The sequence below is a fragment of the Xenopus tropicalis genome, chromosome 4 (assembly GCF_000004195.4).
Source record: "Xenopus tropicalis strain Nigerian chromosome 4, UCB_Xtro_10.0, whole genome shotgun sequence".
In the NCBI taxonomy this organism is placed as follows: Eukaryota; Metazoa; Chordata; class Amphibia; order Anura; family Pipidae; genus Xenopus; species Xenopus tropicalis.
Window position 1 is genome coordinate 122,294,037 of NC_030680.2, and position 285,361 is coordinate 122,579,397.

General features: G+C 41.1%; 8 protein-coding genes and 1 long non-coding RNA gene across 14 annotated transcripts; 3 read left to right on the plus strand and 6 right to left on the minus strand.

The window, feature by feature from the left end:
* Positions 1-760: 760 nt before the first annotated feature.
* On the minus strand, positions 761-43,149 carry tmem184b (transmembrane protein 184B). 2 transcript variants are annotated; one of them, NM_001045672.2, is given in 11 exon segments: positions 761-3,676; positions 5,431-5,454; positions 7,834-8,028; positions 9,788-9,957; positions 10,872-10,963; positions 11,504-11,579; positions 12,484-12,574; positions 22,297-22,462; positions 28,096-28,326; positions 42,149-42,272; positions 42,843-43,149. In NM_001045672.2, coding segments are annotated over 9 exon segments (1,278 nt in total). In that variant the 5' UTR covers positions 28,321-28,326; positions 42,149-42,272; positions 42,843-43,149; the 3' UTR covers positions 761-3,437.
* A 13,652-nt stretch (positions 43,150-56,801) lies between these two features.
* csnk1e (casein kinase 1 epsilon) lies at positions 56,802-100,046 on the minus strand. Of its 4 annotated transcripts, none has more exons than XM_012960985.3 (11): positions 99,964-100,046; positions 81,558-81,640; positions 69,199-69,309; positions 68,220-68,368; positions 67,553-67,781; positions 67,224-67,394; positions 61,911-62,059; positions 61,001-61,193; positions 59,659-59,798; positions 59,257-59,318; positions 56,802-58,139 (listed from the first exon to the last, which is right to left on the minus strand). In XM_012960985.3, the coding sequence occupies exons 1-10, from the start codon at positions 100,041-100,043 to the stop codon at positions 59,286-59,288; spliced, it is 1,338 nt and encodes a 445-aa protein (XP_012816439.1). In that variant the 5' UTR covers positions 100,044-100,046; the 3' UTR covers positions 56,802-58,139; positions 59,257-59,285.
* Positions 100,000-181,086, plus strand: LOC105946981. Its single transcript, XR_001924499.2, has 6 exons — positions 100,000-100,159; positions 126,673-126,796; positions 129,126-129,224; positions 135,704-135,833; positions 180,640-180,709; positions 181,045-181,086. It is a non-coding gene; the product is annotated as an uncharacterized LOC105946981 (long non-coding RNA).
* On the minus strand, positions 132,948-167,659 carry kcnj4 (potassium inwardly rectifying channel subfamily J member 4). Its single transcript, XM_002934213.4, has 3 exons — positions 166,985-167,659; positions 143,183-143,792; positions 132,948-134,606 (listed from the first exon to the last, which is right to left on the minus strand). The coding sequence occupies exons 2-3, from the start codon at positions 143,200-143,202 to the stop codon at positions 133,298-133,300; spliced, it is 1,329 nt and encodes a 442-aa protein (XP_002934259.1). The 5' UTR covers positions 143,203-143,792; positions 166,985-167,659; the 3' UTR covers positions 132,948-133,297.
* An 11,544-nt stretch (positions 181,087-192,630) lies between the features above and the next one.
* Positions 192,631-198,534, plus strand: kdelr3 (KDEL endoplasmic reticulum protein retention receptor 3). Its single transcript, NM_001008051.1, is given in 5 exon segments — positions 192,631-193,051; positions 194,185-194,285; positions 194,792-194,950; positions 197,333-197,585; positions 198,288-198,534. Coding segments are annotated over 5 exon segments (645 nt in total). The 5' UTR covers positions 192,631-192,960; the 3' UTR covers positions 198,329-198,534.
* Positions 198,535-199,645: 1,111 nt separating this feature from the next.
* LOC100127659 (uncharacterized loc100127659) lies at positions 199,646-225,053 on the minus strand. 2 transcript variants are annotated; one of them, NM_001113003.1, is given in 9 exon segments: positions 199,646-201,019; positions 216,314-216,443; positions 216,936-217,040; positions 217,117-217,248; positions 217,452-217,634; positions 217,724-217,933; positions 218,011-218,163; positions 222,474-222,576; positions 224,913-225,006. In NM_001113003.1, coding segments are annotated over 8 exon segments (1,092 nt in total). In that variant the 5' UTR covers positions 222,565-222,576; positions 224,913-225,006; the 3' UTR covers positions 199,646-200,931.
* Positions 225,054-241,183: 16,130 nt separating this feature from the next.
* nog4 (noggin 4) lies at positions 241,184-241,924 on the plus strand. Its single transcript, NM_001044408.1, is given in 1 exon segment — positions 241,184-241,924. A coding segment is annotated over 1 exon segment (741 nt).
* A 1,049-nt stretch (positions 241,925-242,973) lies between these two features.
* Positions 242,974-261,309, minus strand: gcat (glycine C-acetyltransferase). The gene is given in 9 exon segments (NM_203953.1): positions 242,974-243,356; positions 246,505-246,626; positions 246,855-247,026; positions 249,731-249,813; positions 249,928-250,082; positions 253,370-253,516; positions 254,102-254,203; positions 254,331-254,461; positions 261,061-261,309. Coding segments are annotated over 9 exon segments (1,248 nt in total). The 5' UTR covers positions 261,245-261,309; the 3' UTR covers positions 242,974-243,204.
* A 5,958-nt stretch (positions 261,310-267,267) lies between these two features.
* Positions 267,268-269,375, minus strand: h1-0 (H1.0 linker histone). The gene is given in 1 exon segment (NM_213671.1): positions 267,268-269,375. A coding segment is annotated over 1 exon segment (591 nt). The 5' UTR covers positions 268,939-269,375; the 3' UTR covers positions 267,268-268,347.
* Between the last annotated feature and the right edge of the window lie 15,986 nt (positions 269,376-285,361).

Here is a 285,361-nt window from a genome sequence, read left to right on the forward strand (position 1 = left end):
CAGTCAAATGTGAACGGAGTTACAGAAGTGCAGTTGGTGCTGCAAGGATAACAGTACAGTCACCAGTGATGGTGCAGGGGCTCCCCCCCATCGCCATCCACTTTTTAGAGGTCATTTATTCCTGCTCTGGTTGCACAATGACCCCCCCCCCCCCCCCCCCCCCCCCTTTAGTGCTTGTGAACAAAGTACAGCAGAACACTGGGAGCAATGCATGCAGAAAGGCAAAGCGCTAAATCTCAGCCTGCTTTGCACCCATTTTTTTGCACTAATGAAGCCTATAGTGTTGTGCCTATAGCTAACTCCAAACCAGAGCAAGGTACATAAGATAAGCTAGCCACATCAGGCACGACCATGCTGGGTAATCTAGTTGCCCATGTGACCCGAGCCAAAGTAGCTGAGTAAGCGATACCAGCCCCTGTGCTCATTGCTGATTACTGTTAAATGAAATTAACTCAGAGATACACCCTGCTTAAACACAGGGCATTGTAAGCAAATGCAACTTGCTGTCTAATAATAATAATAATAATACTAACTGGGGTGTTATTTCCTCCTGTGCTGCACATCAAAGAGGCAGTCATGAGAACGCTGCATTCACCCCATTCGGAGAAGCTATCCTTAAATGAAAGTCAAGGTACATATTTATTATAGCAATAGTAACATTCCAGAGATCTATTCAGCACACACACTGTCACTCTTTCATAAATATAGGCAAGTGTCCGAGGGTGTGTTTGTAGAATAAAGAATTAAAGACAACACAGTTATTCCATTAATAGAATATATTTTTTTTTTTCGGGAAAGACAAAAAAAAAAAATTTTCCCACACAAATGTTCAACATCCTCCCACTCATCTAATATTGCACCTAAGTTGGGTCACAAGATGACCATGTTTCTCACGTTTTCCAGTTCTCTTAAAGAAAAGCAGAGCAGCCTAGCGATACAACTCCTGAGATGCCCCACAATGCAATTTAATCTCAACAAAAAGGCAGAAGCTTAAACACCACTATGGGCTTATACACCCACTTGCTGGGGCAGGTAATGGAATGAGTTACTTGTTTCTGCCATTGACTTGAATGAACCTTCAAAGAAAAACTTTATCTACAGATATTCATAAAAATAAACCTACTTTATTGTACCTCTCCTGTGAAGTAAAAATCCAACAGCACATTGCGCTGAAGCGTTTCTGGCATGTAGTGTAGCCTGTAGCACCTTTGCTACATATGAGCCCAGTAAACAAATGCATTCTGCCTATTCTTTTAATTAACAACAAAAAAAGGTTTCTTCTTTGTAATTGAAAAAAATAATAACAAAATGAATTTTGGTTCACTGAACTTCTCCCTCCCTTTATAAACAGTTCCTTATCTCCCCCAGACACACCATCAAGTAGATTGGAGCAGAGGGGTGGTCTATTGCGCTTATACACAGGCTGAGAAAACGCCTTGTGCAGCAGTAGCTTCTGAGCAACTCATTATCAGAGGGCTTATCAGTGGGCTAGCAATTTTTTCAGCTTTCCCTCCTCTCAGCAGAACCAAGAAGTGACAGGAAGTGCTAACATAAAACTGGTTTAGTGTTCTTAGTTAGTGGCAAATAGGACAAAATCCACAGATATTACTTAATTAAAACAATAGGCAAAATGTAAGTCCTACTCATTGAGCTCATGTTAAAAAGGGGTGCATACTGTCTCGCTAAGTACAGAGGGGGGAGTGAAGCAGGATAACAATTCATTATCTCTATGCACATTTTTATAATAAATATACAATTTTTCAGTAAAAAGTGAGTGTTAGGAAGACTGTTGAACGCCTGCACCACGGGCAATGATGAACCCCTGGCACTGTGCCTTACGTCCGCCAATTTCTTTTAGCCATGAGCAGCTCAGATCTCTCCGTCCCCTGCTGACGGCACATTTTCCGGATACCTCCAGACAGAGCGGTAATGTATTAAGCAGGAAATCAAGAGTGGCCTGAAAATAACCTTGCTAAGCAGAATAGCTTCTCAAAGCAACACACACAGTCCTAATGACAGTGCAAGGCACGCGGGTTTAGGGCTATGTATGCCAAAATCCTGCCATAATTCTTAGGGCTATGTATGGTATGAGCATTACGCACAAAGGAATTTTCCCTGAGAACAAAACAGGAAGCAAAGCTACTAAAGCAGTTGGCATTTGTATCAGATTAAAAGGTAAGCAATCTTATGTGCAGTCTTTAGTTTGATAGGTCGTACTGTTGCTAACCCATGACTGACTAGTGCAAGAGGCTGTGAAACACAATTCTCTCACAGACATGGAGAAGGGAACCAATTCAGTGGTTATTGGTTAACGGATAGTTATAACTCAGGTGTTTCCAAACTTTAGTGTGAAAAGAAATAAGAACAGCAGGATAAGAGTATTCAATGTCAAAGAAATCAGGCAATGCTATTGAGCCAGTGATCCTCAACATGTACAGCCTCGGTTCCCAGCACTGTTGGAAACTGCAGTGCAGCACAAGCTGGGGTGCAATGCGTGGTTAATCATCAAATTAAGGAAGCAAGGCGCCACAAAACCCAGCTGCATTACTCTGCTTTTACCAGCAGGTAAGGAAAATGAGACAGATTTTGCAGGGTGGGGGGACTCTCTGGAAATACTATGTGCTTTTATTTTCCTTTAAGCTGCTACTGTTTTCTGCTGCCAGCGGTCATGCTTCGGTGGGTACCTAAGGACAAGCAACGACTGCAGACACTCTCGCTGTTAAAGTCCTCCTTAAAAGGCTTCACAGACTAGTAATTAAGTAATCAGATGTCAGACTAAATATTTTAAGCCTTTTCCCCTCACTGTTAGAGGGAGATATAACTAATTGCTGGCAAGAAAATTGGTCCTGAACCTTCCTGTGGGGCATCCCCTTATAACTGCAGGGCACAACACAGAACACATTACCCATTATATATAGCTGATAAAGCAAGACAATTGAACTGGTCTAACAATCTAACTGCTGTGGTCTCAGTTTGTATGTTTAGTTTTTCAGATCATATTAAAGTACTGTGTTCAGGCAATTAGACATAGTCACAACCCCTACATAGCGTATTTATGGCTTTGACAGAACACAGGAATGATGCTTTGCCCTGCCATACAACCATCAAACTTTTATCTTAGATATCCTACTGAAAAGAGTGAACTGAGGGTTTAAAATGTACTTGGGGGGGGGGTAAAACTGCAGGTAAAAAGGTTAAAAGAACATAAATAAAAGCAAGATTCACCACTGCTGGGAACACAGTGCAACAAGCAGTGCACAGAAGAGAACCTCTCCGCAGCCAAGCTACACAACCAAAGATTCATAGAACTCCTGTTATTCACAGTTACTGGAAGTCCATCCAAGAGGGATAAAGTAAATGAGACAATTCCTTCAGAGCTACAGATGGTTGGTTGGCTGTTTCTTTCAGTCAGGAGTCAGTTTGTCCCATCTTTCTTGTCAGAACTCATCATCAGAACTCAGAAGCAAAGTCTTCTCTGTGTCCCGAGCCCCTGATACACTCTGTGATCGGGAGATGATCTGTCCATTGCGCCAGCTCGAGCCTTGTTCTAGAGTGGATTGCTGGGTGTACTGCTGGTATGCTGGAGAGAAGTTGTGGATGGCATCCTGGACAATGTCATGGGGATTCATGGTCTCTTTCAAGCTGCTCGAGATGCTCTTCATTGGGGCGCAGCGGCCTGTGCAAGAATATAGGAGTTTTACTTGAAAATTCATGTTTAATTAGTTGCCTAAAACACGTAACTTTCTGGTTGCTTTGGTACCACCCATATAAGATCCATCTAATATTATTAAAGCCTCTGAAGCAAGAACATAACATATGTAATACATACATGGATACACAGCCCTGTCATTTCTTGGCATTACTGCTCCTTTTAATCCAAACCAGACATTTAACTAATGCAGAGCTGTTCCCACCAATGTCTGTAAGCAACACTCAGAGGTAGGACGATACACACACACTAAAACAAATGTTATATGTAATCAATAGCTGCGCTGTGTAATGTCTCATTGACAGAAAAAAGGATAGAAGCACCCTTACTACTTTAATAATGCACTTCTTATGCCCAAGAAAATAATTTCCAGTTTTAGGAAGAGAGTGATTATGGAGTAAGGCTCTTTCCTATGTGCCACAGAGCCAAGCTGGGATATAGGGGAAAAGGGAAAACAATCCTACGCAGAAAATGGTTCTATTCCAAGCAGTAAGGCTGAAAATAGTAGGAGGCTGCCGTATTATTTGCAGCATCTTAAACTCTCGTGATATTGTGGTCATGGAAAATGAAGTCAGTGCCATTTCTATTTTTACCTTGATGTGGGAAAGTTTAAACAATACAAATCCTGTCAAGTCTGAAGCCAAACATGCAACAAAAACCCCAAGTAATGCCACGCCTTGTCAGCGTCACAATTAGGGTTGGCCTTTCTATATTTTTATCTTTCTTCACTATACATTGGCATCAGGTGTAATTTCTATTGGCCTTTAATTAGGAGTTGCAATTTCACATCAACTGGAGGGCTGCCCATACTTATATGTGGGAATCTTGGTGTAGGTTTAAAAGCCTAAAAAGCATATGGCTATACATGCTGTATTCTATATATTAACCTCACTGTTCTAGCCTAGAGGTTCAGCAGCTCAATTACAGTAATAATGTCTATTGTGAGTCAGTCCCTAAGCTCTGGAAAGTGACAGCTGCCCTAAAAAATGTGCAGTGAATTAGCAGAAAAAGAAATGGGGGAGCTGTTGGGGTCAGATTTCAGCTGCTGATTTGAGTCCTTAACACCAATTCGGCAGCTTATCTGCCTGTGTATGTACACCCCCTGGTGGTCCTAAAATTGGGCAGATCTCGATCGGGCAGGTATGATTTTCAATGGGATCAGGGACCATATCGGCTAATTGATGCAGTCTTTGGTCCGATAGCGCCTATGCCCACTATTTTATTTTGAATTAGCCCAATATCGCCAACAGGCGATGACATCTTAATAACAGACGCAGTAAGGATGTTCCTTAGTTAGGGTTAATAAGTATCAATGCTGGGGCACAAAAAGACCAGGACTAGGATTCAAAATAGGCCCAAATAGACCCCCCTGACCCAAACAGTGACTATGGCATCTTACAGCAGCCCCTCTGGCATTTTCCAGAACCCACAGATTGCCAGTCTGGCCATGGTTTCAGTTAAGTGCCCCCTAGCCATTATCGCTCTTCTAGCAATGATAAATCTTTTGCTTCAAGCATTGTCTTAATTGTGGAATATGAAACATTTCTCAATAAGAAGAAGTCAGGTATAAGTATATCAAGGCATGTAAGCATTTAGTTATAATAGCTGGTCATTGATAAAATGACCGCACAGTGACATACCTACCAGGTTTTCACACAGTAAAAGAAAGAGTAGCTTGTGAACATAAGCTGAGAAGCATAAGCAGACAGAGCCATACCTACCATATGGGCCATAGGTTGGAACAGCTTCGGAGCAGAACCAGGGCAAAAGCAAGAAAAAGAGGGGAAAAAAGAGAGAAAGAACAGGTAAAGAAACAGAAAGATTACACAGTGGCATATAACAGGAATAATCTCTCACTTATCATCTGAGGATCACAAGTCGAGCAGTCATGCATGGAAACAAGATTCACATGATTTCCCCCCCCCCACACACCCATGAGATGCATTCCTTGTGATGAGCCAGCACCGTGCCATCCTTACCATCTTATCAACAAAGTCAGGGGCCAACAGGAAAGCGCCCATACATAGTCACATCTGCACGACACGTCCACTGCTTGCCTGCCCAGCATTCACACAAGCCCCAGCTCTAGAAACGGGGGTACCATGGCAAAGGGTAGTCACTCCCAAATTGTATCTTTTAACTTCTATCACTGTGTGTATGGCAGTGAGGTTAATACTAAATCAAATCTGTTGGAAATACTGCTAACTTCTTTACAAAGTTGCTTGCTTTGCCCCATAGCCGTCAGGTAGGCCCTTTTCTGGTGCAGCACTCAATCGCACTAGTGATGGGTGAGAGGCATGGATTTACAGCAAAATTCCGCATTTCGCCATTGGCAGAGTTTTTTCCGTAATGGGCACAAAATTCACCTCCAAAAAAATTCGACGAGTAAGGAAAAGTTGCAGTTGCATCAAGAGAAGACGTCACGGTTGTGTCAAGAAAGTTGTAGTCAACAGAAACAGGGGGAACTAATTGAGTCTTTCCCATTGTTGGGCCACAAGGGATGGGTGGAAACAAAATGTGAACCTGACTTATACCCAAAAAAGCCAAATATGCCCTAGCTACTATGGGTTCCAGGGCTAGGGTTTAAACTTTCTTTTTAACATCGGTTTAACAGTGCCATTCAGCAAGACTGCCATTTTATAAAAAATATTTTAACCTGCAACCAGGACTAGTATTGACTACAAAAAAAAAAAAAAAAAAAAAAAATAGTACGAGAAGATTAGTAAAAACAAAGTCAGGATCCGTCATATTCTTCCTTTATCCATGGACAATATGAATGGGAAAGTGAGCAGGGTTAGAAAGCTATTACTTATCCTAGAGTCAGTGCTCTGTTGGGGTTGGGTAGTGTTGGGGTGTAGCTAGGGGGAAGTCAATAGGACAAAATACAACTGGTTGGTTGCAATAGGATAGATACAGACAAGCATTTAGATTCTGTTTTATACCTCTTCTTTGTTACACTCAAGTTTAGCATAATACCAATAAATAGTGTTGGGCTCAAAGTCAGTTGTTTTCAATAGGGGAAAACTGTTTAAAAAAAAAAAAAAGTTTTTGTAGCATTACATACAGCAGCCTGCTTGTCTAAGGCACATTACGTAATGCAAATGCTTAGTGTGGGCTTTAAACAATGCTATGTAAATCAAACCCAGCATTAGATAATCAGTAGGCAGATTCTTCTTTACAGATTAAGCATTAAAATTCCATTTCACGGGGTGTTTGAAGAGGTGAATTCCTATCATATTCCAAATATGCCTGAGATAAGCAGAGGGGCTATATTAAGCATAAGTGATGTAGCTAGTCTGACACCAGTCATATGGTCTCACTGCATTTCCATGGATCTGCCACAGTTCAATAACCTGCTGGTAGGATAATGACCTTCTGGGGAAATTCCCTTTATGCCCCTAGTGTGTGCGCGCATGAGACTGCAAGCTTTATTTGCTCACAGACTGATGTAAATAACAAATCATTTCCTGTGTTGCATTTCCTATGTAAAAATCTGTAAGTTTCCCACTAGGTGTCAGTAATGGAATAACACAAAGAATCGGACAGGAATTCACCTACGGAGCTCTGGCTGTAGGTAAATCCTGTATAGATATAGAAATGTTACCCTAGCATATAACTGCATTTCTACCTCAAAATAGAATATTAGAAGGCATTTCAGAGATCCTAAATAAAAGCCTTTGCCCTAAGCATTTGTAAAATCATGGATCTCTAGATTTCACCATGGGCGGGTAATTTATTGCCTATTTTTTTTCTCGATTTTTATTAGTCTAAAGGAAATATCTAGCAGTAAAGAATATAGACCTTACCAGGTCTCACCTCTATGACTATAATTTTATTTAATTCTACAATTATTAGGATTATCCTATTACATAATCCAGAAAGTTATTGACTTCAAGTGGGGTTGGGAATGGTACCATGGGCAGCCAAAAGCAGCTGAAACAACCCCTAAAGATTTCAAACAATGGGGAAGTATTTCCCTGTAATGGTCACAATTCAGCAGTAAACATTTTACAGCAATCCTAGAGTAAACCTTTCTAACAGTTACATGGCAATGGGTAGTGGAGTGAGTCTTGAGTCCTAAGGCATACTTGCAGTAATAGCACAGTTGGGAGCACTATACCTACCCTGGGCATCTAGGCGCTTGTCTAAGTAAACTTTGTAAGTGAAAGCGTAGCGTAAAGCAATGGCTGCAAAAAACATTTCCACACAGATGATAAAGTTTTGGTATCCGGCAGCCACTGTTCCCTCTCCCACGGACACCTCAGCAGAGTCGATTTTGGGGATGGCACCACACTTCTCCATAATTGCTAGCAGCATGCCTAAAGTAGCAGGGAGAAGCAAACACAGCAACACTCACTATTGTTTGTCCAGCATATATACACTGTAATGTTCATTATGATCCTGCTATATATATATATATATATATATATATATATATATATATATTATATATATATATATATATATATATTATATATATATATATATATATATATTATATATATATATATATATATATTATATATATGAGCCCTATATAACGAATGCTTTGATATTCACATGCATGAAAGCAAGCTTCCTCCTATTTTATTTAATGGCAATCTCAGGTAATGTGTGATTACCTACCAAAATGCAGACCTCTATATGGATCACACACATTTTCAACACTTTCAGTCATCCACAGACAGCATACAAGTTTACTCAATGTTAAGATTAAAAGACTTTACTGATTCCTCAGTGTCTTTTGGGTTTTATGGACATTAGTGCGACTAATTTGCAGCAGCCCATAAAACTGCCATAGTGACACCCTAGCATTCCCAAGGCTACAAGCAATATTCCAAATGAAAAGCAGTATAGAGGTGTTCCCTAGTGGGTGTCAGGGCTGACACTTTTATGGCTCCAGGCTGGCTGAAGGGTTTACATTTCAGTCACATTCTTCTGAATACTGCAGATAACTGAATAACTACAACAAATAATGGCAGTATTTCAAGGGCCTTTGCTCCAGGGATAAATGATTTCCAGTTTTTTTCCTTTTATTTTGGCTAGGGTTTTGCTATTCCTGAACCAATAAAACCTGCTCTTTTAGTAACTTCTCTGCAATACTTATACCTCAACAAGGAGTGTCCCAGATATATACCAGCCCCACTGCCGACACAGACCCTGCTAGAGCATGCGCAGTTGAAGCTGTTTTTTGGCTAGCCCCAACTGGGCATGCTCAAGTAGGGTCCATATCGGCAGTGAGACCCAAAGCATATTCTTTTGAATGGAAGCTGGCGCCCAGGTTTGCTGCTGCTCTGTTTTTTTAGGTTGGGGTTTTCTATAGGGCCAGTTTTTATGCAAGAAGGGAGAGGTAAGGGGGGTTGATGCAGGCCAGTTAAGGGGGCTTTTATACCTGGGGGAGGGGTGTAGTTCTCCTTTAAAAGATAAAATAATTCCTCTTTAATTAAAAATACCCTGTTAAAAGATAAGTAAACCTTTATAATAAGCAAATGTAAAATTGAGGAATGAATGTTGATGTAAGCACTTTTGCAATATACATTCAATACTTTTTTTGAGATTCGAAGATAGTAATGGAAATATGTCCTGTTGAAATAAGTATGTTTTGTAACAGCAGCACCCCCTGCTGGTCAATTTCCGAGCACGATTGAGTCAAGAACTTAGAAAAAAAGAAAATAGGGCTGTGGTGAAGTTTCCCTGTCTAGGAAAGATGAGAGAGAAGTTATCTGAAGTTTTGGATGTTTTCCTAAAGGTCTCTTCTTTCTCCTGACAGACTCCTTGACTGGATCACAGCAGGTGGTGCTGTTGTAACAAAAATCAATAAAGTAACTTGGAATCTTATAAAAATAAATTAATGTAAATTGCAAAAGTGCTTAGAATAGCATGTTCATCAATTTTACTTTTAACTTGTTTTAAATGTTTTCTTATACTTTAAAAGTCTGCCAGCCTTGTATAAAGACTAAAACAAATTAAAGGAATACAGGATTAGATTGCTTGCTAAAAGGTCAGGCCAGGGTGCAATAATGAAAAAAAAAAAGGCTCTTCATGTTAAAGTGTACTGTGGGTTTCTGTGAGACTTACCTTGCCAGAAGGACAGAAAAATGACAGATTTCACCATAAAGAACTTAAGAACAGGGCTGTATGGGCTCAGCAGCTCCCTTGTGGCAAAGTAGAAGAGAAAGAGAGCGTAGAGTGCCAGGCTTACAGAGATGTTGTAGATGATTGTCACATAGAGGTAACCACTTGCCACACTGCAAAAACAAAGTACAGCTTATAAGTCTAACTCCTCTCTTATAGGAATTTATAGGGAGTCCAGAAACTTTTGAAAGTATATGCGTTGACAGAGGTCCAGTGTTTATAGTTGACTGGTATATTCTTTTTCTGAGAAGCATTAAGCTTAAGGTGGCACATGGTCAGATTTAAGCTGCATATTCGGTTCCTTTAGACAAATTAGGCAGCTTATCTGACCATGTATGGAGCCCTACCACAGGCCTCCCTAACGATATGTGCCCTAAAATATGTCCAGATGTTGATTGGGCAGGCTTGATTTTTGTCAGATCGAGGACCACATCACATCATCACATCCGTCTTTCTGTATCCTCTTTACTGTAATGTGATCACATTAGCACGATAGATTTGCTCATTTGATGAACTTGCCAAAAGCGCAAATCTTACTGTGTATGGCCACCTTTAAACAGAAAAGCTATTTAACGCCAAAGACCTTGTGTAACATTTTGAGAGTGCAACGGAATCAAGGGCACTATCACACACTTCTGTGGCTCCCAGGAGAGTGCCAAGAATGCATAAAGTAGCTTCCTACAAATCACTGTATCAGCCTGTATGGGACTGGTGGTGGTGTGCATTATTGGCTTTCAAACTGAAATAAGTGTGGATTAATATTAAGTGATTTATACATTTTTATTTGAATCTAGATGCGTCTCACCAATAAATGTACTCACCAGACAAAGTGAGAGACAAGGTGCCTACTATGCTTGCAGCCACTGGGCATGTAACCTAACCTATTACTTGGATCAATGTAACTGACCAACTGAAAAACTGCAAAGAAGAGGGCATTCTGTAACATAGCACAAGTGAATAGTGCAGCACTTTGTTCTTAGAATATATTCTGGCAGCACATAAAACAGTAAGATAGCAAGTTACTTACTTAAAGTCGCCATCCCTGTACTTGCCAAAGGCCTGGAGTATGACTGTTACAGCTGCCATTAGTGGTTTCACTACACAGAATTGTAGAGTAGCCTGTCAGAGCACAAAATAAAGAATTTGTAAAACCCACATGGATTGTTTCTCAGACACAGGAATAGCTCAATTCTGAAACCCATCTAGAAGGGAAACAGAGCAAACACAAAATGGCTTTGCTGGAATCGTTTTATGGTATTTATCTAGGTACTCTAACAGAAAAAACTTGTGTAAATTTCCTGCTAGGGAGACTCTCATTTATATAGCACAATTCTGCCTGTCCAACCTCAGTGTAAGGACATTATAAGACCCTAGGAAAGCACAAGGAAGGTTGTATGCTGTGTAAAACAAAACTTGCCAATAAAACAATGTAAAATGCTGTGTAAAATAAATGGCAAATTTATCAAGGTGTGCTTTATATTATGCCGCCCAGATCTGATGCCGTTATTAAATGCCACTTTAGACTTATGTCCTATGCTCAAAGAAAAAACATGTAAAAAATAACGCTATTCTGTACATGCCAAATCTTGATGCTGGTTTTTACACCACATAATAAATTTGCCCTTAATGCGTGGGGCTTGTAATGGTCAGTGAACTCACCTGTTTACAGAAGCGCAGGAAGCCAATAGAATAAGTCTTTCCCCAAAGGCAGCAAGTGCCATACATACAGCTGGACCTACAAGTACAGAACCAAAGAGGGCATAATAATAATACCACAGGTACACAGCATTACAGGAATGCTATTATCTAAAAATATACAATGTTATAAAGTTCTAAATACTAAAGAGGGAATGTTCTCTTGACCAGCAGCCACCATGGCTATACTGAAAATCCCAATGGGTGAGCTTCCATTTACATTAACAAATGTAAATGGAATATGCTTGAAATGAACCTATAAGAACACTTTGCTTCCAAAGTTTTGGAAAATAATAAATGCTTAAAGTTTAAGTAGTTCTTTCATGCTTAATGGCTGAGATGTTATTTAATATGTATTTTATGCAAACTGTATATCATTAGAGGAAAAGCTGTAAAGCCCTAATTAGAAAAATGTAACCCATTCCCTGGAAGCACTATTTGATCTTGTTTCCCCATGTGTTGCAGCATAGCACAGATAAAGAAAGAACCTGGGCACGTTGTGGGACAGCGGGCACCATAAAAAATGATTACATGCCTTTCAGGAATTTATTAATACAAATGAAATAGCAATATTTAACAAAAGGGAAAAACTGTGCATATTTTCTTGTTGTCAGATTTAAAATGGTGGATTTTTCTGACAAACCCATATCCAGAAAGAAAGGGTAAGGGAACTCTGCCTTTTTTATAATTAACTAAAAGATTTATTACCTATACGACACAAACATTCTTTCTGCATTAAACAATGGAAGGCAATCTAGATGCCACACCTACACGAGATAAACCAGCTAATCAATATGCCACAGATAAACAGATATAGAGAGAGTGCATATAATGATTAATAAGGTTTGTTTTCCTATAGACTCTATTGGCTGACTCTAGTGGCTTTGAACAAAGCAAGTTGGAGAGACAAAGATCAGTGGGTGGGTAAGAAATGGAATACTCACTCAATAGGCTTCCCACGGATCTCTGTCATGATGTTGCTCTCACCCCCAAGGTATTCATAACAAAGGCTTAGGAAGTTGTAGATGACAAATGCTGCAGAGGACATTGTAACAGTAGTGAGAAAACATCACATATCCACTGTAAAATACATTCATAACTTGGCTAAAGGTATTTTTCTCCACAAGTATGATATGATGTGTCTGCATGCAGCGATCCCTTCCAAGGTACAAATGCAATACAGGTAGGGAACCAGTTATCCAGCTCCGAATTACAGGACAACCATCTCCCATAAACTCCATTTTAATTAAATAATTCCACTTTTCAAAATTAATTTTTTTTTCTCTGTAATTAAACACTACCTTGTACGTATGTCTATGAAGATTCTCATTCATCCAGGTCATGATATACAGTATCTAGTAGAATTAAGTCTAAAACAACTGGACTTTTTCTGAGTTTTTCTTGAAAACGTTTCACCACTCATCCGAGTGGCTTCTTCAGTTCAAATGACTGGTAGGGAATTCCCCGGTATTTAAACTCTTGATGGTAGTAGAGTCACAGACATCCAATCACAATGGTTCCATTGAACTTGTTCAGTTAGGTGTTAGCTGAAACTGGTGTAAGAAGGTATGATCCAATCACAATGGTACCAAGATTCTCATTGATGAAGGTGTTAATCCTTCAAACTACTTGCTGTTTGATTCCCACCACCCTTTGGAACATAAACTGGGTGTAATTAGGACTCTACATCATCGGGCTGAAACTGTGGCATCCAATGCAGAGGCCAAGGAGAAAGAATATAAACATCTAAAAGGAGCTCTGAAAACTTGTGGGTACCCAGACTGGGCCTTCATCAAAACCAAATCAAAGACCAACAGAAAGACCAGACCTACAAACAGAAGGGAGGAACACAGCAGGCGAAACAACATAGTCATTCCATATGTTGCTGGAACATCAGAAAAACTTAGGAGAATTTTCAACAAACATCGCATTCCTGTGTTTTTCAAACCCAGCAACACCCTGAGACAGAAGCTGGTGCACCCGAAAGACCCAACACCCAAGCACATGAAAAGTAATGTGGTCTATGCTGTCCAGTGTAGTGAAGAGTGCTCAGACTTATACATTGGGGAGACAAAACAACCTCTCTGTAAGAGAATGGCCCAACATAGGCGGGCAAACTCCTCAGGACAAGACTCAGCGGTCTATCTACACCTCAAAGAAAAAGGTCACTCTTTTGAGGACAGTAACGTGCATATTTTGGACCGAGAGGACAGATGGTTTGAAAGAGGTGTGAAAGAGGCCATTTATGCCAACCTGGAAAAACCATCCCTGAACAGAGGAGGGGGCCTGAGACACCGTTTGTCACCAACATACAATGGCGCGTTGACATCCTTACCCCGGCAGTTTCACAACAGTTCACACTTCCAGTCATGTACTTTGAAGGATTAACACCTTCATCAATGAGAATCTTGGTACCATTGTGATTGGATCATACCTTCTTACACCTGTCAGTTTCAGCTAACACCTAACTGAACAAGTTCAATGGAACCATTGTGATTGGATGTCTGTGACTCTACTACCATCAAGAGTTTAAATACCGGGGAATTCCCTACCAGTCATTTGAACTGAAGAAGCCACTCGGATGAGTGGTGAAACGTTTTCAAGAAAAACTCAGAAAAAGTCCAGTTGTTTTAGACTTAATTCTACTAGATACTACCTTGTACTTGATCCTAACTAAAATGTAATTAATCCATATTAGAGGCAAAACAATCCCACTGGATTTATTTAATGTTTAAATGATTTTTTAGTAGACAAAGTATGGAGATCCATATCTCAAAAAAAGTAAGTAAATCTGTTTTTTGATGTTGTATAAATACTCGCAAAATGCCACACACCAGTGGCAAAGTGGGACTGTCCTTCTACTGTATCATTAAACTTCGATTTTAAGTATATTTAGTGTTCTTACTGTATGCCCCACAGGAGAGAGGCATGCAAACACTGCTGGCCACAGTAACATGTACTTAGTATTTAACAACAAAACAAACTGCCCACTTTGCCTTCTGCCAGGCGACAGCACTATCTGATTCTACTCAGTTTCTGTCTGCAGCCGTATAACCTGCCACAGACAGGGAAATGGAAAGTTCATTTAAGCTAATGGCACACAGGGAGTTTTCTTGCCTTACATTTGGTAACATGGCAAAAAAAAACACAAAAAACATTTTACTAAATATGATATGTTAGGGCAATGGCATGTAGAACTTTGTTGCCTAAAGTATTACAGATTTAGTATGGGCGACAAAATGCCCTGTGTACCACTGCCCTTAGGCTTCTTTTCTTGTTATTCATAATATTGTATTTATCACTTAACTTTCTATTTAGGCCCTCCCCTAGTCGTATTACATTCAGACTGCCTAACTACTTTCTGGTTCTTAGGGTAATTAAGTTCTAGCAACAAAATAACGGTTAATATTCTAAGCCTGACTTCAAAATGCCTTAGCATACCGCTGTCCATATAATGCTAAATATGAATATTACGGTGAAACATCACAGCCCAGCAATGCAAGGGTGCCTTGTAATTTAGAAAAGCCATTGGCTGGCATTAATTACCTTTTCCCAACACACAGAATACTGTGGAACAGCACAGTATACTTTTTGGCATGTTCAGCACAATATCAGCATTCCCATAGAATGTCTTCTGTGACTGTTTCAACTGTCCTAACTTGTGCCAAAAATAGCAAAGCAAAAATAATTTAGCACATACTAAATATGTGCCTTGCACTATGGCCACTAGTCTGGGGCATACTGCGATACATCACAGTTTTAGTACTGTACATTTCATTCTAATATATATATATCTATAACACTATACATATTCCATGTTCTATGAAACATATTATACATATTGTATGTACAATAGCACAAAAGATATTACTTGGGTGCTGTAAAATATTAGGATATCAAAAGTCACAGAGAACATAAGCAGCTGCACAAAAGTCATTTTATAGGTAATAAATATGGCAATAATTATATTTTACAGCAGGGGTTACACTATTCTTTACATAACCGCTTTGTAAAGCTTTAAAGGGAATATACTATATATGTTTTTCTAAACCTATTAAAACATCTTAAAGAACACGGAAACCTTAATTCACTAGGGGGTGCCAAAGCATTTTTCCCCAAGGTGCTTTATATAGGGGGAAGATTCCTAAGCAGCGCCACACTGACATCTAATTGGGCATGCACAGTTGACGGACATTAATGTTACAATACTGCGAAACGTACAAGTCTGAGTCTGGCGAGTGATGCTTTGGAATTAAAAGGTAGGATGGCGGTGCAGCAATGCTTCTAAATTACCAAGAACAGTGTAATATGGGGGTTTTGAACTCACTGGGGGGCTTCTAACTCGATGAGTTTGGCTTTCCCTTTTCTGTTTGTAATGTAATTCTAAACAGTTTTAGAAATAAAATATATATTTTAGTAATTGTGGAATTATTTGTAAATGTAAGCACTTTTAAAAGCTGTGCCTAATTCCTGCACTGCTGGTTCAGACTACATCCACAACACTGAAACAATGCTGCAGTGCTCAGCTGCCTTCAAAGCCTAATTCCCACAATGTCTTGCACGTTCTGTGAATACCATACCTGTAAAGAAGAAAGGCATTGTGGGAACTGGATTTTAGCAGAATGAGCAGCAGTTTATAGCCTACAAAGGAAGATATCGCAAACTATTATAACTTGGGAGTTTAGTGCCCTTTAATAGAACTTCAGGGAGACTGTGGGTGACTCTCCATGGAACTGTTAAGATCCAAGTCTAGAGGATATCTCACAGAACTAGAGAGAGAATGTAAAGAGTGCAGAACTGTTAGTATTTCTGTGCTACATATTTCATCCTTAGCTCCTGATTCAATAAACAGCTATGGAATGGTGTATGTATAACGGTAGCCGTTTATCTCTGCTGACAAAATGACTGGTGGAAAAGGTGATGTGAGCTGATAGGAAAATGACAGTATTAGCTAGGGCAAAAAAATTGTGTTTATTAACATGGCTTACAGTAAATCATTCTAACACGTGTTACTTTACCGGGAAGCCTATTTTATCTGCACATCTTGTTTACGCATACTACTTTTCCTCATGAGATTACACAGCAAAAAAAATGATCCATACCACGGTTTCTCTGCCTTTCCCTAAGATGACCCTGCTTAGTCTGGGGCTCATCTTCATGTAACAATAAGTGGTTTAAAGCAAAATATGCCCATTGTTTATTGTTGAAATGCATTTTACTAAACAGTATGGACGCCCACTATTGGTTCTGACGCATAAATAAAGAATCCCTTTGCTGTAGCAGCAAGCAGGGCTTTACGCTGGTACAACAGTTCAGGGAGTTAAGGACTGGTATAAATGGGGGCATAATGTAGTGCACAGGATGGGTGAGTAATGGATGGGGTATAGGTTTGGGGCAGGCAAGAAACTGCGATGCAGGAAAAATATGAATAATGAAGCAAGCAAGGGATTGGCACATCTGCCAGCTTACAGGTTGAAGCAGCAGTAAAACCGCTCAAAGTACAGGAGGCAGCAGATTATCAGCCATATGTACAAAAGGCATTCCTGTTTACAGAGAAGACCTTTTGCACACATCCTCTGTTTCAGAGAACTCCCTGGGGACCAAGGATACAGAACTGCTGCTAGGCAACAGAATGATGACATGTATTCTATATATTTACTGGTGTTCCCATGGCAGCATGACCACTAGGTGACACCTGCCCCATGCAGCCTCAAATGTCATACAACACCATTATAATATATATATATATTTTTTTATCATTTGTCCTTCAAACATGATGATGAGGATCATAGACACGAGCACTGTTGTAATAATCCAATATCAGGTCTCATGACAATGTGGGGGTGATAGATATACTAAGTTATTATGAGAGAGGTGGGTAAACATGATTCAATGCTTCCAGCAGTTCTTGTTGGACCAAACGTACTTGGTGTGCACCCTCATTACCAGCTGCTTTTTGTTCTGTAGGTAAAACTATGATTTTCTGGATTCTTCCATGAGTTATTTTTTATGCAATCACTGAGGGTTTGCTTGTTTTTGAAGCCACACTTCATAACTATTTATGTCTTCCAGAGGCCTCCAAGTTCAGTCAGGGGTACGCTGGCATGCTTAGTTTTTGGCCTATATATTTATTGTCATTACAAAAAACAACAGAAGATTATTCTATGAGTCTCAAACCCTTCAGTCAACTCTCTGGTACACTAAGCTCTGAGCCAAAGAGTACACGTTTTTATTGACTAAAAGGTATCTTTACCACTACACTTCCGTCTAATGAAATGTACTTTTTTTTTTTTTTTTAATTAATTGTGTTAATAGGATGCACCTAGTCATCTTGATTTCTGCACAGCCATCTCTGAGTATTTCCCTTGCCTTTCTGCCAGTGCATGTTGTACAGAGTACATATGGGACTTTAGTGTGCCCTACATCCACGTTTAAGCAGTGCAGAGCCCGTCTCCTTCTCTCTTAAAATGCAATTATCATTTGGAGGACAAAAGGGAGTTTGATCAGTGGCCATTGGCTAGGCGTAGCAGTGGAACTAAGATATTTGCAGTCCCATAACTAAACAACAAGTTTAGGGGAGCAAATGAAATCCTTTTGAAAGGTATGATGTGTAAACTGGCAATACAGGTATGGGACTGGTTATCCAGAATGCTTGGGACCTGGGGTTTCCCGAATAAGGGATATTTCCATAATTTGGATCTCTATACTTTCAGTCAACTAAAAAATAATTTAAATATATAAACCCAATAGGATTGTTTTGCCTCCATTAAGGATTAATTACAGTGGCTTGCAAAAGTATTCGGCCCCCTTGACCTATTCCACATTTTGTCACATTACAGCCACAAACATGAATCAATTTTATTGGAATTCCACGTGAAAGACCAATACAAAGTGGTGTACGCGTGAGAAGTGGAACGAAAATCATACATGATTCCAAACATTTTTTACAAATAAATAACTGCAAAGTGGAGTGTGCGTAATTATTCAGCCCCCTTTGGTCTGAGTGCAGTCAGTTGCCCATAGACATTGCCTGATGAGTGCTAATGACTAAATAGAGTGCACCTGTGTGTAATCTAATGTCAGTACAAATACAGCTGCTCTGTGACGGCCTCAGAGGTTGTCTAAGAGAATATTGGGAGCAACAACACCATGAAGTCCAAAGAACACACCAGACAGGTCAGGGATAAAGTTATTGAGAAATTTAAAGCAGGCTTAGGCTACAAAAAGATTTCCAAAGCCTTGAACATCCCACGGAGCACTGTTCCACCGATCATTCAGAAATGGAAGGAGTATGGCACAACTGTAAACCTACCAAGACAAGGCCGTCCACCTAAACTCACAGGCCGAACAAGGAGAGCACTGATCAGAAATGCAGCCAAAAGGCCCATGGTGACTCTGGACGAGCTGCAGAGATCTACAGCTCAGGTGGGGGAATCTGTCCATAGGACAACTATTAGTTGGCCTTTATGGAAGAGTGGCAAGAAGAAAGCCATTGTTAACAGAAAACCATAAGAAGTCCTGTTTGCCACAAGCCATGTGGGGGGGGGGGGCAGCAAACATGTGGAAGAAGGTGCTCTGGTCAGATGAGACCAAAATGGAACTTTTTGGCCAAAATGCAAAACGCTATGTGTGGCGGAAAACTAACACTGCACATCACTCTGAACACACCATCCCCACTGTCAAATATGGTGGTGGCAGCATCATGCTCTGGGGGTGCTTCTCTTCAGCAGGGACAGGGAAGCTGCTCAGAGTTGATGGGAAGATGGATGGAGCCAAATACAGGGCAATCTTGGAAGAAAACCTCTTGGAGTCTGCAAAAGACTTGAGACTGGGGCGGAGGTTCACCTTCCAGCAGGACAACAACCCTAAACATAAAGCCAGGGCAACAATGGAATGGTTTAAAACAAAACATATCCATGTGTTAGAATGGCCCAGTCACAGTCCAGATCTAAATCCAATCGAGAATCTGTGGCAAGATCTGAAAACTGCTGTTCACAAACGCTGCCCATCTAATCTGAGTGAGCTGCAGCTGTTTTGCAAAGAAGAATGGGCAAGGATTTCAGTCTCTAGATGTGCAAAGCTGGTAGAGACATACCCTAAAAGCCTGGCAGCTGGAATTGCAGCAAAAGGTGGTTCTACAAAGTATTGACTCAGGGGGCTGAATAATTACGCACACCCCACTTTGCAGTTATTTATTTGTAAAAATGTTTGGAATCATGTATGATTTTCGTTCCACTTCTCACGTGTACACCACTTTGTATTGGTCTTTCACGTGGAATTCCAATAAAAATGATTCATGTTTGTGGCTGTAATGTGCCAAAATGTGGAAAAGTTCAAGGGGGCCGAATACTTTTGCAAGCCACTGTATATCTTAGTTGGGATCAAGTACACGGTATTGTTTTATTATTACAGAGGAAAAGGAATTCATTAAAATTATTTGATTAAAATGCAGTCTATGGGAGATGGCTTTCTCGTAATATGGAGTTTTCTGGATAATGGATTTCAGGATAGTGGATTCCACATCTCTACTTTACATGGCCAACAAAGCAAGGGAGGGGTTGATTTAAGGGTTCAGTTCTCCTTTAGCTCTGTCTGTATGAGTTAGATGTTGGAGACACTTTTCCTATCGACCAAGCTGTGTTTCTGCAATAAGCCGATGTAAAACATGCTCTCTGGAATACAACGGCCCAACATGCCCACAGAGAGTTTGTTCAGAATTGATAAAGAGGGCAACTTTGCAGTTTTATCACGGATTTTCAGTTGCCTTTCACTGGGGTATGTGAGGCCATCCTTTCTGCTAAGCCCCCTGGTTTAGCCTATGTCCTACTGAAACCTGAGCTCCGGGCACAGCGAGCAGATTGGAACAGCTCCTGCCTTTACTTCATCCCATTTATTCCATCCTAACACTCACTGAAAGTTTCCAGCCAGTGTATCAGGTGCTGCCCTTGATAAAAACCCTCACAGAAATGCTTTAGGCACAACTGAACTCACTAATAATAATCGTTCTGACTACTGCAAGCACAACACATTACCTTTCCTCTCATCAAACAACAAAACGGAGCCAGAAGACAGACACAGTGTCCATTTCCCCCAGTGTTAGTGGTTTATCCCCACACACAGGGAGGGCCAGCAGACTGAGGTGCTCTTCACTGAATGGAAAACGTGGCCAAATGAGCAGTTCCTCAAATGTATGGCCAGCTTCATGGTTAAGCGAAACTGCTGACTTATTAAACAGCATAAGTCACTGAATTAAGGCTTCAAGTTACCCTAACCTGCCACTCACAATCCCCTCCCCTCAGCCTTCTCTAAAGCTCATGACACACAGAGGGGGTCAGTGGGCAAATTTACACCTGGGTGGTAACCCATGACAACAAATCAGACATTTGTTACGTGCAGCAGACTGAGAAAAACTAATCAATGACTGGCACCTGGGGTACTGCCCAGGTACCAATTTGCCCAGTGTTGGGTTACTGCACTTGGGTAAATCTGACCAGCGTTAGTAAAGGGGTTCCATAAAGTTGTCACTGTGACTTTTACCACAGACAAATCAATGTTCTCAGGTGATAACAGTGCACGCAAATCAAACCATATCCCTTCATCAAAAACAATCCATGACCATTGCTGCATTTTTGCCTGAAAAAAGTTGCAGCAACCAAACCCCAAACAAAGCTCACAGTGGCATTGTTATTAACAACATAAGCAGAAACTTACACTCCAAATACTATACTATATACAATAAACACTTGTTCCTTTCTATTTCTTAAAAATTCTTAGAGTCACTATCGAAAAACAATAATAAAACCACGTAAAACTGCAAAAATGGTAAAGCTGTCTGAAGTAAATGACTGCTGGTGTAGTTGTTCCCTGGTCTAACAGTTAAAGGAATCAATAAAAATGCACTCAGTGATGGTAACTAGAATGCAAATTGATCAATATGATACAAATGACAACTTTGCCTTTGGTTAAATAGTGACTACAGAGGTTGCTACTCTGATAAACTTTTGCTGCCTTGCTTTGTTTGAAAAAAAAAGTAAAATATTGTATTTTTAAAATAAACACTTTTAAAAACAAAGCAACTATAGAGTGTAGAATAAATGAAAAACACAAAGTAGCAAATTTTAACTCTTTCTGGAGTATCACTACATTAGCAGAAATAATGCCTTCCCCTATTGGATGGGCAACAGAAACCTTAGTGGCTAAACTGACAAGCTAAAAATGCTACAATGCTTGTCTTCACCTTTGGAGCTATGGGGTCTATAAGTTTCACTCATTATTTCCCAAGGTATCCTTTTATTTGCCATAATCATGGAACTGTAAATGGGAAGTGATAAAATAAAAAAAAAAGTTAATTGGCAGAAAAATATCATAAATGTTGCTTAAAAGGGGAAAAGGCCCTTGTTACAGAAGCTCATTCTGTGTAAAAATATTGTTTATATTTATTATTGGCAGTTTGGATAGTAATACAACATGTTTGTATAGAGGACCAACTGAATAAGCACATAAAAAGGGGTATTAATCTTTTTGCCTTATTAATCTCTGAAATGCCAAGTAAAATGTGAGGCATTGCCTCTAAAAATGCAATATCAGGGGTTTTTGCTTTCTAATCTATTAGTATTTAACACATGCTCAAAGGTACATACGCCTCAGACAAAAAGCTATATGAAATGTATCAGTAGTCCTCGGTGTGCATAAACATATTACTGCCCAGTATGCTTGTTGTTGAGACCAAGGGCAGCTGGACACACACACACACTTACCTTCATAGCAATCCCGCACAGTATCAAAGTAAACATAGTACTGGTCATTAGTGAAGAAGAGGAGGCTGAGCCAAGAGTCAAAGGCATATATTGGGACAATGAAGAGTATGCGTACAATGTGGCGCTGTTCATTGGGACAGCTGTAAGAGCGCAGGTGCATGTAGATCTAGGAGGAAATAATGAAGAAACATATACAACATAAGCATAGATATGGAAACCCTGTGGGGAACATTTATTTTCTACATAAAATTAGAGTTGCAATTACTTTGGTTAAAATGGCACATTTTATATAATTTTACATAGCCAATTATGCTCTCTAGAAAAGAATTGAATCAAAACAGTACAAGGAACCACATTTCCAAATTATTCTATTTGCAACCCAATTTCCACAGATGCAGCTCATACACTGTATAATATAACAAGGCGATGAAAAATATATGCGCGACGTGTAAAGGGCCATTAGGAAGCAGCCAAAGATGATTCACTGTGAAGACAAAAGCCCAGGCTATTGGGGAACATGGGCAGCTGCTGTAATCACACACAGTCTGAAAAACAGGCACTTTCCTTGTGCTTTAGGGGTGAAGACACATAGAGCTACTAGTCACAGCTACAAAATTAGACAGTGTTGATTATTTACAGATAAGTGTCTCTACGTGTGTCTTAGCAGAGGCAATTTTCAGTATTGTCTATGGCAGTCTATTTCCTGGTCTTTAGTAACCGCGACAAGAAGCTGCTACTAAGTAGCTCTGTGTGTCTTCACCCTAAAGAGTGATGTGCTAGGGAGACAAACATGGTCCTAGTGCAAGGGACAGAATGGGCTCTCCATGCTAAACCTGGAGAGGTAAGTACTTCTGGTTAAGGGGTGGTTTACAGGCAATTTGGAAAAAAAAAATTATAGCCTTTGATTACAAGTTAATAATGTCAAATTCTCACCAATTATAAGAATGTGCACCAAACAAAGTACCCAACAGTGCCGCTACTCAATCTGAATTACACATTCTCCACAGGATTTTACATAATCCTGAAACCATTTTTAGATTTTTGTTTCCTAATCCTATCAAAAGTAGGCAGAGTAAGTTAAGGAAGATCACTTGTATTTGAACACGCGGCTGTGTCCCGCAACAGCCTAGGCAACCGAGAATGTCTCTCTCAGCAAGCAGTGTGGATCTTGTAGCCTTACAGGATTATAAGGAAGTGTATTGGATTCCCATCCAGCAGGCACATACGCCACATGTTTAATCTCACACTAGGATGTATTAGGTCACATTTAATTACTGGCACTTGAGCCTCCTTAAACTTACCTGTCTTGCTATGGACTGAACTGCAATGTTATTTTTAGTTCTTTCAATCTTCTTTTACTATTAAGACATTCCCTTATGATATGTTATACTCCTCTCTGCAATAATATATAGGTCATGAGATAAAGTATGCTTTAGTGGAATTGATTTAAATCCTACATATGCACATATTTATTCATACAGATCGGAGAGGTCACCCATAAACTCTACTGCAAAGGTTTTCCAGTGGCCAAAATGGTAAATTGCTAGCTCTTCTTTACTAGGATGTCTTAAGGTTGGTTAAGGAATACTGCTATTACAGAATTAACCTCTTACATATATAGGCAAGGGATTATCCCGTTACCCAGTAAACACAAAACCAATGTACGTCCAGTGTATAAACCCACTTATTGTACAGCGCTGTGGAATATGTTTGCGTTTTATAAATACTGGATTAATTTTTTTTTCTAATTTCCTTTTTACCTCTTAATAAGATACTACTTTATACAGGATTTAAAGTAAGTTACAATAAATCCATGTTATTGGATAAGCAAGTAGCCTCAAGGTAATATTCCAGAAACACGGAGGAAAAAAAAAATAGGTCATGAGTATTTTGGCCAATAGATCCCACATTTATGTTGCTATACTTTTCTAGTTCAGTGCCTTTATCTGCCTCTCCAAACTTATCTTTCTCACTATTCAATCAGCCAGAGGCATTTCCAAACAGCAGCCTAATGAGGCCCTATTGCACATAACATGCTTTGTCTGCCATTGTGCTCTTAAGAAGACAAATGATGTTGCTAAGGACCTTCCCTGCCTGCAGTCACTTCCCAAAGAGGGGGAAAACACTGACGCACATGCTGGTTTAACAGGTGGAGATCACCAGGGTCCAAAAATCACCAGTGTGTCAATGCTTTATTACCTATCAAACAAGAAGAAAGAAAAGTTCATATAAACGCGCTAAAATCACATTCTCCAGCACTCAAGTAAGCAAAAGCATGAGCAGATAAAGCTGTTCTGGTCCTGGTGATTGCAGCGACTGAGCTGGGAAAAGGACGTCAATTGGTCAGAGCTTCCTCTGTAGGACACTTATTACCAGGTATGGGCAAACAGGCAGTATTGGGCTCATATGTGCTGCAGTGTAGGTGGAACGCCTGAGGATGGCCCATACACGGCTGATAAATACTGCTGACTCAGCCTTTCCAGTGCAAGTTGGAAGCTTATTAACCTTTATATAGGCACACTGGGAGGGCCTTCATGACCAATATATCTGGCTAATATCTATCAGGCAGGTTTGACAATGGACCACACTAGGTTATTTACCATATATACTCGAGTATAAGCAGAGTTTTTCAGCACTAAAAATGTGCTGAAAAAGTAACCCTAGGCTTATACTTGGGTATATACTTTAAACATCTGTTGCACCCAAACTAGATGCAATGCGCTCGTTGTGCGCACCCCCCAACCCCCCTCCCCCGTGGACGACCTTACGCTGCCCGTAGACGCCATCACATGTCGTGCGTGTAGACGCCAGCACGACATTGTTCCTGCGCGATGAATGCAGCAGCTGCATAGAGAGTAGCGCCCAAGCCGCCCATTCATCTGCTCCCTGCTGCTCTGCTTGTATGTATGTGCTCAGCTCACATAGCGGCATCGGGCAGCGCCAGACATTGCCTGCGGAAAGATCTGTTGCTCTTCGCAAAAATTGCGCCTTTTGCCCTAATGCTTGATCTATGCGAGGGAGAGCAGCTGACTTGTGTAATGTAGGGGGGATCACCTGCTACAGTCCTGTGGTAAGTAGCTGCGATCGCTGGGCGTTCCTGATTGGGTCTTTGGTTTCCTGTTGCAGGGGCTGCAGAAATGATTTTCCTATTTATTCTTACATATACAAACGGGGGTGGGGGGGATATTATAATAGTTGAAGCTGGGTTTTTGTTTCAGTTTTGCTATGCAGCTATGCTGTTTGCTGTATTAGAGAAGGAAAGTTGCCAGCACTATTTATGGGAACTTTAATTGGGGCAAATAACTGTGGTGCTACCCCTTTTCCCGTCCCAGCTACAGTCCTGTAAATCAACCCACTTGTTAGTATGGTTCTGCCGGCCCCTGCGGAGTAATGAGTTGATGATGTTATTGATTTATGTGATTCTGGGCTTACCAAGCTGTGACCCTGTTGTTGAACTACAGCTGTGTGCCAGCACCCTTCCAATAGGTTTAGGTTGAACATTTCTGAGGTATGTGCTAAAGCAACATTTTTCCATTTTTCTGGCAAACGTGGAAGTTTGAGATGAAGTCGCTGCAATAATTGGGGAAATGGGAACAACTCTAGATATGATATGTAACGAAGGTAAAGTGGTTGCTTTCTTTCTAATTCTTTCTAATCTCTAGTCATGCAAAGCACACAGCACAATGGCAAGTACTTGATAATCAGTATGGCAGCTTCCTTAGCCTTCCCAAACTTGCTTTTGTCTGCTGCTGTAGTATTTTTCTTTCCCTAAAGTTATCTATTATTTATTTATCTGTTATTTGATTATTGAAACTTAACAGTAGCGGCTGCATTTCCCACCCTAGGCTTATACTCGAGTCAATAAATTTTTCCAGTTTTCTTAAGGTAAAATTAGGTACCTCGGCTTATATTCGGATCGTATCGGACAGGTCTCCACAAGCCCACTGTTTAGCCCTGGGACCAACAACTGGATCTGCCCGATTTGCCCAGATGGGTGGCCACCAAACAAGCAGATCTCACCATGTATGGCCAGCTTAAGTTATATAAATTGATTTTATACTCCTTAAAACAGTTGTATATGTAACATTTTTACGAAATACTGGTGAACTCAAATATCCTTACAAAGGTGGAATATTATATTGCAGTATAAGGCTTCTCCTCCTTCCTTTATCCAAATAATTAGATTCTAATACTTCTTACGGAACCACTTATTATATGCAATTTGAAGAGAATTACCAAGCCAGCTGGTATCCAAGCCCCAGTTTATGTTACTCTACAATAACAATAGATGTAAGCAGTCATACTAGCGTAAAAACAATTTACTATTTTTATTAAAAAACTGTAACCTTTTTCCCTACCTCAAGCAAAAGATAACATTAAGAGTTAACTACTTCTTAGCAGGCAAGGCTCCTATTCCTGTCAGTGGGAAGCAATAAGTGGCAAGCAGCTGGTGTTTTGATAAGTGCTAAAAGCACCAGTACTGATCCTAACACCCCCTTGCATGCCACAGCCCTCTTGACATGGCAAGCATGCCATATAAAAACAGGAAAACCAGGAAGATCTGGATTCTCCAAGCATGTTAAAATAAATAAATAAAATCTTTCTATATACAGTTAGGAGAAGAGGAAAGGGTACACTAGCACACATGCATGCAGCTGGGCCATACTATGGTATGGACAACTGTTTTGTACTAAAATAAATAGATCTGTTGTTCAACAGCAGTTCAGCAGCAAGTGATGTACTTACACAAGAACACCTGTCACTGGATACCTGTTGTATTGCATCCCACCGGCGACTTACATTTTTGCCGGTGGGATGGCAATTCAGGGAGATTAGTCGCGGGCGACTAATCTCCCCGTGTGCCAGAGCCCTTACACAGAACTGGAAACCCATTGTATTCCACTAAGCTTATCTGTTATCTGCTATTTGAACAGTGGCATTAAGGTTTCTGGCACACGGGGAGATTAGTCGCCCGCGACAAATCTCCCTGTTCGCGGGCAACTAATCTCCCCGAACTGCCATCCCACTGGCGAAAATGTAAGTCGCCGGTGGAATGGCACACGCTGGGCAGGCGATTTGGGCAAATCGCCGAAAATGTCTTGCGACTAATCTCCCCGATATGACATCCCACCGGCAAAAATGTATATCTCCAGTGGGATGGCATACGCGCCGACGCAATCGCCAAGGCAACTTCGGTGATTTCCACAAATCGCGCCGCCGCGTATGCCATCCCACCAGTGATTTACATTCTCGCCGGTGGGATGTCATATCGGGGAGATTAGTCGCCCGCAACAAGGGAGATTTGTCTCGGGCGACTAATCTCCCCGTTTACCAGAGCCCTAAATGCCACTGTTCAAATAGCAACCCAACCATCTTTTTTTAACCTGGTCCCTGATGGGACTATCTGCCGTCCTTGGTGATAACTTTTCCCCAAGTTAAGAAAGAATACTACAGCTGGATTATTAATGTATTCCCAAAACCTATCTCCTGCAAGCAAGCTCATCATGCTGTTGGGATGGTTGTACATTCTGACTTGTGCACTGACTAAGCTTGTTAGAGCAGGTGGAATTCACAAAATGCCTGTGACTTGGTACATAAGAGGTAATTAACCACTTAGTACAGTAATCTACAAGTTTACAAGCCCCACAATCCTGTAGCTATAAAGCAGAATGAATTATTATTATGTAATGATTATAATCACCACTAATGCTCTCCTTACATGTGAGAAAGCACTGTTTGTAGCTTGTGCTCAGTGCACTATTAGATATCACACACAGTATGTGGAGGAGGCCATGTTACCTGGTGGCAGGTGATGAGCAGGGCAGTCCACACAAAGAAACCTGAGATGGCTTGAGCGGTAGTTGTCATAAGAAACATGGGCTGTTCTAAGGTGAAGGGTTGTTCCTCCAGGGCTCTTGAGAAGTTTGGACTGGAAGTGGTTACTGTGCCAGTAATGGTGGCAGAGGGATCCCTGGAGTCCATGCCTGCCTCCTGTGACAGTTCACCTAAGCTGGACACTGCCATGACACCCTGGAAAAAAACAAACAAAAAGGAATTAAATGCAGTAGAATTAAATGCAGGAATTAGATGCAAACATCTAACAGCTAGGGAGAAGCAACCTTATGTGCCAGGAAAATTAGCCCAGTGAACCAGGGTGGGCAGATGGACAGCCAAACGTGTATGGTAATGAATACTAAAAACTTGCTGCCCAAGACCTCTAGCTAAAGGAGGCAGACACCACTGCTTACTAAAGCAAGCACCCCACAACAGAAAGTAGGAAAGGAAACATTATTAAACAGAATTACCTAAACTAACACAGAGGGTAGAAATAACCCATGGTTAGTGCGAGTGTAGGTAGTGTTAGTGAGGGGTAGCACAACATGTACGGTTAAGGTGATTCTGTTCAGTAAGTCTTTTTAATTTTAATAGGCTCTGGTAATTAAAGGGGAACTCCGGCTTGTGAACCAAAATTTGCTAAAGAGTCCCATACAACACAAAAACCCCTATTATACCTAGTAACCTTTTCCTAAAATATGTTAGAATAAATACAATTTTTATATGCTGAGATCCAGCTGCAAAACAGTTCTTCTCTTTTTGCATCATTTGAAATCCTGGCAGGAGAGGAGGGACTAAAGCATCAATGATACAAATTGTAAGAACATCTCCACAGCTTACAGACAGCATGCGAGAACTACATAACCCACAATGCATTGCACTGTAATGTGTCTATCCTTACTAATATCACGTATGCAGGGAATTATGGGATTTGGAGGATGCAAGCTAAAGGCAGGCGGAGGACAGTCGAATGCTCACAGCAGTTATTCTGCCTAATGAGTGTTTGGATGGAGTTCCTCTTTACTCCATTTAAAGCATAAAATATTGCAGTAATGTAAACACAGATTTTCAGATATAATTCATGATTGCTGTATATTGAATGCTAAGTTAAAGTAGAACTATACCATAACTAAGTATAGATAGATTCTAGCTATTCATAAATTTGCAGGTGATTAAGAAAATTTTAATCAGGAATGCATTGAATGCAATTTAAGGCTTGGATTTGATTCAGCATTTGGCAAGAGCTTTTCAATATTCAGGTGAATTTGGTGCATATTTAATACAAAGTAAAAATGAAAATACATGGCCTATTAATGATTCAGAATTACATTGCTCAGAAAGCAGTGCATTATGCAAAAAAATTGAATAAGCCACCCCAAAAGCATCAACAGATGTAGCCCAATTTTCTGCTTAATGACATTTGATGACCCCTAAGCTTGGCTTATCAAATGCTGCGCACTGAGCATGTGCAGTGCCACTGGCAGGGAAAAGATGGTCTAACAACATCCAAGATGGCCATACGTGGGAACATTTAATCTGCCCATTTAGGCCATATTAATTCTCCTATTAATGTTTGAGATTAAGGAGTAATGTTGTCAAAAACAAAATTAACTTTCTCCAAAACCACAAAAAACACACTGTTCCCAGGCAGACACACACTGCATTATTTTGATAAAAGTCTGATTAGTTCACATTTAGTTTAAATTCAGACTTCTACTGTTGCTGTATTAACTTTTACAACAAACATACCCTGCAGGGTAGTGGTTAATATAAGACTAGTATTACAGAGGGGAGATTACTAGAGCAGCATCTCTGAAAAAAAAAAAAAAAATCAATGATTTAGAAAGGTCATTTACTCTTGAGCGATTATGAGGAGAATCTCAGAGGAGTCTTTCTACATTCTATTAATTAATCCTTCTGAGATTTATCCGAGGCTTTTAACGTGCCGGAGAACAGGATTGCAGGATTTGTATGATGGCAAGGTTGTTCATTACAATAATAGTATTTTAATTCCAGGAGTGAATATGCATGGGATTACATTCTGCAAATGGCAGATCACCATACTCTCAAAATGACAGGGCATGTGTAACACTAAGAAATGGCAATGGAAATGGCACAGACTGGCAATGCATGGGCCCTGGGGAAAAGTTGATTTTGCTATGGTTCCCAAACACATTACTGAGACAGAGTGATGCCTCTAAAGCATACACGTTTGACATGCCAAGTGGCCATGCTATGATTTTTCATATATTTAATGTTTTCAAGGTGCACTAAATGTTTTTAATGTTTCCCTTTTGTATCTGTGCAGAAGATGTGTTAAAAAGTAGCTTAGTAAGCCCAACCCTTTAATGCAGTGTTTTTCAACCTTTTTTGGGCAAAGGCACACTTGTTTCATGAAAAAAATCACGAGGCACACCACCATTAGAATATGTTAAAAAATTTAACTCTGTGCCCAGCAGCAGTGCCCCCCTAGTACATTGGTGCCCAGCAGCAGTGCCCCCCTAGTACATTGGTGCCAAGAGCAGTGCCCCCCTAGTACATTGGTGCCCAGCAGCAGTGCCCCCCTAGTACATTGGTGCCAAGAGCAGTGCCCCCCTAGTACATTGGTGCCCTGCCTACGGCACACCAGGCAACATCTCGCGGCACAACAGTGGTTGAAAAACGCTGCTTTAATGGTCCCAACTGAATCAGGACAGCTGAGTGGGGGTAGAAGAAGCATTGCTAAGCCTTAGCAGGGTTGAGTTTAATTCTGTAGGGCCCTGATTGCTCAAAGCTTTATGTGTTTTGATGGGTCTGATTTTGGTTCCACAAGTTCCCTTCGACACCTAAAAGCTAATGATTTCCCCACCCCATTCCATGCAGGTTGGAAAACGGCATCATTGGTTGTCACAAACATGTGTAAACTAGCTCAGACAAGCTGCAGCTCTGTATAGCAGAGGTATGGTTGCTTTTGTGACTTCTATGTTACTATATGTAATAAATCAAATCGCTGCAAAAAGTGTAATTTTATTCTGCAATAAATTTTCAACAGCTAAAATTGATCCTTGTGTGCCTGCTAAACTGCAATGGGGTAGGAACGGATATGCAACTCGTTATCCAGAAATCTCAATTATGGGCATCTCCCACAGACTTCACTTTAAACAAATAATTCAAATTTTTAAAACTGATTTCCTTTTTCTCTGTAATAATAAAACAGTGCCTTGTACTTGATCCCAACTAAGATATTATTAATCCTTATTTGAGGCAAAACAATCCTGTTGGGTTGTTGGGCATGGAGATTACAAAAAAACCCAGGTCCCAAGCATTCTGGATAACAGGTCCCATACCTGTAATATAAAATATTGAAGTAGGCCTGCATTTTTTTCATTTTACATTTCTGTTCTATGCACTGGTGTCTAAATTAAAATTAGAAAATCACTTTTATATTACAATTATCTAATGACATCAGTAAGTGAAAGGCCAGTAATGTTACTTTAAAGAAATAGAATCATTTTACATTTAATTATGAAAAAAAAAATCATAAGAATCTTTTTACCAGTTAGATATTAGAACACAGCATATTAATCATGTTGGCAATTAGGCCAGTGTCTCTTTCTATATTTTATTTATAGAGTGGAAACAGAAGATAGTGACAGGCGAGTGGCGGCACAAACAAGGGAAATGCACTGCAGATGGCGGCTAAAGAAGTAAACAAAGAAATCAGACATTAGATTATGCCGGGGGAAGCGCTATGCAAGGTTAGCAGATGTGGTGGTTAATCCAGTAAATATATACATTGTTTTAAATTAAGAATTTATATTTTACAGCAAATTGTGGGGCACCTTTTATCATTTTTTCCAGAGGTTGCCTTGTGCAAGGAGTGTATAAAATTACTCGTATGTATCTGGCTGAATGCATTTGGCTACAAAGACATCTATAAGCATTTCCATTGCTCTGGTGCTCTCTGCTAAGCGCTACAGAAATGAGGCCATGCTTTCTTGCAGTGTCCCTCTTTAAAAGGCAGCTGGGACATATTTTAGATGTTTCAATGGAACACAGCATGCGGAATTAAACAAAAAGCCACTGCTCTTTGTCAGACTGATCTGGGATTGCCAGATGAAAAGAATTGTGGGTCAAAACAAGCAAACACAAACAATTAGTCAAGCAAAAGCACACATTCGCCTTTGGTATCGGCTGACTGCTTATATATTAACTATTCACTGGTTTATTTACAAATAAACACCATTTTACAATTAAGAGACTGAAGCAGAATCCCTCCCTACAAACAGCTTGATATGAGGAGATTTATTATTTACAACCATTGCTATATTGTAGAAAATTGTTAGGAAGCTACTCTAACAAGAAAACCCCCTATAAATACACACAGGCTAAGCGGTTTCTGACAAATGACTAAAATCTTCCAAAATGGGGAGGCCTATTTTTTCTATAGGTTTTTTCTAAAAAAAAAAAAAAAAAAAACCTCATTCAAAGCATAAAAATGCAAAAATTATTAAATATGTAAAAGTGTTACATACAATACGAACACTATTTTCAATATATTCCATTGTTGGAGATGCAAGACAAGTGCAATATACCACTTTCTCATGACAATGGGCACCCACGTCAACAAGTCCACTTCCTAAGCACATCTCACACAAAGAAATAAACAATGGTGTGGGGTTATCATCTTCCCAGTGCAGGAGAGACCAGATGCACATTTTATAATGTAAACAAGAGTCACAGGTCACACTTTCCTTTACTATAGGATATAAGGGGTCCAACCTAACTGCCAATTTGGTTGATATCTGGAGAGAAAGCCAAGATGCTACTCAAAACATTTTTTAAACTATAGCTAAGTCGCTGATAAAGCAATGTATCTATATCTCTCTAATTTTATTAAAAATTAACGCAACCTCTCCAACGGCTTCTATGTATAATTGGCTTCACATTAAGAAGAAATCTTTTCAGGTGAATAAATAGGTTTGTGTTACGGGCATCAATTCTACTCCCAAAATTTGTTGAAAAGTGGATAAAACCCACTGTAACATGATGAGTGCAGCAATACAGAACAGTAGAATCTCTATTGCTGAAGTAAGCAAACTCTTGCCCTAAGGGATTTCAGTGTCCCCAGAGCTTGCAATGTATTTATTTTCAGTTTGTTGTTAAAGCTAGCGAGGAGTAGGTTTTCAGGTTTCAGTAACACTTGCTGGATACAAATTGTGTCAAGGGGAACGATACTTTGTAGATGGGTACTCCAGGATATCCTGGCTCTATGTTAGTGATGTGCAGGTTGACCCAAAACCTGCAGGACCCAAAATTTTACTCACAAGTCTGCTTCTGGTGCAGGGAAGTACACTCCATCCCTGCTATAGAGATTCCCTGTCTTAGAGCCAGAGTTGTATTTAGAGGAAGTGTATGGGGTGGGAAGATGCAGCTATGGATTTGATGATGAGAGTTGAGTTTTTCATGACCTGCACACCACTACTCCATGCCATTGGGTATGTGTCTGAAAGCTTTAAAAAGTTACTTGCAATAAGTGTTCCTGGAGGGAGACACATACTTTGAAAGTGTGGTGAATGCAGGATCCTATACACAGAATGGGAGACAGAAAGGGCAAGAGCACAGCCTGCATCTGATACACCTCTGCACCAAGGCCATGTACTTTAAACAAGCACTGAATGGAATTTGTGTTTCATGAAAGCATGGCTTCCCCTCTAGGACAGACCACACATTCAGTGTGCCTCTGAATATCCCCAGCTTTAAAAACTTCTAACAATGTATAAATATTCAGTGTCAACACATTATCTGATACAGAGAAGATCAAGTGAGGATCTAAAACCATGGAAGCATTTGTAGGTTTACTCTAAGCTCATCCTCTGTCTGATAACTTATTTCCTTTTGTCTACAACATGCATGCCTTCATTTTTGGCCTAGTTGTAATCATCCTTTATTTATAGAGCAGATATGTAACCCGCAGCTTTATGGAGAATGCAGGCTATTGGCAAGCCTCCAGTTGCTGGTGAACTCCCAGCATCCACCCTAGTAACAGGAAATTACACGAGAGTTTACTTGCATGCGAATTTACCTGCCACTGGCACAGTAGGAGCAGAGTCATTTTTCTAAACATTTTTTATATGAATTTGACGTAAAACATCATCTGATTTTCCAAAGTCCTAAAATTAGATGAAGAGTTAAACAAATGAAACAAAAATGTATTATATTTGGTTGTGTATTTATTGAAAATAACACATCTGTGTGCGGCAAAAGTAAGTGAATTGTGCTCTCAGTATCTGGCGTGACCCCCTTGTGTAGCAAAAACTGCAACCAAACATTTGCGGTAACTGTTAATAAGTCCTGCACATTGACTCAAAGGAATTTTAGCCCATTCCTCCATACAGAACAGCTTCACCTCTTGGATGTTTGTGGGTTTCCTCACATGAACTGCTCGCTTTAGGTCTTTCCACAACAGGGGTCCCCAAACCTTTCTTACTTGTGAGCCACAGTCAAATGTAAAAAGACTTTGAGAGAAAAACAATCATAAAAAGTTCATAGAGGTGCCAAATAAGGCCTAAAACTGGCTATCAGGTAGCCTCTATCCCAGGGGTGGCCAATACGTCGATCGCGGTCCACCAGTCGACCCCCCCCGTGGATTCTGGTGGACCACAATCAAGCTGGGGATGCGGAAGTGCTCCGTGAATGCATACGTACGATGCGTCATGTATTCCCGCCGCGACCGAAGAAAGTCTGGCCACCCCTGCTTTATGCACACTATCAGGAGGCTTTATTTGGTAGTAAATTGTGTTTTTATTCAACCAGAACTTGCCACCAAGTCAGGAATTCAAAAATAACTACTTGATTTGGGGGCACTGAGAGCAACATCCAAGGGGTTGGTAAGCAACATGTTGCCCCCGAGCCACTGGTTGGGGATCACTGATCCACAACATTTCAATTGGATTAAGGTCAGGACTTTCAAGCTTAAAACATTCAAGCACCACTGTATGTGCTTCAGTTTATGTGTGTGTATTAGTCTGACCGATACATCAGTAACTGCAAAATCCTAAGGCACTGAAGAGCATTCATGTTTTATAGGTCCCAGGCAGACAAACATGCAGAAATGAATGCAACAAACCCTCTTTAAAATTCATGAGATCTTCATAGAAGAACAGCTTTACAAACAACAATAAAACTAAACACTAAACAGGTGCGTATCTCATAGCTAGTCATGCACAGGTAACCCTAATATGCCCTGGAATTCCAACACCCTGAACCCATCCTTGACTTGTGCACGTGACCTGAACACACTCATAACACTACATAGGGACAAGTGCCCACCAGTGATCTCAGTGGGTGGGGTTGGCAGTATGAGAGGTGTTGGAGTTAAAGCAACAGGCACACCACCACCGACATCCTGATCATCCAAACCAAGAGACTGCTTTTGCGACTCCACATACATCAAAGACACTACAGTCACTTGGCAAGTAAAAAAAAAAAAAAAAAAAACAGTCACGACAGCCAGAATGCTACCCACCAAACAGAAACCTGTAAATAACCAGTAAAACCACTCTCTGGCAGCAAGGATTGCACAGAACATCAGGACTTCATTCAGTCTGACCCCACCTGGTGCACTAAGTGTTGAAGGCAAAGACTAATTTTTGTTAAAATCTACCTATAACATGCACACAATACACAGAGAAGATGACTAGAGCCTGGTCAGTCCTAATGACATCCCTCACATTCCAGTAACTTTCTTTCTAATGATATCACACAGAAATTCCTGAGGTGCCAGACATTCTGCCTCTCAGAGAGCCAGCAACATCAAACACTCTTCACTCATTCACCATACAGAAGTGGGAGATGCCATTAGGTAACCAAAACAAAGAGGCCAATGGCTTCTTACACATACTTGGAATTGCAAGGTATTAGTTCACAAGCTCAATAATCACCTTTTATACAAGTCCAAGCATTGATGGTTTGTGCCTACTCCAGGGTAGGTGAGAGAGCACCAGGGTAAGGGTGATGCTTAAAGGAACAGTAATACCAAAAAATGAAAGTGTATAAAAGTAATTACAATATAATGTACTGTTGCCCTGCATTGCTACAACTGGTGTGTTTGCCTCAGAAAGACTACTATAGTTTATATAAGTAAGCTGCTGTGTAGCCATGGGGGCAGCCATTCAAAGGAGAAAAGGCGCAGGTTACTTAGCAGATAACCGATAAACCCCCATTATATGGGGCTTATCTACTAGTTATCTGCTATGTAACCTGTGCCTTTTCTCCTTTTTTCCAGCTCGAATGGCTGCCCCCATGGCTACACAGCAGCTTATTTATATAGTAGCTTTTCTGTAGCAAAAACACCAGTTTTTTGCAGAGCAACAGCACATTATATTTTAATTACTTTCAAAACTTTAATTTTTTTATGTTACTGTTCCTTTAAGGAAGCACCATCGAAGCTGCAAGATGGACCAAATTTATGAGATTATGCCCCTATTTCAATAACTGGAAAGCCAGCCTGTGTGTGGAAGGGCTACCACATATCTATAAGCAAACAGACTATATTTGTAAGTTTCAGGCCTCCTCTTGTAAATGGTACTTGCTGTGCCTGCCATAGCCAAATTTTAAACTCCTAGTGCAGAATCCCCAACCAGTAGCTCAGGAGCAACATGCTGCACACCAACCCCTTTTATGTTGCTCCCAGTGGCCTCAAAGAAGGTGCTTATTTTTGAATTTCTGGCTTAGCAGCAAGTTTTGGAGGCATAAAGACCATGTGTACTGCCAAACAAAGCCTTCTGTAGTCTGCTATCCACACGGGGTGATAAATAAGCAATCACAGCCCTTATTGTTTACCCCTAGGAACATTTTATATTTAAATGTTGCTCACTGTTAAAAAGTTTGTGGACCTCTGTCCTAGTGCATAGACCAAATAAAAAAAAAAAAAAAAAAAAGACCAAGTAAAAGGCACTTTTGGGATGAAGGTTTTGCTTTCAAGCTGAAAAGCTGTGGGACAGTTATAGGGAAAATGAAATACAGAATTTTACTGTAAGGATTGGAATTTTCAGTCTAATGGCTCCCTGCACTACAAATATAGTCAAATTCAGCCTTAATGTCAGTCAGGTCTGACCATGCCATTGTATACAGTATTCACACTTACTAAGCCATACTGACGCTGGCAGAATATGAGATCCAACACATCCTGCAGGAGCAAAGTGACACTGTGCAAATCCAGGAGGCAGGTCCAAATTACAGCACTTAAACTCAGTCACACTGCAACTGGTACAGTGATGCAGGTCTGAACAAGTCCCAAGGCTGCCACAATGGGAGACTTACCAGTCATGATTTAATAACAAGGGAATTGACCACATGAAGAAAAATCCTCCCTAGTGGAGCAGTAGCGTTGCTTATTTATAAACAGAACCAGCAGGTTCTTCTTACCAACTCTCCTGTGTATCTTAAAGGCCCAGCAGAGAGCCCAGGGAGCAATAATTCAGTATGATTCTGCAGAGATGAAAGTAGTGACACCCATGGAGCTCTGGTGCCCCAGAAAATAGCAATTCTTTCTGTACGCACACATAAAGGGAAGGTAAAACAAGACAAAAGGCTAATGGTGACCACTTATTATGGGTTAATGCCTTGGTATAAATCCATTGCTATTTTTAATTATTTTACTTTTTGTACAGCAACTCTCTAGTTTTGAATTCCAGCAGCTATCTGGTTGCTAGGGTCCAAATCACCATAGCAACCAGTGAGTGGTTTGAATGAGACACTGGTATATGAATGTAGCTGTAGAGGGCCTAAATAGAAAGATATGTTATAAAAGTAACACTAACAATAAAATTGTAGCCCCAATTGAAAAGTTGCTTAGCATTGCGCATTCGATGACATACAAAAAGTTAACTTTAAAATTTGTGAGAAAGCAGCTGGGATAAAGAATGTCTATTATTTATAATTGGCACTTTTTTCATGCCATTTCAGGTAGAACATTTCTTTATTCAACAGAAAGAAGCCAGTTCCTGTATCTGTCACACTTACTGTATGTATGATAGGGTTATAAATTAGAGAGCTCCAGCCATATAAATATCATGTGTTCTGCATACACAGGATATGAGTAAGTCAATTGTTTTAAAGTCAATTACCTGCAGAATACAGTTGAAATGGGAAGAGACATTATTATTACTTTACTACTATTGAAAGCTAGTAACTGGGTATTTCAACAACTTGCTGTGAATTGCTTATCAATCAGCAGCTTCACTAGCATGAAAGGGTTGACAAACTTCCGGTGTTTTTTTTTTTCGTTTTGTTTGTTTAGTTAAAGGCAACCACAGCTGGCCTCTCATATATATTTAGTTTGACTAACTTTCCACCTATAAAACAACAAAGTTGGTTCAAAGCAACTTGCCAAGTTCAATAATAGTGATACTGTTAACCTCCCAGAAAGCAGGGATGTGGGACAAATTGCAGGCAAACTCGGGCTGAGTTGTAACTAAACAAAGAGTTTGTTTCCAGCCTGGTCACAGCTGAATGCCTTGTGCTTACACAAGCGTGTGTAACTTATCCAGACTTGTTCCATACTACCTCCGAGGCAGCAAGGTAATAAAAACCCACTAAACGCCTTTTGAAGAATCTGCTGACAGGTGTGATCAAGGAATAGCAAATAAACACTGTGCAGCCAGCTTGTCACTAGCAGTCCTGGAAGTAGTAAGGATAAACTAAATAAATGCAAAATGTAAACACTCACTTTTCCCCAAAATCTCAACGATTTGGTAAAAAGTACATTTCTCTCTGAGATTGCTAGACAAAAAAATAAATGAATAACAATTTAAAAACGTTTATATGGTTAAAGGAGAACTTAAGCCTAACAAAAATAAAAAAAGAATGCTGTATTTTTTTACAAAACAAATTTGTACCAGGCCAGAAGTTCAGATGCTCTGTACCTTTAAAACCTGCCCACAGGAGCTTCCCATCTTGGACTGCTAGGTTCTGCATCTCAATGAATTAGTAATCAGTCTTGTATAGTGAATTTTATATTTTCTATCTACTCTTGTAGGAAGGTCCCTAAGCTCAGGTAAGTAACAGCAGCCCAGAGCATATGCAGAGAATCAGCATATGCTCTGAATATGGGGAGTTAGTGGGGGCATAGATCACAGCTAAAGGGGTGTGGTGGCCTTGAACTGCTAGAGAAGAGCCTAAAACATCAGATGTGGCATGTTTAACTAAAACTCTACTTTAAAAGAAAAAGAAATATTGAGCTGCTTTTAACACTGCATTCCATAACTGAGCTCAGGAAATGTCAGTGGCAGTATCATTATATAATATACTGAATGACCAGCGGTGCCAAGCTCAAGTTGAGCATATTTGCAAAAGTTTGCTACCTCATCAACCAAGCAGAATGTTTGTGGATAAAGCAAAATAGTCACAATCCCCTCTCATCAATTCCATCAGAGAAAGAAAAAAAAAATTTAAAAAATAAAAACATTGTAGCTTTTAGGGCCTGTGATATTTTAAAGACCCAAGGCATCAACATTCAAATCAAGATCAGTGTGTAGAGTACCCTTCAGGAAAGAAAAGCATTTATTGTGCCACATGGTTGCTCAGCCAGCCACATCATTATCTATTTGAGCTCTGATCAGGTAGCTGTCAGGAGAGCTATCATTTTGGCCATATAAATGAGCCTATAAGTTTCCAAGCTCTTGGATAAATGTTTTTAAGCAGTGGATTACTGCACCAAGTTGCATACTGATTGAGACTAATCAGTACTCGGTGTGTAAAAATTGGTACTAAACAGGATACAATATTACTGTTTTAAGTGCAGATCAATAGAGCTGTGGAAGGGAGCAGATCCACTTCTATCAGCCTGAGAGAGAGCAGGCAGAGAGCAGCAGAGTTAACACTCCGTGTGCCTTCAGCCTAAGATTCCCAGCACCTCAGAGGTGTGATGTTTTCCTCCAACAGCTTACTGACAGGAGAGTCACTCTTCTGCTTCTAAAAATGGAGAATGTGTCTGTGCGATGCCACAAACCACTTCATAAAAACAACCATTTGCAGCAATCAGGGCTGTGGTATCCTTCAATGACAACAGCCTGATTGAGAATATTTTGCATTTTAACAGAAGGCACACCAACTGTACTGACAGGACTAGCCAAGAAAGCACACAGGCATACAAATGTAACGGGAAAGCAGTATTTTATTAAATGAAAAGCTTGGCATAAGTATATAAGGTATACTAAAATTATGTTTTTCTAAATATATCCCAGAGAAAAATGAAAATCACAAGTTATTCTTTACTGGAAGACTCATTTATGTATATGCCTATGCTTATGTATTTATTTGTATTCACTGTTCTATTCACTGATCTGTTATTTCAATGACCCCCTGTTTATTAATTTATTGTTCTGCTGTACAGCATGCTGTACATAAGCAGCGCTATATAAATAAAATTATACATTTATACATAATGAATGAAGGAGGGAGACCCATGCATGACCAGATCAGAAACCTTTAAATCAGAAATAAAATATTTGAATATTTGTTGGGTCACTAATATGACCCAAAAAAGACCAGGTCTGTATCTGCTAACTGTGCCTCCACAAAAAACAATGAAATCTTTTTTAGCCATCCACAAAGTGCCAGTCCATAAGGCATGTCACTCAAGAAACAAAACTGGAGCCAGTTCTAAATATAACAGTAGCCTAAGGGGGAAGGGGGAAACCCTTTACATCCTTTCACAAGCAACAGAACCAGTTTTTATAGGGAATAATGCATTCACAAAACAAAGGATTAGAGTAGCCTAGCTATTCCTATTTTGATACAGCACCTCCCTAGGTCTCTCATTAGCCTGAGTGACCTCTCAGAGTGACAGTTCACATAACGTGCTTGGTTGCACTGTATCTTGTCAAACAAGACGCTATAGTGGAATGCATATCATTTTGCAGAGTTCTTGTTGCACCTTACCAAGGTAACAGCTCATTGCTTACCTATGGTACATCTAACTGTTCCTGAAAGACAACTCCCAAGCTCCTTTGCTGCCAAATTAATCACCAAATTAAAGCAATATACATGTAAAATGCAAGCTGCTCCAATATCAAAGAATTTTGCAGCTTAACATAAAATAAACAGAGTGTGTAAATATACATTAGACCAGGGGTGCCCAAAAAGTCAATTGTTATCTACCAGCAGATGTTAAACTGGTAACTAGTAGATACAGCAGCATATTAGGGTGAAGACACACTGAGCAGCTACCAACTCCAGAAAATACCTTGCCATAGACAATATTGAGAATTGCCTCTGCTAAAACACCCCTAGAGACAATTATCAGTAAATGATCAGCATTGTCTATTTCAGTAGCCACAAAGTACCTTCACCCTTAAAAAAACTGTCTAAGGGCCCTGGCACACGGGGAGATTAGTCGCCCGCGACAAATCTCCCTGTTCGCGGGCGACTAACCTCCCCAAGTTGCCATCCCACCGGCAACAATGTAAGTCGCCGATGGGATGGCACACGCGGCGGCGTGATTTGCCGAAATCGCCTGCGCAGTGTGTGCCATCCCACCAGCGACTTACATTGTCGCTGGTGAGGTGGCAATTCGGGGAGATTAGTCGCCCGCGAACAGGGAGATCTGTCGCGGGCGACTAATCTCCCCGTGTGCCAGAGCCCTAAAAATACTGTCTACAAACATCTCTATTAGCCCAGCCTGCTGGGATCTTCCCATTCAGATCTTTAAAACAATGGCTTGGGTAATTGTTCATTTAAATACAACACAATCTGTGTGCTCTCAGCAATGCAATGCAATGCAATTAAGTTATCTTATCTAAAACTGATGCCACATGGGTTGATTCTTGGCACGCAGAAGAACTCAAGCCAAGAATCAGCCCGGCCACTGGCACAGCCTTCTTCAGCAGCATATATCAGCAAAGAAATCCAAGCGTTTGCATTCCAAAGCCCATATCCACCACGTGTGCCTGTACCCGTGCCAAGTTCCCATGCACAGGTTAGCCACAGTTTTCCTCTTGGAATCAAGCTGTTTCTGGTTATCTGGAGCACTTACCTCTGAAAACTTAACGGCCAGTTACGATTACAGGGTGATCACCATTAAAATCATCTCCCAGTTGTTCAGGAACCCATCAAAGGGGGACATTTATCTGCTCCTCACATATGGAATGTGTCCAGCTCTGAAGGGTACACAGACAAAAACATGTGAGATGTATGAACTTCCTTTTACATAGACAAACACATATATTAGCCACCTGCTGATGATGCTTGAAATACAGCCCAATGTGATATTTATGACCACTGGGTTGTATGGGGGCCCCAAATAAGGCATGGGACAAGAGGTTCTCTCCCAGTGTTGGGGAGAGCGGGTGGTTGGGGTGGGACTGCATACAGTTTGGCCTCCCCCATAGACCCCTCTGTACATAGGAAGGTACAAGCCCAAGCTGCCATACAGGTATAGTGGGGGCTACGCTACTATAAGAGCTGAGGAGCCACAGGTTGCTATCCCCTAGTACCAGAAGCTACAGCTGCTAGGGTAACACACAGCCGATGGCGTCACAAATTATACAGCCTATCAGCAACCAGTGCGGGCCACTAAGGCACCCGAACCCCCAGATAAGCAATGTAAAGAGCTTGGAGCTACGAACAGCCAATCGGCACGCAGCTCCTAAGCTTTTCCTATCACCGCAAATTAGAGAAAGCGCAAAGCCGGCCACTAGCGGAATGGACGACTCCCGCGAAATCCCTACCTTATCCAGAAAGACCCTGTGACTGTACAGGCCAGTGAGAGTAGTCCAACAGGTAGAGCAGGGCGGGCTGGGGCAAGTGTTGCGCGGAATGCGTGGCGGAGGTGCGGTACGTCGGTGCGGTATGTCGGCGCTATGAGGAGAAGTCTCCGGATCCGCTAACTCGCGCATGCGTATTGGCCAAGCATCCTAACTGTGCCTGCCTGCCTCTGTTTGCATGGAGACGTCAGCGGGAGAGCCGAAGTTAGGGACGTCACCAAATGCCTGCAGTCTCCGCCCACAAAGGCGAAGGGGCGTGTAGAGGCAGTGACGTCAGCCTGTTTAAAGTCGAAGGCACGTGGCCAGGGAGGCGGTGCTTATCGCCTAGCAACGGGCTGAGCTGGGAGTGGGCGTGGCTTGTGTTAGTGCGCTGCCTGCGAACCTGCGTTTCCTCTGATTCACCTCATGGGAACGACTGGGACTATTGCACCTGTAGCTCAGTGTGCGTTGCATCTGCCTCTGTATGCCCGGGAACTCTGTATAAGTTGAAGGAAGATGTGGGGAGTCTGCTAATCATCATTGTGTCACTGTAACAACATACCATGGCGTCAGTTGCATCTTCTGGAATCTTTACTGCCGCCACAGGGGGAGGTGATATTATCTGCGCACTACAATAAAGCAGACGCATGGGATTTGGTTATGGGGCATTCAGAGCTCACCGGCAGCCACTGGGTCTGATACACACAATGTTACACTGCACATTCCAGCCCGTTTTCTCTGCTCGTATCCAGTTTAATGCAATTTACACACGAATTGGAGTTAATCCTGTAATTAAAAAGGCAGTAAACCCTCCCCAAATGACCTCATGTTGGTAGAGTTGGGGCATAGTCAGGGCAAAATGAGGCCATGCCAGAACTCACCCAACAGCACAGCTAGTAGGTGGGAATATGGCCTCCCCTGAGCAGATAGCTTATATGTGCCATGATTAGTGATAGAGTGCTGGGGCAGAGGTAGGTATTTCATAGGTACCTGAGTTTGGGCGACGGGTGGGCGATATCGGGCAAATTTAGGCTCATTCGGTCGTTTGGTCCCAAATTAGAACAACGGTAACAGGCACAGTCGGTTCGGGGACAGCACCAACGAGCCAATGCGGTCCTCAATCTGACTACATTTTTTAACCTGCCCCTACACTTGCCGATAAGCTGCTGAATCGGTTTAAGGGACTGATATCGGCAGCTAGAATCGGCCCGTGTATGGCCCCTTTAGTCATGCGTAGAGAGGAACATGGTGGCTAGGGTTGCCACCTGGCCGTTAAAAATTCTGCTTAATGCCAATGTTTCTAATAGGGTGGCTGGTATTTTTTTCCAGAAAAGGTGGCAACCCTAATGTGTGTAATCAACCTAATAGCTTTAATTTTCTAACTAAAAAAAAATTAAAATGACAGTCTTTTGGGGTAGGTGTCATGATTATAGCAGGTGTAAGGACCCTGAATAGTCCTACAATCTAAAATCGGCCCCATTTATCAACAAAGGTTGTCATTCTTATTCCATGTCTTCCTCCTACACTTGCATCTCACTCAGACTTGATAGGTGTGTGTTTATGGGACTCTATAAACTAAACAATCTCTACACCTTTAAGCCAATTGATGTTTAATCATTTACTAAATTAAAAAACCGTGGCTTGCCAGCCTACCCACTGTGTATTAGCAACAGATACACATGATTCTCAGTTACAAAATTACACAAATAGCCCATAAAAATATTCATCAGCAGTAAAATTCATCAGTGTCAATTAAATAGTTAATACCCCTCATAAAGTTCCTAAAAAGTTCATTAATACAGCGTATTACACAATTTAAAATCTCACCTTTCCACAACTGGATTTAACAGTGGAGAGATTGTTTTGCTTTTAGTGTACTGATCCAGTTAAGCTTGGGTCTTTTTACTACCAGTAGAGCTCTTGGTAGTTCTCTAAATCGTAACATTTTAACCACTAATATGCTTTTTGAAAATTATATTTATGGAACCTCAGTACCTAGAATATTGTGTGATAAAAGCCCATCTGTAGTACTTGAATTCCTTACTCCTTAGCCATAAATCACTGTTCTCTCTCTGTGTTGTTATCTTGTATTCAGAAAATATGGCAGGATTTCCTAGCCAGGAAGTCAAGTAATTGTGAAAGCAAAAATGGAAATCATGCCATTTAAATCCCATTTTTTGATGACTTCACTACAGTACATCTAGGCATTAATATATTGATTTTTTTTTAACAGAAGTTCTTCATCCTCCTGCAGGCCTGATCCAGCTTTAACTTGTAAAAGAGAAAGGCAAAGTTCTTTTAAAGTATAGCAAAATGGGTAAAACCAAGCGAAGTAGAAGTTGTGGGGGAGCAGTATTAAAAAGAAACATTCCGATAAACTGTTGTAGCTGGGTAAAAAATCAAAACCATGCAACATGAACATATTTCCAGAATCCTCGCTCCTAGTGTTAATCATAATGCAGCAGCGTGAACCTGGGGTGTCCGGGGCCTACAGGGGCTGCAGCCTTAAGGGCCCTCCTTCCCATGTTGCGCCTCCGCACCCTGTCGTATCCCCCCCCAGCGTTGCGTTCCTTTTATCTCCTTTTTCCATTTCTGTTATTAGGGTAGGGGGATGGGGGAGCATTCCCAGCATTCAGGGGAGTGGTCTTGGGTAGGCTGGGCCCATGAGGTCCAGAGGTTCTTTTTCACAGTGGCCCACTGGCCCCAGTCTGACCCTGTAATTCAGGAAATAAATATGTTGCGTGCCCAGGCCGTGGCTGCTTTAGACAGTCAATGTTTTTTGGGCATCTGGGAGGTGATGTTTGGGCAACTGTTTACTTAAAATGCATGGGCGTATTTTTAAGCCCAGTCTGGACCTGCCCATGCTGATGAGTTTAAGGCTGATGCCACACGTGGCGTTTTTATGCTGCGTATTTTCTCAGCCTAAAAACGCCGCACAAGCCACACAGCCCCTGACTATGGCGTTTTTCAGCCTAGTACTGGTGACGTAGCAAATCCCGTTTCCATGGTGCTAATAGTGCGAAATAGTAAGAAACGCCGCGTTTTTCCGCTAGGTCTGGCAGCTGCCTTTGTGTATACAAAGGAATAGTTTGCTGTGCAAATACTGGCGTATTTCGGCAAACGCTTGAAAAATCCATGGTAAGGCGTTTTCTAGCGTATGTACGCATTGTGTGGTTTGCTTCGAGTTTTTACAAGTTATTTCTATGGATGATGATATTGTGCGTTTTTCAGCCGCCGAGAGAATTAGAAAATACACAGTGTAAAAACGCCACGTGTGGCATCAGCCTTAAGGGCACCTATTATGCAAACATTGTATTTTAATAGAGCCCATACTTTGTTTTTGCATACAATTGTATTTTGTCTAGAAAACACCCTCTGCTAGTGCCATGCTGTCCTGACATATCACTAGCGAGGGAGCTCACGTGCCTTTGCTTTATTGCACAAAGTTTATGGGCATGAAAAGAACCTTAGCGCTCCTTCCTTGTACCATGCAGAAAGTCATGGCATGTGTCTGGCCTTATGACTGCTACGGATATGACTGCAGAGGACTGGCTCCCCCTGGGGTCAAGAGAACAGTTGGTGAAACTACATCTGGGGTGAAGCTGGTATTGTGTTATTATCTATTTGAAGTATTTTACATATTCTCTCCCAGGTAACAAAACTATTTAATACTGGTTAAACCTGTGTGGCAAATTAAAAAGGATTATATATAAGCCCTTAGGTCTCCCTTTGTTAGATTAGTTACATTGCTAAAATTGCACCCATTAAAACCTATACAGGTTGCTATTCTGCTTACTGCAGCATAGTCATTCTTAGAGGAATTTACTGTATTTGTATTTGCCAGTTGATTGCAGTAAAAATTTGCAGTGTTAAGATTAATTAATCCCGTGTACTTTCAGGGCAAATGTAACATTAGGGGGAGTATTTATCAAACCACACATTGCCACCTGAATTCATAAAATCTGGTGTATCTATCAAGCTGTATGTATATGCTCATGCACTGTAGAGTAAAAAGCCGGACTACTTAACAAAATAGTTGGCTTTTTCACTTTACTGCAAATGTGTCGGCTCTGAGATTTTGAAAAAAAGGAAGAGCAGGTTTGCTTTGTGGCGCTCGCTTGCTGTGATGAACCCCGGGCCAGAGGAGTTTTTTTGCTAACAATAGCACTGGCCCAGAGTATCAGGTAAGTAAATACAGTACAATGATTTAAACCTTTTCTTGTTCTTTGAAGTAAAAGCTTAGCCTATGTGCCATAACTTTTGGCACCCTCATGTGATTGTGGCTTTCATACATAAGGTGAAATACCCTGCTTTATAAATCCCCCATTTATTTTATCTTTTACATGGATTTTTCTGCTGTTCACCAGCTTGATAAATAAGATTTTAGAATGGTCAAAAATAAAAAATGATTGGTGAACTTTGTGTAAAGTACTTAGAAAAAAGCTTTAGCTCCTAGTTGTTGCTCTGTGCTGCAACCAAATACAACTACAAAAATCCAAAAAGTAGGAATAAAGCTTCAGCAGATTTACTGCAAACCTTTTATTGTGGGTAGTGGTAACACAACATGTTTTCGGGTCAATACCCTTTATCAAGTGTACCGTATCAAGTGGTACACTTGATAAAGGGTATTGACCTGAAACATGTTGTGTTACCACTACCCACAATAAATGGTTTGCAGTAAATCTGAAGCTTTATTCCTACTTTCTGGATTTTTGATGTTAGAATGGTGTTATTTCAGCTTCTCTGAGTGACCTTTTTAATTGGCTGTTAAAAATTAAAGCAAATTAAATGTACTGTGTACCCATAGGGCAGATGCACCATAGTGTGTCAAGCCAGGATTCGGTATTCAGCCTTTTTCTGCAAGATTTGGCCGAATCCATGGTCCTGGCCAAACCAAATCCAAACCCAAAAAAATCACATGACTGTTTGTAATGTTAACACGGAAGTGGAAAATCTTTCACCGCACGACGTTGTTTAACCCTTACAAATCGTAATTAGCATATTAGCATTCAGCCGAATCCCTTGCGGCGGATTCAGGGGTTTGGATGAACCCAAAAAACTGTTTTTGGTGCATCCCTAGTCAACAGAACATGCTTTGGGGCATATAAACATTTTTAGTCATATTTGTGTTTGGGTCTGGGTTCTGGTTTCAAGAACACCCATCATTTTATAATAGAACCTATCCCCTGGGCATATTCCACAGAAATGTTATTTCCAGCTGCTTCTTCAGCACAGTTTGGAGAGGAGGATGAACAGGCCTGCACTGGGATTCAAAATAGACCCTGCATTTCAGGTACACAGAGGCTCAAACAGCCCCCACCAACCCACTAAATAGTGACTGTCTATGGCATCTTACAGCAGCCCCTCTGGCATTTGCCAGAATCCACAGATTGCCAGTCCGGCCTGAGGATAAGGGGACTAGGAGCAAAAGACAATTTACAGTTAGAGAATGCTGTTCATATTTAGTGGAATTATTGTGAAAATGAAAGGTTAAGCTTCAAATTATGGAAATAAGGAACTTTCTAAATAAAACATCTGTACCATTTCTGAAATTATCCAGTTATATTTCACTTTTCCCCTCTCAGCAATCTGTCTCTCCACATGCAGGTTGGGTGTCAAAGTCGACAATTGTAAGCATAAAAAAAATGCCTGACTGATTCCTAAGAGGTGGAAAGGCTCAGAACCTCCAACATTCCACGATTGTGTCAAACCTATGGAAGAGACAAGAAAAATGGAGGAAACTACAGCAATTCTGGGGCAAAATAAAGGACATACCCTAGAAAGCCTTACCTGCAACACTGTGCAAACTCTTTGCCACAAACTACTCATTCAAAACTGTCAAAATTAAATAGATTTATATGAGTAAAATGAGACTACATATTCTCCTACTCTCCTATTTCCATGTTGAATTTCCATATTCATATGTAAGCTGATGTTCTTTGTAAATGGATACACAGACTGTTCTAGACAGAGAACCTTCTGTCTATCTTTGTTACCCCACCCACTCTTTTTCCTTTCTGTTCCCCTCCTTTATTTCTTTATGAAAAAATAATATTTTTTTTTTTTTTTTTAAATGCCTGACTCCTGCATAAAGAGAGACAGATTGAGAGGGGGATAGTGAGGCAGAACTTGGTTGTTTCATGAACAGTAAAGAATATTCAGTTGGTTATATTTAGAAAGTTTCATATTTCCATGATGTGAATCTATTAATGAAATGTCATTTATCAGTTGTTCCCTTGCTTTGGTGTTTGCGATGTGCCATAGAGCATGAACTCTCTGTGAGTTTCTTAAAGGGATGAGGGCTCTTAATGACTTAGAAAGTGAGACTCGTGAGTCAGTTGAGGGACAAGGGGTTAAATCATTAAATCATAAATCAGGTGTTGGGGGCCTCTGTGGGGGAGGGTGAAGAAAGCGGCTGGGGCCATTGAGGGGTGACAGCTTTAGCCTGAGTACAGCTACACATGGCCTGAAAATTGTGAAAGCAGGCATATTCCAGCCAATCTCTGCTCAGTATAGTTGCATAAAAATTGAAGTAGTGTCTGTTATTGCAGCTACATAGAGCTTCAGAAGAAAGCGGATCCATAGTGGAGAGAAGCAGAGCCACCGCTTCATGTGACTTTGCCCTAAAAGGAATGGCCCCTGCCTTTATCAAAAGACCTGTGAGTAATTTCAATTTAAAAGCTGAGAGGGCAAGGCCAAAATCCTTCCAATTCTTGTGGAGTCTCTTCTCTAACATTCTCTTTCTCCCTGTAATGTATCAGATGGCCACAGGGTGGTGCTCTGCGCCTAGCTTAAACAAAATACAATGCCAAAATAGATATTTAAGATATTGATTATACTATACTATACAAAACCAATGTGTTTTTTAAAGGTTAAGGACCATTAAAAATGATTTTGATGCCAGGTAATTGTGCAGTATATGTAAGTGGGGTATATAATAATAACTGAATCCCTCCGTAGGGAACACTCACCCACTCTCTTAAAGAAAAAGCTCAGCCGTTATCTTCTGGAGCTCTAAAACATTATTTTGCCCAGTCCTGCGCTTAAGGGCAAATGCCCATACCTGGTGCACTCTTACCTTCCAATTTGTGCCTGTATGTTACCCAACCACTTAGGTGCCACATGGCACTTATTCCGTGCGCATTTTTATATATTTATTTATTATAACACTTGTCCCCCCTGTGTGTAATTTTGTATTTTGTAAGATTGTACAGTGCTGCGTACCCTTGTGGCGCTTTATAAATAAAATTATACATACATACATACATACATACATAACAACGCATATAATTGTTCTATAAACATAAAATAGTTTATTGATGCATGTGTGGGTGAGCTGCCTTATTGCTTTTTCTACCAGGATGAAATCCAGTAGCATCTAGAATACTTATATTATAATATATATTATATAATATATAAGAAACATTTTTGCAATTTACATTATTTTCTTTTTCTCTCTGCCCCAAGTCATTTGTAATAGGACTGCCTTCAAATACCAGCTTTTTATAAAATTAGGAACATAATCCTCATACTGTATGCTATGTGCCTTGGTATCCATCTCCTCCTGTGTATCAGGGTCACACTCTGCATGTTCTTTGGTAGTGTAGATATGCCACTGGGCGAAGGGCCCATCCCACCCCTTGGGCCCCACCTTGAGTATGCATGGGCACTGGACATGGGGCAGATAGAGAAGTGGAACTGCATCTTTTCCCATGCTAGTCAGTGGATGTTTCAGACAGGGAGGAAGAGATCACACTCTGCCTTTAAACCACAGTGTAGGAGACTGCCCTTATACTTTTTTTATTCAAATTACATACTTATTTGCTCTTCAGCCTTTAGACTTAAGGTCCCCATACACGAGCCGATAGTAGCTGCTGATATCGGTCCCTTGGATTAGGCAGCTAATCGGCCTGTGTATGGGCACTTCAGACGTGCCTGCCCGACTGATATCTGGCCTGAAATCGGGCAGATATTGATCGGGCAGGTTAGAAAATCTAGTCGGATCGGGGACTGCATCGGCTCATTGATGCGGTCCCCGGACCAACTTTACCTATGCCCAGGGCCAAACGATGGAATTACCCTGGATTCTCCTGATATCTCCCACCTGTAGGTGGGGGATATCAGGAGAAGATCCGCTCACTTGGCGACATCACCAAGCGAGCGGATCTTATGGTGTATGGGGACCTTTATGCCTTAAGCCCAGTATGCTCTTAAGAAATGTCTGCAGTATCATCCAAGCCCGCTTGCTCACCACTGGCCTTTTCAGCTAAACCTGCTTCTCCTTTTGTTATAAATGATTTATATCACTGTACACTCAGTTACCCGAAATACTGGTTCCACCAGACCTTCAGGCAGAACAAACACCCAAGGGTTTACTTTCCTCCCACCTCCAAATTCAGGAAACAAAGATTGTGTAACATACCTCCCTGCTCCCCACTGTATCTGACAAAAGCTCAATAACTAAAAAAAAAACACACAAAAATTAAAAATGAAGACCAATTGCAAAGTTTCTCAGAATACCACTGTCTACATCACACATTTAAAGGTGAACAACCCCTTTAATGAAGAACCAATAAAATACATTTTTTATTGGAAGCTGGATTTGCTGCTCAGAGTTGGGGATGGCAATGAGTGAGCCCCCATATTGCTATTCCAAAACCATATTCCATACATTACTTTTTTTGTAAGGGGTCCAAAAGATGTATTCCTTTTAACAGTGGTGTAACTGCCATACAGCAGACCTCACAACTGCCAGTCATCTTTTTGCCTCCCACCACAAACAAATGGCAAGCGGGAGGGGGCGCTAAGCCCTCTGAAGTTCTTTAAGAGCGACCTGGCACATAGTAGATAACGCTACTGGCTTTTTACCCCTAACAAAAAAGATGGTAAAGTTCATCTGAGATTTCTAATCTATCTGTGTCTTGAGCAGAGTGACATCAGAACAGCTCTCTAAGGAACTAGCCAGCAGGTGGCACTGTTACTAAATTCATTATATTAACAGTTAATAAACAGATTAATAGCTGTGAAAAGAAAACATATATATATATATATATATATATATATATATATATATATATATATATATATTTGCTTGTAAACAGGCACTCACGTCAAAGATAGAATAGCGATGCCTGGGTGCAGTCCCAATGGGTTTAGGAAAAATAGCAAGTAAAGATGTCCCGCACTCACAGGTCTTAAGTGAAATAAAGGTGTTTATTCAATCCACATCTAACGTTTCGGCTGCCTCCGCAGCCTTTCTCAAAGTCTTTTGACTTTGAGATATATATAAATTGCAAAACTTTTTAGAAAAGCACCCCAAGCAATTCCATTTTTTCTTTAAGGTTTATCAGTGGGCTCAGTGTAAAGATCTTATTTGTGGGCCCTCATAATTTCCCCAAGTTATCTGTAATAGGACTGCCCTCAAGCTAGAGAACTTGAATATAATAAGGTAGGAAATAAAGAAATATTGTGTCAAAAGTAGACATGAAAATAGACATGGCAACCGCCCAACCCTGGACCAACAGCAATTGGAGCAGATAAAGTGAAATAACATAATCACAGACAAAGTGATATAAAAAAAGCAAAACAAAAAATGAATGATTATGTTGAGCAGTTCAAGTTATAGCAGATAACCAGTATGATGGCAGGTGTGACAGAATAGACATGTGCCCAGGGTGTGACAGTGAGGGGGCAGTAGGCACATACATCTTCTGTCTGCCTACCCTTACTCCAGCCCTGTGTGAGTTACTATTGGCATTTTTTATCACAAGTCTAACCCCCCAACCACCCTCTGTGGGGCATGGTGCTATCGGCTTGCCCTTGGGCACCATTACTGTGTGAGACCTGGCGTGTTAGGGAGTATTATCATAGGTAAGGCACAGGTTCCTGGCTAGTGAGGGACTGCACTCTAAAGAGTTATATGTATTATGGTAGAATGAGTGGAAAGCATCTGGTTATAGCAAGTATAGATGTTCCCTGGAATTGTACACAGGATTATGGAATATATTTTCCATATAAGGGGTCTGAAGCGTAAAACGTTGCCAAATACCGTTTAACAATGACAGAAGGTAAGCTGCAAGGTCCTGCAAATGGGAGCAAAGATTCCTGCATATAGTTTGTCAGGGATCCTCCACAAATTGTAGATAGGCATCTATATTATTAGTATTATTCTTATATGCTGTACAATAAGTGAGTGTATACCTTGACAATACAGATTTACATACAAAGTAGCTGATACAAAATGTATTGAGGGTTCTGGCCAAAAGAGCTTACAATCTATAGGAAAGTTGCATACCTCCTAACTGTCCCAATTTTTGCAGGACAGTCCTGATTTTAACAACTCAGCCTGCAGTCCTGGAATCTTATTGAAAAGTCCCTCAAACTGAATTAGATAAGTAGGCAGTGAGCCCAGAATACTCAACACCTGCACGTGGTCAAAAATGGTCGCCACGCTATGCGCTGCAATTTTTTTTTTTTGCAATTTATTTTTTTCTTTATTTTTCTAACAATGCAACATATTTCGTTTTGTCCCTCTTTGCATTTTTCAAATGTTGGGAGGTATGACGTTGCATTCAGTACTTTATATCGGGAAAGCCACAGGAATGGGTAATAGTGTGGGTGGGACAATGCTCAAATCTTTATAACCCATAAAATGCCTACATATACACTGGTAAGATTACCGAGGCCAGCGATCCCTGCTGGAAGAGTGACAGCTTACCCTGCTCAGCTATCATCTCCCTGCTCTACAAACAGAGAGTTCTATGCCTATCGCAACACAGTTTTTGGCAGCTGCTCTTGCTGATCCCTAGTGGTATCTAGTTTCTCTCGAGAGCACACACTTCCAGGTTGGCCGACTTGGATGTCCCTCAGGCCTATGCTATGTGCCAAGTTGCTCCGGTGAGCTCTGGGGACTCCTGTTTCAGGCAAGGCCGTTTACATTTCTTTTGCATAAAATAGCCAAAAATACCCCCCATGAAGTTCTGAGATATCTTATGCACATGGTATAACCAGTTTTAAAGGGTACATGCACCACTGTTATAGATATGAGGTCTTTACAAATACTGGATCTGTCTGTCCCAGCAAGTCGACTACAGACCTGGATAGCTGTCATTTATAACTGTTGCAACGATGAGTTTCCATTAGCGTTGCCACCTTTCTAAACTATTTTTACTGTCTGGCAGGGGTCGTTGGAGGACTAGTAATACAGAGGATCAGAGGGGAAAAAAAAAAGGCAGAACTGGAGCAGATCAGGGGATCATCTTAAAGGTACTACAAAATTAACCAGGTAAATTTGTAATATGGCCTTGGCAAGTGTTGGCTAGGTTGGGCTAGGCCGATAAAATACCAGCCGGGTGGCAAGCCTAGTCTCTATTGCCATTATGTATGAAAGTACAAATTTGTCAGAACTTTATCTTTAATGCAGTGTTTTACAGAAATGCAAAATGATCTTTTCATCCACCAAAGAAAGCCCTAGAGAAGGGTTGCTTTAATGGGCCCAAGGCAAAGATATCATTGGTGGCCCCCAATGTGCGAAGACATTTGTGTTAGAGCAACCCTCAAACATGTGAATTACAATACAGTAACAAGGCAGCCAGTGAAGTAATAGTCTACATTTACTGAAATGAACATGCCACGGGCATGCCACAAACACACAAACCAAAAAGAAATGAAAAATAACCATGCTAGAGCCCCTGCAGGTGATTAAAATGAGGAGCCTGTCATTTTGGCAAATGCCCTTTTTGCCCATTTATTAGCATGGCCCTGCCCTAGTGTATATCTGTATAGATGCCTTTACTGCCCTTATACAGGGGGGTTTGAATATGCACCTGTTAAAATGCATAATGGCACTGACAGATTTCTAAAAGGGAAATAGTGAATATTAACTAACAAACCATTGTGTTATACACAAACAATTAAAATTTCAACAAAAATGCATACCATACCAAATGATCAATGTGAATCCTAGTGCTACATGGCCTCTGCGGTGTTTCTGAGTCAGACCTGAGGTAGCAGTCCCAATGCAGCACCCCCCATCTACTCAATGCTTACCTTTTCAGCAGGTCTGGGGGGGGGGGGGAAGGCTTTTGTGCTGTAAAAATGGTAACTGGCCACTTGCTGCTGCCTAAAGCCTCCTCTGTTGGTGCACCCCCCCTCCACCGGAGCAAGGAGGCCACCGAGATTCACCTTGGTCATTTGGTATGGTATGCATTATTGTTAACATTTGAATTGTTTGCAACCAATAAATATTTTTGTGCGACACTGTCAAATTGTTGGTTAGTTTATCATTGTATATTCAGGACCTAAGCCGTGAAGCACAGATAGTTGATGGCTTTGGACTGGAACTAGGGGTGGGCAGAAAAGGCAGTGCCTAGGGCGCAACAGTGGGGGGGGCAATAAGCACTTACCTACCTATCTTTCTCTGCCTACTCCTAGCTCTGGGTCTGGGCAGTCTTCAGATAACGGTATTTTTTACGGAGATAATTAAAGGAACAGTAACACTAAATAATGAGCTTTAAAGTAATAAAAATACAATGCACTGTTAAAACTGGTGTGTTTGCTACAGTAACACTACTATAGTTTATATAAATATGCTGCTGTGTAGCCACAGGGGCAACCATTCAAGCTGGAAAAAAGGAGAAAAGGCACAGGTTACATAGCAGGTAACAGATTCTGATAATTCTGACCCAGCACTGCTTTTTAATATCTCTGAATTAATTGGAATAGTGAAGATAAGCTTGATTATATTTACCAAGTTCTTTATTTCCATGAGATGTAGTTCATATTATATTTTCATTTTTGCCATTGTTTTATGTTAGTATCATAAATGTTTGCTTGCTAGGGGTTGTTCACCTTAAAATTAACTTTTAGTATGATGTAGACGCTGATATTTGGAGACAATTTGCAATGTGCTACATCTTGACATTTCGCCTTGCAATGTAGTATCATTTAATTTCTAGTGGCTCATAAAACAGATTGGTAATGGCTTTTTCAGTCTGGTCTATTGATATGAACATACACATACAAATGAGATATTAAGGGAAAAAAAATACAAATCCTTTCATTAAATATAAGTAAACCTTTAAAGTATGTGAATAGGTTATTGATAAGAAAAAACAGAAAATCATCAGATCAGCCCTCCTTTTTTCACCTGTCAATTTCCTTGACTATATCTCGGTCAGAAACAGACCAGCATTTGTATAGCTTCAAATCTTGAAAACAAAATGTAAATTACAAAAGTGCTTAGAATAGCACTCATCAAGTTTACATGCAATTATTTTAAATGTGTTCTTATCCTTTGACAAGCATAAAGTTTAATACAGCTCCTCAGTTATGAAAACCATTGTCTCCTAATGCACCCACAGGCGAGCAGGGGCACACAGCTGCAGAATTAGCCACTTTAGACTACGTCAACAGCTTTTCGGCCTGTGTTTGTAGCCAAAATGAGAATTGGCCTAATCAGTTGGCAAGTCAGAAAATCCCACTGGCCAAGTACTGCACTAAGTCATTGATGCAGGACCCTTCCAACTTGTCTTCAGATGCTCTTATGTAATCCAAGCCTGAGTGGCTAAATCAGGTAAAGATCTGATTGTTTGACAACCTTGCCATAGAAGCAAATTTTATGACCACCTTAACCCTAAGGGCAAAGTCAGACCTGGTGTATGGTCCGCTCCAGATTCACTCTTATCAGCAGCTCCAACAGCTTTGGCCTGAGTGTGCCTGCAAGGAGTAGGTGCCAGGAGCACTCCCTGTAGCTGCATTTAGGTAGCGTCAAAGCAGCGTCACAAAGCTGCTGACGAAAGCAGATTCATTTCTGTCTACAAAATGCAGGCAGAGAGGACCGTGCCAGGCCTGACTTTGAACAAAGAAGACCAGGAAAATATGCAGTCGAAAATGCAATTTACATAACTTTATCCAAATGTCTCAACACAAAGTCGCTTCACTTTACTCACTTAATCATTTTCTACTTTATTACCTCAAATTAACAAACACATTAAAGCTGAAAAAGTCTATTTACACAGGAAGTACAAAAACCCCCCAAAAAGTTGCATTTTTTTCCCCCAAAATGGATTTTTTGCAGTTTTTATTTAAAATTATAAAGTAATAAAAGATACCACAAATAAAAAAAGAAAAGAAAATACTGTAAATAAATTAGGAAAAACCAGTTGTTAAATATTGAGTTTTTTTTTGTTTTTTTTTAGGCTGTAAGAGAGAAGTAGTTACATGGCGCCATCTAGTGGTACAGGATAGGCATTGTCCAGGACATGGAGGGAAACAGTAGCTTACACATTCAGAATCCCGCCAAGCAGGGCCTTCCTAACCCCTTGTGTAATATACAATCCTTAATAAAACATCTTGTGCACCTTCACAGTCTTCATTAGGAAAGTCAGAAAGCAGCCATACACACCCCAGTCTCATCACCACAGGAGAAGGGGGAACGGGGAGGAGTTGTGTGCATTTTTAATTCTTTTAAAGTCTCAAAAGCATTAAATCACAAACTACTAGCAGCCACAGCGGGACATACCCAACAATAAACCTACTACTAAAATACTTTATGACCTACAACTAAAACTGCCAGAACAGCCAGGACCACCAGCTGTTGAAGCAAGTCGCCCCTTTGCCACATAAATTCACCTTCCAGAGAAGTTTCGGGAAGGAGCAGATATTAAAAACAAGCTCTGTCTCCACTGTGGATCCGCATGGAAAGGAGGCACAATGAGGTTCCAACCTCACCTCCCCAGTACCTTTTTATATCCAAAAAAAAAAAAAAAAAAAAAAAAGGCCAAATCAGCAGGAAGCTGCATGCGTCTCGCCTTTGTCAAAAGAAAGTGGATGGGTCAAAACACAGGCTGTTTCTAAGTTCTGTGCTGACCACAGAGTCACCAAGGGCCGGACTACTCCCTAAGCTAAGCCTTCCTTCTGTTACACCAAAAGAAACAAACTATACAGGCTAGAATCTTACATGTCAAGAAAACTAGATTTTTTTTGTGGGGGAGTGGGGGGTTGTGGAGGAAGAAAAATAAGGGACATCAGCTAAAAAATAAAAGAAAAAAATATATACAGAATATATCTATATGTAGTGTTCAGTTTGTAGAAAGCAGGAAGATGATCCACTGTCCTGGACTGCCAGTATATTCAGGGGACGCTAAGTCTCCTCCACAGCACGCAGGTTCTTCATCTTCTCACCAGAACCAGCACCTTGGCCTTGGCTCTCTTCATTGGCAGGAAAACATTTAAAAATTAAAATTTGTTGTCTTTAAAAGAAAATGAAATACAGTGAAGACACTATGGAGAGAAGAAAAAGGAAAAATAAGTAATACAACAAAAAAACCTTGTGCAAAATAAAGAGAATTATTAGAAGTTTAGCAAGCTGCATGGCTCACTGGTGGATAACTAATATAGCAACAACCCCTGAGCAATGCTTCTGAAACCTACAGGAAACTCCCTTTTGGGGTGCTCTTATTCTTCCCTTGTTGCCACAGAAAGATCACATAGAATCCTACAAAAGGATATAGAATTAATCTGGTGTTTATTGAGAAGACTAACGATAAACACCAGATTAATTCTATAAGTCCTGTGAGTGCGGATCTCTTCACTGCTGTATCTAATTCTTCACTTGGACCTGCACCCAGGCTATTGTGCCGATTGACGCGAGTGCCGGCTCTCTCCTGATATATATAGATATATATATATGTAAACACGGCAGAACATGGGTTTCTCAGCTGCCAAAAAAGGCTACCTCTCACTATATTTGATAAAATAATTTTGGATAATGCTATGCCTAAAGTGTTACATCCCCTGCCATACCCCCCAGTGGTGGCAGAACACACCCCTCAAGGAACTGGCTAGTGACAAGGAAGGTTATGGCCACTTAAATTACATATAATGGAGGCTTAAGGTAGTCAAACACTAAGATCCGCTCATTTGGCGCCAAACAAGCCCACCTAAAGTGTACAATATTGAGGAATTCCACTGTTTGGCCCTTGGGCCAAATAACTGAATTTCAACAGCGGGCATAGGTGCTGTCAGACAGGGGACTGCATCAACAAGCCAATGCGGTCCCAGATCAGACAGAAAATCAAACCTGCGCGATCGAGATCTGCCCATTTTTGGGCCAGAAATTGGTTGGGTAGGCCTGTCGGAGGTGCCCATACACAGGCCGATAACCTGCCCATTCGGTATGGAGGACCCAAATTGGCAGCTGAAATCTGTCTGTGCATTGCCACCTTTGGCTACCCCAAGTCAAAGATAAGAAAAATTACAAAAAAAAGTAATTATAGGAGGGAAGCTGCCAATCTTACTTTTATTAGTTCTCTTTTTACACCTTTAAATGTAATGCAAAATGAAATGTGTCACAATCAGCACTGTGTAGGTAGATAAAAAAAAAATGAGTGAAACTCACCTAAGCAAACATTGGTCCAGTGGCAATCCTCATTTCCCAAGGTGGTCAAACGGCACACTGGCCTGCAAGGGAAGCACACAGGACAATCAACTTGTAGCGCAGCACATGCTGCCATTCAGTTGAGACAAACATCCACAGCAAAAAGGAGACTGCTGGATATTCTCAAGCTTGTAGTTTAAAACAAGTGAAAAGGACCTGCTGAATGCATTTTGTGTCACTGGCTCCAGTAAATAATCATGTTTGGCGCCAAGTAAAAGCACCCCGATATGTGCCTCAGGCAGTGTTAGATGCTTGAGGGAAAACAATTTTAAATAACCTAACATATTACAATAGCATTCCTGCAGGAGAATCACTTGTGTGCAGTCTAACAAGCAAGAATCTGCCTTACACACGTGTTCTCACCTGTGATGCGGAGATCCGTGACACTTCTTGCCTTCCTGTGAGATCAGAAGAAGAGACATTTGCTGGGGCTCCCCGATGTAACCTCATGCTGACTTTGCGTTCTCTGTCCACCCGTGAAATGGCCCGTGGTGAAGTGTTCCCTGGAAAAGGAAGGGCACTGAATGTCATTTTCAAAGAATATTGATCAATACATAAAGTCTCCATGCATAACGTGCAGCTTGACATCCTTAAGGCTAAGGGCGCACAGATCTTTTCCACTGGTGTATATACACTAACAGATTAAAGCCGACCCACAGCTTTCTGTACCTTGTATGTGTGCACTGGCATGTACAAGATCAGTCTGTCACCGCACATGCAAAGTGGACAGGATGATTGTGTGCCTGTCAGTTTACACACATACGAGATGCAGAAGGAAGTGGATTGGCTTTTTTTCTGTTGGCATATATACACCAGCGGAGAAAATGGCCTGTGTGCCATTAGTCTAATGGTTCAGCTCGGGGAAAGTAGAAAAATAGATTAATGGACTATAGATAAAGGCAGAATCCAGGCCTCTGGCTGAACTGAATCCTTAAAATCATTTTTTTTTGCCACATAAACATGGAAATTAAACATTTTCCACTGTTCTCTTTAACACTTTCATACACTAATTTGCATGCATACATTTTAATTTGGATTCTTTTTGGTATTTGGCCAAATCTTTCCCAAAGGATTCTGGGTTCGCCTGGATCATAAAATCCCATGTTGCAAGTATGGAATTCCAGCTATAACTGGGCAGCTCATTGGCAGCACAGCCAGTGTGGCATCTCCACTAATATGAATACATATACAAATATGCAGGCAAATAATTCTCTGGGTACAGCAAATTAAACCAATGTTTTAAAGAAGCAGTAACATCAGAAAATGAAAGTGTATAAGGCTAGTGCTACATGGGGCAGATTCCCTATGCCGAGAGCAGCCTGCTACCTTGCCTGCACCCGGAAGCATTGTCTTAGCCCGGGTGCAGGCAGGCGTGGCAGACAGATTCTGGCAAATGCCTCAGGGGCTGCTGTAAGATGCCATAGACTGTGACTACTGGGTTGACGAGGACTGTTTGGGCGCCTGTGTAGTTGAAATGCCAGGGCCCCACTTACATATAAATGGAAGTGGAATCCCATTTACATATAAATTATAGTAGTGTTTCTGAAGCAAACTCACAGCTTTTACCAGCACAGGGCATCAGTGCATTATGCTTTAATTACTTTAAAACACAAATTTTTGGTGTTACTGTTACTTTAATGAAGAAAAATAAGATAAATATTTATTCCACTTATCAATGGAGTACATTAGGTCTACGTTTACTTACCACTCTGCTGAATTCTTGATGCTGGTGTGGAAGCTACTGGTTCTCCACCATTTCTTAGGCGATTGGGGGCTGCACCTGCAGGAGGTCCAGGGGGAAGAGCTCGAGTAGCAGAACCCCTGAGCTGTCCCATTCTTTCTTCTCTGTCATGCTCTCTTCTTTCCCTGTCCAAATCCTCTGGATTCCGAGCAGCACCCTACAAATGATTAAAAAAAAGTCAATATCTAAAGAGTATGGTTTTGTCTCAATTAGCAAGCAAATTCAATAGCCAAAACATAAGGCTGATGTCCTATGGAGCAGTTGAGTTACCTGTGATAGATCTTTGCTATCTCGGACGACTAACTGCTCCGAAAAGGCTTTCCACCAGCAACAACAGGAGTCGCCAGTGGGAAGGCTTTAGTAATCGTAAGTCGCACTAAGTTTCCTCCTGCAAGCGACTTCGGAAAAAGAAGCGATACGTAGGGCTTTCCACCGGCGACTCCTATTGTTGCCTGTGGAAAGCCTTTTTGGAGCAGTTTGTAGCCTGCAAGGCTACAAGAAAATCTTTTATACAATAAGGCTAATATCACATGGGTCTCACTCTTGGCCTCTCCAGCCCGAATCCAGCCTTTTTTTGAAGGATTCGGTTTCAGCCGAATCCCTGGTCCCGGGCAAACTGAATCCGAACCTTAATTAGCACGAATTAACATTCTAATTAGCATCCGGAAGGGTTAAATGGTAGGGGGAAAAAATTTGTGGCGCGCGTAGTAGCAGATGGCAATTTTTAACCCTTCCCGATCCTAATTAGCGTATGCTAATTCGGATTCAGTTCGGGACTTGGCAGAATCCATCAGAGCGGGTTCGGGCGAACTTTATACATTGTTTTTTAATTATTGAATATCTCAGGAAGCATTGCTAGTCGTAAACTACTTACAAATTTAAGCATGTTCCAGTCAAAAACATAGTCGTAGGAGAAGCCTTGCCGATGGAAGAGGTTGCGGAATAGCTGTCTCAGATAGGAATAGTCTGGCTTGTCGTCAAACCGCAGAGAACGGCAGAAATTCAAATACGTGGAGAACTCGGCTGCAAAAGCAAGAAATGACTGATTAGTCACATTAAAAGTAATTATTCTGCTTTAAACACCAGACTGTTGTAAACAGAGAAAACAGCAGTGCTACCAAGTGCTAAGGATTAGGCATTCCAGCTACAGCAACCAGAAAAACATGCACTTTTTGTCTCTACACAACCACAGGATTAAACTAACAAGATGTCCCCATATAACGAAGAGTAAATATATCACCCAAATGAAAACAAACCCCAGTACTGAGGCTTCACTCTCTACACTGCAAATACAGCAATTTTCTCTTAGGGGAGAAAGTGTTTGTATAAACCTCATGTTTTTACCAGTGGTATTCGTAAAGGAAGGGGGAGGTGAGGGTAATGCAGGAGGGGAGGGGAAGAGGAGAGAACTACAGGAGGGGGAAGTGGGAGAGGCAGAGGAGGGAAGGGGAGGCAGAGGTGGTTGCAGGACACATTATACAACAGCACACACAGAATTATTAGTGTATGCCAAGGAAAGCGTGCGCAGCAATAGGTTCAAGCAGCAAGGATTTTAAACTAAACACTTTATGTGTAGCCTTCTGAACTGTGTGCAATGCAAATACTGGTCCAGTGGAAGATATGGGAAATAGATACATCTGACCCAAGTCCTTAGGACATGTTAAATTTAGGGCAACATCAAGATGGTGTGTTTCTTCTCTGCTTCCGCGCAGTGAATAAAGCGCCCAACAATACCTGCCTCTTCACTTCTGTTTGAATCGCCAAATGTAAAACACATTACATTTGGGGATTCCTAATATTCAGCAGAAGGAGGCAGTTTTGAGCAATTACCCAGGATCGCTGCATGTAACATGTTTCATATCTGGCAATTCAAATAGAAGTGAAGGGCTTCATCAACCATGGGAAAGGAGATCTCCCACCGGGCGATAAATCATTCCATTCATCATTGATCTAAAGGGCACACTATTTAACAGGCATGTACATGCAAGGAACACATAATGGTTGCAGGAAAATCTTGCCATGGTCATTAAAGGTAAAAAATATACACCCCCCACTCAAGCTCATTTACTTATGTAGTCAAGGGATATAAAAACTACATGAACTTATATACACACACATATATATTTACATAAACATACTTTATTCCACATATTGAAAGAAAACAATGATAGTCCATCCCTGACTTTCTATCATGCACCTTTTCTACATAAGCCCAACTGAAATAGCTCATAATGCTAGCAAAAGGGGGGTTGTATATTGGCCCTTTAAGCCCACAGTGGTTATTACCCAGGAAAAGCATAATTCCTACCCATAAGAAACCAAATTATTCAATTTTTTCTAGAAAATCTAGGCAATTGAGCACATCGGCACATACAGCACTGTGTTCTGTACATTGTAATCTCAATGTCACAGAACCCCAGGCTACTATCATAATGGCAACACACAGAAGGCATCCTAATGCTACAAACAGAATCATCCTGACCCAGTTTCAATTATAGTGAAAGCTTTAGCTTTACCACCCTAGCTCAATGCCCATTTTTAGTTGGACTGGGTAAGGGATACTTTGAGTTGTTTTAGAGAAAAAGTAAAACGTTTTTTTTTCTACAGTGAAAACATGTAAGTAAATATAAAATAAATGTTAATATTAACTAAAACCACCTTTGAATTCTTGATGATTTAATGATATACTAGACCCTTGGCTGTAATTGCACTAGGCCAGTGATTACCAAACTGTGGGGCTGGAATTTTTTTTTTTTTTTAAAGTTTTTATTTTTCAAAACAATAACATAACAAAGAAAATAGAAAGATAGAAAGGAAGGAGGAAAAGGGAGTCCCAGGAGCCTTGTTACAGAGTTTGATAAGTTGCATTTTAGGTACACACGTAGATAAGGTATTACAGGGCTTTTGTTGTGCACATATCCATGAACCCCATACTGCATCAAATTTTTGAGGGCACCCTCTGGTTATATAGGTAGATTTTTGCCTGGGAAAGGAATCATTGACCAGCTTTTTCCAGTATGCGATAGTGGGTATTATAGTTAGTTTCCAGAGTAGCAGTATTGCTTTTTTTAGCGTAGTATAAAAGCTGCAGGTAGCAGAGTTCTGCGTGTGGGGTAAGTGTGGAGTCAGTTACTACTCCAAGGAGACACAGCAGCGGTGAATTTATATTGGGATAGTTGAGTTTCTCGGTAAGACATTTCAGTACATCTTCCCCAAATGTTTGGATCTCTGGGCAAGTCCAGGACATGTGGAGGTAGGTCCCTATATCGGCCATACACTGGGGGCAGGTGGGATATAGTTTGGTCAGTCTATATGGGGTGAGGTATACAGGTCCTTTTCAAAAAATTAGCATATTGTGATAAAGTTCATTATTTTCTGTAATGTACTGATAAACATTAGACTTTCATATATTTTAGATTCATTACACACAACTGAAGTAGTTCAAGCCTTTTCTTGTTTTAATATTGATGATTGTGGCATACAGCTCATGAAAACCCAAAATTCCTATCTCAAAAAATTAGCATATCATGAAAAGGTTCTCTAAACGAGCTATTAACCTAATCATCTGAATCAACAAATTAACTCTAAAAACCTGCAAAAGATTCCTGAGGCTTTTAAAAACTCCCAGCCTGGTTCATTACTCAAAACCGCAATCATGGGTAAGACTGGCGAACTGACTGCTGTCCAGAAGGCCATCATTGACACCCTCAAGCAAGAGGGTAAGACACAGAAAGAAATTTCTGAACAAATAGGCTGTTCCCAGAGTGCTGTATCAAGGCACCTCAGTGGGAAGTCTGTGGGAAGGAAAAAGTGTGGCAGAAAACGCTGCACAACGAGAAGAGGTGACTGGGCCCTGAGGAAGATTGTGGAGAAGGACCGATTCCTGACCTTGGGGGACCTGCGGAAGCAGTGGACTGAGTCTGGAGTAGAAACATCCAGAGCCACCGTGTACAGGCGCGTGCAGGAAATGGGCTACAGGTGCTGCATTCCCCAGGTCAAGCCACTTTTGAACCAGAAACAGCGGCAGAAGCGCCTGACCTGGGCTACAGAGAAGCAGCACTGGACTGTTGCTCAGTGGTCCAAAGTATGTCATTCGGAAATCAAGGTGCCAGAGTCTGGAGGAAGACTGGGGAGAGGGAAATGCCAAAATGCCTGAAGTCCAGTGTCAAGTACCCACAGTCAGTGATGGTCCGGGGTGCCATGTCAGCTGCTGGTGTTGGTCCACTGTGTTCTATCAAGGGCAGGGTCAATGCAGCTAGCTATCAGGAGATTTTGGAGCACTTCATGCTTCCATCTGCTGAAAAGCTTTATGGAGATGAAGATTTCATTTTTCAGCATGACCTGGCACCTGCTCACAGTGCCAAAACCACTGGTAAATGGTTTACTGACCATGGTATTACTGTGCTCAATTGGCCTGCCAACTCTCCTGACCTGAACCCCATAGAGAATCTGTGGGATATTGTGAAGAGAAAGTTGAGAGACACAAGACCCAACACTCTGGATGAGCTTAAGGCCGCTATTGAAGCATCCTGGGCCTCCATAACACCTGAGCAGTGCCACAGGCTGATTGCCTCCATGCCACGCCACATTGAAGCAGTCATTTCTGCAAAAGGATTCCCGACCAAGTATTGAGGCATAACTGAACATAATTATTTGAAGGTTGACTTTTTTTGTATTAAAAACACTTTTCTTTTATTGGGCGGATGAAATATGCTAATTTTTTGAGATAGGAATTTTGGGTTTTCATGAGCTGTATGCCACAATCATCAATATTAAAACAAGAAAAGGCTTGAACTACTTCAGTTGTGTGTAATGAATCTAAAATATATGAAAGTCTAATGTTTATCAGTACATTACAGAAAATAATGAACTTTATCACAATATGCTAATTTTTTGAAAAGGACCTGTACACTGTGGAGAAACTTAAGTTGTATGAAGCGGTCTCTCATGGAGATAGTTAGACTTGGCACTTGATGCAGTGCATCCTTCCACATGTCATCCTCAAGCACAGGAATGTCACGCCTTCCACTTAGTTTTAGTTTTTTTTAGTGGGTTAGGACCTGTCGGGGCTGGACAACCTTAAAAGGCTTGGGGCAGTGGTACAGGTCCTCGAACCTGTAAGCCAATTTGGGGAGAGTGTGATCTAGATACACCAAAAGACCCATATTGGCTGTTAATTGAGATTTAGGAGTGAACATGTGGTAGCTGTCCTCTTGAACCTGGGGTTGAATTATATTTTCCTATATCTGCAAACTTGTTATAAGGTACGTTAAGCCCTGACAAAGGACTGGCCCCACTGCAGTCTGCTGAACTGTTCATAGATCTGGGAAATGTTATTGTGGAAAAAGTAGTCTTAGGTGAGCAACTACATTATTGAAAGATGAGCAATTCTCAGATATAAAAATGCCTGAAAGAGAGATGTGTTATTTCATTGCCACGTGTGTTCATAATTACAGATCCCTCTAGCTGTGTCATCTGGAATTAGTTTGTGCATTAAACATGGATGTCTTCCATTGAATTCTCCACACTTTACATAGACACTTAGCAGAAGTGCAGACTGGAGCAATCCATGGCTGTAATTAGCATCACGTCATGACTGGCCTCAAAGTTTTAGGAAAGTCACGTGACTTAGCTGCCTGTGATTTTATGGATATTTACACCCTTGAGCTTTACCACCTAGTTCAATTTATACACACTGTGGCATGTCCCTGTATTTGGCATCTTTTCCCTGGAATAACAGAAGCAGCCACCAGAGTTCTCTAGTTTGGAGTTTTAGCAGTGTTGCTAGAATCATGTTCACCTTAACAAATGGGCTTTGGTTTGAATGAGAGACTGGAATATGAATAGGAGAGAAACTGAAAAGAATGATAAGTAATAAGTATCAATAATAAAGTTGTAAGCTCACAGAGCAATAGGTTTTTTTTTTTTGGCTGCGGGGGTCAGTGACCCTTCATTTGAAAGCAGAAAAAGTGTAAAAGAGGAAGGAAATCAACTGAAAAACAAAACAATGAAGGCCAAGTTGCAAGAAATTAGACTTTGTATAACAAACTAAAAGTTAACCTAAAGGTGAACCACCCCATGATGGAAAATGTGACTCTGTTCTTATAACTGCAGATCCATATTCATCCCTCCCGTTCCACATATGACTGTAGAGAGACCTATAGTTTGTAGAGCTAGTAAAACTTACAGGGGTAACCTTTGCACAGAACCTCAATAGGTGTAGACATTTTCTTCTCGCTGATGCGTTCATACTTCTGACGTTTAGTTGCAGCCTTGAGACCTTGCCAGGGCAGAGAACCCAGATTAAAGTACATAAGTACATATCCCAGACTCTCCAAGTCATCACGCCGACTTTGCTCTACAAAACAAAAACATAAAATCAGTCCATACACACCTCAAAAATGGACTTGCTGATGCAGTTTTATGTAACAATGTAATGCTTCATTTTGAATCATAAAAGCTGAGAAAATGGGCAGCAGTGGGACTTAATAAAGAAATAAATGAGAGGTCACCCACCTATCCCCAGATGGGTATTAATAGAGGCATATCTGGCGGTTCCAGTCAGGTTCTTGTTTTCTCTGTAAGGGATGTGCTGGTGCGTTCGAGCATCACGGTATTTCTTGGCAAGTCCAAAATCAATAATGTAGACTAGGTTGCCCTTTTTACCAAGCCCCATTAGGAAGTTATCTGGTTTTACATCTCTGTGTATGAAGTTCTTGGAATGGATGTACTCGATACGGCTTATCTGTAAAATTGTAAAAAAAAAAAAAGTCATCACAAATTTAATGGCTATGTCACACACAAAACTTCCCTGCCAACGAAAAAACAATACCATGCTGGATTTTGGCCTAAAAATACCCAAGTCTGCATTTGCAGGCCAACTTCCTTCTCATGTAGCTCAGCCTGAAAGCGAGTTAGGGTGACAGTTGAGAAAAATAGTGATTTACTCTCCATAATACATCTGAAAGCTAAGCTTGAATAGCTCTGGAATTCAGAATGGGCCTGTTTATTTATGCCCACAAGAGGAAACTGTGGCTGACAAAGAAAACATGGCCGTTTCCTCAGATATAGATAGATATATATATATCTAAGCAAATATGCAGAGAAAAAATGTTCTATGCTTGCAATAACCAATTTATGTACACATCACTGATCAGACTATTTTCTTATACAGTCTATTTACCATCTGATCCGCCAAGAGGAGTACAGTCTTTAGGCTAAACTTGCGAGAGCAGAAATTAAAGAGATCTTCCAAGCTTGGACCCAGGAGCTCCATTACCATGACATTGTAGTCACCCTCTGCTCCACACCATTTGATGGAAGGTATCCCCACTGAGAAAAAAAGGAAGGAAATGTAAGTTAGCAGCATGGTGATACAATTCCTCCATATTCATAGGATACACCAGAATAGAAATGATCAGTTTACTTATGTGATATCAGGTAGAGGAGGTAGGGAATAAAAGGAGCAAGATTTTAGGTATTTGCATTACACATGCTAAGACAGGACTGGGCAACTACCCCCTAATCCCTTCAAAGCACATTTTCTTGGCTCTTATGTGTTGGAATGAAATCCCAAATAACTGCTTCAAGGTGAAAGAACATTTTGTGTACCAGGAAAAAAAAAAAAAAAATCACCCCTCATACAAATAATGGGGTAACTCTCTCAACGATTAATGAAATGTAGCTGAAAATGTGCGTTCTACTGCTATGGATCAGGGCTAGTTAGCACTAAGACTAATGTCCCATAGGGGATTAATCACCCAGGATAAATCTCTGCTACTGTAGGCTCTCCAAAAATCCCTTCCACCGGCAATAAAGGGAATGGTCGGTTGAAAATCCTACAAATTGCTTCATTTTATTGAAGTCAAGTGTAGTTTCTTCCTGCAGGCAACTTCGAAGCGATGTGTAGGCCTTTCCACCAGCAATTCCCTTTCTTGCCGAGGCAAAGGCTTTTAGGGGAGATCACCTGCGGAAACAGATTTATCCCGGGCAACTAATCTCCCCATGGGGCATCAGCCTTATACTACTTCTGAAAGTGTTTTCCAGTGTAAATAAGCAGTAGCTCTTCCACAGCTAAGCCCCCAAACCAGTAGCATGTACATGACAAGCTAATACTGACAGCTTTCCCTGTTTCCGTCCTGGCCCCTATGAGGAACCCGTACCTCCACCCTGCATCATCTTGTAGAATTTGCTCTCGATGTGCAACTGTGGGTGCTTTGTCTTGACACATTCCAGCTTAATGGCAACCTCTTCACCTGTGGCAATATTTGCACCTGTGGAAACACAAATCAATTTTTCAGTGGGTACAAAAATGGGGGTAAAAGCATGCTCTCTCAAAAAACAGAAATCTCTAAATAACTTATTGCATTAGTGAAAGCAGGAAGGACATAAGTGACCAGTGTTGGGCTGGCCCACCAAGATACCAGGAAAACTTCTGGTGGGCCCAGGTGGGCCTTCCTGCTCCATAGCCATTTCCTATTTCTGAATGGGAAGAAAGAGGAGAAATAGATGGAAGAATAGATGTTAGCATTTAAATAAGAAAGACTAGGAGAATAAAGAGGTTGGGTGAGGAAAGGAGGAAAAATAGTATGGAAAGTGGGCCTAGGGTCTAAGTCCCAGTCCAACGCTGTAAGCAACACACAGTGGTTTGTAGCAGCATTATGTTGCGAGATTGATGGATCCCAGTGCAGCGGCATTATTTACACAAATAGCATATAATTTGTGACATAATGCCTTATTATTTAGGTTGCTGTACAACCAAAAACAACATTCCATCATCACAGACAAACTGCAATTTGTTCTACCATGTCACCAAACAAGTGAACATTGGCCCAGTTTCACCACCAAAGAGGGCCAAATTGTGTACCCTTGGATCAACAATCACAAGAACATGGCACATGCAGAGCCATTTGGCCCATCAGCAGCCTCATACGCACAGTGGCTGATTTTCAGAGCACCCAAATAAATATTTAAATAAGCCCCAATTAGATATCTGGACCAGATTATGCAGCTGGAAATGGTGGCTTTTGGGTCACAGAGGCTCCCTAGATTTATGACATTTCATGGGCCTAACGCACTAGGGTTTTTTGTTTTTTTTTATTCATTCATGAAGCAGTATGTTTACATCCATTTCTCTCTGTGATACTTTTCTTATAGGGTAAATCAGTTGCCCAAATTTGCCTAAACAGGACATGGGATGCTCTGACCACTACCACAAGTGGAAAAGGGTGGGGACAGGTGCATTACTTGCTGGAGCAATTTTGAGCAGAATTCCACTGGTTACCGCAACATAAGTCGCACTCCCTGCCATTTCCCATACATTATTATGGAAAGTAGTAACAGATGGAGAGGGCTGTTCTGACCACTAATGCTTTCTACCTGCTGGCAGTGGCACCGACAGGGCAGCTGAGGCCCACTACAATATAATAATGGTTGGCCAATATAAAGTAAAACTGCCTTAATGGCCAACCTCTTTGGGAGTGTAGACTATGGGCAGCAGGTTCAGGATTACTACTCGCCAAGGTCCCAGAAAAACTGCCTTTAACTTAACACAGAAGATCAACCAACTGTGGCATAATGTAGGAAAAAGGAGTGACCCCTGAAGAGAATTTAAAAAAAAATGCAAGAAAAATAAACATGCCATGTATCAACAGGCAGTTTACTACATTTTACTTATCTGCTTATTATTTTTAGAATTATAAAACCAATAAATTGCCACCCCACCAATTTTTGTATTACTTTGTGAGGTCTGTAAAGCATACCATATTGCTAGCTCAGATCAGACGCCATTACGCCCAATAAACCATTTATTGCCTGATGCCATACCATCATTATGTCACCACTTCATGTATCCCTGTGCCATCTGGCAGGGACAAAGAATTGCAAACAAGACTTAAGGCCAGCTGTTGAAGACAGAGGCTCTCTATCTGCTGCGAGTGTGTGGTACGACGGGTTTTCTGTTGCAGCTAAAGCATTACAGGATGTTATGTGGCAAATGCCCTTACACAACGCTGGGCGTAGCCTTTCAGTTATGTACCCATTTCCACAAGGGAAGCAGAAAATAAAGCCATAAGGCAAAGTCCCCCCCCCTCCCCACAAGTTTATTAATTCATATTTATTATCCATCCAACATGACCTTAATTTTTATAGCTTACCCTGGTAAGGAACAAGCTACACAGGGAAGAGCTCAGGGAGCAGGCAGCTGACAACCCTTATTTACCAGTAACTGACAGCGGGCCTTGCTAGCAATAAACCAGAACTGTAAACAGGGCAGGAAGTGAGCAATGGTGGATTAAATAACCCCAAGGGGATACACCCGTAAACCCTAGTCCAATGGGCCTGGAGTTCATGGAAAATTATCTGTCACTGGGGCCCACTGGGAGATTTCCTGGTGCCATGGAAGGTCATCCTGACCCTGCTGATTTATTCTCCATATAAAGAGCATGGCGCAATTAGCATGATGACCAGCAGAGACAAGAAAGTTAAATGAGTTACATTCTAGAATCTGGGCAAGTATTACTTTTAATTTAAAAATGCCCGAAAAGCATTTAAAAAAAAAATTGTATTCTTTGCTGTTCTCCAGAATCAGGCTCCTTAGTCTATTTTTGCTTTAATGCAGCACCATTTCTGGAAGGCAAATATAATTAATAAATGGATAAACTATTACATATGCTTCCAAAGAAACAGTTCCACTCAGCAACACAGGTATGGGATTCCTTATTCATAAACTAGTTATACAGAAAGCTCCGAACTGCAGGAAGGCCATACAGACTAAATTTGAAGCAAATATTCCTAATTTTTCCTTTGTAATAACGCAGTAGCTTGGACTTGATCCTAACGGAGGTGCATGAAGCAATATTGATGGCAAAACATCCAATAACTTCACGCATAAATTATTTTTTAGCAGACTAAATGTGGTCATACATTGAAAGTTCCACTTTCTTTCCCCAAAATAATCACCTTGAGGTAGGCGTTATTAGGTTGGCTCGATCGTTTGGCCCAAGCGCAATGACGGGCACACAGGGCACTGGGGAGAGAGCCGCATAAACCAGTTGGCAGACACTGGTCGGGTAGGCCCATCAAAGGACCCCATACATGGGCCAACAAGCTTTTTTCAGCCTGTGTAGGGACACCTTTAGGCAATGGCAACATGAGGAGATCAGTCGCCCCTCGATTCGGGAAGCCAATTCAGTCACCCGCGATAAATCTGCTATTGCAGGCAACTAACCTCTCCAAAATGGTTTTCCACTGGCAACAATAAAAGTCGCTGGCTTAAAGCCCTTCGCATTGCTTTGGTAATCCGAAGTCACCCACAAAGTTTCCTCCTGCAGGCAAATTTGCGCGATTTCGTAAAACAAAGCCATGAAAAGGCCTCTCCACCGGCAACTCCTATTGTTGCCGGTGGAAAGCCATTCTGGAGTAGTTAGTTGCCTGCGATAGCAGAAAACCAATCCGTAGAGATTAGTTCAGGAGATTAGTTGCCACCACTAGAAGAGATTAATCGTGGGGTACATAATCGCCCTCATGTGTCATTGGCCATAAGGTATAGTTATGCAAATTATGAAAAGATCCCTTATTTGGAAAACCCCAGAACCCCAAGCATTCCAGATAATAGATCCCATACCTGTTTCATATAAGAAAGGCAGCTTATTAAAGGAGAAGGAAAGGCTAATAAAGAGTTAATCTCAAGCTGCAGGCATACCTTCAGTTCTCTCAATAGTGCCCTTAAGTCTCCCCATATTTCTCCTGTTCAGATGATCAGAAGCCAAACAGGAAGAGAAAACGCTGAGCTGTGTAAAGAAAGTTCCCATAATGCCATGATCCTGCACAGACACCCAGACCAAGTGTACATGCTCAGTTAGTTAGACCATTAGTCAGCTTCCTGCTGATTGGCTCAGATCCACATTCCTAAATGGGGTGGGGCGTGATTTCTTGGCATTCTTGAGGGAGGGGGGAGCAAGAGAGGGAGAGAGCAGAGAGCTGCAGAAGAAAACAGACAAGAAATCCTGTGTTTCTTTTGAAAGAGAAGCGTTTCTGTGAGTGCTTATGGCTGTATTTACATAGACCTTTCTGATAAAGCTTACTTAGTTTTTACCTTTCTTTCTCCTTTATACAAAGTCTCACAGCACTGTGCAAAGAGCTAATAAGGACAGGAGGGATCTGCTGCAGTTGCACCGAAAATGACAACAACTCATGAATGGCTTTTACTGTTACAGAAAAGTCAATTCAGCTGAGCTCCACCTTTCCAGCCTCCAAGGCGATAGGCTATTGTTCTGTTAATAAGATGTCAGAGCTTTAATTACAGGATCAGGAACCAGGGGAAAGGACCCTAAATGTGCCAGTAGCAGCATATGTACTTACCTTCCCCACAGGGAAGGGACAATTTTCAGAGACCTGCAATATAAGTTTACAATCTTGGATCACTACCTGGTAAGATCAAAAGAGTAGCAGGGGCCACTCCTACATACACCAATCAGGGTAAATAAATAGCATAATTAAAGGGTAGTATCCATCCCCTCCAACACAATGGGGGGCTTTAAACAGACAATACACAGAAAATTGTCACCTACCCCTCTATACCTCCCCCATTTCTAACTACCAGGGTACATTAAGGTTGTTCACCTCATATTGCCATGGGTACAGGTTTCCAAACAGAGCAATGCTTCTTAAAGGAACAATAACATCAAAAATTGAAAGTGTTTTAAAAGTAGTTGAAATATAATTTACTATTGCCCTGCACTGGTAAAACTTATGTGTTTGCTTCATAAGTTACTGTTTAGCCATGGGGGGGCAACCATTCAAATAAGGCTAGATGGCACAGGTTACAATGCAGATAACCAATATGCTCTGTATAATATAGGAATCCATTCTATAGAGCGTATCCGTTATCTGCTTTGTACCCTGTGCCCTTTCTTTTTCAGCTCTAAATGGCTGCTTCCATGAATACAAAGCAGCTTTGTTCATATAAACTTTTGTAGTCTTTCTGAAGCAAACAAATCAGGTTTACTAGTGCAGGGCAACAGTCTATTTTGATTATTTTAAAACACTATCCATTTTTGGTGTTACTGTCCCTTTAAACTGACCCCAGTAGGCCAAAAATAATATAATCCCTATCAATGGAATAGTGTCTAGCTGCTCTACTAAATAAGTCTAAGGGCGAACAGCTACTATACATTGAGAGATGTCCCTACAAAATTCCATAAGATTTAAAGCCCCTGCTGGATATATACACACCCAATAGATACAATACACAATAAAAAAAAATGATGATGGGCAACTGTAGCACAGCACAAGTAGAGACCAGGGCTGCGGAGTTGGTACATAAATCCTTGGATTCCAAAGATTTAGATGAAGATGGTGTCTGCTTTTGGCAACAAACCAAAGAACTACTGACTAGGGAGCTGGCACACTAACCTACTGCCCATCCAAGTCTCGCACTGCCAACATGAATACTGTTCAAGTTTGGGTCTAAATCTATAACTAAACCTAAGTCATTGTGGCATTTTATTTATTAAAAAAATTACAGGACATTCCTTAAACCTAAAGTTTAAACAAAAGAAAAAAAAATGAAATAAAAGTTCTAATAGCTCAGCTGAACTTCACACTAGTGTAACAACTGCGCTTTATTCTTCCAGCAGAGAACTTTTTTTTAAATATTGTGAAATAGGACATAATGGATTTTTTAAAATTACTATTTAAATTTATTAGGAGTCGGTACATACCATGCGGGTATATAGATATATGCTTTTAGGGAATCAGTACCATGCAACTAGGGCGATAGCCTTCCTTAAGACAGCAATATGCACTCATACATTCCTTTCGGCACATCATTTGGTAATTATTGTATGAATTTGATTTCCGGTCTACACACAACTCATACTTGGAAGTGCTTGGAACATAGTTATGCCTTATGAAATATGGGAGTGCATACTATCTAGGCTGGCTGACTCACTAATGGGCCAAACCCCAATAAAACGGCAGCTGCCAGCAGCTGACTCAATGCTAGGCATGGCGATGTGCAGCCACAAAACAAAAGGTACAGTTAGAAATACTAGGAAGCTAGTATAAAGCCAGAGACCCTGCTTCTGCTACTCTTATATACAGCTTCAGCTCTTGGATGCTGGTGGGTTTCCTCACATGAACTACTCGCTTTAGTTCTTTCCACAACATTTCAATTGGATTAAGGTAAGGACTTTGACTTAGCCATTCCGGAATATTCACTTTTTTCATTTTTAACCAAAACTAGAACACTCCCTCCACCATGTCACAGATAGGATAAAGGTTCTTATGTTGGAATGCAGTGTTTTTCTTTCTCTAAAAGTAATGTTCTTCGTTTAAGCCAAAAAGTTCTATTTTTGCTTTATCGGTCCATAAAACATTCTTCCAGTTCCTTCTGGTTTGTCCCCAATTTTTTTGGGGAGAGCAGTGGCTTTCTCCTTGCTATCCTGCCATACACACCATTGCTGTGTTCTCCTGATGGTGGACTCATGAACATCAAGATTCAGCAATGTGAGACAGGCCTTCAGTTGCTTAGAATTTACCCTAGATTCCTCTGTAATCTCTCGGACTATTAGATGGTAACAATGGTTTTGATGTCATATTGGGGAGATTAGTCACCCGCGACAAGGGAAATCTGTTGCGGGCGACTAATCTCCCCATGTGCCACAGCCTCAAGTGAAAGTCTTGTAACATTTTCCAGTTTTATGCGCATCAACAACACTTTTTGGATCAATTATTTTGGATCATTTTTTCAATAGATACATGACCAAATATAAATTTGTTTAACTAGGTTTTTTTTTTTAAATGAAAATCAGATGTTTTGGATCACATTCATATAAAAATATAGAAAATCTTAAAGGGTTCACAAACTTTCAACTACTAAATGAGATAAATAATAATAGAGTACACAGGACTACTATGGCCCAATGTAGTGCATGGCCTGGATTGGCTGACAGAACCCTGCAACCCCACCGTCTGTTTACTCCTTTTGCAGATGGCCTGACACAATTCACTGGGACAAATTAGATGTGACAGCATAAGCACTGGGAGTAAAATCTGCTGTTATGCACAGCCATATTGCTAGAAAGGCTAAAAGCAAGGAGCAAGCTATACCTGGAGAAATTAACCTTTCCAATTTAGCTGAGCTGGAGTGTTTTACTAGCTATTTTAAAGATTAGAAGGATAAACAACACATACATAATTACACTTCAACCGCGTAGCAGCTCCACCTGATAACGGGGAGCTGTAGTAGAGCTGCTGGCAGCTGCCTCCACCAATAAGCTAAAGACTGGTGCATCCCCCCCTTACCCCCAAACATCCCTGTCTGCTGTCTCGGTTTTTCAGTTGACTTGCCTTAGCCCTGTGCATAATACAAGCTGGACCCTTTCAGCAGTAGAGGGGGCTGGGAAGCCCCCAGCATGAGCCCCTTCCACTACAGCTGTCTCTCCTCTCCCCTCTCTCCCACAGCTAAGAACATCCTGTTTTGCTTCGCTGCAGCAGAGGGCATGCCCGGGGCCACACAGTGACCAACGTGTTCCTTACCCTGGAGCTTAAGGGAATAGAAGTGATATCCTTCCGCTCTTTCAGAGCCGGGCCGTGCACAATGCAAACACTGCTGTAAGCATCATATGTTGCACGCTGTGCTTTCCTTTTCCTTCCCACACAGGGTACTGCATAATTTTTAGTATTACAGCTTTCTGTGGTGCACTGGCAATGATATGGTTAAGAAGCATAATTAACTCTCTGGAGAATTGCAGCAACAGCACATCTTTCCACGCTAGCCACTTGGCAGCCGAATCGTGATATTACATTGCCTGCTTGCAAGAAAGTAAGTAAGGAGAGCAGCAACAGAGTTCAAATCCTCTTTGCAAAGCTTTGGGGGCATACATTTTGTTGTAGGGTTCACCAACTTCTATATTTTGGGAACAGACAAAAGCCTAAGGGCAATGGCACACTAAGATTTGTCGCCCGCAGTTAAATCTGCACTAACATGGGCAACAAATCTCCCAAAAATGACTTACCATAACACTAGGATTGCCGGAAGTAAGGACAATGCACATGGGAAGATTTGCCGGCCGTAGTTAAATCTTTGCTACCTCAGGTAACAAATCTGCTAAAACTGCCTTGCCAGTTCCTAACGTTGTGATCACAGCAAAGAAGAACATATTACAGGTATGGGATCCCTTATCCGGAAACCCGTCTCCCATAGACACCATTTTAATCAAATAATTTAGAATTTTAAAACAGATTTCCTTTTTCTCTGTAGTAATAAAACAGTACCTTGTAACTGATCCCAACAAAGATATAAATAATCTTTATTGGATGCAAAACAATCTTATAGGGTTTAATTAATGTTTTATTGATTCTTTAGTAGACTTAAGGTATGGAGATCCAAATTACGGAAAGACCCCTTTTCCAGAATACCCTTGGTCCCGAACATTCTGGATCCTATACTTGCACCGATCTGGCTTTATCGCAGGAAATTGCCTCCCTTTTCCCCGCAGTTAAGCCAGATCACAGTAGCAATCTTTATTTTATCCTATGGAAGCATTTTAAAGGATATTTGTCGCCCACAGTAGAGAGGCACATTGTGACTCATGTCATTTACTAGTGGTAATTCAAATGTTAGCAAAGGAGATTGCATTTTTGGGAGGTGTGTCACATGCAGTAGCGCAGGAATTAAACCCCTCTGTGCGCCATTGCCCTAAAACCTAAAATTGAGGCAAATTAACTTCCTTCACATTTTCTCACAATCAAGCCAGATCACAGTGGCTAATATTTAGCGATCCTAATGTTATGGTATTGCAAGTCATTTTTGGGATATTTGCCACCCATAGTAGTCCAGATTTAACTCAAAGCTATATGTTTTATAAGAAGATTGAGATTAAAATAGATGAGGTTGTTCTGACTGAGCATGCTGCAGCCTTTTGGATCATTCGGTCTCGTCTCCCTGGTATTCGCCCAGGCTTAAAATAGAAAGCCATCTATCCTGGCTATAAGCGAAGCCAGGGTTCAGCTGGAGGTTTATAGCACACAAAGGTGCAAAGCGGCGAGACCAAGCATTTGGTTCTCTAATAGCATTCTAGTATTCTAATAAAGTGCAGGACCTGCTGCTTGTGTCTGGCACCAACACACAGATATATCGAAATAGATGGTCTGAGCACCAGATTAGATCAAGTCTGAGACATCTTTAGGTTTCATGTTCCCATTCAGAGGCCAGTACGGCCGTCTAAGCAAGAAGTAATCCTGTGGCACTTCAGCAGCACCCAAGAATATCTCTGCACACACTGGGAGGGAGGCGGCACAGGGGAGGGTGTCTGCAGAAACAAACTCCACAGGTCCTAGGAATGGAAGGCTGCCAGCAGATATTTCCTGCAAATAAAATCACTGACCCCTCATGTCTGAGCTGGAATGGATATTTAACAGCCCCCATCATACACCCTGGTGCACTGTCTACACTCTTATAAAATCCTTTCACTCATCTATTTTAATGAAAAAAATCTGTGAGTTCCCTTCCCAGTCTATATTTAATTCTTTATCAAACTGAGCCATAACCTCACAAGCCTCCAAAGTCTATGAGCACACCCATTTTATAAGGTATATCCAACCAGTGGTTCTCAGATATCATAATCCATAGCAACCAAAATCAATCTTGGAGTGTGGACAATTGTAGTTTATAAAGTACTAGAGGGCCACAGATTAGATATCCTACAAGATCCCTGCTTAAAGTGGACCTGTCACCCAGGCATAAAAAGCTGTATAATAAAAGTCCTTTTCAAATTAAACATGAAACCCAAACTCATTTTTTTATTAAAACATCCATACCCATTATAAAAGCATTTAAAAATCCCAGCTGTCAATCATATACTAAGGCATAGGGGTGGGGCAGGCAGTTACTTTCACTTTGAATTCAGAACTTCTTAGATGTTGCTGCACTCCTTCACTCCTCACCATCTAATTGTGTAACCAGTGCATGGACATGGGCATCAGGTCCCCCCATACAGGCACAGAAACAAGATTTTGGCAAGATACAAAGCTTGCCTTAATAACAGTGTCATAAAAATGGCGACTGTCTTCTTGCTGCAATTGTGAATTCCAAAGCTAAAGAAAATAAGATTAAAATAATTTATATTGTGTATGTGAAGTTTATTTTACTTGACAAACGCAAAAGAAAACAATTTGGAATTATTTCTTAGGGTGACAGGTCATCTTTAAGATGTATGCCACTAAAGCTCCCATGCATTTATATGGAACACTGACTCATTATACACATACATGCATACTCATTGGGACTACTTGAGGAAGGGCTATGTGAAGTACTGTAGAAATCATTCAATGAAAGCACACAACTGTTCTGCTGCCCCTCATAATCACCCTCCACACCACATTTGTAAGAAAACAGAGTGAGTCATTTGGATTTTTGCTATCATACAAAGTCACCAAGACCTATGCAGCACCTTTCGCTCTGTTCAAAGCCTCAGAATGGCTTTCTGCTATCTCAAAGCAATTTAAAACTCAGCCTCTGCAAAATGTATTGTATTTCCATGATCATTTTAACCTCTACCTCTGAGTTAGCTTCACCTTTCATACACAGGCTCACTGACGGGGAGTCAAATTTGACACTGACCAATATACACTACATCCAAACCAGTGTCAAACTTTCAGTACTAAAGACCGTTTCAACCGCTGCCAAGATCTGCCATTCCAAAACATTACGGGCTCCAAATTTCATCTCAAATTCAAGCTATTAGCACTCAAGTTCAATTGCTTTAAATTTACCTCTAGAGATTGGCAATAACTTTCACAACCCTGTTTCCAAAAAAAGTTGGGACACTGTGTATATTTAAAGAGAACAGGATAATTTGCAAACCATTTAAACCCTATATTTAATTGCAATGCAAATGCTGTTGTTAGTGCCCCAACTTTTTTGGAAATGGCGTAGTACAGGTATAGGACCCGTTATCCAGAATGCTCGGGACCAAGGGTATTCCGGATAAGGGGTCTTTCCGTAATTTGGATCTCCATACCTTAAGTCTACCAAAGAATCAATAAAACTGCAATTAAATCCAACAGGATTGTTTTGCATCCAATAAGGATTATTTGTATCTTAGTTGGGATCAATTACAAGATTCTGTTTTATTACTACAGAGAAAAGGGAAATCAGTTTTAAAATTCTGAATCATTTGATTAAAATGGAGTCTATGGGAGACGGGCATTCCATAATTCGGAGCTTTCTGGATAACGGGTTTCCGGATAAGGGATCCCATACCTGTACAATGATATAGGGATTTCAGAGGGTAGGTCTCCTCATGGTACAGACACTGTCATCTTTTGATGTGAAAGAATGATTATTAAAAACATAGAACTAAAATCACCTAAATGTTCCAAAATCACCATTAATTCTTGCTGATTAAAACATGAAGCAATGAGTGGAAACTCTCCTTGCTTTATTGCTGAAATAAACAGGCATTAGGATAAAACAAAGGATAAATCTCCATGTGTGACCGTAATACATTCCTCATGTTTTGAAGGTGGACAAAGACACTAAAAATAAGAAATGTGTGCAGCAATAAATCACTTTCCTCAATGTCACTCTCACAAGTGATAAACTGAGAAGAAACAAATGGCCAAGTAGCAAGATCTCAAGTCCATAAAACAGCAGTACACTGAAGCTGTATGTGCAGAAGATTAGAGCATTCTGTCCATGCTAAACATCTACCTTACATATGGTAAAAGTCACCTTTTCATGAAAGCCATAAAACGTGGTTTCTAAGGTAGCAGCCACAATTTTAATAAATGCAGGTTGAGAATCAGCTCCTGCACTTGTCATTGTGTCAGCTTGTGAAAGGCCGATGCCAAAGTAGGGGCTGTTTCTCTGTAGGCCAAGAATCAGCCCAGTCTTGCATTAACCAAAGACTACAAAAAGCAGCTAGTGACACCACTAATAAGTCAAGTTAGTATTTACAGTATTGTGATTCAGGTTTCAAAATATTAGAAAGTGCAGATATGTCTGATTAATAAAATCCTTCAATAATAACAAGAGTAAATAGCTTATTGTGTGTACAGAACAGTCCTGGTTAGTTCTGCAGTCCTGCAACCATGGGGTCCTAGATTAGATTTCAGACAAAGTACTAGCTGGATATCAGTCATCTCTGACTGGGCTGGTTGGAAAATTTTGATCGGCCGCTAGCACTGGCAAAGGTTTAATACTGAATCATCAGATAGGAGTAGAATTCTTTTGTTTTTACCTGCATTTCTGGCTATTCAGCTCTGAACATTAATGTAATCTAGAAGCAATCTTTTCTGCGGCCATTGATTCCAATGGCCTCTGGGCACCATAAAGAGAAATCCAGGGCTGCCCAGAAGATGTATCAAAGTGATCTAGAACCACATATAGGAAATGGATTCTGGAAGCTGTAGGTCAGAACAGGTGAAACTGGCACAAATATTACAAAGGTGCCTTTATTGCTGATAAACATACACATTTATAAAAAGTTAGATTGATGCACCACCTCTTACTTACCCAAATAGATGTCTCCAAAGGAGCCGCTGCCAATCTTCCTACCCAGTCTATATTTGTTCCCCACTCTGAGCTCCATGTTTACCCTGAGGAACAAACACATACAAAGTTTAGAACTCATGGATTAATTAATCCCATTCCTCCACAGCAATGTTACACAGCAGCGGTAATGTTACAGAGTGCAGTTTGTACAGTATGCTTTGTAAATGAAGCCATTTTTTAAAATTACTCATTCTCTAGTCTGTTATTGTCCAACTTGTTTCATGTAGAGTATCGATTAATTCTCATACAGCATGTCTGAGGATCAGATTATATTAAAATGACAACGAGGTCTGTAAAGCCCAAGATCAGACATTAAAATAATTTGGAGAACTAGATCCATCCCACGGGCCTCTAGCTGGACAGCCCTGCTCCAGTCAAATGAACTCAGGACAATGCAATTGTAGAATTACAGAATTTAAACAATAATCCAAGATAAGCTTCTATTCCCATTTCAGAGACAAAATGTACTAGAATATTTAACCCTTTAAGTGATGTAGATCAACATAAAAGTACCACCTCCCACAGGCAGCACAGGGCAGGCAGAATATGGCACACACAGGCAGCATAGGGCAGGCAGAGTATGGCACACACCAGTTGGACAGCACTGGTCTAAATGTTCTGTTCTAGGCCCTCCAGAGCAAGATATACATTTTAGAACACACTGGGCACAACCAATCTCCAGCAATGTCCTATGACTGGCAAAACAGATATCTGTTTTTGAGAGTAAGTGCAAATCAATATTAAATTATTGAGGAAGAGAGAAGACATTGCAAGACGAGACTGAAGCAAGCAGCAGGGTGATGCAGTGTTTCTTCGGTAAGTTTTGCCCAGGAATGCAGCCTGTGTTTGGTGCTCAGATGAGCAGAACATTTTGTACGGCAGTCAGTCTCATATAAACACTTGCTGACAAGAACACAGAAATCATCCAAATTTCATTTACACTGCTGATGACTTATCCAACACAAAGCTACCCCCTTCTTTTCCAACAGTGTTTGCTTCTGCAAGTACCCACGGCCAGAACATGTATGTCCAGCCTTACACAGCATTCGGATTTTGTTTACGTGGCTTGTGTTTTAAAAATGTGAGATCTTGTTATTGGATCATGCCCAGGTGGCTTCTTTATTGGAACTGGGGATGCACCAAATCCACCATTCTGGGATTTGGCCAAACCTTGAATTCTTCATGAAAAACTCAGCCAAATACCAAACTGAATTCTAATTTGTCCTTGCAAATAAGGTCACCAAAGGGTTAAAGAGAACTGTTTGTGTGACAAAGAGACATGTGATTGACATTCGGATTTGGTTCGGCTGAATCCTGCCGAAAAAGGCAGAATCCCTAACCAAAGCCTGGATTCAGTGCATCCCTAATTGGAACGCACCTCTTTAAGGTGAGCTATTTGAGAGGATGTCCTGCTTAGGCGAAATTAAGCAAGATCATAAAAACAGACAAAATCCACACGCTGAATGGTTAGTAATCAACAAATTCTGAGCAACCGAATGTCTAGGATCATCAAAATCAGCCCACAAGGATTTCTGCAAGGTAAGCAATCAATGTAATTATTTGCTACAGGCCTTAAGTTTCCCTTTTTAACAATTTAGGATAGGATTTACTGGTAAACATAAAAGAAAATGTGCTAGCCAATAGGCTGACCAGAAAAACCTTGCTTGAGCTTGAGTTGCTGCTGCTGGTAACACTGGGGCTGCAGAATCTGTCAAGGGACAATAGATGCAGGAAAAGGTGTTGTACCGTGTTAGCCAGTCAAAAATGTTTACAGGGTAACCCTTTTGAAATAAAAAATAACATAAGTGGTATAAAGGTGATACCTTTATTGGCTAAGATAATCATAGCAAGCTTTCAGAACATTTTAGTTCCTTTTTCAAGCTGATTACAGGGTTACCCTGTAAACATCAAGGGACAATAGAGTTTAAGGTGGCCATCCACTGGCCAATGGTGCTCCGGCTTTAGACTTACAAACTATCAGAATGTGGGCAGAATGTGGGCGCTGTGGCTCTTTTGACTTCCTTTGTGCCGATACCCTATTCACTGGTAGATATAGTGCATTGGCAGATTAAACTTTCCAACAAGTTAAACTGACAAATCAACCATCATGCATGGTACAAAAAAAGATTTTGGTCAAGGTCATTTCTCTAGCATACAATTACTGGAAATAATATAAGTTTCATAGACATTTCCCATTCCCATAAGAATTCATTCCTCTTTGCATGCATGTCTTTCAACAGAACACATCTGTATCTTATATCTGGAACTTAGTGAGGCTGAAAGTCTCACCAGGTTTTGATTATAAGTTACATCACCAAGCTCCTGTTATAAAACAAATGACATCAAGCACCATTTATAGGGCTATATACAACAGTACGTTTATAGTTTGAGTTACATCCAACATCCTATAGTGAGTTAAGGAATAGAATGCTGAGGCCTGGCTAAAAAGCCATAGAAAATGGCACAAGCAATAATTCACGAACTACCATCCCACCGGCGAACATGTAAGTCGCCAGTGGGATGGTACACGCTGCGCAGATGATTTTGAGAAATCGCCGAACTTGCCTCGCGAGGCATTTTCGGCGATTTTCCGAAATCGCGCCGCCACGTGTGCCATCCCACCGGCGACTTACATGTTCGCCGGTGGGATGGCAACTCGGGGAGATTAGTCGCGGGCGACTAATCTCCCTGTGTGCCAGAGCCCTAATACAGCAGTGTCCCAATAAATCTTGTTAAGATTACAATTCCAACCATTAGAGTGCCTCTATCTGTAGGGCACTAGAACACCACCGATAGCATTGCCTATGAAATGTTTATATTTTTATTTATATAGCACTACTTGCATACACAACAATGTCTGCCAGTTAATTTTTTCCTTAAACAGGTGCATATGAATGGGTGACCCCTTTGAGCAGCTCTTATATATAAAGTCATTTCTATTTTCTGTTTAGTGGTCCTTTAGTCCCAAGTTCTTTTATGTGTAGAGTGCAAATGGGTAGGAGAACCACCCCTGCTTCCAAAAGCATCAGCTATTGTTTGTGTAGGGTTACAGGCCTGCTGCCCCGGCGTAAGCTCTAAATGTGAACTCTGCTGCTGTGGGTTACTCTACAATTATCCTTCTCGTTCTATTTGTGGCATTGTTGCTTGTTGGCACTACAGTTTAAACACCACATTATCCACCGACCGCTCATGACATCACCCGAGCGATGCTTCTGCAGACTGATGTCCCCTGCCGGAGTGTGTCTAAGTGACACCAGATTCCTGTAACCTCAATTCCTCCCCACCCAGATTCCTCAGCCCACGTCACAGCCTATGCAGGACTGCTTGAGCACATTTCCAGGCCAGTAAAAGAACCATCACAACAGCAGGATCTGACTCAAACCTCATCATCCTACTGAGCATAATTAACACTTTCATGACCTCTGGGATCTTTAATGCACACACTGGAACAGGAGCTGAAGAACCACAAGGCGTACAACTGCATCATGCCATATAAACAACCAAAATGTGGCTCGCTAGTTGTTGCAGACACTAAGATTTCCAGTATTCAGTCAGCTGAAATAAATCAAATAATGACAGATAGCAGTCTGTTCAAACGCGTAGCCTGGTCCTGGTGCTTATGGTAGGAAGCCATACCTGACAATTCTTGGTTGTGATATATCTGGATAAAGCACAAGATCCTTTACAGATTACTGCATGAAATGCTCTCCCAACCCCTCGAGCTTCATTACACAAGAAGAACAGAACTCTACAAATGACGTAACAATAAATGTGTCTGTGGGGGAGGGAAATGCAATCCCACCCACAAACACACACAGCTGACTAAAGGCCACTGTATTTCAAGGAGATGCAGTTTATTGTGCTGTGTGTGGTCCACAGCTCTTCTTTCCAGGACCTAGAATTTCTGTGGAGGTCTGAAATGGGATTGAAAATAGGGTCTGTGAGTACACAGTGGCCCAAGCAGTCTCCCAACAGCCCACTAAAATACTGACTTGGCAACTTACAGCAGCCTCTCTGTTATTTGCCAGAATCCACAGATTGCCAATCTGAGCCTGTTTCTGTACCACATTTAGAAATGTGCAATATCATCATCCATTTAAAATGTATACAGCCAAGAGAAGTATCACACCAAGAGTACTTTTTCTTAAAAAAGCAGCTTTGCTGCTGTTAATTCCACATTCTCCCATCCCTGCTTTGCTTAGGCACTGCCTAAATCCCATAAATTCTTATTTATATGTGCTCACTAGTGGTGTTCGGGTCAGAACAAACACTCATCCCACACCAGACCCTAATCTGCAAGGATCTTAACCCTGCACCCGACCCGAACCCTCAAAGTGTTGCGATTGTAGGACCCACACCCAACTAGTCCCTTCATATTTCCACTCTACAAGGAAAAGAAAAAAAGTGTGTTCTTCCCCAATCTGACTCACACCCAAACCCGCAATGGTCGCCCAACTTTCAAACCTAACCTGCCTGATCTAAGGGTAAAAAAGCCCAGGTCCCGAGCATTCTGCATAACAGGCAGTGTTGGACTGGGGTATCCGAGTCCCACCTGGGCTGCCACCCCAGGGGCCCCACCCTAATCGTGTGAACGCAGTCACGTTGCATTCTTTAACTTGCACCACATTTTAAGTGGTTGAGGGTGGAGGGCTAAGCAGATGGAAAGGTTTGGTTCTGGGTCAGTGGGGCCCACAAGGGTTTTGGCCTACCCATTTTTTCCCCCAGTGCCCCGTCAGCCCTCATAACAGGTCCCAAAGGTGTGTATAGGAGACCTTTTCCCCAAATGGCTACTAAACTCTGCTGCTAGGATACTCTTAAGAGTATTTCCTAAGAGGGAACCTGTTAAGCCCCAAGTAAAATCTTTAGCATAGCTGCCTGTTAAAGTACAAAGAAAGGTTAATATAAATTAAAAGTCTAAAGGCATTCTTTTTAAGTACTTACTGCATATCTAAATTCCCAGATCCCTGCTTGCTTCTCTGAGATATGGTGCTGGCAGCCTACAGCAGTGTGAAGACTACAGTGACATCACAAATCTCTCTCCCCTTCCTGTAGGTGCCAGCGGCAGCCTTCCTATTCTCTGAGCATGTGTGTAACTTGATCCTGTCTCCTGTTCTGAGCTACACATGCCCACCAGCCAATCAGAACTGGATCTGGCAGAGGGGAGGGGGGCGAGGGAATGAAAAACATGTGCAGTATGAAGTAAGGAGGGAAAGGAAGGGAGAATACCTTTTTAGAGATGGCTGCCTGTTCTAGAAAATGTGAAGTAAGTGTGACTGAGTAAATATTTGATTAGGTGAGCCAAAAGTGGGGCGTTTTTACTAAACAATAGGAGGACTATAGGGCAGTATGCTTTTTACATTTTGGCTTGCATTCTCCTTTAAGTAAAGGATAGAGTACAAAATCCTTTTGCCAATATTCAAAGCCCTTCACTCTTCACAACATTTCTTTACTTGTCTCACTGTATGTTCTTAGTAGTCTCCTCCACTCCTCTCAGGGCCACAGTCTTTTTATACCATCCCACTGCCAAGATATCTTGTCTTAAACCTTTCTAGCTTGCTACATTTTACCTCTAAACTCTCTGTAAAGAACAATCTCTGAGAAAAGAATCAGATTCTACCTTCAGTAGCGCTAGCCCTGCACTAAACGCCATCCCAAAACCTTGAACACTTTTAACCTCCAATTTGTGCCTGTATGTTACCCACCCACTTAAGAGTATGAGTATTTATACTTATTCATTGTATTAATTATAATGTGTCCTCCGTGTGTAGTTTTGTATGTTGCTGTGTATCCATGTTGCGCTATATAAACAGGTCTCCGCAGCAGAAAAAAGGATAACTTTAAGCAACAAGTCTATCATTATGCGAGAGAAAAAATTAACCTACAGACACATGGCAGAAGGGAGTTGATGTACCAAATTTCTTTATCATTTGTGTCTGTTTTGCAGTAAAAGGGTTAAACACTTTCATCTGCTCCTGCACAGTCAAGCAGCACTTTCATGTTCCTCCTGCAACTTTGTTCAAGCCCGATATTGATCTTCCCCAAAATAGTATTTGTTTTCACAGTAAAGCTTAAAAACACTGGGAGAGAAAACAATAATACTAAGAAGATCAATACAGGTCTGTAGTAATGCTGCACCAGAAAAATAAAAGCTTTGCTTGACTAATCAGCAGTAGAGGAAACACTTAACTCCTGCATTGCTGATCTGCATTTAGAAAAGGGAGGTAAGAAAAGGAGCTAAGGAAGAAGTAAACAGCATAATAAAGAAAAACGGATATACTTTGTAAAAGCCGTTTATATAACCATGAAATACATAACACTTAACATCATATTACCATTTTAGCAAATTGTGCAAATTCCCAGTACATAACATCAAACCCTGAAATAATGCAACTTTCATTGGGATCGTACAAGTTTTACTTAAATGGCATTCACAACAAGAAAGGGGCGTGGCCTGCAAGTAGACAATGTGCCAAATCCTTTGCACTGCAGCATAAAACAAAAATAGCTAATGTACCAATACAGATATGGACCAGCCTGCTGACAGATACATTATGAGGCCACCTCTGCAGAACTCTGATCCGCAATACTGAAAGCAAAGGGTAAGAGCCTACTGCAAGTGACAAGTCTCAACCAAGAGATCACAGCATGTGTTAAAATTTTATTTATGTTTTAGTAAATACAGGTATGGGACCGGTTATCAGGAATGCTCATGACCTGGGGTTTTCCGGATAAAAGATCTTTCTGTAATTTTGGTCTTCATACCTTAGGTCTACTAAAAACCATTTTAAATAATAATTAAACCTAATAGGATTGATTTGCCTCCAATTAGGATTAACCATATCTTAGTTAGGATTATGTACATGGTACTGTTTTATAATTTGAGAAAATTGAATAAATTTGAATATTTTGATTAAAAAGGAGTCTATGGGAGATGGACCTTCCCGTAAAATGGAACTTTTTGGATAAGCAGTTTCCAGATAAGGGATCCCATACTTGTACAGACTCCTCCAAAACATGAGGCCTTTGAGGTCATTTGCATGCACCTTTCAAAGCTTTGTACATGTTCTATATATGAAAAACAGCTGAGCAAATGCCAGTGGTCCCCATTTATCAGTGTTCCCCAACCAGTGGCTCGTGAGCAACATGTTGGTCATCAACCCCTTGGATGTTGCTCTCAGTGGCCTCAAGGAAGGTGCTCATTTTTGAATTTCTGGTAAGGATACAAGTTTTGGTTGCATATAAGTATATAAGTATAATGCCATATAGAGCCTCCTGTAGGCTACCAGTTTGAATAGGGGCTATTAAGTAGCCAATTATAGCTCTTAGAGCTCTGGCACATGGTGAGATTAGTCTCCCGTGACAAATCTCCCTGTTCGCGGGTGACTAATCTCCCCGGATTGCCATCCCACCGACGAAAATGTAAGTCGCCGGTGGGATGGCACACGCTGCACAGATGATTTCGGCAAATCGCCGAAAATGCCTCGCGAGGCAAAAGAAACCTTTTTTATGCATGTATTGCTCCCAAACACTTTTTCCATTTAAAAGTGGCTCACAGGTATAAAAGGCTGGGGATCCCTGCCATATATAGATATAGGTCACCAGTCACTAAAGCTGGCCATACACACACACACAGATATTTTCGTACGAAAGTCCCTAGTAAGGGACCTTAACTAGTGAGTCTGTCCAAAGAAACCAAATCAGGTGATGTATGTAGACTGTGGCTTTTGGCATTTCACTAGCTCTCAGAGATTCGATCTTTAGACAGACTGCCAAACTTGTGGTCATCATAATTTAGCCCATTTTGTAAAAGGCCAAAATTGGTAAAGGATCTAAAGCCTGTGCTGTACACTGTATACCAGTGATCCCCAACCAGTGGCTCGGGGGCAACATGACCAGGGAGTGCCCCCAAACCAGGGAGTTATTTTTGAATTCCTGACTTGGCGGCAAGTTTTGGTTGAATAAAAACAAGATTTACTACCAAATAAAGCCCCCTGTGAGCTGATAGTGTGCATAGAGGCTGCCTAATAGCCAATCTTAGCCCTTATTTGGCACCTCCATGAACTGTTATGGTGCTTGTGTTGCTCTCCAAGTCTTTTTACATCTGACTGTGGCTCATGAGTAAGAAAGGTTGGGGACCCCTGCTGTATAGCTTACCTGAAGATTGGCCTATACATTCTTGATCAGTATGCTTTTGATAGGGTAGGGGGCAGAAGTAAATTTCTGGGCAATAACTTATCTGTGTCGAAAAAGGCAGTTAGCACAAACCACGATTTCCACATTATATATAAATATATTATACATCATAGTCACATTCACCCGCAACAACAGGCAGCACACCAGCCAAGTTACCCACTGAATATATAACAGTGAGGTGAGGTAGTGAGGGGCCCGAACCTTGGTTTTTGCCAAAGCTCTTTTTTGGTTAAAAACAAAAGCTATTGGAAAGTACCAAAATGAAACATTGTGTTCAGATGTGCCTCAAGAAACTGATTTAATCAAGATGGTCACTGTAGCCTACCTTTCCAAACAAAATTGGCACCTTTTTGCAATAAAATAAAAAATACATGCTCTTTCACAGTACATAAATTTGTATACACTGTATATACTGAAGTAGTCAGGCAATTGAAATATACTGCATTATATAAGTTTATATAGCATATAAGTCACTTTTTTTTTTAAGAGGACACTATAAACAAATTTCAGTTCTGACTGAAATGTTTACAGTGGCATCAATATGATTTTCAATGTACCATTTTGGATAAATTAGATTTTTCTCCTGCAGTCTCTGCCCTCTAATCTTAAGAGAAAAAGCCACATACAAATGTGATCTAAACTGAAGATACCAGTAGCTTAATGCCAAAAAGCTGCAGACATCCAAATAAACATGGCATAAATATCCACCACCGTAGCTGAAATGTTTTCATTTTATCATACAGAAGGCTTCAAGCAGACTAATTCCTCACTAAAAACAAGGAGTAATCTCATAATGATACAATCTTACAGTTAAGCCATAATAATGAAAATTATTACACAGCAAAATTTTAATGTTACTCATTAAATTTAGGGTTATTTAGCTCATAAAAAGATATATAGCAACCAGGTGAACTCCCAGTACAAAAATACTAGCTTGCCTGGGTGCAGGTGAAGAAAATGTAAGAACAGCACTGTACTAAGCATCTTTAAAAAGGATTTATTTCAAACAATATTTTCCTCAGGGACATCACAGATTGTGATAGACAAACTGGACATTTTTGTTGCAAAAGCAGTGCGGTGTTCCTGTGTGGGTATGTGTGTGAGTAGTGTCTCACACACATTTCTTGTGAAGAAATGGTGCCTCTCACGAAAAAGAAAAAAAAAGCTGACACTAGGGCCAGCTCAGTCCAAGTATGGAGCAATCACAGGTCTTGGGAATAAACAACCTCTCAATGCTCAATATTGAATCTATAAATAAAGTGGTCTACCTTAGCACTTTCAATTTAGCTATCCTGGCCCATCCCCTTGCCTGACAGAGCACACAGTAAACAGGAAGTAGCAGAAGGGAAGGGGGTGTGTATGATTGTCAGCTAGACTGCACAGTGCCACTTCCTGACTTGCACAATAAGCCACAAAGACTCAAATAGTCATCGCTAATAGCAACACACAGCTTAGAGGCCAACACTATCAATAAATGTGTAACACCATTTGAAAAGGAGGAAATCAAATTTCTTTGAATTTGCCAGATATAAACACACATGTACAGCATGTTCATGTGTCAGAAAGGATGGAAATAGCAGTACTCATCTTCTAAAATACCTTTGAAAAGTCTATGCACTTCCAATATTCCATTACAATAAACTCACTCAGTACAAGTTTAATCTGCATGCAATAGTTTCATCTGTCTGATGGTGGTGTACCACGAGGAGGGCAAAACTTCCACTTCTTGTCAAGTGTTGCTCTCCACTGATATCAATAAGCAGCATTGTGGGTTGTCATAAACCAGGGATTTTCAGTAGCGGAGGATGTAGTGGCAAATGAGCCCTATTTCCTCATGCAAAACAAGGCAATATGACAACAGGCAATAGGGGTAATTTGACAGGGCATCCTGAACTATAAATAATGTATGCACACTCAAATTAAAAAATAATTTTTTTATTAAATACAAAACATAGAAAATAAAGCAGGCTTTATTTTCTATGTTTTGTGTTTAATAAAAAAAATTTTTCTTTTGTAATTTTTGAGTGTGCATACACTTTTTTGCTTCTATGATTATTTCTGGAGTTGCTGAATGGGTTTTCTCCAGTGTACTGCACCTCGTTCTTGATTGAAGTTTTGGTAAGGTGTGCACTCTGATATTTTGAACTATAAATAATTGCTGACGCCAAACCACCTGGTATAGCCCACTGTATCACTGCCTTTATAAAAGATAACTAGAGCCTGACCATAAAGCACAACAATTGCCGGTTTGGCATCAAAAAGGAGGTAGACAAACCACCAATATATTAGCGTTTCCTACTCTACTACATATCACACATTGTTTTGAGACAAATGTATTATTTTTGTGTGTCTCCCTTTTTAATGGAAAGAAGCAAGCAGAGCTGAAGTGAACTTAGACCCCGAGCTTCTAACTGAACAAAAAACAATCTGGGGGTGCACACCTTGGCCATTAGGGCTGTGACACATGGGGAGATTGCCCTGAGAGGAAACTTCCACGACTTCGGCAAACCGTGGAGCCGCGTACGCCATCCGACCAGGGATTTATATTCGAGCCAATGGAATGGCATTTTGGGGAAATTAATCGCCCTCGACAAGGGAGATTTGTGGCGCAGTGACTAATCTCCCTGTGTGTCACAACCCTTAGGCAGTCCTGCTGAATATATGTTGTTGTTTAAGTCATGTAAATGTCAAGGGCCACCATCATGTCAAGGTCCACCATCACACCCTGCAACAAATGTTAATTATATGTGAAATGTAATATTTTCACTATTTCATAATTGCATATTACATTTCTAGGAACTTTTTATTTATATATTGCAAGGCTATGACACATTCTAATTCCCTAAAAAAAAAAAAGTTTAGTTTGCAATGTAAATAGTAGGTTTGAATAAAATCTGTTTAAAACTCCTGTAACCAGGGAGTCAGATAGCTTTAAAAGGCTTTTCAAATCGATTAACAAGGTGTACGGTCACCAGAGAGGAGTATACACACAGAGAAAAGTATCTCCTTGCCTCGGAAACCAAGACAGGGAACGTATCCAAGACACACACAGAGTGCAGTTCATTCATCCCAACTCACAGCTCGGACAGAGGGTAGCAGGAAGCACAAAGCAGGTTTACAGCAGGCTGTATATAAAACCAGACCAGAAGTCAGCTTGTATTACATAATATACATACTTTATGCAAAAAAAAAAAAAAAAAAAAATTATGATTGAGGAGGTATTGGTGAGAAAAATGAGACCATTAAAAATAATTTGCCAATTTAATTTACATGGAAAAAAAAAAAAGGAGGGCAATGGCATGAGAACACTTTGGGCATTTTCTCACCCATGCTCCTAAAAAAACTTTAAATTGCCTGTAGTTGATTGTGTTCTTTTATGTAAGATTTTTTTTTTTATGCTGCAATTTCTAGCAACAATATCTTGACTTGCAACTCACAAGTGACTGTCACTGAAATAAATGGGAAGTGATCATGATTGTTCTATTATGACACTTCCTAGAAAAGCCCTGCATCACTTCTCACTGTGTATGTCACCAACATATATGTTTGATAAATACAGGCCCTTGTTTCAGTGGTAAACATGATGCAGCGCTGTACCTGTGGCACTTCTAATTACTTACAACAATCTGTGAAATTTCCCACATTTGGCCACAAAGCCATTAACCTCACGTGAGACCTTCAAAAATAGGAGCATGTGTGGTAGCTGCATGTCAGGAAACAACCTAACTACTAATTGCCCATCCTGCAGGCTTAATGTAGCTGGTTAATTGCCTCATAAGTTGTGCCAGAAAACATCCACCTATTGTGACACACAAGCCTAAAGCTGGCCATACACACACTGATACCGTACAAAATGAGGTTTCATGTGATATTCGTTACATGTATGGTGGATGGACGAGGTGACCGATATCGTAGAAGCCATGTACATCAGTTGTCTCGTCAATTTGACGGGACAAAAGAATTTGATCGGGTATCGTTGAAGGCACCCGAGTAAACACTATGTTTAGGGCTAAATCGTCTTATAGGGGTAGAATTCCTATTTCTACGTCAATATCTGATGATTCAGCCCTGAACCTTAACGGAGGGCACGGACAATCTTTCCGGCGACCAACGGTGGCAGAAAAGATCGTAATTGTTGTAATGTGTGCGCCCAATTCAGCAAGCCACTGACCCTGTAAGGGACCTTAACTATTGGCTTCTTCGGACAGAATCACATCAGGTGTTGTATGTAGACTGTGGCTTAGGCAGCTCCCAAATATATAAATAAGCAGAAGAATTTTTGTTCTCACCACAAGCTATAAATATTCATACCTATCTAGTTAATGTACTGTAGCTGCACTAAAAAAACATTGCAGGCCAAATCCCCACCCACTATGTCATAGACCTTAAAGCCAAGCTTACATTCTACCATCTGTCATGACAGTGCGTAAATCAGTGGAATTGTTTTGCCCTGTTACTACTGAAAATATTTCAGTACCTTAGCAAAAAAAAAGGTTTATTATGGTGGTTCTGCATATTTATAACACTCCTTGAGTCATAGCTATTTTAAAATATTTTACCAACTAGTTAAAGAAAAAAAAAGAAAAGAAATGAAAAATAAAGTAAATATGCTTTTAGCCCAAGCAAAATACAGAGAACCTGCTTCCCTCCGTAGTTCAAGGCCCTAGGAATACATTTGTAATTCCTGTATTTTCTACTTCTTCCCAATCTGATTATGCAGGTATGGTTTCCCCACTCACTTGCATAATGAGTCAATATTAGTGGGTATTTCCCACTGCAACACGAAGATCAATTCTCCTTCCAGGTTTCCCAATACTTAGAGACACTAGTAGGCAATAAGTCTACATGTAAACAGCCAAATTGTATGGTTTAGCATTTTAATATAGAAGGCAAAAAATAAAATAAAAAGAGATGACAACATAAGGTTTCAATCATTCCCCAACCTAGAAGTACTGTAGTTCTATAAGCCTGCAATTCAGGTGGATCAAGGATTACTGGTGCTTATGGAGACGCAGCTCTGGTGCTCCTCTTTATTTGTTGCTGTTCTGATTGTTCATAAGGTCATCCTAAATAGACAATACAAAAAGTGTCCACACACATTTATGGCCCCTTATATGGCTTATTTGGTATCCATTCATTTAGTATTGAGCAATCAGTCAGACTACTGCAGGGTTCAGCATAAATATGGGCCCCCTTAAGCTAGTATTACAGGGCACTGTTTCAGGTATGGCATCAGCCTGTGTGTGCACACACGAAGCAGATTTCAGCACAAAAAATAGCATTTAATTGCCGCATACACTTCGCCTTGCCAGATCTTTAGGACTTTTGTCCTTTGTACATACATATGGAGCTTGTACAGGGCTGCAGAGAGTGAGATATTAAACCAGTGTTCAGAAGGCCATTATTTTTACACATTTATAAAGAGCCACCATATTCCACAGCACTGTAAACAAAAGGGTAAGAGGGTCCTACCCAAAAGAGCATGCAATCTTTATAGTTGCAGGGTTGTAATTTCCTTCAGGACATCAAGCAGATCTACAGCAGTTGGTAAACCTACAGGAAAATTGTCTGGGGATTGCCATTTAATAACTAACTACCATATATGATGTCAGTTATTCTGTCTTTCCATGACATAACTGCCATTTAAAATTATTTTGTGGGTTCCAAGCAAGTTTCTCTGCAACAAAGAAAAATCACTAAGCAACTCCAGCAACAATGATGGAATCATGCCTTTGGATCACCTGAGACATCTGCAAAGTTCCTACGTATTTGTGGGTTCTGCCTGTAAGCAAGCAAGGAACACACACATTGCACTGCCAGGTCAGTTCAACATTGGCAAAACGTGACATCTGCGTTAATGCGCACTTAAGGGCACTTCCTGTTGGATTACAAAATACCAAAAAAAAAAAACTTCCCTTAAAATAAACCAGCAATTTGTTACTGCTGACTTCTGAGAAAACTGTTTTGACATAACTTGCCAATAAGTATTTCTAAGAAGCCTTATAAAATGGAGCATCAAAACTGTGCATGGCAGGCTGGAGATGGCAACACCAGCTAATTACCACACAAGCAAAATGAGTTTCTTATGGCCAAATAGCTTCAGCATAATCACTTGGCTGAGGGTAAAAATCAGACTGCACAGGAAGTTGGATGTCACATACTGTTGGTAAATGGCATACCACAAACACGGTCTGATAAATTGGGGCATAATTTCTGCTCAAATGGCTGGTCTTAAGCCATTTACGAAAACAGACTAATGTCATACAAAACTCTTCTCTGCACAAAGATGGCTACACAAAAATTTCCTCAGCTTTCTAGAACAAACAAAATATATGGATTGACCTATAAAGCTTAGTTACTCTACAAATAGGAAACAAAATTCAACTTTGAACAAAGCCAATCTGCCAGGAGGCACTAAATATTGTTTTAACTAATTCCTTAACAACCAATTACAACCATAATTACTAGAGCAGAACAGAGATCCCATCCCTTGTGAACTGGTCAGGTAAGATAGTTAAGATGAAAGCTAAGCACTGGTAATTAACCCACAGAACACAGTCTATAAGAGCAGCAAAAAAATTGGGATTCTGAGAGCTTAAATGGTCATTTTAGTTGTAATATTAATTGTGGCCTTTCCTTCTTGTGTGTTACTATAGTTACTATCTAAAATGGCTATAGTTTCTGACTGAAATGGCTACACCTGCTCAAATTTGGGGCAAACTAACTTGTCTGGGCATGTACAGCACCTTGGGAGGGGCAAATTTAATAGACTCTCCTATCATCATATCAGACTAAAGCAAATCTTCCCAATATCATAACTATCTGTTATGCACATTCTTGTACATGGATAGTACAAGCAGAAGTGAGCAGAGCAGCTCTCCATGTTTCTTCTCAGATCAAATTGTTCATGCTCTCTCTCGTGATAAAAGACCCAATAGTTGGCCTGCAGGCCTTATGGTTGGCCACATTTCCATAAAAATGTATATAGGAACATACTAGAACAGCAAAGGCTCAAGATTCTTTCTATACACGAGCCCCTCCCCCAAGACAATCACAGGCCAGCAGCAGTCACTAATTTTAGAGAGAACTGCTTTTACCATCATGCTAGGATGTAGGTGGTGCGATCCTTCAATAAAGTGAATTACAAATTACAACAGTACTGCAGCCTTTTGAAAACAGCTGCAGTTAAAACCACCCTAAACAATTTTCACCACTTCCCACACATATCCCACATCACTAGATGTAGAAAAAATGCACTGCCAATGGCTGTAAAGTTTGTGATGCAGCCCAGCATGTGTCAGGGAGGGAATTTTTGTGCAAAAACAAGGAGAAAAGAGTGCAAATGCGTGCAGCTGAAATACACCAAATGTGCCTGCACCCAAGCTGACCCAGTAGTTCCTGTTGCAGGAAAATAAGGCCAAAGCCACACGGAGGTGATTTTTGGCCTGCGGGAAAATGCAGACCAAGAATCAGCCCCAACGCTGGCATCAGCCTTCTTCCTTGCCTGCACCTGGAATCACTGAGTCAGCCCAGGCACACAGCGGATTTCAGCGCAGTATGAATACTCGCGTGTTTCCACCGTATGTGCCTTAACACAGACCAAAGCGCCAGCTCCGGGTGCAGGCCACCTGGCTGATGCTCGGCCTGTGTTCTTCTGCAGGCCAAGGATCAGCCCTGTGTGGCACTAGCCTAAATAGCACGAGGCAGTATTAAGAAGGCACTTGCATGGACATATTCTGATTTTTTTAAATTTCTCTTTAATTTATTGATTTTCTCCATCTTTTTGACATTTTTTAACCAGTTGCGAGGAGCTGTACAGTTTGTTATTTGTTTTAAAGAACACTTCCAGCCACTTGGTTCTGTCGCTTCTATGCCAGTTGAAAAACACCAGTCAAGAATAAATGTGGCCATACACTAGGCCGATAAAACCTAAGGATTCAGTCTTTCAGGGCCTGTGTATGGGGCCCTTTGACAGCCCTGCCTGACACCTGGCAAAAATCCTGTTGGACCGAGGACTGCAGCCCCATCATTGCATTCCCGACGTTCTGATCCGATTGTTTGGCCCAAGGGATCAGCCTAAAATTGCCTACCACAAGGCATGCATATCGCAGAAAAAATACTTTCATCTGGTGACATTTCTACCATTAACCACCATAGACATGCCATTGTTTTCACAAATTTCTAAGCACCCACAACTGGTCAGTACTGAAGAAATGTGATCAGGGCTATGTTCCCAGGGGGAGCAGTATTCTCTCGGAACCTAGCAGCCTTCACGCTCACACAATCAAGGAGCCCAACTGTGCATGTAGCAGAAAGCCACTCACCAGAGATAAGGGGGAAGGACAGCACAGAAGACAATAGGCTGGACTCTTCCAAATGACATACCTTCCCTTTTAGCAGATTAGAAAGATCTTTACATTTTTGTGTTATGGTGGCAAAAAGGTTTTTGATATCCAAGATACAGAGGGAAGGGCAAAGCGCAATTGCACAGGAAGAAAGCAACAATTATTCAATTAGCAAGGCTTTCAAGCAAGGCACAGAAGGTTAAATATTGACCTTCATGGCACTGTTTCAGGGAGACTGTCCGGGGATAACAGATTGAAAGTATGCAAATGTAAATGTTCCAGCCCATTCCTTCTCCCACTACTAGCTTATAATAAACAATGCAGTGCCCAGAAAAAGCCCCACTACACAACAGCAGGCCTTACAGGGTTAAAGTCTAGTCATGTAGAAGCCATCGCTTTAAGAACTACTGCCCTATACGGCATGTGCCAGACTGACCGGAAAATATATCTGCCACAACACAAACATGGTATTTATAATCGGCCTCAGTGCCACCATAGAACAGAATGTCATACAAGCACAGGGGGTGGGTGTAGGACCCCCCTCCCCACAAGAGATAAAGTTGTAAACAAGCACACTGATTGGCCCAGTTAATATTTGTGCTTAGATCAATGCAAGCAGGCAAGTATTGTCATCTGTGCAAACACCACTATACTAGGGTGTCAAATTCGCAGTTCTCCACATATCTGTGAACTACCATTCCCAGCACCCTCTAACAACAAACTATAGGGATACCGCTGCAAACTAAAGTTCATACTAATTAAGCCCAGAGAACACCAAACAATCAACTGAATATATTAAATTACTACAGGAAACCGAGGAGAGTATAACCATCATACCCAATTCAGGCACCTCATTATATACACTGTGTTAATGTGAATGGCAAGCAGCACTAGTACTAGAGTGCCAAGCAGCACAGAGGCACCAAAAGGGCTACTTACCTGGTGCCAAGTACTTCTAGGCTGTTAGAATAGGAATGATTATACTAACAAAATAATCACAAGATATCCCTCTGCTGGCAGAACAGCCCTGGTGGTTATGTAATGTGCACCCAATCTCACAGAGAGCACCCAGTGTTTTATCACCCAGCAGCAAGCGGATCTGTAGAGTTTTAGCAAGGAATCAATCCTATATATTGTGTCCAGCAGAGAACAAAGGGGTGGGCTCTGGGCTTTTTCCCAGGCCCTTACCCCACCCTTTGAGAAGAGCTCATACTAGAGGATATGATGAATCTGAGAAGCAGTGGGGGGTGCCAGTGTTACCCAAGAGGTCCTACAGCCTGCAATGGGGGGGCACAATACATGGAGAAAATCATACAAAATGAACATTACAGTAGCAGGAATACAGTAAGAGGCCACAGCATTAGCAAGGCACAGACACAGATTTAGGGACCTGTGCGAGTGACATGACCCCAATCACCCCCAACCCTGGCTCTCAAATACCCACTCTATTTAGCGAGAAACACCGACAGTAACACCCCCATGAAATAAAGGCGAAGAGACACCCCCCAAACAGTGCTGGCTACAGAATAGTACACTTAAAGGCAAATCAAGCGCTAGGAAATGAAACGCTTTAAATGTCTGTATTGCCTCTAGGTGCTGCACCCAATATAATCATACTGTGTTGTTCCCCTCCCCCTCTCTCATTTCCAAAGGAGGAGCAGGGGGGGACCTGTTTCCCCCTTCATTTCAACCCCATAAATTCAACGGACCCCCGAAATAATAGCAAGGATAGGTAGCCAAGTGTCCCCCCTATCTGCTCCTGGGGGTGTCACGCCAACGGAGGGTCACAGGGCCGAGGATGACGGGGGATTGTAGGGCGCTGCGCTTACCGGCTGTGGCTGTGTTGCTGCTGCCTCTCTCCTTCCCCCTTCAGTCTGTGCGCTGTCTCTACTCTCTCTGCTCCTCTCATTGAATCGCACTGCCAAACCCAAGTGCTGATGTCATCGCTGGGAAACTTAAAGGGACAACACCCTTTTTGTTTATAGAGAGGCTTCTCTCAGTGAGTCACTTGAGCGGCACAAACAGGTATGACACGCACATACAGCAGGCGTTATGAAGAGAATTGATTTATATAATATTTAAATATGTGTGTGTGACGGAGAGCGGATAAGGCAGGCTTCTCCTGTGGGAGCGGATAGGGGCTCACACTGGAATCAGACATATTGAGTACTGTCTTATGTCTTGGCGGTACACTAATATCATATGAGTATCAGGGCAGTAGTAATTAGTACATTTTTTAGTGGATTCATTTTATTAATTTTATGTTAAAAAAAGAATGATTTACATTGGCTATATATATATATATGATTTTTTTTCAATAAAACACTTTTTCTTTTGTATCAAGCCGTACAAACAGTACTCTTCTTCAGGGACAAAACAAAAGTGGTTTTGTCCCTGAAGAAGAGTACTGTTTGTCTTAAACCTTTTTTATCTCACTGCTCCTTACCTCTGGAACTCTATCCCTGAATCTCTCCGTAGGGAACACTCACCCACTCTCTTTAAGAAAAAGCTCAGCCGTTACCTTCTGGAGCACTAAAACATTATTTTGCCCAGTCCTGCGCTTAAGGGCAAATGCCCATACTTGGTGCACTTACCTTCCAATTTGTGCCTGTATGTTACCCAACCACTTAGATTGTAAGCTCTAGGGGGCAGGGACCTTCTTCCTACCCTGTCTCATACCACATGGCACTTACTCCCTGTGTATTTATACTTACTTATGTATTTATTATGACACTTGTCCTCCCTGTGTGTAATTTTGTATATTGTAAGCTTGTACAGCACTGCATACCCTTGTAGCACTTTATAATTAAAGTTACATATCTATACACACACACACATAATCTTGTTAACATATACACACTTTGTTGTAACAGTAAGTTGAGACTAATATTGATTGAAAAATATGTTTATATTTGTAATTTTCTGACTTCAGAGTGACAGACATAGGCGACCATGGTGGTGTTTTGCAGGGGGTTCACCTTTGCTAAATGCTTGCATGCACACAGGGCCTTTTATAAAAACTGCTGGGCAAATTTGCACCTGGGCAATAACAAATGGCAACCAATCAGGTGTTTACTTTCATGGTCCTACTTGCAGCTGGCTGAAAAAAGCTGATCATGTATGTATGTATGTATAACTTTATTTATAAAGCGCCACAAGGGTACGCAGCGCTGTACAATCTTAATGCTTTGTTTGCTATAGGTTACTGCCCACGTGCAAACTTACCCAGTGTTTATAAATGAGCCCCAGTACTGCCTTGTGCATACATTAATTGTGTAGTAGTAGTAGTAGTTGTCAGTGGGTGGGTGAGTGGCCTTGGGCAGCACCAGCAGGCCCGGACTGGCAATCTGTGGATTCTGGCAAATGCCAGAGGGGCTGCTATTAGATGCCATAGACAGTCATTATTTAGTGGGCTTTAAGGGGCTTCTGTACCTATTTCAAATCCCAGACTGGGCTTGAGCACCAGATATCCAACCCTGGGTGTTTCTGGTCACACAGGGCAATGTAAAGTTGCCCATGCCTTATAAAATCAGCACATTTGGTGAGGTGGGAGTGTGTCCAAGCGGTAGTTTCATTGGTCGCAAGTATTTCTTGCCTATCACTGTCCACAAAAATTTTTTGAATCTTTGTCACTAAATATGTGCAGAGATATTGTAGCTTTGAAGCATGCAGTAGATAACAAGACTCTTTTTAAATTGTTGATGAGCAGCCACTCTTATTTGTGCAGATGCAAAGCTTATAGAATAAAAAAAATCTAAAAAATACAGTATATACAGAGAACAGAAGGCAATAGTAAACCACAAATGTAGAGAAAAAGCCGACATGATCAAAACTGCTTTCTTAAATACTTAATTGAATATTTCTCTCATATTTTATATTTGTGTCTTTATATAAATTTATACAGCACCTACAGAGTACCCTTAGGGAAAAAAAAAAAAACATGACTTGCAGCATTCTGCTTATATGATTACAGGGCTTACAGTGGTTACTCCTAAGGCCTCAAATAATAAAAAGTTGTAAAATTTGCTGATTGAGTTACAACTCAGTGTATCTTGTTTATTATGAGAAAAATGTCCTTATCTTTTTATATGACCATGGAACCCATCAGTGGCTTCTAATACCCATATAATTTGCAATGGGAAAACATTATTTTTGTTATGGGAACCTGGGACCTATTATTCAGAATGCTTTGGACCTGAGGTTTTCCATATAAGCGATCTTTCTGAAATTTAGACCACAGTACTTTAAACCTACTAAAAATCATTCTTAGGGATAGGGAAGTTTGTTTGGGATCATTTCCCAGACATAGAAATAGAGTAACTCTCAGGCTGTTTATACGTTTACAACCCTCCAGTAACCTCTATGCTCATCTGAACCTCCTCCTCTGTGCTGTGTGCAGTGTGGCTCAGTAGGGCCAGTCCTGACTTGGAGCTGCCTAAAGCTGGCCATACACAGAAAGATCTGCTCATTTGGCAACCCTGGTAAACAATCTGAGTGCACTGATGCCTCTTTGCCCCAACGGATTTAAAAACCTGCCTGATTGATTTTGACCAAGGGCAGCTTTTATTGGCCCCTGTGTGGCCAATTTGAATGTGTAAGTGCTTAGCAGCTCACCATGCCTGAGAGCAAATTCATTTTAGGCCCCCATAATGTCAACAGGTTGACCTGTGTTACCAATATATATTGTATTGTTCATTATTAGGGCCTCATGGGGCCCCCTATACCTCCTGCCCTTCCCCCTGCAGCTGCAGGGTCTGCTTCCTCTGTAGTTATACTGCTGAAAGTATGGTTATGGAATCCCTTGCCCACAAAGCTCAGAATTACAGGAAGGCCATCTCCTGTAGAGTTGTTTCACACAAATAATTCAAATATTTGTAATAATAAAACAGTGCCTTGTACTTGATCCCAACTAATCTGCATGAATCCAGGTTGGTGGAAAAACAGTGTTACAATGCTACAGTGTTTAATATTTAAATGATTTTTAATCATTGACAGATCCCTTATATGGAAGACCCCAGGTCCCAAGCTTTCCAGATAAAAGATCCTATACCAGTAGCAGCTCTAAACAAATGCTCATAGAAGGTACGTGTAACAGTGTCTGACACTGTCTGGTGTTAGCTCTGTCACATACTCGTGAATCTATTGCCTGTCACTGACTGGTTTATATGATATGAGCCTGAAATTCAAATAAATATTTAATTAATACGTTGGTCACAAAGCAGTGCAAGAAATGCCAGCCCTAATGACCCTGCCAGTGCGTCATCAGTGATTTCTTAGGATCTAGATGCCTCTCCCTGATAAAATGTGTAGTAGCAAAGGAGTTGTATATTCTCCATGAGTCTGTGTGGGTTTCCTCTGGGTACTCTGGTTTCATAAGGGTGAAAGCACACAAGGTTTCCTGTGCAGGATACTTTGGGTGACTTCAGAAAATGAAGCGCAGTGTATACCTTCTCACCATTAATAAAGTGATTTGTTGGTGGCATTTTGGAGTATTTCTTTGCCAGCGGTTGCCGAGATTCAACATTCTCGTTGAACATTTTTGTGACCTCCGAATGTGATATTGTTGTCGGATACCTATGAACAGATTACTCACCTTGACTATTATCTGTGTAGAGTAAGCGTTGTATTTACATCAGTCTTGTTAAATTTTAAAGACGATACTTACCCATCCTATAATTTAGGTGCAGTAACTATAGCAAGCACGGGACGGTCATATACAAATAAAGACCAAACACGGGAAAATCGCTTTATTAACAGGCACTATACCTCTGTAGTAATTTGATGCAAATGAATTATTACTTACCTGAAAATGTTGAAAAACAAGCAAATGTAAAATAAAATCCTAACGAATAGACTTACCTACATAGTTGCGGTTTACTTGGAGTCTTGCCTTTCTTCCCCATATGATATTACACAAGTGTTGCAGTACTGTGATAAATGATACTGTGTACAACTAACCTGACCACTTCACTAATGCTATATATGTTACTTTTATGAGATACAAACCAAAGCGATACAATAATAAAGTAACAGTTGAGGTGATACCATTCACCAGTCAGTCAGTTCTATCCATGATAGACATTATACAGTATAGTGTTAAATTTTAACTTTTCCTTTTCCTTGTTTTTCTTTCAGTTTTTAGCGGTTTATTTTTTAACATAATATGAATTAAAGGTTATATTTTATGAAGCTGCAGGTGTGCCAGGACTTCATGTGTCTTTAATACTTCCATCGAGATTCAACATCTGGCGACTAATCTCCACACCTGCCATCACTCTAACACCCTCCAAAAGCATGCAGACAGGTTAACTGGCACTCTGTGTGTAAATGTAATAAGGACCTTAGACTGTCAGATCTTCAGTGGCAGGGAATGATGTGAAGCATAAATATTTACTGTAAAGTGCTGCAGAATATGTGTGAGCTGTATAAATAAATAATAATACCCTTCCTGCTTTAAAGGAGAAGAAAAGGTTAATAAAGAGTTAATCTCAAGCTGCAGGGATACCTTCAGTTCTCTCAATAGTGCCCTTAAGTCTCCCCATATTTCTCCTGTTCAGATGATCAGAAGCCTCATAGAAAAAAACCACTGAGTAAAAGTAAAGAAAGTTCCCATAATGCATCGCTCATGCACCAAGACCAAGACCGGTGTACATGCTCAGTTTGTAAGACTATGAGGAAGCTTCCTGCTAATTGGCTCAGATCCACATTCTGGAGTTCATTCTTGGAGGAGGGGGGTGCAGGAGAGGAGAGAGCTGCGTGTCTCTGGCACAGGAAAAAAGAGACTACATCTGTGAGTGCTTATGGCTGTATTTACATAGACCTTTCTGATAAAGCTTACTTTGTTTTTACCTTTCCTTATCTTTTAAACTCGGGCCACAAGTGGATTAATAAAGAGGGATACAGTGAATTATTATCCTGCAATGGACATTTGCCAAGAGAAGGTATATAGACGGTGGCACTATAAAGAGCCTTTGGCCTAAGGTACATTTTTGCAGCCACTTAGATAGTGATTGGGCTGGGTTGAAAATCTGCTTGTGTATGCAGCACTAATCCAACCAGAGTGCACAGTCCTTCATGTGATACCAGCTTTGGCCAGACACTTGATCAGCCAGTTTTGGCTTAAAATAAGGTGACACAGAAAACCCTTTTGGATAATTTTGATTTGAAGATAAATACATAATCATTCACATGATTGTTTATTTATATGCAGGTAAGTACACAGCACTTAACACTCAAATCTGCCCTCAGGTGGGGCCAAAATTCCTATGACTTTAAAGGTGTCCATACATGGGCAGATTTAAGCTGCCAATCCGGGTCCTTCAGACCGATTCAGCCATTTATCTGCCCGTGTATGGGGCCCTCTGACAGGCCTCACAGACTGAGGCAGATGTCGATCAGGCAGGCTTGAATTTCCTGTTGGATGGAGGACTGCAACAGCTCATTGATGTGTTCTTTGCTTCAACATCTCATATCCACTTCATTGTATTGTTTGTTGGGTCTTAGGGCCAAGCGATCACATTTGCACTATATTGCCCACCCAAGGTAGGCTTATGCTTATGGAGGGGGAGATTTGCTCATTTGGCAACCTCGCCAAACAAGCAAATCTTACCATGTATGGCCTCCTTAAGGGAGAGATGGGCGACTTTCATATGGCATGAAATGGTCAGTTGAGTGCAAGGGCAATGACACAAAAATAAGCCAGACAAAAAACACTGCTGGTAGCAAATTCCTAGTGGCACTAACCATGGTCGGACTGGGCCGCCGGGACACCGGGAAAAATCCCGGTGGGCCCCGGCTCTAGTGGGCCACGGCGGCCCAGAGCTGACCCTTGCCGGTGCTTCCCCTCCTGACCGATCCTCCTCTGATGCGTCAAATTTACGCGCTCGGAGGAGGACGTTGGGTGGGGGGCCCTGCGAGGGGGGTTAGGGGGAGCCCTGCGAGGGGGGTTTGGGGGGGCCCCGGTTAGGGGACTCACCTGGCTTGGGGCACCTGCAGGGCCCTTGGGACAGGAGCCCCGGTGGGCCCTTCACCCCCCAGTCCAACTCTGGCACTAACTTGTAAGTTGGGACACCGTATTCCCCCCATCTGCATAACTGGCCCCTGCCCAGATGGTTCATAAAATATAAGGTATATATATATGCTGTTAGACTGTTTAAATATGCTTTCCTATGACATAAGCAATGTTGTAACTGGGGTCTTGCCTTCCTGCCTGGCAACCCTTAGGGGCACATTCATTAAAGTATGATTGAATCCAAATACAAAAAAAAAAATCATATTTTTTCTAAGTTTTCATACTATTTTTTCCGACTTTTTTGTACATTGCGACAATTTGCGCAACAATTTGCGCAACAAAATCGTATTTGTCGCGCCGAGTACTAAAGTTTCGGATTCATTCAAGCTTTGTTATCGTGACTTTCCTTTGGGCCAGATTAGAGCTACAGAGTGCCATTGAGTCCTATGGGAGGCTTCCAAAAACATGCACAGAAGGATCAAAGTCAGAAAGGTTTTCCCGCCGTTTGCAATCATTTGGATAGTTACTTTCGGATCGCCAATACGATATTATTGTGACTATTACGATTTTTTCGTAAGCATATTTGTGACATTTCCGATCATCAGAAATTATTATATCTAATCCGGGATTCGAACTCATACTTTGATGAATCTGCCCCTTAGTCTACCTCCCATCCAAATGTTATAAGTGCAGCTTTACCCTTACATGAGCGCCACCCTAATGTATGTATGTATTATACCTCATGGAGAAGATACATAAATTCCATTGTCATAAAAGCAAAATGCACCCATCTTTATAGATAAACACAAATGGGTAGAGAGATAAATCTCCCTGTACAGAGCAACCCATGTCCAGGGCCTGTTTAGAATAGAGAATTCCTAGCCATTGTATATAGGAAAGTTGCTTAGAATTAAGCTTTATTTCATTAGGCAAATAAAAATTTAAGGTTGAGTTCCCCTTAAAAAGTAAAACACACACACAAAAAGACGTTAAAGACTCAGGAACCAGGAAATATTTATTTTTGGCCCATTGGTGGTGTGAGTTGTTGGGGTGGATCAAGGGATTGCATGTAATTGACAGCGGCATTGAGAGGTAAACAGGAATACGTCATGGTTCTAAGCTCATGGAACCTGCAGCCGATCAGCTGTCTGTCCCCAGGTTTATAGTGTAAGCTCTGAGTCTGCCCGTCTGCAACGCACACAGAGACTAACTCAATATTAACTCTTTGTTTGGCAGGGGGCTCTTTAGTGTGTAGTGAGTGTGGAGTTACTCTGTAGCTCTGTGCGTGTGTAGATAACATATGCCACTCTAGAGTTTACTTTGCTTCTGGCATCATACAGTGCTTTGTACATGGTACAAATGTACAGGAATTGCATTGTACAGTACAAACACAACACCCAGGGGTTTTTGGATGATAGAGTGCAAAAGTGTATATGTGTGTACTTGACAACAAATGCCTGATTGAATGCTGCTTTTGCAAACATTTGTACCTATGTTAGTAAGGACTGCAGGTTGGGCAACACTGACAGAAAAGGTTGATTCCATCTATTTTTGGACCTAGAGCAGTTAACGCTATGGTATCTGACTGTGACGGCGTTGGTGAAAACTTTACACTGTGTGTGGCCACAATGGTCACTGGTCCAGTTTTTTGACAGTTGGTAGTAGCTATACCTGTCTACATTAGTTCATTAGTTGAAAGTCTAATGTAAATATAGAGACAAATGTATTATCACAGATTTCTGTCAGATACACTGATAAGCTTTTATCCATTTATATATGAATACTACTGCTGTTTAATAATACAGCAAATGTTGGCATAGGCTTAATGTTGGGGTGTTAATAACAGAAGACCTGGTTATATTTTAGACATAGGAACACAGATTCCTGCAGAAACAGCAATGCAGGTTTCTACCTCTTCACAAAGCAGGTTCTTAGAATTCACCAATAAAGGTGAAATAAATGGTTTAGGAGTAAAAATGAGCATGACACAAGGGCAGACTAAAGGCTGGGTACTGAACAGTACACCAGTGTCTTGTGTGCATACAGGTGCAACAGACAATAAGGTTACCTAGAGATGAATAGCTTCTCATACAAACCCTAAGGGCACAACGTCCAACCCAGCTTGCTTTTGTTCTGAAAAGCCTGATTTTTTTTTGTTTTTCATTGAAGTGGATGGTGAAATCCTGCATTTACTCTGTCAACATTTAAAGGGGTCTTAAACCCAAATATAATATTTTAGATAATGATTGCGAATTTCTTTCAGTCATACTTTGCCGTTCTCCCAATGGCCAGTTTTGATTGTATGTATTGTACTGTTTCAGTAGGTCCGATAAATACAGAACATTCAAGCAACTGTGGAAATAGGTATCTTGGCTGGAGTGCAGCTGACTTCTGCTACATCAGGGATGCATGTAGTCAGAACCAGCACTACAGAGAATAGCTAAGGACCAACCAATCCTGTATTCAATAGTTACATTGGCAAACACCTAGAAATTATTATTGAAAATAAATAATAAGTAAAGGAAAACTATACCCAAACAATGTTGTTTTCTATAAAAAATATATTGCATAAACAAGCTCATATGTAAAACCCTGCTTTATCTAAATTAACCATTTTTATAAAAATATACTTTTTTAGTAGTATGTGCTATTGGGTAATCCAAAATAGAAAATTGCTATTTTAAGAATTTAGTGCCGCCCCCTGGGATCATAGGATTCACTGTGCACACAAGCAAGCCAAGGCAGTTTTCTCTGTAATAATAATACAGTAGCTTGTACGTGACGGTAACTTAGCAGCATGCAACCAAATTGGGGGGAAACAATCCCATTTTTTTTTAATGTTTAAATTATTTTAATCCCCCACAATATATAAACTAGATATACCAATATCTATACTAAGGGGCAGATTTACGAAAGCACGAATTCAAATCCCGAATAGCAAAAATTCGAATTGTAAACAAAAATTTTGCGACGTTTTCGTCGCCGTCACAACTTTATCGTATTTTGCGCAACTATTTAGTCCCTGTCGCGACTTTATCGTATTGAACGATTGTAAACGGCGGAAAAACCTTTCCGACTTTGCATGATTTTGTAAGCCTCACAGAGGAATAAATGGCACTGTGCAGCTCCAACCTGGCCCAAGGAAAGTCACGATACTGAAGCTTGAATGAATGCAAAACTTTCGTACTCGGCACAACAATATGTTTTTTTCGCGGCAGCGGCGAAAAAGTAACGAAAAATATACGAAAAATTCGCAACAGCGAATTGACTGATTCTACAGGAGTGGCCTCTGGTGCGCTAATCATTTTTTTGGGGGGGAAAAAGGAGCCCCTGTTATTTGTCTATAATCCCCTCTAAGGTAGTTGTACAGAGTAATCATGTCACTTTGCAAGCACTTTTTTTCCAAAGAAAACAGTCCCAACTGTGGTGCTCTTCCCTCATAGTTAAAAGTGCACCTATTATAAAGAAATTGCTTCCCTTACCAGCTAATACAAGCACTAAGGCCTGAGGGAGCTCCCAGTGTGGCAGCCACATTGTTAATGGGTGAAGCAATTTTCAACATTAAACCTCATTTTGTAGTTTGCTGGCCAGTTTTCCACAATTTTGAAAATTACAGTAAAATCACTTTTCATTTCCATATTTAAAATAACATGGGACCCAAACATTATTGGGCCCCATTAGGCTGGCACCTGATGCCCTGGTGGCTGTCAGATGTTATTAGAACCACATTTGGGTCATAAACTGAGAATGTTGTCTTCAGAGGTGGGCCAAGTCGGCCAGGCGCCCTAGGCTACCCGGGCCGGCACCTCGCTGCCCCCAACCCCCCCCCCCTAGTGCTGGCAACAGAAGTACCTGCCTAGCGCCCCTTCAATGTTGCGCCCTAGGCAGGTGCCTCTTCTGCCTACCCCTAGTTCCGGCCCTGGTTGTCTGGGCCGCTAAATCTGCAACTATCTGCCATGTGTAATATCCTGCCAGCATTTCCCATGACTTTCTACACCACTCTTTTTAAAGCATCTCAGATAATAAACTATCCCAATTAGTTGTCCTCACAAATGTTTCTCTAATCCCAGGCTCTCCCTGAGGAGCTCTGCACCCCTTATTCATTATTGGCACTTAGAAGCATTAAATTACATCTAACAACACTTAGGGGCTGATTTACTAACCCACGAATCCGACCCGAATTGGAAAAGTTCCGACTTGAAAACGAACATTTTGCGACTTTTTCGTATGTTTTGCGATTTTTTCGGATTCTTTACGAATTTTTCGTTACCAATACGATTTTTGCGTAAAAACGCAAGTTTTTCGTATCCATTACGAAAGTTGCGTAAAAAAATCGCAAAATACCGATCATTATGAAAAAAACGCAATCGGACTCCATTCGACCCGTTCGTGGGTAAGTAAATCAGCCCCATGGTGTTGCCATATCCGCAAAAGTCATTAATATCTTTATGTTTTATCCTTTTTATGTAGCACAGTTGTCCTTCTGTACAGTGTTGCAATGCTGAAGGTTAATCAGTGAGTATGTGCTGCTCTCTGCTGGAGTCTTGGCAAAACTGCTACCAAACACTACCGTGCTTGTTAACCCCAGGCACAATAGCTATGTACTGGGCAGCTAGAATAGTTCACATTTTTATATTTATATTTCCTCCTGTGTCCGTGGCTTTGTAGTAGAGACCAGTATGTGGGAACCTTTCTGTTTCCTGGATTCCCCTGCTAGTCCAGCTGCATGAACAATTGTATTATACGTTAGTTATAAAGAATATCAAAGACAATATAATGATTATTCATTGAAATCTCTATCCTAGTTATTTCTGTCATGTGCATGTGAATATCTTTAATTCTTTAAAGCAGAAGTCCTGGGTTTTATTGCAGCCTGTTTGCTCTTCGCTGTGATTTGTTGTCAAAATAAAGCCACACCTGGTCTGTTGTGTTCATTGGTACTTAAAGGGGTGGTTCACATTTAAATTAACTTTTAGTATAATGTACATATTGATATTCTGAGGACATTTGCAATTAGTATTAATTTTTTTCTTTAGCTTTTTGTTTGGCAGATCTCCAGTTTGGAATTTTAGCAGAAATCTGGTTGCTAGGGCATGTCAACCCCCCAAAAAATGTTTTGCATAATGAAAGAAAATAATAATAATTCTAAGCAACTTTCCAATATGAAATAATTAAAAATTTGTAGTGCTTTAAACGTTATTTGTAAATGTAACTGCTATTGAAAGCTGCATTTGCTGAACTCCTGGTTGTTACATTTTAAACAATGTTGCAATAGTCAGTCTCCTCCAGCCAGTCAGGTCTGTCAGGCTGCTGCCTTGTGTTACAGTGTTTCAACAGTCTGAGCAGAGAATAGAAAGCACAGGCAAACACTGCTTCTAATAGCAATTATAAATACAAAAAACTCAAAAACCATTACAAACTTGTAATGAATGTATATTGCAAAGCTGCTTAGAATTTTGGTTTCTTTTATTAGGCAAAAAATTATATTTTGCGTTGCCATGTCCTTTAACCCTTTAAGTGCCAGCCGAATTCGTCATTTCAGTTCCCCCCAGTGCCAGACGTTTTTTAAGCATTTTGTACTCATTCACTTTAAAAATGTTTTTTGGTAGGAAAACCTCCATGAAACTAGGGAAATTATATATCGTTTTTTTCGTCACTAATTGGGCTTCGACATACATACCAAATTTTATAATTTTTCTGGAGATATGATGTGTATTTTGGGTGAAATATGTAAAAAAAAAATAAAATTATGAAAAATTTCTGTATATTTTGAGTTTTTTTTCCATAGAAAAGTTAATTTTACACACTTTTTTTTGTTGTTTGTAAAAGCCCTGATACTCCCAAGTCCAACGATACCAAATATGTGGTGGTACCCCACAGTTCCTGTCCAGAAGTAACCCCCAAACTAAAGCAATACTTAGTACAATATCACACCAGAACAAAGCGGAAAAGCGCTTGTAACAGTTGATGCAGCATAACTTATATGTAAATCTAGAATATCCCCTCATGTTTGGTATCTTTAGAAACTACAGACCTTCAGGTTTCCAGGTGCAATGTAGTTTTCACTCAAAAGCCAAATACCTTTTGTCAGTGCATTGTGAAATTTGGAACTTTTTTTGACATTTTTTTTTTTTTCTAAAACGTAAACTTGGACGCATGATCAAATGTGGATTTGACAAAAAAAAATCTCATAAAAATTTTCTAACAAAGGCAAATTTGAAAGACAAACTTCTCCTGAATAAAATGATGCCCCATATGTATGGGTGCACATAAAGACATGGGCATCAAACACTCCAAAGCAGGGGCAATGCACAAGGGCAATTACAGCTAAAAATGTGGGTGCTGTGCTCCATGTGCACTACCTGCAGTTTTTCAGTGTTAACCCCCCCTACTTGTGAAATAACCCCCACAAACTATATATGTCTGAAAAGTGCACACCTTCAGCTATTCAGAGACGCCACTCTCCTCTTTCTACATGGAAAATTGTGGCCGCAGTCCCTTGCAGAAGTCAGCGCTTTGGTCAGAAATCAAGAAAAAAACAGATACAAACCTAGATTTCTCCCCAAAATCTCCATGGCAACTACTAAAAACTTACTAAACATCAATCTGCAAGTTCCCCTGAATAAAACGATACCCCATATGTATGGGTGCACATAAAGACGTGGCCACCAAATGCCCCAAAACAGGGGCAATGCATAAGGGCAATTTCAGTTGAAATTTTGGGGGCTGCACTCTATGTGCACTTCCTGCAGTTTTTCAGTGTTAACCCCCCCTACCTGTGAAATAACCCCCACAATCTATATATTTCTGAAAAGTGCACACCTTCAGCTATTCAGAGACACCACTCTCCTCTTTCTACATGGAAAATTGTGGCCGCAGTCCCTTGCAGAAGTCAGCGCTTTGGTCAGAAATCAAGAAAAAAACAGATACAAACCTAGATTTCTCCCCAAAATCTCCATGGCAACTACTAAAAACTTACTAAACATCAATCTGCAAGTTCCCCTGAATAAAACGATACCCCATATTTATGGGTGCACATAAAGACGTGGCCACCAAATGCCCCAAAACAGGGGCAATGCATAAGGGCAATTTCAGTTGAAATTTTGGGGGCTGCGCTCTATGTGCACTTCCTGCAGTTTTTCAGTGTTAACCCCCCCTACCTGTGAAATAACCCCCACAAACTATATATGTCTGAAAAGTGCACACCTTCAGCTATTCAGAGACACCACTCTCCTCTTTCTACATGGAAAATTGTGGCCGCAGTCCCTTGCAGAAGTCAGCGCTTTGGTCAGAAATCAAGAAAAAAACAGATACAAACCTAGATTTCTCCCCAAAATCTCCATGGCAACTACTAAAAACTTACTAAACATCAATCTGCAAGTTCCCCTGAATAAAACGATACCCCATATGTATGGGTGCACATAAAGACGTGGCCACCAAATGCCCCAAAACAGGGGCAATGCATAAGGGCAATTTCAGTTGAAATTTTGGGGGCTGCGCTCTATGTGCACTTCCTGCAGTTTTTCAGTGTTAACCCCCCCTACCTGTGAAATAACCCCCACAATCTATATATTTCTGAAAAGTGCACACCTTCAGCTATTCAGAGACACCACTCTCCTCTTTCTACATGGAAAATTGTGGCCGCAGTCCCTTGCAGAAGTCAGCGCTTTGGTCAGAAATCAAGAAAAAAACAGATACAAACCTAGATTTCTCCCCAAAATCTCCATGGCAACTACTAAAAACTTACTAAACATCAATCTGCAAGTTCCCCTGAATAAAACGATACCCCATATTTATGGGTGCACATAAAGACGTGGCCACCAAATGCCCCAAAACAGGGGCAATGCATAAGGGCAATTTCAGTTGAAATTTTGGGGGCTGCGCTCTATGTGCACTTCCTGCAGTTTTTCAGTGTTAACCCCCCCTACCTGTGAAATAACCCCCACAATCTATATATTTCTGAAAAGTGCACACCTTCAGCTATTCAGAGACACCACTCTCCTCTTTCTACATGGAAAATTGTGGCCGCAGTCCCTTGCAGAAGTCAGCGCTTTGGTCAGAAATCAAGAAAAAAACAGATACAAACCTAGATTTCTCCCCAAAATCTCCATGGCAACTACTAAAAACTTACTAAACATCAATCTGCAAGTTCCCCTGAATAAAACGATACCCCATATGTATGGGTGCACATAAAGACGTGGCCACCAAATGCCCCAAAACAGGGGCAATGCATAAGGGCAATTTCAGTTGAAATTTTGGGGGCTGCACTCTATGTGCACTTCCTGCAGTTTTTCAGTGTTAACCCCCCCTACCTGTAAAATAACCCCCACAAACTATATATTTCTGAAAAGTGCACACCTTCAGCTATTCAGAAACACCACTCTCCTCTTTCTACATGGAAAATTGTGGCCGCAGTCCCTTGCAGAAGTCAGCGCTTTGGTCAGAAATCAAGAAAAAAACAGATACAAACCTAGATTTCTCCCCAAAATCTCCATGGCAACTACTAAAAACTTACTAAACATCAATCTGCAAGTTCCCCTGAATAAAACGATACCCCATATGTATGGGTGCACATAAAGACGTGGCCACCAAATGCCCCAAAACAGGGGCAATGCATAAGGGCAATTTCAGTTGAAATTTTGGGGGCTGCGCTCTATGTGCACTTCCTGCAGTTTTTCAGTGTTAACCCCCCCTACCTGTAAAATAACCCCCACAAACTATATATTTCTGAAAAGTGCACACCTTCAGCTATTCAGAGACGCCACTCTCCTCTTTCTACATGGAAAATTGTGGCCGCAGTCCCTTGCAGAAGTCAGCACTTTGGTCAGAAATCAAGAAAAAAACAGATACAAACCTAGATTTCTCCCCAAAATCTCCATGGCAACTACTAAAAACTTACTAAACATCAATCTGCAAGTTCCCCTGAATAAAACGATACCCCATATGTATGGGTGCACATAAAGACGTGGCCACCAAATGCCCCAAAACAGGGGCAATGCATAAGGGCAATTTCAGTTGAAATTTTGGGGGCTGCGCTCTATGTGCACTTCCTGCAGTTTTTCAGTGTTAACCCCCCCTACCTGTAAAATAACCCCCACAAACTATATATTTCTGAAAAGTGCACACCTTCAGCTATTCAGAGACGCCACTCTCCTCTTTCTACATGGAAAATTGTGGCCGCAGTCCCTTGCAGAAGTCAGCACTTTGGTCAGAAATCAAGAAAAAAACAGATACAAACCTAGATTTCTCCCCAAAATCTCCATGGCAACTACTAAAAACTTACTAAACATCAATCTGCAAGTTCCCCTGAATAAAACGATACCCCATATGTATGGGTGCACATAAAGACGTGGCCACCAAATGCCCCAAAACAGGGGCAATGCATAAGGGCAATTTCAGTTGAAATTTTGGGGGCTGCACTCTATGTGCACTTCCTGCAGTTTTTCAGTGTTAACCCCCCCTACCTGTAAAATAACCCCCACAAACTATATATTTCTGAAAAGTGCACACCTTCAGCTATTCAGAAACACCACTCTCCTCTTTCTACATGGAAAATTGTGGCCGCAGTCCCTTGCAGAAGTCAGCGCTTTGGTCAGAAATCAAGAAAAAAACAGATACAAACCTAGATTTCTCCCCAAAATCTCCATGGCAACTACCAAAAACTTACTAAACATCAATCTGCAAGTTCCCCTGAATAAAACGATACCCCATATGTATGGGTGCACATAAAGACGTGGCCACCAAATGCCCCAAAACAGGGGCAATGCATTACAATGGGGCTGCAATTTATGTGCACATCTCAAAGTTTTTCAGACAAAATTGCCCCTTACCTGTGAAAAAACCCATATAAACTATACATTGATTAAAAATAGACAACTTCAGCTATTCAGAGACACCACTCTCCTCTTTCTACATGGAAAATTGTGGCCGTGGTCCCTTGCAGAAGTCAGCGCTTTGGTCAGAAATCAAGGAAAAACCAGATACAAACCTAGATTTCTCCCCAAAATCTCCATGGCAACTACCAAAAACTTACTAAACATCAATCTGCAAGTTCCCCTGAATAAAACGATATGCCATATGTATGGGTGCACATAAAGATGCAGCCACCAAATGCCCCAAAACAGGGGCAATGCATAATAATGGGGCTGCAATTTATGTGCACATCTCAAAGTTTTTCAGACAAAATTGCCCCTTACCTGTGAAAAAACCCATATAAACTATACATTGAAATAGACAACTTCAGCTATTTAGAAACACCATTCTTGGTTTTCTACAGGCAAAATTGTGGATGCAGTTCCCTATACAAGCTGGACTTTAGTCTGAAAAAAAATATAAAGTTAGATTTCTCCCCAAAATCTCAATGGCAACTATCAAAAAACTTGCTCAGTATCAATTAGCAAGTTACCCTGAATAAAATTACACCCCATATGTCTGGTTGCACATAAGTACATGGCCGCCAAACCTGAAAATGCATAATATTGGGGCTGCACTCTATGCACCCCTTGCAGTTTTTTAACTTTAACCCCCCCCCCCCAAATAAACCCCTAAATTGTACTTTACTCACCTATTTCAGTTTAGCGGAGCATCTTTGATTTGAGTTCCATCTTTCCTGTGGTGTTATGATACCAGTTTTTTGCTTCTTCCTACACTACTTTAGAAATGACAAAATCTGCACCACATTTAGAAGGATATTTGCCAAAAAAATCCATAGTAATTTGGCCCATAAATGATGCAAGTGTCCTTAGAAGTTGCACTAAAGGTGCCAACAATAAAGCTTGGGGCATTAGCATCAGAGATAAAATTATGTGCACCATTACGTGCCGTGCAGCAGTCACCAGTGGCACACCAGTATTACACAAAGTTTTTATATTTAGAGAGCCACTGCAACTTGTGTAACCTAACCAGAACATACAGTAGATATTCAATTTGTACTACAAGCACAAAAAACCGTAATGTATCTGTCATCCTGTGCTCAAGAACCTTTGCAAAAAACTTAAGGCCTACACTTACAGTAGTTAAATGCTGCCCAGAAATACAAAGTATATAATACAAAACTATGCACAGATAACTGCGCTGACAGGCATGCTTTTGAGGTGCCAGTAAAAGGACTTGTGGCATCAGCTTTAGAGATAAAAACATCTCATTGATTCATCACACACCACAAGTTTTATCATGCGCCCTGTCAGTCACCCAGCACCTCAGTTCGCTATACCAACAGCACAATACAAGTCCTACCCCATAACCAAAGAAACACTGCAACTAGCCTGAATAACCATAGCTCAAACACAAAAATCTGAATGCCCAAGAACAAGTCTAAACAACCACAAGCTACAAGCACACACTGTTTTTCTGACAACCTGTGCAAAAAACAAAATCACATACCATAAAACCCTACTTTACTAAAAAAAAAAAAAACTTTTGCCAATAATATGACACACCTTACCAAACTTTTCATCACATATATCTATAACCTAGTTATAAGTAAAGTACGGACCTGCCAGAATAGATAAACTCAATAAATAAAAAACAGCGTCACTTTGCCAGCACAGCTAAGTTTGGAGGCCTGCAACCTTGTGCATAAAAACCTAGAACATGCCAAGTCCACTATTCTGATATGCTAAATCCTTATTCCACCAACAAACCCAGAGAACCATAACCTACCTATAAAAACACAAAATTCAAGTCCTCTCATAGTGTACCACAGTATGGTACACTTCAAAACATGGGTGGAAACACAAAGCAGGCTTGCTAGGACACTTGGGACAATAATACCGGACATCTCGCCTAACACCCTTGGAACGGCAAACCTTACATTTTCTCTGGGCATATCTTTTATTAGGTGTTGGTGGAATTTGTGCTATAAAATGCTTACCCACCATTCGGGCAACATTGTCATTACCTGGCATGTCAGGAACCTCCTCTACATCACCAAACAACAAGGCAGGGAGCAACTGCAGCAAATAATTATAATAAGACAATCTGGGGCCTGGTACTGCCGCCTTGTAAACGACATAAGAATTATAAAGGGCCATTTGGATCATATAAATTGCTGCTTTTTTGTACCAGGCCCTGGTTTTTCGGGTGGCATTATAATAATGTTGTATTTGGTCGGATTTATCAACACCACCCATATGCTTACTATATTCTTTACTACACAGGGGCTTTGTTTTTGAGGGCCTACCGCCACTTCTGTGTTGGACAATCATGGTCTCATCGTGGATAGTAGTAAGCATAAGAACAACTTTGGTGTCTGAATATTTTATGGCCAAGAGCTCATTGCTTCTTAGAGCATGTACTTCTCCACGCTTCAGTTTCTTATCCAGCAATTCCCTGGGCAGTCCTTTGCGGTTACGGTGGACTGTGCCGCAGGCTGGGGTGTCCAAAGAATTTAGGGCTCTAAATAAAGGGATGCCTGTGTAAAAGTTATCCACGTATAAGTGGTAACCTCGGCCCAGCAGTGGAGTTATGAGCTCCCAAACAATTTTACCACTGGTAGTCAAGTCAGTGGGACAACCGGGGGGGTCCAAATTAGTGTCCTTTCCCTCATACAGCATGAAATAACTAGTGTAGCCCGTGCTGCTTTCACAGAGTTTGTAAAATTTAATCCCATAGCGAGAACGCTTACTAGGGATATATTGGCGAAATTTTAGGCGCCCTTTGAAGAGCAAAAGGGACTCATCTACACAGACATTTTGGGAGGGGGTGTAAACCTCTGCGAAGCGCTGAGACAGGCTATCTATAAGGGGCCTCAATTTATAAAGCCTGTCATAACCGGGCTCATTAGGGGCAACAGCCGTTGTGTTGTCGTTAAAGTGAAGAAACCGCAATAAAATTTGATAACGGTTTCTTGCCATAACGGCTGAAAAAAGAGGGATGGAAAGGACTGTATTGGTATCCCAGTAGGAAGCTAAAGAATTACGTTCTACGAGTCCCATTGCCAATGTAAGAGCCAGGAATCTTTTTATTTCGTTTATATTTGTGGGATACCATGCCTGGGCTCTTGAAAAACCCGGTAAAGGGTTGCTGGCAAGATACTGCTCAGCATACAAATTTGTGTAACGGACCATGTCCTGTAGGATGGCCTCTGTAATATAGAGATTAAAAAAATCTATAATTTCAAAATTAGTGGTGTCCACACTGAGGCCAGGGACTGCAGTGAAAGGGGGAATTTCAGGGACATAATTACAGGGAGGCCCCCACGCAGGCTCTCCAACTGCTGCATCAGTGCTACCCTCACCCTCTTCTACATCCATGGGTACATCTTGGGCACTACCACTAGCCTCTGCCTCTTCAGCAGTAAGCGTGCCACCACTACTAAACTCTGCGCTAACCGTGTCACTATCCTCTATCTCTGATTCCTCAGTAGAGTGGTCAGATGGAACATACTCAGACCCAGAATCGCTAAATTCTTCTGAGCTGGAGTCCATGCAATACCTAGCAGCTTCCTCTGTGCTGTAAAACCGTTTGGCCATTGTGCCAGAAATATACAGACAACTACAAATCTAGCAATCAGCAGGCAAAGTCAAAACAAGCAAGCAAAAAAAAAAAAAAAAAAAAGCAAGACAACACTTGTAATGATGTAATAATGTAATAGGAGAACACTTGTAATAGGAGAAGCTAGAAAAAAAAAACTCACTGTAACCTTTTGATAAACTCAAGCCAGCAAGAGATGACCAGGAGTTAACCTTTGGCAATAGAAACTACCAGAACAATCTGAACTTAGCACCTCTGGACCTTTCTAGAACAACTGAAATCAAATGGAATAAAACCACTAAAAGCAATCAAAGAACAATAATTGCAATGAAATCAGTGGTCAGAGCCCTGGATCCACTAATGTCACTGCAAAAGCAACCTTTTTTGGGGCACTAAACACACAATAAAGAACAATGCAAAGATAAAACACCATAAAATCAGTAAAACCCAATAAAACCACCTAAACCAACAGAAGAACAATAATTGCAATGAAATTGGTGGTCAGAGCCCTGGATCCACCTATGTCACTGCAAAAGCAACCTTTTTTGGGGCACTAAACACACAATAAAGAACAATGCAAAGATAAAACACCATAAAATCAGTAAAACCCAATAAAACCACCTAAACCAACAGAAGAACAATAATTGCAATGAAATCGGTGGTCAGAGCCCTGGATCCACCAATGTCACTGCAAAAGCAACCTTTTTTGGGGCACTAAACACACAATAAAGAACAATGCAAAGATAAAACACCATAAAATCAGTAAAACCGAATAAAACCACCTAAACCAACAGAAGAACAATAATTGCAATGAAATCGGTGGTCAGAGCCCTGGATCCACCAATGTCACTGCAAAAGCAACCTTTTTTGGGGCACTAAACACACAATAAAGAACAATGCAAAGATAAAACACCATAAAATCAGTAAAACCGAATAAAACCACCTAAACCAACAGAAGAACAATAATTGCAATGAAATCGGTGGTCAGAGCCCTGGATCCACCAATGTCACTGCAAAAGCAACCTTTTTTGGGGCACTAAACACACAATAAAGAACAATGCAAGGATAAAACACCATAAAATCAGTAAAACCGAATAAAACCACCTAAACCAACAGAAGAACAATAATTGCAATGAAATCGGTGGCCAGAACCCTGGATCCACCAACGTCACTGCAAATTCAGCACCCAATAGCAATACAAAAGTTACAGTGCAATAAAAACAGAAATCAATTATGAAAATGCCAAAAAAAACACTAAAATGCAACCAAATAAATCAGATAATTATAGAGCAAGATCAGAAATAAAGTTTTAGTAAAAAAAAAGACTGCCAAAGGAAGCAAAGAAAGAAAGAAAAGAAAAGAAAGAAAGTTTTTTTTTTTTTTTTTTTTTTTTTTTTTCTAAGTGTAAGTGTGTGTGTAAGTGTCTGTGTGTGCTTTGGAAAGTTGTAAATAAGTGTGTATGTGTGTAAAAGTGTAATAATGACAAAGATAGAAGAAGAAATGGAAAAAAAAAAAAAAAAAAATTTTTTAGACAGTTGAGATAAAATAAGCAAAATAAACAGTGGTTAGAGAGTTGTAGTTCAGCTCACACAATGCAGGCAGGCAATCAGGGCGACCAATCCAGCAGGAAGGCAGCAGGAAGGCAGCAGGGGGGCTCCAGCAGTCACACGTGCACAGCAGGAGTGAAGAGGCGACGCAGGGGCGGCGACATTTAAAGGGACAGCAGTGGACACGTCATCAATGCGTGTCCACTGCTGTCATTGGCTAATCGACCGGATCGGTGCGGCTGGGCGACCGGATCGGTGAGTATGACCATTCACGCTCGTTGCCTAGGGGGTTGTGCAGGCTTTACAAGCGCTGCGCTGCTTTAAAAGCGAGCGCAGCGCTTGTAAACCCGAAAGTGCCATAGGACGTAGATTCTACGTTCTATGGCACTTTGGTCCTTTAGTGCCTAGGACGTAGAATCTACGTCCTATGGCACTAAAAAGGTTAAGCTGGCCATACACGCACCGATAATATCGTAGGAAACCTTGTTGGTCGCACAAAAGATCGAAAATCGCCACATGTGTGGCCACCTTTATTTACCCTAGCAACCAATTAGTGATTTGAATGAGAGACTGCAATATGAATAAGTGAAGGATTCAATGCAGGGGTCAGTGACCGCTTTGTGAAAGTTAGATAGAAGCAGAAAAAGAAGGCAAATCATTAAAATAACTCTAAAAAATAATAATGCAGACCAATTGCAATTTGCTAGGAATAAAACATTCTATATCATACTAAAAGTCAACTTAATGGTGAACTACCTCACCTCTTTAACACTATCAATTTCTTTATCCCAATTCCCTAAATGTGTGATTGTGAAGGGATGTTTCTGTACAACAGTGTTTTTTTCCCTTTTATTTAAGTATTTGCGCCTGTAAGGCCATGGTCAACACCCTTGTGGCTAACGCCATGAGTGTTACTGGCTCTTTAAATGGATTCTGTCATGATTTTATGGGGGAACTTTTTAAAAATCCTGTTGCGGCAAGGACCACATCAGCTTGTTGATGTGGTCCTCTCCCGAATGCCTGCCTTGGCCTCCATTATGACAGTTCATTGTAAAACTGACCATACAGCTGAAGATCAGCTTATTTGGCAAATAAGCTGAACTTCAGGTGTATAGTCAGTTTTACAATGAACTGTGGCATAAAACCACTAGTTCTGCTTAAATAGGGGCAAATGGGAGACACAGTTTTACTATATGGGAGGCTCTATGTGATTAATAAATCGTTAGCCTATTGGCTTTTGTAAAGGTGGCCATACATGGGCAGATTTAAACTGTCGATTGGGCCATTCAGACCAATGAAGCAGCTGATCTGGCCGTATATGGACCCTCTGACTGGCCGAATATCTTTCAGATGTCGATCAGGCAAGTTGAAAAATCCCATCAAGACTAGGACCCATCAAGCCTGTTCATCATCTTTATACCCCCGTTGTATGGTTGGGAAGTAAAAAGAAATGGGTGTGGTGTATGTGAGATAATGGGCCATGCTCTGGGCATGGGAAAATCACCTAGATTCTGTTTTAAGGAGGCTGAAGTCTATATATTCTTCAATACAACCCTCTCTTGGTAATGCCTTGGTGTGTGTATGCCCTGCCTGCCTATGATGCTCCTATCAAGGGCAAATTCTCTTTGCTTTCAGAAAGAGAAATCTGCAATAATTAGCTGCCTTGTCTAACTGCTATTCTCTGCCATCCAACAGACCAAATACAGTGCCAATTAAGGAAATCTTTGCCATGGGCCTAACAGACTCATTGAATCACATGGGAGCCCATACAGATGCAACAGGAGGGATTCTCATTGGGCACCGTATCCTATTTGCCTGATGGAATTTTCCAGTCTTCCCAATCAGAATCTGAACAAAGCCAATCAAACATCTGTCACTGATTCTCTCCCTAAAGGTAGCAAAGCACTTAAATATCTACTTGTTTGTCAAGGTTCCCAAATGAGCGAAAATTTCTCCATTATGTCCACCTTGAGGTAGGCAATATCGGGCTGATCCAATCGTTTGGCCCTTAATCACAGTGCTAATATGCAGACCTTTGGAGCAATAACTGTGCTTTATATTCAGCAGCTGTTTTGTTTGGAATTTTAGGAATTGCTATGGTCCAAATTACCTTAGCAACCAGTCAGTGGTTTGAATGAGAATCTGAAATATGATTAGCAATGGGTCTGAATAGAAAGTTAAGTAATAAAAGGAAAGCAAATAATTAAAAAAACAAAAAAAATGAAGACCAACTGAAAAATTTCAAAGAACTGGCCGTTCTATAACATACTAATAGTTACCGTAAAGGTGAACTATCCCTTCACACTAACTAGGCCAATGTTCTGGTGGCACAAGACTGGAACTAGATAGGGACTTCTTGTTTGACTACTATAAGCTGCTTTGATGACGTAAGATGTTTAGGAAATATGGAGATTGGATTCATGAGCTGGCTGGTAAATGTTACTTTAAATCTTTGGTCTCCATCTCACAGTCACCCATTATTGTATTTACTTCTGCACGCCATTGTTGGGTCGCAGAAAGGCGACCTTACTGTGCTGACATCTGCCTTTGGTGAGCGCCTTTTATAGACTTGCACCTGCTTGGCCATAGCGGGGCGGGCGTGGGTCTCTAAATTTGGAGGCCGGGTTAGGGGGGTGCGGTTGGTGGAGCAGTGGGTAGCGGATAGATGCGTGTCGGCTTTTTGTCAACCCACACATCACTATATAAAGGTAATCTTCTTGCGCTCTGAGTAGTTTTGTAAGCTGTCATTCTAATTGCATTAATGTGAGCCACCAATATCTGACCAGTTGTTTTGTAACCACCACCTTCTGCAGTTCTCTGTGTGATTGGCAGGAAACTGAGATCTGCCTTATACCTGCTCATTGCATTTGTAAAATGATACCTTTTGGGTTATGAATTTGCAGTGTAATGGTTATCCACCAGAGGACACTACAGGACTGATAAGCAGCCCTGCTTGGTGCTAGAGGGAAAAAAGTTTTTATGCATTAAGCTCTAAACTCACATTTTAACAAATCCACCCCTAAAGATGTTTTATGAGGGGTCATGGGCACCCCTTTCTGCCCCATGACATGACCATTATTCCTATGACAAGTGGCAAAAGGAAAGAGCTGCCTTGGCCAGCTGGCACTAAACTTGCCAGCACAAGACATAGGGCAGAGCAAGATTTTGCAGCCTATAGTGCTCTAGCACTTGTGCCGCTGGGGTCTTTGTAAATGGCCCTTAATAGCTAGCTAGATTAGAGAATTCACTTTTTTATTATCCTTGTCCTTTTCAGAGATTATTTTCAGTTAAACCTTTTGTACTGTTATCCCCTTGAAAAAATTAAAAATGCATTTAAAGCTGAGGAGAGAAGTATATGAACACACCTATATGTTGCTGGGGTCTGAGGTTTGGTCATTGTAGCTCAGTCTATGGAGTGTATTTTTGGAGAGAGACCACAAAAATCTCTCTTGTACTCAAAAGTACAATCCGGCATTATGGCATTAGGCTAGTGTGACCGTGTAACTTCCCAAGGAAGTGCTGCACTGGAGACTGGCATTCCCCTGCTGCCCATGGGTAGCAGGACACTTTTCAATTGAAAAAAGTTTGTTGCGGACTTGGCTATATGGCTGCACATAAATACTAATGTCAAATTATCTGATATTGATATTCCTGGGGAAATGCTTTTCTTATTTGTGGCCTCTAAATAAAGTATCATTTGTGTTAAGATTTATTCTTATGGAAGATGGCCCAATTACTGTATGTGTTGCTATAATTGATATTAATTGGTCAAGAGTAGTATTGGAAAATGTTGAATTGCGGAAAATGTAGCCACTTTTCTACCTGTAATGTGCTGCTGTACCCCGGACATATTTACTGCTTCCCAGTCATGTGATTGTCATTCAGTTTTACTTGAGTCAGTGCTCCTTTGAGCAAACTCAACAGCCTCGTGAATTATTTACTCAAGATACAAGGCAAAAACATACGATTTTTTGATATATTGCTATGTTTTCTGAAAACATGACATCATTTTTTTGTCAATGGAAAAGAAAAATAAAACAAAGCTTATGATTTATAATATTCCTCTTCCTTCTTAACCTATGCATTGAGAACCAAAATGGGCTCCCCATGCTGTTGGGTGGAAATAGGGGACGGGTACATCTGTGTGATGAATATTATAAATCATGTTTTTAACTAATCATTACACACTGTTTTCAAAATCATTTTTATTGGGTAATAAATATAAAGTTTCCTTGCTCTTTTGTTTTGCTCATGGCTTGAGCCAAATGGAGCTTATACTTGGCCTGTGATACAAAGTGCATCTTGGTGCCAGGACTGAAGCAGTGGTTCCGGGTGCAGGCACATGGAAAGGCTGTCTGGAGTTTCGGCTTGAGTTTTTACAAAGGCTGTAGAAAAAGTCTACAGCCACAGGGGGCTGATTCTCGAAGGTCTTTATTCATTAAGTCTACAGCAAGAGGACTGCTAATTGATCTTGAAAGGGTTTTACCACTTATCCAAGCAGCTTCTTCAGTGATATACTTGTCAGATATCACCCTCCATACTTACTGATGGTATCTTCTACTTTCTTACACCATCTCACCTCAGACTCTCTAATATTATACAGTGAAACCTCAGTTTTACATACCTGATTTTAAATTTCCCCTCATTTTACACCGTATCTTTGTGGTCCCAACAATGTATAATGGCCCCCTGAAAAATGTAAATTGGGGGTTTTACTGTATTTGTATTGTATTTTATGTAGGAACTGAGAATGTGTGTGCCAGCTGGTTAGATTCCAGGGTACAGCCACCTTATGTCCAAGTACATACTGTTGATCTTTATTGGATGCCCAGCATTGCTTTGAATCAGAGGTGCAACTCGCTGCAGCTGTTTACCCAAGGATACAAATGAGGGAAAACCTTGCCACCAACCATAGTTACAGGAAAATCAATGGCAGGAAATACATGTTGTTCACCTTCCTAACTTCTTTTTCAGTTCTGATACTACACCAGAAATAGAGACTTTTTTCAATTGCTTTCTATTTTTTTAAGCAATTAAAGAGAGAGAACAACGTAACCCTTAGAGTTTTTCCACCTCTTTCCACAAATACAGCATTACTTTTGTCCCAAACTACATCCTATCACAAACTACATCCCTATCACAGTTATCTATAGGCTTTTTTCTCAAATCACCCCATCAGTGGCCTTTATATGGTGCCCCCACCCCAATCATTTCTCCCAAGGGGCCAGCCTCACAGAGGAGCCTCTACCATAATACTGTCATGTTCCAAAGCAGTTAAAGAGTAAATGAAACAAATTAGAAACCCAGCCAATTATATGCACTGCGTTAGAGAATAGAGTTTAGTATGAGAATATTTGAATCTCATGCTTCCACACAACATCACACTATTGGGAGTATTTCCCTTCCTCTCTGCTTTTAAAAACAGTTAGTTTCTAATGAACATTACAATTTTATTTTTATTTTTTATCCAGTGCATTCTGACAGTTTCCCTTTGTTGTATATTACAGAATTTTCCAATTAAAGGTTTGCAGAACCCTCCAGAAATGAAATCTTTGGCTTGTACCTTCATGAAAACCCAGTAAACTTTTTAAAGTGGCATCATTATTATACTAGCTCTCAGCTCGCAGTCAGGTATGTTTGCTTAGCCTTATATGCAGAAATAAGCAATATATGGAGCATACATCTATATTTTGGATTGGGGCTTACTGTATATACTAGAGTATAAGCCTAGTTTTTCAGCACCCAAATTGTGCTAAAAAAGTCACCCTCGGCTTATACTCGAGTCGGGTGCCAAGGGGTCCCTCCAGACTAGCACCCTCTGTCTTTTGTGTGCAAATTAGGCCACCCGAAACCAGACCCTCCAGTGCCCTGGCCTGCTCCCAAATTCATCTTCTTCTACTGTCCTCACCTGTCCCATTCTGCACTATACATTGCACTTTATATTCTATATAATCTATATATAGTTTTGAATGATTTTAACTCTTTGTGTTTTAGCTGGGTTGCTGATTGAGCTAAAGGGGTAGTACTCTTAAGGTATCATTGTTGATACCATATTGTTTTCGTTGACCCTCTTCTCCACTTAAATAAATATTTAAAAACATATACCCCACTGATGCCTCATTTAATGTAATTGTATTGGTATTTATTTTGATTATTGAAACTTAGCAATAGCCGCTGCATTTCCCACCCTATAGGCTTATACTCGAGTCAATACATTTTTCCAGTTTTCTTAGGTAGAATTAGGTACCTCTGCTTATATTCGGAACGGCTTATACTCGAGTATACGGTATTTACTTACATGAGTGCTAAGGTACAATAACCAGATATTTGCTTTCATTGTATAACTTACTGAAATATGATGAAAGCTATTGGAAAAAATTCAGATTCGACCCTCTGCCACTTTTAGTGTTCAGTCACTGATAGACATGGAACACTCACAGCAGTAGGGGTACTTTACAGACCCCCCTACCAGAGCATTCTAGGAATATGTATGTGCAATAGTAGATATCTGTTAATGACTATGGTGCCAACTTTCCAAGTCATTCAATAGGCTGACCTCTGGGTTAAGCTGGCCATACACGCACTTATAATATTGTACGAAACCTCGTTTCGTACGATATTCGGTACGTGTATGGCAAGTCGGTGAGTCGACCGATATCGCAAGAAGCTGCTGATATCGGTTGACTCGCCGATCGGGCCAGTTAAAAGATTTTGCCATAGAAGGCGCCTGACCAAAATCTGCCTTCAGCGCTGAATCGGCAGAAGGAGGTAGAAATCCTATTGTTTCTACCTCCTTATCTGTCTGTTTCAGCCCTGAAGGTTAGTGGCGGATCTGACGATCTTTCGTGCAACCGATGGTCGCACGAAAGATCGTCAGATCGCCAAGTGTGTGGCCACCTTTACTCTCTATTTCAAATCTTCCTTTGGAGAAACATTTAGCAGTTGTTATCAGGGCCCTGATATGAGGCTTGCTTGCACTTGTGCAGTAACCCATAGCAAGGAATAGAGTGGGTTATGGCTGGGTGGGATTGCAGAGAATTCAGGGCGGATCAGGGGCTTGACTAGACCTGTCCTGATTTTTTTACATAAGGAATATTGAGGTGTATGAGTAATTGCAGCAAACGCCTGATCACTGCTGTGGGTAGTTCTATCAGGGCAGATTCACACCTCTGCTAATAAATGAGACCAAGATGTTCTTTAAAAAAGCAAAACAACCTCAGAGTGTTCTAATTAAATAAAGCCTTTAATATACACATAACCTGAGGTGTTACTATAAAGCAGTATTTCATTTAGAAATAGAAACATTTGATTGGGTAGTGATTTCCTGTGGCTGCCAAGTGTGTGTTCAGTGGGGCACGCGACAAACGGAGCTATATAAAGGGCGAGTTTTTCTGATGATGATCTTATATAGATTAGAAGTTTAGTGGCGCACACATTCCATGCACTGTTCTGTGCAGAGTCACGTGGGCAGCACATCAGCACGCTTCATGGAAAAATGGCTCACTTAATAATTGGTTATAATCTGCTTTTATCACCTCATCTCACTTCAGTGCCATTTGTTTATTTGAGAAATTATATTCTGTCCCTGAGGAACATATGGTGTTATTCCAGTCGAACACTGACAAACCTATTCACCTCCCATGCTATTAGTTAACTACAACCCCCAGCATCTGGAGGCTGTGCATGGGTAACAGCATGCAGGGCTGCAGACAGGATCCGAATTGTTAATGATACCCTAGTGCCGTACAGTACATGCTGTACCCCAGTTTCAGCCCCTTCTGACCACATCTTTACAGCCCCTTTCACTGACACAATCTTGTCTAATAAACACTATCTACAGTTAGAAGATAAATGAATCTGTGGAGTACAATGAAGTTTCTTTGCTTCTCCATTACACATAATTGCTGCTGTGGGGGATTTTACAAATGTGTGATATCACCCTGTTGCTTGATTCCACCAGGATAAGTCTCATCGTGTGTCAGTGGTACATGGAGATGTGTATCTCTGCATAGCCAGTTGTCATCTGTCACTTCTGAACTTTCCCTGGCACCGCTTATAGGTATGAATTTATATAAGTTCTCTTTCTTATGTTTCTTATTCACATTTTATATATTTTGCCTACAGTGAGCTAGAATCAATTGACTTAGAAAATCTAAAGCTTCTGACAGAAGACACTGTTCTCAACCTGAGTACATAGTAGTCATAGACTTTATCTCTGTCTGTCACAACTAATATATATATGAAATGCTTAATGGTCATCGTTTTACAATATAATACAGTTTGGTTTTAAAGTGAAAGATCAGCTATGTCAGTGCTGTCCAACTGGCGGCCCGCGGGCCGCATGCGGCCCGCGACCCCCCTCTGTGTGGCCCCCACCTGTCTGGCTGCTTTGATGGCTTACTCTTGTGTAACCTTTAAATGGTATCAGTACTGTGATTAACTGGGCCCCCTGCATGGTTCTCACCTCAGATTTAGGCTGTAATCAGGCTGTATTGTTTAAATATGTAATCCCCTGTGTTGTTCACACCTTTTAATCTCTGCATTGTTCCCCCCCTGCAGTGTTCACACCTCAGGCTCAGGCTGTAATCACCCCCATTGTTCCCCTGTTCACACCTCAGGAGCAGTAGAGACCCACAAATAATCCCCGCACACTACAAAAAGAACATATACTGAGGTGGTACTGCAATTAAAAAGTTTTTTAATATATAGTTATTGTGCAGACTGTAGGAGCAGTGCCAGCATTGTGTCACTGTAGGCTGCATGTGTGTGCCATACACACAGGCATCATAGGGCAAGCAGAGTATGGCACACACAGGCATCATAGGGCAAGCAGAGTATGGCACACACAGGCAGGGTAGGGAAGGCAGAGTATGGCACACACAGGCAGGGTAGGGAAGGCAGAGTATGGCACACACAGGCCAAGTATGGCACAAACCAGCCAAGAATGGCAAACACAGTGAAAGTATGGCACATGCAGGCAGGGTAGGGAAGGCAGAGTATGGCACACACAGGCAGGGTAGGGCAGGCAGAGTATGGCACACACAGGCCAAGTATGGCACAAACCAGCCAAGTATGGCACACAGGCAGGGTAGGGAAGGCAGAGTATGGCACACACAGCCAGGGTAGGGAAGGCAGAGTATGGCACACACAGGCAGGGTAGGGCAGGCAGAGTATGGCAGGTTTTTGCTGTACTACAACCATTAATATGGGTATGGTCATGTGATAACATGGGTGTGTTCAAGTGGGTGCGGTTTCAAAAAGGGGAGTAGTCAAAACTGGCTTCCATTATCGGCCCTCCACCACGTAGGTCGGAAAAATTCCGGCCCTCGGTACCACAGAAGTTGGACAGCACTGAGCTATGTTATGAACAACATCTCTAATGGTCTTATGTTTTTTTTAATGGATTTCGAATTAGCCTTCTTATTCTGCCTATTTTTGGCCTGCAAATGAAAAAACTGTTCAGTTGCCACTGTCCCTGGGATCCAAACATATGATTAACTGTGAGTCTTCATGTTTAATTTTGTTTTTATTTCTTATATCCCTGTTTAGGCCTTCTAAAAATAATTCAGAAGCCATAAAAAATGAAAGACCAAACGTAATTGTCTTAGAATACTGTTGTCTACAATAAACATAATTTTAAGGCAAACTTCCCCTAAGGCATCCATTTAGTAGCTAAAGATAACAGAGCGAGAACACAAACTGATTTCTGCTCATAGGATCATTCAAACTCTTCTATACAACTGGTCAGTTTTAAAATCTGGGACAGTTTCAGTGGCAAGAAAAGTAAATTTCAGGGGCTGTTGGAATGGAAATTAGGGACCCAAGCAATTCTGTGTGCAAAAAGCATTAAATTACAAAAATTGGACCATTACTAGGTGCAATAACAATATTAAATCTTATAAAGCAGGGAATATGATTGGAAGCAAAGGAGCATTCTGCAGTCATATACTATGCAGCTATTCCATCTTTTGTTTGTAGCATAACATTAAGGCAACATAAAGCATAAACCGTAAGGCAGCAAAAAGCTTAAAAAGAGATGCAATATATCAAGTTGTTAACATTCTGGAAAAGTATGGCACAGGGACAAAACAAAGAACATTCTTTTTCTGCTTCTGTACACAGAAGTTACATTTAGATTCAGTAAAATAGCATACTGTGAAGCACACACCCATATTATATAATCAAAATAATTGCAGATGTGCTAATAATTAAGTATGAATATCCAGTTTTATCTCCATATAGAAAGCTACACAATTGTTTATTGACCTCATGCCTGACTCTCCAATGATACTCCAGTGTAATACTCCAGTGTTTCAGTAACCAGTACAGATACTTTTTCTGATCTTAAAGCTACTTTTATAGACTATCCAGACCTTGTGAGACGTCTATTGTCTTTTGATAATTGCTGCAGTGTTGAACAGATATGTCAGCTGTCTAAAGGTGGCCATACACTATAAGATCTGCTTGTTTGGCAAGGTTGCCAAGCAAGCGGATCTTCTCCCGATGTGGTCCATGATCCACCGGAAAAATCAAATCTGCCTGATTGAGATCTGGTGGTCGGGGAGGCCCCTTGATGGTGCCCATACACAGGCAGATAAGCTGCCGAATCAGTCTAAAGGGCCGATATTGGCAGCTGAAATTGGCCCATCTGTGGCCACCTTAACACAGTGAGAGTACATACCCTTCCCAGAATAGGTTAGAATAACCTATGCTCCTATGTGGCAACCTATAGCAATTAATTAGATGTTTGTAGTTTTAACTAAATTTGGGCAGGATCTGACAGTGAATCTTTTTGTAGCTATTAGCTGCAAGAATGTCTTCAAATGCCCTGTTGGGCTGCAACTGGCTGAGTATGATTTGAGCCACTCACTACTTGCCCAATAAACACTGAAGTCCATTGCTAATGCCACATTAGCTCAGGTAGTAGGAAATTCCTGTACCCAACCAAGCACTGCACGCACTCTTCTAAAGTAGATAACTCATAACAAGAGACAAGGCTACACTTAAGCTACCTGTGTGAATCTCGCATTGGACACTTCTAAGGCCAGCAAAATATTGCTGCTACATAACCCTTAAAAAATCCTTTCTAATCCTCATCAGCCCCCTAATCCTTCAATAATTTTCATGTAAATAAGACATATCTGTACTTGGAGAAGATTCATTTGTTGGGAAGGCTAGGATTTGGAAAGCTTATTAAAGGGTCTTTATATAGCACCACTGCACAATATTCCTCTTTCCAGAGAATGGATATCATTTACCCTAAGGGCAAACAAATGCTATGGCTTGGGTCTGAAGATGGGACCCCTCCCAGCATCTACTCCAGTGGGTGTTTTTGCTCAAGCAAACCATATGGATTTTACATGCAGGTAAGAAACCTGGTGTACCACAGACATACTGCTAATTACTGACATAGATGAACTGTCATTCTCCCCATAATTAGCTATAAAATATTTATTTTTTGTACATTCTATTTATTCATCAATAATATGGGAAGAAAGTATGATTATACCTTTTTCTAGTGTCAGGCAAAGAGAAAATTATTTTTAAAGAAACAATTACGTTGGCCTGAGACTTTGGATGGTCAATTACTTCCTGCCTCTTATGCACAGGATGATGGGAGATGTGGTTTAACAGCAAATAAATAGCTTCATGTTTGTTACAATTATTTTTTCTTCAGGTTGCTGTTTCTTCAGATGTTTTTGTAAAGGCAGAACAATGTGAGTTTTGTCTGCTAAGCTAAGCACAGAATTATGTTTAGTAAGAAACTGAATGGTATAAAATGTGGAATTTGGAAGAGCACATAGTCAAGATTTATTTATAGTTCATACTTGTACAAAATATTTCAATACAATGTTTAACAGCCCGCAGGTCCTCAATATGTGACCTTTCTCACGTTGTCTTACTATTTGACCACCAGGAACATTATTGTCTCGGCTTTTGCAAACAGCACATTTACCTTCTGTTTGTAAAGACCGAACAAACTTTGTGGAATATGTTCAGAACAGACATTTGTAGGGCTTCATAGGGTTGTAGTCTGCAGACAGACAAATTTATTAAAACACTCTGCATGGCATAGACATAAGAAAGCCATGCCAACACTGGTAAGGAAGCTTTCATAAATGATCTCTGGCATCATATGGCTGACTCCCTCCTATAGGAAATATTATCTAATGCCATTGATGCTTGGAGACGGTCTAGCTCCATGTGACTTCCCATGACATGTAAAACTCCTTCATCTGGCATGCCACCAGCTGCTTCCTCATCTTCATCTTCTTCTTGGCTCAAAAGTGCTAGTTCATTCTCATAGCAGAAGGCGCTCGGAGAGGGTAATACAGTAATGCGACTTTCATGTAGTTCACGGGCACTGCAAACAGGAGTACCTGGAACTTGGTATGTCTTATGGAAATGGGAATAATCCACTTTGTAGTGATTTTTCTCCTCAAATACTACAGGCTCAAATCGATGTCCCCAGCGTATCTCACTAGCTAGATAGGAGCTGCGGGCTTGAGTGGTCATAGCTGTGGCTTCCACCATACCTTCCAAAATGACAACAATCTCAAAGTCTTCTCCCTCTAGCTGCTCTTTACCCATTGTATAGAGTGGGCTTTCCTCATCAATCTCATGAACAATAATAATAGGAGAGACTAAAAAGATGCGGTCTAAGCCACTGTCATATCCTACATTTAGGTCTCGTTGATCCACGGGAAGATATTCACCTTCTTGGGTAACATAGGGTCGAATCAGTTGTGCCCGCACATGAGCTTCCACAATGTGGCTTTTACGAAGGTTACCTACCCTCCACATTAAGCACAGCTTACCGTCTCTTAGTGCAATGACAGCATGGTGACTGAATAGCAATGTTTGTGCCCTTTTTTTGGGTCGAGCCATTTTAGCCATAATTGTTCCAATCATGAAAGAGTCAATCAGGCAGCCAAGTATTGACTGAGCCACCACAGCAAGAATGGCTAATGGGCATTCATCTGTTACACAGCGAAATCCATAGCCTATAGTAGTCTGTGTTTCTACAGAAAAGAGAAATGCCTCCACAAAACTGTTGACATGCATCAGACATGGTTTTGGTGGTCCTTGCCTACCCCCGGCTATCACTCCACTGCTAGTGCCCAGATCCCCATGCAGAAAAGCAATGCACCAGAAAAGAAAGGCAAAAAATAGCCAGGAGGCCAAGAAGGTGGCAGAAAAGATGAGCAGCATGTAACGCCAACGGGTATCTACACATGTGGTGAAGATATCTGCCATGTAACGCTGGGACTTGTTGCTAAGGTTAGCAAAGTAGACATTACACTGACCATTCTTTTTTACAAATCGGTTGCGCCGTTTTCGCCGTGAATGGGGATGGTGGAGAGAAGAGGTCCAGTTACCATTGGCCCCCAAAGATGGCATGCGAAGGCCTTCTTCATCAGTGGACACAATGCTGTACCTACTTCAAGAGAGAAAGAAAAGTAATTAGATAGTTGCAAACCTTTGGCTTGGCACATATGATTTATCATATCACAATTTGATCCTAAATACCAGTAAGACATGCTATAAATAGTAAAACACTGTTGGGTTTCACACCTTGGCACACTTACTAAAACAGTAAATCTAATATGTATACTGTGGCATCCTCCACTATAAAGCATCTTCTGTTTTAAAACTGCATCCTTCTATGTATAAAAGGAAGAAGAGCTACACAGCCAATACCAAAGGGTAAGGAAAGATGGGAGGAAAAAAAATAAACCTAAAAGTGGAGGTTGGTTCCTCAAATCTCTCTGAACTAATAGACGTTTGAGACATGATGTTTATGAGCTCTAAAACAGTCACCTAATTGAAAACCCATTTACCTTATTCAGAAAGGTACTTGTTTTTAAACATGTTCATTTGCAATTTAAACTCCTTCAGTCTGCACTGATGAATTACATGCAAGTGCCTTCATTGACACATGGGAAACCTAGAATTACTGTCATCCTGGACTCGCTAGTAACTACAGAGTTCCCTTATTGGGTTGCATCAATAGTAGGGTTGTATTTCTATATATGTCTAGAGATCTAAATATATAGACAGCTATATATAAATATAAGTACAATGCATACATGTATAATATAAATTATATATATATATATATATATATATATATGAACTACACTTTAAAAAAAAACATTCTACACACACAGCCTGCTGCAGCTAAAAACGGCTGCATGATCTGTCCTGTGCATGCACCAGTCAGTGAGGGGGGGGAGATAGTGCCTAGGGAAACACCTAAATACCGCCGTGGTCAACAGTTGCAATCGATTTGCTCCAAGTGAATTAGATGCTAATGCTGTTATTTATGCCATATACCAGAAGTGGAACCATTTGAACACAAATGCAGGAAAAATGATCTGCTGCATAACACCAGTTTACCAAAACAGATGATAATATACATACATATTGGTGGAAAAGTTGCAGTGGGCACAATTTAGTATATTCTCACAATTAAGGTGGAGATACAATCCACATACAATCTGCATTTTCAAAGTACCTGCCATGTTTTTCTTCCAGATCTGTATTTTACATTGCCTTGTCTATCCATAATCTTATTCTGGCTGCGTAAACATAGATGCCACCATACAAGCAGGACCAAACAAAGTGCAGGAGGATTTTCTTCTGAGATTGGGTTGACGTGCAACTGGTGAGTGCAGTGGGACAGATATACTATACGCCATACTCTGGGTTATGAATGAGTTCTGCCTGCAGTGTTTATGTCAGTTTCTAATTATAATGCAATACAGTATACTTCATGCTCTATAAGGAGTACTTTTTATAATATATGTATATATCTACATGTGAGTCTATTGCATGTAGGCTGCTTTGCAGGTAGCTGGGAACACTAGGGGGCTAATTTAGCAAAAAAAAAGTTTGGTTTTTTTTCGATTCAAGAAAAACACAGAGAAGAAAAGCTGACATTTCATTTTCTGAAACCTCCAATGATCGGGATTTATTAAAGAAGTAACTGCAAAAAGTTGCCAGAAGAGAACTCGGCAAATAAAACTGACAAGCTTGTATAGAAGTCAATGGGGATATTCTCTAACATTTTTTATTCATTTATTTATTTTTCCAGCTTATTGAAAATGAATGGAACAATGAGATTCTGACTTGTGTGCGCCAGATAATATTCTGTCACGTTTTGTTTTCCAATAAGGTAGTTTCATAGCAGGAATGTTACAGTTTATGTAGCCCTATTTATAGTAAAAGTGGCTCCCCGCAAGACTGTTTTGCTATCAGTTCTTTCCATAATCACCCTGGAACCCTATAAATTCCATAGCATTTTCTCTAAAATGTCCCCTTTTTGAGATGTTATTAACACTCTTATCATATTTCACCTAACATCTGGGTGGAGTGGGGTATTCAGAACATGCAAAGAAATCAGTGCTGGGGGACCCTAACAGCTTCTCTACACTTCTCTCATCTTATGTAACACAGCATCCTATTTTCGCTCTCTGAGGTTTCATACCAAGAACCATCTGTGACTGTTACACACTCAGCACAACTCTGTTACCACGGCAACTTACTGCCCTGGGGGTGTCTAACAGGAGCTCAGTCCTGTAATTTCGGCATCAGTCTCAGGGACACAACAGGGGACCCACTGCACCTTCTTTCACATCCCCCACCTCAAGGCCCACGCAACCCTGACTCACCCTTCTATCTGTGCAGTGGAAATAGCAGAATGATGTCACCTTTATGACATCATCATAAAATGATGGGGAAAGAGTGGCTGCGAAAGAGTTAACAGATGCAGTCAGCTGTTTGATTTAGAACATATTGAGGAACTCTGCTAGATATTAAGTTTACTCCCATTCCAACCACATTGTTAACTGTAGCCACCATTTTTCATTTCTAGACTCCTGCTCAGTTGGAGAAGTCTGTAACAAAGGAGATTAACCAAGGGCTGGAGCGTTAAATGTAAAATCAACAAAATCTAAATTTTTTTAGCCTGTACCAATAAACAGCAGTAGCATTCAGGGCAAATGCACTCTATACGTTGCAATGCATTAAATATCCAGAACAAGCTGCAGATGACAGGTTACACAGGCGCAAGTGATGCGTGTAGCCAACATCTGCTTGTCCAAGGCTCCCTAGCATCTTGCATCAGCAACTTTGTACCTTTTTTTCACTTTGCAAGTTTTCCTATTTTTTGTAAACGAGCTTGTCAAGTTTCATATTCAATACCCTACCCATATAATAGATATGTTAGTGGTCATACATTATAGTAACAATATGCAGAATGACATTGGCAAGGTTTACATTTATGAAGGTAATAGGACATTCTCTTATTAAATATATTTTTTCAAATAAAGCTACAGATATATTTTTTAAAGTGGAACTCCAGCTCCTGGACCAAAATTTGTTGAAGGAAAACTATACCCCCAGAATGAATATTAAACCTACAGATAGTTTATATTATGTTAAGTGACCCATTAGAGAATCTCACGAACTGGAAAATATATATCCATAAATATTGCCCTTTTACATCCTTTACCTTGAGCCGCCATTGTGTGCTAGGCTGTGTGCTCCCTCAGAGATCAGCTGACAGGAAATAATGCAGCTCTAACTGTAACAGGAAGTAGTGTGGGAGCAACAGACAGAACTCTGTCCATTCATTGGCTGATGTGGCCTAGCATGTTTGTGTGCCCTTGGCTTGTTTGTGTGCCCTTAATTCTTAAAATGTGATTTTCTAGGGCTACCCAATAGCAAATACTACTGAAAAAGTAAAATATATTTTTATCTGGACCTACATTGTTTGGGGGTATAGGTTTCCTTTAAAGAGACCCACACAACACAGAAACCTCTAATATACCTATCCCCGTAATCTGTTCCTTCAAAAAGTATTAATAAATAAATGTTATATGCCTAAATCCAGCTGCAAAACAGTTATTCTCTATGAATCATTTGAAATATTGGCAGGAGAGGAGGGACTAAAACATTGATGTTACAAATCGTAACAACTTCTCCACAGCTTACAGACAGCATGCCGGAACTATATAACCCACAATGCATTGCACTGTGATGTGTCTTTCCTTACTGACATCATGCATGCAGGGAATTGTGGGATTTGGTGGATGCAGGCTGAGGACAGTTGACTACTGTTACATTTTTTTTGAGTCTCAAAGTAGCCAGCCAGATCAGCAGGAGAACAGGGGGCGGGGCTTAGGGAACTGTTCCAAACCATATTACAGGTATTACATTAAAAATCATGAAAAAGCTGCAAAATGTTTAATTGATGTATATTCCAATGTTGCTTGAAATTACATTTGCTTTTCTAAAAGCTTAAGTTGTGTTTGGGTCGTTATAAAAAGGCATTTGAAAGGCAGCAGATACAGGCTATGTACACAAAGCTAGATGGCTGGTCAAAATATAAAACTGGTTGGCTTCCCTATATCAGGATTCTTTCACTATTACTAGGCATTATAAATGCAAAATTGTGCCTTTCAGCAATTAATGCCACAGCACACTTACACCCTGGTCTGCTTTGCTTCTTTGTGCCAATTACAGCATTGATATGACATTGACATATTAGGACTCTGTAGGAAAACAAAGTTAGTTTTCCTTTAAATGTGCATGGAATAATATATGCAAGTATAGTATGCAAGCTTCTGCCTTAGCAGTTGGCATTCAAATAATAGTTAGGTCTCTTATACCCTTATGAGACTCAGATAGATGAATCTTTAATGGGGAAGGACCTGCATTAGGTCAAGTACCAAGTGGTGCTGGGAGGCAGCAGGAAGAGGGCCAGTGTGGGGGGCCTGTGGTTGGGGGAAGCATTTCATTTACCTATAAAGAAAGGTAAAAACATTGTATAATTATATATAATTGTAACATAAACACAAGGGCATAGCTTGAGATTAGAATAAACTAATTCTAAGCAACTTTCCAATATACATTAGTGAACATTTGAAATGCATTTGTAAACATATTTGCTTTTGAAAGGCCTGCATCTGCCCCAAACCCAGAGCTCACTACCCACTCCAGGCCTGGTCCAACATATTCTTATAGTCTTATTAGTCTTAAATACCCACACTCTACCAGACCCCTCCAGTGATATCAGAAATAGAAAATAGGCTTAGACATTTCCTAAAGAGCTGAATATGTAAAAGGACACATCACGCAAAAATTGTTTCCTCCACTGAAGCTGCAGGCTAATACTGCATTCCTACCCGGTGGGGGTGGTGGTATTTAGTAGTACGGGTGCATAATGTGCCCTTCTCATACTGGCAAGAAAAGTGCCACAACATTGCCTCCTGCACCAGGAACTCCCTCCCAGTGTGGGTGGCCTAGCACTTTTGGGGTCATTGCGCCCCCCCCCCCGCCCTTCAAAATGTGGGTTTTATAAGCGCACCCCCCAGCAAAGTAATAGATAAAAAGTGATATAGTACCTCCTTCATATTGTCTGGCCTGTATCTACACACCTGGGGTGTATTTAAGGAGTTTTAAAAGTCTTTGGGTAATATAAAGCCATAATATCAAGTGATCATGCATTCATGAGTTAATATTGAAATTCAGCTAAAAAGTTTAAATTACTACAGTTAAGAATTCACATTTTTAAATGAAATGGATAACATGCATCTAACTCTCCAAGTATTTTTAAATCATTTCAGAATGTTCAGCATTTCCATGGGAACTGATCAGATTGGTGAATTTGTGCAGTATCTTGTGTGTCTGTCTTTGCATGTAACTATAATTCTGTTCTGTCCCATATGCCGTTCTTGCTTCATTCTCTCCCCTGTCTATTTTCATCAGTGTCCTGCATTTACTTTAAAAGTAATTTTAGGGAGGTGGTAGAGGGTGATTTTCTATGACCCTATGCATACTAGGGATTTCGCTTTGATTTCTATGATCAGGCCCTGTTGAATACTACCAAGCCTTAAACAATCCACCAATGTACTCAAATTTACAGCTATTTTTTATTTTCTTTGGGTTTTGTCCAGTATATTAACAAGATAATAGGAACTAAAAAGCATTCCTGTACTGGTATTCCTGAATTTTTTGTGGTTTGAGGGGATTTGGTCAGTAGATAAACATCTGTAACGTCAGCACCTTGGACAGCTTACCCTTTAGTGTTGACTGTTCAGTTGCTGAAATAATATTTTTATTTTGAATGAGGCTGGAGAATGACATTGATTCTGTTTAGCTCAAAATGTACAATCTTTAGACCTTTAGCATGGGGAGAATATCACTGCACCAGTCTGCTTCTAAAGGCAGCCTTACTGCCTTTCTATTGACATATCTTCCTACTGAGGAACATTAGGTATATCTGCCCACCATCCCATCTCTTACACTTTGATTTATGCCTAACAGACTTACTATTTACAGTGTACATATTAGGAAATCCTCTGGCAATTAGATTAACCCACATGTGGCTTTCACTGTGTTAGGTCTCCGTTATCAGAACATGTGTTATGCACACATTGTGATCTGTTCTGCTCCCGCCCAGGAATTTACATCGGGGCTAGGCCTGCTCCTTCATTTCTCCTCTGTATGTTGTCAGCTGTTCTGCATGCATTAATAGGCCTTCTCCCTCCTCACCCTAACAGTTGTGAATATGTTCAGTTACACCTGATTTGATAACTGAGACCTGACACAGGGAAAGCTGCATGTGGAATAATTTAATTTCCAGAGGATATCCTAATATGTAAACCATAGGTAGTAGGTCTCTTACATGTTGTAATATATATTGTCATTTATATTTGGATGCCAGTGATCAATCACAAACATAGAAAGAAGGCAGGCACTCCAGGATTTCAGTGAAAAGAAGGCAGTTGTTCACGAAAAAGTGAAGTAAAATCACAAAAAAATTATTATACTAACACATAGTACATTAATATATTAAACATTGTATTGTTTGCTCCTCTTGGGCATGGCTACACCTACAGGAAACTGATTGGTTATAGTAGTTGCGATGAATAGAGAATTTGTTGCATGTGATCCAAAGAGAAAATTACTTGTCAAGTGTGTGCATTTTCTGGAGTTTACCAATTACCGGTATAGAAATCTTTTGAATTAGTTATTTAGAGTTGTTTAATTGAATGCCCTACTGCTTTAGATGTAGGATGGTGGGGGCTGCACCTGTCTTGGGAGTGACCTCTAGGTAACAGGGCTGGGCCTATTAGATTAGGTGCCTTAGGCAGATCAGGTACAGTGCTTCCTCCAAAGGCATGTTTGAAACCACATTTGCCATTCAACCTCCTCTATCTGGTAACTGCACATCTTCCTTTGCCTTTTTTTTTACTAGAACTATATTTTCTCTACTCCAACTCATCTTTTTTCCTCAGTTTGTCATTGTCTTCCTCTGCCTCATTTTGCATTTGTTATTTTCTTATATTTTCATTTTTCAGGGAATCAGAAAAAATGGTGTAAAATCATCTTTCTTTTCACTACTGTCCCCATGTGCCTTGTCTCCTGTTCTTCTCATAGTATCTGCCATTCTCTCCTGTCTCCAGTTCCACCATGTCTGTGCTATGCCCTGCTTCATCTCTCTACTTCAACCATGTGTTAATCTTTTCCCCTCCTGTTATTCTCATTTTCCTTTACCTATTATTTGCAGATAATCTCTTTACCATCTTCTTTTACTCAATGTATCAGTCTCTTTACCTTTTTCTAAATTTGCAAATCTCCCCCAAACTTTTTAAAATCTCCTCTGTGTAGACTTGCATGTGTACAAGGCAGAGCAAGAGCACTCACTTTCTTCATTGGATGTGCTGGGAAGCAACCACAGAGCTTACTGTTAGAAAGAGGAGGAGGATGAAGGGGCATCATAGTGGCTTTTACATACACAGTAAATCCAGTTGTAATTTACAGTCAGAGGCTGAATATACTAGTAGGAACCAGAGGGAACATTGATGGTAGAGAGCAGGTCCTTTTATAGTTTGGTGTGCATACATTCCAACAAAATGGCACCCCTTCAGACAGTGCACTCTAGGCTCCTCCCTACTCTGCCAACCCCTAGTTCTGGCCCTCCTAGGGAATGTTAATGTTCTAAGCACTATGGAGGGATACACATCCCTCCCTGTTATAATGAGCATAGATTAACCTACTAGGGCAAATTAACCACGTAAGTCCCCCTGAAACAGACAAGGGTGTTGATCCAAAAAATCTAGCCAGACCCCTTTCATGATGCAATCATGGTTCACCCCAGTTGGCAAAATTAATAATTAAGTTAACATATCTATCTGGCCGGAAGGTCCCCAATGAAACCTGGACTAATCCCAGGCACAATCCCCCAAACATGCACAACTTTTGCATAGTCTAGACCTTTAGTTCTGGCTTATATGTGTATAAGATTGTTTCTGTGAATAATTCTGTTAAAAAACCAGTTTACCTAACTATACTTATTTATGAGGTGGGGTGTGTGGAAATATGTTCAGTTTAAAAAATAAAAAATTTACTGCTTTGGTTGGGCCAACAGAAGTGAGACACAGAGGCAAGCATTTAAAGAAACAGTAACACCAAAAAATGAAAGTGTATAAAAGTAACTAAAATATAATGTGCTGCTGCCCTGCACTGGTAAAAGTTATGTGTTTACTTCAGAAAGTCTACTATAAGTTATATAAATAAGCTGCTATGTAGCCATGGAGGCAGCCATTCAAAGGAGAAAAGGCACAGGCACATAGCAGATAAGAGATAAAACACTATTGTATTCTACAGAACTTATCTGTTATCTGCTATGTAACCTGTGCCTTTTCTCCTTTTTTCCAGCTTGAATGGCTGCCCCTATGGCTACACAGCAGCTTATTATATAAATTATAGTAGTGTTACTGTAGCAAACACACCAGTTTTACCAGTGCAGGGCAACAGTGCATTATATTTTTTTTACTTTAAAGCTCTTTCATTTTTTGGTGTTACTGTTCCTTTAAAATAGTCAAGTGTAACACTTTTGGATTACATTAAAGATGGTTGCCTCCTTGCATGGACTTGATTAGTTACTGATATAACTGTTTATAGGTTTGGACACAGAGGAGCTAGAAATGTATTTAAAAAACGTACCTGCTACGGATAGTATCCATGACAAATCTTGGGAATATGTGCTAGATGCTAAAGGAGAGAATCTATTTTCTCTGTAGCACAAGCCACTCCTCAGCTAAGGCCCTCCAGGGCGGCAATCGGAGACCCAACTGGAGACATAACTGTATCTCATAAGTCCACGCTCATTTCCTGAAATGGTGCTCTTCAATCTAAAGGCCGTGTTGTGTGGTCCTCAGAATTTTGCAGCACTCAGATACTGCTACTGAAACTTGCTGAAAAATAAAATAATCAGTGCTACAAAATAAATAGGGCAAAGATTTAATATTGTCTTTTTTTAAGTGCCCTTTTGTGGTCTTGATTTAGTAGCAGTCTTTGGTTTTAGGTATTGAATGCAGTTGCAGTTCTTTGTAGTCCTGTAGAAACAAATCTTTCGAGGATACTATACAATCTGAGCGGTGCCGGCAGTGGGATCTTTACTTCTCACGCAGTTTCCACACTGAGATACCTGTGTCTTTGTGTCGGCAGCAAGACACTAATAGCAGTATAGAGCTTCAATAATTCTCCACGTTAACTTAGCATTAGCACTATAATCTCTTATCACTCCTCAGGGTAACAATCCACGCTCTTCTCACTGTAGGGGGAGGAAAAATAGCAACAGATAAAAGAATCTGCAAGCCAATTGCCTCTGAAACCATCTGCTGAAATGTGAATGCTAGAAAATGTGAGTTATTTTTATCTGTTTCTTCAGCTTTCAGTTGCATAATAATTCTTGATAGACATTACTGCATATGGAGATGCATTTCAATGCCTAGAAGAATTAAGGGTGGCCATGTCCTGGGATTGTACTTCAAGTACATTCAAAATGTAGACCTTGGGGCTACTATACCATAGAATGCTCTGAACAACGGGTTGGTAAAACATTTTACACTTAAATGGAAATCTTTCCCTTACTTTTTCATTTATGCCAACTGGACATTTTCTCTACAATAGTTTGCCTTATTATTTTCTCTACAGTTCAGAAGTCAATCCAGTATTAGATAAATACCTGTCATTGATTTGTGATTGGGCAGATTTGTGATGGTTTCTGTAGTAGTTCTAAATAAAAGGATCTGAGAAGAGACTGTGGCTGTGGGATAGCAGGTATAGTAGGGAGAGATGGTGCCTTTAGTAACAGTGGGGGGATAATAGCCTCTGGGAAGGGACTGGGGCTGTGGGATAGCAGGTATAGTAGGGAGAGATGGTGCCTATAGTAGCAGTGGGGGGATAATAGCCTCTGGGAAGGGACTGTGGCTGTGGGATAGCAGGTATAGTAGGGAGAGATGGTGCCTTTAGTAACAGTGGGGGGATAATAGCCTCTGGGAAGGGACTGGGGCTGTGGGATAGCAGGTATAGTAGGGAGAGATGGTGCCTATAGTAACAGTGGGGGGATAATAGCCTCTGGGAAGGGACTGTGGCTGTGGGATAGCAGGTATAGTAGGGAGAGATGGTGCCTATAGTAGCAGTGGGGATAATAGCCTCTGGGAAGGGACTGTGGCTGTGGGATAGCAGGTATAGTAGGGAGAGATGGTGCCTATAGTAGCAGTGGGATAATAGCCTCTGGGAAAGGACTGTGGCTGTGGGATAGCAGGTATAGTAGGGGGAGATGGTGCCTATAGTAACAGTGGGATAATAGCCTCTGGGAAGGGACTGTGGCTGTGGGATAGCAGGTATAGTAGGGAGAGATGGTGCCTATAGTAGCAGTGGGATAATAGCCTCTGGGAAAGGACTGTGGCTGTGGGATAGCAGGTATAGTAGGGAGAGATGGTGCCTATAGTAGCAGTGGGATAATAGCCTCTGGGAAGGGACTGTGGCTGTGGGATAGCAGGTATAGTAGGGAGAGATGGTGCCTATAGTAGCAGTGGGATAATAGCCTCTGGGAAAGGACTGTGGCTGTGGGATAGCAGGTATAGTAGGGAGAGATGGTGCCTATAGTAGCAGTGGGGGGATAATAGCCTCTGGGAAGGGACTGGGGCTGTGGGGTAGCAGGTATAGTAGGGAGAGATGGTGCCTATAGTAGCAGTGGGGGGATAATAGCCTCTGGGAAGGGACTGGGGCTGTGGGATAGCAGGTATAGTAGGGAGAGATGGTGCCTATAGTAGCAGTGGGATAATAGCCTCTGGGAAGGGACTGGGGCTGTGGGATAGCAGGTATAGTAGGGAGAGATGGTGCCTATAGTAGCAGTGGGGGGATAATAGCCTCTGGGAAGGGACTGGGGCTGTGGGATAGCAGGTATAGTAAGGAGAGATGGTGCCTATAGTAGCAGTGGGGGGATAATAGCCTCTGGGAAGGGACTGGGGCTGTGGGATAGCAGGTATAGTAGGGAGAGATGGTGCCTATAGTAGCAGTGGGATAATAGCCTCTGGGAAGGGACTGTGGCTGTGGGATAGCAGGTATAGTAGGGAGAGATGGTGCCTATAGTAGCATTGGGGGGATAATAGCCTCTGGGAAGGGACTGTGGCTATGGGATAGCAGGTATAGTAGGGAGAGATGGTGCCTATAGTAGCAGTGGGATAATAGCCTCTGGGAAAGGACTGTGGCTATGGCATAGCAGGTACAGCAGAGAAGCAGAGACAGCGCAGAGAAGAGGTTTCAGAAGTGACTGTCACTGTGGTATAATAAGTAAATAATAGACAGAAGTAAAAAAATGAGGAAATAAAAAAACCATTGGGTACACAGAGAGAAAGATAAAGAAAATTAAAGGTAAAAAAACAGTATTAGAAATATAAACATATGACCATATATTCCATCCAAAAGTATTGGTTCACATTCGTCAGTTTTTAATAGTTCTCGTCTTGGCCGCAACACAGACTGCCAGCGCACTAATTAGTATTTGCAGCCGCCCTTGCATACCCACAACAAGATTGATAAGCTACCAGGTTAAATAAACACCACCAGCCCTGCTGCTACTTTGGCACATAGTATTAGTAACTTAAATCAAGCTATTGGAAGTGAACACTGATGGCCTTTTCATGCTAAAGCAAGTGCTGACTCACTGATCTTTTTTCTTTTTTGGGGGGAAATAAGAGAGAATGCACAAAGCAGCATTTACAGAATAGTAATTAGCAAGAGCACTGCTCATTATTTGTGTTTCTTTGGGGCTCAGTTTTGCTTTTTTATTACCCTATATGGTAAAAATAATTAGATTAAATGTCACACACCTTAGCTTGGATTTTATATCTGTAAATTCTTCATTGGCTGCAGTTTCATCAACCTTCTCCTTGTTGTCCCCCTATATAAACAACATCTTCATGGCCTACAGCCACATCCTCATCACTTTCTGCATCAACTGATTCCACCCCCACTCTCTCTCTGTCTCTCTCTCTTTCATCTGCCCCCTTCTCTTGTTCATCTAATTTAGAATTTTCTGTATTTTTTCACTGTCATGGCTTTATTGATGGATTCCGAATGAAATATTTCCCGTTTCCTTTAGGTCTAGTGTCACCCTATGCTAAAAAGGCAACTTGTTTAAGCATCAGCTTGACAACAGTAGAGTCGATTATTTTTTCTTCGCCCCTGAAACCCACTGATGAAACCCCTTCACTTTGAACAAGCACACAGTTGTCAGTAAGCCAGCTGCCTGGGGATAATAATTGTTTCTGTCCTCTCATTCTACCCTCACGTTCTCTCTCCAGCAACATTCATTTTAGGGACTTCCTTGGCACTTTCACTCAGACATCACCTTAACATATTCAGAACATTCATCAAGTTACATGCCTTTGCTATATTGTGTAATGAAAGTTCCTGTCAGAATCATCCATCCCTTTTATCAATACGTTGCTCATTTAGTACATACAGTTATTTTGCTTAGCCTAGCGCAAATCATTGCAAAGACGTGCCTGTGACATGTATACGTGGAAAAGGGATGTATTCTGGAGCAAAGTGGTTCTTCTGTAATTATTTTTATATAACACATATGACACAGTTTCCAACAGAATTCATTATTCTTCAGTTTTGTCTTGCAAATGGCTTTGCTATGCTCACTTCCTTGGCACTGCTTGGTGGACTTTGCTTGCTTCACACACCATTCAGCTACAATATACAACATCTAACACACATCGCAATTCTAGCAGTACTGGTGGAAGGGTACAGCATAGAGAGTAATGGCTCTGGGCCCCCAGCACAAGAAGAAAAAATGTTGCAAAATGAAACAAAAAGTTATATATTGATGTCACACTTGTTAGATATTTTTATTATGTAGTTGTAGTTGAATTGCAATTCTCTCTAGGTGTTGGGCTAAGGATGTGTCTCCCCCCTCCATTATACGAGGGAAACTGCCTTTCTTATGCGTTTTGCGCTACTCTCTCTCTCCACTACCACAACCAAAATAGGTTTGCCACCTTTGACGTCACCAGAAACTGGACGACAGGGTGGGATGATGACACTGAGGGCAGAGCAGTAACTTGTGGGGGAGTGGTCATTATATTTGTGGGTGTACTTGTGCCTTGTGGGGCATGGCTTTGACATTAGAGATGGTCATTGGCCAGATTATTGTTTGGGTTTAACAAGGCTGAAACCCAAATGGACAGTTGTAACCTGAGCAGCCCTAAAAAAAAACTAAATACTTTGGGTCAAAACCAAACAGATGGCAACTCTAAACCAAAAGTGACTACTGAATTTAGTAGATTGCAGTCAATGTGCAGTCTATATATCATTTGATATATCTGCATGAAGGTTAGCAGAGAAGGTAGATTTTATTTTTTTAATCTTTTTAGTTCAAGTCCCACTTTGAGGTCCAGCATATGGTCAGCACCCCTTTTAGCTAATAATAAAGTTCCAGATATATGAAAATGTCTTTATTAGCCACCGAACCATAGTTCCCAGGCCTTCTCCATATTCATCCTAAGTGGCCTATAGGTTTTGCCCCAACCACTGTGTTGGGAACACCCAGGAGTAGGGGTAGCCACACAGTTTGGGAACCTCTTACCTAAATTTCCATTAGTATCATGTAGGGAAGGTCAAATTATTTTTGGAGTTAATTAAGATAAAATCATAATCATTGCAATAATGGCAGGGAAGTATATTTTTGCATATAAGCCATTGGGTAGAGTACACATGATATACCCATGTCATTTGATCACTGAGGATAGCACTTTAGTAGAGGAAGAATATTTAGAGCTTTTTTTATAAAGTATCATTGCAGTTTTCACCACTTGCCTATAATCTATAATGGTAATCACCCAGGCCCGAAATGGCAATCTGTGGATTCTGGCAAATGCCAGAGGGACTGCTGTAAGATGCAATAGACACTTACTATTTATTGGACTGGTATCAATTGAGATGACTAATTTTACTACAACTTTAAGGCTTCTTGCTCTGTTTTTATTTACTTTCTTCTGTTTATTAAAGGGGTCTCCATGCAAAAAATATATTATGCCTTCAGAAAGGGATAAAAAAATATTTATTTTCATAGCAATTACATTACCAAATATATTATAAACAATTCAAGATATTTAATGTGTAGGGAAAAATATTGTTGCACAGGAAAATATTGTACTAATAGGAAAACTTTAGGATTCCCCAGTTCAATATGTATTAATCAGCCCAGTCTGGGCTAGATGGCTGGAAGGAGCTACAGTTTGTACAACTTTGGTTCAACATCCCAAGTCACATAGACAGATGTGAACCTATCAAAATAGATTTGTTTTTGCCTTTACTCCACCCAACGCTGCCTTAAATTTCTTCTTGTCTTTCCAAAAAAGACACACGCACATTTTTGGGCTGGGAGTTTGTATTTACATGCACTTCTTGGGAGCATGTATTTGTCACATATTGGTGACATATGCTGCATTCCCAGGTAATCCGTCCTACTTCTTCTGCTCTCACCCTACTTCTACCACTCTGATTGCTACCTACTGGTACCCTGTTCACAATTACTACCATTGTATCTGATCAGATGGAAAAGAGTCTTTTGTTCCTGTTTAAGCTGCTGCCCCAGCCTGTCTCCAGCCCAGGGTAGAGAGAAAGTTTCTTCTTTAGGGTGAGGACACATGGAGCTACTAGTAGCAGCTACTTGTCACGGCTACTAAAATAGACAATGCTGATCATTTACTAACGATTGTCTCTACATGTGTTTTAGCAGAGGCAGTTTGTCTATGGCATGGTCTTTTCTGGTGTTTAGTAGCCGTGAAAAAGTACTACTAGAAGTGTCTTCACCCTAACTCTCCACAACCAATGGCCTCTGGCTGCAGAACTTGGGTTTTTATCTGTAGATCATTCCCTTCCACATGACAGATGGACATGTACATAATTGTGGATAAAGATTCTCTTACCTGTCATCATATTCTATTCCTATGTGAATCACGTCGTAAGAAGAAGAAAACAAATAACAGGTTATTTAAGTATTTGATGTATGCGACAAATTTAGGAATTTGTGTTTTTTTGTATTCCTGTGAGTCAGACCTAGCAGAGGATGGTGATATAAATGTGAAAGTGACGACTGATACTAAATTGAAATATTGGTTTTTGTATCGTGTCTTGGAACTACTAATGATCTAGTAACTTTCTAGGAGTGTAGTAAATAAAGGTTAATAATTCAGAAGCAGTCACAGCTGTAATGTAAAAGGGACAATAACTTATGGTTTATTCCCTATTTCAGGGTGCTGTATTTCTTTCTTACTTAAGCAAAACACAATATCTTACATAGATTCCAATAAACCTTGCCCTTTAGTGGTCAAAATTCCATACAGTTCCATACCATACACACAGTGCTGTTCAACTTTTAACACTGAGCCAATGTACCACATGCTTGTAGACAAGATAATTGATAAATAGACTAACAAATAAGACTATGTGAGTGCCTTACAAATGCCTTTTAGTACTGGGTGCTAACCATGAACCCAACACTCGGGACAGCTTTGCAATACAAAATGGCACACATCTTGTTGGATTTACCAAACAAGTTAATGCTTGTATTGTATATAAAAAAACTAATACCAAAAACGTATACATGCTTCTGAACTTGTAACTTATTACAGTAAGTATAACCCTTTCAGCTCATTATAGTACCACTCATGTTTCCTATTGGCTATAGAATTAGCTGTCAAAATTTTCATCTCACCAATACTTCTGTTATCACTTTCTTTTTACTTTGTGAGTAAAAGAGGTGATCACATTTACTTTATTCACTGCCATTGGTATTTTAAAGTGTAATTAGTGCTATAGGATTCTATTTTAGAATCTGATGTAATATCCATTGTTTACGGACATTGTTCGCTACTTTTGGTGTTAAAGACCACTTTAAAGGAGCTTCTCCAGAGTCTTCTTTTTTGCTACTTTTATATTCCGAGACTAGTAGTGACGTAAAAATATGTCGCTAATCCAAAATAATATCAAAGTAAAGGTTTGTTTCGCCAACGCAGGCTCAGAACAAGCTGTCACCAACGTATGTTCCCCCGTCGAAACTAGGAGAAGGAGGACGAATTTAACTCTTATACCCCTGAGGACTAGATGATGCTCCAATCTACTATAGTAACATGGTAACTCAAGAAAGGGGAGCCTGCATGCAGGCTGCCAGTACATAAAATAAAGGAATGTAACATTTCATATACAGCATTAATGGAAATTGCATATTCACAGCGCTAATGGACCTGGGAGACCCTCTAGAGACCACAAGACGATATTTTTCCCTTCTCCCTTAAGTTTTAGCTCCTTATTTCTATTACATTAAGTTTTTCTACCTTTCACCACAGATAATGGCCTTTCTTCTTCCACACTGGCTGCTGAACAGAACCAGCTGACCAATCTACTCTGTCCATTTTCTATCTAAATTGAGGTCTTCAGGGGCCCCTTAGGCAAGGCTTATCTAGCACGGTTAAACTGCACCTGTACCTGTATCAAAATACATCAGAACAGCCACTTTTCACTTATGTTTAACTTACAATTGATGAGCTGCCCCCTAAAATTAATTTTACTTGTGGGCTCTGAGTACCTCAATCCCACTCCTTTCAGGGGAGATAGAGGAGAATGGGTTAATTTTAAGTTTAAAGCCGCAGCCGGCACAGCCTGACTCAGAGATATTCATAGCTCCTACAACCAGCTGTGTCGTCAACTCAGGGGTTCAGGCATATTATTATATCAATTAGCATCTTAATGAACTGAGCAACATCGTTTAGAGCTGTGCTTTGGAGAGCTATGTTCAGTGGGTGCAGGCTTTCACAGCATGAAATTTCTAGGGCTAGTGAAGCTGGGGCAATCTACTGGGCAATCTTCTGGAGTTACCACTACAGTGATTCGCAGTGCACCTATAGTGCCACACCAAGCTACAAGATCATTTTACAAGGCACTTAGAAATAATAAACACAGTTGGGATACATCCATATAAATATTGCCCTTCACAAAGTACCTTTCATGTTGTCTTGAGACAAAGCCTACCAGCATCAGACACAAATAGTGTCAGTGGGGAACAAGGTGCAATGTTTACTTGGTCATTTGGCCACTGGTCTATGAGTTTGTTCAGCTGTGCCCCTGGCCAGGTGTCTGCAGAACATTTGTATATATATGCTAACCGGTGTTCATATATATATAGGAAGCCCAGTACTTAAGACTGCCATAAATCAGTGGGATAAGCTCTAACTCTGTGTGTAAGGACAGTGGCATGTAATTAAACAGACAACAGACACAGTGACCAGACTAGAAGGCTCATTGAGAACCTGACTAACATCCTCCCTATATTTGTGGACACTAAAAGGGTTGCTCACCTTAAAATTAGCTTTTACTATGATATAGACATTGATATTCTAAAACAATTTGCAATTGGTCTTAATTTGTTATTGTTTTTGTCAGCTTTGATATTATCTTTAGATATTCATAAGGCCTTTGATGCAGATACCTGGGAATACTTGTATTAAATGTTACAGAAATTACATTATTTAAGTGTGACCATAACTACATCATTAGAAGGGCTTTATAAAATGAATTACCCCCAAGATTTTGACAGACCATTACTGGCATGGTCTTAATTGCAAAATTATTGGTTTGGTAAGATAAATGCAGTAAAAATGGTTTTGTTACCCAAAATGTTAGATTTTTTCCAAGTGCTTCTTATAGAAGTTCCACAGCAAATATTAGTAGCTATGCAGAGAAAAATAACATTTATACTGGGTAATAAGAGAACGCACCTATCACAGAAAATTCTTTCTACCTCTAAAGCCGGCCATACACGCACCAATGATATCGTATGAAACCTCGTTTTGTACGATATTCAGTGCGTGTTTGGCGGCTCGCGGATATCGGTTGACTTGTCGATCGGCCTTTGAAGGTGCCCGAGCAAAACTACGTTCAGGGCTTAGTCAGCAGAAGAAGGTAGAACTTTCATTGTTTCTACCTACATATCTGACTTAAGAATAGAGGAGGATTTAACGCTCCAAATTTGCTTTATTATTCTCAGTCGGACCAAATTACACCCATTATTCATTTTTATCGTTCTTCCTTTCCATTATGGGTACAGATTGAAGCTGAACAGATTACGCCCTTAGTCCCAGCAGTATTACTGTGGCTCTCCAAACAAGAGTGACCAGTCTTAAGCTGGCCATACACGTGGCGATTGTCGCACGAAACATCGTCAGATGTGCCACACACCATTCAGGGCTGAATCGGCAGGTAAGGAGGTAGAAACAATAGGATTTCTACCTCCTTCTGCCGATTCAGCACTGAAGGGAGATTTTGATCAGGTGCCTTCTATGGCGCCCGATCAAAATTTTCCAACTGGTCCGATCGGCGAGTCGGCCGATATCAGCAGCTTCCTGCGATATCGGTTGACTCGCCGACATACCATACACGCACCGAATATCGTACGAAACGAGGTTTTGTACGATATTATCGGTGCATGTATGGCCACCTTTAATCTCTCCAATGCCAAACGGCATTAGCCATTTGGGATCAAGTCAGTAAAAAGACTGTTTTAAATATCCCACCCACTGTCCAGCAACACCAATATGTAGGAATCACAGTTTTATTCCAGGACTACAGATTTGGGACTTTCAATGGTGGTATAGGCATAATATGAAATATTATGATCATTTATTTGGGATTACAGGGATTTAAGAAATGGCAAACCATAATTGCACAACATAATCCTCCAAAAATTGAATATTTTTGCTATCTGCAAATCCAGCAATATTTAAAAACACTACAAAAAAGACTTAATAACACACCGTCAACAGTTCAGGTGTAATTTCATTACTCTACAAAAAATATTGTATATATTAAGCAATGGGAAAGGGAATTGAATGTAACAATAGTTAAAAAGTCATGGTTACAGATTTGGGAAAACACAACCAAGAATTCCATTAACACCTTAGCTCTGGAAACCTTGTACAGGTATGGGAGCCCTTATCTGGAAACCCGTTATCCAGAAATCTCCGAATTACGGAAAGCCCATCTCCTATAGGCTCGATTTTAATCAAATAATTCAGATTTTTAAAACCGATTTCCTTTTTCTCTTGTAAAAATAAAACAGTGCTTTGTAGTTGATCCCAACTAAGATATAAATAATCCTTATTGGATGCAAAACAATCCTATTAGGTTTAATTAATGTTTTATTGATTTCTTAGTAGTCTTAAGGTATGGAGATCCAAATTATGGAAAGACCCCTTATCCAGAAAACCCTTGGTCCCAAGTATTCTGCATAATGGGTCCTATACCTGTACCTTGAAGTAGTATGTGCATGGTATATGGTTCCCATGAAAATGCATAAATACTATCTAAACTGTAGCCCACTCTGCTTTAGGAATTGTGGTGAGAAAGGTTCAATGCTACATATTTGGTGGCAATGCAGAGACGCGACAAGATTTTGGTCTAGAATATTTACTTCAATCTTGGGGGTTAAACTTCAGAAAGACCACTTACAGGTATTACTTAATAAACCAATCCCAGTATCAAACAAATATCAAAGAAAATTGATCTAGTTTCTATTCGTAGCAGCAAAGCAAACAATAGCTGCTTCATGGAAAAAGATTTTGCTCTCTCTTATTGCATTTCACACCAAAATGAACTGGATTATGGGAAATGAAAAATTGTCGAGTATTACCACAAATACCTTCAACATCTACACCAAAACTTGGGCCCCTTGGCTTGAATATACTAGGACACAATCGATTAATAAACAGAAACCTCTTTAATCTGTATTAGATTAGGGATAGACTGCTACTATAAATTCCATAAAAAAATAGACTTGCTGTTGAGCTTCTATATCACTAAAATAGATTTGGTGATTTGAGACAATAAGGAAACAGAAGAAATTAGGACATAGAATAGAAGACCAACAAGACTCATTGTGCAAACATTTAATTTGTTAGTTCAGTTAGTTATTTTATTTATGAATATACTCATCAACATGTCTGTACATCATTAATAATTACATCATAAACATTCTCCTCTGCATAGGAGAGCATTAAAATGCTATAAGAGAAAAAGTTAAAAATGTCTGTTTAACTGTCGATAAATATGGAGACTAAAATATATTGTATACACATAACAGTAGATTCTTCTTGATCCCAAGATATAACCCCAGGTCCCCCTCTGGCGGAGGGCCCCTTTATTGAGCAATAAAACTGAAAATTTTATACTGGCCAATGCTGATCCCTTTAGCACTGCTGGGTAAAGTGTACAAGTTCACCAATTGAGTTGCCGACAGTGGCATGGTAGGCTAGAGGATAGGTTGTGCACAGTATAGTTGGAGTTCAAACAAATAGTCTAAAATAGAACTTGTGCAAACACAGTCTTTAACAGTGTTTTTAAAATGTGTGTATCCTCACAACACAATGCTGCAGAACTTTTGCCCAGGCATTGCTAAAGTGATACTGACACGTTGCTGAAAGGGCAGAAATTCCCCCAAAATATACATAATACATTCAATTGTAAAATATTTGCAAGGTAAGACATGGGACAAGCTGAAAAAAATTGTCTCAGTTTCAACAGTTGAAAGAGGGAATGTCCTCTTAAGGTGCCTTTGTTTTAGAAAAGATCAAGTTAGGGCCCCATATATCAACCTCCAGAGACTTCAGTCACTTATAAAAAGGAACAAGTTGGCCATATAAAATAACTCCTATGAGTTTTTGGGTTTTTTTTTTTTAAATCCCCTGCCAAATTTGGAAAGGCAGTTTTGACCTGGACAGTCCTAATGAAAAACAGGCTGTCTGGGTCAAAACCCAAAGAAAGCCCATGACTACAGCACCCTGGGCAGTAGCATTTACAAGAATTCTGGGGCTCCAGAACTTCCAACCTGAAGTCCTTTAGTTGTATGCTGGGGTTTTTAGTTTAACAACAGCTAAAGGAGCCACATGTTAAGGGTAATATTAAAGAAAATCTACCAATTATTTAACTTAATTATATAATATGTATTATGGGCTTTTCCAGCCAAACACCCTTCAGTAAGTGTGGGGACAAATGCTCTGTGCCCCAGTACATGCTGTGTATAACATTATAATCCTCTGAATATTCATATTAGAGTTCTGTGTGGTGGCACTGAGCATCTGGAGCACCAAACTCTCTCTCTATCTTCCACATGTGCTGGAATAATTGATCTTCCCTCTATAAATAGCGTTTCCACAAGCTTCTGTTCTCTTCCCCCCACCCTTGAGTATACAAAACCACCTTTTTTCATATTCTGTTCTGCAAGTTTTGTAATAAATTCTCAGCAATGTATAAACTGTTGCATTTGCCATGACCATCAGCAAGCCAGTAGTGCCAATTGCAAGGCAACAATATGTTTCAGTGACCTTAAATAGGAAGAGTAAGGATATGGAACCATACAAAAGGGCTGTATATTGTACTGCTCTCCACTTGGGGGCTATAAAAACCAGTGTCCCCAGCTAGCTGTGTGCCAACAGGCTGCAAATAATCCACCGGGTGCTGAGAGGGGGATAGAGGTGTAAGACTTAGGGCACACAGGGTGATTTGTAGCTTTGTGGGAGGGGGACAGAGAAACAACTACAATGGAAGCAGACCCTGCAGGGGGGGCAGGTCTGTAAAGAGCCCACTAGGGCCCTAAATAATGAGCCCACTCAGCCTGGGCGTGAACAACTTAAATTGATAATATCATTCCTGATTTTTCTTTTAACAGGTACTTCTAATTCATTTTTGTTCATGTCAAATTAGTTCCTAGCAAAGGTTACTTATTATAATTCTTAAAATCATTTATTAAGTGCCATATTCTACAATGCTGCGCATAATGGTACAGACAAACCGATACAATAGGTCACTGCCTGCAAGGGCTTGCAATTTTTGCTTATTATATCTTGCTGTCATAACATGACTTTACTTATCCCAATACCTCTGCTGACTAATTCTGTTATTAACTCCAGTTCCTTTAGTGATGAGCAGTGGCATTGAAACCTCTGTGGTATACTGTGTTATTGAAGGACCAGTAACACCAAGACTTAAACGTTAGTTCAACTAGACATGCAATGTATTTCCCGTACATGTAAAAAGAATGTATTTTAATTAAAGTTTTACTCTGGGGGGGCATATTTTAAAGGTATTTTTCTTTTTTTTATGATTTTTTTTCCCTTTGTAATAATAAACAGCATGAACACCAATATCTACAAACAGTAGCTTGTACTTGATGGTAACTAAGCTACATCAATCCATATTGGTGGCAAAACAACGCTATGTTTTTTTTTCTTTAATGTTTTTGATAGGCTTAGGGTCCTCCAAATTACAGAAAGATTCCTGATCCGGAGGATGCCAAGCCCCAAGCCTTCTGTGCACCCTAAGCCAACTTTATGCGCAAATGCTTTTAGAGTATTTTCCTTTCCCACTAATTTGTGAGAGAATGAAGGACTTGACCATTCGGTTACACATTCATATGTACACTGATACTGAAATTGAACACAAGCACCAATACAAATGTAATATTTTGAGGATCGTCTTCTTGGGGCTACAATAAGAATCGCTGGTTGACAGGTTGGACAGAATGTTTATTTTTATCTACCATGGTTAAAACGCATAACATGCCTGTAGTTTCGCCAACTAATGCAGCTTGCTATCATTATTTATTTGCTTGGGATATGAGGGCTGAATTGTGCGCCCATAAGTTTCTTACATTAATGAGCCGCTTCATTGTGAAAGAGGTTAGAGAGAGGGAGAATGTGCAAACCTCTTAAACAGCTGGTTACCCTGGATACGCTAAACTTGTAATAATAATGAACTCTACCTAATTGATTCAGTTAATCTATTTATATTTATAAAGAACCATATGCATTGCCAAAGGTTTACAGATTTCCCTTCCTTCCCTCTCATGGCAGCCTGTGAGCATGGGGTATAACGACTCCTTTGTGACTGTGACCTCTATGCCCAACATGTTGACCCAGCGGCAGTGGCTGACACGTGGGGGAATTGTTCAGTTATCTGTACTTGTCAATACACAGTTAGTGCTCCTCAGATGTGAGAGTCCCTTTGCTCTGTGGCCATTTACAGCCCCTCGTGTGTATCTCTGTGAAATGCCAGCATTGATGGAAAAATAATAGCGTCAGCATATTGATCCCCTCTGTGCTGCTATAGCCCCAAGACAAAGAGGAACAGCAAGAGATATGGGGAAGGCGAGAGGGCCATGCCAGTTTAGACATAAAGGAAGCATAACAGGGAAGGAAGGAAAAAGCACTGGGTAGGAAAGAGCAGAACAAGCTGGGGATAAAATGACGGATCTATAATGTAAAGAAGATGGCTTTCTGTTTAAACAAGTATTTGAAGGTCTACTCATTTGGCCAAGTTGCTAAAAAAGCCAGTTTTATGCTTATTCAGCCATATGGTGGTGGGCCAGACTGGACTGCTGCATATTTTCTTCCTTAAAACCAATCTCCCAGGATGAAAGTGAACTGCTGTCAAAGGAAAATGCCCATGGATGGGGTGCTTGGCTGATGTGAATTTTGCCTTCAGCCCAAGTCCAGTTATATATTGATTGGCAAGGCAAGATTTTTTTGGTCTTGATCCCATTTAAAGGAGGACTTAAGCCCAACAAAGAATTGGACAAGAGTTAATACACCATGTATTTTTGTCCACAGCCCCTTAGTAGTGAATTTCTGTTTCTGACTATGCACCCAGTAGCTCCATATATTTTTTCCTGCTGATTCAAAGCACATGCTCTTGGCAGCTGTCAATTACCTGAGCAAGACTGACAATTTACAGCATATGAATTATAAAAGTTATAATACAAGTCTAATTAAATGCAAAAACCATCATGGATAGGGTGAGAAGAGCTGCAAGGAGCTGAAGGGCCTTTAACATGTAAGCATACAGTGAAAGTCTTCTTATAAGAAAGAAATTCACATCCCTCATGCTACACTGGCAACTGCCTTAATAACATAAATAAGAGGGTTTAACCCTTATTTAATGGGTTATAGATAGATACATGCAAATTCCTCCTTTGTGTTGCGGTGATCATTAAATGTCTGGTTTAATATAATAGCACAGATACAGCATCATAACTCAGAAGAGCCATTTATGTTTTAAAGAAGATCAGTGTCAGTTCAGCAGGTCAGAGCTACTGGGTGGTAGTGTTCAGCAGCACTCCTTGCACCACAATGCATATTGCATGCAGAAGGAAAGGATTTGCACTATTCTTTTTTCTGAAACAATCCTAAGAAATAGTTAAATCTTAAAACATCTGAAATTACTGCTCAACAAAAAGTATAAGGAAAGTAAAATAAAAGGGGCTAAAAACAGGAGCAAAACACAAATAGACAGAGACCACAAATAGACAGAATGAAAGGTAAAATGAAACAGACCAAAAAAGTAGCAATGTGACCTGTGAGGCCTGGAAACAGTGGGTTATTGAATAAGACCGAAGGAAAGAGTAATGGCACTGTGATATTTGTTTGTTCGGGGGCTCACAGTCCTTCCCACTGCAGATAAAAAAACTGATTTATATTTCAATTAGCGCTCGCGCTCACCCAGTTAAATAGTAGGTTTGGGTGCTTATGCCCCGAACCTTTCGCTTATCACTTTTTTCTCTCTTCGTTCTGGGGAATATATGCTCATATGTAAGTTCAAAATGCAGGATGTTCACTCACTGCTTCCTTTTGTTGGACCGGGTGCCATGCCCCAGACCCGCAGCATGGGGAGATTTCAACTTCAATAGCCAGCACAAAACAGCATGCACTCGTCGGACTCCAGGACAGCGGATAAAAATTCAAAAAAGCTTTATTAAGGATAAAAACCTAACATGTTTCGTGTGACTGCACACGTATTCATAGGTACCAATGGCACTGTGACACAAGATTTCAGATAAAGGAACGTTGTAAATAGGATGAAAAATTTGGGGAGGTAGAAAGAGACACAGAGGAACACAGCTATAGGAAAACTCTCTGGTCAACCCAATCAGTAATAGTGTTAAGAATCATTTGAGAGAGCAAGGCAACCTTGACTCTATTTTTTTGCATGGGCTGAATCTGTATTGGTTAAAGTACTGAATATAAAATGCCTTATTTATATATTGCTTATTTTTTTTTTTGCACAGACCTTTTGTAGAAATTCACCACTTAGCTAATAGTCCAAGGTCCCTACAATGCACACACACACACTAGGGTCAGTTTTATGAGGAGCCAATTAACCTGTAGGAACAAACTGAAGTATCCAGAGGAAACCCACACATAGAACACACAAATTCCATTCCTGTAGAGGTTTGATTGCAATTGAACCTAGGAAACTAGCACTGCAACGCAGATATGTTAAAAATGGCACCATTCAGGCAGTACTGCTTTAAGCAGAAGAAACAGGAGTATAAAAATAGGGCAAGCAGGCCCTGCAACTGTAGGGTAACCTGACTGATCATGATCAAGAAGTGGCAGTACAGCTACACTGACCAAAATTTTACCCCAAGGTTGGCATAGACAGCCCCATAGAATTCTGTAGTCTGTAAAAATAAGACTGATGTATCTTGGGGACAAAATTGTCTCACTGTGTATGCAAAAATATACATACACAATGATTGTGCATTGGTCAAGGCATTATAGTTCAGGACCCCTAGCTGTCTGCCTCTTGTTCCAGCTTTGCATAAGGGGAAAATATATCAGCCCACACCATGTTCATTATTTTGGTCCAGTGTTTTGTTTGCTTCTTCTAGACTAGTGGAATTGTTCTGCATTATATAATAATAACAGCTATTTTTATTAATGATATTATATATTTTGTTAGGAGTGCTTCTGGCAGGTCACTGCTTGGTGCTAGAGAAACCTCTGGTGTGTGTGGAAACCTTAAGCACTAGAAAGATGGAAGATACACATTTTGATTCATTAAAGCATTTCTCGACTGCTAATGGAACTGCCTTAGAAACCAAACAAGTGTCAGGGTTACATAGTGCCTTCTGTTCTTTTCTTTATACCTTGTCTCTCATATATATTAGTTCACGTATGCCTACGTTGACTTTTTGGAAGGTGGCAGTATTTCTGTGTTCAACTTGACCCAGGTAAACAGGGCTTTTGTATAATTTAGTTAGTTGATTCCAGGCCCAGACTGGCAATCTGTGGATTTTGACAAATGCCAGAGGGGCTGCTGTAAGATGCCATAGACAGTCACTATTTGTTGGGCCTATGGGAGCTGTTTGGGCCTCTGTGTGCTTGAAATGCCAGGGTCTATTTTGAATCCCATTCCAGGTCCTTTGTACTTTAACATGATTGTGGGAGGTAAAGAAAGTATAAATACATTATCCCTTGCATATTCCTGTATCATGAGCTGTATTTCTTTAAACCAAAGGTGGGCATGCAGGGCCAACTTTTAAGGTATCTAGCGTAGTGGCCTCTGGTATGGACAAATGTTCTGCCATGTGGCCATACACAGAAGTGCTTAAATACTGCAGTTGTTTGAACTGGTGCCATGCAGGATTAAATCTGGTAGCTTTATCCACCAACCAACAAGGTGCACTGGCCAATAAAATTATCTGTTGGATGAGATATCACGGATCTCTGGTTTGTCGGTCAAAAATTATCCCTTCAGTGAAACCCATACCCAGAAGGTCTTTTAAGGTCTGTTAAAAATTTCGAGACTCATGTAGTATGGAGCCACAGCAATGCTATAGTTCATCATTTTGCAAGCAAGATTTTACAGACTACACCCACCTAATAGCCAACCATAGGAAATAACTGTAACTGTAAAAAGTGCTGAGGCCCCCTGGCAACCCTGAAAACTGCTGAGTATGTCAGACAGGGTCCCTTGCCTGCTTACAAAATGGGTTTCTAGTGGCAGCCCTGCCTAACTAATCACAGTTTAGTAACTTGCCCACAATGGGATTTCCTTGAAAAGAGCCCTCTAACTGCTGGCTGTCCTGATGAAGGTGTTCATTCACCACAGGGGCCATATTGCATTCTAGATAATCAGCACACTTTCACTTTCAGCACACAACACTGTCCCAATACTCAAAAGCCAAAAAATAAGCCGTGAAAGGTATTCATTTGCCTCATGCAAATAATAAGTCATATGTATAAAATACAGCCTTTTCTTGCAGAATAGAAAGATATTACAAGTCAGTGAGCTCGTCCTGCAAGGTAAGAAATAAGGGAAATGCACTACGTTCCTATCTTGAGCAACTCTAAAAGGCTCAATTACAAGAATAAATTTAAAATGCACAATCAGGCACTAATCTGTGAGCACATAAATGCTATTAACAAAGTTACTTGCACCCAATTACACACTGCTTACAGTACCCTGGTTCTGACTACTCTGACATTATGGCAAAGTACAGGGTGCATGGTATAAGGGAGCCCTGGAATGAAACCGTGGCCACCTTAGTATGTTGTGCCCACACAAAACTCATTTATTGTCAATGCAAGCACATTGGCGCATTGAAAAGTGGCGTCATTTGACATTAAAAATTTGTAAAACAACTTGTGATTTTGTTAACACTAGTTTCCAGTGCAGTATTACAGTAAATCATGCCCAGCACACTATTTAATTGATTCCTGCTATTAAGGTGATATTCTGGGAAAATAACATGGCATCACAATTAAAAAAACACACAATGATTTGTGCTAACCCTAATATCAACTGTAGTTGGTGCCACATTTGTAATATAACTGGGAGTGATGAGTGAAAACTTTATAACTACATGTGAGCATTATAAATAGTTAAATGGGGCATGTAGTTTAGCTAAAAGCTGTCACTACTTGGCTCTACAGCTACCAATGGTGACCATGTCAAAGGTACCAAATGTGTCTCTCATGCCTTAGGGCATAATTCTGTGTGAGTTTTCACTCCTGTATCCCAATAGCCAGTTCCCATCTGTTACATACTTTGCCTGCGGGTCTCCCTTTGCTTTTTTTTCTTCATTTACATGATTGTGCCACTTTTACCATTTTCGCATTGTATTATTCTCTTTTTCAGATATTGCTGCTTCTTTGCCTATTTCTTCTCTTACTTTCCCTGGTTTGTTTATTTATTTTTAGTGTTTGGTTTTACTGATCCTTTTTGCCCAGATCAAGTAAATTGGTAGATCAGATGTTTGTTTTTGAAAAGGTGGCCAATAAATATATGGGTTACTAGACCAGTAGCAAACATAACACCTTCTACTGTTGCCCCTCTGTGTTTCTGTAATATCCCTCTGCAGCCCTATGATCCTCACTGGGTCTGCTTCAGTTTGTATCACACGGATTAAACAAGGGTAATGTTCCCTAGGTATTTCTTAAAGAGGCTATAAGGCTTTCCATATTATACTATTGCCAAACCATAAGGATTATGAAACAGCATTAAAGGGTTTCAAGTCTGCAGAGCAGTCATGCTAAGCCCTCTGTAGCCAACAATAGGGTTTACCGCTAAACAACAGTATAAAAAGTCTGCAAAAACTACTTACAAGCTTACATGACATGTAACAACACATTTGCAGAATGGTTGGAGCCAGGTATTAGCAGTGTAAACACGCAGATATCTCAGAAACCCTTAAAATAGAAAATGAATGTAAATTACAAAAGTGCTCAGAGAAGCACCCTGAGTAAACTGGCCCGTCTGTTTCACCAAATGAGAAGATTTTTCCCTGATATGAGAGGCGCTGCAGCTATGAAGTGAGTTAAGAAAAAAAGCCAGTCCTGGTAACTTTTTAAATCGCAAATTTGGCTCTTCTAGTGCAGAGAGCGCAATAGGGCTCTAGCGATGTGCCCCTCACCCCCTCTGATGCAAAAAGCTATATGCAGCAGTAGCCAAGGGAATGGCATCAACTTGGCCACCTCAGGTGGCTAGGACCCCTGAGGCGGCTCTTGCCTGATGTACACCAAAGGTGGGTGATATTGGCCTAATCTGATTTTTTAGCCCTAGGGCCAAACAGGGATACAGGTCATTGGGGTGAGGACCACATCAACAAGCTGATCCAGTCCTTGATCTCATGGGAAATATAAACCTGCCCAATCAACATCTGCCTTATTTTTAGCCAGATATTGATCAAGCAGGCCTGTTGGAGGGCCCCATACATGGGCAAATAGGCTGCTAAGTTGGTCTGAAGGGGCCGAATCGGCAACTTAAATCCATCCATGTATGACCTTTTTAAGTTAATGTATTCCTGCTATTAAGCCAATATTCAGGGAAAATAACACAGCATCACAATTAATAAAAAAACAATGATTTGCACTAATCCTAATATCAACTGTTATTGCTGCTTCTTTTTTTACTATTTAAAACAGTGTGATGTACAGATGTTATTCAAGAACTGCCGCATTGGTATAAAGGCACCTAATCTGCAGCTAAAATCCGCCCGTCTATGGCCACCTTAAGTTTACATCAATTCATTTTTGGGTTACCTAGTCAATGGCAGGTATTAACTTACAGTAACTGGTGCCCCAGATGCATTGGAGCTTGGTGCAAGAAAACATATGTATTTTGGTACATGCAATTTTCAGCCCTTTTACTGCCCCAGTGGGAGAGAAAAGCACAAGTGCAAAATGGCTCTGCACTCACAGCGTTCCTTCTCCACATACAGTATGGGCATTTAAACAATATTCTCTATAACAATACATGTACTCCATACAGAGTGGAATGGAGCACATACTGTGTAAATGTTTGCACCAGTGGGCACATTGCATTACTAAAGGGCATATGTAAAAAAGGGTGAAAATATAACTAGAGCTCACTGGAGGAAAATTTCACAGCCCTCAATTGTCATGTATGGGATGGTCAGGGGCATATTTATCCAAGGATGAAAATAAGGTGTACTCATTTTTAGCCTTATATAAATATGTGCCCTTATAAATCTGAAATTTCCTTCAGGCAAACTCTAGTGAGCAATTCTTCCACCCTTTAATAAATATGCAACTGTGAGAGAGTTGCCATGCTTTGCTATATATATACACCACACATACCTGTAGCAAACACAGGTGTTATATATAACCACTATTGCACTGGTGTGAATGCCCTTGATGGGAGAAAACAGAGTCTATATATATGTGTGCGTGTGTGTATGTGTGTATATATATAAATATATGTATCCTGCTTATAAGTAGTATATATTGATTCAGATATTGAGAATTTTTTTTTAGTTTATCCCACTTATAAGCATAATACTCTTTAAGGGGCAGAGAGTGCCAGTGTCTTGGCCAAGTTATTCTAAACGACTATTTATAGATTTATGCTAAAATTAACCCCAGTTCACCTGGCCTGTACCTTGAAGGAAGTGGATCCATGGATCCAGAAAAGTGTACTCAAATGGATTTATATTTTACAAAGATAGAGTACAGAATAAATTCAGATTAGAAGTGTATCTTTAATATGAAGCAGAGATGAGAGATGGCATGAGCATATATAGTACTTTAAAGAAGAGAGACCAACACAGAGCAGAGCCAACCGACAGAGATGGTGAAGAGCACGAGAGCCAATATGTTACATAAGCCAGAGAAAAGATTAATGCAGAATGTTAATGAGAAGGTTAAGGTTCTGCAATTCTAGGGGTTTTACACCCTTTGCTAAATGGACAGGCTGGGTGTGAAAATTCTCTCTCATCTGTCAGGGCTTTTTTTTATGTTTCTATGGAAATATATGAGAGATGGGTTGCTTTTGTGTGCCTTGGTATTTAGCTTAACCCCTTGAGCGCAGGAAGTTCACGGAGGGGAGGCTGAAATAAGCATTCAGCCTTTAGCAATTGTAATGCAGTCAGATACAAATGACACTTTCTATTGCTGTATGATATCTTCTCTTGCTTATTCCTCCTACATCCTGATATTTCATAACTGGAAACTTTCTTGTGCTGTTAAAAATACTCCCATTTATCATTAGATTTACATAGTTAAGTTGGTTTGAAAAAAGTCCATTAAATTCAGCCCCTCCTCCAGTGCACATATATAGACTTATACTGACCTATCTATACTCTTACATATGTAAACTATATATCCCAATATCTATACTAATTGTACATTTTAGTATGGTGATAGCCTTGGATATTATGCTTGTTCAAGAAAACATCAAGCCCCTCTTAAAGACATTCATAGAATGTAGATTTACAAGACTGCCTGTTCTTTAGTCCTGTATCTGTGCATTAATTACAGCTCCCAGCTTCCCCCAATGCAGGGAGTTGTAGTACAACTATAACTAGAAGTCTGCAGGTTAAACAGCCATGTCATAGAAGGCATAGTTTGGTTTAACCTACCTGCCTCCAGTTGTGCCTGAAAGCAGCAGTGAGAAAAGGATGTTCCATTTCTAAAACAGTGGTTCCCCAACTGTGGGACTGCCCAAAGTGTTGGCTGGTGGGGACCCAATCTCAAGGCCAGTAGGGGCATGTTTTTTGGGTAAAATGCATATTTCAAATCTTGTATATTGGGTATATTGGGAACTATATCCTTATATAAACATGTTCACCAAATGTTGGATCTCATAGCGGAAGTCCAAAAACACCCTAAACATGTGAAGCTGTAGTTAGTCAGTAACTGTGTTATGTAATGGCAAGGGTTCTTGTGTTCCCCGTTACCATGTAATAATTACAATAGAGAGTCCAGGGAAGCACAACCTTCCTGCACTCTCTTTTATATCATTGTTTATTTATTAGGCATAAAGTCCAGGGGCAGATTCTAGAAATGACACCATTATTGAATGCCACACTGTTTCATTATGAAAACCAGCCAAAAGAAAAAAAAATCACTGCCAAAGCTTTAACAAATAAATAAATAAATAAATAAATAATAATAGTTAGCAAGCAAGAATAAGGGCTACTGTCCATTAACTATATGGATTTATATGGATCCTGGCAGCTAATAGAGTTAGAATGTGCTGTAACTAGTGCAGCAGAGTGTATAGTTGGCATTGCACGCCTACCCACATGGTATAAAAATAACTATTTGAAGGAAATATAATTAGTACCTTTCTACCTGTTTCTTTATGATACTACGAAATCTGTGTAATTATTACACAGTAAGTTTGCATATCAGTATTGTCTGTGAATCGTTTGTAGGCAGATTGCTCTATGGATCCAGCGGAGGAAAAGAGATGGGAGAGATACAGTTATGCAAGTAAAGATTGTGCAATACTGACACTGTCTTGCTTTGCGAATGTGTAAATATGAACATGTAAACCCATTCTTGGCTAGTAATTCATATTAACAACATCTCTGTTGTTCAGTCTATCCTGCTGCGCAGGGCGAGGGGTTGGGGGTTGTATTTAATTGCAACAGTATAGCCCCAAGATGTACAAAAAGAATTGTCATTCCATTAGCTGCTGTATGCACCTCAGTATAAAACAGTAGCAGTTTTACTATAAACAGTTACCTTTCCGAGCCTTCACATTTCTCAGCAAACCTTTAACCCCCCTCCCTCCATAGTTATTAGTAAGATTGGTACTTGAACAGTCCACAAATAATTCCACCCAAGGTAAAAGAAGGTTTCTTACCAGCTTGTTGGTTGGCGATGCCCTAAGAAAAATGAATTCTGGGCACTAAGAGGGCTGCTCCAGTCTCCTTATAATCTCTCTCTTCTTCAGACTTTGGCTCCCTCTTTACTAACTTTGCCCGGCGTGCTGCTGCTGGTGCCTCGGCTCAGGCTGCCACCATGTGCTGCAAATCTCATTTTATCTCCTTACAGGTTCCTCACTGACTCTGACCTCAGCCTGGTCTCCACTTGCCCGCACTTTCACAAGCTGATACTTACACTTCTCCACTCAAATGGCCACAGTTTATTTTAGACCCCTGCAAATATTCTCTATATCCCAAACCATTCTATTCACTGTCTTTCGATTGGTTCTCCTGACTCTTTATAATTGTCCCTTTGTTCTTTTCACAGTATGTCCATCTGGCTTCATTGTCTTTCTATTTCCCTGGCAATTATTCTTTTCTCTCTGCTCTTACCATACGCTTGCTATTTTTCTGTTTCTTCTTCTTTCTGTCTTCTCTTTTGCCCCCTCTCCAAACGCTTTCCTTTACCTCAGTTTCCCACTCCCTGCATCTCTCCCTCGATCTGTTCTGCTCTCTGCCCCACTCTCTCTCTCTGCATCTGAGCAGTTTGTGATTGTGCACAGGAATCTGACAACGCTGGGCTGGATGATCTCCCCTCTACATGTGATCTCAGTGTGTATTCACACTGCATCCCAGGGAACAGAGAGAGGGGAATAGAAGTGTAAGGGCTCAGTATCTCAGATGTCCCCCTATATCTCTGTATACACCTGAGCAATGTCAGGTTCTGAAGGTTCTACTAAACATTTTGTTTAAAAGAGCCTGCTTGCTGTTGGTATAATTTCCTGTAATAATAATGATTATATCATTTTATATCACTTCTCTCTAGTTGGCTCAGTGTTGGCTATTTCAACTTTTACATTTTAGGAATTGCCATTGGTGTGATATTAAGTGATATTTGCTAAAGAGATGCTCTCCATGGCAAACAATGGTCTCCAAGCCTAGCATCTACATTGAAATCTATCTCTAAAACCATCTTCTGGGCTATCTAGTATAAATAAATTTAAAGCAACTGGACTTGTTAAGTAATCATTGAAGATGTTTCACTACTCATCCGAGCAGCTTCTTCAGTTCTTCTGGGCTATGTTTTCTTCACCTGTTACACAGCTTTAAGGAGGTCGGTCACCCTACTTGCAAAAATCTAGGGTGCCCTCTTGCTTTGTTTCTGGTGGTAGCTAATCAGTAATGCTTTAATCACTTACTTTCATGCTTCCCCTCTCAGAAATGACACAATATTGCAAGAAGCTGCGCTGTGGAATTAGGGGACTGTGTTTAGCATCTTCCACCTGAGGGGAGTCTCCACACTGACAACCCTGACACAAAGTGCTGGACTTTCTAAAATAATTCCTTTCCCTAAAAGGGATAGTGGGAGGTAGGACTTCTTTTTATTTTCCTTTTCACCCTTTTTTTCCACTATTCCAAATTCTGTTTCCTTACAGAAATATTTGTAGCTCTTTACTTTTTCTCCTTTTTGGCAGTCTTTGTGGTGTTAATTTGCATTTAAATAAAATCTTTATGGAAAAAAAGAACAATAGTATAGAAGAAAAGTGATTAACTTCCCCATCATGGATAGCAAATGTACTTGTAAAATACGCATCAGACACAGTCTATGAGAACTAATGCCTGCCTCTCTGCTGATGCTAATAGATTTCTTCATTTCTTGCTGCTCCCTTAACCTTGGGCTTTGGGACTCCAGCACCCAAACAAATCCATCAGTCGTGGTGAGTGAACTTAATCAACCCAATATTTATTTATGGTATCCAAAGCCACAGGGAGCTGGAATCTGTTTTCCAACAAGGGATTTTACTGTCAAAAGTCAGGCGCATGGGATGTTGTATTATATAAAAACCTCACATTTTGACTTTTTGAATTTGTAAAAAGTTCCCGGAAGTAAAGGATATTTAGTTTGTAGTAGTGTCTGAAAACATGCAGTTGGCTTTTCAGAATAGGGGCAATCACACATGAAGCTACTTGTAGCCAGTATAGTATTCTCTATGGCAGCGTATTCTGGCATTTTGTAGCCACAACAAGAAGCACCATGTGTCATTGTCCTTATTCTGTGTCATAGTCCTAATAGATTTTACCTCTGGGCTTGCTATGGATGCTGTATTATAAAGCTCCATATTGCAGAAGCTAATAATTCAGTTCATAAAAACCCCAACTTATAATAAAATTCCTGTATTGGCCCAGTCAGAATTTCAGTAACACCTTAGCAAGTTGTGCTTACAGTTTTCCCACACCCATGTCCACCACACAAGGATTTAGTGTCCCAATGCCTGTAAGTCATACTCACCTATCCAGGCCATTGTTTAACCAAGAGGCATCCACAAAATCACTGGTGTGAAGAAGCATTTTAAAATAGGTTTACCTTTAATAAAAGTTATCCTTTTTTGAGCATGTTAAGCATTGATCTCACTACAAGTGTGCTAGTTTTTGGGGCATATTACTATGTACAACCTGATAAGACATAACACAGGAACGCAATTAGGATAAATTACCTCCCACATGTAGATCAGACTGATGATAATAGAAGACCCATCCGATTATGTAAAAAAGAACCCAAGACAGTTATATCAGATGTTGCTAGGAGACTTTCCAAAAATAGTTTAGGTAAATGGCTCAGACTTCTGTTTGCTCTTCCAACAGAATGAAAGGCATGTACAAAAAACCTGGTTACACGGCTCTTCTTATCGGAGGGATCCATTACAATCTGGGTTGGAGGGTTGAAAAGTATCTAGATTAATAGTCCTGAAAAATCACCCACAATTCCCTAGTCTTTCCAAGCATATTGTATTATAGAGGGGAACTATTGAAATACAAAAGAAAAAACTTTTCAGTTCAGTTTGTTCAGTAAGGACAGGTAGCACTGATAAAGTACATGCTACTTGGTACTTCCAGTCACTTGTGTTTGCGAGTATAAATGGACCTGCTGCCACGCTGGAATCTACTTGACTGCATTCAAGAGACAGAAATTGTGTGATGCTGTAAAAATGTGATTAACGCTGCCTTTATATTAGAGTTTTACTTCTCATGAGTCACAGGTTTATTTACGTAAGGGTATTCCCCTGCATACAAAAAGACTCCAGGCCACGCTAGGATGCGGAGTACTAAGCAGCCCTCATGTCGGTAAGAAGAAGCTTTCCAATTAGAGCAGTGCCTAGTAAGGCTCACCCCTGGGCAAAACTTGGGAGGTACCCACTGTACCACTGGCTGATTCCAGAGAGCCACGATAGATACAGGCAACTGCTAGAGCAGGAATGGAAACCTGTGAGCCAGATGTGGCCATCCAGTGGTTGGTAATGGCTCCCTAGTGTTTGATTTCATCATTTAGGTGCTAATTAGCCCACTACCTGGAAACAGTTGACCAGTGCTGTACTAGAGGAATGATAACTAGTTGACAGGCCAAAATTATAATGCTGAAAAAAGTTACTGGCACACATTTCAAAATAATTATTTTAAAATATATTGTATTTTTATAAAAAAAAAAAAAGATGCCACACTTGTGCTGAAAGAATAAGGTGCACACGTCAGCGCCACTGTGCCCAATCTGTGGCAAAATGCACGCGCAATTGCATTTCTTTTGTCGTTTGCATCCCCAGTGATGCTGGAACTGTGGAGAAAAAATGGTGTATTGTAGGGGGGAAACATAGCAAATGCACATAAAATTGCACTTTGTGCACCACATCTTGGTAAGTGAATGTGTCCTTGAATGTTTTTCAGGCAAAAACAAGCAAACAAAAATGACATGAAAATCAAAATCTCTAATGCAATTGCAAAATATGCAATAAAATTTTAGGGCAAAACACAGTGCTATTTTTGGGTTGTGACCAATGGGTTAAAATTCCTTGCCCTAAAATTCCTTGCAGCAAACACTGCTATTAAAGTACACACATCAATTAAATTAAACCATTGGCCCAAAAATTCCCTGCTTTTACAGCTGATCTAGAATAAAGTTATCTCTGGTTTTATATTTTATTACCATATATTTCATACCAGCACCCTTGTCTGTTCCCAAGTGTAACAATTAATATAACACTTTGTATTTTCTTTCAGATAAAAGTAATGTGGGTTTATGTGCCGTATTAACAAATGTAAACAGTATCCCTTGTACAACCAGTTAGCAGTGAACTTTTATAATGTAATAAAAATTGGTTACTGTACCAGGGAATATTTGCCTATGATACTACATAGGACTTCAATAAGGTAATGCAATAAAAAGAACAACAGTTGGTAAAGTATGTTAACCAATAGCAACTAACTAGGTGTTTACTTTCAAACAGCTTATGTGCCACCTGCTGATTGGATGCAAGATTGGTTTTGTATTAGATACAATAATTTATGATGATCGCAAATATGAAGAAAATGCTTACAAAAAAATCGTATTAGTCACGATAATATCGTATTGGCAAACCAAAAGTCACAAAATTTTCGGATCCGAACATTCGTAAACGGCAGGAAAACCTTTGACTTTGATCCTTCTGTGCATGTTTTTTGAAGCCTCCCATAGGACTCAATGGCACTCTGCAGCTCCAACCTGGCCCAAGGAAAGTCTCCCATAGGACTCAATGGCACTCTGCAGCTCTAACCCGGCCCAAGGAAAGCCTCCCATAGGGCTCAATGGCACTCTTCAGCTCCAACCTGGCCCAAGGAAAGTCTCCCATAGGGCTCAATGGCACTCTGCAGCTCCAACCTGGCCCAAGGAAAGTCACGATACCGAAGCTTAAAAGAATCCGAAACTTTTGTACTCGGTGCGACAAATACGATTTTGTCACACAAATTGTCACACTTTTTGTTGCAAAGTACGAAAAAGTACAATTTTTTTGTATTTGGAAGCGATCGTACTTTGATAAATGAGCCCCATAGTCTGTTAAAAATCTTTTGAACATTAAATAAACCCAATAGGATTGTTTTGCCCCAGTATCAATTCATGCAGATTAACTACAACTTATATATTTCTCAGAGCACAGCCAAAAAGCTTATTGCATTCCTCATTCTCAGCCATCGAATGATAGAAATGTATATACTGGTATTATTGATTATTTTACTGTTTGGTGACACACTTATGCCCAAAAAGGTGTTTGTTAACTACAGGAAGAAATATAAATGTAATATATGCAATATACTATATAAATATATAAAGGAGTAAGTAGACTAAATCTGGCCATACACGCACCGATAATATCATAGGAAACCTTGTTTCAGTGGGTGTATTGTGGCTCAAGAGGCGACCGAGATCGCAGAAGGCTGCGGATATCAGTTGACACGTTGATCAGCGGGGTTAAAATGACGACCGAGCAAAATCTAAGTTCAGAGCTGGATTGCCAGGTGGAGGTAGAATTTCTATTGTTTCTACTTCCATAGCTGAAGATTCAACCCTGAATGTAAGTGGAGGGTGGGAACAATCTTTTGTGCGACCAATGTTTGCATGAAAGATCGGGATTGCTATGTGTGTGGCCACCTTAGGAATCAGAGCCATTCAGTTTTTTTTTTCTTAGTGCCCCTATACTATGTATTAGGGGTAAACCCAACTGGCAGGTTTCCCTCAGGTCTGGTTGCTTTCCCCTAAATGCAACTGAATGCTCCGCGCCTCCTCTTCAGTGGCTGCTTGCCAGCTTGCTTTCCATCTGAGAGAAGAAAGAGAAGGAGTTTGAGAATATAGAAACCATATGGAGTTTATTCTCAGATATGCCAGATATAAGCCCACACCTTCTGCACTTTAGGGCACCAAGTGTAGACAGAGCACTATTTTTTTACTTTTACAAAACTCTTGAAGTAGGAGGGATGCCAGTTACAAGCCACTAAGGAGAACTCCTTTCTAAAGTTACAAATGTGTATATACTGTTAGGGTTTTTTTGGAGTTGCCACCTTTTTGAGCATGAACAAACATCATGAAAATGTATCAGTGTATCAATGTTCCCAAGGGCCAAAGAACTCCATACAACCTAACTGCACATGCCTTTCATACAAGTATCCGGTTGCCTTGTCTATACCTAGGGTTGCCACCTTTTTCTGTGACTAAAGGTGCCCATACACGTGAAGATCCCCTCGCTTGGCGAGGTTGCCCGTGTATGGCCACCTTAATATCTTTGTGTTGGGGGAACGACATCATTGGGAGTGGAGCTGTGATGTAAGAGGCAGGGAAATGGGCAGGGGTGGATATACATTGGCGGTGACTTTGTAATACTGGCGCTCGCCCTAGCTGGTAATTTACTGGCTAGGTCGGTCAAATACCAGCCAGGTGGCATCTATACTGATATACTAAAGAATATATAATATAAATTCCAATGCTTTGATTGGCCAGTTGTATATTTATGGCTTGTGCCCTTTACTAATTAAAATGCAGTTTATTGAAAGCCACAGTTTCTTTATTAAATTATGGCTCCATCAAACCTTTGCTTGCTTATAGGCACTTCTTAGAAGCCACAAGTGGTTGCCAAACTTTGTCTCTGCTCTTTAACAAATTCTATATCTTAGTGAGATGCAGATGATGCAGAGAAAATGGGAGACTGGCTGATAACAATATGCAAGATGGGGATATTTTTAAAGATCTGAGATGCTGAAACTTTAGGCTGTTTAATAAGTTCAATATGTAAATGATGGCATTTCTAGCCATATTTATTTTTAAGGTTTGCTTGAGGCCCATGTTGTCAACTGTTCCCTGGAATAAGCAATACAGTAGTTCCTACTATATAAGTAAAATGCATAGAGAAAGGTTATTTTACTGTTTACAAAGGGCAAACTGATCGAAGAAAAAATTCTTCATATAAATAATACATGTCCCGATTCTTTTGCATCTGGAAGCAAAACTGGAAATTGTGATTCAGGCATTTTAGCAACACCAACAGCAACGCTTCCATAAATAACTTTCCTTTGTTTGCCATGCACCAGTCTTGGGTCCTAATACCCCAAATAGCCCACACTGGCCATGCACCATTATAAAGTGCTTCTTACTAAAGGTGCATTGGCTAAATGACATTAATTAGTGTTATTATCTAATTGATATTACATATAACGTTCATGTTAATGTATATATGTATAGATGCACATACATATCCATCCTCCCCCTCACACACACCTGTTACTATATAATTAGTAACCAATTACCAGTTGCTAGAGTTATGAAAGAATAAAACACAATCACAGTACAATACTGTTCTTTTTCTATCCAGCGCCTCTGTTAATTACTGGCAAAAAGCCGCTTTATGTCTAAACAGATTTTCTTAAAATGATTAAAAATCATTTTTGCATAAGGCCAAAGTTGCATAAAACTCCTCATTTGGAGACAGAGACAGACACACAACAGGACTATGTGCCATATTCTACGTAGAGTTTAATTTTATCAGTTAATATTATAGAATCTAGAGGGCAGATAATGCCTTATAGTGCACATAGCCATGAATATCATGTAAATTATAAATGGTGCTTATTGATGTCATGAGTTATAATTGGTTCTTGGTAATCTAATTTCTGTCACATGACTTACTAAACTCATGCATTATAATGAATACTGTACCCCTATCATAAAATATGAGGATATTAGAAGTCACCTCTGAGTTCCATGACCTGTATAAAAGCACTCGGACTTTGGTCTCATGCTTTTATATGGTCAGGGAACTCCTCATATTTTACAACAGGGTGTACATTATTCACTATATAATTATTTGCTTGGGCCCTTGGTCATTTTGTATTTTATGGCTGCTGGTTCCTGTACCGGACAAAGGCAATGGAAAGGATGACATATAAACCAGCAATACTTTTCATAGACAGGGATATCTACCTCCTAATGTGTTGCAGGAATGGACTCTTTTCTACCTTGTCAGCTGTGTGCCACATTATAGGCTAGACAGGTGGTCTTAACTTTTTTTCAGTCAGGCTTATATACTCTTGGGGGAATGTAATATGGATTGCTAACGGAAAAAAACCCACAATAGGACCAAAATGGTACTTTGTGGCAAATTTTGATTTTGTGCAACAAAAGAAATTAGTGAAATCTTTACATGTCTTGCAACAGTAGGTCTGCAATTGTGAATTTTTTATTTGTCTGAGTGTGCAGGCATTTTAAACACCACTTGTGATTTTTATTACAATCCCCCCTTTGAGTCAAAACATGAGTCTCATCTATGTGTAAACACATGTATTATGTTAGAAGACAAACAAGAGGGCTCATTTATTACAGGGGGCAAGTATTGCCCTAATTATGTACCTGCCCCCAAAGAGTTGCAGTTATATGGCTTTGTAAATTCACCTTTGCAGTTATGTAGAGTAGTGAGCTCATTATTGAGGGCAGGAGCAGAGCTGGTTTAGCTATAACAAAGTTTTATATGTTGGCCTCCTGGCTTTAAATGATGGCTGTGGGATGCCCACCAAAGGGTGGCTGCCATAGAAGATTATCATGGAAAGTCCAGGCTAATATAATTCAAAATTACGTCCCAAGGTAGACTGATCACACTGGGATAGGTTGTAATCCATACTGCATGTAACTGTCAGCTTGTGAATTCCTTGGATCAGATCCACCACAAGAACATATTAGGGTTGATTCACTAAAGTGCGTTAATTTTTATTGCACGATTTTTTGCGTTAAAAAAGATGCGACAATTAGCGCGCAATTCACTACAGTATTATCGCATGCGTTAATTTGTGCGCAACCACATGCGGTAATGTTAACTCATGCGTTAATTAGCGCGCAGAAAAGAATACTAACGCATGATTCACAAACACTTATACGCGCTAAATATCGCATTAGACTATGTGAAAATTAACACCTACTTGGGGCAGGCGGTAATTATAGAAAAGTACAGTTCATGAGCTTTTGGCAACACAATATGGACTTTGCTTTGTTATTTATTCAAGTCTGTGTTGGCCCTAGAGTGATGCAGCCGCCAGTTTGCCGCATATAAATAGTAGCCGCATATAAATAGTAGCATATAAATAGTAGCATATAAATATTTATATGCGGCTACTATTTATATGTGGCTACTTGCATGCAATATCGTGCGTAAATTAGCGCAAGTATGCTTATAGTGAATCGTGCGTTAAGTGGCGAAAATTTAGATGCGATAAAATTTTTATATAGCTCTGCTATATATGCTAGTCTATCAGGGTTAGGATGAGATTTGGGATAAAAAAAAATCTTATTTGCTGCCCTAGGTATTCTTGGAACTGTGGCTACATGATTGATAAACCAATGTTTTCCTATATGTTTAATATTTTAGGAACTAAGGGGGGCCCTTATCAAAGGTTGGGCCTTCAAAGTGTGTCTTAATTAATAACATCTGACACCACTGATCTACATAAATATACTACCTCAGCGCCAGCTGGCTTTTCATACATTTAATATTGCTAAACAGTTTTTGTGAAGCTAAAGGATGTGTTTATCAAGGGTAGAAGGCATCAAGCACCAATGATTTTTCAGCATGAAGAGAGTACATACAGAGACAGTGTAGGAATCTGTGTGATATTAATGTGCTGGTTCTATACCACCTACATGTCCTGCTTAGATACCGCTGGCTTCCTTTGCAGCATTGGGTGACAGAGTAATTGCGAGTAATTGCTTATTCTGAAGGACAGATAGAGAAAGAGCTAATTTAATATCTGTTGCAGGTTGATCTTCTGACTGCAGAAAACCACAGTGGTGGGCTTTCTATAGAACCTTTACAGGGTAAGGGAGAGTTTCCCACTGCCCCTTGCACAATGCTGGAAATTTGAAGTCACAATTTTCACAGATCACTTCACACTGGCGAGAAGTGATTCTATAAAGTATATAATACATAAGAACCATGAATATCCTTTACATTATATAGTGAATCATGCACCCCTGTAGTAAAATATAAGTATGTTAAATGTTACCATGACAATATAAAGGCATTAGGCCAAGGCCTTTTATATCCTTATATTTTACAGCAAGGGGTACGTTGTTTGTTATAAAACACAGGCTTGAGTGAGTGATGTGACAGAAATTACATCACTAACACAGTTTATAAGGATATAATTTACATGACTAATGCAGCGTCGAGCCTGTTGTGCCCCCTTTTCCCTCCCCCTGGTACCGAAATAAGACAACGGACAACTTAATTTGGGGAGAGAAGGCTGCAGTTGTTTAATGTAAAATTTTATATAAATCAGTAAATATATATGTAAACAACCATAACTTGTATTAAACTGTTTGTAAGTCCAAACATTAAAACAGCAGTCAACTTATACCTCTAAGGAGGTCTGACCCTGAGCCCAGGCGCGGAGCCTGTGTCCTGTCTATTATCCAAGTCCCCTTCTAGGATTATCCATCACCCTGAGGACCCCAGGCCTACCCAGTTACCCATTCATTTTCCAACTGCAACTTTTTAATTTCCTCTGGGGCTCAAAGTCGACCCCACCCCCGCAACTGCGACTACTGGACTTCTATCTAATAGGGAGGGAGGGAGGGATGCTGTTGATCCTGCTCCTTCTCCCGCCGGAATGATGTGAGTTCACATCCAGGGAGGGTCTTACCTTTCTTTGCCCTGCCTGTACCAACTGTAATAACCTGTGGTGGGAGGGGGTGAAAAGGGGGGTGGCTTTTCCTCCTAACATAGTCATGCCCTGCTTCCCTAACATTTTATTCGGGTCATTGGGCTCCCGGATAATCATGGCCTCTTAAGCCTTGTGCTTTATATGGTCTTGATGACTTTTAGGGACATATTTATTATAGTATGTAAGCCAACATCAACAGTGATGTTACCCATAGCAACAAATCAGCAATTAGTATTCAACAGTTACCTACAAGTTAGAAGTCTAAAGCAGAGATCTGATTGGTTGCTATGGGCAACATCACCAGTGATTGGCTTATACACTATAATAAATATGTCTCATAATACCCTTATTTTACAATAGGGGGTACTTTATTCTCTATACAAACTATGTAAAATGATTATGATTATTTCAGAACGGAACCATTGAAGAGAGTCCTCATTTATTAATACCATAAGAGAACTTGCACTAGAGTTGTAGCCCATAGTAATCTCATATATCTCTTCATATTTCTAATTGCAATACACCAATCATATAAGCTGTCTAACTGGTTGCTATTGATTATTGCAATGGTGCAACATTGTACCTATGTGAGTAAAATAAAGGTCAATGTGTTACAGGTTCAGGATACAGGTTACAGGTGTTACAGCATCATTGGTCAGGAAAGGGAAATATTTCTCACCAAAGAAGTATTCCTGGCATGCATCAATATAAAAACCACTGTCTTTATTTCTATTATTTTCTGTATGCGCTGTGTGTTGGAAAAATTAACAATGTTAGTGGCAATATGACTCCCACAGAAAAAAATGATTATTTTATTCTTTTACATATCAACTCAGTTAAAAAAAAAAAAGAAAGATAAATTTAGCATCTCAGGAAAAAAATAAAATACTGAAAAAACAAGATCTTTTGCCAAATTCGGTCACTGTGGAAATAATTCTAAAGCAGGGCCCAGTTACCGTGGAAACGAAGGCGCTGCGTGGTGGGGAGAGAGGACCAATATAGATCGGGAGAAAATGTTGTCAACTTCTCCCCCCCCATACCTTCCGAAGTTTGAAATGTATAAATGACCCTTCAGCAGATAATCCTCTGCAAATAGGGCCATGTCTGCTAAGCTGTGTTTTTCTGTAGGAAAACCTTTATCAAAAGGAAGATATAGATCCGTCCATCTCAGGAGGCAATTAAGCCACTTCCATTCACAAAAGTGGATTTGGTGAAGCCTGCTATTAATTTGTCATTCCTTATTTATTTCAATGATCTCTATAATTGTAAGGGCACATTATGTACTAATCCCTACGATATAAAATGTAAAAACAAGTCAATTTCTTAGCACATTAAACAGATATTGTCATATTTGTCCTTTGCTGTGACTGCCCTTGACACAGAAGAGGAATAAGTGACAGTAGGAAGAATGACAAATGCAAAGTAAAACAAAGATGGCGGCAGCAGGACAACATGGCTGCTTCACGTCAGTGCATCTAAACCTGCGACCCTTCACTTGGTGAGGAACAACACCCAGCACCCATCAATGTATAACAGTTCTTGGAGGGCAACAGTTGTAATCCAACACCAAATGAAGTGTCATTTCACAGTCCTAATTCATATAAAAAATAAGTTTGTTTTGCCCTGGGTCCCATTTCAAGGGGGTCATCTGCCGCTGCTACCTAACATGCTCATTTCCAGAATGCACAAATTAGGAGGCAGGACACCTATGTGCCTCCCCCCTCCTAAATACAGTACAGGTATGGAACCCATTATCCAGAATGCTCGGGACCAAGGGTATTCCGGATAAGGGGTCTTTCCGTAATTTGGATCTCCATATCTTAAGTCTACTAAAAAATCAATAAAACATTAATTAAACCCAAAAGGGCTGTTCTGCCTCCAATACGGATTAATTATATCTTAGTTGGGATCAAATACAGGTACTGTTTTATTTCTAAAGAGAAAAAGGGAATCATTTTTAAAAAATTTGAATTATTTGATTATAATGGAGTCTATGGGAGATGGCCTTTCCGTAATTCTGAGCTTTCTGGATAATGGGTTTCCGGATAAGGGATCCCATACCTGTACTACCAAATGCAACTTGTATCTCTCCTGAGAACTGCAAGTCTTGGCATCTCTCTATCAGCTTAAAGAAGAAGGAAAGGCTAAGTCACTTGGGGGTGCCAAAATGTTAGGCAGAATAGTTTCTGATTAAATGTTGGTCTAGTGTTGTTGTTGTATAGAGATTTCTGTTTAATAACCAGTCTCCTGCGTATCTGAGCAGGGCAGCTTCGTTGTATTCTTTTATATTGGGAAGATTAAGTCCCTCTAAGTGTTTAGGCTGTTCTAATTTGGTGAGATTTATTCTAGGGCGTTTTTTGTTCCAGATGAAAGTTCTAAGGATGTTGTTCAGCCGTTTTAAGACTGTGGTTGTAATATAGTATGGCAGCATTTGCATTGGGTATAATAGTTTTGGGAAAAGGAACATTTTAATGAAATGTATTCTACCGGAGAAGGTTAGGTTGATGTGTTTCCATTCTTGTGTCTCTTGTTGTAGGGCGTCTATTGTTTTCCTTATATTTAGTGTGTATGTCTTTTTATGGTCTGAAGGTATTGTTATGCCTAAGTATTTTATGCTGTGTTGAGCTTTTTTAAATGGGAATTGTGTAGGCCATGTGGTGGATGTCGATTGAGTGAGTTGTAGAGCTTCAGATTTATCTATGTTTATTTGAAAGCCTGTATTATTGTTAGAATTGCTTGTGTTTCTGCTTGGGGCTGGCTAAGGAATAGCAGAATGTCATCTGCGAATGCTGTTCCTTTAAGAGTTGTTCGGCCTATGTGGATTCCTTTCAGTTCAGGTGTCTTCATTATATGTCTCAGCAGGGGGTCTATGGCTAGGTTGAATAGGAGGGGAGATAAGGGGCATCCCTGACGTGTCCCTCTTCCAATGATGAATCTGTCTGAGTTGCAGACTGGGTGAGCTCTATAAGTTTTTATTTTTGTATAGGTTTAATTTTAATTTTAATAGGCGACGCAAGTGTGCATGAGATATTCTGTCGAAAGCTTTGTCAGCATCTAAGTTTATTAACATTTCTTGTTTTCTTTTCTCTAGGTTGTTTTGGTAGACTGCTGTGAGTAATTTCCTGAGGGCTTGAACAGGATGTCGTTGTCTGATAAATCCGGTAGGTGTTCTGTAAGTATTTTTGGTAGGATCTGTTGTAGTCTGTCGGCCATTATTTTAGATATTATTTTTATATCTTGATTTAACAATGATACGGGTCTATATGAGCTTGGTTCGGTTATGTCCCTGCCCTTTGGGGATTAATATTATTATGGCAGCGTTAGCTTCGTGCCATAGTGGGTGTCCCTGTCGGGTGTTGTTATATAGTGTTTCTAAAATGGGGGCTATGTCGGGTGTCAGTTCTTTATAGAATTCTTCTGGGAGACCATCCGGTCCTGGCGTTTTCCCGTATTTTTAATGTTTTGAATGTTTCTAATATCTCTGTTTTTGTTATAGGTGCTGTCACGGAAACGCCACTCACAGACGCGCCTGACACCGGGACAGGGTACAAGGGGGTTACACTCAGTCACCTTTCACACAGGTTAGACTAACATCAAGCACCCCCAAACAAACCACTGCCCCAAAACAACTATTCGCTGCCACCATCTATCATTAACAGGCGATAGAAACCTAGTTACTGAAATATATCGCACACAAACTTTCTTACTGCAGTTAGGGTTAGTTCTCACTAATTTAACAGCACACTAGCAGCCACAGGGTTAAAATTACAGTCAAACCTACCCCCCTGCTAGCAGCCCACTAGTTAATTAGCATCTACACAGAATCTGCCCTCTACCCAATACACATGCACACACCAAACAGTTAATACACCTAGGCCTGAGCAGTCATACAAGGTGCGTGGGAATAGAGCCAAAGGACTAAACTTATTAAATTTTTATATTTAATATTACCAGGGTAAACAGTGCAGTTTTCAAAAGATGTTACAAAAGAGAAACATATATGCAAAACAGTCAATAAAATAAACGGGGATAAAAAAACAGAGAAAACCCTAGTACATTACCGAGTGATCTGTTGTGCCCTCTGAGGCAAGAGGTTGAAAAACGGTGAACTCACAATCCAAAAGAACATGGATGCTCCAAAATATGAGTTAACTGGTACCTGGGTCTGTGCCCTTTTTATCCTACTCCTGGGACCCTCCCTCATTACTGTATTCATGAGGAGGGAGTGCCCAGGGGTGTGTCACAGGACCTCCCCCTGTAGAGAGCTGTACTTCTCCTGCCAGTTTCTGGTCATATAATATTGGTACTTGCCAGTACCCAATATTATTATGACAATAGGGGCTTGTCGTAACCCATATGGGGGCGATCAAAAGGATACCAAACATGGGGGGTGTCTCATGTCCCAGTCCCCCAGAACCCATCCCTGCTCAGAGAGGGGTATAGGCTGCCCCTGTTTGGTATCATTGGGAAGCCTGGGGCCTCCTCATAAATCCTATGTGATTTATGAGGATGTGGACCCTAAAGCAGCGGAGATATGGATCCATTTCTATAATCCATATTTTCTGATAGCTGCACCCCCCCTGCTGCTCTGGGTCCCCAGTTGGCCCCTTTGATCATAGATCAAAGAAAGCAATAGCCCCAGGTTTCCCGCCCACCAAATGGCTGGATACGGATAGTCTGCTCCCTCTGTTGGAGTGGCCCCCTTTCCCGCAGCCCCTAAATGCATATTTAATTAAGGGTCTCTGCAGGAGACTAGATGGTGATAAGGGGTTAACCCTTTGCCAGGTCGGGGCCATATGGTGCCTGGCATGACAGGTGCGTCTAAGATGTCGCGGTCCTGTGTTGAGAGTTTGTGAAGTTCGGCTTCTCGCAAGAATTGTAAGCCTTCCTGTGGATTATCATCTACTGTCTGATATAGTTTTTTAAAGTGGTCAGTAATTATATTTATGATTTGACTCGGGTCCTGTGTCCAGCCATCAGGTGTTTTGAGTTTTTGTATAAACGTGTTCCTGGTCTGCCTTTTCGCTAACCGTGCAAAAAGCTTTCCTGATTTGTTTCCATGTCTATAAAATGGATGTGTTGTGTAGCTCAATGATTGGTATGCTTTTCCTGTCAATAAAGTATCGAAAAGTAGTTTGGTTTCTGTGTATTTATTTTTGTCTTCTTGTGAGTTTGTGAGTTTGAAAGCTGTGTAATGTGATGTTAATTGTTTGTGGAGGAGATTGTATTTGTTATTGTATTGTTTTCTTTGTCGTATTAGGTTGATGTTATGTGTCCTCTCAGGACTGGTTTTGCCGCTGCCCAAAGTAGCTGTGGGTTGTCCCAATGATTGATGTTGTCGGCAATGTAATTTGCCCAGCTAGTTTTTAAAAAGGTTTGAAAGTCCTCACTGGAACACAGATGTGACGGGAATCTCCAGTTACAGTATATGAGCGTGGTTGGGGCATTAGTAGTTTTAGGCCAGTAAAAATTAGAGCATGGTCTGATACATCAATATTGCCTATTGTAGCTGTTAAGGCCGTCGGCAGCATTGCCCAGGAGACAAAGATGTAGTCCAGTCTTGAGTGGCACTTGTGTGTGTGTGTACTCCCGAGTAGAAGGTGTAATCTTTGGCTATGGGGTGTAGGTATCGGTATGTGTGGTGTAGTTGTAGGATGTCACATAAGTTAAGTCCGGGTTTTTAGTTTTCCTAGTCAATTACTAGGGAAGCTGGTAACTTTGTTTTTCTAGGTCAAATAGTCATTTTGTTGTTTAGGATGTTTGGTTTTGTTTGTCGTCCCTTGACGTTGCCGCGTTGTAGTAGTCCATGGCTTGTTTGGGGTTTTCAAAGAAGACATTTTTCCCATTGGTTTTGTCCGTTATTTTCAGTTTTGCTGGGAATAGTAGGGAGAATCGATGTCCTGAGGCATATAGGAGTCTGCATACTGATGAGAATTCCTTACACTTTGCTGCTACTGTAGCTGGGAAGTCTTGGAAGAGCAGGAGGCGATGCCCTTGGTAGTAGAGGCCTTTTGTTCTTTGGTATGCTGTTAAGATGTTAAGTTCATTTTGTCTTCGCAGTTGAGTAGTTTGAATTTTGTTTGTCGTGGTCTGTTTGAGTCTTTAGATGGTGGAGGCCCAATTCTATGAAATCTTTCAATTAAGTAGTGGGATTGTGTTTCTTCCATTTTGAGCAGTTTTGGAAGTTCTGTTTTTAATAGTTGTTCAAGTTCTGGGCCTTTTTCGGACTCTGGTATGCCTACCAACCATAAATTGTTTCGTCTGCTCCTGTTTTCCAGATCGTCAATTTTATCTGCTATTATGATGATTTTGTGTTGTTGCAGATCTATGGATTTCTGGGCTTTGTCGAGTTCATCTTCCAATGTGGAAATTCGTTGCTCTGCCTCTTTGTGTTTGATTGGTGACTTGTTGCAGAATTTCTGCCATGGATTCTTTTATGCTCACTAATTTTTGGTCTAGCAGTGGACCTATTAGTTGTCCTAGATCTTGAGCTTGGGTAGTTTGTGGTTGTTGGTTGGTTGTTTCAATATTTGTCTCCATTTATTCTGGGTCTTGTGTTGTCTTTTTTTCTTTTGGTTTTTGTTTTGGTTGTCTTTGTGGCATGGTGGTTGTTGGGCCCAGGTATTTTTCCATACCAGGCTGATTTAGTTGTTGTGGGTGGTAAATAGGTAAGTAGTCTTTTTTTTTTTTGTTTATGGTCTTCTTGTATTTGGATGTTTCCGTTATCTGTAGTTTGTTTGGTCAGATGAGTGTGTTCCCTCTGTCTAGGCAAAGAATGTTTGTTTGTATTTACATTTGTACAGCTGGAATGGTTGCTCCCATGTGAAGAGGTAGAGTTTTCATATTAACATTAGGCAGTGTTTCAGCACACGTGGGTGTGGTGTTGGCTTTCTTGCCACTGGATTGATAGATATGATTTTCCTGCCGGGTTTTGGCAAAGTTTGTTTTTATAGTTCTGCTGTAGTGTGATGTGAGGCCTTTATAGCTGGGCTAGTTTGTAGAGGTCCGTTTATACAGGGTGTGTTTAGTCTACAGAGTCTTGGTCTGTATCACTTGCTGTATGGATGGCCTTGAGGTGAGTTGGTTTGGGTTTTTGTGCCTGACTTTGGAAGGGTCTTTTGCCTCTTAAGAGGATATGGTGTTGTGGCAGATAGGGTCTTTTTTGCTGTGCGAGTATCGCTGTGCGGAGTGCACTTGGCGCGAGGGAGGTTTGGCCTGCACTTCCTGTTGCGCAGGTTGTGTTGCAGTCCCCGTGTTTTCGCCCTCCCGTGGCCAGACTTACTGCGTGTCATTGTGGTAATATTTGGCGATGTGAGCCGCTCCGTTCCACCTTAATGCAGCTGTGTTACTTGGGCAGGGTAGCGCTCGGCGTCAGTTTCGCCGGCAGAAGACGTACGAAAGAAGGAAGCACTCGCTGCAGGTACCCCGGGCTGGTGCATTTTGGCACCCCCAAGTGACTTAGCCTTTCCTTCTCCTTTAAGGTTATCAGGGAGATGCTGGCAGTTGCAGTCCAAGAACTGAGTTTGGTTATTCCTGATTAATGATTGCCCTTGGATAAGGCCTCCAACCTACCAACTCTGGCAGGATCCCCCTCTTCCCTAACTTCTACTTTAGGGGTAATTTACAGTTCCCCAAGGCCAGAGTTAGACTGAGCTAGCCTGCCAGAATAATGGGAATCCTGGTCAGCCCTGACATTAGTGTGCCCTTTGCCCTTTCTGGAGCACAGAGCATTTACCTTTTTCAGATTCTGCTTGTTTTTTTCATTTATTTCCATCAGTGAGAAAAAAAAGAAAAGAGTTAATTTACTACTCTGCGAGGGGGTCAGGAAAAGACAGATGCCAAATTTATTGCCACAGATATACAGGAGAATCCGGAAGACTGTTAATTATATAGGGCTGGCAGGGGAGTTTCTCTGGAAGAATTTGCACAGTTTAAACAGGATTAAAAGAGTTAATAGATTTCCCAAATTAACCATATAATCTGGGCACAGAGACAGACAGATTCATCCTGCACTTTGTCTGTCTGTCTCCTCTGCAGTCTGTATCCACATTGTGTTGCTGTGCTCTTACACAGCTTTTACTAGTAATTACACTTGAACAATATATCTCTCAAACATGGAGATAACAGTGTGTTTCTCAGCAGGAATAAAACATTAGTTAGTGGTCCCATGGTGCCCCAGTCTGACACTGCCCAATGCTAGAGCACACCCTTTAGTGCTCACTTAACAAGTTCTTGGGCCTTGGGGAATGCTGTACTCACACCTGACACTGTGCTCACAAGAGCCAAGGAGCAGGGTTCAGCGTCAGGCGGCCTGTCCTTACTGCCCGCCATAGGCAAGAGCAGTATGCAGTGTGCAAAGTACAATAAAAGGGGCCTATTTGCAGTTTGCACACTGTGTTCTGCTTTGCAAATGACTCCTTGTTTAAGCAATACTGTCATGGGAAAACTTGAAACTGAAATCTGTTTTTCAAAAACAAGTTGGAGTTGGAGTAATATCCCCCCCTCCCAGCAGCCAATCAGCAGAACAATGGGAAGGGAGCACGATAGCAGCTCCCAGTAGGTATCAGAATAGCACTCAATAGTAAGAAATCCAAGTCCGGCTTGGGACTCCTCCAGTTGCATGGGAGTAGTAGAAACAATAGGTTAGCTGAAAGCAGCTCTAATGTGTAGCGCTGGCTCCTTCTGAAAGCTCAGACTCAGGCACAATGCACTGAGATGGCGCCTACACACCAATATTACAGCTAAAACTATACATTTGTTGGTTCAAGAATAACATTTGAAATGACAAAGTGAATTATTTGCTATGTAAACAGTGTAATTTAGAAATATAAAGTATACCATAAAATCATGACAGAATCCCTTTAAGTGCACTGATCAATGGAGTGTCAGTATGTCCTTTAGCCTCTGGCAACAAAACGAGATAAGTACAATATAACAGGCCCTTTATGACTATTTATGACATTCTCTTGTGGTTTTAGAGGTTTTTGAAATCATGACTAAACTTATTTCCACTAAAACCACGAGTCAAGTTATTTGTTAAAAGATACAAATTGAAAAACACAGACGGATCCCACTGACTTCTACATATCCTCGACAACATTTAGATGGCGAAGTTTTGTTGGGATGCAGGGTTTTTCTTGGTTTAACGCTTAAAAAATCATGAATGAATTATTATTTTTTTTTTTTAATTTCAGTTTTAGTACAAAAAAACACAAATTGTGTGAAAAAAAAGAAATACGAATGTTAGTAAATGCCCCCTTAGTGTTCAGAGCTGCTCATAATTAGCACTGAGAATGTATGAAAACTGCAACTTAAGCGTTCTGTATATTTAGGTATAAAAAGATTTTGTATTGTGAAGTCAATGTGTGATCAGCGTATACATCTAATCAATGTGGTGAATAGCTGCAGCCTCCTTGTTCCTCCCCTCTGTATGGGTTCCAAGATCACGTGAACGTTTAGGTGAACTACAAGATAACACAGAAATCATAAATTCTAGTGCAGTAAGTTTGAAAGGAACAAGTTATGCCCAACAACGCTAAGGGGCAGGGTGCTCCGGCCATGAGTCAAGGTGAGAACTGGTAACTTTAAGAGCCAAACTATGAGAGGCACTAGTGATGCGCCCCCCCAGACCCGCTAGTTGTAAGTGCAGACAGGGAGAGAGGGGGTGGCAGCAGCCCCAGAATTGCCACTGGATGGGGGGGGGGCAGGTACCTGTCTACCATAATAGCACATTAATCAATTTAACTAATTATATGAACTGCTTATTATAGAGTAATGTCAGCTGTTTATATTGGGATCTATTTACTGAATTATATGAGCCTCTCCTACATGAACTTTCCAGCAGGGAAATGACTGGTTATTTGGCCCCACAGCAACATCATTGGGCCCCTACGCTTACGCAATTTATGTAACTTATACAAAAAGTATGTTACTTTCAAAGAACTTACGTAACTTACTGTAGGTATAAACTCCACTAACCCGCTAATTAAAAGACTCACTTTATTCTTTTTACTGATTTTATGAACTGCTACTGACTAGTTATAGGGCCTCACAGCAAGATCATTGGGCCCCTAAACGTACGCAGTTTATGTAACAATGTTTATGCAAAAACGTACAAAACTTCAATATAATTACAGAAAAGGGGCAGAAAGGAGTGTAGGGTTTAAAGTTAGGGCAAACTCCACTGACCCCCAATAACCTGACTCTTAAGTAGTGCATTAATAAATGGAACTGAACAGCTTATGAATAGTATAGAGCAGTGCTGTCCAACTGGCGGCCCGCGGCCCCCCTCTGTGTGGCCCCCCACCTGTCTGGCTACTTTGATGGCTTGCCTTTGAGTAAGATTTAAATGGTATCAGTACTGAGATTAACTGCCCCCCCTGCATGGTTCTCACCTCAGATTCAGGCTGTAATCCCTCTGTATTGTTTAATCTCTGCATTGTTCACCCCCTGCAATGTTCACACCTCAGGCTCAGGATGTAATCACCCACATTGGCACACACAGGCAGCATAGGGCAGGCAGAGTATGGCACACACACACACGGCATAGGGCAGGCAGAGTGCTGCCTATGTGTGCCATACTCTGCCTGCCCTATGCTGCCTATGTGTGCCATACTCTGCCTGCCCTATGCTGCCTGTGTGTGCCATACTCTGCCTACCCTATGCTGCCTGTGTGTGCCATACTCTGCCTGCCCTATGCTGCCTGTAGGAGGTGAACCTGGCAGGGGTTTGTTCTGGGAGTTTGTAAGCAGTTGGAAATAGCCATTAAATGGTCCCTAAGGTGTGTAATTATGTGCTGATGTGGATAGCACAGCAACCAATGGCATATGGATTTAAGGCATATGTCTTAATATGACATAATATAATTCTTTCACATATCAATGATTGTTGATATCCCTGCAGTGAGGACCAAGCATTTGGGTTTTTGTTGTGCTACCACCATTGTGATAAAATGGGTGTGGCTTGAAGTGGGTGTGGTTAAAAAGGGGGAGTGGTCAAAACTGTCTTCCATTAGCGGCCCTCCACCATGTATGCTAGAGAAATTCCGGCCCCTCTGCACCGCAGAAGTTGGAGTAACAACAGCTGTTTATATTGCACAGAAAAGGGGTGTGGCCTAGATTTAAATACATATGCATAATGATCTCTTGTCAGCGCACTCACAACACAAATCTTTGAATTGGTGCAAGTTGCATGATGGCCACATCCATCAGCCAATCCAATATGTTACTAACAGAATGCACATTCTTTAAATGCCTTTATTGAAATAAGGGTTCTGATCCCGGCACTACAGAACCCTTATTCTAATAAGTAATTAGTAACATAACCTTCTTTAACATACATCACTGAGCAGCAACCATACAAGAAATAATGAAGTCTTTCTTCCTGTGTGGCTCTGCCGCCCTGTGAATTTGTTGCCCTTTACTTAAAAAAAACATTTTACAGGATTTTTTTAATCTAATAAAATATGGCGCAAGGTATGCAACCCTAACCATTCCAAAAAATGAGGGCAAAAATATGAGATTAGAAGTTTACTCAAAGTTTCGTGACCTGTATAAAAGCACTATCTTATGCATAATTGAATTCCTTTACTGTATTACACCGGCCAGCTTTTGGAATTGCCTGTCGGCACAGTAGCAGCCCAAGTCTTTAAAATACTGTATAAAATGTGTGATAGGATTGGGGGGAGGCCAGTATTGGTCCCCAGTTAATCAATAAGACGTAGAATGATGAAGTGAATAAAGGGAATGCAGGATGATATATATGAAGGCAGGCTGGCTGGGGCTGCTTACTCATAACTGCATATGATGTAATAAGGAGTCTATACAGTATCCACAGTGTATACTCAATATACTTTCCCTATAATTTTTTAAATCCTCAAGCTGTTACAGTACCAATAGGCAATAGTTACTATGGCTTATTATCTAAAAGTAGAAGACACAAGGACACGCCTCACATAAATAAGTGAGCACCAAATTTCCAGAGCCAAGCACCTTTAGTGGTATATTTCTGCCCACAGAGTTACAAATCACTTGAAAAACCACTGTGTTCCATTAATATTGGTGTAAATTGCATAGCATCTTTAAACCCCTAATGCAGTGTTGCACCCATTAAGGTGGATTCTCATCCTCTGGTGCAAGCAGAGACATTGGCATTGGCAGGCTTGGCAGTAGCTGTAAAACAATTCTCATTGCAATCCATTAAAGTTGTGTGTAGCTAACCCATTGGCAATGCTCTGCTGAGCACCAGAATGGAGTGAGTTAAGCCCCACAGCAAGTGTGCAAGTCACACACAGCCAACAAGCTCACCCAAGGCGGGTGGGTGCCACTGTTCTGAAATTATGCAATTGCTTTCTAGATGGCAGTATTTATTAAAGGGGAGATTTACTTAAAATGAGTTTTTAGTATGATGAAGGCAGTGGTTTATTCTAACAGCACTCTCTGGTGCAACATAAGCAACTCAGTCCCTTTAGCATAATGTTTGGCGAGTAGAAGACCGACACATGTTTATATATCGCCTGCTTTGATTTTTTTTTGTCATTTTTTACTCCCATTCCAGCCCTGATAGCCTCTATGCCATGGTGGAGGGAGGGTCATGCTGACAGGGCTTAGCTTCACCTAAAGGTTTTACTCAGGTATTGCAGGGTTAATTCCCCAGGAAATACCTACAAGAGTGGGGCAATGGTCCATACCAGGGAACACAGTGAGAGCCGCTAGTTAGGGTTGGACACCAGATGTGTGAAGGTGATCACTGTTACTGATGAAATACCTCTCTGAACAGTGGCATAAGAATTACCAGAGCCCCTCCATGTTGCTAATTCCCTAACTAGCACATGGGTACGTCGGTGCAGGTACCAGGTAGGAGGGTGTGCAGTCAAAAGGATGAGGGTCCGTACAGGCCACCCTGTCCCCTGGGGCCCACAGTGGTCACCAATTCTGCTGCTACCTAGTTACTCCATTGTGCCTGACAATTTGTGCCTGTATGTTACTCAGCCACTTAGACTGTAAGCTCTACGGGGCAGGGACCTTCTTCCTACTGTGTCTCATACACTGTGTATGTATGTATGTATGTATAACTTTATTTATAAAGCGCCACAAGGGTACGCAGCGCTGTACAAAATACAAAATTACACACAGGGAGGACAAGTAATATAATAAATAAATACAATAAATATATATAAATGCACAGGGAATAAGTGCCATGTGGTATGAGACACAGTAGGAAGGGGGTCCCTGCCCCGTAGAGCTTGCAATCTATTTATACATATTTATTGTATTTAGTAACACTTATCCTCCCTGTGTTGTAAGCTTGTACAGCGATGCGTACCCTTCTAGCGCTTTAAAAAGAGAGGCACGTAAGGCTTCTTTTGTTCAGCTCACCAAGCAGACTGGTGGTATCACAGAAGACTAGATGTTACTGGGCCCATAGCAAATTCAATTTAGTAAATATGAGTAGATTGACCTGTTCTACCAAGATATATTGAAATTGTTCCTTTATTTAGGAACCTTCTGGGCCCCCAACCGCAGGGTCTTCTTTCTCTGTAGTTACACCCCTGATCTGGATTGTGTCTGTGGCAGATGTGTTGGCCTAGGACTGATCAGACACATACCCCCCAACTGCCCCGCTTTCCGCAGGACAGTCCCAGTTTTAATAGCGCATCCCGCTGTCCCAGAAAGTTCAATGATATCCATCCCACATTTCAGTAATAGATTACGGAAATGCAGAACATTCATTGAAGTATCTGGGACAGCGGGAGGCGCTGGCTGGAACCGGGCGTTCTTTCTTCTTCAGCGGCTCCTCTCCGTATGCGGCTCCTTGCATGGCGGTGACAGGCCCTTTTATAAGGTTGCGCCCCGTGCGTATTGACGTCACTTGTACGCACCTTATAAAAGTGCCCGCTGAAGAAGAATGAGTGTGTATGGGGGGCACTGTCTATGGGGGGTACTGTCTCAATTGGGGGCACTTACTATGGGGGCATTGTGTATGGGGGGCACTTACTATGGGGGCACTGTGTATGTGGGGTACTGTCTATGGGGGCAATTGGGGGCACTTTCTGTATGGGGGTACTGTCTATGGGGGTACTGTGTATGGGAGGTACTGTTTATGTGGGGTACTGTCTATGGGGGCAATTGGGGGCACTGTGTATGGGGGGTACTGTGTATGGGGGGTACTGTCTATTGGGCCATTAGGGGCAGTGTGTATGGGGGGTACATACATAGTACATAGATACTGCCTTCACTGTATTTTATATGTAGGAGTTGCTATATTGTTTTCCTTAGGTAGTACAGTATGAGGGTATAGCACATTTTGCATCTGATCCCGCCATTTCAACTATATAAAAGGAGTATTTTTGGGGGGGGAAATGGATGGGGGTGTGGTAATTTGGGCGTGGTCACAAAAGTGGGCGAGGTCAAACATTTTTGTCCCTATTTTCATTTTTCAAATGGTGGGAGGTATGCAGACAGGTGGGGCCCCACAAGACCCAGGCCCAGCGTAGGGCAGGCAGTGGCCTTATTATTAAAATCCGTGCATCTCTCTCTGCTCCTCCCAGCCACTGCTTACCAGCAGCTACACAGCAGCATGTAACAGGGACAGCACTGTCTGTGGCCCTTTCCCAAGGTGCATTTTGATGCACATATATCAAATATTGGGATAGGGGTGTATTTATTCATGTAAGTTGCTACAATTTATGCCACAAAGATGCCTGTGTGTCAGTGTGAGGCCTGCTGTGGGACATAGTAAGAAGGGAATGGGACCCCTGACACAACTGGAGTTGCCTAGCGCTGTCATTTTCTCCACCTCATCCGAGTTGTGTCATTCCAGCTGCCTACATGCAGATTGCTGGGGGAGGGGCCTGGAGTAGGGAAATACCACCACAACAGAGCCCATGGGAAGGCGCTGCATTCCCGGTAACTACCTACAGACACCTATGGTTAGTGCCACGACTACTGTGGGCAGATTCCCCTTATCCGCCCCCACCCCTTCCAGCTTCTCCTCATAATACCCCCCCCAGGCCCCTCCCACCCCACACAGCAGGGCCCTGATGTCAGTGCAAGCGGCAGCCACGTCACCCCGGCTGAGTAAAGGGAAAGCTGCTCAGTGCCGCGGAGTGACCCCCCCCCAGTCCCGGACACAGTAGCGCCGGGCAGGGATAGCGCAGTGCAAAACAGACGCGGGTGTAGCAGTTTCTCCTCGCTGCTTGGAACTTACTCTTCTCTGTAACTTTCATGCACTTTCCCTGCTCCCCCATCACTCTCTCCCCGCGTCCGTGCAACAGTCGCAGTGCTACTGCTTTCCCCCTTGCAACTTACTTTTAAAGTTCTCATTCGTTTTTAACTTTTTAAAGGAGTTTTTAGAAGGCGTTTTAAAAAAAAAAAAAAAGTTTTATTTTCTCACTTTTTTAAACGAAGCTAAAATGAATGTTTTTAGGATTTCGGGGGATGTCTCCCATTTGCTGGCCATTATAATCCTGCTGCTGAAGATGTGGAAGAGCAAGTCCTGTGCTGGTAAGTTGGGGGAGGGGGGGTTGATGGCAAAGGGACTGGGAGGCAAGGGGTTAACTGCCACAGCAGGATACGGGGGTGCAGGGTTATGGGAAATGGATTAGTGCCAGTGGGACCCCAAAACAAGCAGGTTTATTGGCTCCCAATCCAACTGATAATAATGTGTGTGAATGGGATGGGGCCCTTAGATTGTAAGCTCCACTGCCGCAGGGACTCATGGGCTGCAATATATGTTACTGCTATAAAAATAAAGAATAATGAAAGACAGTCTGTGATTGATGCACTAGTGTGCCTGGGGCTGGTAAGTCACTGATTTGGTTAGTGGAGTTACTATACATATTACTATACATACTATCCAAGGCTATTGTGATACTAATATCTAGTTAGTATTAGTGGTTGTATATATAGTTTATGTATGTGAGTGTATAGATTGGTAGGTGTGGGTTGTGTGTGCTGGGTTTACTTGGATGGGTTGAACTTGATGGTCTTTTTTCAACCCTATGTAACTATACATGTACATGCCCAGTCCTGGGCACCATTTTCTAACTATATATAAGCTGCTAGAGGGCCGGGCACCCCAAAGGTGCCCCCTATAGACAAAAGCTGGTTTCATTGGGAAGTGTAGGGTGAGACACAAGGGGCACTGAGGAACAAGAGAGGGAGAACATCTACATTTGTGGGGGAAAAAAACATTCCAAGTTTAATTGGGATGTTTAGCCTGTGGCTCTCTATGCATGTAACTAACTCCCAGCAATCCCACAGGCTTGGGCTGTGCAGCAGCTGAGGATACAGCTGGACATGCTAGAACTCTCTCAGGACCTTATTCTGCCAGTAGTTACCATTAGCACTGGATCTAAGGTGCAGATTACAGCAAGTTGCTGCTGTGTGTAGGAGTATGGGTGGGCAAGCTCCTCCAGTCCAGCTACCCAATAGGAAAATGACTCCCTATACTGTGCCTAGTGGTGCCTCTGACACAGGTTGCCCAGCTCTGACCTATATGTTCTCAATAGACTATGAGTTTAGCCATCATACTGTTAGACTGTGTGCCGTGGTATCACGTGTTTGTAAAGGCAAATCCCTGGCACATATGAGGTATATGCATTATATAAATGACTTAATTTTTTTGTGCCCTGCAGGTATATCTGGGAAAAGCCAACTGCTCTTTGCTCTGGTGTTTACTACACGATATTTAGATCTCTTCACTGTATTTATATCCGCCTACAACACTGTAATGAAGGTAAGAAGTAAAGATGCTCCATGGATTAATGGTGCATCAGGGCATGACTGAAACAGGGGAGTAGCTTGAGACCCCAGCACCCATCCTATGCACCAGCAATCCATTAAAATTCCAGGAAAAGGGGTTACAGGATAGGGGACCCATAATACACTGGACTGGTTGACATGGGTGGGGGGGGAGGAGGGTCCTCGCCATAGGCCCCTCTGCAGCCACAGGGTCTGCTTTCCCTATAGTTACCCCATTGGACAAAGAAGGTATTTTTATGTCATATAAAGAACTCCATAATGATTTTTAATCTCCTTTTAAATTTTGAAGAGGACGATACATTAGGATACAATGGTCTCCCTTTGTCCATGTGTAAATGTGCCAATGATAGACACTGAGGGCATGGCGCCAGTATGTGACCAATGGTGCCACCTGCAAACTGCATGGAAGTTGCTCTTTATAAGATGTGGTTTAATGGCCATGAGAGAATTTAATACTTAAAACTTCTAACTCTTTTCTAGATTGTCTTCTTAGTCTGCGCATACGTTACAGTTTATTTGATCTATGGAAAATTCCGGAAGGCTTATGACAGTGAGAATGACACGTTCCGTCTGGAATTCCTCCTGGTGCCAGTTATTGGACTGTCCTTCTTGGAGAACTATGAATTCACCCCTCTAGAGGTAAGCCAGGAATATAATGGAAGCAAGTAGGTGATTGGTTGCTATAGGTTACAGCAGATACAGATTTGTACATGACAAATGCAATGTGTGATGCTATTGCCCTGTCTTAGCGCATATTTCTGCCGCGCAAGTGAGCGCATGTGTCATTCAGACAGCACTTCCCTTGTTTATAAGGTCGATCATCCATGCAGCAAACCATCAGATTTGATTTAATATGGCCACTGGATCATTAAATAACACTGATCATTTTTTCTGGGCCAGTGTTCTGTCTAAATGGAAGTGGGAGGGTGGATCCCTTCAGGACTGTATATAGGTCTGGTGCTGCTCCAGGTGCTGGACCCCAGCTCGTCCCCCCTCCAAGTGTCTGGCAGTGGGCTGGCTTGAGTATTTCTTTTATTTTAATTTTTTTTTCTATATAAACAGGGGCCCTTGGCTGCCCTGAGGTGGACTTTTTCATGCTGCCCCGTCTGCATTAAAAAAATTGGAAATTGGCCTCTTAAAGTTACCAGGAATGGGCCATTGGCTGCCTATATAGAAAATACATCCCCTGTCTGTTCTGTATATATTCTGTATGGAGAGTCCAATTATGATTCTGATGGCAGGATTCTCTGCCAGAATTGTCTCGCTAAAGGGCACAGGTGCAATAATGTTCTGGCAGGAATGCTAACATTTCCCTGTTTTGATGCCTATGGCAAATATGCTGGCAGTGAAATGGCTGATCCTACCTGCCTATACTGCACTTTACTGTGCTTTAATGCTCAAGTTTGCATTTTCTGAGCAAAAGTCTTGCATGCAAAGAGACAGTCCGATCCCATAGGCCTAACTGATTCCTTTGTGCTGCCCTGATGTGTACCTTGGTGAGACTTGAGGGCAATCTTGAGAAAAAATGCAATTTACTTTCATTTCTAAAAGTTATAGTTACTTCTTTCTGCTTAGATGGATTCCCTGATGGCCATGTGATGTGCTAGAATATATATAAGGGGAGCGTAAATAGGGAAATATACCAAACAGTATCACTTATTATGTATGCAGGCAGATATAAATATTGAATAATGTATGCACCAGGTTGCTGCCTCCTTGAAAAGCGGATCAATCTTCAATTAGAAGATGACTTTTTGGATTGTTTTACACGTACTGCCTCATTTATGTGCTTTGAAATCATGGTTCTTAGAGCCCAATTCACAAAGCAGTTGCAACTAGCCCTCCCAACTCACTGCTAGGGAACCCTGCATGTAACAGGGGAGATTAGTCGCCTCGCGACTTCAGGAAATGACAACTATGCGCTATGCGTAGTGCTGGGCGGTATGACCAAAAATTTATATCACGGTATTTTTCAAAATTATATCGGTATCACGGTATTTGACGGTATTTTTTTTCCCCCATGCATGATTAGGTGACCCCCCCCCGCCACCCCCCCCAAACACCCGCCACCCCAAACACCCCCCCATCCCCTTCACATAAATATAAATTACTGGCCAGGCAGCCGCAGGCACCCCCGACAGCTCACATTGGTATCCGACTCTGAGTGATGCGTCCTAGCGACGGCGCTTTTGTAGAGTGTGCGCGCTGACGTTACGTGCACGCTGACGTCACGCGCGCAACCCGGAAATACTAAGAAAAATTGCTAGGAGGCGCGCACACCGGTATGTTAAAAATTTCTATCATTTTTTTTAAAAAAAAACGGTGTTCGGTTTATACCGGTATACCGCCCAGCACTAACTATGCGTATGCCTTTCCACCAGCGATTTACATTCTTGCCAGTGGGATGGCATTGCGGGGAGATTAGTTGCCCGTGGCAACGAAGATTTCTCGCGAGGCGACTATTCTCCCCGTGTATCACCTCCCTTAAGCGAGTGGAGCTTTGCACCCCCCCCTACTGGTTGGTTCCTTCTGAATGACACATAAACTAGGGGCAAGCAAGCGGATGCCACCCACCTCCTGCCCCTCTTGTATGCAGTGGTGTTAAATGCAGGCAGTGCCACACACTGAGAGGAAGTGGCGTAAACCCTTAGTGCCCCATTCTGCTGGAGGATGTAGATTCCATGGAGGGCTTCACTGTCTAATTGCGCAATAGGGGGTATATATATGATGCTGTGTAAAAAGTGGAGTGAAGCATTACCGGTGATGTTGCCCAGGGCAACCAATCAGGAATTAGCTTTCAACAGTTAGAAAATCAAAGCAAAGTATCTGATTGGCTGCTATGAGTAACATCACCTGTGATGTTTTACTCCACTTTTTACACAGCATGATAAATATACCCCTAGATGTCACCTAAATTAGAGGAGTGATTGTTATCTGTGTGAGACTCATCTCTAGAAGCTTTCTCATTATTGGATCTTATTTGTATGAATACTGAACCTCTGAATATTATTTGCCCTACAGATTTTATGGACCTTCTCTATTTACTTGGAGTCAGTGGCCATTCTCCCCCAACTCTTCATGATCAGTAAGACAGGAGAAGCCGAATCTATCACTACACACTATCTTTTCTTCTTGGGCCTCTATCGCGTGCTTTACTTGGCCAACTGGATCTGGCGCTACCACACAGAAAAGTTCTATGATCAGATTGCAGTGGTGTCGGGCGTAGTGCAAACCATCTTTTACTTTGACTTCTTCTACCTCTATATTACCAAAGGTAAGAAATGGGCAAAACTATCTAGATCAGAGGGGAACAGGTTTGTAAATTATTGATATTCAGGTACAAACATAGATGTAAGTACATGGACTATCCCAACACCATATTGTTACAGGATAGATCTTATTGATACTATAGGGAAACACCCACAGATGCAGAGGCTATGTGCCTATATTAGTGCCCAGCTGACCGGAATATAGAGTGCAGCTGTACGTTATATTCCCTCTCTGTGCGCAGAAATGCGGAGTGAAGGATTTATCTTCAGGTTCACAGCAGATGGTCATGCTATGCTCCGTGTGTCTGGTTGCTCAGGTGGCGGCAGCAACATGTTGCACAGATGCCACAGGGTTCAGGAAGGGTCAGATTTTTATGCTTTCTGCACCTGGCCCATCTTTGTATATCACGTCTTCCCCCATGTATGCAATGACAAACAAAGCAAACATAAATGTATATCATGCACCCCCCCATGTGTGCAATGACACATTACAAACGTATGTGTACGAGTTGGAAGGGCCTTTGGAGGAGAATGCATTTTCTGGGACAAATGCACCTGTTGCTTCATAGTATGGTATGGGCAGTGGCACACAGGGCTGCTATCATTATGGTACAGCCTACAGAAGGCAGGGCACTCAGATAACTGAAAGTCCTTGTGTCAAGCTGACAACAGAAAAGTGCTAATTTTTAAATCTATTTTACTTTCAGTTCTCAAGGGCAAGAAGCTGAGCCTCCCCATGCCAGTGTGAAAGAGCCGCACATCGGTGCCCTCCTCTAACCCACCCCCTGGATGACTTGCTACTTCCCTCCTCACAGACTTTATTAGGAGGCCGTGTCCTTCTGCACGTTATGCTTCCATTTCTGTTTTCTCTTCCATGGCTACTGGATCGTAAACTGCAGTGGTTCATTTATTAACTTCTTGGTTTTTGCTAAGTTTAATAAACTATATTTGGGATACAAGTCTGAGATCATTCTACATGGAGCAGAAGTGTGTAGTTTGCCAGACTGTTCCTGGGAGTAACTGGCCTTAACTGGCCACAGTAGTAGCTAAAAGGTACATAGCTTTCCATCTCATTAAGTGATTGTAATTAGCCATGTGGCTGGACTACAACTGCTTTTGCCCTTGATTTTTATGTTTCAGAACCCTAGATGATGTTGTCCCGCAACATGTAGGGATCCAAGTTAAGCAATATGGGCTTAAAGCAGGGATCCCCAACCTTTTTTACCTGTGAGCCAAAGTCAAATTTAAAAAGAGTTGGGGAGCAACGCAAGCATGAAAAATCTTTCAGGTGGGTGCCAAATAAGGAATGTGATTGGCTATTTCTTAGCCCCTATGGACTGGCAGCCTTCAGGAGGCTCTGTTTGGCAGCATACATGGTTTTTATACAACCAAATTGTGCCTCTAAGCATTTAAAGTGATACACATTTTTAAGAAAGTTGCTAGGAACATGTCATTATTATTTGACACAATACAATATTCTTTCTAAACACAAATCTCCACAGCCCAGTGGTACTTACCCCACTCTGACATGGCTTTAGTTCTGCCTCTGAGAGCCTTTTAGCCTCCCTGGGCTCGAAGTGTCACACAGAAATATCGACACTCTCTCCATATATGATGACTATCCCATCCCATAACTGATTAGTGCGTTTGAAGGAACATTTTTTGTTTGTTCTGATATCAGGGTAATACCACCCCCACACACACCCAAGATGTAACCACAATTGAAGAAAACATTTCTAAACTCTCTAAACATTTTTTTGTATAGGGCTGCTAACGCTCTATCCCTAGGAACATGCTTTTAGGTGCCTATAAAGAAAATACAGCCCTGCAAAAAAGAAATAATGTCCAACTCTTCTAGTAATACTGACAGGACCCAAGTCCCAGACTAGCAATCTGTGGGTTCAGGCAAATGCCAGAGGGGCTGCTGTAAGCTGCGATAGACAGTCACTATATATTGGGCTGATTGCTATTAGCGCTACACTTGTTTACTCCTGCACCCCTACTGTTTGGCCCATGGCACTCAGGCAAGTACATTACCTCCCATACTGAAGAGAAGACCAGCGTGTAGAGTATAATATAAAGAAAGTTTTTACTAAACTGTGAGTTCTTGTCAAATCTTTAATTTTTACAACCTAAAGATTAACACAACTAAACAATTTACACTTCAAATTTTATAAACATACGGTATATTGAACTTTGCACTATACTGTATAACGATAGCATTGCAGGAACAGCTCGACACTGAATAGGCAGAATGCAGACTGGATACAAAGGAACAAGTGCAAAGCAAAGGCACAGCACAGGAGCACCGGGGGTCCCCAAGTAATGCTCAGCCTCCAGATACATCTCCTTACTGATCTAAATTCCCACCTTTGTATGGAAATGCCACAACTCCACCTTAACCCTTTATGTAGCAACAATATGACAGAATGCTCTGCTTTAATGGAATGTTTTTGTGGCCATATATTTCAGGGCATAAATGTTGATTCAAATTGCTCTCTTTGCATCTACAGGCACCTCAAATCCAGACAATTTTTGTTTTTATAAAAATGCAACAGATTTTTGTTAATAAAAGTATATTAGAGAAAGGTTTCTTTATAAGAAAGGAGCCTGAAAAGGGGATTTTATTTTTTGCCTTTAGATCCCCGTTAATTGCCAAGATAATGACCTTTGTAACAACAGTGACAACTGCTGGCTAGTTCCTCTGACTGGATGGTCGGAGAGATACAAGTTCAGAAGTAAAACAGATACCTTTCTGATGTTGCTCTGCTCAGGATAGAAATTGGAAAAGTCACCTGAGGTTTATGATTGGTTTCCTGAGCAGAGCAACATCAGAAGAGTTCTCTTTTTTACCTTTGAAAATATCTCTCTGACCATACAGTCACAGGAACTAACCAGCAGGTGGCACTACTGTTACTAAGATTCATTACATTAGCAGTTAATAAATAGCTTAGTAGCTTAGAAATGGGTGGTTACAAAAGCCCTGAGCAATGTTTAATTGTTTTAAACTTTTTTAAGGTTTACTTATCCTTTATATAGGTTCATAAGTACAGAACTACTTAATATGGCAGCATGAGGCAGGTTAGATCTGGGTGTGATCCAACCCATTTCAGGCTCTTTTTCAACTGTTAACTTTTTTTTTCTTATCAACAACTAGGAACAATTTAGGCCCCTCTCCCATTTGTATATAGCCTCTATAACAGGTACTAACCATCACTGTATAACTGACTGACCAGCCAATATCATGCATACAACCAAGACTATGTTTTGAGCCAATGGGACTGCCCAACCATAAACTAATGTAACATATTTGGGTTGGAAGCCCTGAGCAGCAGTAAGAGACTGATGGGATCAGCGCTTTCTCTTGGGCTTTGTTGCTCTTTGACCTTTTGCACACAGAGAATACAGCAGTTCTATCTCCTTTGCATGGTCATCTGAGCTGCAAAAAAAAAAAAAGAAACAAAATGGATGCTTAATTACACGCTATTCTGTAGGCAGTGCAATGGAAGGTAAAATCCCTCCGTATGGCAGTAATCATATCTGTCTGTATGGGATATTGAAGGGTTGGTTCACCTTCAGGTTAACTCTTCATATGTCATGGAATGGCCTATTCTTAGCAGCTTTTCACTAGGTCTTCATTTTTTATGTTGTATAGTTTTTTAATTATTTGCCGCCTTCTTCTTACTCTCCAGCTTTCAAATAGGTCACTGACCCCAGAAGCCAAAAAACTATCACTCTGTGAGGCTTCAATGTTATTGTTTTTTGTTATTATTTATCTTTCAATTTAGGCCCTCCCTTATTCATATTCCTGTCTTTCTTTCAAATCACTTCCTGGTTGCTAGGTTAAATTGGACCCTAGCAACCAGATAGCTGCTGAACAAAAAGCTAAATAATTCAAAAAACCACAAATAATACAAAATAAAGACCAATTGCAAATTGTCTCAGAATAGCATTCTCTGTATCACACTAAAAGTTATTCTAAAGGGGAGCAACCCCTTTAAGCATTTTTTCTCTTTTCCATATGCATCTCTGTTTGGCTGGCTACAAACCTAAAAAATCATTCCACACCACTGGGTTGCTGAACTATTCCCTTCTGGCTTCTTAGATTATTAGATTCTTAGATTAATCTACTTAGATTATAACACAACAGGAGAGCAATGGGGGGAAATAAACTTGGGAATTAGTGGCTGCCCAGGCAACCAGGTGAAAAGGCATTAGTAAAGTAATCATATATTTGCCTCAATACTTAATCCATAAATGTTGGGATTTTTAAAAGATCTTTTCATTATCATAGGACCAGGCTTGTCCTAAAAAACGATTGTTTAAAAGTACGATTTGCCCATCAATGAAAACGGCCATTTCAAGCGAAATCGTCTTGTTGAAGCTCAAAAACGACCTGCTTTGCCCTGCAAACAACTGGACAACGGGCAAATTTCATTACCAACAAAAATTTTCAAACCTGCCCAATTGATTTTCTGACCGATGTTGGATGAAAAATCGCTAGATGTGCGATCACTCAGTGCCACTGACCTTCCGATAATTTGATGGATTTGTCAGATCGCACTGAGATTGGTCGTTAGGGAGAGAAAAATGTTAACGTGCATGGTCAGCATTATACAGTGGTGTGAAAAACTATTTGCCCCCTTCCTGATTTCTTATTCTTTTGCATGTTTGTCACACAAAATGTTTCTGCTCATCAAACACATTTAACTATTAGTCAAAGATAACACAAGTAAAGACAAAATGCAGTTTTTAAAAGAGGGTTTTTATTATTAAGGGAGAAAAAAAATCCAAACCTACATGGCCCTGTGTGAAAAAGTAATTGCCCCCTGAACCTAATAACTGGTTGGGCCACCCTTAGCAGCAATAACTGCAATCAAGCGTTTGCGATAACTTGCAACGAGTCTTTTACAGCGCTCTGGAGGAATTTTGGCCCACTCATCTTTGCAGAATTGTTGTAATTCAGCTTTATTTGAGGGTTTTCTAGCATGAACCGCCTTTTTAAGGTCATGCCACAACATCTCAATAGGATTCAGGTCAGGACTTTGACTAGGCCACTCCAAAGTCTTCATTTTGTTTTTCTTCAGCCATTCAGAGGTGGATTTGCTGGTTTGTTTTGGGTCATTGTCCTGCTGCAGCACCCAAGATCGCTTCAGCTTGAGTTGACGAACAGATGGCCGGACATTCTCCTTCAGGATTTTTTGGTAGACGGTAGAATTCATGGTTCCATCTATCACAGCAAGCCTTCCAGGTCCTGAAGCAGCAAAACAACCCCAGACCATCACACTACCACCACCATATTTTACTGTTGGTATGATGTTCTTTTTCTGAAATGCTGTGTTACTTTTACGCCAGATGTAACGGGACACGCACCTTCCAAAAAGTTCAACTTTTGTCTCGTCGGCCCACAAGGTATTTTCCCAAAAGTCTTGGCAATCATTGAGATGTTTTTTAGCAAAATTGAGACGAGCCTTCATGTTCTTTTTGCTTAAAAGTGGTTTGCGCCTTGGAAATCTGCCATGCAGGCCGTTTTTGCCCAGTCTCTTTCTTATGGTGGAGTCGTGAACACTGACCTTAATTGAGGCAAGTGAGGCCTGCAGTTCTTTAGATGTTGTCCTGGGGTCTTTTGTGGCCTCTCGGATGAGTTGTCTCTGCGCTCTTGGGGTCATTTTGGTCGGCCGGCCACTCCTGGGAAGGTTCCCCACTGTTCCATGTTTTTGCCATTTGTGGATAATGGCTCTCACTGTGGTTCGCTGGAGTCCCAAAGCTTTAGAAATGGCTTTATAACCTTTACCAGACTGATAGATCTCAATTACTTTTGTTCTCATTTGTTCCTGAATTTCTTTGGATCTTGGCATGATGTGTAGCTTTTGAGGTGCTTTTGGGCTACTTCTCTGTGTCAGGTAGCTCCTATTTAAGTGATTTCTTGATTGAAACAGGTGTGGCAGTAATCAGGCCTGGGGGGGACTACACAAATTGAACTCAGGTGGGATAATCCACAGTGAAGTTATTTTTTAACAAGGGGGGCAATTACTTTTTCACACAGGGCCATGTAGATTTGGAGTTTTTTTTCTCCCTTAATAACGTAAACCTTCATTTAAAAACTGCATTTTGTGTTCAATTATGTTATCTTTGACTAATAGTTAACGGTTTTTGATGAGCAGAAACATTTAAGTGTGACAAACATGCAAAAGAATAAGAAATCAGGAAGGGGGCAAATAGTTTTTCACACCACTGTATATGCACGTGCAAAGGAATTCTACATACAGTGCATTACAGTGGTCTTTTAACAACCACAGAGGTGAAAACATAACCCGTATCTATTAGAATGTACACAAGGGAGATAATGCTTTGGACTATATCTCTCTGTTTCCTTTGTCTTCTCCAATGCTAAACAGAACCAAATGAATTAAGGCTTAGCTTCCCATCACCATGACAACACATTACTAAACATGGAAGCCCTTTAATTATTATTAGCACCGTGACTCCTTTTTTGTATTAGCGTCTTCAATATCCTTTCATTCCTGTCCACATGTACCTGGGCCGCCATTACTGGCATGGATAGGTAGTTTTGAATTCCTGCTGCATGGATCTGACACACATACACAGTACAGAACTACAGACTGGGTTTAGTTAAATGTTTGCTAAATCTTCCTTCACCCGCTTTTCCCTTTAACAAATGCCTGTTAAGTCAGATTTAAAGCCATGAGTTAAAGAAATTACCAAGAACAATGTGGAATCCCTTTGGGTAGAAATCTCAGCAGGGCTAAAGGTTACAAAGAAAATGATCATTGGTGTATGCTATAAACCACCCCGTATAAGTGAGGAGCATGAGGCCCAGCTACTGTTGCAAATGGAGGCGGCTTCACAACTGGGTCAGATTGATATTATGGGGGACTAATTATCCAGACATTGACTGGAGTAATGGGCTGGTGATATCTAATAATACTGAACTGATCTCTAACATTTGTGTGGGTGAGCATTTGGGGAACAGTGATCACAACATGGTCTCCTTTGAGATAATGCTGCAGAGACAGCGCTATAAGGGAGTAACTAAAACGCTCAATTTTAGACGTGCAGACTTTGCCAGTATAAGGGCATCTCTGCAATGTGTCAGCTGGGAAAGGTTTTTCATAGGGTTAAACACAGAAGGAAAATGGAACATCTTTAAAACATTGCTTTGTAGGTATACACAACAGTATATTCCCCTTGTAAGCAAGGAGAGGCATCGCAAAGCAAAACCTTTATGGCTGAATAAAAGTGTTAGTGTCGAGGTTGGTAAGAAAAAACGTGCTTTTAACCCTTTGAGTGCCAGCCGAATTCGTCATTTCGGTTCCCCCCAGTGCCAGACGTTTTTTAAGCATTTTGTACTCATTCACTTTAACAATGTTTTTTGGTAGGAAAACCTCCATGAAACTAGGGAAATTATATATCGTTTTTTTCGTCACTAATTGGGCTTCGACATACATACCAAATTTTATAACTTTTCTGGAGATATGATGTGTATTTTGGGTGAAATATGTAAAAAAAAAAATAAAATTATGTTGTTTGTAAAAGCCCTGATACTCCCAAGTCCAACGATACCAAATATGTGGTGCTACCCCACAGTTCCTGTCCAGAAGTAACCACCAAACTAAAGCAATACTTAGTACAATATCACACCAGAACAAAGCGGAAAAGCGCTTGTAACAGTTGATGCAGCATAACTTATATGTAAATCTAAAATATCCCCTCATGTTTGGTATCTTTAGAAAGTACAGACCTTCAGGTTTCTAGGTGCAATGTAGTTTTCACTCAAAAGCCAAATACCTTTTGTCAGTGCATTGTGAAATTTGGAACTTGTTTTGACATTTTTTTTTTTTTTAAAACGTAAACTTGGACGCATGATCAAATGTGGATTTGACAAAAAAAAAAACTCATAAAAATTTTCTAACAAAGGCAAATTTGAAAGACAAACTTCTCCTGAATAAAATGATGCCCCATATGTATGGGTGCACATAAAGACATGGGCACCAAACACTCCAAAGAAGGGGCAATGCACAAGGGCAATTACAGCTAAAAATGTGGGTGCTGTGCTCTATGTGCACTACCTGCAGTTTTTCTGTGTTAACCCCCCCTACCTGTAAAATAACCCTCACAAACTATATATTTCTGAAAAGTGCACACCTTCAGCTATTCAGAGACACCACTCTTCTCTTTCTACATGGAAAATTGTGGCCGCAGTCCCTTGCAGAAGTCAGCGCTTTGGTCAGAAATCAAGGAAAAAACAGATACAAACCTAGATTTCTCCCCAAAATCTCCATGGCAACTACCAAAAACTTACTAAACATCAATCTGCAAGTTCCCCTGAATAAAACGATACGCCATATGTATGGGTGCACATAAAGACGTGGCCACCAAATGCCCCAAAACAGGGGCAATGCATAATAATGGGGCTACAATTTATGTGCACATCTCAAAGTTTTTCAGACAAAATTGCCCCTTACCTGTGAAAAAACCCATATAAACTATACATTGATTAAAAATAGACAACTTCAGCTATTTAGAGACACCATTCTTGGTTTTCTACAGGCAAAATTGTGGATGCAGTTCCCTATACAAGCTGGACTTTAGTCTGAAAAAAAATATAAAGTTAGATTTCTCCCCAAAATCTCAATGGCAACTATCAAAAAAACTTGCTCAGTATCAATTAGCAAGTTACCCTGAATAAAATTACACCCCATATGTCTGGTTGCACATAAGTACATGGCCGCCAAACCTGAAAATGCATAATATTGGGGCTGCACTCTATGCACCCCTTGCAGTTTTTTACTTTAACCCCCCCATCTGTACAGTTACCCCCCCCCCCAAATAAACCCCTAAATTGTACTTTACTCACCTATTTCTGTTTAGCGGAGCATCTTTGATTTGAGTTCCATCTTTCCTGTGGTGTTATACCAGTTTTTTGCTTCTTCCTACACTACTTTAGAAATGACAAAATCTGCACCACATTTAGAAGGATATTTGCCAAAAAATCCATAGTAATTTGGCCCATAAATGACGCAAGTGTCCTTAGAAGTTGCACTAAAGATTCGGAATTTAGGTGCCAACAATAATGCTTGGGGCATTAGCATCAGAGATAAAATTATGTGCACCATTACGTGCCATGCAGCAGTCACCAGTGGCACACCAGTATTACACAAAGTTTTTATATTTAGAGAGCCACTGCAACTTGTGTAACCTAACCAGAACATACAGTAGATATTCAATTTGTACTACAAGCACAAAAAACCGTAATGTATCTGTCATCCTGTGCTCAAGAACCTTTGCAAAAAACTTAAGGCCTACACTTACAGTAGTTAAATGCTGCCCAGAAATACAAAGTAATATACAAAACTATGCACAGATAACTGCGCTGACAGGCAAGCTTTTGAGGTGCCAGTAAAAGGACTTGTGGCATCAGCTTTAGAGATAAAAACATCTCATTGATTCATCACACACCACAAGTTTTATCTTTGCTATACCAACAGCACAATATAAGTCCTACCCCATAACCAAAGAAACACTGCAACTAGCCTGAATAACCATAGCTCAAACACAAAAATCTGAATGCCCAAGAACAAGTCTAAACGACCAAAAGCTACAAGCACATTTTGTTTTTCTGACAACCTGTGCAAAAAACAAAATCACACACCATAAATCCCTACTTTACTAAAAAAAAAACTTTTGCCAATAATATGACACACCTTACCAAACTTTTCATCACATATATCTATAACCTAGTTATAAGTAAAGTACGGACCTGCCAGAATAGATAAACTCAATAAATAAAAAACAGCGTCACTTTGCCAGCACAGCTAAAGGTGGCCATACACGCACCGATATTATCGTACGAAACCTCGTTTCGTACGATAATCGGTGCGTGTATGGCATGTCGGCGAGTCGACCGATATCGCAGGAAGCTGCCGATAACGGACGACTCGCCGATCGGACAAGTTTGAAAATTTTGATCGGGCGCCATAGAAGGCGCCTGACCAAAATTCTCCCTTCAGAGCTGAATCGGCAGAAGGAGGTAGAAATCCTATTGTTTCTACCTCCTTACCTGCCGATTCAGCCCTGAATGGTGTGTGGCGGATCTTACGATGTTTCGTGCGACCGATGGTCGTACGAAACATCGTCGGATCGCCACGTGTATGGCCACCTTAAGTTTGGAGGCCTGCAACCTTGTGCATAAAAACCTAGAACATGCCAAGTCCACTATTCTGATATGCTAAATCCTTATTCCACCAACAAACCCAGAGAACCATAACCTACCTATAAAAACACAAAATTCAAGTCCTCTCATAGTGTACCACAGTATGGTACACTTCAAAACATGGGTGGAAACACAAAGCAGGCTTGCTAGGACACTTGGGACAATAATACCGGACATCTCGCCTAACACCCTTGGAACGGCAAACCTTACATTTTCTCTGGGCATATCTTTTATTAGGTGTTGGTGGAATTTGTGCTATAAAATGCTTACCCACCATTCGGGCAACATTGTCGTTACCTGGCATGTCAGGAACCTCCTCTACATCACCAAACAACAAGGCAGGGAGCAACTGCAGCAAATAATTGTAATAAGACAATCTGAGGCCTGGTACTGCCGCCTTGTAAACGACATAATATTATATTATAAAGGGCCGTTTGGATCATATAAATTGCTGCTTTTTTGTACCAGGCCCTGGTTTTTCGGGTGGCATTATAATAATTTTGTATTTGGTCGGATTTATCAACACCACCCATATGCTTACTATATTCTTTACTACACAGGGGCTTTGTTTTTGAGGGCCTACCGCCACTTCTGTGTTGGACAATCATGGTCTCATCGTGGATAGTAGTAAGCATAAAAACAACTTTGGTGTCTGAAGATTTTATGGCCAAGAGCTCATTGCTTCTTAGAGCATGTACTTCTCTACGCTTCAGTTTCTTATCCAGCAATTCCCTGGGCAGTCCTTTGCGGTTACGGTTGACTGTGCCGCAGGCTGGGGTGTCTAAATAGGGCTCTAAATAAAGGGATGCTTGTGTAAAAGTTATCCACGTATAAGTGGTAACCTCGGCCCAGCAGTGGAGTTATGAGCTCCCAAACAATTTTACCACTGGTCAAGTCAGTGGGACAACCGTGGGGGGTCCAAATTAGTGTCCTTTCCCTCATACAGCATGAAATAACTAGTGTAGCCCGTGCTGCTTTCACAGAGTTTGTAAAATTTCATCCCATAGCGAGAACGCTTACTTGGGATATATTGGCGAAATTTTAGGCGCCCTTTGAAGAGCAAAAGGGACTCATCTACACAGACATTTTGGGAGGGGGTGTAAACCTCTGCGAAGCGCTGAGACAGGCTATCTATAAGGGGCCTCAATTTATAAAGCCTGTCATAACCGGGCTCATTAGGGGCAACAGCCGTTGTGTTGTCGTTAAAGTGAAGAAACCGCAATAAAATTTGATAACGGTTTCTTGGCATAACGGCTGAAAAAAGAGGGATGGAAAGGACTGTATTGGTATCCCAGTAGGAAGCTAAAGAATTACGTTCTACGAGTCCCATTGCCAATGTAAGAGCCAGGAATCTTTTTATTTTGTTTATATTTGTGGGATACCATGCCTGGGCTCTTGAAAAACCCGGTAAAGGGTTGCTGGCAAGATACTGCTCAGCATACAAATTTGTGTAACGGACCATGTCCTGTAGGATGGCCTCTGTAATATAGAGATTAAAAAAATCTATAATTTCAAAATAAGTGGTGTCCACACTGAGGCCAGGGACTGCAGTGAAAGGGGGAATTTCAGGGACATAATTACAGGGAGGCCCCCACGCAGGCTCTCCAACTGCTGCATCAGTGCTACCCTCTTCTACATCCATGGGTACATCTCGGGCACTACCACCAGCCTCTGCCTCTTCAGCAGTAAGCGTGCCACCACTACTAACCTCTGCGCTAACCGTGTCACTATCCTCTATCTCTGATTCCTCAGTAGAGTTGTCAGATGGCACATACTCAGACTCAGAATCGCTAAATTCCTCTGAGCTGGAGTCCATGCAATAGCTTCCTCGTTGCTGTAAAACCGTTTGGCCATTGTGCCAGAAATATACCGACAACTGCAAATCTAGCAATCAGCAAGTCAAAACAAGCAAGCAAAAAAAAAAAAGCAAGCAAGACAACACTTGGAACACTTGTAATAGGAGAAGCTAGAAAAAAAAAACTCACTGTAACCTTTTCATAAACTCAAGCCAGCAAGAGATGACCAGGAGTTAACCTTTGGCAATAGAAACTACCAGAACAATCTGAACTTAGCACCTCTGGGCCTTTCTAGAACAACTGAAATCAAATGGAATAAAACCACTAAAAGCAATCAAAGAACAATAATTGCAATGAAATCGGTGGTCAGAGCCCTAGATCCACCAATGTCACTGCAAAAGCAACCTTTTTGGGGCACTAAATACACAATAAAGAACAATGCAAAGATAAAACACCATAAAATCAGTAAATTCCAATAAAACCACCCAAACCAACAGAAGAACAATTATTGCAATGAAATCAGTGGCCAGAGCCCTGGATCCACCAACGTCACTGCAAATTCAGCACCCAATAGCAAAAAAAAAAGTTACAGTGCAATAGAATAATTAAAAAACAGAAATCAATTATGAAAATGCCAAAAAAACACTAAAATGCAACCAAATAAATCAGATAATTATAGAGCAAGATCAGAAATAAAGTTTTAGTAAAAAAAAAAAAGACTGCCAAAGAAAGCAAAGAAAGAAAGAAAAGAAAAGAAAGAAAAAAAAAAAAAAGTGTAAGTGTGTGTGTAAGTGTATGCTTGGGAAAGTTGTAAATAAGTGTGTATGTGTGCAAAAGTGTAATAATGACAAAGATAGAAGAAATGGAAAAAAAAAATGTTTTAGACAGTTGAGATAGAAATAAGCAAAATAAACAGTGGTTAGTGAGTTGTAGTTCAGCTCACACAATGCAGGCAGGCAATCAGGGTGACCAATCCAGCAGGAAGGCAGCAGGGGGGCTCCAGCAGTCACACGTGGCAGCAGGAGTGAGGAGGCGACGGATGGGGCGGCAATATTTAAAGGGACAGAAGTGGACACATCATCAATGCGTGTCCACTGCTGTCATTGGCTGAGGGACCGGATCGGTGCGGCTGGGGGACCGGATCCGTAAGTATGTTGTTCATTGCTCGTTGTCTAGGGGGTTGTGCAGGGTTTGTAAACCCGATAGTGCCATAGGACGTAGATTCTACGTTCTATGGCACTTTGGTCCTTTAGTACCTAGGACGTAGAATCTACGTCCTATGGCACTAAAAGGGTTAAAGCATTCAAGTTAGCTGGGACAGCAGAAACTTTCATCAGGTACAAGGAAGCAAATAAAGCAGCAAACAAGCTATCAGGCAAGCTAAAATAGTGATGGAATAGGAATGCAACTAGGAGTAAATATAATTTTTAAATAATGCAGCTAGGAGTAAATATTTTTTTAAAATATATAAATAGTAAAAAAAAAATAAAGCAAGAAGGGGTGGGACCCATATTATGACAGAGGGTCAGATGGTTGATGCAAACAGGGAAAAAGCAGAAATTTTGAACTCCTATTTTTCATCTGTCAACCACAACTGAGGAGCCAGCTAATCAAGGCTTCTCTTTTAATAGACCCATTTCTAGTAATATAACTACTGAGGCGTAGGTCACTCAGGAGGAAATTCAAGAGACTTGAACATGTAAAGGTAAACAAAGGTCCTGGACCGGATGGTATCTATCCCAGGGTATTAAACAAGCTGAGCGCTGCGATTGCCAAACCCCTCTACTTAATTTTTCAGGATTCGTTGAGGTCTGGCATGGTGCCGAGAGACTGGCGAATTGCTAATGTGGTGCCGTTATTTAAAAAGGGATCCCGTTCTCAGCCTGAAATCTATAGGCCTGTTAGTCTGACATCAGTAGTAGGAAACCATTTGGAAGGGGTAATAAGGGATAGGGTACTTGAATACATTGCAGTTCACAATACTATTAGTTTGTGCCAGCATGGTTTTACGCGTAACAGATATTGCCAGACTAATTTAGTCGCCTTTTATGAGGAGGTGAGTAGGAACCTCGATGCTGGAATGGCAGTTGATGTCATCTACTTGGACTTTGCTAAAGTGTTTGATACAGTACCTCACAGAAAGTAAATGATAAAATTGAGAAATATTGGCCTAGAACATAATATTTGTACTTGGATAGAAAACTGTCTAGATTACAGAGAGTGGTGGTAAATGGAACGTTTTCTAATTGGGCCAGTGTGGTTAGTGGAGTACCGCAGGGGTCAGTCCTTGGTCCTTTGCTTTTTAACTTGTTTATTAATGACCTGGAGGTTTGAAATTACTGTTTCTATTTTTGTTAATGATACTAAATTGTGCAAAACTATAAGTTCCATGCAGGATGCTGCCGCTTTGCAGAGCGATTTGACAAAATTGGAAAACTGGGCAGCAAACTGGAAAATGAGGTTCAATGTGGACAAGTGCAAAGTTATGCATTTTGGTAGGAATAATATAAATGCAAGTTATACACTAAATGGTAGTGTGTTGGGGGAACCTTCATTGAGAAGGATCTGGGTTTTTTTTTTAGATAACAAGTTGTCTAATTCCTGGCAGTGTCATTCTGTGGCTACTGAAGCAAATAAAAATATAAATAAAAAAGGGCTGTCTTGTATAAAAAAGGGCATTGACTCAAGGGATGAAAACATAATTTTGCCCCTTTATAGGTCCCTGGTAAGGCCTCACCCTGAGTATGCAGTGCAGTTTTGGGCTCCAGTCCTTAAGAAGGATATTAATGAGCCGGGGAGAGGGCACAGACTGCAACTAAATTGGTTAAGGGGATGGAAGATTTAAACTATGAGGTGAGACTGCAGAGGTTGGGGTTGTTTTCTCTGGAAAAAAGGCGCTTGCGAGGGGAACATGACCTGTACACATAGGTGGATTTTCAATAAGGCTAGGGAAGGCTAAGCCTTAAAGGAGACATATTGGATAAATGGGAAAAACCCTAATTTTGTAGTCAATTATGAATAGTATACGGTGCTGGTTTCCCTTTGGGCTTAACATTAACCTTATCTGTAACAATGGCCCCTTTATTGGAGCTCCCTATAGATCGGATCACTTCTCTGTCCAGTGTGAAATGAAGAGTGGGCGTGTCCTAACGGTCCCTGCCAGAAGCACAGTAGGAGGGGGAGAGCCAATGCACAAGCACAGACAGGCTTCAGTTCCCTATCAGGTCAGCCTAGCTGCTGATTGGTTCCTATCCTACAGTGCAGAGTACGGAGGGCCGCCGGCTCCCCAGCTCATCCAGAGAATTCAGCCAGCAGGAAATGGTAACTAATGGGCGGGGCTAGTGGGGTTTTGGTGGAATTTCTCAATAAATCAGTCAGAAATACAACTTTTTTAGCACAATCCTTCTATATCTAGAGGAGTATAATAGGTTAGTATGGGTCTGTATCTGAGTGGATAGATAGGTCAGTACGGGTCTGGATGTGAGTGGATATATAGGTCAGTATGGGTCTGTATGTGAGTGTATAGATAGGTCAGTATGGGTCTGTATGTGAGTGGATAGATGGATCAGTATGGGTCTGTATGTGAGTGTATAGATGGGTCAGTATGGTTCTGTATGTGAGTGTATAGATGATAGGTCAGTATGGGTCTGTATGTGAGTGGATAGATGGGTCAATATGGGTCTGTATGTGAGTGTATAGATAGGTCAGTATGGGTCTGTATGTGAGTGTATAGATAGGTTAGTATGGGTCTGTATGTGAGCGTATAAATAGGTCAGTATGGGTCTGTATGTGAGTGTATAGATAGGTCAGTATGGGTCAGTATGTGAGTGTATAGATAGGTCAGTATGGGTCTGTATGTGAGTGTATAGATAGGTCAGTATGAGTTTATGTATGTGAGTATATAGGTAGGTCAGTATGGGTCTGTATGTGAGTGGATAGATAGGTCAGTATGTGAGTGTATAGATAGGTCAGTATGGGTCTGTATGTGAGTGTATAGATAGGTCAGTATGAGTTTATGTATGTGAGTGTATAGATAGGTCAGTATGGGTCTGTATGTGAGTGTATAGATAGGTCAGTATGAGTTTATGTATGTGAGTGGATAGATAGGTCAGTGTGGGTCTGTATGTGAGTGGATAGATAGGTCAGTATGGGTCTGTATGTGAGTGTATAGATAGGTCAGTATGGGTCTGTATGTGAGTGTATAGATAGGTCAGTATGGGTTTATGTATGTGAGTGTATAGATAGGTCAGTATGGGTTTATGTATGTGAGTGTATAGATAGGTCAGTATGGGTCTGTATGTGAGTGTATAGATAGGTCAGTATGGGTCTGTATGTGAGTGTATAGATAGGTCAGTATGGGTTTATGTATGTGAGTGTATAGATAGGTCAGTATGGGTTTATGTATGTGAGTGTATAGATAGGTCAGTATGGGTCTGTATGTGAGTGTATAGATAGGTCAGTATGGGTCTGTATGTGAGTGGATAGATAGGTCAGTATGGGTCTGTATGTGAGTGTATAGATAGGTCAGTATGGGTCTGTATGTGAGTGTATAGATAGGTCAGTATGGGTTTATGTATGTGAGTGTATAGATAGGTCAGTATGGGTTTATGTATGTGAGTGTATAGATAGGTCAGTATGGGTCTGTATGTGAGTGTATAGATAGGTCAGTATGGGTCTGGATGTGAGTGGATAGATAGGTCAGTATGGGTCTGTATGTGAGTGTATAGATAGGTCAGTATGGGTCTGTATGTGAGTGTATAGATAGGTCAGTATGGGTTTATGTATGTGAGTGTATAGATAGGTCAGTATGGGTTTATGTATGTGAGTGTATAGATAGGTCAGTATGGGTCTGTATGTGAGTGTATAGATAGGTCAGTATGGGTCTGTATGCGAGTGGATAGATAGGTCAGTATGGGTCTGTATGTGGTATGTGAGTGGATAGATAGGTCAGTATGGGTCTGTATGTGAGTGGATAGATAGGTCAGTATGGGTCTGTATGTGAGTGGATAGATAGGTCAGTATGGGTCTGTATGTGAGTGTATAGATAGGTCAGTATGGGTCTGTATGTGAGTGGATAGATAGGTCAGTGTGGGTCTGTATGTGAGTGTATAGATAGGTCAGTGTGGGTCTGTATGTGAGTGTATAGATAGGTCAGTATGGGTCTGTATGTGAGTGGATAGATAGGTCAGTATGGGTCTGTATGTGAGTGTATAGATAGGTCAGTGTGGGTCTGTATGTGAGTGGATAGATAGGTCAGTGTGGGTCTGTATGTGAGTGGATAGATAGGTCAGTATGGGTCTGTATGTGAGTGGATAGATAGGTCAGTGTGGGTCTGTATGTGAGTGGATAGATAGGTCAGTATGGGTCTGTATGTGAGTGGATAGATAGGTCAGTGTGGGTCTGTATGTGAGTGGATAGATAGGTCAGTATGGGTCTGTATGTGAGTGGATGGATAGGTCAGTATGGGTTTGTGTGTACTGGATTTACTTAGAAGGGTTGAACTTGATGGAATCTGGTCTTTTTTCAACCCAATGTAACTATGTAAAGTTGTTACTAAACCGACAGACACAGGATAACATCTTGGTCCCAAGTGCTAGTATTGCTGCACTGAAAGACATGGGAGATGCAAAAGAGATGCTCTGATAAAAAGGCCAGGTTATTATACCCAAGGAAGCATAGAAATTAGAATTGCTATACATCTTGAGTACAGTGGCTTCTCAGTAGATGTAATGTTCACTGCCCTAAAGCTGCCTCAGTACACATTTGAACTTTAAAAAGGACAATATACTGATCAGTTAAAGATTGTATTGTTACTGTTACCAATTAGACCTGTTAGTTTGACACTGGAGCACTGGTTCTCTAAGTCCCTTTCTTTATAGGATGTTCTTACAACTTTCTGCCTACAAATAATTACCCTTTTTTATTTTACCAGAAACCCACTTGAGCTTTGTTTGAAGAGAAAACCCTTCCCCTTATCCTTGTCCATGGCCCGGTAACCCTTTTTACCCTCTTCTTGCTGTTCTTGACTATTACTTACTTGTATGTGGAGAGGGACTATAGATACTTCTCCCAATTCCCATTCATACACTGTTATACCAAAGGCTCAGTAGAAGAATTTTCTATAGGCTGAACTACCAAAACTTATTTCAGCTCTTATGCCACATGCATAAAAAAGCAGGTTGTCCCAGGAACACAGCAGCATTCATTTACTAAACTGCACAAGTGCGGTTACCCATAGCAAGCAATGAGTAATTTGTTTTGATCATAATTATTTATTTATATAGTGCCAAGTATATTCACAGCAGAAACAAACATGGGTCTTGCTTTTATTTTAATGAAGAAAAAAAAGGTTACAGAATAAAAATGGAAACAAAGGGCCCCACACACAAGAGCCTACAATCTAAAGAGCATGTAGGCTACTACTAGTTGAAAGCAATAATCTGACTGGTTGCTATGGGCACCTGCACCTATGTTAGAAAATCAACATGTCATCAGCCTAATGGTTTGATGGCGAATGCAACAGACCTGTATATATGTAATACGTGTGTCTTTCTTGTGCAATACAGCATTGCCATTTGCCACCTTGCCATTTTTAGCCCTTTGAGATGCCATGAACTCATCTCTTCATCTTATATACCTACAGATCCATTTTTTTTAAAACTATGAGTACTTTAGAGGAACCCCTCCCATGAGGTATACGTACCTGAGGGGAGTCTCAAGTATCATGGGAATACCATTAAATCTTGGCTCATTCATCACATGCCTGAAACCTTCTAACCCAATGTGACCGTGCCCAATGTTTTCATGACGATCCAGCTTGCAGCCAAGCTCTCCTGTGATCATAAGAGAAGGACAGGCACCTAAGCAGAAATAAAAATTCACCAGAGGCTATGCAGTATAAACAACTAAACAGAGTTTTGAATGACAGCCTAAAATATGAATACACGAGAACATATGTAAAATGATATCAAATTAGTATTACAGGTATAGGACCCGTTATCCAGAATGCTCGGGACCAAGGGTATTCCGGATAAGGGGTCTTTCCGTAATTTGGATCTCCATACCTTAATTCTATTAAAAAATCAAAAAAACATTAATTAAACCCAATAGTTGGGATCAATTACAAGGTACTGTTTTATTATTACAGAGAAAAAGGAAAGCAGTTTTCAAATTCTGAATTATTTGATTAAAATGGAGTCTATGGGAGACAGGCTTTCCGTAATTCGGAGCTTTCTGGATAACAGGTTTCCGGATAAAGGATCCCATACCTGTAATATTCTAGATTACTCCAACATGGAGACATAGTTACATAGAGACTAGCTAACCTTGGGAATCATTTAGGTGTATGGCCTTAAGGAAGGAAAGGCCAACAACTTTATTAAATTCATCCAGCATGTGCTCAAGTCCAGCCTTCTTTGAGAGATCATGACCTGCAGAAATAGAAGGTGTTAGATATCTCCATCTTTGCAGGACTAACATGGAAACAAAAACATATTTGGCAATTACCTGCAGCAAAAGCATGACATGTATCAAGGCACACTCCAATGCGGGATTTATCCACAACAAGGTCTATAATTCCACGCAGCTCCTCAAATCGACCACCAACTGTACTACCCTGACAGCTCATATTCTCCAAGACTGGGATGCAAGTCAGAGAACAAACAGGGGCTAAATCCATACAGTGCTACAGGGACAGTCTAACAGTTGTTAATACAAGTAGATAGAGGATGAGGGGTTTTCAGACAGGCCAGTGAAGAGAGGCACTGATGGATGGATGGGGACTGGCTAGAAAAGAATTGTAGGTCACTGGAAACAAGGAAAGACAAATAAAGGACACTTACCCACAATGACCCCTGGAACCTGAGCGTGGGCAAGGTTGATACCATCAGCAATGAGCTCCAGACACTTGCTGACAGACATAGCACCAACACAGGACCCAGGGTGGATATTGTACATTGTAAGACCCAGCTGGTGGCACTTGTGCAACTCATCCACAAGCATAGCTTGACTCTTCTGAAGCACATCTGAGAATACATGGAGGAGAATGAAAACATGTTATGGATCTCAGTGACTGTCAGTGCAGAGAGAACTCTGGAAGCAAAGCCAACTTCACCTGGTTTAGGAGAGCCCAAATTCATCAAATAGGGACTATGTGGCAAGATATAGCGAGACTTGAATCCTAGCTCTTTGCAGGTTCTTTGGAACCGTTCAGCTGCCTTGTCATCAAGAGCCTTGCTTTTCCAGGTCCTCTGTGACCCCAAAAACATACCTATGGCACTGGCCCCAATCTGCCTGGCCACTAGCACCGCGTTCCATATGCCACCTGTATTTACATTAAGGGTCAATAATTCATTACGGAGGCAAGGAATGTATAAATGATTTCTTACCACTGTAGCCTACCCTGTATAGACACATGTGCCCCCACAAATTTTTTGGAATTCTTCCTTATTTGGGGACTTTCTAATGTGCCTCCCTCCTCCTCCTCTGTACTTGGCATATCAGCTTTCTTTTTCTCTACCTCCCTCTTTCTTCTCTTGGGGTTCCAGACTGCATCTGAAAAATACAGTTTCCAAATAGTGTTAATCTCATGTTTCCTGCAATCTGGAGCGTTCACATATTGCATATCAATCATTCTGGAGAGCAATGCTAATGCTAAAAGCATCGCTGAGAAATGAGTTGTTTTTAGAACATGTACTGCAAGACACTAGCACAGCGCTGCATGTAAAGCACGCTCCCCAGGTAGCCAGGGAATTGTGCAGAGTGCATTATAAGTACGTGGGTGTGGATTGATCTTTCTATTTATGAGGCTACTAAAAAAAAGGATGTGTTGTATTGCAGTTCATGGAGATTTCTCTAACAGGGATTTACACCCCCTCACTTCATCAGATAGTGTGCTCCCTCGCAGCAGAGAAGTAGAATATAATACCTTCATTTGGTTCCTGAACTACAATAACTTACTTCTTTGGCCTTCCAGAGAAACCCCCCATCAGTGTTAAGTGTTTTGGTGCAGTAGGTCTCCAGTCATCACAGTGGTGGAGAGTCTGTGCCATACAGATGTCAACTGAATTGCAACTTGCTGAATCCCAAGTGGGATGACAGGAATTATTTTGCTGGAAGCCATGCTTCAAAATCAGGCCCTGGGCTTTACAATTGCAACCTTAATCATCACGAATTTCGGAGGAATAGATTTTGGTGAACAGTTTTAAACCCAATGTATAATACCTTCCCCTTGCCATTTACTAAAGCTTAAAGCTCCCAATGAAAAATACCCTCATTACATATATATATAATGCAAAAGTTGTCACACAGGGCAGCTGGTGTAGTTTTACAATGCAAAAGACAATGGTTTATATTGTGCCAGTTTTTGTACTATTCTATTGTGAACAATCTATAGTTGTTTAATGTCCTGCTCCTTGTTGCATCTGGTGCCCTCCCCCCATTGCTGACCTCATGGGGTATCTAGTGCAGAACTCCCACAAGGATAATGCACCCCTACTGTGGCTACCGTTCTAAGCATGGGGAGCCTCACAGACTTGGGAAGGCCAAAAGGCATTAAACCCATAAGGCAAATAGTGGAAATCACAAAATAGACGGTTCGTCTATTATGGCTGCTTTATATAGGAAACAGCATAGTGGTTCTGCGCTTTAAAATAATTGTAAATAATAAAGAGGTTTATTGACCAATAATTGCCTAAAAGCCCAAGAGAATGAAAGAAGGTCACTACAATAATCTGCATATATTACACCCTATAATGGAGCCAATAAACATGCAACTGGTAAAATACAAGGGTACAACTTATTCAGCAAACTGAGCCTTATATTTTGCATGTTTTCATTTCTTGAAGTGTAGTGCTACCCATGTTCTTCCAGAATGATTGCTTGCATTTATATATATATATATTGAACTACAATGTTATTCACATAAGTATCCCTGTGCCATACACTCATTTATTGCTTGCAGAATCCAAGATGGATAAGTATGATGTCCCTAACTGGAAATGACTCCCAGTAAAGATGGCTGGGTTTATGCTGGCAAACCGTTATGCCTCTGGTTGCTAGAGGTAAATTATGCTAGCAACCAGGAAATAGTAATACAAAATAAGAACAGCAATAAAATGAAAGCCTCAGACTCAATCTGTTTTTTTTCTTGCCAAAATCAGTTAGGCAGAACCTTCTGCTACATGCTAGAAAAGGAAATTTCTCAATCAAAAACATTACAAAATAATGAAAACAAATGGAAAAGTTGCTTAGAATTTATAACCTTTCCTTTTAAGTTAGTAGTTTTCCATAATGATTTTGTTACTTTTAGTGTCAACCTGAACCTATGTATGTAATAAAAGGCACAAAGTTTGCACAAATGCAGTAACCCATAGCAACAATAAGATGTTTGCTTTTGAACAGGTGACCAGTAACCACTAAAGGTTGATTGGCTGGTATAGGTGAACTTTAGTTATTTTCATAACCAACAATATATTTTGTACTGTGCAAAATAGTTCATTATAATATATCAACTAGAACCAACCAGTACCTCGTGTGTCTAAAATGACAAGTGGGTTGTAATAATAATAGTTTATATATAAAACCGAGTAACCATCTAGATTGTGAAGCTAAAGTGACTTGGTAAGTAGAATTGTCAGTCAGAAATTCCTATAAAGAGATGCATGACCTGTAAATAAAATTAATGAGGACTGGGCGCCATCTACTGGTCCAAAAAAATTATAGATATTATTTTTAGATGTTTAGTCACAGGTCCAGGTTTGGTAACTACTGTAAGTTCTCCCATACATGATGCAGTCAGGCAATTTGGTTGAAAACACTGTTCAATCCATGGGACAGAACACTAGTTCCCACGCATGTGCCCATGCCACACTGAGGGTAAATAACTGAGGCAGTTTTACATGCTGTGTACCCTTAACAAATAATTAGTGATGAAAATTCTCATAGAAGAAAGGTGTTGGCTTTTTCAGGTAGAGTTCTAGATACAGCATATCTGCTAAAAAGCATTCAACTGTTTAAGGCAGAGGTCCCAACCCCCTTTTTTTTTTATCTGTGAGCAACATTTAAATACAAAAAACAGTTTAAGAGCAACACAAGCATGAAAAAAAGTTCTTACAGGGTGACCAATAAGAGGGTTATTTGGTATCCCAATGTTGACTGGCAGCCTACAGGAGGTTCTGTTTGGCAGTACACATGCCCCCAAAACTTGCCTCTGTCAGAAATTCAAAAATAAGCCTCTGCTTCAAGGCCACTGGGGGCAACATTCAAGGGGTTGTTGAGCAACATGTTGCTCCCAAGCCACTAGTTGGGGTTTACTCGTTTAAAGGAACAGTAACGCCAAAATATGAAAAGCATATAAAAGTAATTACAATATAATGTACTGTTGCCCTTCACTGGTACAATTGGTGTGTTTGCCTCAGAAACCCTACTATAGTTTATATAAAGAAAGCTGCTGTGTAGAAACAGGGGCAGCCATTCAAGGGAGAAAAGAAACAGGTTACTAAGCAGACAACAGATAAAGCCCCTATTATATTTTGCAGAACTAATCTGTTTTCTGCTATGTAGCCTGTGCTTTTCTCCTTTTTTCCAGTTTAAATGCCTGCCCCATGGCTACACAGCAGCTTTGTTTATATAAACTATAGTAGCGTTTCTGTAGCAAACAGACCAGTTTTACCAGTGCAGGGCAACAGTACATTATATTTTCATTACTTTAAAACACTTTTATCTTTTGGTGTTACTGTTTCTTTAAGGGGACAGAGGTGTTCCTATGCCCTTTAAGGAAACGTCATGTCAGTGTTTCTTGTGCCAAGGACCTGTAATTGGCATTGTGCATTGAGTATTTTAGCAGGACTTAGTAGCAGCTAATTGTCACAACTACAAAACATAAAAAAATACTCGAAATTGACAATACTGACAATTGCCTCTGCTAAAACACATGTAGAGAAAATTATCAGCATTGTCTATTTTTGTAGCCATGACCAGTAGCTGCTACTAGTAGCTCTGCGTTTTGTTGCCATACTAAAGGTGGCCCTACACAATATCCAACTGATCGTTCTTCTGGCCAGATAACATACAAGTAGTCATACATATGCATAGCCACCTTCCTTGTTCCATTCGTTCAAGATAACAGCCTGAATGACTGGAACTCGAACTACATGGTGCATCACAGACAACATTTTTTGCAATCTGACAGAACTTGCAACCTGACAGGAACAGTAACACCAAGAAATGAAAATGTATCAATGTAATTACAATATAAAGTACTGTTGCCCTGCACTGGTAAAAGTTATGTGTTTGAAAGAAAAGGTACAGGTTACAGAGCAGATAACAGATTAAACACCATTGTATTCCACAGGACTTATCTGTTATCTGCTAGGTAACCTGTGCCTTTTCTCCTTTTTCCCAGCTTGAATGGCTGCCCCCATGGCTACACAGCAGGGTATTTATATAAACTTTAGCAAAGTTTCTGAAGCAAACAAACCAGGGTTACTAGTGCAGAACAACACTACATTATATTTTAATTACTGGTGTTAATGTTGCTTTAATGAACCAGGCTAGGCTTGACTAATCTAGTTCCAAAAATAAGCCAATTTAATAAAATTGCATTTAAATTTGCATTTAAAGGACTGACAATTTTCATTTAATGCACTTGAGCCACTCAAATGCCAGGAGCATCTGACTTCACTCCCACTGACTCTAGCTGCAATTCAGCTTGGACTATTACACCAATGGGTCAGACCATTTGATAGGAATCATGTTACTAATCATATGTATGTACACTGAATAAGGCCTTCCAGAACGTAGCAACGTAGTGCTCAGTGTCATAGTTACAACTTTTAAATCAATTCCTGTTACTCTTTTCAAACCTTGGACCTCCCCCTTTTTTAAGCGTTTGCGGCTTGAGGGTCTTTTTTCTCGATTTTTAGCAGCCCGTGTCTTCTGTCCTTGCCCCGCCATCTTCTCTGTGACCTAAGAACAAGCACAGAATGAACTTACTATGAACGTACACTGGTACTGACTCAAACATGTAGAGATATATTTGAATTTCTATTTGATAAGACAAGCTAAGACAAGGTAGGAAAGCAATGGGACACAGGACTCAATTACAGAGAAGCTTACAGAAGCTTGGCCAATCAGGAAACCCCTAATGTGTGTCTGTAAATAGCGATATGTTATAGTCCTCTGTGGTACTTTCCCACTAAAGAGTTATTATGCTGTGGAATTCTAGACTGTGCCAACATTCACAGCTGTGGGTGAGTGCAAGTGACACAAATGGACTGTAAAGCATGGATGAGACCTTCTACTGGCTCGACATACAGTTTTAGTGATGCATGAGCAATCAGTATCTTTAGAACTGGTGCAATCTTTTTCTTTTTATCTCTATGAAAACAAAAAGAGGAGGGTCTGTGTGCTCGGGGAGGGAGCATAATATGACCTAAGCTCAGGGGAGATGTGATCAGCTGAATACAAGAAAGGAATGGATCTCTCCATAAGGTAAAATCATTAGGTACTTTGATTTTGGTACAGAGAGGTACATATAATCTATGCCAGTACTCGAATTCCCTATTGCTAAGTTCAATTCCATGCAAAATGCAAGGTTATGGTGGCCCTGTTGTGTATGAAAGTTACTTGGGCACTGTTTGGGGTTTGGTGCAATCACCACAACTGTGCTGGGACTTTCGGAGGTCTATGTGAAATAAATGGGGATCTGTAAACATGTTACATTTGCAACTATGTGTTCTTTTCACATGTTAAGGGCAGATCTCTCATTCACAGCACATCAGGGCAGGTGTTTGAGAGGCGGAGCTAAGAATACAGGGCGGCTGTGACCCCCCAGCTGGGATGGGAGTGACTACTTGAATAAAGGATCTCACAGCACATCAGGGCAGGTGTTTGAGAGGGGGGGCTAAGAATACAGTGTTGCTGTGACCCCCCCAGCTGGGATGGGAGTGACTACTTGAATCAGGGATCTCACAGCACATCAGGGCAGGTGTTTGAGAGGCGGGGCTAAGAATACAGTGTTGCTGTGACCCCCCAGCTGGGATGGGAGTGACTACTTGAATCAGGGATCTCACAGTACATCAGGGCAGGTGTTTGAGAGGCGGGGCTAAGAATACAGGGCGGCTGTGACTCCCCCAGCTGTGATGGGAGTGATTACTTGAATCAGGGATCTCACAGCACATCAGGGCAGGTGTTTGAGAGGCGGGGCTAAGAATACAGGGCGGCTGTGACTCCCCCAGCTGGGATGGGAGTGATTACTTGAATCAGGGATCTCACAGCACATCAGGGCAGGTGTTTGAGAGGCGGGGCTAAGAATACACGGTTGCTGTGACCCCCCCCCCCCAGCTGGGATGGGAGTGATTACTTGAATCAGGGATCTCACAGCACATCAGGGCAGGTGTTTGAGAGGCGGGGCTAAGAATACACGGTTACTGTGACCCCCCCCCCCCCAGCTGGGATGGGAGTGATTACCTGAATCAGGGATCTCACAGCACATCAGGGCAGGTGTTTGAGAGGCGGGGCTAAGAATACAGGGCGGCTGTGACCCCCCCAGCTGTGATGGGAGTGACTACTTGAATCAGGAATCTCACAGCACATCAGGGCAGGTGTTTGAAAGGCGGGGCTAAGAATACAGGGCGGCTGTGACCCCCCCCCCCGGTGGGATGGGAGTGACTACTTGAATCAGGGATGTCAAAACCCCATTACCAAGTGGGCACTGACAATGTAACAGATTAAGCAACACGGATTACCATCCTCGATATGAAGAAGCACATGGCACTGTTTATATTCCAGTTATTTCTTATTATCGCCCAATACAAAGCTGTCCAACTGGCAGCTCAGGGATAGGATGTGGCCCTGCTAGACATTTTAAGGTTGGTTTAAAGAGCCTTTGACCCTTTTGTATAACCTCACAGAACAGTGTTTTCAGCCAGCCATCATTTATTTGAGTTGGAGAAGCTGGATTAGCTGCCACCGGGGTAACTGCCTACATTGACATTACTATAACTGCACTACCTATTTGCTACCACAAGGTGGAGACTTCAGAGAACTCCCCATTTGAGGTAAACAGTAATACGTTTGTCTTTTCATTTGGCCTGATTAAATTGCCATAGGCAGAAATGTGTTTTCATAACAGTAATCTAGCAGCCTTGCTTGTATGAACTACTGCCCCCAGAATCCTCTCAACATACACCATAGCAGCGTTAAGGAAAAAAAAAAAGTTCAGTCGGTGAAGTTTCTTCAGCTAGAAATGAGACTGCGATGTATTGATATGCTATTAAATAGCTTTTATCTGAATAATTCACCTGACGGCAGATGGACTTATCCGTGGCGTCGCTGCATGCCTTTCCCTTACACACTGACTAAAGAGGCGCTGTGTCCAGTTACATGGATGTGCGCAGCAGGCTGCAATAACAAGTGTAATAATTCCCAACAGCTCCGCCTAGTGGCGAGGTGCCGCTTTATGGCTCTACGGCTGTGACTGACCAAACAATCGCATCACGTGATAAGATATTCGCGTAACAGGATGTGGTGTATTAATCAGAATCCGGGCAATTTCTGCTAAGAAAGTTATATGGGGCGGGGGATGATGTGCAGATATTTTGCCGAGTTACATGTTATTTTATATAATATCTGTAGAACTGGTCTTGTCATAAACAGATATAGTTGCCACAAAGCCCTACAGTGGGGTAGGAACAATAGCTTCCCTTATTTTCATTGTTATTTACAGAGAAATAGAAATGAAATAGAGTTCTCACTAGTGCAAATCTGTTAGGAACAAGGTGTCAAGCCCTAAACCTTTAGCTGGGGGAAACATATACCATACCTCCCAACATTTGACAAATGAAAAGAGGGACAAAAAGATTTGGTGCGCGCAGTGCAATTTTTGACCACGCCCACTTTTGTGACCACGCCCCAATTACCACACCCCATTTAAAAAGAAAATACTCCTTTTATATAGATGAAATGGCGGGATCAGACGCAAATGTGCTATACCCTCATACTGTACTACCTAAGAAAAACAATATAGCAACTCCTACATTAAAATACAAATATAGAGAGAAGGCAGTCAGTTATAAGTAAGTTATAACTATGTACCAGTTTTTCCCCTCCCATACACAGTACCCCCCATACACAGTAACCCCCCATATACAGGTGCCCCCCCATACAGAGTAGCCCCCGATATACAGTAGCCCCCCCCATACACAGTAGCCCTCCCATACACAGGTGCCCCCCATAGACGGTAGCAATGCGGGACATTCATGGTACTATCCAGGACAGCGGGATGCGCCATAAAAAGCGTGACTGTCCCGCGAAAAGCGGGACAGTTGGGGGGTATGATATACGCAGACTGGCACTCTGAAGAACAGCCCACTGACAAGCCAAAGTAATATTTGCTTTTCTTATCCTTGAGTACCAGTAGGCATGAAACACATAAGCTGTCAGTGGGCTGTTGGTCAGAGTGCCAGCCTGTGTATATTTGTATGGATATTATCGCCCTAATGTACAGCTGCCAGGCTCTTACCTATAGTATTTACATTTAAGGGTTTGTCAAATTGCAGAGGATAATGGCTGAAAGTTGTAGTGCTTCACAAGGCGGAGAGGCATAAATGATGCTTGTCTGTAGTTATACAGTTTGACTAGGGCAGTGGTTCTCAACCTTCCTAATGCCGCGACCCTTTAATACATTTCCTCATGTTGTGGTGACCCCCAACAATTTTTTGACCACGCCCACTTTGTGGCCACGCCCCAATTGCCACACCCCCTTTTTTAAAATAGTTAAAATAGTACCCACGATGGCCCAATAGACAGCACCCCCATACAGTGCCCCCCATACAGTGCCCCCCATACACAGTGCCTCATTTGCCCACATAAACAGTACCCCCCCATAGACCATGCCCTCAATTGCCCCACAGACAGTAGCCCCCATAGAAAGTACCCTCCATACACAATGCCCCCATACACAGTGCCCCCCATACACAGTGCCCCCCATACACAGTAGCCCTCCATACACAGTAGCCCTCCATACACAGTACCCCCCCATACACAGAGCCCCCCAATTGCCCCCATAGAGAGTACCTGCAATAGAAAATTCCCCCATACATGGCAGCCCCCATAGACTTCTTGGGCTCCAGCTCCTTATTTGGCTCCTCGTACGGCGGCGACAGGTCCTTTTATAAGGTTGCGCCCGTGCGTAATGACGTCACACCCACAGGTGCAACCTTATAAAAGGACCTGTCGCCGCCGTACGAGGAGCCGAATAAGGAGCGGGAGCCCAAGAAGAAGAAGAAGGAGCCGGAGCGGAAGTCTGCAGCCAGCGCGTCCCACTGGCCTGGATTGTTTAATGAATGTTCTGCATTTCCTTAATGCGGGACATTCATTGAACAATCCGGGACAGCGGGATGCGCTGTAAAAACCGGGACTGTCACGACCCCTGTGAAAGGGTCATTCGACCCCCAAAGGGGTCGCGACCCCCAGGTTGAGAACCGCTGGACTAGGGCATAGTTCCAAAAGGGGCATAACTACAAAGGAAGCAGACCCTGCTTGCAGGGGGGCCCAGGAATGTAGGAGTCTCAATAAGGCCCTAATTATACAGCAGTTTTAATATATCTTGATAGAATAGGTCAACTATAAGTGCCACAAATTGAATTTTCTGTGGGGCCCAGAAACATCTAGTTACAGCACTGGTCTCCAATAAAAAAAAATTATAGTGACATTTTGTAGCAAGGTCTGTGTATTGCTTTCAAGTGTGTGCAAAGTAGGGCATAATGAGCTGCACCTACCATATATGCATCCTCCATTTATCTTATTGTAACTCATTGTATTAAATAATGTTATGTTACAGAGTAAGATACATCTGTGCAGGTGGGGCATAAAAAATTAATAGTCAAAACCAGACACCGTGGTCTAACGTTGCCATCTTTTCTTGAAGAAAATGCCAGCCTTTAGTTGCCAAGAATCCCTTAGGGCAAAAGGTGAGGGCCTGTGGTATCCATGACCAAAGTGGACAAAGAATTGGGGGGATGGGGAGGCAGGATTAGGGTGGATTGGAGGCAGAACAACCAGACATTACAAATCCGGTGTGGCAGGGCCCATGTGAGCAACAGCCCACAAGGATTTCTTACAGTGTCCCACTGGCCCAGTATAACCCTGCTTGTATAGGGCCCTTGGGGCAGCCACCTTGGCTGGTATGAGATCCAAAATCATCCAGATACCAAATGGGCAGGTTTAAACAACCTACTTTGGCACACTGATGCACCCCTTGTCCAATGGTTTTATGTGGGCATGTAGTATGATCTAACCAAACTAGACAAATGTTCAATTGCCAAATTAAATTAAAAATAAATTTAAAGTGTATAGCTAGGTTAAAGTCCCTGGAAATATACTTGGTTTGAATGTTCAGTTCAGTCATAGGAAATGTCCTTGGTTTGGATCATCAGGGGTAGAACATCCTTTACACTAGGGGGCACATTTACTAAGACACGAATTCGATCTGAATTGGAAAAATTCCGATTGGAAAATGAACATTGTGCAACTTTTTCGTATTTTTTGCGATTTTTTCGGCGCCTTTACGACTTTTCGGAAATTGTCGCGACGTTTCCGTTACCAATACGATTTGCGTGAAAAAACGCGAGTTTTTTGTAGCCATTACGATGCGCTTGTATCTTGTCGCGAATTTTTCATATTGAGCGCTTGTAAGCGGCGGGCGAAACTTTCAGACTTAGCATGATTTTGGAAGCCTCCCATAGGACTCAATGGCACCCTGCAGCTCCAACCTGGCCCAAGAAAAGTCACCATACTGAAGCTTGAATGATTCCGAATGTTTCGTACTCGGCGCAAATGCTACGAAAAAAATCGCAACATTTTGCGCAACTTTCGGAATGGCTACGAAAAAGGCGCGACTTTTCGTGCAAGTTTTAACGCTACGAAAATATCGCCAGATTTTGCGCAACATTCGGAATGGCAACGAAAAAGTCGCAACAATTTTCCGAAAAATCGCAAAATACCGATCATTACGAATAAAAACGCAATTGGACGCATTCGGCCCGTTCGTGGGTAAGTAAATGTGCCCCTAGGTTTGACTTAGAGCATCTACCATGTATTAAAAAGGACAGAAAATTACCAATCTTTGGGGTACTGCACTTTAAATTTAAGACCAGCTGGATTATTTCTTATAGACAACAATATTTTCCAGGCACAAACACTAGTCAGTTTATAACAGCAGTAGTTATTAACTGCTTGTTAATAGCAGCATCACATTAGAGCTTTGTGTGTCGAGCTCAACCCTAAACTTGCACACTCTTACTCCATCCACAAGTAATGCAGTCTTTCTTTCATTGAAAGTCATACATTTCCTTAGAGGTTGTGAGCAGAGCTACCAACTGTCCCTAATGTGGCTAAACAATGAGTTTGCAGAAATCTATAAACTGCAAACTTAATTTTTCAATAGAAATAAGATAGCTGCCTAGCAACAGCTGTTGGGTAGGCGACAGACTCATAGCTATTCCTGAAGGATAGTTGCCACCAGATGCCTTTAAAAACAGACACATACAGGTCCTTTTCAAAAAATTAGCATATTGTGATAAAGTTCATTATTTTCTGTAATGTACTGATAAACATTAGACTTTCATATATTTTAGATTCATTACACACAACTGAAGTAGTTCAAGCCTTTTCTTGTTTTAATATTGATGATTGTGGCATACAGCTCATGGGAACCCAAAATTCCTATCTCAAAAAATTAGCATATTTCATCCGCCCAATAAAAGAAAAGTGTTTTTAATACAAAAAAAGTCAACCTTCAAATAATTATGTTCAGTTATGCACTCAATACTTGGTCGGGAATCCTTTTGCAGAAATGACTGCTTCAATGTGGCGTGGCATGGAGGCAATCAGCCTGTGGCACTGCTGAGGTGTTATGGAGGCCCAGGATGCTTCAATAGCGGCCTTAAGCTCATCCAGAGTGTTGGGTCTTGTGTCTCTCAACTTTCTCTTCACAATATCCCACAGATTCTCTATGGGGTTCAGGTCAGGAGAGTTGGCAGGCCAATTGAGCACAGTAATACCATGGTCAGTAAACCATTTACCAGTGGTTTTGGCACTGTGAGCAGGTGCCAGGTCATGCTGAAAAATGAAATCTTCATCTCCATAAAGCTTTTCAGCAGATGGAAGCATGAAGTGCTCCAAAATCTCCTGATAGCTAGCTGCATTGACCCTGCCCTTGATAAAACACAGTGGACCAACACCAGCAGCTGACATGGCACCCCGGACCATCACTGACTGTGGGTACTTGACACTGGACTTCAGGCATTTTGGCATTTCCCTCTCCCCAGTCTTCCTCCAGACTCTGGCACCTTGATTTCTGAATGACATACTTTGGACCACTGAGCAACAGTCCAGTGCTGCTTCTCTGTAGCCCAGGTCAGGCGCTTCTGCCGCTGTTTCTGGTTCAAAAGTGGCTTGACCTGGGGAATGCAGCACCTGTAGCCCATTTCCTGCACGCGCCTGTACACGGTGGCTCTGGATGTTTCTACTCCAGACTCAGTCCACTGCTTCCGCAGGTCCCCCAAGGTCAGGAATCGGTCCTTCTCCACAATCTTCCTCAGGGCCCAGTCACCTCTTCTCGTTGTGCAGCGTTTTCTGCCACACTTTTTCCTTCCCACAGACTTCCCACTGAGGTGCCTTGATACAGCACTCTGGGAACAGCCTATTTGTTCAGAAATTTCTTTCTGTGTCTTACCCTCTTGCTTGAGGGTGTCAATGATGGCCTTCTGGACAGCAGTCAGGTCGGCAGTCTTACCCATGATTGCGGTTTTGAGTAATGAACCAGGCTGGGAGTTTTTAAAAGCCTCAGGAATCTTTTGCAGGTTTTTAGAGTTAATTTGTTGATTCAGATGATTAGGTTAATAGCTCGTTTAGAGAACCTTTTCATGATATGCTAATTTTTTGAGATAGGAATTTTGGGTTTTCATGAGCTGTATGCCACAATCATCAATATTAAAACAAGAAAAGGCTTGAACTACTTCAGTTGTGTGTAATGAATCTAAAATATATGAAAGTCTAATGTTTATCAGTACATTACAGAAAATAATGAACTTTATCACAATATGCTAATTTTTTGAAAAGGACCTGTATTAATGCAACTCTGACACTAGTTGCTTGCCACAAAATATGAAAGTATTGAACATTTAATTTGCTTTTTTTAAAACTTACAGTTTGGTCCAGAATTTAATTTTAGGCGGCAGGGTGATGACGTAAATTGTGTAAGAGTAGGACCCCAATGATGTTGCTGTGGGGCCAAATAACCAAATAGTCATTCCCCTGCTGGAAAGTTCATGTAGGAGAGGCTGATATAATTTAGTAAATGGATATAAACAGCTGATGCTACTCTAAAATAAGCAGTACATATAAAGAGATAGAATGAATAATAAAGTGCTAATGAGTCAGTCAGTTCATTGGGGGCAGTGGAATTTACCTTCAATCAGTGGAGTTTGTCCCTGCAAAGCTTTTCTGCATTGTCTTTTGCTTAATACGCAAGTTACTTAAGTTCTAGGCAAGTTACATAGGTTTCTAAGCAGTTTTTGCAGAAGTTACGTATATTGCGTAAGTTTTGGCATAACCAGGGCCGGAACTAGGGGTAGGCAGGGTAGGCTCTTGCCTAGGGTGCAATCACTGGGGGGCGCACTTCTCAGAAGAGAGAATTTTGTTTTTGAGTTCTTTAGTGGTTCTTTAACAGTGGTTCTTTAATAGTATGATGGATGTTAAGAAAGGGCTCTCCTGCCTGCCCCAACCCCCTCTGCACTGGCGAGTGTTCGTTTTGCGCTCCCCCTTCTCCCTGCTGCTGGCCTGTACCATAACGCTATAGAAATCAGACGCTAGAGGGATGCTGGCACATGTTCAGATTAGGGCGCTGGCTAATTATGTGGCTGCACTGATGATGGCACAGTTTTGTGGGGGGCAAGGGCCACCTGGTTAATTAAGTGCCTTCACTGATGCTGGATGCTGGCACAGGTTCAGGGAGGCATGGGGTCCTGGTTAATTAAGTGGCTGCATGGATGCTGGTACAGGTTCAATGGGGCAAGGGGGACCTGCCTAATTATGTGGCTGGCTGCACTGATGCTGGCACAGGAAGGGAGTGATCAGGAATCTTAATATTGACTTTTTATAGGTGTACCTTTTGGTTTGCATGTTAGCATATTTATATTTACAATGTGACACTCATTAATGTGTTGCAATTTTTCTTTATTAAAAACTGAAATTGTAAAATTGTAAGGTGGAAAATGGATACGCGTTGCTTCAGTTTTCCAAAGTTGCAGAAAGTTGCTTGCAGGAGGAAACTTTGTGGGACTTAAAAAAAACAAGCGACACGAATGCCTTTCTGCTGGCGATTCACTATATTGCCGGTGGGAAGGCATTTTGGAGAGATTAGTCGTCCGCGGCAGCAGAGATTTATTGCAGGTGACTAATCTCATGGGGCATCAGCCTTAGTCATCTTTTGGCCTTTTTTCAGTTCTAAATAAGGACATTTACCTTTAATTTACATTTATTTAGTGATCTGTATTGGGCAGTATAAGAGGATTTTGGAACTTAATAGCACTGTGTTGCACTATATGGCACACATTTCCATTTCAGCAGAATGGTAAGTGACTACCAACTGGTATGTGCGATTCCATTGTAATGGTTCTCCCTGAGAAAAAAAAATAGCATTTTGCTATTTATTTTAGTGTTTAAATGTTATTTTAGAAGAATTAAAGGAGAACTCTTCAGCACTCCATCTCTCTGAAGGATTCTTCTTGAGGCAGTCATCCAAAAAGGATACAAAACACAGTGACCTGAAAAAAAAGGAATGAAAATGAACTTTCAGCTTTACAATAAAAAACAGATTTATTACTTTAAATAGCTTAAATTCTGAGGTGATATAGAGAGAAAGAACAGAAGAATCTATAACACCAAATGGTAATAGGATATGGTTCATGGTGTGGCTTTGTTAGATGTACCCTGTATAGTTCAATTTAGCTTCGTTTTGTGTAGGAAGTTGGTACCCAAGGTTTGAGGGAATGTTGGTTCCCCGAACATAAGGGGGCCCAGGGGGCTCCTGTTTGATGTATAATATAAATATATAGATGAGAAACAATTATTCCCAGGAGGGTTTTGCCCAGTAACTTCTTGCAAAACACAGGCACAATGCACAGCTGGGAAGGACTCACCATCAGTAGTAGGAAAGCTTCTGGAAGGGGTAATAAGGGATAGGATAGTTGAATACATTGCAGTTCACAATACTATTAGTTTGTGCCAGCATGGTTTTATGCGTAACAGATCTTGCCAGACTAATTTAGTCGCCTTTTATGAGGAGGTGAGCAGGAACCTTGATGCTGGAATGGCAGTTGATGTCATCTACTTAGATTTTGCTAAAGCGTTTGATACAGTACCTCACAGAAGGTTAATGATCAAATTGAGGAATATTGGCCTAGAACATAATATTTGTAATTGGATAGAAAACTGGCTGAAGGATAGAGTACAAAGAGTGGTGGTAAATGGAACATTTTCTAATTGGGCCAGTGTGGTTAGTGGAGTACCGCAGGGGTCAGTCCTTGGTCCTTTGCTTTTTAACTTGTTTATTAATGACCTGGAGGTGGGCATAGAGAGTACTGTTTCTATTTTTGCTGATGACACTAAATTGTGCAAAACTATAAGTTCCATGCAGGATGCTGCCGCTTTGCAGTGCGATTTGACAAAATTGGAAAACTGGGCAGCAAACTGGAAAATGAGGTTCAATGTTGACAAGTGCAAAGTTATGCACTTTGGTAGGAATAATATAAACGCAAACTATCTACTGAATGGTAGTGTGTTGGGGGCATCCTTAATGGAGAAGGATCTAGGGGTTTTTGTAGATCACAAGTTGTCTAATTCCAGGCAGTGTCATTCTGTGGCTACTACAGCAAATAAAGTGCTGTCTTGTATAAAAAAGGGCATTGACTCAAGGGATGAGAACATATTTTTGCCGCTTTATAGGTCCCTGGTAAGGCCTCACCTTGAGTATGCAGTGCAGTTTTGGGCTCCAGTCCTTAAGAAGGATATTAATGAGCTGGAGAGAGTGCAGAGACGTGCAACTAAACTGGTAAAGGGGATGGAAGATTTAAGCTATGAGGTTAGACTGTCGAGGTTGGGGTTGTTTTCTCTGGAAAAGAGGCGCTTGCGAGGGGACATGATTACTCTGTACAAGTACATTAGAGGGGATTATAGGCAGTTGGGGGATGTTCTTTTTTCCCATAAAAACAATCAGCGCACCAGAGGTCACCCCTATAGATTAGAGGAACAGAGCTTCCATTTGAAGCAGCGTAGGTGGTTTTTCACGGTGAGGGCAGTGAGGCTGTGGAATGCCCTTCCTAGTGATGTGGTAATGGCAGACTCTGTTAATGCCTTTAAGAGGGGCCTGGATGAGTTTTTGAACAAGCAGAATATCCAAGGCTATTGTGATACTAATATCTACAGTTAGTATTACTGGTTGTATATATATAGTTTATGTATGTGAGTGTATAGATTGGTTAGTATAGGTTGTGTGCTGGGTTTACTCGGATGGGTTGAACTTGATGGACAATGGTCTTTTTTCAACCCTATGTAACTATGTAACTATGTAACTATGTAACCAGGTCTTTGATTGAAGCTGCGGTGCATCGTTGTTGAGGATCAGCTCCGTCATTGGATGTTGCTTGGCATATGCTAATAGTTAGAAAATATAAAGATTCATCAGACCATTTAAACATATGTAAGTAGCAGACTAACTAGGGTACCAAAACTATACTCCTGCATGTAAAGGCACAGGCCCAGCCTGGATTCATGCATGTTACTAAATAAATGCCCTTTGCCAGTTTGGGCAACTAGCCTGTAGTTCCAATGTACCGCATTGTTGGGATTCACTTACGTGGTTCTCCCTCGGCCATTTCGATGGTGGTTATCGCCAACGACCAGATGTAACACTGGAAAAGAAACACAAAAGAGCATTAGAGGAGAGCATTGGGTTAGCAAATTATTAGTTACTTATTATTCGGGTGGTTCTTCCATCAGTGCCTGCATACAATGAATGGAAAACACAGAACCAATTAGACCTCGGCCACTTGGCAATGATGAAAGAATTTGCCCAAATGGCTTCATGTTTAGCTCTCCTGTAACGTGAATTGCCCTTAACTGAACTGAACACCCATTGTTCCAGACAAGATGGGAGATGGTGGAGAAAAATGCCATTGGCTCCTCCTACTGCTTCTATGTTCCATTAAAATGGGTAAATGCACCATGTTGTTCCAAGTTTTATAAGCACAACTTAGTTTAGCGTTGTACGCCATGGGCTTGCCCTTCCTCCTAAAGGCCTCAGGTGCCATCCAGTGTGGAGTTCCGTCACCCTCGTGGCACAACCCTGTCTCAGGGTCCAGGCCCCAGCAGAGTCCAAAGTCAACTGAAATGACAGATTATGCGTATGAACAGAAAATGTGTTTTCAAAGGCAATAACATAAAAACCTGAATTATGCAACCCTCTGAATCCATATTCACAAAAGCTTCTCGCCATCCATTCATGTTATTCCTGTAAGTTTTACCCACTTAGCTTGACTTTCCCCTCCTTGATGAGCATGATGTTGGGGCCTATGAACAGCCCAGTTCTGATGGACGAACTTGAGCCCCTGGGGAGATTGAGATGTTATAAGAATATATTTATATGTAAAGCAAAATTGAGAGACCTCAACGCATTATTATGGCCTTACCTTCAATGCCTCCCTGCAGACTGTGACTGTGGCAGCCCCTCTGGCATTTGCCAGAATCTAGAGATCGCCAGTCCAGGCTCAGCTCTAAGTCTAAGGTGCATGTAGGGTTGGAACTAGGAGTAGGAAGAAGGTCCACTCCATGTGCCTATGATGCAATGGGGGGCACTAGGTATGTACCTCTTCTGCCTACCCCTAGTTTGGTTCATGCCTGGAAAGGAAAGATGGTGCTTGAATTCCTGCTGCTCATTACCTGGAGGGGGGGGGCTTGGTGTGGCGCCGAAAGCAGGGGGCTTTGCCTTGGGTGCTACCGCAGCTTGGCCCGGCACTGGGCATGACTTTATGTGTAACTTAAGGACTCCTGTTAGGGGTAAACAGCAGGGAGGCATGGCAACAATTGGGAGTGTTCTCATTGGTTGTCGGTAGTGGCGCGGGTTGTTAGGGGTTATGCCAGGGTGCCCTAGAAAGTTGTTAGGCTGAGATAAAAAGACAGTGCCATTGTGTTAGGAGCAGGGGTTACAGGCCCCTCCCAAAAGAAGGTGGGGGTTTGGAGGTAGCTCTAGTAAGTTTAAAAAAAAAAAATTAAAAAGCGGGTGGTGAAAGGAGTGTTAAAGGAGCGTTATAGGTTGTCACAGCATAAGCGGCGGTGGCTCATGGGAACAGGTTATTGCAAACTGGAGGCTTTTGCACAGGATTGAAACTTAAGGGAGCTGTATATACATATATATCTATATATATATAGATATATATATATAGTATAAAAAAGACCAGCAACTCCGGGATTTCTTGTGAAAAATCAAAACATATATTCAAAGTAGCATAAACAGCCGAGGTAACGTTTCAGTCCCCATCGGGACCTTTCTCAGGGCATCCATGCCTTGTAACACACATCTTTAAATCACCAAAAACCAGTAAATCAATAGGAAGTGACATCACAGTGTACCGCCATAAAGTGGCTGTAAAGCAAGTGAAAGAGCTGAAAAGTGCTGTAAAGTGTTCAGTGCTAGGCAACATCAGCCTAATAAAGTGTTAAGCAGCATTAACATAATAAAGTGACTTAGTGAAGACTGTTAGTCCAAAAATTACAGGTATGCATAATGTCATATAGAAATTCATATAAAAATTCATATAAAATTCCATACAGTAAACATTTGCAGTGAGAGGTTAATGTGCAACATAAAGTACTTTTTTAACCATACATCGACATATATACAGAAAGTGCACGTGCAAAACCTGTTGCTACATTAAAATCCAAAGTTAAATACATCCTTTATTATGCTGCGCAAGCTGATCAACCAACCTCACTATCCTGGCAATTGGGGGCCCCCAATTTTATATAGTTCAACTACTTAGTCTACACTAGTTGACACATATCTTAATATGCCAGGTACTAAATGACACTTATAAAGCAAGAAAATATTAATACGAAAAAACATACAATGCAAGTAGTTTAAAACAAACAGACCTAAAATCCATGGTCATCTTAGACGTTCGTAGGACAAATTGGTTCACAAAAAACAGCTTAAAGATAATGAGCAATTTAAACCTTTAGGGGCCACACAGTTCAGTTCATATGTCCAAAAGGATTCCTTTTGTAGTAAAATCCGATCTATGTCCCCACCTCTCGGTAGATCTGCAACACAGTCAATAGGCATACACTTAAATGCGGAGGCCGTGTGCGGGTGAAAGAACTTGTCCCCAGTAATCAGTGTGTTGCACATGACACAATTGCCACATTTATGAACCCCCATTTTGTTTACTCTTATCTGCGGGGTATATTTACTCACAGGGTCAGCCGGGGAGAGGAGTTCCTTGAGGTTCCTATTCCTCCTGTAACCAAACTTGATCCTTTTACGATTAATTGTTGTTAACTCAATGTCAGACCTCACGATTGGCCAATGCTGTAATAGAGATTTTTTTAATCAACGGAGTACGCGCATCATAGGTGGTCATATAAAACACTGTGGAGTCATCATTCCTGCTATCCTGAGCTTTACTTGTATTACTCATCAATACTTCCCAATCCAGGGATTTGGCCCAAATTTTAGTATCCGTGATCAGCTTGGTTGGATACCCCCTTTCCAGAAATCGTGTTGCCATATTATCTAGAGCTCCCATTCTCTCATCCCTTTCACTTGTTAACCGATGTGTGTTACAAGGCATGGATGCCCTGAGAAAGGTCCCGATGGGGACCGAAACGTTACGTCGGCTGTTTATGCTACTTTGAATATATGTTTTGATTTTTCACAAGAAATCCTGGAGTTGCTGGTCTTTTTTATACTATTGGAACCCTTTACCGAGCACCCGAGGTATGTTATGTAGCGGTGTGCCATCCTTTGTGTATATATATATATTTATATATATGAACAGAGAGCCGCACACACAAGGACTTAACGATAAAGTGAAAAAGTTTTATTCAAAAAAATCCAACGTTTCGAGTACTAACTGTACTCTTCCTCAGGGACAAACCACTTTATCGTTAAGTCCTTGTGTGTGCGCGGCTCTCTGTTCATATATTGCCTCATTTTAGCCAGCACCCAGGGCATTTGAACTTTTATAGGGTGTGCTCCACTCTTCCTTGTATATATATATATATATATACAGCTCCCTTGAGTTACAATCCAATACATATATATATATACTTTGGGCCCCCTGGGCACATTGGTCAGGGGGCACATTGGTTAGAGCAAGCCCGGTGGTGGGCACTCGCCTAGTCGGTGTGGTGGCGTCTGGCGAGTAGCTTTTGGTTGGTCAGAAAGTTTGGGACGTTGCAGGGAAAACTTTGCAGTTCCATGGGCCACTTGCCAAAAAAGGAGGATTAAGTTTAGTAAGGTGGTTTATGTTAGTTAGGATTTACCAACTTGTCATTTACCAATGTTAACTTTGAATGTTAATACGCTGTGGCCTTTTTGATCTGTCATGCGTACTGTGGTTATTTAATGATACTCTGTAAACAAATTGCAACTGAATGGGTAAGTATACAATATTGTTGCCATGTAAATTGCATAGCTTTCTCAAGTTGTACCCCCTCTACCCCCCTGATGGTGGCCCTGGATGATGGTGATGCTGAACACTATATTTGCTGCTTTTAGCGATGGCAGCTGTGGCTCTTGGACTGTGCTGGGTATTCAGTGATACTATTGTAGCCACACAGCGAGTGGCATTCTTCAGTGTCAGTCACAATAGCAAGATGACTCAAATCTATATATTATTTTTTTTTCAAAGTCAATTGTATAGTGTATATTTCATGTTGGCACCAGTTGCTTAATAAGGGCTATGACACAAATGGCCCCAAGGTTGTTTTGCCCCAAGGTCAAAACAACCCTGTCCACCTGTCATTGCACCAGATGGTAGTGACTAAAATGCACTGTATTGGGCACACATGACAGACTGACAAATGGACATCAGGTGAAAAAATGGTTGCTTAAGTGTTTCAGTACTGAAGTCTACCTGTCATATAGCACTTTATATTCAGTTCTGTAAGGAGTGGTGATTGGTAGACTGTTCTCTGTTGGAGAGCAGCAGTAGCCAAACACCCATGTCAAAAAAAGGGAAATTGTGCTCACCACTAAATTTAAACCATTAGGTGTTGGTGCAATGAGGCTGTGACCACAACACTCATAAAGACAGCAACACGAGGTCCTCTGCACTCCCCATCATCAATATATATAGGACATTAAGACATTCTGTGCATTAATCTACCAAGCAGAATTTTAAACGTAAACCCCAATTCTGCACTACCTATGGACCCTCGTTTTTTGACATACAACGGAGTATACGAAGACACTGGGGGGTGTTATTGCAGGACCTGGTCCTATGTAACATACTTGATGGAAAAACCCATTTGTTTTTAGGAAAGGGAGGAATTTGGCGTCCTGGGTCTCTAGGAGCCCATACTCTACTTAACAGGGAGCAGCTATAAAGGCTGCAGTGTGATTAATATATCCAAAACCTTTACATGTAAATACACAGGATGTGTTTATGAAATCCCCCAATATTTCAATTGTCAATCAAAGGGTATAGTGTACCTGGCCACATGTGAATGCGGGGCCCAATATGTAGGCAAGACTATTCAGAGGACGGGCACTAGGTTTCTTGAACATCTGTCTGCTATAGAGAGAAAGGATTTTAAATCTGCAATAGCCAAACATGCAATAGAGAAACATGACAGTATGGGGTCAGTTATGTTCCAGAGCATAGATAAACCTAAATGGAATATTAGGAAGGGTGATATGGATAACAAATTATCTGAAAGGGAGGTATATTGAATCTATCATCTAAAGACCGTAGAACTGAATGGGGGTCTTAATAGGGAGTGGGAGGTCTCCTGCTACTGCAAATTAATATATGTGATAAATAATGGATATCAATGTGTATGAAACTCTGGTCATTTCATTTTCATTTCATTTTTGTAAAGTATGTATTTATGATATATGGTTAAATGGCTATGATGTGATGAATATATACCACATGAGTTGTATGGTGTTCTTAACTATTTTGTACTGATGGGGTTAATACCCATGGTGGGTGTTGACCAGTGTGTATATTTAAATATGTGGTTGTTTAGAGATACCTTAGTAGCTTCTGATGAAGTGGCGTAAAGCCATGAAACGCGTCAAGCTTTTGGTTTGAGACTCTGTGATGTTCTTAATGAAGATAATAAAAGTGATTTTTTTTTTAACGAGGAGGTGATCCCAGTGCTCTGTCTTCACTCTATTTGCATTAAGCTACCAAGCAATGCCCTCCTCTTTAAGCAAAACAGGGATTATTTGATAAATATATTTAAACTGGTGAACTATGTCACAGTAATGCCTGGTCTGGCTACAGTAACGTTCATCTGATTCATTAGCAAATCTACTGCTTCACCATACATTTCCTACAGAGGCCGAGTTTTGCCTGCAACTTGCTTGCTTTCAAGGTTAAACAACAAAATTCTTATAAACAGCAACAGAGTCCCTCTGCACTCACCCATAATCAATATATATAGGACATTAGGACATCCTGTGCATTAAGCTACCAAGCAATGCCCTCCCCTATAAGCAAAACAGGGATTGTTTATTCATTTTTTTGCAATATACTTCAAGTTGGCCAGCAAGTCAAAGTCATTTGGTCTGGCCAGTCCTACAATCACTTTCATCTGATTTATTTATGCATATTTCTACTGCTTCACCATGCATGAAATTTGCATCCCGCTTAATGGTTTATAATTTAGTGGTAAGCACAACGTCCCTTTTTGTATTACAGGAGCAGTGGCCCCTCCATGTTATAGCTCTTACCTTTCCCAGCTACAGTCAGGTGATCCCAGTGGAGCCAATAAAAGGGCAACCATTTTGGGGTTTTAACCTTGAAAGCAAGCAAGTTGCAGGTAGAACTCAGTCCCTTTGGGAAATGTATGGTGAAGCAGTAGAAAGAACTGTAATAATTCTTATAAATAGGAAGTTTCAGAATAATGAAAGACAATGAAGATAGATTAATTTACTGTCCTATATCATTTAAGTGAGACATAACAGTTAATGAGGGTGAGAGGGGAGACGGAGAGATAGGAATGGGAGTAATTGAAAATGCTGCCAAGGATTTAGAGATTACAGTACAAGAGAAGAGGGAGGGCAATAACCAGGGACTAGTCAGACAAGAAAGCAGAGACAGGCAGACTGCAGAGTCAGTGACTAGGAGTAAAGGAGGCACGGAGCACAGGAATAAGGCAAAGATTATAAGAAGGACAAAAGGAAGCAGAGGAGAAAGAGGAGTAGACTGCTAATATTAAGGAGCCTTAAGAGCCTTATTAAGCAGAGATACTGACTACAATAATCTCTGAGATAGGAATAATGCCAAATATACTATTTCTATCATGCCTGATGACTCTTGGAACTTGGGGACCAATAGCTATCTGCACCCCAACAAATGATCTTCAGCACTATAATCAGACGCAGAAAGATGTGGATATTGGTTCACTCCGCCGCCGACTCTCCTCTGGTACTCGCCCTTACAGCCTATCCTTGTCACCTAATGACTACCACTATTCGCCCAAACCCAAGCACCTACGCGTTTCCAGACTACTTCGGCTCCTCGGATCTTCTTTTGACCCTTTCTGGATGTCTGTGGAGCAGCCTGCTGATAATGACACAAGTCTACTTTCTACACTCAGTCAAGACCTATATGATGGCGCAAGTCGGTACCGCAAAAAGCTGGCTCAGGAGGCTCAGGCTTTGGATTTTGGTTCATTACAGCTGCCAAGAGAGCTATCTGCCAACTCTAGCCTGCATGTCCAGAATGAAATTCGTCAGTGGTTGGTGCAGAGGGCCAGCTGCCAACTCACATCAACATGGGTGGACCTGGGAACTGTTTTCTGGCCAAGATGGGTACGACACACAGATTGTGATGGGGCTAACACTGCCTGCTCCTGGCCACCAGGCATGGCATGCAGACAAGCACAGCTTACACAGATTAAGCTGCTGGCCTGGCACTGCTGGATGAAGGACACTGGTTTGGGCTGGGCCACTCAGCAATGCACCTGGAGGCAGGTACCCTACCCAGTAGTGGCCGCATGCAAATGTACCTGCAGATGAGATGAGAGTGCAAAAGAAAGACTAACCCATACCAAAGCTAGTATATACCTGCTTGTCATTAACATTCCTTTCCTCACCCTTAAAAATCTAATGAAAAAAGTATTTTAACAATTGTGAAATAAAATTATTTTTATTGTATCCAAGGGTAATTTTTCAGACAGACGCATGTGAGGCTCTTCCAGTGCTGCCTCTGAAACTGGAAAGATAGTAATTTGGGTACTGTCAGCCTGGGACACTCCACCTTTCACAGAACTACAGCTCCCAGCATCTATCTGCTAACTAAATCCTATGGGATCTCTAGGACTATAGTTGTGTTATAGCTGCCAGTCCCTGGTGCTACTAAGTCTGGAATAGGCCAGCAAATCAAAATGGGTATGAATACATTGTCTGCTCAAATTTTAGGAAATGGGGTAAAATCGAGAAAGGTGGCATGCAGATGCCACTGGTGGTGGTGCGGTTAAGGGAGATTCAGGGGTGTAAATATAGAGGAAATAGATTTTGGGGGGCCCTAAAATGAATTAGCTGTAGGACCCAGGAACATCTAGTTGCGCGCACCACTGGGGAAGTTAATGTGTTTTATAATAGAAACTCCTTCATAGTGCACAACAAGCCTTAGACAGAGTTTCTAGGATAAGAGTGAAGGACATGGGGGAACCCAAACATTTTCTCTAATAAACAGGGACAATGTGCCCTGTGACTAAAGGAAACATGCACAGATATAGACATGCTAACATATGTACATGTACAGAGCAGGGTATACATATACACAGTTCCACTGTAATGCTTGTAAGAGAAAAAATGATTCCTCCAATCATCAGGAGAGACACGGCTTCTTTATAAATATAAAACAATTACTTGCAAGGGTTTGCCCCAGGTTGTTAGAGTACCCACAGCCATGTATTTTGTCAGATACCCTTATAGGGCACCTACAAATTATGTTTATGTGTACGATTAGCACCATTTTCCTGCACATGTTTCCTTATGTGCAAAACAGATTACATTTACCCCATAATGTCATCTAAATGTTTCTAAAAACATAATGGCACATGTTTAAAAATGACAGCAGTCACTTTATTATTTAATCCCAGATCAATACTTATGTTGGAAATTAATTCCATTAGGTGGGTCCTGTTGTGTATAAATAATAAGGTTGCTTTTTAGATCTGTTAAATTAAGTTTCCATTGAATTCTTGTAGTGCCGGTCACGTGCCTTCTGCTCCACTGGTTGGAATAGAATTACCGGTCAGCCCTTTGTTGGTGGTTTCAGGGTCCTGTATTAATCAGGATATGACGCCATGCTTACGGCCAACCTCGGTGAACATTTGTACACAGTTGTCAATGTCATCGTCGCTGTGTGCTGTAGAAATTTGAACTCGGATACGAGCTTTGCCCTTGGGCACTACAGGGAAACTGAAGCCAATGACATAGATACCTGGAAAGTAGAATAGACAGCCAATATAAGAAAAAGCACAGAACTTGTAAGCAAGCGGGAAAAATGTAATTGTAAGGGATCACTTTTCTAGGTGGCTGGAAAAGTCACATAAACTGACAGCTCTTTCTACACAAGTCATTATATTAGTGCTTCCTATTCGTGTACAGAGGGAAGGCTGTGAAGTCAAAGCACACTGCTGTAACACAAGTAAATGAAAAAAAAGCACCGCAAATAAGTGTCAGTATAAATATTTATTTCGTCATTTTAATACACTTAGGGACTTATTAAGCAATTTTAACTTGTGCATTCGATCTTTTTTTCAAAATCGAATAAACTTGCATATCGAATGTTTGCTTATTTATTAAAGTGGAAAAACCTGTTTTTACACTCGAGTTTGGGGTTTTGCACTTAATAAATACCAGACATTCAAGTTTTCATACAATAACTCGAATTCAAGTTTTTTTTAAGTGCAAAAAAACTTGAATCGAAATAAAAAAAACAAAAAACTCTACCTTTGATAAATCACCCCCTAAGCCTTACTCTTTCCATCTTTTCTTTACTTTTTCTAATCTTATGTTTACACCTTGCAGGAATCTGAACTGCAGGCTGTTTAAAGGGAAATCATTGTAAAATCGAAAATGTAATATAAGTTTCATCATACTAAAATAACAAAGTTCCCTTTCTCACTTCATGCAGGAGTTGGGTGTCAGATTTTTATCGACAGATCCAATATATCTTTGAGTGGCTCCCTTTCCCAGCAGATGTATTAGATTTAACACAAATAACTGATTCCAGGACAAACAAAATCTAAACAAATAACTGACTTTGGCACAAAAGCTGCATGTAGAAATTTTCTGGTGAGTGAGCTCTAATACATCTTCTAGGCCAGTGCTGTCCAACTTCTGTGGTACCGAGGGCCGGAATTTTTCCGGCCTCCGTGGCGGAGAGCCGATAATGGAAGCTAGTTTAGACCACTCCCCTTTTTAAAACCCCACCCAGTTGAAACCACACCCATGTTATTGCATAACCATAGCCATATTAATGGTGGTTGTACAGCAAAAACCTGCCATACTCTGCCTTCCCTACCCTGCCTGTGTGTGCCATACTCTGCCTTCCCTACCCTGCCTGTGTTTGCCATACTCTACCTGCCCTAACCTGCCTGTGTGTGCCATACTCTACCTGCCCTAACCTGCCTGTGTGTGCCATACTCTGCCTTCCCTACCCTGCCTGTATGTGCCATACTCTGCCTTCCCTACCCTGCCTGTGTTTGCCATACTCTACCTGCCCTAACCTGCCTGTGTGTGCCATACTTTGCCTGTCCTACCCTGCCTGCGTGTGCCATACTCTGCCTGTCCTATGCTGTCTGTGTGTGCCATACTCTGCCTTCCCTACCCTGCCTGTGTGTGCCATACTCTGCCTGCCCTACCCTGCCTGTGTGTGCCATACTCTGCCTGCCCTACCCTGCCTGTGTGTGCCATACTCTGCCTGCCCTACCCTGCCTGTGTGTGCCATACTCTGCCTGTACTACCCTGCCTGTGTATGCCATACTCTGCCTGTCCTACCCTGCCTGTGTGTGCCATACTTTGCCTGCCCTACCCTGCCTGTGTGTGCCATACCCTGCCTGTGTGTGCCCTACCCTGCCTGTGTGTGCCATACTCTGCCTGCCCTATGCTGTCTGTGTGTATGGCACAAACAGGCAGCATAGGGCAGGCAGAGTATGGCACACACAGACTACAGTGACGCAATGCTGCCACTGCTCCTGCAGTCTGCACAATAACTATATATTAAAAAAACTTTTTAATTGCAGCACCACCACAGTATATGTTCTTTTTATAGTGTGCAGGGTTTATTTGTGGGTTTCTACTGCTCCTACAGTCTGAGGTGTGAACAGGAGAACAATGTGGGTGATTATAGCCTGAGCCTGAGGTGTGAACACTGTAGAGGGTGAACAACACAGTGGATTACATTTTTAAACAATACAGGGGGATTACAGCCTAAATCTGTGTTAACCATGTTAACCATGCAGGGGGCCAGTACTGATAGCATTTAAATCTTACAGAAAGGTAATCCATCAAAGCAAACAGACAGGTGGGGGGCCACACAGAGGGGGGTCGCGGGCCGCATGCTTCCTGCGGGCTGCCAGTTGGACAGCACTGTTCTAGACAAAAGGGAGCCCCCTAAAAGTTATATTGGATCTATTGGCGATCCTAGGGCTGCTGCCGTCTGATGCTGCCCCCTATCTCCCACTCTACGCTTACAACTTTAGTGTCGGAAGGGGTACAGAGGGGGCCACTATATCTCTATTGCACTCTCTGCACTAACAGAGCCGAGTTACATGAGGAGGCCTTTTGCCACACCTGGTAACTGGCTGCTCATGCTGCCCGAGGCAAGGTTTCCATCTTGCCTCATGGCAGTAGCGGCCCTGATTGGATCTGTCATTTAAAATCAGACTCCCAACTCCTGCATAAAGAGAGAATAAAGAGAGACAGATGCTGAGAGTGGGAGAGTGAAGATAAATGTGATTATTTCAGAAATCATTCAGATTTTTTAATTTATTATATTTGGAAAGTTTCTTATTTCAGTATGAAGAAGCTAAATTTAAATTAAATTTCCATTTTTGCAAAAGTACTGGCCTCAACTGCATTATGTGCAACATCCCCTTGCAACACTGGAAATATGCTATAATATGCACTTGCAGATGTAAATGATGTGTAGGGGTAACTGATGATGTAGGGGTAACAGGGAACAGTGCACAATAGAAAATCTTATAAACTTTGCCCTTTCACTCTTGTTGATCACAATTACAATCATCCTAAAAGAGCCAGTCATAATAGAAACAAGAGTACCCTTGTGTTCCAATGTAGATTTTATCATAAAATAATAAACAGTGCAATCATTGGAAAAAAACAGAACACGAAAGGGGAAGAGGATTGGACCGTCAAAAATGTAAATCCCTGACATAGGTGATATGAAATGGTACCTCGCATTTTTAAGGCCAAGCACACTGCATTCCACGACAGCTACTGCACACACACAAATTCACTTGCAGTTTGCCACTTTAAACTTATACTTTGCTTAATTATTCCTTTATCACTGTTCTGCCTTCAATATATATTCTTATATATTTAGTCCACTCAGGCACTTATACCTCTCTGCAGCAAGTCATCTGCTATCAGACTTGCCAGACGAGCATCTCCGAGCATCACAGGGCAAATGGGGTGATCCTTCCCAGAAATGGTGAAACCTGCCTCTGTCATCTTAGTACGGAATCTGAAAATGGAGCTTGGTCGTTAGTCAATGCATACACATTTTGCTTGAGGGGGTCAGAACAAGCATGTACGAGGGTATTTTTACTTATTGCCTCCAAAGGAGATAGAAAGACATTAGAACAACACAAGACAGAAAATGTGAAATTCCAGCTACTGGGTGAAGCACCTCTCATGGTCTTAACACATGTCAAGTCATACTCTTAGATCTAGAACGTTGGCCATTTCTCACCGCTTTGTTTTGGCAGCCACTGACTGTGCAATCTCATTACTTTCCATGAGAAGGTCCAAGGCTTTGGAGGCACTGCCGACAACAGCTGGCGGAAGGGTGTTTGAGAACAGGTATGGCCGAGAGCGCTGCCGTAGTAAGTCAATCAAAGGCTTTGGGCCAGTGGTGTACCCACCTTGGATATAAAGGGCAAAGAGTCAGGCTCATTTATAAGGAAGGATAAACACTTTACTCATTAGTATCCATTACATTGTCATAAATAAATGTGGCTGCATTTTTATTTCTTTCTCAATTCATATCAAACCTTCAGTACCCATCAACCTTCTAAATTTCAGTGAAAAATCAGTGAACAGCCTCTTTGAAACCTTTAAATACCTGCCACTCCTTTGTTTAAAGGTTAATGCCAAGGGTAAGGACCCACGGGCGAGTAACTGCTCCGAAAAGGCTTTCCACCAGCAACAGAAGCTGGTGGTAGAAAGCCCTTGCCATCGCTTTGGTTTCTGAAGTTGCACAAAGTTGCCTGCAGGAGGAAACTTTAAGTGAAATTAGATTACTGAAGTGATGCCAAGGGCTTTCCACCGGCTCCGTGGGTACTTACCCTAAGGCTGCAGCATCCCCATAATCACTTAGGATTCCTTCTCCTCCTCTAACCCACTTAGCCCACTCCTGTACGAATTGACTTTGGCTCAGTTCTTCTCAACTCAGGTTAGCAAACTGTTACAGTGCTCAGTCCAAGTAGGACATTTGTCAAATTAAGTTCTGCCTGTGTAAGCCTGCATTCGTCATTGCATGAACTTTCCAGCAAATATATGCTGTTTGCAAGATGTGTGAGAGGAAAAATGTGCGTTGGGTGAAAGCTGCTAATTGTTTTAGCGAATAGAGGGGATATATGCAATACAAATGATGTGGTTTGGGTGTGGGAGATGTGTTCAACTTATATACATGGTAGGAAAATGTTTGCACAGTTATGTCATTATAAAAAACTGATGCAGTACCGAGATGTATCCCTGTGCCTCATTGTCATACCATTACCTATTATTTAGTTCAAAGTTATCCCCTCACTAAGTATCCATCTTGTCCCTCCAACTGGCCTCATATTTTCACTCTCTGGAATCCATTTGTTTTGCTTTGGAGGGAAAATTCCCTCTTCTGTTGAAACAAAGCCTAGAAGTGGCATTACCTTCTTGAAGTGACATCACTAGACTAAAGCCATTCATATTCATTGGGTGGCAGAATCCATTCCCCCCCCGGGCAAAGGTGAGATATAGGAAGGTTTACAAGGGGGGTTGGGGTTGTTCCATTCCTGAGCAAACTGCTGGACAGGTACTGCAATGAGATAAACACCATTGGATGGGCACTGAGGACTCCTCAATTCCACTGAGGAAAAGTACCTGGCTGTGAGGAGTTTCTGGTTGGGAGCTGCAGTCCCTTCCAGTGAAAGCCTGGGTGGACTGGCTAAACACTCTGGTTTGTCGAGTGATGTGCACAGAACTATCTACTGGAGTAATAGTTAAACTGGACTGGGAAGCTGCTGAACCTTTTATTCTTTACTGGGGCCTTTGGATTTCTAGGAAAAAAGTCAATTTCAAGCTGGTAGGTAGCAAAATTGCCTGCATAGTTCTAACTGGCGTGGTTAGTTCAGGTGCATTCCTCTGCTGGGGCAGATAGGGAAGGTGAGGCACTGCAATGGTGACATCCTGGGAAAGCTCACAGAGACTTGCGCACCTGCTGGTATTGCTTGGGATACACCACCTGCTATGTTCCCCAGCTACAGTCCTTGATAACAATCATCCACTTGTCTGCACCACAGCAACAGCCACTGGGGAACCGTACAGGGCAATTTATGACACTTGCACACACTATATTAAAGGAACAGTAACACCAAAAAATGAAAGAGCTTTAAAGTAATAAAAATATAATGCACTGTTGCCCTGCACTGGTAAAACTGGTGTGTTTGCTACAGTAACACTACTATAATTTATATAATAAGCTGCTGTGTAGCCATGGGGGCAGCCATTCAAGCTGGAAAAAAGGAGAAAAGGCACAGGTTACATAGCAGATAACAGATAAGTTCTGTAGATTACAATAGTGTTTTATCTGTTATCAGCTATGTGCCTGTGCCTTTTCTCCTTTGAATGGCTGCCCCCATGGCTACACAGCAGCTTATTTATATAAATTATAGTAGACTTTCTGAAGTAAACACACAACGTTTACTAGCACATTATATTTTAGTTACTTTTATACACTTTCATTTTTTGGTGTTACTGTTCCTTTAAAGCCTCACATATGGCCTAAGTTGCTGTCACTTCACCCTTTATCTTGACCATTTACCTTAACATTAGTCATCTTTGCATAAAAATATATAATCCTATAAAGACTGAAACTGCTAGGTGCTCATTTAAATTACCTGCAAATAATTATAAATGTATGGGCACCAATCTATATGTCAGACAGACTGATGCAACCTCTTTGTTGGTGTCTCAGTACTCTCAGTGTAGTCTAGAGCATGCAGTGACTCATGGGAAGGCCCCTGCCGCGTCGTTTTGTGAGCAAGATAAAAGGTTGCCAGAAAAACACAAGGGTGTGGTGTGGGGGAAATGGGTGTGAGGGAAAAGTACAGCACAGAATGCTTTAGCAGTACTCAAGGATATCCATCTACAATGGCCTTGTATGTAAACTATAATTATGTCTTATCTATAGGAACATATTGAAGCAAATGCAAACATGAATCATACCAATTCCAAGCACACAAACACATTTACTACACACTCTTCATGATGCCATTATAATAAAACACTTCAGCCCCTTGTGGTAATTATCCAGAGTAAGCCAATGCATGATTAAATAGTTAGCTGTAGAAATAGCTTAGCGCCCCTGACCTGCAGCCCCTCCCAGTGCTTTGCCAAGGGTAGAATTCACAATTGTCACTTGATCCATGACTCCGAGAAGCTCATCTGTGCCCCTGTCAGGAGTGGAAAGACATCATAACTCAAGACATAATAACTCAAGCCTCTGCACTTCTGGCAGAACGTTTTCATTGAATTTAATAAACTGCAAAACCTGCCCATCTCCTTACCTTCCATTTGGTCCCATAAAACCGGTAGCATGGCACTCATCTATAAAGACTAAGGCATTGTAGCGCTTTGCTAAGCTGCAAATCTCGCGAAGAGGTGCAATGTCTCCGTCCATAGAAAAAACACCGTCTGTGGCAATGAGACGCAAGCGGTGCTTCTGGATATGTAGAAGAATAAAAAAAAAACAGAAGCGGAATCATTAGGTGAATACAAGACAGCGTCGGTGTAAAATGCTGCACAAATGTGGTAATTGGCACACACACAGCAAAATACTAAAATACTAAGGCATCAAATGTAAGGTGCTTTCTTTTACTTGTCATACACTTGGTCTCATTCTGGTGATATTGCTGCTTTTTGTCTCACGAGCAGGGCAACAATGGAGTGTAAAATGTACATGATCCTGCAATGCATTTTACACTGAGCTGTATCTACATGCGCTGCAGACTAAACTGGACCCCCAAATTTCCAATAGACAGAGCTGTTGATGGATGCATGGATGAATGTGGATACATTTTTTAAAGATTTTTTTTAAAAAAAGACAAGAAAATTAGAATCTGTAAAAAAGGTTATTAAACAAGGCAAAAAAAATTAATTTGAATCAAAAAAGGAAATAAATTTAGTGCTTTTCCTTAAAACCTAACTTTTATTACTAAATCGATAATGTTAAAATCACACACTCCACGAGACCCAGATTAATTGACCATAAATAAATTGATAGATTAAAAACACACATAATTAACTTGAATCCGGATACTGCTCATTCTCAATTCATTGGCACAATTAAGTTCATTAAACCAAGAGCATAGTCCGGTATAGAATGCACAGGAGCCAATTTAATTTATTTACACACCGTGTACAAGGCGGGACACCCTCTCAGTTTTGGACCACATCATAAAGACCCAAGACTTTATGCGAAACGCATTGGGTATTATGTGCTAGATTGCGGACAGAAGCCTAAAGGTCCCTATACACAGGCCGATAGTAGCTGCCGATATCGGCCCCTTGGACCAATTCGGCAGCTAATCGGCCCATGTATGGGCACTCCCGACGGGCCTGCCCAACCGATATCTGGCCTGAAATTGGCCAGATCTTGATCAGGCAGGTTAGAAAATCTAGTCGAATCAGGGACCGCATCGGCTCATTTTGCTATACCCGTCGTTATAATTCGATCGTTTGGCCCCAGGGCCAAATGATCGAATTACCCTGGATTCTCCCAATATCGCCCACCCGTAGGTGGGGGATATCGGGAGAAGATCCGCTCGCTTGGCGACATCGCCAAACAAGCGGATCTTATGGTGTATGGGGACCTTTAGTTACGTAGGGACGGTGCTGGCGGGACGCGGCTCTTGATAGCCGCATTAGTAAGTGGGAGACCAAGTGGCGTGTGCGGGGGGAGAGGGGTGCCAGAGATTTAAAGGGCCCAATGTGGTCTGACTTAGTAATGTCTCACAACAGCCGCCCCTCTACTCGTTAACGGCATTGGCCGCACTCTTTCCGATAGTTTTGATTTTGTGTGTATGCGGCTCCCGATAGCTGCATTTACCCTCCCCACCTTACCCTCTTAATGATTTGGTCCGAAACTGAGAGGGTGTCCCGCCTTGTACACGGTGTGTAAATAAATTAAATTGGCTCCTCTGCTCTTGGTTTAATGAACTTAATTGTGGCAATGAATTGAGAATGAGCAGTATCCGGATTCAACTTAATTAAGTGTGTTTTTAATCTATCAATTTATTTATGGTCAATTAATCTGGGTCTCATGTGGAGTGTGTGATTTTAACGTTATCGATTTAGTAATAAAAGTTAAGTTTTAAGGTAAAGCACTAAATGTATTTCCTTTTTTGATTCAATTATAAATTGGGTGGCAGACACCTTGTGCTATCTTTATAAGTGCCAAACTTAAGTGATGCTCTTTTCTTTATAAATATTTCAAAAAAATGAATTTAACTGCAAATCTTACTGTCCCTCAAATCTGTAGCTCCAGTGACTTTGCATGGCAACCCATTTACTGAACAGGAAGGAAAAGTTTAAGGCAAATGGCACATACAGCAGTTTAATTTTGGAAACTTCCCTTTTATTTGAATAGGAATAAATTGTCTACGATTCATGGCCTACTATAACAGAGACATGCAACAGTCAGTATTTCCAAAGCACGTCCGACGGGGTGATTAGTAGCTGCTACATGTAGCTGGCTTGCTTCCTATACACAATGGGAGTACAACATTGTGCCTCCCTGTGTGATATAAGCTTTGCCATGCAAATGGCTACTTCGTGGGAGGAGAGTTTATTAGCACACAGATATATCATTTAGAAAGGTAAAAAAAAATAATAAAATATTATGTTATTCTGATGTAAATTAATCTGAACAGATACTAGATAGATCATGCCACTCTTCAGTCAACAGCAGATTACAGGTATGGGACCCATTATCCAGCATGCTTTGGACCTGGGGTTTTCCAGATAAGAGATCTTTATATAATTTGGATCTCTATACCCTAAGTCTACCAAAAAATTATGTAAACATTAAATAAACCCAATAGTATTGTTTGCCTCTAATAAGGGTTAATTAGATCTTAGTTGGGATCAAGTATAAGGCAAAAATTTGAATTACTTCACTAAAATTGAGTCTATGGGTGATGGTCTTCCCATAATTCAGAACTTTCTGGATAATAGTTTTCTTGATACTGGAATCCATACCTGTATAAGGAAGATTTTTAGGGCAGCAGCCCCATACCCTGGGCCAACCAGATAGTACAAATGAATGGGGCAACCAAAACCGGTAATATTAATTTACACCTTAATTGACATCTGTACAATGCATTGTCTTTGGTAGCACTGCCAACCAGTAGTACTAGGGCTCATTTTGGCAGCTGAGCCCTATTCATACTGCCCAACAGCAGCATTTCCCATGCCACATACATTTAATATCATTCTAATTAAAGCACATACAGATTTTAAACACGTATTCTTTACAGTACATGTAACTGTCTGGCTGCAACGGTCAGCAACTCAACCATTCACACTGCAGTTTGAATAATGGACTGGGAAGTACAGGAAAAAAAGGTTAAATTATTCAGCACTGCCCCCAAAAAATGAGGACCAACTGCAAATAACGTTAGAAGTTTATGGGCTGAGTCTACTGGGATGGGATGAACTGCCCTACTGAATTTTTGGTCATGACAGACATGCTGTGTTCCAATAGGATAACAAATTGAATGATGCATATTATCTGTAAAGCACTAGGGAATATGGGGTTGCAATCTAAATAATTATAGCATAATTATAATATATTAAATATATAACAGCTGATAAGAGAAAATATGAGGGCAATGAAAGTAACAGAATGTTCTAATTTTAAAAGGGAAAGCTAGAACATTTATTAAAATAAACTACACTTGAGTAGCTGTGATAATATATACATTATATGCATTACACTGTGGTACATACCTGTGCCTCCTTAAGCTTGGCTTCTAAATCATCTAGGTCCATGTGCTTATAGCGGTACTTATTGGCCTTGCAAAGGCGGATACCATCAATGATTGAGGCGTGGTTCAACTCATCTGAGAGCACTGCATCTTCAGGGGACAGAAGAGCCTGACAAGAAAGGTGACAACAGCTGAGTAACCAGCAGTACTAATGCTCTACCATACCTGGAGTTAGAGGACAAGAAAAGGTAAACTTAAAAAAAAAGCCCATAATAACGACCACTGCAGTTCCATCCAAATACACTTTCATGCATCAGTTGCCTGCAACTCTTGCAGCAAATACATTACATGTATGCATCACGGGCTTAAACCAGTCCCTTTATTGGGCCTATCATGACTGACACAACCTGTGTTACTCCCAAGGAAGTTGTGGTGAGTAGATAAAATGGACTGGGGACACTTTTCTACAAAAACAAAGTAGTGGCTGTTTGGTAACACTGAGCTGTTCCTATATGTGTCAGTATAGCTTGCAATAAAAGACAACTCAGTACCACAAATTAAGATTAAGACTCTATACTAGGTTCTTGATGGGTACAGGTTTACAATTATAAATCAACTTATTGTAAAAGTGTAAGCATCAGCTTCTCCCACTAAATTCTCAAATGAGTTATTTACACAGCCCCTTATACACAGCTTTTCCTACCAGTACATTACATTTTATTAAAAATCCATACATATAAACAGTATATATTACCTCAAATATACCAGCATTGGCATCAAAGCAGCTGATATACAAGATGGCATCTTCTCTCTGGTGGAACCGGGCAATCTTCTGTTCTAGACTCTTATGGATATTCTAAATGAGGTACAAAGGTACAAAGTCTCCATTAAAGAGAGTTTCAAGGTGGCCCCCTGTAAAAATCCAGTAGTTGAGCACCTCTGTATCATTCTTGCAGGCCTTCCCCAAAATCTATCCATCGCACCTGTGTCCCACAGATAAACCTCACTGAGCTGAGACCGGCTCCAAACTCCTCTAGTGTCTCACATGCAGCACGGATCACCTGGGGATGGCTGGAAAGGCCTAAGTAGTTATTGGCACAGAAGTTCAAGATACCTAGAACAGAAAATATAAATATATAGGCTAAGAAAGGTTTACCCCTGCAATGGGCCAACACACCACTAATAGTCAGTAAACAACTTATTGCACCAATTTAAAGATTCGGCATCCCCATAGTACTAATGATCTAGGCCTTCAAAGTTGTCACAGGATCTCCCCATGTTGGATATTCTTAGAAGTGTCACTGACACTGCACCTGCTCAGTGTTCTCTGAGCAGCTGTTGGGAAGCTAAGCTTATAGGTTGTCACGAATGATCAAGGAGTAAATTAGGTTTACCTTGGCTGATGCTACAGGGACTGATGATTAAATCCTGATGCTAATTGCACTGGTTTCAGAGCTGCCATGTACTAATAATCTGTATTAATTACTAATTGGCCTTTTATTGTGAAAATGTACATTCTGTATACAAAGTAAATGTGTGTCAGTCCCTAAGCTCATGTAAGTGACAGCAGCACAGAACATGAACACGGAATCAGCAGAAAAGAAGACAGGGAGCTACTGGGGCATCTTTGGAGGCACAGATCTTTCCTGCTAAAGGGCTGTGGCAGTTAATATTAGAAGAGAAGGCACTAATGTGTGTATTTATTGAAGTCTAACAAGAAAATATTCTCTATTATATTTAATATTATAGTAAATGTATTTTTGTAAAGGTTCAGTAATACATAGTGGATTATTTATCTACATAATTGTCTTCATTCATAACATCAACCTGTACTGATATACTTCAGGAATGGGAAGGAATACTTTCCTTTGGCAAGCGGCTGAACAAGAGTTTGTGAAAGTGGCAACCAACTAGCTTGGTGCTTTAATGAGATTCTCCCTGAGCCAAGGATACTGTAACTCCACGTGGGAGTGGGTGGCGCCTGTGAGTTACGTGACAGCTGTCCTTTGGCACCATTTCAAGCCCCTCAGTCAGACAGGAGGAGCAGACTAAATCCCAGGAAAAGGAAAGCAGAATCCTGACATCAGCAGAACTGTGTGTGTGTATGTGTCAGTGGGACTGAATATGACCAGGCCACAAAGTTTCTCAATAAAAGTAAATATTTGTACGGAAAACCTTCCAATCACTGTGTTAGTTCTGCAACAGCAGTGTCACGCGTATGAAAAATGCTTTCATTGCTATAAGGCTTCCTCCTTCGAAACCTCCCCTGTTCTCTTCTAATAACAGAGACCTAAAATTAATTTAAATTACAGCATTTTGGTGCTATTCACAGATATAATCATGTTATCCAGTGCTGTGCAAGATCATTTCAAGCACAACCTTGCAAAAAGCTTAAGGCTGAATGAACATGGGATGTTTTCTCTGCCACGTATTTCAGCTGCTGCCTCCCACTCACCAGGGCCAAATGGACAAAGGGGCATTTGCCTAATGGCCACCACAGCAGGAGGACCCACCATCAGACTTTTGGCTGTTTTAGATTTTATAAGAGGAATGACCCCAGAGGCAGAAACCAATCTGCCTGAAAGCACCAGTACTGGTACCTTGGATCGGTAACAGTGGGCCCAGGTGATGCAAATCGGTAAAGCAAACTGCCGGAAAGCACAGTCCTTGACCTGAAATACCCTTTGGAGAATGATGAGGTGCAAACTGTATAGCTCTCCCTATTGTAATATAGTATTACACACCACAGCGTAACACAAAACAGGCAAAACTGGTTAGATCCAACATAGAATTAAACTGCTGTGTATCTGGGATCTGGTCAGGACTTGGCGGATAAGCATCAACCTACTATTATTATAAATAAAATGTGTTTGATAACAGAGACTAGCCTGGAATAAAATGTCATATTCTGATGGTACAACCTACCCTAGAAGTGAGAAATAACTCATGGTGCAGGTTAAATGCCCTCTTAATCGAAAAGGTCAGCATGCCCCCTGTGTGCAATAAATAGGGCTTGTGCCTTTTTATTTTTTTCATTTTTTGAGGGTAAAAAGGGAGATTGAAGCTGCTCTAAATTTAGTCCTTGTGAGGTAGATAATTAGATTACAAGGGCACAGATAATCCTGTTGAATAATGGATTTATGGGGCAGCTTTAGATGCTCTCTGTTTAGCTCAAGAAATAACAAAAACTATACATTTTTAGTAATTTAAACAAAAGCAGAAGGTATGTTCAGCACAAGCCCTATTCACTGCACTCACGTTTAACAATACTGCCCCTTTTATCCTTTGTTTTCTCTGCCCCTGGCTATACACATTGTCAAACAGGAACCACAGAGTACAAATTAAGACGATCATCCGCTTTCCTCCGCCTGCATTTTGTGTGGCGTTAGAGTAAATATCAGTGTAAAAATGTATCCTTTCACTTTTCTGTCCAGATATCCACTCCATGTAGCTCCACACAGGCCACCAACGTGCTACCCTTGCCTTGGCAGAGAAAAGAAAGTGATGTGTGCCCCTGGCCTTAAAGAATAAGTAAACCTTTTTTTTTCTATCTCTAAAATGACCCATGGGGAGATTAGTTGCCCACAGTTAAATCTCGGCTACTGCTGATGACTCATCTCCTTAAAAATACCTTCCCACCAGCAATAAAGTGAATTGCCGGTGGGAAGGCATTTGCGTTACTTTGTTTTCGTCCAAATTTTCCCCCTGCAGGAAACTAGAGATGCACCGAACCCAGTTTTTTTGGGTTTGGCCAAACCCCCGAATCCATTGTAAGGGATTCGGTCGAAAACCAAACCAAATCCGAATTAGAATATGCTAATTAGGATACGGAAGGGTTATTTTCCACTTCCGTGTTCAAGCATTTAACCCTTCAAACCCTAATTAGTATATGCTAATTAGAATTTCGTTTTTCAGTTCAGCCAAAAAAGGCCGAATCCTGGCCAAATACTGAACCGAATCCTGGATTCGGTGCATCCCTACAGGAAACTTTGGAAAACGTAGTAACGTATTTGCCTTCCCACTGGCGAATCTGCTCCATGTGGCAGTGCCCTTGAAGGGCTAATAAATGGTAAAAAATTAATTTACTGCAATTCAAACCCCCACCCCAATTTTGCTGACATATTAAAGCACCCAGTGAGAAAAGCTCTTACAAAATGTCAGCTCTACACCTACCTGGTCTCTCACATGCTGGGGGTGATGCTAGGCACCAAAAGATAGAGATGCAAAGGCCAGTGCCAGGGCCAGCAATTGGGGGGTATGCAACTTTTGTGGCCTCAACAGGGTGGGGAGGGGGTCACCAGAAGGGCGGTTACCCTACTACCCTTTGGTCTAGGTTTGATGTTTTCGTATCCAGTTTACTGTATATTATGAGTATTATAAGTACTGCATGTACTATATGTCATAATGAAGAGGCCTGGCATTCCCATTTCTATGCAACCCATTGAACAACTACACTAGTCCAATGTTCCTAAAGACTGACCCTGTGGAACACCCTTACTGAGTAAGCAAAGTCTTTTGTGCTTATTTACATGTATACACATGATGAAAATATACAGTGTATTAGCCTAGCTCAGGGGTCTGCAACCTGCGGCTCGCGAGCCACATGCGGCTCTTTGGATGTGAAGCTGCGGCTCTTTAGTTCCATACATAAATATTATTTATTTTATAAAAAAAAAACATTTAAAAATCGTTCTGAATTGATTAACGAGGATTAGGCACGACTATCTCTCAGCCACTTATACTCGCTTTTTACCACACCCCTCCCCCGTGACACGCGTCGTCACTGTCGTCAGTCCATGGGAAGATTCGTAGCTTCCGATGCCGTTGGCTGGCCAATTTAAGGGAGCGCTCAGGCTCTGCACACGGAATGCAAGTGAGGGGGTGGGCGTTGGTACGGACCATGCACAGTTGGTAGCGGCGGCGCGGTATTAGGAGCGCTGATTTGTGAGTAAGCGCCTCTATAGTAATATTGACACACTTGATGTATGGTATATACTTGATGTTAAGAGTGCCGCTGAGGACGCTGTGACCAGATCGCTACACGTAACCCTCGATTTACCTTGCTAAAATGATTAATTGATTTTGCCTGGTTTGCAATATTATCTGGCAGAGAACACAGGATAATTTGAGAGCTTAAGTCAGTGTATTTATCATAAATAATACACAGGGCATCCACACTAAGGAATTTGATTCCCATGAATGACCGAATAAAGGTGATAGTTGGATTATTGATGTATGGTCATTAATAGTCCTTGTTCCCCTGATTGCTGTTCTCTCTCCTTCCCCCTCTCTCCCCTCTACATGTTTTACTATTTTTTACGCTGTCTCTTTGAATTGAGACATGTGTAATGATTGGTTCCACTATGCCCGTGTGTGGACAAGTGGTTTTTAAGTAATATATTGATCATTGATCAAGAAAAAATTTTGTGGCTCTTTAAAAATTTGAAATTTAGTAAAATGTAATTTTTGGCTCTTCCGACCCAAAAGGTTGCAGACCCCTGGCCTAGCTGAAGTGAGCTTGTTTATAGTATGGAAGCTTGTTCAAATTAAGTGAGCTAGTCCAGCCAGAAGGATGGGAAGATACCCACCCAATGGTGAGACCATATAAACTGCAGAAATATGCAACATTCGTCCAGCCAACTGCAGCTAGAAAGCTGCAGTCAATTTATATTTATGTTCAGGTCTGTTTTTAGGTCTGGTGCTGCCCAAGGCAATGCACCTCAACCCATTCCCTTCTCTCATGATTGGGGCATGTACAGGACATTTCCTCTACTGTTTCATTTTAGTACCTGCCCACTTTATTGACACTGGCAATCCGAACTACTACAGCTGCACATTTAAACTGTCTATTCTAAAGTTGTGAGCAACTTCTTTCTTTGTATACCCAAATGCGCCCTGGCATGCAGGCCTGGACTGGGATTCAAAACAGGCCCTGGCATTTCAAGTACACAGAGGCCCAAGGAGCCTCCACCAGTCCACTAAATTGTGACTGTCTATGGCATCTTACAGCAGCCCCTCTGGCATTTGTCCAGGCCTGCCAGCCTTTTGCCTGTGGAGTCTGTATAACTGAAGGAAAGGGCCTTTTTTGCCCATTGAACAACATTCCGGGACCTCAGCAATATTATATATATACACATACATTTAAACCTTTCTCAACGTTTTCCAATGCAATGTGCTGTATAAAGAACATGCAGAGGGAACTCTATGCTAGAGTCGTTGGAGAGGGAAACACAGATAAGCTGGCAAATAAACATTTGCATGGTTATGAAAGCAATACTAAGCAAACAAATGATATGCGTTTTCTATCCATAAAACATATAATATCTCAGTCAGTTCACATTATACGAATCATTTCACATTTGGTTAACATCACATGATTCAAAATGGCCGTAGCACGCCACAAGAAAGGCCAGTTTACACGTCCGATATAGAGTTGGGCTCTGTGCACCAGACTGATCAGCAACATGACAAACATAGTGGAACTGCATTATATTCAGCAATCCAGTTCCTGAGAATGGGCTTTGTGCCCCCCCCATGCCGACAGACCAACTTATTAGTCAATATGGTGCACATGATGCCTGTGTGTATATGAGGCAACATCTAGTTTCTATGAATCTATAGCTATGGCATGTATATTTCTATGTGAAATATATGTGCTGATTTTGAGGCAATTATAACCAAGGTGCCATGGTCAGTGATGTTGAGTAAATGCCCCTTTTAAAGCCTAAAGGTGGCCATACACGGGCTGATTCTAGCTGCCGATATCGGTCCCTTAGACCAGTTCGGCAGCTAATTGGCCCATGTAGTGGCACTAACGACGGGCCTGCCCGACCGATATGGGCAGGTTAAAAAATTTAGTCGGATCGGGGACTGCATCGGCATTGGACCCCCTGTTCTAATTCGATTGTTTGGCGCCATTGAAGGTGCCTGAGCAAAATCTGCCTTCAGGGCTGAATCGACAGAAGGAGGTAGGAATCCTATTGTTTCTACCTCCATATCTGACGATTCAGCCCTGAATGTCAGTGGAGGGTTGCTCGCACGGAAAGATCGAAAATCACCACGTTTGTGGCCAGCCTAAAATATGGTAAGGTTTCCTTTGGCTTAAATATATATAAAAACAACAGAAAATACTATGTTATCTCATATAATACACAAATTTTAGCGCATCGCTAGGCACCAGTACTGACATTACTGAGCACCATTTAGTAGACATGTGAGCTCTTTATGACTGCTTTGGCTTTCTGTGCAGTTGTGACCATCCCTACTAAAGGGCACACAAACTTCCTTAGGTTTCCTCCTGCCTCTGTTCTGCTGCCCCAGGGCCACTGATGTTCCCCCCTGGGGTAGTTATTCAGGACAATCAAACCAATGCTTTGCACATCTGCTGTTACAAAACCACCCATGGGGGGCTGCTGTTTAATGGATTCTCTGTTGATGGAATACAAGCCAAACGTGTTCTAACCATTGAATATATTTCCATATAGTTAACATTATTATGAACAGAGAGAAGCCCTGACGAAATGTTGCACTCTATCCACCTGCCGCTCTCACTGAACTACAACTCCCAGAATCCCATGTTGCGGAATGTTGTTGCGGATCCCTGCAGTCTTTGCAGGCAGAACGGGTAGATAAGAGGGACATTCTCCCCGGCATGGGATACAGGATGTCGGTGCCATAAAGTGCAAGTTCAAGCCAATGGCAGCGGCTCCGTACCTGTATCTTTCCCTTCCACCTTGATGTGGGGCCCTTGCTTGGAAGTGATGATCCTCTCGCTCTTCCATGTGCCCGCACCCCGGATAGCCTCCAGCTCCTTCTCTAGAACCCCCCTCAGCTGGGCAACAGCGGACAGACCCCTTCCCGGCTTCAAGGGGCTCCTAGCCAGGCAGCGTGCCCACATCTTGCCCGCTGGAAGCAGCTCAGCTGCACGGAGAGAGAGAGAGAGAGACGGGCCGAGCAGCAGAGCTGAGGGGCGGGGTGGGGGTGTGGATCGGAACAGCCAATCACAGCCAGGGCAGTTCTTTTAACACTATCGCTGCCACCTTCCCGTAGGCTTGAACCTCCCTTCTGATAACATTAGCGCTGTGTGAATATGCAGGGAGTTGCAGAATGTGTATGGGAGTTAGAGAGGTCTGGTCACACCATGTGTGAGTGTCACATGTAAGTAACTTTCTGCAACTTTCAATACAAGAACTCAAATCCCTAGTTACAACCCAATACATGTTCATGGAACAGCAATCATACAATGTGACTACTCAAATGCAAGATTATACTTGCCCAGGATTGGATTTGCTCTGCTCCTATTGTCATTGATAAGCAGTCCTTCCTGGTCCTTGTGTGCCTATGCAGCAGTTCCTCACAACATCTGGATGTCCCAGTCAGTACCCTGGGTGCCAGCATGTAGTCAGTGAATGGCACACTTGCCTTCCAACTATTTAGTGCCCCTTTGTGAAAAAAATTCCACTCATGCCACTTGCTCTTTTATCCATTTTGAGAGAGTAGCTTTCAAGGGCAGTCCTTGGATTGGATACTGGTGTTTCAAACTGACCAACTGCAAATAAATATGTTAATGAGAAAAGTGTTTAGTGTTTATTGTGCCTATAAGTAAAAGGTGTAGTTAAGGATGATTTTATTACTGCAATTAGTAATATTATGCTTATCATATATTTGGCAATTCCTGCCCATTATTCCACAATTTAGATTATTTTCTGCATGGCAAAGAGTACCAGGGTCCTTAGAAATCTTTGACAGCTCTATGTATTATGGAAATGTTCAGCAAGCAGTCCTCCATATGCTGTAGATTAGAACCCCAGAGAAACACTGTCTCCGAATCAGCATACTATCATTGTATAAACAGAGCAGCTCTGAAGGATTAGGGCCTTTTAAAGGGGCCATGTGTAAAACAACCTAGTTCCCTTGCAAACAGCATTAAGCCTTCTTTTGCAGGTAATTAGTTTATGATTATTTGTTGGGTTTCCCATGTTCAAAGTGAAGGACATCATCTAGGCCCTAAATGACCTCAGTCAGCCTTAGGCTTTCCTAATAACCACATAGAAATACAAACATACTTAGATTTATCAGTACGAAAATACTTTTAACCCCTGATGTATAATATTCATTATTTCATGGCCAAATAGACATATTTAAATACACAGTTCATAAAGTAAATAATGCTAATTATCATTTTTCTCCTGTAAATATACTGAATGTGATCTAATGTTTGAAGATCTATAGTGGTGTAGGAAGAGAAGGTATAAATCTGACAGCAGAGCAACCATATATACAATATGCCAATAAGTGTCACTGTAACCTTGGATGCCAAGCATCTGCTGAATTTATGGCCAAGGCTACAGAATCCCTTTCTTCACTAATGTCTTTGTTGGTTACCATTCAGGGTCAGAAATAGTTAAACCGTGACCCCTGGACAGTTAAAAAATGACAAACAAACAGGGTTGGACTGGGGGGTGCAGCCTCCATTGGGACAGCAGTCCCTGGGGCCCCGCATCCCCAAGGAGCCTCCGCTACACCCCCCCCCCCACAGTGCACCCCTGCCACCTGCCTGACCCCCTCCCCCGAGTATTTGCAAGTTAAATTTACCTTTAGCGAGTCAGGGGAGGGAGACCAGTGGCCTGAGGGAGCGCCAGCGGGGATTGGGTCTGTGCCGGCTCTGCAAACAAATGGCAAAATAACCAATGTTCATTTTTACTAAAGCACTGATTTTTTGCTCCAGGTCTCCCACAGCTGGATTGTAGTGCCCAGCAAGGGGTGCCATTCAGAATCTGTGCTCAAGAACACAGGACATTTACAGAAAGCAAACCATATATTACAAGTTAGAAACAGGCTGGGAATTGTGAATAGACCCAGCACAGGCTCACTTTGCAGTACACATCTACATGTATTAGCAGTGCTGAATGGTGCCAAATGAAAAAATGTGCACCAACTGTACTACAAATCACTAGATGTTAGGAGGTGTTCTTAACCCATGTGCAGGTACCCACAAATTGCCTCCCCCCCAAAAAAAGTGTATAAAAGTAGTTAAAATATTATGTACTGTTGCCTTGCATTAGTAAACGTTGTGTGTTTTGTTCAGAAAGACTACTATAGTTCCTGGCATAACAACATTGTGCCACCCCCCCTGCAAAAAAATGGGGGCCAGCGTGCACAGTGCAGTCCCTACCCAACCCTCCCTTCACCAGATTGCCCATTTGTATTCCTGACCGCTCATGCTGGAGGAGGTAAGAGAGTGTCAGGGGAGGGTGGATTTCTAAAAACTAAAAAAGCAAACCGTGCAGCTTGGGACTCCCCCGATAATTTTCATACCATGGTGACCGGTCATTTAGTCGACTCGACAGGTTAGAAAACGTCAGTCAGATAATGATAAAATCTGTGCATGTATTGTGTATTTAACAATATTCTTGGGGGACCTAAAATGCATTTCCAGGAAGTCACTCTCATACGATTGTTGACTTCCAGCTATTTCATGTTCAGAACATCCTCCGATTTGTTCTTTTTAGGGGTTCATCCTACAATTTCAGTCTGAATGCTAGTTTTAGATTGTTGCATTTAAATGTTTGTAGGAAGAAGACTAAAATCTGAACATGTATGGCCACCTGCACCCAGGCCAAGTGCCATTGTTTATTTTTTTGAATAAGCCCTTTATCTTTATAATGTGGAAAGATGTTTCTGTGAACGTTAAAATGTAAACATGTCCATTACAGGTACTGTAATTGAACTATCGGCAACCACAGCAGGAATGTTCAGTAATAGGATGCTGGACTGTCAGTAACCAATGTAGTTATTCTTTGCGCACTCTCTGCTGGAGATGAAAGGATGGTGATTCATGGTGACATTAGGACACATTTCCAGTCACTGGATGTTCAGTTTCAGCGGTCATTACTTTTTCAGTTCTTAGAATTAAGAGTTGCATGGCAAATAGCAGCTCTATAGTGGATTCTGGACTGGTAAAACAAACAGTTTGGGTTCTTTGTCTTTTGGGTACATAGTAAGGGATTTTTACTGATACCTTTTTTTTTCAGTATTTGCTGGTCTGTTTTTCAGACACTGATCTTTGCTGCCAGATGCTGCCTTCCCATGCTTTATGATTGCTCTATTACCTTGGGCACAATTCCTCTGGATACGTCACTACAACAGCAGTTTTTGTAACAGGCGCCTCAGTAGCACAGTTCAAATGATCAGAACTGGACAGACAGTCACCCTACGTGGCAAGGCTATTTTTTCGAGGTAGCCTAAAGTTTCCTTGAGAGGCTACTTTGCCATGTATGTTTTCCCACCAACAATTTACATTATTGCCGGTGGGAAAGCATTTGGAGATTAATTGCCTTTGGTAGAGGAGAGTGCTTGATAAGGGAGAAACTGTATATGCAAGCAGTTTTGTGGTGACTAAAAAGAAAACAAGAATTCAAATTAGGGATACACAACCCGCCATTTTGGTTGTCATTAATTGGTGGATTCTGGTGTGTGTAATAAAAAATTCTCCAAACGCTTACACATTTGCCAGGCAGTTCTTACTGTTAGGACTGAGCTATACTATAGCCCTATGTAGCATAACAAACTGATTTACAAAAAAATGTTGTTTTGGCTTTAGTTGCTCATTAACCCTTACTCCAAAATTACAGCAACTGTGCAGGCATCTCTTTGCAAATCAGATGCAATTGTGCCGAAGTCCGGCAGGTGTCATTTCTGGTGTTTGACGTGCAAGTGATGTCTGTGCCTGATCCTTTAGGTGCAAGTGTATTGCGTCTATTGATGATGGTTGTGAAGGAAACCCTGGAGCTATCAGCTGGTCAGGCGGTGCCAGTAGCTCAAGGTTTCCCATGTAGGTGTAGCAGCACTTTATTTTGAGCAGAATGCAGGAAAGACTGAGTGATGCCTAGCGCAGCTATACGGAAGTGCAAGGTGCTCCATTTTGAAACAAGTACCTTTAATGGAACTGGTATTCCGCACAACTACCGAGGGGAAATTTAAGGGGACTGTAACTGCACTTGCAGATGTAAATGAGTCCTAATATCTTGATTTTTGCAGCAGAGGGTTTCTCTGTTAAGTGTCTGTAGTCACACTCAGTTTGAGACAAAAGGACTGGCAGCATTACATATATATATATATATATATATATATATATATATATATATAGGACAGAATGCCGCACACAATCCAATGTTTCAAATACTAAATGTGCTTTTCCTCAGGGACAGACCCCTGAAGAAGAGCACATTTAGTGTTCGAAACGTTGGATTAAGAAACTTTTTTGTTTTTTCCTGAAGTCCCTGTGTGTGCGGCATTCTATCCTTCTATTACAAATTTTAGCCAGCACCTGGGGCAGTTGGTTGTTTTTGGGGTGTGCCAGTTGCTAAGAGCCCTGTCAAGTGACCTACAGTATTCTAAGCCTATTCTTTTCAAATGCCCCTTTACTCACAGCACCGCACTGTACTGCCTAATGCAGGTGAGACACTGAATGTACTCACCTGTGCTGTGCTGAGGGTACAGGGAAAAGAATGACCTCTGGTGAGGTGGAAGACATTAAAAAGCCACCCCATGGGAACGGATAAACACCCATGTAGAAGGCCCTAAGAGTCCTACAGTTTTCTACACATCACGTTGGGCTTCTGAATAGTGTTTCCTGTCTTTAGAGATACAGGGAGCCTAATATGCAAAAAATGTATACAAAAATGACACTGAATCAGAATAATAAAAGACAATGTAATTGCATCTTTCTAATATGCATCAAATATTTTCAGTTTTAAAGTTATATGTAACTAATTAAAATCACAGTAGCAGGTTACTTCTGTTACAGTGTTTCAGCAGTCAGAACCAGAAGTGCAGAAAATATAAATAAGCAGTATTTTTTTTCTAAAAATATAAGTGTTTGTAGATGTTCCCCTTTTGATTTTTTAAATTGGATAGAATTTGAATAGCAGCTTAAAAAAAACCCCCACCGTTCAAAAACCTATCTTCCAAAAAAAGGAAAGTGTAAACCTTCTATTGGTTGATTATTTCAGGGGCCGGGTTTCAAAATTTGCTTCTTTGTAGCACAACCTAATAAGTCGCATTTCAGCAACTGATTAACATAAGTTTTAACACTTTTGGTGCGATGGAGGCAAAAATGGGGGCTACAATCATTTAGCATCATTAACTTTAATGTATCATGAAATAAAATTCACGATGATACATGATGCAATCATGATATATGAAAAAAATGTGGATTTTTAGTAAATGTAATTTCTAATACTTTCATTCCATGGAGAGTTTCAGATCAGGAAAACTGCTGTGAAAATGAATTGAGCAGCACGTCAACAAAATCAAGACATGAGGTTATTCATAGCAATACTTGCACCCAAGGGGTTAAGCTGTCAACGTGGCAATATAAGCAGAAGCAAACCCTTCTGTGTGTTGCAGGCATCTTTATAAGACACCAGTAAAATACAGTCTCATGGAAGTTAACATATTTTTCTGTATACGCTGGAAAAGAACAAAGAAAAGAATCTTCTTACATGTGCAACAAGGTCCTGAGGTTTCCAGCAGCGATACTTTATTGCAGTGAACTGTCTCTTTAATGTAATGCAAATTATCGTCTATACTTTATATAAACCTATTTTTGATAAGCCTGTTTAATCTCTCCCACAATAGAAATCCCTTAATATTAAGAACAGGACATTGCAGAACTACATCTCCCAATATCCCTTGACTTGAGCTACTGAACGCATGCTGGAGATTTCACTGTTTTGAGGTCCAATCACTTTCCTGCTTAGTTATTCTAATAAACTATATTAACCAAAAAGTATTATATAGCAGTTTCAAACAAATAACCTCATCAACCAAACAAATTCAAAACACAACCTTCTGAAACTAAAATATTAAGAGTTAAAGAATGATTTTGCAGTGAAATAAGCAAAAAAGACAGAGATACACGTTTTGGCAATTTTATTTTCAAAGTCATGATTACAAAGGATTAATCCTAATCTACAAAGCAAAACACATGAATAAAATATTTCTATTTGTATTTCATGGCCACTTGTCACTTGCTCGATTAGTTCTCACCGATACAGAAATAAATGTTATGGTTCACTGCTTACTGACCATTTTCAGCACAAATGATACTGAAAAGGATTAGCTGCACCATTCACAGTACGTGAACGACGCCTAATACCCTCAAAGCTTGGTTGACAAGTACAAATACAGTCTTCAGTTGGAAGATATTTGTATATCTTAATAGCTAATCATTTCTCCATAGAGAGAACATTTAAAATGTTGCTGAAAAGGTATCAAAATCTTCTAGGCATTGCACTTGCTGCTGCATAAGTACAGTTAGTAAATCATTCCTGAACAAACGTTTGTATGTTTAAAAAAAAAAAAAAAATGGATCTCGTGTGAATATATGAAGAGTTCAAACTTACAGGGGGGTGATCCATTGCCTGTCCAGCAAAAAAGTGCTCTAGTCTACTGCTGACTCATTCCTACAAATAAAAAAACTACAAAAATATCAGTAGACAATAACCAAACTAATTGTACTATGAATCATATTTAAACTACCATTTAAATATTAAGTTATAAGCAACATTTTAGGGTCAAGATCGTCTGATTTCTGACAATAATGTAGCACAATCACACCGAACAATATTTAAAGATATCATTATTCCCATTTAAGAACAGGTAGATTAATAATAATTAAGCCAAGCTCTGTGCAATGATATCGTTAAAGCTTGTCCTAAAATGGCTAGGAAACACAAAATCATTGAAAATGTTAAGCCCAGTTTGATAACTTCTTCCTTGGGAAAAAAATTCCTACATTTTAACACCAAAATAATAAAAAAAAATGAAGCAGTTAAATCTTGCTTAATTCCCCTAGTGCAGGCAAAGTCAAATACACAAATTTGTCTTGGGAATTGCAGGGAAGCTGATCATCATTATAAAGTTGCACTGGAAAAAGTGAAGGTTATAAAACTATGTACACAAGTTGTTAGGAGCTGTCCAGAGACTGCAGGAGCTTTACTTCTTCCGTCCAGATTTCTTTGGGCTGGCTTTTGCCTTTGGTTTGGAGGGCTTGGCCTTCTTTACTCTGGATGCCCTCACTGGCTTGGCTTTGACAGTTTTTGTCTTTTTGGCTTTTTTAGGAGAAGGTGCAGGCTTTTTCTTAGCTGGTTTCTTTACTTTCTTCTCTGCCACTTTAGGTTTCTTGGCCTTGGCAGGAGACTTTGCAGCTTTTTTGGGCTTAGCAGCTTTTTTGGGTGAAGCTGCTTTTTTAATTTCCTTTTTAGGCTTCTTGGCTGGCTTCTTGCCCTCATCTGCCTTGGCTAGCCGGAAAGATCCAGAGGCACCCACTCCTTTGGTCTGTTTGAGGGTGCCAGAAGTCACCAGTCTCTTAATAGACAGTTTGATTTGCGAGTCTGCATTCTCTCCAACTTTATAGTGGTTTTTGATGTACTTCTGGATTGACTGACGCGATGAACCAGAACGACTCTTCTCTGCTTGCACTGCAGCCAATATCATGTCAGAATACTTAGGGTGGTCAGTTGCTTTCTTTGATGCCTTTGATCGCTTGGGCTTGCCAGCTGGAGCAGCAGCTGAATTCTCTGTCATGTTTAACCTTCACTACAGGTGTAGGCTTAAGAATGAAACTAGTGGTGCAGCAGGAGGTATTTGCCAAGATAAGTCTTTCCTGGGCAACCTGTAGCCAAGGTGCAAGAGATGCTTGATACTCAGGCTAGAATCCAATGGCCAATAAGAGCCCTGGAACAAAGTTCTCGGAAATAAACTGTAGTGACCTTTCCAAATCCAGTCTCTCCTCCCACTGAAGTTCTCCAAATTCTTTATTGTTTAATTGTTTTTTTCTGCCCCAGGTATTATGAGTTTGCACCTGTTTTCTTGTCAGTTGCGCATATGTTGTAGTATAAATGTCAAGCCCTGGCAATGGCTTCTCTGTAAGCTTCCCTTCAGTGAAGGATCCCGTCCCTTGTGCGCCCTGTTAGCTGTGCGGAGCTATTGTAGCTCGGTGCCAGCCGCACTCGCTCTCCTCAGCACCTTCCCTCCCTGTGTTTGCCCCTCCCGCCGGTTCCCGCCTTTTATTTGCTGGGGTCGGACCGAGTTGAGGACTAGCGGCTGCGGGCGGGATGAGGCAGACATGGCGCCGCTCCGCAACTATCTGTGTTTCTTCCCGAACACAAAGTGGCCATTCCCTGAGCCCCTGTAAGCGCTGAGGCCGCCCTGGCTATAGGCTCTGGAAGCTCAGTCTCTGGTGTGTAAAGCCTCGGCTTCTCTCAGTTGCAGGAGCCCCTGAAGGCTGCGGGAGAGCCCCGAAACCAGCCGAGCTATTGCACAAATCACACACATTTCGTCCTTTGTGCCCCCCGAGTGCCGGCCCCTGGGGCCCCCATGTGGGCGAGAGTCGGGCAGGGGGTGGCTGCATCCCTGATCTTTAGCTGGGCGTCGGAAAGTCTCCGCTGAGCCCACTCCTGCCCTAACTGGGGTGCCCAAAAGCTACCCCAACTAACACAGGGATCTCCGAGCTTAGTATGTCCATCAGGGAGAGGTGGGAGGATCTGGAGCCCTCCTGGGGGACCCGGCAACAGCATGGGGGGTCCCCCCTAACCGTGTGGCAGTGGCACCCCCAATTTCCCTATTTCTGCCCATTACACTGATACTTTGCAAATTATTAACGAAACTTTTCAGCTCACTTTTGTCTGCTGTTTCATGGCTCCATTGACTGTGCTGGGAGCAGGAGTTCAGAAGAGGGGAACAAAGGGGGGCCCTAATGATAATTGTACGTGCTAATGCCCCCCAAAACCTACCCAGAAACGTATTAACCCGTGATTTGCCAAATATCTCGCTTTCTGCCAGCAACTTCAGCCGCCATATGAAATGTATCAGAGTTGTTTACTTGGCTGGCACTGCTGATGGAAAAGCTGTGTTGGCTCTGGGTTGTAGCACCCACAATGCACCCCAGATCCACTGGGCAGGATCCACTGACCTTACCCAACACATTCATTGTAACAATACAGAATAAACCCGTTTATGTTTCAGGGGGTTACGTGTAATAATACTTGTAATTGTTACTATTGTGGCTCTCCTAGGCTTGTGGGGTGCAAATGGAAGTTACATTCGCCCCAGTCAATAGTGACAGCAGAGCCCCCAAACCTTTAGCCATTTCTATTTAGAGCGGATATCACATTTATATAAGTGCTTCTTCCATAATATCAGCAGGTATCCTGTTACACAAACTGTCAGGGTGTAACACCCCCAACATTTCAACGGGGGTCAGAAGAGGACAAGCCACATTGTGTGTGCTACTTAGTGTAACAGCTTGCTGCGCTGCTATAGGCACCCAGGTGCTGCTGGGATCCCTGCTATGTCCTGGGTGCTATTTAACCCCTTCCTGTGCCACTTGTGCGTATTGCTAAGTACTTGACACGCCTGTGGTAGGAGAAATAATGATTTCAATCCCCCCCTTCTTGTACAAAACAAATAAAGGATGCGGGATTTTAATCCGAGCCTCTCTGCCTCCATGACTAACACACAGGGAGATTAAGCAGATTTTAAAGATCCCCAGCCCATAAATTGCTTTGCCAAGAGCATTGCAGCTCGGATCGCCATTTTGCTGAAGGGAGTTGCTATTTCCATCTCCCCCCTCTCTCTCTCTCAATGAAAACAAACGGGCAAGTTTTAAACATATAAAAAATAAGAGCCCTTGGAATTAGCTGGAAACCGTTCTGCTTGCAAAGCCACACGGTGTAAAAATCTTGTGTGAGGAGAAAAACTAGATCTGCCCTATGTAAACAATAGCCTGAAAATAACTTCTACATGTCTGCCCAGCTCCCTCCCAGAAAGGTATCTTGTCTCTTCACATTTCCATCTCTTGTAGACCCTGAACAGATTGCTTTCCTTCCCATAATAACACTTTATTTGCATTTCTTATAATGACACTGACAGCATTGAATGCAAGGGTGTTTTTCCCCTAATAAACACTAAGTGCAGTGGGTAAATATTACCTATGATATACACTATTATTTATTAACCCTAAGTGCTCTGCATGTGATCGCAAAAGGCAAAAGTTCACTTGCCACAAATTTGCCAGGTTTTATGAAGTGCGTGATATGCAAAACATGGACGGGGATGGATCTAGGCTTCATGCAGGATTTCCATGTATCCTCTTTATGGGCGACGCAGCTAGCATAGCATTAACCCTTGTGTAGGAGATGCTTTGTGTACATAATATATTGCAAAGGGGTGTCAATTATGAATATTCCTACTACTGCCCTTCAAAATAGTTTGGAATTTAATTTACTAAATTGATCAGAAACAAAGGGGTGTTTGCTGACATACAGTTTTTTTTAGGTGACTACTTTATTATATTGTGAATCCATCAAAATGCATTTAAAAAAAAAACCCACAAAGTAACACAGCTGTGGTAACATGCAGATTTGGCAGAATAAAATGGAATCCAATAGCTCATGTGCTCAAGCTTACATCTCCAACGTGCGTCAAATGCACAGAAAACGCCCATGTTGTAAAAATCCCTAAAGGCAAAATATACCCTATTTATAAGGAGGGTTTGCATTTACTTCATTGTTCTAAAAGCATATTGGTGTAGATTTTTCTGTCATCACGTAGTCATGGACTATCTGATAGACTGTACCACATGCCGGACAGCTGCATTTTATTCAATGCAGGGCAATAAATATGAGAAATTACTACTACTGGGCAAACACCACACAATTAAACAGGAGCACTGCTCATAAGTGTATTTATTAAAAAAAACTTAAACCCCCTTAAAAACAACGCCACATTCCTCTTTTGTGGTAGAATTTATAGAACAAACCACACTTCCAAATGCTCTCAACAAGTACAATCATATCTAACAATACACACATATATATAGAACTCAAGTACTTAAAGGAACAGTTACATGAAAAAATGAAAGTGTTTTAAAGTAATTCAAATAAAATGCAGTGTTGCTCTGCACTGGTAAAACTGTTAGAAAACCTTTTCTGAAGCACTTTTATTTTTTGATGTTACTGTTTTTTTTACAGTGCTACAATTGCAGGGTGGCAAAGTGCAGAACCTCCCATATTACAATAATATACTGTTTGAGTGTTGTTTGAGTGTAAGCTAGGTAAATGGACCAAAGTTGTCCAGAAAATTAACCAGTAAATCATAACCACACCAGAATTCATGCCTGCAATAAATTCTGCCAATAAATTGCACTTATCCACTTCATTAGGAAACAAGCTCAAACAAGCAGATCTGAACAGAAGTGGAACAACCCCACTCACTCCTGTCTACATGAGGCAAAGAAGGCATCAGCTGATTCCTCTTTATGGACAGCCATATTGCATATTGCCTCTTGAGGGGCCCAGAGACCCAACCCACACTGGGATAGTGGGAAGATGGTAAGATACTGGCCAAATATACCATATCAGTTATTGGTTGTTTTTGTATATAAAACATTTACTTTCAATGTTTATGCTCATTTATTGTACAGCTCTGAAGAATATTTTGTCGCTTTAAAAATATATGTAAATAATAATAATCAGTAAATGTGCTATGTCTCCATATTTGTGTTTATTGTTGGGTAGCAGACATTTTTGCTCTAATGAACAGGAGGGTCCTAGGCATTCTGCTGCCTGAGGCAGATTTGCCTTGTTGTCCCTTATGCCCTTTCCTGCCTCCACTTCATACATGCTGGGGGTATTCACTTATAGGTGCGCTAGCTACTGTGTTCCATTTTCAGCATACAGCAGTGAACTCCAAAAGGGAATGGATAATTGGTTATTAAAATCTCGACCCCATCATAGCCCATATAAAGAAGAGATCTTCACTTTTTATTTTCTGTGTTTTTTTTAATTATTCAGCTTTTTGTTCAGCAGCTCTTTCTTTGGAATTTCAGCTGCTATCTGGTTGCTAGGGTCCAATTTACCTTAACAACTAGGCAGTGGTTTAAATGAGAGACTGGAATATGAATAGAGGAGGGCCTGACTAGAAAGATAAATAATAAAAAGTAGCAAAAACAATACAATTGTAGCCTCACAGAGCAATAGTTTTTTAGTTTTTAGTTTTTTAGTGTGAGGGTTAGTGAGCCCCATTTGGAAGATCGAAAAAGTCAGAAGGAGAAGGCAAATAATTAAAAAGTTTCTAAGAATCAGCCTTTTTTTTTAACATACTAAAAGTTGACTCAAAGGTGAACCATCCCTTTAAAGACAGCGATCTGTCTCCCTCAGTGAACATCTTGCTATTAAGGATAACTTATGCAAATGTGTATGTATGTATGTATATGTATGTATAACTTTATTTATAAAGCGCCACAAGGGTACGCAGCGCTGTACAATCTTACAGAGTACAAAATTACACACAGGAAGGACAAGTGTTATAATAAATAAATACAATAAATATATATATAAATACAAAGGGAGTAAGTGCCATGTGGTATGAGACAGTAGGAAAGAGGTCCCTGCCCCATAGAGTTTACAATCTGGGTTGGGTAACATACAGGCACAAATTGGAAGGTAATGTGCCAATGAAGCAGTGCCCAGTAGAATGCTTGTCTACATTGACCTAGTCATAACTTGAGAAATAAGCATCTGTGGCATGTATAGTTGGCACACTGCACAGGCATCTCTCTCTGAGTCATGGTGACAAGCTCTGGCATCAGTATGGCCATACCCACACAAGAGTATCAATGTTTGGGTGTCTGTGTGCATGTGTGTTGCTCATTTGTGCTCATGCATTCTGATTATTGCCACTTTCAGTCTGCATAGAGACCGAGTATCCTTATCCTCATCTTCCATTGCTCACCCTTAGCTTTTTTCTAACTTTTCTTGTTGCTTTTGAGTCCTGACCTCAGCCAGACTCTTTATTCTGAACTAATTCTGGACGTAAAACTACCCTAGGTGCAGCCTGATTTGACTGTGATTTAGCCTTAAAGTGCCCCCTGCTCATTCTCCTTGGCTATCTTGTCTCCTAGTCAGTTGAAGCATCATATCTGGATACCTTTTTAGTGCTCCTTCCACTCTATGGTGTCCAGTCATGTTCAAACTTACAAGTTTGCCATAAGGAGAGAAAGGTGGGAGTCTTTTCAGGAGCCTTTTCCCAGACAAGTAACATGGGCCAGTTCTCAGACTACAAAAGGGGCGAGGCTTGCATAGGGAACAGTTGGGGTTTGAATGGATCATTGGTGTGTTTGGTCATAACTAGGGCAATGTCAAGTGCGTTCTATTTGGATGAACATTTTTTTCAATTAGAGTTCCATTCAACAGGGTCTACAGCCCAGGGGGCATGGGCAGCAGTAGGCTAATAACACAGGCCTCCTCTAGGGGTCCTGCTAACAAAAGTGATGATTTCATATAGCAGCCATTGGCTAATTATCAGGTAACTGCTCAGCAGGCATTCCTATGTAGGACAAGAGGAAGGAGATCCCTGCCCTATGCAGCTTGCAATTCTAACAGTACCCTTGTTTTAGGCTTATGGAACATGGGGTGTTTTGATTAATGCTACTTGTGCTAAACACAACTACTCTGCCAGAACTGCTGGAACATTTTGTGTATTATGGTGGTGCATACATGGGAAGATTTACACTACCAGTTCGGCCCCTTAAGATTGAGTCAGTAGCTTTGGAGTATTGATGTGGTCTTTTCCAATGGGCATGCACAGGTGTCTATTATGGTGCAATTGTTGATCAACCTGATTTGACCCAAAATATTGGTGGCCAAATTAAGCAAAGATCCTCTCATTTGGCTTCCTTGCCAAAATAACTGATCTTATGGTGTATGGCTAGCTTTAATAGTGGGAGCTATCTAGTCTGCAGTGCTACTCCAGCCGTTCATTCAACTGAATGGTAGGTAATCTGGGACAATTAGCTCTGTTTTGATTGAAGGCATATGCCCCAGATCACTTATCATGAGGTAACGACAGTCAAAAAGTTGTGTGTGCCACGGCCCTTTTTAAAAATAAAAGACACATATATTAAATTGTTTTGTACATTGATTATTGGTGCAATAATGTTCCTTTTAAAATTCAGTTGGGGTTTGCGGGACATTGAAAAAAACTGAAAATCAAGCAATGCATCCATAGCAACCAATCAGACATTTGCTATCAGACTAATTGCGTAATGTGTGACACTGCATAATTATTATTATCCTTTATTTCTGTAGCACTGATGTTGTTCGTTTTGACCTCCTGTTATAGTGGGGGGGCACATTATTGCCTCACTGAAATGGATATTAGCACATGGTGAGAACGCACAAAAACATAGAACTGGCATTTATTCTGGGTAATAAAAACAAGCATGACCAAATGCACCTTCATGTCAGTAGAACCAAATGAACATTTTAAGCAACAAACACCATTCTATTCTTGGTCATTAAAAGCCCAGGTCTGTGTATTTTGTGTAGCAGCTCAATTATAGATATGTTGACGAGGAGCATCGCACAGTGCTGCCCCTATCCTGCATTAGTCGCTAGCACATGCACAGAAGAGGCAGCATTCAATGCGTCATCAACAACAAGAACTGTGCCAGGATTTTCAAGGCACGACGACGTGCATGTTTCAGAGTTCCCTCTCTGCCTACAGCAATCATATTTAATCAAATGTTTCTAGAGGCCATGTGTTTTAAAGCAATGCTGCATTTTTAAGCAATGCATTCATAACAGGGAATAGCATGGAAGCACCCAGTTGATATGTAGAAAAAGTCAGCCCTACATAGTGCTTCAGAGGTGTGTCAGTCAGCTGGCTTCTGCTACCTTGTTTTAAAATTCAGAGTAACCAGGTCATAGAATAGAAAATAACAATCAGCTGCTGCTTTCAATAGCAATTATACTTTTATAGTGATACTCTCATGATTTTTATGGTATATCTTTTTTATTTACTGTTTATAAATAATTCACTCTACCACTTAAAATGTTATTCTTGAACCAATGAAATGTATTGTTTTTAGCTGTAATATTGGTGTGTAGGCGCCATCTCAGTGCATTGTGCCTGAGTCTGAGCTTTCAGAAGGAGCCAGCGCTACACATTAGAACTGCTTTCAGGTAACCTATTGTTTCTCCTATTCCCATGTAACTGGAGGAGTCCCAAGCCGGACTTGGATTTCTTACTATTGAGTGCTATTCTGATACCTACTGGGAGCTGCTATCTTGCTCCCTTCCCATTGTTCTACTGATCGGCTGCTGGGAGGGGGGTGATGTCACTCCAACTTGCAGCTCAGCAGTAAAGTGTGACTGAAGTTTATCAGAGCACAGGCTGTGGCACCCTGGGAAATGAAGAATTTGGCTAGCCCCATGTGAAATGTCAATATTAAATATTAAAAAATCTGTTTGTGTTTTTAAAAAACAGATTACAATGCAGGATTCTGCTGGAAAAGCTCTATTAACTGATATGTTTTGAAAAAAAACATGTTTTCCCATTCCTTTTACTTTAAAATCATTAAAAAATTGTAATGAATTTATACTGGAATGTTGCTTGGAATTACAATCTCTATAAATAGGCAACATTTTATTTTCATGTCTGCATCCCCTTTAATTGAGACCTTAAAGACAAGGAACTGTGGATTCACTAGGAATTACACTTGCACAGAGTGCGGGGGGAAAAAAGTAGCAGCTGCATTCACTGGGAACGCCTAACACTTTGCCACCGCCCAGTGAATCCACTTTGTGCTTTAAAAATCTATTATTTGCAGCACAACAGATACAATGTGCATTTAATGTATTGTGAAGCTGTGACTGCTAGTGTCCGTTCTGCCTCCTTGGCGTTTTGCCCCATAGAAGGATGGCGCTGTAAGGGGGTTTTGTATTAAAAGGTGCAAAGTTTGCTATAGGTCTAATTACTAATATCAACTTGTCTGCAAGCAAGCATCCTATTGGTTGCTGTTAGTTACTACACCCGCGCAAACTGATTGCCTTCCATTACATATGGGGTTAAGAGTGTCAAAAAGTGAAATCAAAACATAAGCGCAGAAAATGATCAAATATCAAGAAAATGGCAATTGGTGTTAACGGGACATAAATGGGATTATCTCACAAAGTCATAAGAACATTGATAACTAATTTACAGAACAAAAATTGCTGCCTTCTAAATTGTTATTAAACAATTCGTTTTCTCCGCTTATATAAAATCATTGAAGGGGAAAGTGTACTGGGTAATGTATTTTGGCACTGAAATCTGCTCTGTCATGTGATTTTTTGCCTGCATTTATCCACAGCCCCCTACCCAGTGCAAGCTTTTCTTTAAAAAATACTATTATTTCTGAACTATTAGAAAACAATGGAAGTTAAAAAATGTTTGAGAGGTAAACTTCCCCTTTAAGTCAACAGGGACAGAGATTATTTAGGGCCTATAAATGTTACCACCAGTGCTGTAAAGCAGCAAAAAAGGTGACAAAAATAGAAAACCAGGAAGAGATTACTTTATTTGTCAGATATGGTGCACTGGCAGGTTACATTTCCCAACATGTCTGTTTGATGAACCAACTGATATACATGGTACATATACAATGGTCGGGGTTTTCCACGCAGTGTATGCAAACCAAAGAGTTAGGAAGATTTTATCAGTATGTTTTATGGCCATGATGAAAGAAAATAAACCCTACTGCAAATATCCTTATGGCTGAGATTCTTAACAGAACATTTACTGCAATGGTCTGAGGTCCCAGCTGAAATGCTATTCACATCTCAGCAGGATTTTGATGAGTTAGCAGAGTTAATAAGAAAGATTAGCAAAACACAGGAAACAACTGCATAAAATATTCAATTTTCTGACAACTGGATAATTGTGTCCCTTTAAATGGTAAGTGCTGTTTATTTTAGGTTAAACAGATTTAAATGGGTTATTGAAAAAAGCTGATATTGTATCCCAGGGTGATAGTGGTTAGAAAGCTGCGGACACTGAGAGAATAAATAGCCTGGCAGCTACGTATCTGGCCACATTAACATTTATAAAGTCTTAATGGAGGGGGTGGTATGTAAGGACTCTGAGGGCTGCGCTTGACAAGATGAGCGACTAAATTAGTGGTGTGTTCCCCAAGATTGGTTCAGCCTCTGGAATGACATTTAGGGCAACTGTTTCAGCCATAAATTGTGATCATTCAGTAACGGCTGCTGTATATACAGTAACCCTTTTGTGCCTTGGACCAAACAATGCACTCGCAGTTTGGCTTTCACTCCAATTCTTAGAAAGCCCTGATATACATGAGCTCTGAGTGACTGCTGCCTCCTTCCCTTGCCCCTACAGAGTGTGCACTCATCCCCCCAACGCTGCAGCACCGAGCTCTAATGGGTAACAGTGTTTATGGCTGCAGCACATTTGTATGAGAAAAGATGGGTCAGTTTGCCTCCATTTCTATAGAGGAGACCAGATCTCGCCAGTGCTGCCATCATTATTCATGGGGCCCGGTTAGGGGCATATCTATGAAGAAAGCAGACCTTTCAGTTGCAGGGGGCTGCATTGTAAAAGGCCCAACGAGGTCATAATTAATTAGAAATTTCAATATATCTTGGAAGAATATGTCCACATATCAATAGTCTGGGTCCCTAAATTGAAGTAGCTGTGGGGCACAGTAAACATCTATGTTCTGTTTAAACCTGCAGTACTAAGGGATAATTACCTTAGAGGAGAGGGGGTTAAAGGAGAACTAAACCCTAAAATGAATATGAATATGGCTACAAATGCCATATTTTATATACTTAACTGACTACATTAGCCTAGCCTAAAGTTTCAGCATCTCTATAGTACCAATTATATGCATCTTCTACTGTCAGTGACACTGCACATGTTCAGTGTGCTCTGGGCAGCTGTTGAGAAGCTGAGCTTAGGGGTCGTTGCAAATTATCAAGCAGAAAATTAGGTTTGCCTGAATATAAACTGATGCTACAGGTCTCATTATTAAATTCTAAATCTAATTGCACGGGTTTCTGAGCTGCCATGTAATGTGGATCTAAATTAATTACCAACCAGCTTTATACTGTTACATTTATATTGTATATAGGCAATATATTGTGAGTGGGCCCCTAAGCTCAGTAAGTGACAGCAGCACAGAGTATGTGCAGGGGATCAGCAGAAAAGAAGATGGGGGGCTACTGGGGCAACTTTGGGGGCACAGATCTTCCCTGCTAAAGGCCTGTGGGTGCCTTGGGCTGGTACAGAAACCCAAAATATACAGTAATGTACAACATTTCTGCCCTACTTCCTTAAATCTCCTTTAGAATAATAAAGCTTTGTATGCATTGAGTTTGTAATACTGGCACATAATCAGGGCCGCCTCTCCCTATAAGCAGAGTATGCAGTCTGCATAGGGCACCAACTCCCAGGGGGGCACCATCCCAGCTGATCATTTTTATATATTATAACATACCCCCCAACACTGTCCCGCCGGTTTTTATAGCACATCCCACTGTCCCGGATAGTTCAATCAATCTATGGGGGCACTTACTATGGGGGCAATTGGGGGCACTTGCTATGGGGGCATTGTCTATGGGGGATATTGGGGGCACTGTGTCTGGGGCCCCTATAGAGTAGGTGTTTTTTTATTATTTTATTTTTACTTCCGTAATATTTGGGGGAAGGTGCACAAAAGTAAATTTCTGCTTAGGGCACCCATCTGGCCAGCAGCGGCCCTGCACATAATACATACTGCAACCAAATACTGCATGGATTAGATCAATGAACAACTCATATTACATACACTGCTGCCATGTCACACCTCCTAAAAGACTCACCTGTTCAATGACCCACCTTAGTTAGCCCTGCACAATGACTTTATGCTGTAATATACACATCAGACAGCATTCTCTAAGTCAGGGATCCCCAACCTTTTATACCCGTGAGCCACATTTAAATGGAAAAATTGTGTTGGGGAGCAACACAAGCATGAAAAAGGTCACTGGGGTGCCAATAACAGCTATAATTGGCTACTTAATAGCCCCTATGTGGACTGACAGCCTACAGAAGGCTCTGTTTGGCATTATACTTGTTTTTTTTGCAACCAAAACTTCCTCCTTACCAGAAATTCAATAATGAGCACCTGTTTTGTGGCCACTGGGAGCAACATCCAAGGGGTTGGGGAGCAACATGTTGCTCACGAGCCACTGGTTGGGGATCACTGCTCTAAGTTATAGAGCACATGCCTTCATTGGTCCTACCAGTGGTGTAACTACCTATAGAGCAGGCCCCATCGTTGTAGGGGACCCGGACCTTGGGGGTCTACTGTATTGTCGTCACCCCTTCTACCTTTTTTTTAAAAAGAGCGGAGCATTGCAAGTTGGGAGGTTTGGGCACTGTGCCCCCGCAGATTTATTTGCAGGAGGGCCAAGTAATGCCACAGGGTTCTACTGTGAAGGGAGGTCTGTACTAGCAAAGGACAGACCATAAGCTGTTATTGTGACAAACTTTGGTAGTTCTTCATTTACCCTGGCGGTGTGAAGCACTGGGTACATTTATGGCTCTATACAAAGGAGCTTACATAAATACAAGTTTGCAATATATGAACAAGGGTTCTAGGGTTTTCCAGACCACACTGTATAGCTGAATAGGGATCATCAATGAGTTAATGGCTCACAAGATGTTTGTCGCCCACATTAATTCGCCTCCAGTGCAGGCAATAAAACATCTGAGAGAGTTTTTGCGTGGTTACATAAGTGAACGGCTCTACCAGTGGCAATTCCTACTGACTTTAACACAAAGGTATTTTTGGATGTTTTGTTAGTGATGATTTAGCACAATTTAGACTTTTGGTTCAGGAGCTGCTTGAGCACCCAAGCACAACATAAGCTTTTTGAAAACTAAACTTAATTCCAAGCAACTTTGCAATATACATCAATTAAAAAATATGCAGCTGTTTCATGATTTTGGAACAGTTACCTAAGTCTGGCCCCCTGTTCTCCTGCTGATCTGGCTGGCTACTAGTCAAACTGTCCTCAGCCTGCCTTTAGCCTGCATCCCACAATCCCACAATCCCCTGAACACATCATGTTAAGAAGGAAAGGAACGGATTTTGGGTTATGTAGTTCCTACCTGCTGTCTGTAAGATGTAAGTTATTACAATTTGTTATATCAGTGTTTTTAGTCCCTCCTCCCCTGCCAGGATTTCAAATGATGCAGAAAGAGAAGAACAGTTTTGAAGCTCAATTTCAGAATCTAAAAATGCTATTTATTTATACTTCTTGAAGGAACAGATTACAGGGATAGGTATATTAGGGATCTGTTTTGTGTGGGGCTCTAACAAATTTGGATTTGGAAGCTCTTTAACTTGCACATAATTTATCCAGTAGATACACTCACACATTTTATAAGGGGATAATATTCTGAAACTCATTCTGTTTTTGATTTTAAGGCCTACAACACAATTTACAATGGATAAATTAGTTGCTGCTATTCCTTTAATACGGCTGAAATATGTAACAACAAATGCAGCAAAGTGTAACAGTTTAGAGAGTCGGCAACTTGAATACTGAGCTTCTCCTGGGAAAAGCCAGAGGGAAGAAAACAAAGCAAATGTATTGACCAGTCTACAGATAATCCCTCTCTATAATGGACTCCTGGTAACAAACCAGTCACAACAAAGGGTGAAAGGAAGGGGTTAAATACTAGTAATATAATTATCTACCTCACAAAGGTACCTGTTTAGCTCAACAAATAAGAATTAGCAGATTTTTCATTAATAAAAGAATAGGCAAAAAACAAAAAGTATATTTAGCACAAGCTCTATTCATTGTAATCTTATTGAACAAGGGGGTATATTGCCCCTTAAATAACCTACCTCCATCTGTAATAAAATGTACCAAGTTTGCCTAGGTGCAGAAACCCATAGTAACCAATTAGATGACCACTTTTAAAGGACATGTATAGTCTATTTCCCTGGGGGGTGCCAAAATGTTAGGTGAAATGGATCCCTAAGCTTGTCTTTGGGTCGCTGCTTCTGTTAGGAGAAAACTGCATTGGCACATGGAAAAGCTATGTAAGCGCTGCACTGGCATCAGTGCCCCTTCTATCTTCTGTCCTTTGGCACTTGGCATTCTGCACGTGTGCAGTAAAGTAGATCTGCTGGGTTTACTCTACTGTGCATCTGTGAACATGGATTTTCACAAGGGACGCCAGTAACATTGTAACATAGTAAGTTGGGTTGAAAAAAGACATACGTCCATCACGTTCAACCATATATATAACCTGCCTAACTTCTAGTTGATCCAGAGGAAGGCAAAAAACCCCATATGAAGCCTCTCAAATTTGCCGCAAAGGGGAAAAAATTCCTTCCTGACTCCAAGATGGCAATCGGACCAGTCCCTGGATCAACTTGTACTAAGAGCTATCTCCCATAACCCTGTATTCCCTCACTTGTACTGAGAGCTATCTCCCATAACCCTGTATTCCCTCACTTGTACTGAGAGCTATCTCCCATACTCCTGTATTCCCTCACTTGTACTGAGAGCTATCTCCCATAACCCTGTATTCCCTCACTTGTACTGAGAGCTATCTCCCATAACCCTGTATTCCCTCACTTGTACTGAGAGCTATCTCCCATACCCCTGTATTCCCTCACTTGTACTAAGAGCTATCTCCCCTACCCCTGTATTCCCTCACTTGTACTGAGAGCTATCTCCCATACCCCTGTATTCCCTCACTTGTACTGAGAGCTATCTCCCCTACCCCTGTATTCCCTCACTTGTACTGAGAGCTATCCCCCCTACCCCTGTATTCCCTCACTTGTACTGAGAGCTATCCCCCCTACCCCTGTATTCCCTCACTTGTACTGAGAGCTATCCCCCCTACCCCTGTATTCCCTCACTTGTACTAAGAGCTATCTCCCCTACCCCTGTATTCCCTCACTTGTACTGAGAGCTATCTCCCATAACCCTGCATTCCCTCACTTGTACTGAGAGCTATCCCCCATAACCCTGCATTCCCTCACTTGTACTGAGAGCTATCTCCCATACCCCTGTATTCCCTCACTTGTACTGAGAGCTATCTCCCCTACCCCTGTATTCCCTCACTTGTACTGAGAGCTATCTCCCCTACCCCTGTATTCCCTCACTTGTACTGAGAGCTATCTCCCATACCCCTGTATTCCCTCACTTGTACTGAGAGCTATCTCCCCTACCCCTGTATTCCCTCACTTGTACTGAGAGCTATCTCCCCTACCCCTGTATTTCCTCACTTGTACTGAGAGCTATCTCCCCTACCCCTGTATTCCCTCACTTGTACTGAGAGCTATCTCCCATAACCCTGTATTTCCTCACTTGTACTGAGCGCTATCTCCCATAACCCTGTATTCCCTCACTTGTACTGAGAGCTATCTCCCCTACCCCTGTATTCCCTCACTTGTACTGAGAGCTATCTCCCCTACCCCTGTATTCCCTCACTTGTACTGAGAGCTATCTCCCCTACCCCTGTATTCCCTCACTTGTACTGAGAGCTATCTCCCCTACCCCTGTATTCCCTCACTTGTACTGAGAGCTATCTCCCATAACCCTGTATTTCCTCACTTGTACTGAGCGCTATCTCCCATAACCCTGTATTCCCTCACTTGTACTGAGAGCTATCTCCCCTACCCCTGTATTCCCTCACTTGTACTGAGAGCTATCTCCCCTACCCCTGTATTCCCTCACTTGTACTGAGAGCTATCTCCCCTTACCCCTGTATTCCCTCACTTGTACTGAGAGCTATCTCCCCTACCCCTGTATTCCCTCACTTGTACTGAGAGCTATCTCCCCTACCCCTGTATTCCCTCACTTGTACTGAGAGCTATCTCCCCTACCCCTGTATTTCCTCACTTGTACTGAGAGCTATCTCCCCTACCCCTGTATTCCCTCACTTGTACTGAGAGCTATCTCCCCTACCCCTGTATTCCCTCACTTGTACTGAGAGCTATCTCCCCTACCCCTGTATTCCCTCACTTGTACTGAGAGCTATCCCCCCTACCCCTGTATTCCCTCACTTGTACTGAGAGCTATCTCCCCTACCCCTGTATTCCCTCACTTGTACTGAGAGCTATCTCCCATAACCCTGTATTCCCTCACTTGTACTGAGAGCTATCTCCCATAACCCTGTATTCCCTCACTTGTACTGAGAGCTATCTCCCCTACCCCTGTATTCCCTCACTTGTACTGAGAGCTATCTCCCCTACCCCTGTATTCCCTCACTTGTACTGAGAGCTATCTCCCATAACCCTGTATTCCCTCACTTGCTAAGAATCCATCCAGCCCCTTCTTAAAGCTATATAATGTATCAGCCAGTACGACTCTGACTGTAAAAAATCCTTTCCAAATATTTAAATGGAACCTCCCTTCTTCTAAACGGAGTGGCTATTCTCATGTCCTTTGGAAGGACCTACTGGTAAATAAAACATTAGAAAGGTTATTATATGATCCCCTTATATATTTATACATAGTTATCATGTCACCTCTTAAGCTTCTCTTCTCCAGTGTAAACAGACCCAACTTGGCCAGTCTTTCTTCATAACTGAGACTTCCCATACCCTTTACCAGCTTAGTTGGAAGGTAAGCAAAATGCGCAGCGCTTAGGGATGTTCTTTCACAGGCTGGTGCAGTTCTCTCTCTAACAGCACCAGCTTGGGGGAAAAATAAAGCAATCTATTTCACCGGGGCAATGCCAAATATTTTGGCACTCCCCCCCCCCCCCCCCCCCCCCCCGTGAAATACACTTTACGTGTCTTTGAAACAAATGACCACTAAATGCTACATCCTGATTGGTTGCTATAGATTAGACCTGTACCAAACTTTGTGCCTTTATCCCCATTAAGCTGCCCATACACGTACAGATAACATTTTCAGACGGTGTGTGCTCAATTATTATTTTAGGCCTTTATCCTACAATTTCAGTCTGAATGTTAGTTTCAGATTGATGTTAATTAATGAACATACGACCGATATGCAAAGGTTCGTCGGAAGAAGACTAAAATCTAACATTTATGGCCACCTTTAGGCTGTTAGAGAAAAGCAAACAGCCAATGATTTTGTGTCAACCCCAAAATCATTTTTTGTCTAATAAAAAAAAACACGATTCG

Bases quoted from the DNA above. Each gene is read 5' to 3' on its own strand.
- tmem184b (XM_012961265.3), bottom strand. From the start codon at position 28,320: ATGGCAGTGTCCAGCTTAGGTGAACTGTCACAGGAGGCAGGCATGGAC. The intron at 9,958-10,871 runs GTAAGTAACTTG...TTGTTTTTGCAG, and splicing joins TACAGGGATGGCGACTTTAA to TGTGGCAAGTGGTTACCTCT. The intron at 8,029-9,787 runs GTAAGTCTCACA...CTGCTACTTTAG, and splicing joins TTTTCTGTCCTTCTGGCAAG to GCATGCTGCTAGCAATTATG.
- csnk1e (XM_012960985.3), bottom strand. From the start codon at position 100,043: ATGAGAGGAGCAGAGAGAGTAGAGACAGCGCACAGACTGAAGGGGGAA. The intron at 81,641-99,963 runs GTAAGCGCAGCG...TTTGTTCCTCAG, and splicing joins CAGCAACACAGCCACAGCCG to GGTAAACATGGAGCTCAGAG. The intron at 67,782-68,219 runs GTAAATAGACTG...ACAATTTTACAG, and splicing joins TCCTCTTGGCGGATCAGATG to ATAAGCCGTATCGAGTACAT.
- kcnj4 (XM_002934213.4), bottom strand. From the start codon at position 143,202: ATGGATACTATCCGTAGCAG. The intron at 134,607-143,182 runs GTACGTTTTTTA...TCTCTCTTGAAG, and splicing joins ATGGATACTATCCGTAGCAG to TAGGTACAGCATTGTGTCCA.
- LOC100127659 (XM_018092900.2), bottom strand. From the start codon at position 222,564: ATGGCGGGGCAAGGACAGAAGACACGGGCTGCTAAAAATCGAGAAAAA. The intron at 217,934-218,010 runs GTAGGCTACAGT...ATGTAAATACAG, and splicing joins GGCACATGTGTCTATACAGG to GTGGCATATGGAACGCGGTG. The intron at 217,635-217,723 runs GTGAAGTTGGCT...ATGTATTCTCAG, and splicing joins TTTGGGCTCTCCTAAACCAG to ATGTGCTTCAGAAGAGTCAA.